We start from the raw sequence: 288358 nt of genomic DNA on the forward strand, positions 1-288358 counted from the left end.
AGGGCCTTACCTAGCTTCCTGCTTCCTTGCCGGAGTCCCCTCTCATCTCTGTCCCCTGGACTCCCGGCGCCAGGAGGAGGTGATTTAAAGGACAGGCTCCGGAACACGGACTGGCCTGTTTACTATCCGTGTCACCCGGTGTCTCTGTCGGTTTCCCCGTCTGCAAAATGGGGCTGAGGGATCCTGGAAAGATTAACTTTGATCAGACATGCAAAGCACTCAGCTACTGTCTAATCCCTAGAAAGTGTTAAAACAAAAAACACCTCACGCTGTGGTTATCATCTTATTTTGGACGCGGGGCGAGCACCGTCGGGAGATCTACGGGGGCCGGCTTCTGTTAGGTCCCGCGGGTGTGCCGGGCAGCGTCGCCCCCGCAGGGTGGCCAGCGTTGGCGGTGCCCCGAGGCCGTGCCGATCCACGTGCTCGTGGGGCGCTAAAGGCTTTATAACGTAGCCCCAGGCCTCTATCGCAGCTTCCTCAGGACGCAGTCCTTTCAGAATCACGTCCTGGGGAAAGCGTTTTCTGTCTCCTGACGACCCTGGTCACGGTTTTCTGCTCCTTGTAGCTTAGAGCCAAGTTTTGCCTCCAATTATTTGTATTTCTCCCCGACCCCACTTCATTTCAGCCCTTTCCCTCTTTCGATTAGTGCTTTGCATACTCCTAGATTTCTGTTTGTTTCTTTTTGTGTTTTTTTAAAAAAAATTTTTAAATTGTATTTTATTGATTATGCAATTGCAGTTGTCCTGATTTCCCCGCCCCCCCCACCCCCTCCACCTTCCCCCACCATTGTTCATGTCCGTGGGGGTCATGTGTGTAAGTTCTCTGGCTGCTCCATTTCCTGTACTGTACTTTACAGCCCCCAAGCCTATTCTGTAACTACCTATTTGTACTTAATCTCCTCGCCTCTTCACCCATTCTCCCCCTCCCCCTCCCATCTGGCAACTTTCCGGTAACTTTTCTCTTGCTTTTGAGAGCCTCTCTTTATCTTTAATCTTTGGCCTTTAAGTAACGATGTGTCTTGGAGTGGGCCTCTTTGCATCCATCATAATTGGGACTCTGTGCTTCCTGGACTTGCATGTCTATTTCCTTCACCAAATTAGGGAAGTTTTCTTTCACTGTTTTTTCAGATAGATATCCAATTTCTTGTTTTCTCCTCTCCTTTTGGCACCCCTATGAGGCGAATGTTGGACCTCTTAAAGTTATCCCAGAGGCTGTTTATACTATCCTTATTTTGGGGGCATTTTTTTTTCTTCTTGTTGTTCTGCGTGGTTGTTTTTTGCTTCCTTATGTTCCAAGTCATTGATTTAATTCTTGGCTCTATCCATTCTACTTTTGTTTTCCTGTAAATTGTTCTATATTTCAATTAGTGCATCTTTCATTTCTGACTGGGTCCTTTTTATGCTGCTGAGGTCCTAAGTTCCTTGAACATCCTTATAAACAGTGTTTTGAACTCTGCATCTGATTACTTATCTCCATTTCATTGAGCTCTTTTTCTGGAATTCTGATCTGTTCTTTCATTTGGGCCATGTTTCTTTTTCTTCCTCTCCTTGTCTTGGCAGCTTCCCTGTGTTTGTTTCTATGTATCAGGGAGAGCTGTGTTGACTCCCTGTCTTGGTAGCGTGCCCTAGGGTAGCAGGTACCCTGTAGGGGCAGTGGCACAGCCTCCTCTATCATCCCAGCTGCATACTCTAGGTGCATCCTTTGTGTGGGCTGAGTACATCCTCCTCTTGTAGTTGAGCCTTGGCTGCTGTTGGCAATCCCTGGGGAGGGATTTACCGAAGCCAGTCAGCTGGAAGGACTATCTGTGACCACTGACCACCAATCTCTGCCCCCTTTGGAGGATCAGCTGTGCAGGGACAGGGTGGCGGTGCTCCAACGTGGTCTGTAGCTCTCTACTGGGTGTGTTGGCCTTGGGGTTTCCCAGGTGGCGCAGGCCAAGGTCAGGCCCCACCTATGTTTTGCCTGGGGCCACCCTGCCTGAGCTGTAAAGCCGTCAGAGATGGCTGCTGCTTGTGCTGGGCTTGGAGAGTCCCAGCTGAAGCCAAGCTATGACTCTAATCTGGCCATAGCTAGGGCTCACTGAAGCCAGCTGTTGCTTGTTTGATAGGATTTAGGAGCCAAGTACAGCCATTTTTATGGAAAAACCACTTGGGTGGGCCTGTAAGTTGGGTGGGGTGGAGCCTTCGTGGATCTCCAGGGTGGGTCACGCAGTGTTAGCCATGCTGATGGAGTCTCAGATAAGGCAACGGCCCACCGGCTGTGTGGGCGGAGGTGGGGGGTGGGAATTCAGCATGGAGACAATGCCCTCTGCTTGCCACGACGCCAGATACTTCAGTCTCTTCCTGTGTACCACTGGTACACTTCAAGCTGTGCCCTGGTGCTGGAGCTCAGAGGGAGCAAGTCTAAGAAGGTGAGTCCATACGTGGGTTCCCAAAGTTACTGCTTTGGGCTCCAGCAGCCTGTTCCACTGACTCAATCCCCGCTTTTGTTTGCAGCCAGAAGTTGTGAGGACTTATCTTCTAGCACTGGAATCCAGCGCTGGGGGGCCTGATGTGGGTCTGGGACTCCTCACTCCCGAGATACCCCTCCTGAATATTTGTCCATGTGGGTGTGGGGCTGGCCCGTTTCGCATCCACGCCTCTCTGTCAGTCTACATGTGGGTTCTTCAATTTTGTAGTTGTCAGACTTCCATTCAACTTGATTTCTGATGTTCCTGAGTGATGGTTGTTTTTTATTTTAGTTGTAATTTTGATGTGGTTGTGCAAAGAGGCGAGCCATGTCTGCCTATGTTGTCATCTTGACCAGACGCCATCTTTTTGTGGTTTTAAAATTTTGTTTTTAATAGCTTTATTTTGTAACTGATATTTTTGTAAGTCTTTGGAGAATTACGCAGGGAACACACACCCAGGAGGACAAGCTGAGTATTAAACCAAAATTACTGTATTGGATAAACATTTATTGCCATTTATGTGGTGCATCTTAAGTAATTCTCTTTAAACTGTCTAAAACCATTTTTTTTCTATACTGCACAGTATGCCAATTTATAAATCTTCAGACATTAAGGATTCACAGAAGTGTTTTAGCATAATTTGCTAATACCTGCCATTTCTTGACTGTGTGCCCGGATGGACATTTTCTCTCCTCTCACAGCATGTCGGCAAGTTGGGTAATCTTGTCTCCATTTTAAACAAGGGAAAACCGAAGCCCAGAGAAGGTAAATGACTCCCTCAGATTCATCCAGCTGGTGCATGATGGGTCTGAGATTTGAGCCCTGGAACTTCTAATTTTTCCATCCTTGATCTTTTGGGTACATTGTACCACATTCCGTACAATTAAGAACTTGTGTGCTTGGTAAGGACTGTTGTACACATCTCCCCTGCTGAGGCCATTTTCTCCTCATTAGATGGTGTACTGTTTTTCAAATACGTCTACAACTCTTGCATTCTCCTTCCTATCAAAGGCGGAGTTTACCTAGTTCCCCTTTAGTTGACTCTGGCCTGAACTTAGTGACTCACTTCCACCAAATAGAATATGGCGGAAGCAGCAGACCATAGATGGCATTAGAACGTCTTTATGGTTTTCTCTCTCGAGTGACTTGCCCTGGGGGAAGCCAGCTGCCATGCCATAAAGACCCTCCAGCAGCCCCATAAAAAGACAGTGGTAGTGAAGAGCTGAGGCCGGGTGCCAGTAACGGGTGAGGAACTGTCCACAGCCAGGTGAGGGAGCCACCTGAAGCCTATGGGGCATCTGCACCAAAATTAGCATCAACATGGCAACTTCCCGGGGTTGGGAGACCACCAGCTTGTCTGAGGAGGGGCGGACCAGCCCAAGTCAGAAACCGAGCAGGTCAGAACTCCCATGCTATTCCTGGGTGGGTAAGCCATCACACTCTAGCCTGGACAACGCACTAAGATAGTGGGATCCTGCCTCTAAAGTACGTGTGAAGAAAAATAGACAAACCACAAGCAAGCCAGCAAGGTGACTTGGGAGGGATAAGCGGTGCCGGGAGGGGGCAGACCAGGGTGAGGAGGCACAGGTGGCTGCTCCTGGGGACACACCGGAGCAGAGAAGTGGAGCTGAGAAGCTTGGTGGGACATCCTAGGCAGAGGGACAAGTCCTGTGGCAGCGATGAGTGGGGCCTATTTGAGGAAGAGTCAAATGACACTTTAGGATTTCCGAGTAAGGATTCACAGAACCAATGCACCGTGGGTTGCAGCATTTCAGGAAGAGTTTGTCTTTGCAGACCAATTTGTGGTCGTTTTGGTGAGAAGATAAAAACCCCGTGAGCTCCAATGTCTGCCTTTTGGCCTCAGCTTCCGGAAAGCTCAGATCCCGATTCCGTACCTTCCGAGGGTGGGCAATCTGTTCACATCTCAGGGATCTTGGAGTAGCTGCCCACTCTGCTTCTTCATAGAGATAAGCTCTCATTTGTCCTGGACTTTCTCAGAGCATGCAACGTTGCCACCCATATGCTACCTCCAGTTGACTTGGAAGAGGGTAGAAGAATTAGGTTTTTAATTGTCATTCAACAGTCTCTCTGCTGCAAATAAGGAAGTAGTAACAGAGTGGCAGATTCATCGCCTTGTTGATTTATCACACACACTTGATTAGCTGTGCCTCGCGTTCCAGACGCTGGGTGGGGTGTTTGTGGAAAGAGGAAGAGGATGGTTCCTGCCCTCAGTGTGTTCCCTCACTTTCTAGGATACAGTACAAACTAAAACAGCTATGAATTACAAAACATCTGATGAAAGCTGGTATAGAATGGGAGCCCAAAGAGGGTGGCAGCTCCTCCTGGGAAGACTTTGTTGGGGGGGTGGGTTGCTGGGCAGGGTTCTCGCCCATCCTCATGGTGGGAGGAAGGCCGCTTCAGCCCTTTCGCCTGCCCTCCCCCCAGGGAAGGTTGTGATCAGCCACTCAGCTGGTGGGGGTGGGGGTGAGGACATCTCTCAGGGTCAATCCAGCCTCAGACTCTGGGGTTTGAGCTACAAGGCTTTCTTGACAGAGAGAAAAAAATAGATTGAAATGTCTCAGCTCCACATGTCCTATTTTTAATTGATTCGCACACAGCCTCTTCAATCAGGGTATTAATATTTAATTGTCCTGTCAGGTCAGATCCTTCCCGGTCAGACAGATAAAAATGGCTTGAGACAGAGATGGAAATGAGGGGGTTGGACGGTGTGAATGGAGGAACGGACGGGAGGCGGCCGGGGCCTGAGGGCCGAGGAGCAGCAGGCCCGGCCTGGCGGGCGGGCGGGCGGGCACAGCGCCTGCTCCCGCGTCTGCCTCGGTCCCTGCGCTGCCCACGTCCATGCGAACAGCAGCGCTTCTCCTGAAGCCATGGAGGGAACCACAGGAGAGTCTGGACAGCACCGGGGCCTGTGGAGAAAATGAGGGGGTTCCCACCGCAGGGAGAAGCCAGGCGGCTGGTCTCAGGGATCCAGAAAATGACACATTGATGGCCTTTGGGTTTTCCAAGTTTGTGAGGGGCCGATTGGTGTCTGATGCCTGAATTACAGGAGTGTTTCTGTGAGAAACAGTGTTTGTCTTGGCTGCCCAGTGTACCAGCAGCGAAGAAAAATGCCCGGAGAACGGTGTCAGGTGAAGGCACTCCCCAAGGCGGCGAGGAAGTGTCTCCACGCGCCTCATTCCAAGGGGATATTAATAGGCCAGAGGTGAAGGGACGGGAGATTGGCATTTCATTCATTTTCAGCCACTTGCTTGGTTTCTACCTCCGTTTTTAAAAAAGGTGTCTGCACCAATAGGAAAAGGGTTGACATAACTGGTTTAGGTTATTTTTATTTTGTTTTATTTATTGCTTAACTCTCACCTGAGGATATACTTATTGATTTGAGAGAGGAAGGGTAATAGGAGAGAGAGTGGGGGAGAGAAAGAGACCGAGGCTAGAGAGCGACATCCATCAGTTGCCTCCCCTATGGGCTCGGACGACGGATCAAACCCTCGACCTAGGTGCGCGCCTTGACCAGGAATCAAGCCCTCAGCCTTTCGGTGTACGGGACGACGCTCCAACCAACTGAGCCACCCGGTCAGGCGACTGATTTAGGTGTTAGAACAGCACAGGCTCCCGAGAGAAGAGCCAGGCAGGTGGATCATCAGCATCTGGACTCCCTGAGTCACGCTCTACTTTGAGGCTCAAGTGCTTCTGAAAACACAGCTGCTGGCGAGAATGAGGCAGGTCATGGGAGAGAGTGAAAGGCCAAGAAAGCAAGAGTGAGAGGGCCGCGGCTGGGACCCTGCTGTCACCGTGGGGCCTGTGGTGCTCTAGAGCTCAGTGCCTCTTGGCTGTTGCCCTGCAGGATTGCAGGCACAGTGCTGCTGGATCCTCTGTTTCTTCAGTGGAAGCTGAAAAGCTGACATGCTGGCAACTGCATTCATTGGTGTAAGGCTAGGCGGCTCTAACGGAGAGAGCTAACAATACGACGTGTTAAGGACCCGGATGCTGATTTCATTTGCTGGCCATGGTCAAAGCCAGGCCACAGCATGCACAGTGGTGTTAAGGCCCAGACTCAGAAGTGGCCAACCTCAGTTCTACTTGTGTGTGTCCTCTGGTTGGCGGGGAGGTGCCTTTAGCTGGGCAGCCATTGCTCATTTGTAACACTGATGGTCTCTGCTAAAGTATCTAACTTAAGTATTTGAAATACATTACATAGACCTAGCCTAGGCACCCGTGCGGTGGGACTTGGCCCCAAGACTGCCGGAATTTATCATTTAGTTGGAGATTTAAGTTCCATGCGTGGGGACACAATTCAGACAAGGGGAGGGAGGAGGGAGGCAAGTGGGACAAGGTGTTTGAGTTGGTAGAAGAGTGGAACACCCAGAGCAAGTGCTCTTACAGGGGACACCTTGGAGGACAGAGGGACATAGACCTTGAACGCAGTCAGGGAGTTTGAATTCAAGTGCCACCTGCAGAAAACCTTTCCTGACAAAGCCCTCCCAGGACAGCTTCACGCTCCTGTTACCTCTCCCCTCTTGGCGCAGTGGCGGTCTCGCGCGCTGTTTTCCCAGCTTCTTTGTGTCTTCCCATCTAGACTGCGATTATGTTTTGCTCACCATTGCATCCCCAGAGTGTTGTGGAGTGATTGGCTTAGGGTGGGTTCTTGGCAAGTATTTGATGAATGACTGAAAACAATCCTATGGAGAGGAGAAAATGAATGCACATTTCTGAGTCAGTACAAGGTGATCACAGTGCTTTTTTGGGAAGATTAACCTGGTCATTGTGTTCGGGAGGCCAGAGAAAGCAGAAGACAGACTGGGTTGCTTGTGAGTCTCCTGCAAGTGCGGGAGATGATCTTTATGAGGGGGTGGGCTTAGCCTGGCCGATGGGTGGGGAGTGGAGGAAGAGGGACTCTGCTTCTGTGTGTTGCGGTCCAAGCCCAGGCCAGTGCTCACAGCTGCGGGTGGTGTTAGTCACCGAGGGGAGGCCTGAGAGCAGGAGACAGCAGTGAACAACGAGCGCTTGAGGTTTCCATGCCCTACTACACAGAATCAAAATAAAACTCTGAAAGAGGCTGCTAGGATGGAGGAGCATTGATGATGGGCTTTCAGGCATAGAAAAGGAATATTCTAGAAAAGCATGTCAGCCTCATTGCTTTGCCGGGAATAGAGTAAGAGCCCCATATTTTTGAGTGAAAGAATAAATTATGAAATGGCTGGATGGATGGTTACGGTTTGCACTGGACTTTCTGGAATAACGATTGGAAGGACCATGAGGTCTTCTTCTCAAGTCAGGAAGTTTTTGGTTATGTCAGGCCTTGTGCTCAAGCCCATTGAAGAAGGCTGGGATCCCTGAGGGGGAGGGTTCGTTCCGCTGACGTGAGGGGTGCTGCCGGGAGAGGGCAGGTTATCCCTTTCCCGAGCCAGTGGCCTAGGGAACAGCACGCAGGTGGCAGTCCCCCGGGCCCCGGGTTAGGGCAGGAGGGTGGGGCTTCCGCGCCAGGGGGGCCCAGGCACACGTGAGATGACGCAGGCTCCGCACTCAGACAAAGGCGTGGCTGGGATCGAGGATCTCGCAGGGATTCAGACGTGCAGATTATTAGGCTTGGGTCGAGGAACGGGCTTCTCTGCGAACAGCAGCTGCCTAGAAATCTCAGTGCCAGCTCATGATGTTTGTGTGAGGCAAGATGGAAAGGCTTGGCGTGGCTGGCGGTCAGGGTCACCGGGCTACCACACAGGCCTCGGGAGCTCAGGAAGAAGCGGGGCTGGGCTTGGTTTAAGGTCTTGCAGAAGGAGGCTCTGAATGTGGCTGGAGGTGAGGAGGAGAGAGAGGACCATGCTGAAGGAGAGCGAGGCTAGAAGTCACGAGACTGGGATTTTAAGGTCAAGTTTCATTAAGGAGCAGTGGACCACAAGTAGGTCATTTCCCTTCTTGGTGTCCTCTTCTCTGCCTCTGTCCCACTCTGGCCCAGGACTGTTGGGGCTGGGGGTGGGGCAGATGCATGTATTTTGAAGAGGCACGGAGTCCCTGCCGCTTTGAGGGGCTCATGTATCAGTGACTGTGGTTTCTCTGTTCTTCATGGGCACATCATGGATACTCACTCAACCAGCATAAAACAGCAACAGTTCCAGGCTCGGAGACCTCAATCTGGAATGTTCTTGACCAAGGATCAACTTGAAATAATAAAAGGTTTGGGCCCCCAAATTAAAAGTACTTCATCCCCAAATATTTCATTCTCCCAAAGATAACGCTCCAAGTAATCAAGATTCTGAGTGAGACTGAAAAATGCACTTGGGGAAAAAGATTAGATTCCTTTGCTGAACAATAGATGAAGTATTTTCAGAATGACTGAGAACAACAAAGATAAAATATCCGAACCTACCTGATGAATTGACCAACCAAAGAAACAGACATTTCCATTATCCAAGATGTTAACAGGACTTTAAATATAAATATCTTGGAAATACTAGAGTGTCATACTTGGAAGGGACCTTTAAAGATGAATTTAGCCCACTGTTCACTCACTTTACAGGTGAACAGAGAAGAGATTACAGTAAGACGTGAAAACTGCATATATGTAAAGTTTTACCTTCTGTGCTGAATGAGGATCTGTATACGACGTGTCCGCACAAGGCACCCGGCTGCCTGGGACAGCTGCGAGGCTGATGTGGATGTGGGGTGTCGTGTGGGGTGATTTTATCCAGCATCTTTCCCTTCTCCCGGCTGCCGGTTATGGTGCTGCCTGTCGTGGAAGCACACTGCAGGCCGGACACAGTCAGGGGACTGGCTTGGTGTGGGTATGTGATCCAAGCAGAACCCGTCAAAGGCGTTCCTGGGATTGCTCTGTGGTTGGTTCCAAAGCTGCCAGGCTGTGTAAGCATGATCCCTGACTGCAAAGAGGAAGCTATTTGAAGTAGGATAGAAGGAGGCCACTTGGGAAGGAAGAATGACCAAGATTAGATGGATCATTGATAGACGGATACATATATGCATATATCCGCCCTACCTCGCCCCTTCCCTCTATCCCTCGGTCCCTCCCTCCCATGACTGTGTGGGCCTATAGCTGGATTCTTACTCTGTTCCATTAATCTCTCTCTATATCGGTGTGCTGTAGACTATGTAGCTTTTCAGTACATAAGTCTTTAACTCAGGTAATGTTAGTCTTCTAACTTTGTTATTTTTCAAAATTGTTTTTGCTATTCTCAATCCTTTGTTTTTATTTCTATATAAATTTTAGAACCAGCTTGTCCACAACAGCCTATCAGGATTTTGTTCATTTTTGACAAATGAGATGAACGTCATTCCTGATTGCGGTTAATCTTTGAAGCAGGCTTTGGTATTTCAGTCAACGGATCCATTTTTAATTAGGTTGAGTGTGTAGAAGCCTGCGATTCTCTGTTTCTCTTCTGACCCCAGCATGCAGTGACATGCAGCATCGCCTGGTGACACAAACACCCTGGAGTGCACCTGGGGCATCAGGGGCCGTCGCTGTGTCCTGAGAGGAAAGCCAGCCTCCTCCTTCAGGTGACCGCCGTCTGTGTCTGCCATGGTGAGGTACAACCTCACAACTCAGACTCTGATGAAGCTGTTTCCGACATTCCCAGGCAGCCTCCCTCCCCGCTGTGTCCAGAGCGAAGGTCATCTGGTTGAGGAAAAGTGGTCTCATCACAGCCCAAGAACACCACCGGCCCCAGGAGTGGAGCGTCTGGGAAGGGGTGGCGGAGAGGCCCGGAAAAAGCCAGGGCGGAGGCAGCAGCTTCTGGAAGCATCGCGGCCAGTGGGGGTCCTCCCGGGGGACTCTCACAGCAGGGCCCGTCGTCCCCACACAGCCAGCCCGCGGCGCTGCCCTCAGAGAGCCGGCCCTTCAGCAGCAGGGCTGTTGCCTGCTCGTCACACTGTGAATTGTTCACACGTTCTAAATAGACCATTCATTTTTCCTTTTAGCACAGAAGGGTTTCTCAGCTCCAAATACCACGGGGGGCCTGAAGGCTTCAAGTCGAAACCTTTGCCAAACCACAGCCCTCGGGTGAGACGCAGGGCTGGCCAAGGGTTTGGAGGGAAAACAACCACCCAGCAGCTGGAAACCGCTGAGTACACGGCAGGCTGGGTTGCTTGCTCGCCGAGGCCGGGAAACAGCATTGTTAGCAGACTTAATCTGATGAGACTACCTTCTTCCCTCCCAGTGCCTGCCTCCACTTCCCCTCTGCCCCAGGAAATAACCCAGCCCTGGGGCTGGGGCCCAGAGCCGTGGGGCACAGGCATCTGGAGACCCCGATCTCTTTCCTGCCCCGACTGCCACCCCCCCACCCACAGTCCCCAGTGCACAAAACCAAAAAGGAGCCTTTTGTCATGCTACCGACACACTGCACCCAGACCCTGCTAGGTCCACTAAGCAACTCTGGGGACATGAGTGTGGCTCCCGGGACCCTGGCAGCCACCTCACAATCAAAAGAGATCTGGGAGGTCATAGTGGACCCGAGCGGTCACTTTCTGGGAAAGGGCTGCTTAACTAAGTGCTTCAAGATCTGAGACACAGACACCAAAGAAGTGTTTGCAAATAAGACGGGGCCTCAGTAGCTGCTGCTCAGGCTGCAGCACCAGAAGGGGAAGATGCCCACGGAGACTAGGTCTTTCTAGTCTCAGGGGAAGAGGGCGGAATTTTGGAGACCTCTTTTGAATGACCAGTGTAAACCCCCCACTGTCTCCAGTCATCCAGCTGGTGAGCAAAAAAATCCTAGAAAAGGAATGGAAGGTTGGAGAGGCAGTGAGGGAGAAAGAAGGGAGGCAGAAAGGGGCGCCAGGAGCCCCGAGTGCCGGTGCCGGGAAGGGAGGACCGCCGGCTTGCACTCACATGCCTCCCAGACGCTGCCTGCGGGCCGGGGGGCGCTAAGCGGCATGCAGTCCGGGAGGCACACATTTAGGGCAGCCGTTTCATTTGAAGGAAGGGAAGGCTAGGGCACACTGGAAGGAAGCTAGAGCCGGTGGCTCCAGGCTAGCCCAGACAAAGAATGGGACCGGGCCGAGGGGACCACGGCACTCCAGCTCCAGGAGCCCATGGGAGTGTCACTATGACTCAGCGGTCACATGCCAGGCCTCTGGGACAGGTAACCTGATCCTGGCTCTACCACTTGCTGCTGCGTGATCTTGGGCAAGTTACTCGGTTTCTCTGAGGCTCTGTTTCCCCGAGGCTCTGTTTCCCCAACTACCAAGTGCGGGATTGGCACTCCCTTTAGAGGGGTTACTGGGAGAATGTCCTGAGGGAACATTTAGTCACTGCCTAACAGGTGGCAGCGACTGTTGTGAGGACCGATCAGCTGGGGACCAGACGGTGGCTTTGATGTCCCACCTCCCCAGTGTTTGGCAGACTCAGCAGGGACTTGAGGGCGGGCACTGAGTGCCGACCACAACTGGGTCTCCGCGGGGGAGGGAACTTCAGTTTGCCCCTGGGTCTCCCTCCGTATCCTGATGACCCAGTTTCCTTACATTTGAGAGGATCCTCAAGCTTTTTCCTTCCAGTTGCACGTGTGTCATTGGGGGCCGGTGGCTGGGCGGCGGCGGCGCGGGGGGGCGGGGCGTGCGCGAAGGGAGATGCTTGAGGTCACTGCAGTGGCCAGTGGCAGGAGCTGAGGGGACCTGGAGCACCAGAATCCCAGAGACACAAACACCAGATTATCTCAAGGATGAAAGGGGATGTAATGTCACTTGATTTAAATCTTCCTTTTTTTTCATTTTTTGGGGGGCAAATGCCTGGGGGTAGAGGGTGCGACCTGAGAACAGACAGAGCCATGTCTGTGACTTGAATTCCCACTGGCAGCAGGAAGGCGCTTTGGATTGGAAGGGGGCTTCTCCCTCGCATGCCCCTCCCCTCACGTGCCATCGACCTGATCTTTAAATCCCAAACCCCATTGGTATTCCAGTCCGATCATGGGAGACTCGTATCCCTGCGGGTCCCAGCCTGGGTCTGTAGCTGACGAGAAATGTCCAGGACCCTGGGGGAGCCAGCCAGCGCCCCTCCCAGCACCTTCCGCCCACAGCGGGGCCCTGGGGAGCAGGCGGGCGCCGGTCCGCCTTCACAGCTGCGCTTTGCGGCATCGTCTCTGCGTCGGTGGTGATCGAGGCTCTCAGGCCCCGGGGGTACAGCGAACCATGAGACCCCCGTCAGGTCAAGGACCGAGTGCCCAGCATACGAACGACCGGGCCTCCGGGGACAATTGGAGCAAGTGCTTGGAATTCCAGCCAGGAGCCCGGCTGCCCCTGGTGGGGAGGCGCGTGCGTCGGGGGAAACAGCCCAGCTGGCAAGTCCCAAACTTACCAGGAACTCAACCTCTGCAGCCCCAGTTATAAATTAGAGCAGCCTCCTCCCCCGAAGGTGCGGGGTGTAATGGCTGCTTTTCTGTTTATTGAGCAGAGGGACTCTGCAGAGAAGGGGAACAACCCCTGCCCTCAGTGCCTTGAAACCAGGGACCCCTCCTTCACTCAAAGGATTTCTTAGGGGGGTGGGATCCGCCTTGGCTGAAGTTCATCAGTTTTGGGGGGAAGGGCCTCGCTCCCCGGACCTGTGTTCTAGCCTGAACGCGGCCCCCACCGCGAGGGGTGTCCTGAGGGAGGGGGCGCAGGGCTGAGGAACAGGGCCAGGCGGGAGCAGGCTCGGGGTAACGATGAGGAAGGGCAGAGCGGCTGGCGGAGGTAGCAGGTACCCTGCCAGGGTATGTTCACGAAACTCCTTCTTCAGCGTGTCTTGGGGAAAACTGTGCCTGGATGCCAGACGGACGGACCCTTGAGGCCTTTGCCTCGCGAGCCTGGGCGCTCCGTCTTCTAGGGGTCCACTCATTCTCTTGTCCCACATCACGAGGGGCGCCCCTTCATGTGTCACTGGGAGTCCCCATAAGTCTCCCGCCTCTCCCTGCTCCTTCGCCCTTTCTTTCCCTGCTCATTCTGGCTGTGGAGCGTGAGGGCAGAGCCGGGGTGTCCTTTCCTGGGCTCTCCAGGCGGGCGTACAACCCCGCGCCCCGCTCTTGCACAGCTCCCAGGGCCGGGGGCTGCTCTGCTCAGCCCTGCTGCCGGTGTCCATCTCGGTGGTAGGCAGGGTAGCAAGGGGCTCTGGGACCCTCCCTGTCACCTGGGGAGAGACTTAAAAAATGCCCAGCTCCCACTCCGGAGATCCAGGCCCAGCGGACCGAGGTCTGGACTCCGTGGGCTGAGAGGCTCCCGGGTGAGGCTGAGGTGCAGCACCGCGGGGACGCCCCACCTGCCCACCCCCAAGGACACGGCGAAAGCTTCTCACACCCCCCAGCGAGGCGGGTTTGCCCAAGGGACACCGGCTTCTCTTTTACCTTGTGTGTGTACCCGGGGGTGGGGAGGGTGTTCTTAAACCCTACCCACGCCTGACCATTTTCCCACTGTTCACATCATCCATTTGAGCCTAAAACTCTCAGGGAACCATGTTCAGGCCGGGGAGCCCCTGGCAGGCGCTTCTCCGATGTTTGGAATGGACGGGGTTAAGTCTTAGTTATTCACTAGATGATCCAGGTTCACGCTACCCCTGCCCAACATGTTCCTTAGCATCTTCTGGGCTGCTCAACACAGTTCCTGCGACTTGTAGGAGCAGGTCATGGTGAAGTCCTAGGGACTGTGTGCAAGGTTCCCAGGCGGGGCCGGGCAGCTCTGGATTCTTACTAATAAGGCACAGCAGGGTCAGGAGGGGTAGGTAACTTGTCCAAGGGCTCGTGGCTAGGGCACCGTGTGCCGGGGAGCATGTGTGTGTGTGTGTGTGTATGTGTGTGTGTGCGCACACGCACGTGGGGACTGTGTGCGGGGGAGCGTGTGTGTGTGTATGTGTGTGTATGTGTGTGTGTGCACGCACACACGCACACGGGGACTGTGTGTGGGGGAGCGTGTGTGGGGATGCACAGAGATATCAAAGACTCACACACCTTTTATTTATTTATTTTTTTAAATCATTGTTTACTCTTGCAACTTCATCAAATCTGTGGATTTGTGACTTCGCACAAGCTGCTGGGACAGAACGGGCTGCCTGCGAAAGTTGGAGGTGATGAAAAAAAGGTCGGGGACTTTCTAAGTGGGTGCCTGATATAGTGCACATTCCGTCTCAACAGCGGCACTTGAAAGAATGGGAAGGAGAAGCCCTTATGTACATAGAACAAGGAAGAGAGGAGACCAGAGGGACAAAGACACAAGCTCTTTCCCAGAAATTTATCGCGGCCCCTGCCCTCCCCCGCCACGTCCCCCGCACCCCCCACCCCGCCCTGAGATCCAGGGATCCAGGGAGGAAGAAAGGCATAAAAGAGAACCAAGCCAGGTCAACTGTTAAAAATTATTTAATAGAAAGTCCAATGTCAAAATGTAACAATAAACAAAAATACACGTGTATAAATATGTATATATAATTAGACCTGTACACTTTCTCAGACCCTTTTCAAAACGGAACAGAATCATCATTACAGCTTGGTGGTCAAATCAAAAATAATATTCAAGCGACGTGAACCCACTGGTGCTCTGGGGAAAGTGCCGCAGGTGCACTTCGTGGGTTCAGGGAATTCCGATCACGAGGGAGCGGGGGATATTGCCAAATGCCTTTTTCCGAGACCCAGAGAGGGAAGAGGAGCAGCCCCGCGGCTCTGTACCTTGTCCCTGATCTCTCCTTAGCACCTGTAGCCACTACTGTCTAGGGACAGCTGTCTTGTCGGGCGGGGTTTTTCATGTAACTTTCTGCCATTTGAGAGTTTGCTTGCCCTGTCTCCCGGACGAGGGGCTCCTGGGGATTCTGCCCACGACCTCCCTGTTCCGCGGGCCGAGCGCTGGCACAGTGGTTTGGGGTGGATGCCATCAGGGTGTGTTTAAAACAGTGGTGTCCAGAGTGGATGTGCACGTAGAAGGGGGTCACCAAGGTCTCCCCTCAGGGGTTCAGAGAAAATACCAGAACTTCTGACTATAATATTTTGTGTCTTATTCTTTTAAAATTTCTACGTTGTGCACTTTTTATCATGTGCCTAATATATCAATACAGAAGTGAAGGCTTCCAATAAATCAATAAACATAGTTTTGCTGATAGGCATGAGATGGAAACAGATGGGCGCCCCCTAGCTTTACAGAAGCCAAGTGCATGTGGAGCGCCGGGGAGACTGCCCTGCAATGCACCACGTCCACCTGAGGAAGCCTCTGCAGGAGCTCAGAGGAGCCGTCCCCAAGACACCACTCAGACATGATGGAGAGCTGACGCCTCCTCATCCTGCCGCTAGAACGGCACAGCACGGAAGGCCTTGTGCCTCCAGAAAATCCAAGTGCCCTCAGGAAGAGCCAAGGTGCAGCCACTGACGGCGGCGTGGCCCTTTTGCTGTCTCCCTGGAGATGGAGTGGGAACTAAACCAGGGCAGACAGTGAGGAGAGGGCGCCTTAAGGCAAACCTGGCTGGTCAGATTCTGTGACCATCCCCCACCTCCCCCCACCCCCCACCTCCAAGGGGACCTTCCAGGGCCTTAATTTTAAAGTAGGGATGTGTGCGAGGCCAAGTGTTCTATCAGTTTCTAGTATCCCGATCCAAGGGTCAAATTCTAATCAAAATGCCTAGGCTTATGGGATCTTCGAGGGCGAACCACAAGACACAGAATTAGAAATTCCTCAGCGAGGAGCCAAAAGAATGTCTGGGAAAGGAGTGGGTGTTGGAGCTCAAATCTTCCCAAGGGTCCAGAGGGCTGGTGTGTCTGAGTGGGCCAGGCTGCACCCAGTGGGGCAGGCGTGGGGCTCTCACTAAGGGTCGGCCCTTAGGAGCCTTCAGGGCCCGGGGGGACCCCCGAGCCACTCAGCCAGGAAAACTGCCTTCAGCCCCAAATTTCTCTAGCTTCTCAGGGAAATTATGTCACTTGTTTGAGCCTTTTCTGGAGTTTCTAGAAACCATGAGGCACCACAGCTAGTCTTTTGGTTTATGTAATTCTTTCCTTCTCTTTGTTAAGTTTCTAATTATTTGTCTGGGGAGGGGTGTGAGTGAACAGGTTCTTTGGAAAACCTAAAAGGCACTGCGAGTTCTTTCCACAGAGACTCTGCTGGTCCCCGGGCCTTCCCTGCCTCATACCCCAAGAACGCAGAGCGCCGAGCTCCGGTGACCTCCCTGTCCCCACGAGGTCCATGGCAGCTGTCTAGGCTTGGGGGTATTTTCCATGTGCATACAATCCATCTGTGCTTGAATTTTTTTAATCTCTTTTTTTGGTGGGACTCAGGTGCATGTTCTAGACACAGCAGAGGCCTGGCCACCAGGTGTGACCGAACCCAGGGAGAGGCTGTCCGACTGTCCAAGGGCAGCTGCCTTTGGGTGCAATGAACGAAGGCGCCACACCTAAGTCGGGGAGCCCTCTGCTGCGTCCTGTGTATTCGTGTTAGGATGCGCCCTCATCCCTGCGTCCAGCCCAGCTTGCTGCCAAGAGGTATTTTTAGCCTCGGTGGCTCTACAGACAGGCTAGGATGACCCAGAGCTGTCCCTTGTGTCCCTAACCCAGCCCCAGCCCAGATTAAAGCCCTTGAGTTCAAACAGCTTTTGGAGAGAGGACAAGGAGCCAGGCTGGTGGCTTCAGGGGACAGCTCATCGGGGCAAGAAGTGGGCGCTTCCGTGACAAGCAGGGGAACCTGGTCCTGCTGCTGCCCACAGTGCCCTCTCTGGGTGACCTCGGCAGTGACCTGCTTCGGAGGGCAGGCTATCGCCCGCGGTCTCCTTGATGCCCCCCGAGGGACCAGCAGAGTCCACGGACCCTCTGGGGTGGGCAGCTGACGGCCCTGGCCTCGTCCGCCCTGTCCCTCCTCAACTGCCAGGGGCTCCAGTTGCTTGACTGCACCCAGGCCCCAAGGCCACATGGTCCCTCCTTTGCGTGAGTCCCATCCTATCCCTTCAGCCGGGAAGGCCATTTGTGGCACTTTCTGTGAGTCCTCTGACAAACTCGGGTGTCGATGTCCCCTCTGGGAGGCAGGCCCCTGATCCCCAAAGCTGGGCGGCCGCCTTGTGAGATGCTGTCACAGCGCCTGGCGCTCTCCCTCGAGTGGCACTTCCCACACTGTCCCTGGGACGAACACGGCAGGCTCCTGGAGGGCGGGGCTGTGTTTGGTCGACTGCGATGCTGGCGGGGAGCTTGGTTCCTGGAGTAAACAAGGTGCCCTAGAAACGCTTTGTTGAATGAATGAATCGTCGCCACAGGGGAAGGCAACGCTAAACGTGCTACATCTGGGACAGCCTTGACCAAGGGGCCCTAACTCCACACACAGGTGCTGGAGCGTCCCAGTGGAGCTGTTGCAATGCCACAGTCAAGGCCACACTGGGTAAGCAGGACAGTGTGGGAAACGCTGTGACGGTACGTGGCTGCAGCTGGCATGCAGCCTGGGGGACCTGTCCTCTGTGTGCCTGGGGTGGGGCAAGGCCGCCCGCCACAGCGCCCAGGCTGGGGGCCCCCGTGAGGCAGACATGCTGGTGGCAGGGCACGCTGGGACGGGGGCGGGGGCACAAGGCAAGATGACCAGCAGACCTCCGCTCTCCTATGCGAGTCTGACTCAAACTTCTGCAAGAATGACCGCTAGCTTTTCCTATTTTGGTATTACTATAGGTAACTAATACTTTCCTACACATTATCTCAGAGATTAGAAAAAGGCAAAAATACAGCTCTTCCCTGAACTGTTTCAGTGATAAAGTAGTTATATTTTCTTTCTCCGTGTGTGTGTGTGCGCGCGCGCGCGCGTGTGTGTGTGTATTAAGGAAATAGATCCAAATTTAGAGTCCTAATAAGACAGCTGCCTGGTTCTGCTCCAGAAAATTAGATACAATTTTTTAAAATGAATTTGCATCTTGCTTTGAACAGAAAAGCTGGCTTGAAATCTACTGCGAAACTTCCCTTGCTCGCTGGCCTGTCGTAAAAGAACAGCCCCCAAAGGCCTGGACTGAAATGCCAGGAAACCAGGGACTGTTCTCCTGCTTCTGGGCCTGGGCCAAGTGGCCCCCCAAGGCTCCACAGCTATTTTTAACCCCAGGGACCCCAAGGCTGTTCTGGCTGAGTTTATGGTGTTTTTTTTTACTGCCTCTAAGTCTTACTCAATCACGTTCAAAGCCTTGGGCTAAAAATAACCCCTGGAAAGGGAAGAAGGGAGTGTTCAGGGTTAGAGAGGAAAGACAGTGTTAGAATGAGGCTTTTGGTTTACGGGTGAATCTTGCTGAATTAAAGCAATTTCTCTGGCTTCCAAGAGACAGGAGCCATTTCCCACATTATGTTGAATGAACCTGACAGCTACCAGGTCAAAGGCAGAACCTTGGGGACAGTTTTCATAGGAAAACTGGGCATAGGAACCCCCTCTACACAAGGAAATTCTTTTGATTCCTTCGAGCTAAATAAGTGAGGGTGGGGGCGGGTCCTCTCTAGGCAGCACCTTTCACAGTTGCTATGGAGACGTGAGTCATCTTCTGTAGAGGATGTGCTTTTAGGAGCAAGGAGAGAAAGTTGGGGAAATTCTTGGGCTCCCTTTCCTTGGGACAAGTTATTTAAATGACATCCAAGTTGCTACAGCACTATCCCAAACATTGAAGGTCTTTAATGAGATTCACATCTAGTTTCGGCGCTTAAATTAGCCCAGAAGATACAGACCCCCTGTTCAAAGATCAAAATGAGATCTCACACCCCAGCCCACAAGAACAGATTTCAAGTCAGTAGTCAGACACTCCCTCCATCTTTGAAGATCAGATTCTCCCAAATTTCTCTGCAAGGTAAAGGCTTTTCACCTTAAAAAAGGCGCAGCCTGTCATAAAACAAGCCTTGGGACCAGGAAAAGAAATCACAGACTCAGATGCCTGTCCTGGCTGCCTTTGGTGTCTAACCACAGAAGTCCCAGGTTCGTTTTCCGGATGTGACAAAAGTTCCCAGGGGAGAGCCACGTGCCTAAATTCACAGAGCCTTCTCCTTTGGGGCGCCGATGTCATATTAGCCAGCGGCCTCTCCTGGTTTGTGTGTAGCTCATCAGATAGGGAAAGGCCACGTAAAACCCTCTGCACGGGGAAGCCAAGTAGCTGAGGAGCCTGAGGGAGATTCTGGAAGGTAGGTGCCCCCAAGGGTTGTTTTCACAGTGTTGCAAAGGGCAGAGTAATATTAGAGAAGTCGGGAAAATACTAGAATGACATCTTTCCTTCTTTCAACATGGGCATTTATGTCAGACAGATGTATTCTGCACGTAAGATACACTCCTTAGGACATGAGGGAAGAGGTTCGCTGCCCAGGGTGATTAGAGGGTTACACGAGAGGGTTATGACATGGCCTAGCACAGCATCTGGCACCGAGTGAGTACAAGTGATTAAGTATTAGCTCCTTTTCTTCTCTCAAGATTAGGTGAGATCCCAGATACAGTATAAGAGTCTCCTGAAAAACACAGCATGGCTGGGGAGTCCAAAGGTTTGTCACTGAAAGGAATATATCCACCCGCCACCCTCATTTTCTTCCACAGCTTTTTGGCCTTTTGGCAGAGGCATACAAAAAGGTGACTAAAGTCAAGGACATTTCCCCGCCTTGGGGAAACACATCCAGTCATTGGCACAAGGCAGTTCACAGACCCGTTCACGAAATTTCGAAGGTTTATTGCAGGGACGGGGGGGAGCTGGTCGTCTCACTCAGCTTAACACAGGCGTGTGGGGGCCACAGTTTACCTGGGACGTTGAGAAGCCAGGGTTCCTGCTTCAAGCCACCTTTTCATTATGCCCTCAAATACATAGTCTCTCCCCCTACCACCATGCCTTATTTTCTCGTGGGGTTTGAGTAACGTAACAAAAAGTTTAATTTCTGATAGGCACAAAGAAATAAAGCTCTGAGAATGCCTTCTGGGGGGAAAAGCATGGAAGGCAGATTTTATATAAAATTATAGAGTGCAATCTAATAACTTAAAAATTTATTTTAAATTTTTACTGAGGGAGTTGGGAGGAGGAAGGAGAGAGCCTTAGTAACCAATTGTTTTGTCTTTTGTAAGGAACATTTTAGAGTTACAGAATCCAAGACTGAGAGTCAGTATTTTCCTGGAGTAAGAATTTAACAGTTTTTCTCCCTATAAAGCTGACATTTTAAACCTCGTTTCCAAACCGCCACCCCCACCCCCAAGATGGGTAGAGATGGAACTCTGTTCTAAATTCTGGCCCAGAATTTAGACAAATCCTGGTGTCTAAGCAGGTCTTGCAATCAATAGGCCGACCCGCATCATGGGCTCCTGAGGTAAAATTCAGACGAGGTATAATCTCTGTTTCTAGCAGGCTCAGGGGAGAGTGTGATCCTAGGGCCAAAAAGCCGTCTCCACGGAGCTGGAAAGACCAAGTTATAATTCCAAGTGGAGTGGCATCCCATAGGGCAGAGACGTGGGGCCGTCACCCCTGGGCTGGCTCCCGGGGGCTGCAGGGTGCAGGGGTGGCCACACCTGGCAGCGGGGGAGGGGCGCCGGGGCCCAGGAGTGACTAACTGACCATGGCTACTCCTCAGTCAGGCCCTCTCTCACCCAGGTCATCGAAGCCCATGGCCACTGCCGAGGGGCAGAGGCGCATTTCCCAGCAGGCCCGTGGAGGCTGCTGCTGATTCTGAAGGGGCCTGGCTTTCTCATCTCTGGACCTAATGTCCCTAAACAGACCGTCACACCGCTCTGTGCCCCAGCCTGGGACTAGGAGGCATCACTGAGGTAAAAGTCTGCGTCAGGCTTCTCTGCCAGCAACAGACACGTCTCCGGCTACGACAGCAGTACTCCGTGATCTTGAATCTCCGCCAACTCAAAGAACGCCACGCACACTCGCGGAACTTTGACAACTCCGCAGCAGGGAGCACAGAAGGCCTGTGTCATCCAGCTGTAAATCTCACGGACGGTCCGACCCACCCACGGCCGCCAGGCAGCTGGACTGGGGATTACAGGCGGCGCACAGCCATGCTATCAACTCGGCTAAATGCTCCTCAGTCCATTTCTCATCCTTTTTCTACCTCCATCCACTGGGGCCATTTCTCTCCCTCCCTCCCTCCCTCCCTCCCTCCATCTCCCTGAGCATCAGAGATCACAGCCAGTAGAAGCTTCTGGATTATTCTTTTCATTGTATCTGAGCCAATCTGCTTACCGTTCAGATACGCAGGGGAAAAAAAGTCAAAACAGTTTTGCTTTAGACCCTTTCAGAAGGCATAACAAATAATGTACAAACACAAATCACTTGATAATTTTATGATTAAAAACCAACAAATGGAAAACAGACAGTTTTGAGTGTTGCTCTCACATCATCAAGCATTTCATGCCAACCTGCTCAACCGCCCAAGTCCTCAGATCTGTTTCTAGATGTACCAAATACGTCTGCAGATAAATCACTTTTGGACTTCAAAGAGGTTTCCAGTGTTGGAACTGGAACCGGGACTCCAGGTGAAAAGTCACTGTTTCACGGGAACCAGTTTCTGGTTTTACGAGACACTCAAAAGTCCGGTTCCCAAGAAACACGTGGTGTTGTGTACACGTGTGTCATGTCCAAACATTAAACATGACTGTAAGGAAAATGATATGAGCACATTTCATCTTCGGGCAGAAGGCGGTGATTTTCTGGGAAGACACTACTTGAGACGGTGGAGGGGTCACGTGGAAGACAGCATTTGCTTCATGAGAACAAGAAATCCCAGGGACAAGGGCATCCGCATAGCAGTGAACAAAGTCCTCAGTGGACACGTCTGAGGTGGGGCTCCGCAGTTCGTTTACAGTTGAGGAAAACTATTTTAGTTACTTGGCCAAAACCAAACAACGGGAGGGAGCTTCAAACCCTAGGCGACTCGACTCTCCCTGCATTTTTCTGCTTGAAGCAGGATAAAAAGCCTTAAATTTTGGCTGCTTCTCTATTTATGTAACAACCACAGCTGCTCCCCAAAATAGCTGCTGCTGGCTGGAAGAATGAAGGGCTTTTGTTGCTAACATTTGAGTCCATTTTCTATAGCTCTTGACTGAGTTTCCGTCCTTCCCCTTTTGCGCCCTGGGTCTAACAGGAGGTGAGGAGTCTCACCATTAGCTCATCAATGGTGACGTCAGTTACATGGCTAGATTTTAAAGTCCGGGCTCATCTTCTCAGCAAGAACCAATTTAGCTTCTTATTCTATTCTGTGGCAGGTGATCTCTTGACTACCCGGCATATACCAACCACGCCACGCCAGAGGGTGGCTGTGCGGCCGATGGCGAGGCCGGGCACACTCACGACCCCCCCGAGAGAGAACCAGGTGGGGCTTCTCCTGCGTTTTTGGGGGACGAGCCCACAGCTGGACGGCTGGCGCAGCACTGGACAGGGCGCCCTCCCCAGGAAGTAACAAAGACAACCCTCGTCGAAGCTATCAAACGCGTTAAAAAAATACAAAAGTTATTTTCTCCTTTTGATGGCTGTTGACTTGTGACAACATTTGTTAAAAATATTACTTCTGTCTTTGGGAAGAGATCATTCTCTTCATAAAATATGGAAAAATAAACTCTACCAAACCCACAGTTACCAGTCCCCAGGCCTGCCCTGGGGCTTCAGGTCTCGCATCTCCAAACATCGTCACCAGAGTGCGCGCGCGCCCCGTTCTCAGCTGGGCGAACGTTCCTCACTGTGCGAGGCAGGGCTGCAAGGGAGAGGACACGGAAGTGACAGGGCTCCTCGGCCACTGAAGGGAGAGAATGAGGAAACAGGATGGTTGGTTCGCTAACAAAAATGAAGCTAACGGGGTGGTTTCGGGTCCTCCTAAGAAGCCGTGGGATGTCCCCTCATGTCCTGGGACCACTTGCTGCCCAGCTAATGCTCGGTAGAATATTAATGGGAGGGTAGAGAGCCATTATCGCTGTCATTGCAAAGGAGGGCTCATCTTCCACACCCAGGATCAAAGGAAAGCACTGAACTGGATGAATGGGAGAAGACAAGGATACATAAAAACAGTAAAATGTTTATTTTCTTAGAAAAAAAAAGTGGGGAAGAGGGATTCAAAATGATTGTGATCACACTTCCGTCTGCATCTGAGCAAAGCCAATGTCGCAAGCTTAATCCTTGAGTAGATACCTAGTAAGTGAAACAACCTGCTGCTCGCTCCTGGGTCATTCCCAGGAGTCAGGTCACCACAAGCTTTAAATCGGTAAGAGTCTCTCTACTTCTTCTTAGTAGAGAAGACAAGGCTTGCCATAGCAACCATCCCATCCCCCAAGCGCAACCTCGCCTGTGAGAAGCAAGGCTCTGGACCTCTCGGGAGAGGCAGGGAGGAGGGAGGGAGGGAAGGAGATGCTGAGAAGCGGACCGGTCTAGAATAGAAGTTTGATATCTGAGTTCACCACTACCTCATCTTATAGAAAATAGGTTGGAGGGCCTCTGGAAAACCAACAGTATCTTTCGGGTAAAGTCGCAGAATTTTGCTGCATACCTGGACACAAGAGGAGTGAGAAGTTGCAACAAGTTTTACCTAGCAGCAACAAAGAGAGTTCGATAACAGTTTTTTTTTGTTTGTTTGTTTTTAGCAATATTCCTCTGCAAGTTCCTCTGCAAGTAAATTAAACACTGTAATTTAATGGGGCATACGATATGGAACGATCTTCTCTTGCTATAGTGCTGTTCCTTGGAGAGGACCGACCTTTGCAAAGATTTCAACTGGGGTGTCACCTATTTACACAGTAGTAGCTCCTGGTTTGAGTGTTAGGTTGGTGCTATGTGATATCCTCTTCTTCCGAACAGTAATCTCGACCCTGGAAGGGAAGAGAGAAGAATGACACGTGAATGAGACATTCAAGGCCAAGCCTGAGACAGTGACATGTGTCAATTTTCTCTCAGCATACGTCTCCTTGCACCAAAACACAGGCTTCATCAGCAACTACTGGGCAAGAGGTAGATATGTCATAAATATGTGTTTTATAAACTGTGTATATTGATTTATAAATTGCATATACCTCAAAACATGTAAGTTTTACCAAGCCCCACATAAACCCTTTATAGTGGTAAGAACTCATACTAGGCACATATAAGATGCAGCCCTTCACCAAGAGATTACTAAATGGACGATCCATTCCGGAGACCAGTTTCTCATGAACAAGAGGCACTGAAATGAACAACGAGTAAGTCACTTTCGGCTGTGGCCAGGGCTGCTCACATGGACAGCTACACTCCATGCCCGGAATTTACAATTTTACAGAGGGGAATGTCTTCCTTTTAATCCACTCTAAATTAAAACAGGATCTTTAAAAAAATAAACAAGGACTCACTGAATACAACCTATTTTAGGACTACATTGGCTAAGTGTGGGATGCAGAAGAAAGGCAAAAGTGCTGATTCATTCGCTAACAAAACAGGTTGCTAACAGGCCTCAGGCCTCCATACGACGGTTACTTCTGAACGTACCCATCCTCTCTCCAGGAGGTTGCTCACTCTAGGAAGGCTCCGCGAGGGCTGGGATTTAAGCTCCACGCCTCACCTGGCTGGGCTGCCTCGCCCAAAGCCCACGGCTTCCTGGTCGGTAATCCACACAGACAGCACAGGAGCAAAGCGCCTGCCTGCCTCACAGTGTCACAGACGAGGGCTCTGTGTCGCCCCAGCAGAGTCCATAAAGCAAGTTCATGGGTTAACGCTGTTGTTTGCATCCTTTGACTTTTTTCTTTTAGAATGCATGCTACCTGTTTCAATTTCTTTGGGGGAGGGGAAATATTCCTTTAAAAAGAGAATTTTCTAAATAACTGGAACTTATTCGTAAAAGTATCTAAAACTTAAAGGACATTCCTTTGCATAAAACTATGTATTACATGTATTACATGTTTCTTCGTCACAGTATCTGTATATTGGAAATATTACACATCCTCATGAGAGTTAAGTGTCGTCATACTGAATTACGGGATCGCCTGGCTGAGGGCGACCCTGGCTCTGGGATCTGGATTAAGTCACCTCTCTGTGTCTCAGTTTCCCCGCCTGTAAAACGAAGATAACAGCAGGACTGACCTCCCATGGTTGCTGAAGGTGAAATGAGTTAATAGTAGTAAAGTGGCTAAATAGTGCCTGGCACATAATTTATACATGTTGTGCATAGGTGTGCACGCAGGGGCACACGTGTTTGATAAATTGAAAAACGCTCCCACACAATGAAGTCGTCAGGAGCGGCCTGTTCCCAGGCTGAATGGCCCGGACTGCTTGCTCTCTGGGAGTGTGGCTCACCCGTGAGCAAGTTCTCGTTTCCCTGCGGCGTCAGATTGCTGAGCGCCCCTCCTGCCTCCCCTGCACACACGCAGTGTCTGACCCCGGTGTCGTCTCCAGGCTTGCTTTACTTGCTGCATGAAAACACCTTCGGGGCACAGAAACTGGGCAGCTGATCTTCCCGAGAAGAGAAGTGTGCACTCAGCAGTCACCCCACATCGGAGCCTCCCTGGTGACCGCCCCCCCCCCCCCGCCCCGAAAGCAAGTGGCAACCCGTCCCTAGCCTGGGCCCAGAACACTCAGAAAAGACTCTCTGGGCGACATGTTGCAGAGCTGGGAGACACCCTGATGCGGACCTGACAGCCAGGAGTTTATTCTCCACACCCGACCCGTCAGCCCAATGCTGTGCGCCTCCCGGGCTGGGGGTGGGGGGGCTCTCCAGAGCCCCTGATGTGGGGGCCCAGCAGTGGGCCTGCGTGTGGTCACGGGGCATTCAGCTGGACGGATGGGTGGGCTCGTGCGGTTTTCATTGAGAAGGGACAGAGGACCTTTCCAGTGTGCATGTGGACACACCCACACTGTTGTGTGACATCAGGCAAACCACTGGGCTTTGGCTACCTGGGGGTAATTGTGGCCTCTGCCTCGCAGGGTTGCGATCGGGATTAAAGGGGAAAACTACAGCGTCTGGCAGGCAGTTAATAAATATGTGCTGCTGCCGTTATGACTGAGACCATTAAACATCGTGTTTGTCCAGTCCCCTGGCAAGACGGATAGGAACCTCCTTCCCTGCGGCTGGAGGGTGAGGGCTGCGGTCATCAACTGTGATCTGACGGATGTCAGGGAGTCCCTCCTCCCGCCTCAGTCTTGCGCCCAGGACAGGCCAGAACTTCCTGTTCCCGATGGCAAACACCTAAGTCCTTTCCCTTCTTACATCTCAGCGGGGCCTCAAATGGAAGTGAAGGCCCAGCTGGCCAGTGTGGGGTTCAGAGGACACCTTATCCAGAAGGAAGGCTTAGGCCCCGTGAGAGACAGGCGTGCGCACGTCTCCAATTCTGCAAATGAGTTACAAGGTTATGAAGCAGAAGATGCATTTCAGACCCTCCTAGTTTACTGTTCCTATAAGGAAGCATTCCTTTTTGAGGAACAAATCTATAGAAGCCTCTGTGTAAACTCAAGAGGGCAGCTCTCACTTCCCAAGCAGCTGCTCCTCTGAAATGGCTACAATTGCTAGAGAAGAAGGAACACTGCGATCGGTGCCTTGCATACATTATTTCAGCTGTGCCTTGCATACGTTATTTCAGCCGTATTCACACCAGGCCTGCAGGCAAGGAGGGGCGCCCTGGGACTTGCGGGCAAACTCTGACAAGCCCAGGATAATCCTTGACTTTTTTGTTACCACTATAGTGAGGTTGAGAACTAAATTCAAATTCAAATTCAAATCAGTTTCATTTCTGTTATTATCACCTGTCAGCAGCTCTGAGAACCAAGAATGTTATAAACAGAAAACTTGGAAATGGAAATCCTCGAGAGTGCGAGCCCCCAGATGGCTGGTGTCGTTTTAAGGAAGGGGAACCCGAGAGCTGGGACTGGCGGGACCGCGTGGCGGGACCGCGTGGCAGCCCCGTCTGCGGCGCGCCACCTGCACGCCAGCCCTACTGGGCAGGACAGGGGGCTGGTTTCTATAACACAACTTCACATCTCATTTAAATTTTCAAAGAGCTGTGCTCAAAAGAGGACCTTAAAACCTCCAGCTGTCAGAAGGCAGGAAGAGGGAGTAGCGGGGCTTGGGAAATACAGTAATTCTCTGCGCCGAAGCGCGCCCTTTTCCCTAACTGCGCCGGACTGCAAAACGGAGGTCTTTGTAAAGACGCCTTGCGCAGTTGGAACCCGGGACTGTTGGACACAATTCTGCTCTTGTGCAAAGGCCACACTGGAAGGTACAGAGAGCAAAACCCCTACTAGGGCCCCACCAGCTGGAAGACCGGAAACGCCCGATGATACTGACAAGGAAGGGTTGTTGGGAGACCACATGGGCACTGTGGTGCGGACAGAGGACACAGCAGCCTTTGCTCACTGGCGTGTCCCTGCCTATGCCCTTCCTAGGTACAGGAACACCCTCCCTCCCCCCCCCCTTCAGCTGTCTGCATTACTTTCTTGGAAACTTAAAGGAGTTTGTGTCAACTCAGAACATACACTTCCAAGGTTCTAGGATAAAATCTTGTTTTTTGAAATATCGAGGCTAAGATTTAGAGATTTTTGAGGAGCAGCAAAGGAAAAGACATTATCCTAACTTTAAATTCTGCAGGTTTAAAGAGGAATGCTCAAAAAGTGTCTTCAAACACTAAATTTTCCCTGCCAAGTCCCTGCAGTACTTTTTTCAAGTTTAAGTATACAAATAGCCTATGGTGGGCCATCCAGTTTCAGGTGTGATTGTATTGTATTAGCCTTCAGTCCCTTTTTGTAGATGAGTGTGCACTGGGCCTAATCCATACACCTCAAGCATGTACCCATGAACTGTGAACAGCATACTTTCCCAGTGGGGTAGGTTAGAGCTGGATGAAAAATACAGAGGGAGCGCTGAGCCTCAGTTTCCCCATCTTTAAAATGGGGATGGTAAGACCTAACTTGCAGTGTTTGGGTGGGAATTAGAAGTGAAATACCTAAGGTGTTTAGCAAAGCTTGGCACCTGGTAGGAACTTAATAAATTATAGGTCTTAGGATGATATTGAAGAATGAGATCTTAGATCTAACAATACATAGTTCGTAAACTGCTTGGGTAAGAAATTAGGCCCAGAGCTGGATTGATCAGCTACATTCAGAGCCTTGGTCTATTTGTGTGTCTTGGGACCTGGGTGCTTGTCCTTCCTGCTTTCTGGCTGCCTCCCCTTGTCCCTAGGCCTCATGCATCCATTGCTTCACATTTTCTAAACCTTGGCTGCAATGTCACCTCACTGTCTTCCCTGAACACCCCGTACCCAATAGCGCTTCTTACTCTGCTCCATTGTTCTCTGTATTAGTTACCATTACCTGACATTATCGATAACATCAATTCATTTCTTAACTGGCTGCCTTCCTCCATGAATAGAAGTAACGAGTGGGCACAAACTGTTTAGTGTGGGGAACATGTTAGATGCTCGATGAATATTTGTTGCATAAATGAAAGGATGACAGATATCGAGAGAGTGTAGAATTCTGGAGTTGGAAGGGGACCTAGTGGTTTTCCTCTCCGACCTTGCACCTAACGTAGGATGAGCCTCTGTTTACCACATTCCAGACAGGGAAACTTCTCTTTTCCTCTGGAGTGCCTCAGATTCCTTTTCAAGTTGCCTCTGAAACTGCTCCACAGCAGAGCCCAAACCCCGCTTCTTGCCCACAGAGCAGCTTAGTCTGGGCCTTTGGAACCAGAGGATGGTCTCCCCAGGCTGACAGCTTCCCTCCGTCCGCTACCTGGGAATAGCGTGCTTTCCATCTCGGTTTCCGTCCTTTGCATGCGTGTCAGTTTTTCCATGGTTTTTTTTTTTTCTTTAAATGGACCCACCCAAAATATTACTAACACTGAATAAAATATCACAGAAATACAGCCGAAGATAGGTAAAAATTAAGTACCCGACAAAAGGAATCCAAAAGAACCAATGTGCTAAATCGTAGCAATAACCAAACAGAATAAAAATCTAAACTCAGGTCGAAGCTCTAGAGAGGAAGACAATGCTTAGCCTCATAGGGAAAACACAAAGGTGAGTTCATGTGATCATGTAAAAATGAAACTTTGCATGTCAAAAAATAATGCAACAGAATAAAAAGTCTCACCTCACAATGGGAAGACTAGCTGCAGCGTGCAGTGTGTAAATGGTAGAAGGTACATGAGATGCCCACATGTATCACAAAACGAACAGTGAGAGGGTCTCCCTCAGAGGCCAGGGCACAACGTGGAAACTCACACAGAACAAAATAGAACCAGCGAACCCACAGACAGATAAACGGTCTGCTTCAGGAATCAGAAATACAAATTAAAATAAGGCGATATTACTTAAAAATAGCCACACCCAATTTTGAGAGTGCACAATGAAATGTGAGGCTCATACACCGCTGGCCTCGCTGCGAACTGGTACAGCTGCTTTGAAAAGTAAAGGGTAATATGTATAGTGAGTCCTAAAAATGTTCACACCCTTTATTAGAGACACCAGTATCAAAGATAAACTCCCAAATACACATTAAAAAAAAAAATACGTGCGTCGTTTTGCCGGGCCTGGAGGTGGGAACGGCCAGCTGACTACAAGCAGGAGGGAGGGCGGGCCCTCACTGAGGCGACGGGGGTGTTCCCAACCTGGACTGTGGCGACTGACGGCTGGGCAATTTGGTAAATTTACTAAAATTCATTTAACTGTACATGTCAAATGAGTAAATTATATGGTTTGTAAATTATGCCTCCATAAAGTTATTAAAAGCATATGTACACATATTTTCATTGCAGCACTTTTCTTAGGCATGAAAAACTCCATCGAATATCTCCTCCAGCCAAAAACAAAAAAATTACTAAACTATGGGTCCTGTGCTCTCTGCTACCAAACAAACAGCGCCAACAGGACCAGCAACCCGCAGGTCCCAAACAGGGAGGTCCTTCTTGTGTAATACTGTTTTTATGAATATTGTTCTCTTCTCGCATACCCCTCCCAGCCTCTTCATCTTTACCATCTCGTTCCAACATCGTATCTTCAACGGACATTTCCCCCAGTTATTCGAGGGTGAACTGGCCTCTTCCTCTCCCAGTGCTCCTTCCATCCCACTGCCATGCTTTACAGCATGTTTAGCCAAGAAGTCTTGTTGATACCTAATGGAATCCTTGTGCGGCCCCTGACGCAACGGTTATGAATGTGTGCGCGTGTGTGAGTGTGTAGGGACGGAGGCTGTTGAATGATGTGATACAGGAGGTGTCCTGGGACTTTCATAAGCGAAGCCAATTGTTAACATTTTTCAAATCCCACCGGAAAAAAAGCAGCCCTTTGAACAATGCAGCTGATAAAAGAATCATAAGCAAATACGAGTTTTTGTAATGAAGGCTCTTTATAAGAGTTTGTTTAAATGAGGCTTATTTCTGTCTCGAAGTGTGAGTTGTTATACTCATCACAGAGCAGGCTCTTGTTTGTTGACTCACTGACTGACTGGCTGACTGAAGAATTCTTTCTCCTCTCAGTTGCCTCTCAGGATGATGCTGGGGACACCTGTTAGCTTCTGGCATCACTTTGATTCTCCTGCCTGCTGTCGGCTTCCTTTCCATGACTCATCTGCCCCCTCTCTCTTTCTAACGGTGGGCTTCCGGACTCTGTTTCTTGACTCAGTTATGCCTCCTGCATAATCTTCCACCGTGCGCTGTGTGGCTGGCCGGCTTTCCAAGCACCAAAGAGGATCTTGAGTAATGAAACACAGTTGCCGCATCTGGATTTTGGCCCACGTTCCATCTCTGCCCACCCAAACCCCGCCGCCCAACCTTTTCCTGCATGTATCACCACCCTCAGATCCAAGTTTCTATGAGAATCTGGACTTTCAAGCTCTGTCCCTGGACCAGGAATAACAGGGCAGGAGAGCCGCATTCCACCACTGGAGCATCTGGGAACACGGAGCTGGAATCCAGAACAAACATGAGGAGGAGGTGGCGGGAAAGGGTGGAGAAGGGGAATGAAGGACACCCCGGGGGCTGCCGGCCAACCCTCCCCCTGTGGGGCTGCGGCCAGAAACCGGGCTCCGACCCCCTTCCTCGGGGCTGGACGCGTCAGAGCCTCTCCCATCACAGAGCGTTTTCAGCAGCATTTCCATTTCCAGTCCAACGACAACTGACAACAAGTGCCGAGGAAAAGCAAAGTAATTAGCTGTGCTGCTAAAGTCTCCTCCCCTGACTTACTTCCTCAGAAAAATCAATCGAGGCATTAACGGCCCGTCTCTGTTTCTAATAGGCTTTATGCTAATTAGATGCAGGTCTTGTGTGTAATGAGCAGCAGGAGGGTGACAGCGCCCCGCTGTTCCTTTGGCCAGAACAGGGCGGCTCACCGGGGTCACGACAGCAGTGACAACAATTCCAGGACACGGGCTTTTCACTTCCAGGAAAGAATAAGTGTTAACTAAAGAGCTTCAAACCTCCCCCCAACACCGCCGCCCCAACGTGTTTATTAAACCCAAGTCCTCATTCTACGGATAAAAAGGAGGATATTCTCTCAAGCTTTATCTGACACTGGCACTCAGCACGACTTCTGAGAGGCTCTTTGCCCATGAGGAGGGGGCAGGAGTGAAGAAAAAGGGAAGCGGGGATGGAGAAGGGGTGGGGTGTCCATGTCTCTAGGCCACATGGGACTGATGTCCTAGGGCAGGGGTTGGGGACATTCCCCGTCAAGGGCCAAACGGTAGACACTTCAGGCTTTGCATTCCACGTGGTCCCTGTTGCCACTCAACTCTGGCAATGTAAGCCTGCAGGCAGCCACAGATAGAAGCAAAAAAAAAAAAAAAAAAAAAAAAAAAAAAAAAATTGCATGGCGCGTTCCAATAAAACTTTACTTATGCACGCTGACTTTGGAAGTTCCCCTTATTTTTCACATGCCAGGAAATATTCTGCTTTTTGTTTGCCCCCACCAGTTAAACATGTAAAAGCACCTCCTGTCTGGCGCACTGGCTTTGGCCGGGGGCTGCTGCCGCGGCGAGGACCACCAGCAGGGCTCAGCGGCCCAGCCCGGGGAGGGCTCGCGCCCTTCCTCCAATGGCAGACACCGTTTCCAACTTGGGAGACTTCTTGCTCAAGATGGGACCAGAGCGTGCTTCCAAAATGTCCTTTCATAAAATTGTTCTGATTTTCCAGATAACAAAACCATCCACCAAAATCAAAATTAAATTAAAAAATTTTCCTACAACCCCCTCTTCCTAAGGAATGGGCTGTTCAAGTTTCATTTAAATCTCTGTCCATATATATGTGATTTTAATATCATTTTAATCTATAATAGACACAATTTTTTATTTTGCTTTTTTTTTTTCACTGAATGATTATCTTATAAAACTTTACCCTGCTGTTACTGATTCCTTACAATGGTACTAGATATACCATAATTTTTTAGTGGAATTACTTGAGGAAGATTTCCAGGCCATTTAATGGGCTTAATTCAAAGGGATGTCTAAATTAGTCTATTTCCAGGTGTAAGCGTTCAGGTTTAAATACCAGCCCCTGTCCCCACACCAGGACAACCCACTTGATAGACTAGAGCCTCATGGGTTCACGTCCTTTAGGACAAGGGCGTTAGCAACTCACGGATTTCAGCGCACGTCCTCCTTGACAAAGATGTGCCTTCTAGACAAACTCTACAGAACTCTTTATTCTGAAAGAATTGCTATATCCTTGAATTTAGATGGAACACGGCTAGAGGTTTGGGGAGACTAAGCACATACCTCCTTGCCTTAGAGTTTTTAAGTGAGCACAGTCAGGAGTCAGACGGGAATCTGTTTTCTTGCTGGAGCAGAGAACCCAGCAGGCCCTCCCGAGGCCAGGGCCCTGCGGATGGGGACAGACCCACCCAGCCACAGGTGGAGAGTGGAGGGTGTCGGGCTGGCCCCGCTCACGGCTCCCCGGGGCAGGGAGGAGAGAGTGTGAGAGGGCGGCTCCATTCCTTCCTTCCCGCACAGAGGAAGGACATTGCTGGGCCACAGCGCTCGCCCCCCTTTTTCTTTCTCTTTGCTTTCAGAACAGGGAGGGTGCGCATTAGGCCAGGGAGAGAACTGCAACCATCAATGGGAAGTCTCTGCCCGTGGAAGGCAGAGGACATGAGTAGCCAGACACAGGGGAGACAAGACCCAGAGGGCAGTGGCGGGGGGTGTCCTGGGCCCGTGGTTGAGCAGAACATGTCCGTTTGGTGTCCCTCCGCTTCCAGGACATGACTCAGGTGGCCAGGCCGCATCCCAGAAGAGGAAGAGGAGCAAGGTCCATGGGACTTCATTGGGAACCTGAGGAACATAATACACCTGGGAACGGGCAGCTCGGGAGGAAGACAACTGAGGGAGGGACTGAGGCCCCAGGACAGGCCCGGGCACGCAGGACTGCATTGTGGGGACTATTTGGTCTAATGAAGCTCTGATTAAAACATGGGTGGTCACGCATTTGGCCGAGTGCCCAATAAGAACAGCGGTTACTAGAGGTCCACGGCCTCTGTAGCCATGACCACGGAAACCTTTCAAAAATAGGAGCGATTTCAAAGGAAGTCTCAAGAGGGCCGTTGCAAGCGGTTTTGAGCGTGGTTCTGCGCCCGCACGTTAATGCCTCCTGAAGGTTTTCTTCCGCCCACCTGCACGCTGGGACGCAGTGGAAGGTGTGAGCAAGGCCACTGACCACTGCGTAATCGGCTTTTTCCACTTGACATTTCCTGTTTTCAATGACTTAATTTTGAAAAATGTACAGGCAACAGAGAAGTATAAAGACGGCAACAAACACTATCTGTGCATCACTCAGACATAAGAACCAGAAGTATTTTGTAAGATTTCTTTCTGGCTGCCACCCTCCCCACTAAGAAAGGAAACTACTGTCTCATTTCCCTTTCCACATCCCAAGGCACAGCACCAGTCATGGGCTTGCTGTGTGTCCTTCTAGCTCATTTTTAATATTCATGTCATGTTCATACTACATCAAATAAACTATGCTTTATGTGTATATGAATGTCTAAAGTGTGTAAGAGAGGCCATTTATAAATATATAAAAACATACCATACTATAGTGTGCATGCGCGCGCGCGTGTGTGTGTGTGTGTGTGCCTGGTAAACAGCTGGTGCTTAATAAATATTTGTTGAATGTCCACCTGTAAACAGTATACAGTATTTTTTGTGTTTTTAAATTTGTATGATACCATACAATTTTTATTATTCTGCATAATCCTTTGTTCATTTAATAATTATGACTTGCTATCTATAAGTGTATATGCCCGATTCATTTCTTTAACTTCTGCATAGTACTGTGGTGTAGAACTATACAGGCTTTTATTTATTCATCTGTCTATCATTAGACACTTACACTGTTTCTGTTTTGTTTTTTGCTGTTATTATTTGTTTTGTTTTGCTATTGAACACAGAATGCTTCAGTGAACTTTACTGTATACAAGAGAATTTCAATGATATAGATCCATAAGTTTAATTGATGTTTTTTATTGGTTTGTATTAGTACGACTTCTTTATATATTCTGGCTACAGATGATGTTTGAAGGGCTGCAAATATATTCCAAACCAGTTTAGTAGAAACTCTGCACTTGGGAATTTCGAGGTTCATTAATAAGCTGGACACTGACCCACAATACTCATCTGGCTTCTTGGGTCTGTTTTCAATTTGTTTAAAACCCAGAAGGGAAGCAGGGTTTGCCCAAACCTCCGAACCACCAATGACCAAATTTGAGTGTTGGTTCTCCTCTTTTGAATCTATTTAGTGAAACGGGGTTAAAATAGGGGCAGCCTTGAAGTGTCTGCTCCAAGAGAGCTTTCTGCAGGGAAGGAGCCGAATGTGTCTCCACTCAACAGCCTTTCAAAGAGAGGTGATATAAATGGGCAGGTCTCATTCTCTGCCACAGAGGGCCTGTTTAGTGGGAGTTGAAAACATCGGGGGTAAATTGGATAAGATATTCTCTACAGTTCCTCCTAACTCAAAATCTTATGCTTCTAGATTAGATAAGAAGCTCTCCAAAGGCAAGGACCCAATTTCTTAATTCCTTATTATCCCAGTTCCTCATTTCTGGGTCCAAACCCCCCCCCCCCCACCACCATATTTCAGTTAAGTTTGTTAATACATGAATTAAAGAAATCAGTCTAGCCATTTTAATGATTTTGGTGGGAGGAGTGATTCCCTTTTCTAACTTCTTACAATTTTTGTTGTTGTTTTAGGCATTTTAAAGCTGGTATTAATGAATATTTCTAAAGCAGTTTTTAAAAAACCCACAAGAATTAAAAAAGAATGAACTCTTCAAAGAAGAAAAAAATACAGGACTCAGCTGGACCCAGGCTGATGGAACCGAGTCACAGGCTCATTCTGTAAAATCCCAGCTGCACGGTAGTAGTACAGGTTATCTACTGGCTCTGTCGATGTTTCCACAAATCTAATTCCTTAACATCTTTATACCACACAGGGGGGAGATGGGTCAATGCGCTGGAAAGTTTCCTAATCTAATAATCTACCTGCAAGGAGACATCTGTACCACAGGAACGCATTTACTCCAGCAAGACTCATGCTGTTCAGTTCTGCATTTTTAGTTTCAGTCTTAGCCTCCCCCTACCCCCCAAAAATTCCCCCCAGATCTTTACAAATGGCCCAGATGAAATGGATACAGGCAACGCCAACCAAAATAAAACTGCCAGTCAGAGAGCATTACAACACTCACACGCTCTGCTAGAAACTCTACAGTGATTTGCCCTTACTTTCCCAGACAAGTTAGTATTAGCATCCACATTTTTTTTTGGTGAGTGAACAGAGGACCAGAAAGGCTAACCATTTAGCCCGGGGTCACACAGCTGCTGCTGGAGCTGGGCCTCAGATCTGGCCCCGGTGTGGAGCACAGGCGCTCTCTGCTCTGCGTGGCTTCTCTCCATGACTCCCTCGACCCGGGTTCTGGGCCCTGTACCTGCTCTGTACCTGCTCTGCTGCTCCTTGTCGGAGCGCCTCGCATCCTATGGAGAGCCCTTTACTGCAGGAGTCTGCCTGGCCATGTGTCCTTCCTTTGTGACCTTTCACTCCTGCTAAGCCCTGTGGTTTATCTGCTCCAGTCATTCACTGAACAGGTGCATTGAGCAGCAGTTCTGTCCCAGGCCCTGTGCTAGGTTCTGGGGAAACAAAGACAAGCGAGAGTCCTTTCTTATCCTTACAGAACTGCCTGCTTCATGCTCCTGGTCCTTTTAGAGGTTCTCACATAATAAAGTGGCCGTTACAGAGGGCGGCGCCCTCTTGACCCCCGATTGCCCTCTGCAAAGGCCACCACGACGCCCATGGTTGCCAAACGCAACAGCCACAGGGAGGGAGGGAGAAGGGAAGCCCAAGAAGAGGACGGGAAGGAGAAGCTGAACATGAACAACTCAAAGAGAGGACTCATGTCCATGTCACTGTGTCTCTCTGCTCTGGGTGGTAGCTTGGTGCCTTCCCTCGCGCCAAGTACTTGCACTCACGGCAAAAGGACGCTGTTGAGTGAGCCCTGCATTGGTCAGTCAGTGGAGTTCAGACCATTGTTGGCCACATCGCTCGTAAAAGACAGCATGATTCTTATTCGCATTCAAGCACTCCATTTTTCCAGAGCCTGAACTCTTCTCGTCTATTATTCCCTGAAAAGCCAGACTGACAGAACCTCAAGAGGTGTCTAAAAGTCAAGTCCTCCAGACAAAAGAAAGTGCGCAGAGGCTGTGCGTCGCACTTCTTTTAGGCCGTTGCCTGCTTCATTTTCCTGGCTTCCTCGCCTGTGACTATGAGCTACATGGGAATGCTGAGCTCCTCAAGCCTAGAGCGTGCCCACGTCGCCAGGGCTCCTACACCAGGCTCCCCAACACGACTGCGAAGAAGCTGCGGTGGAGAGCTGGACAGTAGGGAGAAAAACAAAACACATCCTTACCCTTGTCATGACACCTTGGAGTCTGACAGATGAGAGAAGTAAAGGGCAAAGAAGGGCGATGACAGGAAAGGGTTGGTTATTAGCAGAAGCGATAACCATGGAGCAGGGAATTATTTAATGGGATGATATTGGCAGCCCCGTCCACGTCCAAAGTGCACGTCAGTAAGGGCCTCTCTCCATCCGTGTCGGGTCCTCGGTTGTTACTGAAAGTAACGGGGTGGGTGCAGGGACATGCTAGACTTTCTGCACACATGGGACAGGCCATGTGACATTCTTTAGGGTTTAAAATACAACAGCACATGTTTTCTCACCACGACCATGCACGGCTGAGGCCTTTAAACACATCCCCAGAAGATAAAACCTATCATCAGCCTCATCTGCCAAACGTTATTTTTTATTCTATAGCAATCTTGAGGTTAAACAGCCTACTACAGAAATAGTTTATATACAGAATCAAACATCACAGTTCACAATTACACGCAAGTCACTCTCTTCAGATCTAATGAGAACCCTTCTGGTCTCTGGCACCCTGATTCAAAACGTGATTCAGATTCATCCTTTGTGATATTAAAAGAGAGAACCCTGGATAAATTCATAAATGCAGACCTACTGTGACCTTACTCATCAGCTCCGCTAGTTCTGGGGCCAAGGGAATCAGGACACTTCAGAACCCAAACATTTTCTAAGTGTAAATAGTTTTTCAACAGATGCGGAGGTCTCCAGATAAACAATCTTTTAAAACCAGCTGATTTTCAATCCACACACTGCTCTTTTTCAGACATTTCCTTAAAATGTCACACTGAATAAATTCCAGGCAACAGCGGTGAAGTCTCGAAATCCTACAGGACTATGAGCCACCCTCGGGGGCGACAGACTGTGAGTTAGTTTTGAGACTAAAGGGAAGTAAGAAAGAAAGGGGAAGGAGTTTGCATGTTGTTATCTGCCCTCTGTTTCCTCATCCGCTTTACAGTCAGAGAGAGGTATGGATGAGGCCACTGGGGCTGAAGGACCAGTTGGGCCCTAGATCCCACAGAAGCGGAAGCGCAATAACGAAATGCATCTCGCATTCTAAAGAAAGCAGTACGTTCTTTGCCTGGGGCCCGCGGACAGGCTCCAGGGAATTATAAAATCCTGACATTTAGCTTAAGAATTTTGTGTATATCATGTGCATTTTTAGAGAAAGAGAGTCTTTATGGACTCTCTTTACAAGGAACCTCTTTACAAGGTTCCAAAAAGATGCCCAGTGGCCCAACAAAGCTTCAGAAGTCTTGCATGAGAAAAACTAACCAGATGCAAGTGGCACTGTCCTGAGATGTTCTTCATTTAACACTCAGGGTTGTTTTTGAGACTCCGTGGTCATCAGCTGTTCTTTTTTTGTTTTTGTTTTTTTTAAAGATTTTATTTATTTATTTTTATATGGAGGGGAAGGGAGGGAAGGAGAGAGAGAAAGAGACACATCAACGTGTGGTTGCCTCTGGCATGCCGCTTACTGGGCACCCAGCCCGCAACCCAGGCATGTGCCCTGACTAGGAATCGAACCGGTGACTCTGGTTTGCAGTCCGGTGCTCAGCCCACTGAGCCACACCAGCGAGGGTGGTCATCAGCTTTTCTTACATCCCCATTAAGCAAGACATTAACTCCCTGTTTTTTTGCCTGGAGAAGATACTGATATTCAGGTACTTAAAAATGTATTGACTTTTTCTACTTCTTACAAGTAAACTCAACTGTAGAGTAGAAAGTATATATTAAAATCGGGTGTTACAACTTCCTGTAAATTTGAAATTATTTTCAAATAAAAATTTCAATAAAGAAAAAATATCAGGTATGATCTGGACTTGCTACTGTATTCAGAAACTCTCCCAGGGGCCAAGTTTTCATAATATCTTCTTTCTCCTCTAAATACAGAGTTTAAAAATCACTAATCCACTCTGCGGTAAGCTGTCACTTTCTTTAAGCTGCAACACTAGTCAAATGTCACTACCTTATAGGAAGCTCAGGAGCCTGTGAATTGTCCAGCACAACAATGATAGATCCCAACGGGATGACGGTTAGATAGACGAATAAAAAACAATGAGGTCAACATAAATGAGACCCTCATTGTTTCACAGGATTTTTACTCACCCAAAGAAAAAGCAAAAGTATATCAGAGGCCATAAAGCTCTTTTGAACGCTCCCCAGTCTCCCAACAAAATCTCCCCCTTGGTCATGTCCAGAGGCGGCTCAGGGACCTGGCTTCCAGCCGCCGGCACAGTGAAATGCTACCCAGGGTCCAACGAGCTGTCCCAGCTGCAGCTTCGTGGACCCCAGGCTCACACTGGACCCAACACGCAGTACAGAACGATGTGACTCACAGTGACAATGATGGGCTGGGGGTAGAGGAAGGCAAAGGACTCCTCCATCCGTAAAAGCATTACATTTTTAAAGAAATTCACTTTTAAAATTGAGCTCCTCTGACCAGGGACTGCTTCCTGCTTATTTCATATCCCATATTTCCTATTTGTTTTTCTATCCTGAGCAACTATGTCTGGTCTTCAGTAAGTGCTAAGTAATTGTTTAATACATTTTTTGTCACCTGCTTTTCTGTGCCACAATTAACTTCTCAGAAAGCCACAGATCCACCTGGGACGCAAAGGCTAACTGCAGCTCGGCACTGTAACAATCTGTGATTTAGAACGCCATGGTCCAAAATAAGTTTCCCTGTACATATCAGACCATTGAATGGGCCAGGTTTCTTTATACCAATGGTACTCTTATACCTATCTTCAAAAAATTATTATTTTGTTTTTTATATCCATCTTGAGAGAGACAGTAGAAATTTCCTTTGGTATCAAGAGGAGAATTGAAAAGTAAGTTCAAATCCGGTCCTATGGACATTCAATAAATGCAAAAGGTGAATCAAGGAAGGGCAGGTTTAAATCTTCAGTCAATTTTGTATCTCATTAATTAAGAAGAAAAAAGGAATTCCTGGACATTTCTGAGAGAGATTCAATCTCAAAACTCAAAACTCACTCAAGGCCTCTCAGAATGACCGCCAGTTTTGAGCATGACACTCTAAGTGTAATTATTTTTAAAAATGAACCCTCTAAAACCTAAAGAATGATTTGAGTTGCATCTATGGTTGTCCTCATTGCAGCTGGGACCAAAGGAATATTTAGCAATGGTTAAAAAGTTAGGGAAACGATTTTATAAGAATCCAATTCCCAATTTCGGTTATATAAATGGTGGTAAAGATGACATTGAGCCAAACGTCTATATTAAGAAGGAATATTTTAATTCTTAGAGGCCTACTGGTTAAGTTATATATAGGACAAGAGTCACAATATTCAGAAGGATGAGGTTTAGATAAGAGAGAAACAGGAAAGCTTGGTTCTGAGAAGACAGAAAAGTCCCCTAGAAATCTTAACTGGTGGCAAAACCGCAGCTCTTCCTTGAATGGAAATGTATTCAATAGTGGGAACACTTGATTACGTGGAACCCACAGATGCTTCTTTGTCCAGGAGACTTGACATCTAATAAACGACCAAGCTATACACTTTGCTTTTGTTGTGCTAAACACATCACACTCTACACCCAGATGCAAAAGGCAAAGAAGATCGAATTTCAGGTGGGAACAATGAATTTCAGTTTTGAGTAAAAAGAGGTAGGATTTCAATTTTGGAAATACTCCGGAAAGGAGTTAGGTCATCTTAAATGCCATATCGGATTTGTAGATGTTGTTTAAAAGATGGATTACAATTCAGGTTTTAATTTTTATAGACTAGCTCTGACTACTAAGGAGATCTTTTTGTTGCCAGAAAACTAGCAGAGGAAAAAAAATCCAAACAAACTGAGAAAGAAAAGATATTCACCAAAACAATGGAAACACATTTCTTTTTATGCTCCTCTTTATGAAAACAAAATGTAATGGGCATGTTGAACAGCTTTTGAACCAATATGTGAATCTTGGTAATTAGTCCTGGATGAAATTTTCCATCTGAAAAGTCATGCATAAGCCAAAATTAAACTAAAACTAAAAATAAAATATTATACTCCTAAATGAGTATTTATGCATAGTCAGGGAGCAATATACACTAAACTACCATTTAAATTCATTCTCCGTCTCAATTTTCACACTGGTGATATTTGCTGGTCTTTTAGTGGTGCATTAGAAGATTGTACAATTATTCTCAGAGTGGGTCTGCCGCTGAAATACTGATGAATGTAAGATCCCCATTACCTGTCACTGAGTGATAGACGGCAAAACTTAGGAATTTATGAGGAAATGCTCAGATACCACAAAAAGTAAGAGAGAAATAAAAGTAAAACGGAAACATTGTCAAAGGTAAAATTGGCCTGTGATGCCTTAGCTATTGTATTGATAATGTTCTGAATTTAGGATTTTACTCTTCTTCAGAATAAAGCTTTCAAATGCTAATACTCGATTTAATAGTTAAAATTCACCCCTCTGCATTGATGAATTTAAAGCATGTAATTTTATAAGCATGGAAGCCTGCAATTTTTGTTACCATAGTCCATACTTTGTTCAGTTGATTAGCATTTGGCACCTTGAGATCAAAAATATGGGTTTAATTTCCACATGGATCAACTTTGCCTCTTACCGTCGATGTAAAATCCATGCATTCCTAGAGAAGCAACTTAGAGGCTGTGCTTTGGAGCCACAAAGAAGTGGGAGGAGGCGGAGGAGGAAGAGGATGATGATAACAATAATTGTTAGCTATGCAAACCTGGTTAAGTTCCTCAAGCATTCTGAGCCTCAGTTTCCTTGCCTGTAAAATGCTGATAATATATGCCTCACAGCCCTTACCCTGAGCGGGGTATTGATTGCAATATGTATGCAATGTTTGTAAAGAGTCCAAAGCGGTGTCAGGCACTAGGTGAGAGTGTGCAGGGACCTTCCTGCTGGCAGTCTGGGGTCAGAGCAGCACAGAAGTGCAGACAAGGGTGCTTACGAGTCCTGGCTTTACGTACTTTAATTAATGATCAACGGTAGCCCAGGATCCTGGGAAGCTCCCTTATACATTAAACGTTCTCATAGCCGCTTTTTTTTTTTGGCGTAGTGAGGGGGACTTTTGTTTTAACTCTCCACCCAGCCCCTCACAAAAATAACTTTGTAACACAGAAACCAGAATATTGTTACCCTACCTCATGAGGCAATTAGCCTTGAAATAGGTGCGCAATTTATTTTTACTTCTTACCTTTTCGATTTTTTCATCCAGCATTCTGAAGAATTCCTGTTGGCTCTCAGAGATGTGCATGCTGAAAAACAAAGAGGGGTTAAGTGCGTGTTTCAATTTTTTCTTAAACCTACTTCCCTCAAGAAAAATGCTGAGTCCCTAAACTTGGGGGCAGACGTTTATTTATAGCAGACTTTTCCATGGAAATATTCTGAAGTTATAGTAAGAATAAATGTTATTACAGCAATCCTACAAATGCATTTCATAGTAGTCTATCAGTGCCTATGGTTTAAGAAATACAATTTCCTTTCAATGTACATGTTATTTAGAAGGATGTTACTGGGAGGTGTGTGCCACATTTTTTCTTCAGATACCCATTCGTGATTTAAAAAAGCATAGGCAAGCAAGCAAATGACGTATTTCCACCGTGTGTGCAACTGTGGAAAAAAAAATCCTAGTTATTATATGGAAATAGGTGTTTTACAAAGGCTGTGAGCATCAGCATGATATCCAGCTGACTGCATAGCTGTGGGCTGGCAGCAAACGTGCTGAGAACTTGACACTGGCCCCGAACACGTGCGTGGGCGACGGCGAATGTACCCCCGGGACGGAAATTCCAGGGAATAAAGAGGAAGTCTGGAGGCCGGCCTGGGTAGCATGAGCCCTGTGTCTTTGCTTGTTCTACTCCATTTAACAGCGTACTTAGCGAGGGGCACGTGGTCACATAGGTAAGGAGAGCAGAGAAGGTCGTTGATGGGAAGGGCATGGGGAGGAACGGACCTGGAAGCAGCGTGGTTTTAATGGCTATGGTGTCTACCTAGCAAAGCTGTGGGTCCCAAGGAGGTTCAGGATGCTGGGGTGAGGGACGCATCGCACAGTTTCTTTCACCTGCTGTTACTGTCTATTGGTTGCCGTGGCTGTGGGGGAGGCTGCGGAGAGTGGCTCTGGAAGAGCTTCTTCCCTCCAAGCTGAGGTGTGGCGAGCAGCCTGCCTGAGAGAGCCCTGGGCACTGGGCCCCCCACTTCAGGGCTCACAAGCAGCCACACAAGGGACCCCGCACCCTTCAGGCCTCCCATGACAGATCATGGGGCTCCAAGGAGGCTTTCCCCTGTGTGTACAAACAAGATTTAAAATCTGGGAGCACAACGACATCAGCTCTGATGTCAAAGGAAAACAAGAAGACTATCTGGGTCTCGATCAGCTTTCATGGGTATAAAGCACGTGTACAACGCACATGTACATATGCCATGTAACTTTTGCCTCCTTTATGTGATTACTGAAATAAGGTTAATGCCCTGTTTCAGAGACAGACTATCTTAACGCAGGTTAGGAAGGTGGGACAGAATCTGGGGTGATGAGAATTTAAACAGTCTCCTCTCTCTCTGGCTGCACAGCAAAGCCATTATGCATAGCTGAGTTTTCCCAGATTCCTCATGGTTTTGCCTTCAGTGGCAAACATGTTTTCTTTGAGCCACTTTGGATGCAAGGCTTCTAAACTGCACACACTACTTAACTTCCACTTAATGACCAGCGGCCACTTCCAGGGTCTTAAAATGGCCCTAAACTCCAGGCTTGTGTTCTTCACCTGCGTTTGAGCTTTTCTCTCATTTCTTCCTGTCAGAGGAGGGATCAGCCTGCTCCTGGTTTTCTTCCGGGTTGCTGCCTCTGCTCCGTGCTGGGAGCCAGCTCGGCCGCATTGTTAGAGTTGTGTCTACAGCTGTGTCAATAGGCTCTGCGGGGGCACCGGGCGATTTCTTGTGGGCCAGGAACATGAATGTTCAGCCACCGGCTGTGGCTGCTCAGACAGTTTTTGGGAATCCCTCCTGTTTGGGAAATGCCAAGCTCTCTGTAGATAAGGCTGCTGGACAGCACTGGGTCCCAGACAGGAAAGGCAGGACAACGCAGATCTCTTACCATGCAGACAACCACATATATGTTAGCTTCCCTTGGAAATTTCAAGAGACCTCATAATAACAGCATTTTTTAGGATTTGTTGTTCATTGTGGAAACTTCTGTGCTAAGCTTTTCAGCATATATTGCCCTGCATATAACAGGAAGGCAATAAATATAACATTAATTGATCTCATGATCTCCATTTAAATGTTCATGACTCATGACCTCACAGGGCAGCGCAGTCTCTCAGCAGCGGGGAGGCACAGACTTCTGACTCCTCATCTATAAAACCCGGGGCTGGTCTGAGGTCCCTTCCGGCACTAACGTTCTATGACTGCGACGAACTTCCATTAAGCCCTTCCCTGAACTATCACAACGTGAAAACAGGGATGTGTGGTTAGTACTCAACATATGCACTTAGCCGGAAAAAGGTGAAATCTTAAGTAAAAGGGACTCTGCAAATGGGTCTGCCATCCTGTGGTCAAGAATGCTCAGGCACAGGTGTCCACGCCAGCAGCGTGGGACCAAAGGTGAAGGTTACGACCCCAAGATGGTAGAGCAAAAACGAAAGCCAAAAGCTCGGTGTTTTCAGTTTTGTGTGGTTTAATACCTACGTTGGAGCCCTTTACAAACAAGACAAAGCAGGTATCCCGTGATTAAAACAAACTGGACAAGAGCTACCCAACCCAGAATTATAGACAAGACAGTGTATTCCCATCCCCGCCTGGATCCTGAGCTAAATATTGACTTTAACTCTGCGGTGGAGGCTCACGTCAGGGAATGAAGGAGCATTTTCATTTTCACATGTGCCCTTTGAGAAACAATGCTAATAAGATGGAGGCAACCGGCCTTTCTTCGATGGGGTGCACCTCTACCATCACACCCCAACACCGAACTGCTGAGAGCGCGCCAGCAACCCCGCCTGCTTCTGCCTCATTTCAAAACCTACCAAGGAGAGTCGCGCGCCAGACGGGTTCACTGCCTTGCCACCTTGAAGTACAACATGTGGGCTCTGTTAGACGGCAGGCTGAATGCAAGAAGGGTGACTTACTTATTATCAAATCCTGACGCACACACAAGCTCTTTCGGATAAACTCTGCTGTCCCTGGAAGTGAGGCAGACCCTGGCAGGTGGCACAGATGGCCACGCGAGGTCTCTGTCACCTGGGCGTCATCTTAGGGATGAGGTACCTGAAATCAGGAGGCTCCCTCGGCTGCTTCTCGTAGGTTTGTTTCAGAGAGAAGCCCTGAAACTTCTCCAACAGGGCAGAGACAGAATTTTTACTCTGAAGAAATAAATTAGCCCACATCCACTGGCTGCTGCTTAGATAAATGTCCTCTTCTCTTGTGGAAACCTCATCAACACAGCAGTGTTAATGCTAGTTTTTATGCTGGATAGCATAAACTGCACCGCGAGAAGCTGTCCTTCGATTCCTAGGTAACGCCTCCGTTCCTACGTGCTTCCTGGTGCACCGTTAGATCAGTGTGCGTGCAGAGCCGGGGGCGAAAAAGCACGTTGGCTTTCTCTCTCTCCTCAAGATATTAGAAAGGAAAGACTGAATTCTTCAGGATTTAGTTTATAAAGTATAAAGTATACTTGATGCTACATTAGGTAAAGTAGTCTGAAAGTCCTTTATAAAAAAGCCTGTAGGTTGGTGCCTGATTTAACGAACAAAGCTTAACAATTTCAGTAATTCTGAGTCTCTCTAGTAACTACAGCTGGACCCGGCAAACCCCGGCGCGCCCCTGGGGGGGACGTCCTGCGGCCCCTGGCTGACGATGGCAACGCTGTTGTGAGTTAGCCCTGCGCCAGCAAAGGCTCTTCCTCCTGTGACTTCTCCGCTTCATGAGACTAAGGATGACAACATGAGGGACTGACCCTTCTGCCAAGCAAGCAAGTGAACCGGAGGTGGGCCAAAGGAGCTTTGGAGCTGAAAGACACGTGGCTGTTATGGTCAGCGACTTAAAAAAAGTTTCCCAATAATAAAAACTGCAGCCAGCAAAGTATGAGAGGGCAAGGCCCTAACTCCCTAATACGTCACCTGCAGAAATGAAATTCAGTGACTCAGTGGGTTCCCGGCAAACCTTGGCACAGTTCTTCACGATCGTCATTATTATTTTTCAGTTGGGCCTCAGGGAAGCGGGCTTAATCCTAATCCCCACATCGTGACACACCCTTGCCTGTGGTTCCTGCGTGGGGCACGCTCACTTTCAGCTCATTATTTTCTTTCTAAAAATAATAGGATAAGCACCCAAGAAATCAAAACAAAAAACAAAAGCTAGGACCTCGACGACAACCTAGAGCTGATTTACCTCCCACCCTGATTTATTTCTGTTGTTTTAACTGTACAAAGAGTGCATCGCACTCAGTGGAATCTTCCAGGGCTTACTCATTTCTTCTGGTATTCCGTTTGCGAGGCCCCTCCAGCACTGCACACTGTCCCAGGACATTCACTTTAGCGAATTTAAATATCAACTTTAAATGGACTAATGTAATGTTAACTTGAATATTCCATGGTGTAGTTTATTTTCCCCAATTTAAGGGCATTTGGGTAGTTTCTAATCATTAAGGCGTTCTGACCAAATCCTCGTGATAAGCAACGGGCGTACTTATTTCATTTCCTCCCCCGCCCTATAAGGCGCTTCCATTTTTCTCTGAGAAAACTGAAACTCAGAGACATTAGGTCACTTGCCTGAGATCACAAAGTCCCTAAGAATGTGGTCTGCGTTTTGGAGCAAAGGAAGATGTAAGAATTATCTTCGTCATTAACGAATCTGCCATTGTCTGATACGAGATTGTCCTTCCACTCATGGGGGAAAAGACTCATTATTTTATTTTATACAATTGCATAATAAATAAGAGTTTCCTTGATCCCGTGAATCAGCAAGTAGGAAAAGTAAAGCTCTTCTCTGGTCCCTCAGAAGGATTTCTTAGTTGAATCCCAGGAACCCAATGTACAATGAATCATAGTTCACAACACACGTATGCGGATGCACACGTGCACACGTGAGCATGCTGCTGTGTGAGGATTTTCTTCATAATTTTAATGTAGAAACATGAGCCAATTTCATCCATTTCCCTGAGAGTGTCAGCTCCTGCCAGTTTGCAAAGGGTGCTGTTTCAGCGTGTCCAAGTTAAATTAGCATTCACTCTAAAGGCAAAAGAAATTCTCCTTAATCTAGTCTCTGCTTAGAACGCAAGAGATAAGGGAAGCCTTTAAAAATAGCACGTATCCAATAGCTGGGATGAAGAGATAACTAGGTTCTGTCATCAGATATCTGTTGTTCCCAAAGGCAGATAAAGTTAGTGTAGATAAAAGTGATTACCAGGGAAAGGAACCGGAGGGCTTGTGATTATAGTGTCCCGTTGGCCTGAGGGTGCCCAAATGGTTGCACCACTATACTGACGTAGAGATGATAAGTGGATTTTAAAATGTCTCGTTTTCTTTGCAAGTGAAAAATTAAATCCCTGAGCTCATTCAGGAGCCCCCGAAGAGCTGTAATCGCCATACCACAGTAGCCCTGGCCGAAGCGGTTCCACAGGCGCTAAGCCAGGGCAAAGTGATTACACACGAGGCTATTTTTGTCTCAGTTTTCTGGGAGGAATCAGAGAGAACACAACTTCTACTTATGATTTTGACTTGGGCGGGGTACTATTACACGTATGGAATGGTCCCGTTCATTTTGGAGTGGGCTGCGTGTGGCGATTGTGTGATCAGGGGCCCCAGGCGACTTGCTGATATCTAGGGGGAACACCACCAAAGAGGCTGGTACCCTCTGGGATGCCAGAGCGCCTTTGAAGAAAGGGGTGGTGGCAGCGACGTCACTCCAAGTCTATTTTGTTGCCACACCAAGGCAGATTTAGTCCTAGAACAATTTAGAAAACTACTCGTTATTCTCTTTAACTTTTCAAGTGTGAAATACACAACACTGAGTAGAGAAAACGTAAAATGTTATTTGTCCGTTTTTAAATAATAATAAAGGGACATCCTGGTAATCACCAGCTTAAGAAACAGAACCCATGGTCCCGCTGTTTCCCACGCAGTCAGAAAGAACCACCATTCTTAACTTAATGGCTTGGTGTTTCTTTGCTTGTCTTTATTGTTTCGCCACCTATACATACATAACATAGTACTTAGTTCTGTCTGTTTCTGGACTTTACATGAATGAAACTATAGGCAGGCAGGTACTACTACTTCCTTTACTGCTGTAACCTTACATTAGTGTGATTTGTTCATCTTGATATGTGTAGCTAGAGGTCATTCGTTTCCACTGATATGGAGTATTCCTGTCATAAGAATATGCCATATTTTTGTTAGCCGTTATACAGAGTCCAGCAGAAATAAGGCCTGCGTGAGTGTGGTTGGTACGGTAATAATGTGAGTGTAATAATTTATAGTTTTAATGTGAACATTTCACCTAAAATGTCATATGGTGTGCTTGAAAGTTATGTTACAGAATTACATGCTTATGATTTTGTAATGAAAAAGGGGTGTTATTTGTGCCAGACCTGTGTTTTATGGACATTCAGGTTTCACCTTAAAGAGCTTCGAGAGTTCACAGACACAATGCTGCTGCGGATGTGTCTGCGGGCTCATGGGTACAAGACTTTGTGTACCTGACAGGGAAGCTGCTGCGGGAAGGTGTGTGCAGGTACAATTTTACTAATAGTGCGAACTGTTTTCCAAAGTAATTGCATCAGTTTAGATTCCCACCGCAGGCATCGAGAGTGCCCGTGTTGCACCTTGTGGTCAATGCTTTGTATTGTCAGACTCCTAAATTTTTGGTGGGAAGTGTCCTTTTTTTCATACACATCAGCCATTCATGTTTCCTCTTCAGTGAAATGGCTGTTCATCTTTAGCCTGTTTTTCTATGAGTTCTCTGTCTTTTACTCATTGACTTATAAAAATACTTTATGTAGTCTGCAAATCCAACTCTTCTCAGCTATATATATGTTGCAAACTATTTCATCATTTTGTGACCTTTTACTCTCCTTCAGTATAGTTTGATAAACAATTCTTAACTTTAATGTGGCCAATACAATTTATCATTTTCCTTAAGATCTGCATCCTTTGTGACCTACTTAAATTTTTTTTCTTCCCCCACAATCAGAAAGATATTCCCATTTATTTTCTTCTAACTGATCATTTAAATGTCTGCTCTGTCACATTTTGTGGGACTGTTTTGGGACTCTAGTCTGCTCTGTTAGACCAAACCACACTGGTCATAATTACTAAAGCTGTATAATTAGTCTTGATTATCTGGTGAGCAAATTGGAATTCACTGTGAAAATATTTTTAGCTTCAAAAACAATATAAAAATAGGAACTAGAACTTACTTTGCTCTGGGTTGATGAACTAATCCTGGAATCTCTTTATTGGTTTTAAGTCTTGCATTTGAACTGGCACTTTTTTCCTGAAACACAGAAACATACACACATAAAAGACTAGATGAGGATCAGCAATTCAACAATAGCATGAATTCCCATCACAGAAATGCTCATGAGTTTGGGACCCTCCAACAGCTGGTTACTTCACAAGGACAAAAGTCCTCGCAAAGATGTTTCACAGCCCAGGTAGAACTACCGACAGGGAACGTTGTCATGAAGAGAGAAATTCGCTTTACAACAGCTACGACTCTGTTTAGAAAATGATGTGTAGTTACTATTTGGTTTTTAGGTCGAGTTACTATAAACAGTAACAATCAAAGAACAGAAGATTCTAGTGTCAGAAAGAGCAGAAGAGGACAATCGCAGGCCTTGCTGGCTTGCCCAGGTTAACTGCTTCAGTGTGTTTTATTTGTAAAAATCCACTGTCGTTACTGACACATCAATTTTGTACCAGGCTCCAGAAGTGACAGAGACAAGGGCATGACTAAAAGTAAAGACTCCCTGCCACCCACCACAAACACTCGGATTGCATTCAACTGAATTAATAATAGTCAGTACGAGCCTGTGTTTGAGGCACTTTTTGCTATTAGCCTAATCTGATTTCTTATTCCCAGTAAACCAGCCAGATGGAAAAGAAACATTCTTAAATCCTAAAACACCAATATATCAGTAACGTTAATACTATTACTCTGTATTTTTAGACAGTACTTTTTATTTTGATTAATTTAATTAATTTAATTATTTATTTGAGAGAGAGAGGGGAAGGAGAAGGACAGGGAGAGAACATCGATGTGAGAGAGAAACACTGATCGGTTGCCTCTTGAATGTGCCCCGATCAGGGACCAAACCCACAACCCAGGCATATGCCTTGACCTGGAATTGAACTGGCGACCTTTTCGCTTCGCGGGATGACACCCAGTCAACGGAGCCACACTAGCCAGGGCTACAGCTATTATTTAGGAAAAAAAAAAAAAATTCAAGGTGCTTTATTCTTTGCTCACAAAACATACCCCTAACATGAAAGAAAAGACTGTGCTAAACCAGTTTGAGAGAGGACTGCACACTCAAGGACCCAGGGGCGTGTCGATGACCCAAGCCCCAGGTGAAGGGGAGGAATCAAGTCCTGTGGGCCAACCTGCCCTTCTCACCACATGCAGAGCGATGGGCCCAGAGTGAGCTCTTCTGAGGTCGTAGTTCTCCTAGGACCACAAAAGCCACTTATGCCAATGAAATTCCAATGACTTACACATTCTGGTGGTGGTCTGCTATTGACCATCAGCTTATCCGTAGAACATCAGTATTCCAAAACACAGGGTAAGTTTGTGGTTTTCTGGGAAAAGAATCATTATGGTTCTTCTGCAGTCTATCTTACCTTTCTTTCCTCACACTGAAGAACGTTTTCATGAACATTTAAAAAGTATAAAATATATATTGTTTCCTCTGCTGATGTAGTCAGGGGACAGCAGATGAACTCCCTAGTTTCTTACAAAGCTGGTGGGAGGCCAATCGGAAAATGCTGATGCTCTAACCCCAGGCGGGCAGGTCCACACCCTCTCTTTGCCATGGGCGCTGCAGTCCCTGGCTTAGGGGCCCGGCACGGTGAATCCGTAATCTACCAAATCATAAATTTTAGGAAATTTATAGAGCTGTGCAATTAGCACCTCATTCCAGTTTTAGAAAAATTCTACCATCCCAAACCATTTCCTCAAATCCATTTGCAGTTATTCCCTGCTCTCGGCTGTAGCCCCAGGAAACCACAATCTGCTCTCTGTCTCTACATACAAATGTGCCTTTTCAAGATTCATATAAATGGAATACTACATAGCCTGGCATTTTTCACTTAGTATAACATTTTTGCGCTTTACCCGTATTACATTTACTTTAATTGCTAAATAACATTCCGATATATGGATATACCACATTTTTTTAATCCATCCCTCGGACTGTCACTAGTTTCTGGCTATTATGATTCACGCTGCTATGACATTTGCATACAAGTCTTTGTGAGGACATGTATTTTCATTTCTCTTGAGTAGATTCCTAGGAGTGGAACTGCAAAGTTATATGGTAAGTTGATAGTCAAATATTTAAGATGTCACCCAACTATTTTCCAAAGTGGCTGCACCATTTTATATTCCCACCAGTCGTGCAAACGGTTCCAGCTTCCCCACGTGCCTGCTGATGCTTGATTACTGCCATTCAAGAGGGTGTCTCCTTGTGGGCTTACTTTATTTTTAAAATGTCACCGACTTGGATTTGTCCTTATGTTTCCTTGTGTCCCTCAGAACACCTAGCATCTTGCGACATGGAGCGTTCATACGCCCACCGGCTAGCTGCATTTGCATCAATAAGTTAATTGGTTCTGTATTTGCTTATAGACATCACTTAATTTCTGCTCTGGGTGCTTATGGGGGAAGGGGAGGTTTAAAGAGATGTCTTTAAAAAAACAAACAAGCAAACAAACAAAACCAAGAAGGGCTGAAGGAAGGAGGAAGCCCTCCTGGAGCAGACACAGCAGAGGGGCCGTGCGCGGCCGCGTCTGGGCGCACAGGGTACAGAAACAGAGAATCGAACTGGGAGGCGATGGGCGAGGCGACTGAGGTATTGTCTCTCTTGGCAAGAAAAAAACTATCTTAAAGGTATTTGACACTTACAAACAAAGTACCTAAAATAAACTAGGACCGAGTAGGACTATATTGAAGCCCTTGCAAGGCCCTCAGCAGGCAGTTTGCAAAGCAGGTTTTTTTTTTCCTTAGAGGAGATGAAATTTGAGCATTTTCTTAATTATTTATATATTTATATAAGTATTAATGATACGTATTATTGTACCTCTTTTTAAAATTTTATCTTTCAATTACAGTTTGCATTCCACATTATCTTGTATGAGTTTCAGGTGTTCGGGTCAGCATAGCGGCCACAGGGAACAGTGTTTTTCAAGATCCATTCATACCAGTATCGGAATCATCCGGATGTGTGTTAAAATACAGATCCCCAGGCCGAGTGTGAGTCTCTGGGATCGAGGCCCAGGAATCTGCCCTTCAAACGAGAGGCCCATGTGACCTTTACTCAAAAGAAGTTTGAGAACTTCTATTTCAGAGGAAAGACACCTTCACGCTTAGCATCCCCCCTGTTGGTTTTCCACACAATGGTTCTCAAACTGAGCCCTGGGGTTCTGCAGAGCTGCCTTGGGGGCAACACAGAGAGAGGCCCAGCAGAGCAGAAGCCCCCTGAGCGCTTTCATACCGAGTGGCTCCATCAGTTGAAAAAAGGCCTCCATTTCTCCCAAGTGCTTGCAAACTAATGTCAGGCAGTGACAGGCTTCTTTAAACAGCGAATCAAACAACTTTCTTCTTTGCTTGGAATAAGTTTCTTTCGTTATGAGCAGAACACGCTTGTCAGTGTCGAGAGTAAACTTGTCTTTCCCTTCGTAGTTTCTCTGACGCTGGAGACAGTGAAACCATCTGTATTTATGCTGCTGCTCCCCAATCCCTGGGTGGCATCTCCCAAAGGGGAAGCCAGGATAGCAAGTGCAACTGACAGCTTCTTTAAAAAATTCCCTCTAACTTCACCTCCCTGTCACTCCTTTGTCTGCGGTGCTGCTCTGAGGGCACAGGCAGCGGCAAGCCTGGGAAGTTCCCTGCGTTGGTTCTGGGTTGGAAGTGTGGGAGAAACCTCATTTTCTTTTTCTGGGCCCAGCAGTATAAAGGAATCCCAGGGGCCAGATGGAGGCAGGAAGCTGGAGGCCTAGGCAAAAGAGGTGGGGGTGGGCATAATAGCTCCGGAGGCTGCTCAGGAGGGACCTGCACAGAGAACAGGCACAACAGCACTGAAGGGGAACGCTCAACGCATCCCGCCGTGCCCTGCACACAGGCTGTGGTTTTGCGCACATTTGGACCCCTGCATTTCAGGAAGTACGTGAGAACTAGAGAAGGTCATTTATTAACTGGAATTGAGAGGCTTAGGGGGCGCATGCCTATTTAAAAAATAGGAACATATTCAGCTATAAAATAAATGAGTCATCATTTCCGCTTTGAGGAGTAACCCACAGAATGAGGAAACAATCTCATTTGATGTTTTTCGTGTGATTTCCCAAATGGTATTAATGCGAGATAGGACACTACCGCCTTCCAATGTAAAAGAATTTTATCTTCTGTCTTTTGAATGATGACAGTGAGCTGGGCTATCCTCGCTCTGTGAGGATCCGGGGTCATTAGCAAATGGCAAGGCCCAAGCTCCCAGATGCAACTGTTGACTTGGGCCGACCAGTATCACTATAATTACATGAAGGCAACACTTCCCTTATAATTACCTGCCCAAGGAGATGACAGACTGCCTCTCTGCTTCCTGCTGTGTGACCCTGAGCAGCTTTCACAACCTCTGTGCCTCGGCTCCCGCGTTGGGGAAATGGGAAAAAAAGCACTACTTTCCCAGCTTGCCTGTTGCACGGGATCCGTAACAAATGACAGCTCAGTAGTAAGGGAGCTGCCCTGGGGACAGAGGAGAACTGAGAGTTGCCAAGAACGATCCTGGGGGCCCACTCCTTGCTAGGCACCTTGCTGGACTAGGAGAGAAAGAATAAGAAAAAAGAAGACAAAGAAGGCAAACAAAACAAAACCAAACAAAACCCCCAAGAGATTTTGAGAGAAACAACAAGGAAAAAAAAAAAAAAGAAAGAAGATAGACAACAAGGACAAAAAGACAAAAAAACTGCAAATGTCAGAGAAAAACTCAAATGCTAAATTATAAGATGAGAATTTGTAAGACTGGAGGTCAACCGGATGCACAGGGGAGATGGAGGAGGAAAAGGTAGAGCGGACACCGACGGGCCGAGTTTTGGCCTGGCTGGCGATTTTTCCTCCCTGGCTATAATGTATAAGGGACGGGCTGACGCTCCATCTGAAGGCATCTTTCCGGGCCAGCAATGCAAAGGTGACATGGCCATTAAGGCAGAAACGGTGCCGGGCGGAAGTGCGCTTTCCTCCAGGGGACAAAAGGAGCTTCGGGGCAGAGAGGCGGTGCGGATGCGGAGAGCGTCTGCACGTCTGTGCACGTCTGCGCGTCTGCACATCTGCGCGTCTGCACATCTGCACATCTGCACTTCTGCACGGGCCGAAGGCCAGAGCTGCTTGGCTGCCCTCGCAGGTGTGACTGGGACGGAGCTCAGGCCCGGCTGTGTCTGGGGGACCAGGGGAGGGCCTCTCCCTCTCCCTGCTTCTGCTCTTAGCGTGTCACCTTGGCTTCATCTTTTCACGACCCTATGGCAACCCCAGATCCAGTTCTTCCAACTCTGGGACCCAGCAGGCAAGAGGGTCTTCCTTGCTGGCCCCAGGTCCACAGGTCCCTGCCCTTCATCAGGTGTGACCACTCTGGTGGGGGAGTGGTCTCACAGGAGCAGGGAGTTGCAGCAGAAAAGAAGCAAGAGTGGCCAAAGCACAACTTTTGAACTCTTAGCATGAAGTTTTTTTTTCTATTATTATATATTATATATTTTAAAAATAAATAAACTCTGTTGCATGTATTAGGATTTTTTAAAAGTGTGCTTTTTAAAAATCTTTTTATGTTTTCACATACAGGAGTTTTGGGTTTCTGGCTGATGGGAAAGAACCGATTCCTTTTTCATCTACTGTTTCTTCCATCCCTTCTGTGGGTAGTCCTGGCTCGGTCCACATTTAGCCCCCTGCCCACACACTCTCTTCTATACCCTCTGAAACCTCTCCCATCAGTCGAGAGAACAGGGACAGGGATGTTTTAATAGCGCCCCCAGGCTTTCTAGCTGACAGCAGCGTCAATTCTTCTGTGGTCTGATTATTTCACAACATGGATGGACGCCGTCGGTCACTAGATTTCTATAGAGTCCTGACGGGCAATAATCCAATCAGGCGTCTTCCATTATTGATGTACTATTAGCCCGAAGCTAGGAAAAGACTGGTTGGTTGTAGCTAACATTGGGGTTGAAAAGCTCTTTAAAGTATAAATAGGGTACTTAGGCAATAAAGCGTAAACACCATTTTTTAAAAAAAATTCTCCTTTTGGAGAAACAGCGCTGCTAGAAATACCTTCATTCTAAACTTTGCAAACAGAATTGATCCTGAAATGCTTAAAGGGGTGTGTGTAACCATAAATGTCTCTATTTGCTAATCTTCTCAGTCTTTCAGGAGCTTTCTAGAAAAGCTACTGTGCTTTTCCACGTTTATTTCTCCCCACACCCCCTCAGATTTGTTGCACATTCCCGTAACACACGGAGGCGAGCACTTACTGGTGATGTGGGGCCAGGATGGGGCTGGGCCCCCTTGGGCAGCCTCAGCCCCAAGCTGAGGAGAAAAGGTAAGAACAAATGATCTGTCATTTCTAATCTCGCTGAGGTTGTTATACTAGGAAGCTTTCAGATCAGGGGTTTATGAGTGCTACGGTCAGTCTTAGTTTATGAAGTGTGCCATGAGGTAAGAGTGCTTTCTGAATGTCTGCTCTTATGTTCTCTATTCTTCACTCTCTAGACCCTACAAGGCAAGTGAGTCTTAGCAGACAGTTTGCTTGTTCTCTCATTCTTTGCCTCTCCACTTAAGTGAAAATCTTTTCCTGAGTAAAAAGCCAAAAAAAAAAAAAAAAAAAAAAGCAGCAGCAGAACTGGCAATGAGAGAAAAATATGTTGAAGTACTTGTTTAAGAGCTTTAATGAACCATAGAGGCCTGATCCCCATTCTTCAGGGATAAGAGCCATGGAGATGTATCTTGCCAAGCTTGAAAAAATAATCTTTTAGGGATGTGACGGAAAACTGTCAGGTGACTACTTATAATATGCAGTTTATCAATTCAGCTACACACCTTTAATACCACAGAGTGCGTGAACATCATATTAATTTAGAAACAGCACCCTTTCCACACTCACGGTTCATGGAACAATTTAAACTTTGCAGGTGCACCCGGCATCTGTATTTTCGCAGAGTCTTGCATCCTTCGAGTCTGCTACTCCTTGCATCACCACTTCTGATTTGCTTGAAATAAAATACAGTTTGATCTGTTGTATGTTTGCTGTCTTGGAAATTTGATTCCAAGCTATAAATACCCATTTAGTGGTGGAGATCTCTCCGCTGTGCACCATTTACTGTATTATTATTGTTTCAAAGTAGCTTTTCAAAGGCTGCATATATATGATGACTCATAGAAATAATAACTACATTGGAAATTTTCTCTCATTTAGCAACAAAACCGATTTTGTCAGAAGACTTCTATAAGCATTTAAAGTCACTGTTTTAGGCTAACATGTTTCCCCCAAACTTTGTCTTCAAAATAACAAGAGTCCTACATCATGTGACGCAGATACAAGGTTGCATCCACTCTTCTGAAGAACAATGAAAACAAAACAAAACAAAACATAACACCCTGCTCACATTCTGGAGTATACCATAACGTAGTGGAAATTCTTACCACGCAAAGATGACTTAAAGGGTATGTTTTAACAAAATCCAAGGTTTCCTGCTAAAACTTAATAGAACCAGTAGAGACTTTATCCCGTTTGAAAAATGGGATGCTGAAGTAAAATCTCACAAAACATGCATGCTACCTCTGTTGTGAAAGTCATTTGGTAGAAAACATGCTAAGCACACACACACACACACACACAAAACAAACCCAACAAAACAACCAAATGAAACAAAAACAACGCGTATTCATGCTGGCACATTTGCGTACATGCACTGTTCTCTCCCCTCTCCTCCATCCCCTTCTCACAGTTATTGCTATAGAAGATAAACTCCTGGAGCACAGATATAATTGTATTTCATTTGTCTTACATCAGACCATATGTATATATTTCACTGAAGCTCCTGTGAAAATCTGACAGTAGAGAAACAGAGCTTTGGATCCCTTGTCACTTATGGTCTCTTGTAATTTCAAAACCAATGGCAACAATGAAAATAAGAGCTGCCTCTGCCAGTACCCTTCCAGGTGGCAGACCCCCCGCCCCTCCCCCAGGGCTGCTGGGCACTGTGTCAGGTCAGAGCGAATGCCAAGCACAGCCCCTCCACGGGATAAGAGCCCAGCAGAGTCAGCACTTACTGCTATTGTTGTTGTTATTATTAACTGTTAATCCTGCCCTCCCCACAGTGACTGCGTGAGGTGAGGGCTCACAGAAGAGAACGTTCAGGACACTGTTCAGGACCCTGAGGCTCTGAGACATTTTGCAAGTTGCCAAAGGTCAGAGAGTTATTGGCCAAAAGGATTAGGAACTCTGCCTTTGTACCCGTTTCAGTCACTATTTTGCATTCTTAAAAAAGCCAAATCTGTATAAATTAAAGAGGGTGGGAATAAGGGTAGTCCAGGCAATTTTAAACTACTCTTTCATACCTCAATACCTAACGTTGTGACAAAGGCCTCGGGGTGGGGGACCCACAATGTTAAAGACACAGGCAGCCCCTGGGAATCCTCTCACCTGAAAAGCAGCGCCTGCACCTCCCGAACCAAAGCAGGTCAAGGCCAGGCGAGCACTGGGAAGGGATAAAGAACATGGAGCAAACAACAGGGAATCGAGGGACCGGGTACCCTTGGTAAGAGCAGTCACCAGTGAGAGCCTCTCCAAAGGCATTTAAATTTAAACATTTTTTGGACATATTATATTAGTTTCAGGTGTACGACCCAGTGATTCAATATTTATGTATATTGTGAAATAATCACCATTAAAAGTCTCGTCAATATCTGTTACCCTACATAGCTATAAAATGTTTTTCTTGTGATGAGAACTTACAAGATCTACTCTTTTAGCAGCTTTCAAATATGCAATAAAAAATTATTAACTACAGGCGCCATGCTGTGCATTACATCCCCATGACTTATTTATTTTATAACTGGAAGTTTGTACCTTTTGAGCCCCGTCACCCATTTCTCCTACCCTCACTCCCCTTCTCTGGCAGTCGCTCAAATTTAAAATTTTAAACAAAGGTTATTGCTGCTGGCCAGACAATACATAGATCCCGCAGTACGCAGAAGCTGCCTCTTATCATGGAAAGCTGTTAACTGTTCAGGAATTTTGAAAGCCAGCTGCTGGTAGCTTGAAATTGGCCTCTGTAAGAGTATTTACACTATGGAAATTGGCCAACAGTTTAAATCAGCTCCCCCGGCACCCACCAAGAGCTGATTTACCAGCACTGCATATAATTATATATAAATGATTGTTTTAAACTTGTTTGCCATCTTTACCTGAGTCCTTGTTCTGTGCTTGAGACAGGTTTCGTGACCATGGCAGGGTGGCCCTACATATTGAAGAGGGAGCTTTCCCCTCAAATAAATACCCTTTACATACGGTCACGAGGAAACTACAATGCACTGGAGTGTTTTGGATGGGTTGGGTTGGAAGGTCATCATGCTGCTTTTTGAAAACTTGGGTTAAAGGGAACTCCATTCTTGGCTCCGTAGGCTTAGGCCTGAGGACACAGCTCGGTGCCATGTCCTCTCCACAGTGGCGTCTTCCTGCACTGAAGACAGGGAGACCCTTTTCCACCCCCACCTCATTGTCTGTCACCCGCCCCGTCCCAATCTCCAAGAAAGAACTACCTGGCCAGGCCCACCTTCTATCATCGCTGTCTTGTAGCAAAGCTCTGTTTCCCCTCTAAATCAGGCCATTGTCCATTTGGGAATTTTCTTTGAAGGAAACATTGCAGTCTGAAAATGAATTAGTGTCTCCGCGTTTCACCTTCCAAAGAAGAGAAAAGTTCAGCCTCCAACAACATGTGACGTGAATAATAGAATTTAGCTAAACCGTGTCCAACAGAACTTTGAACCCTGCTCTAGAAAATTCTCACGCTTCCCTCCCATGTTGGCTAAGGATGGAAGTGAAAGAGAAGTGGCGACAAGAACTACTGCTTCCCTGTCCAAGTTAATGAACCGCTCTACTGCTTCTCCATCATCCAAACACCTCAAAATCCGCCAGAGAGGAGGAACCAAAGTTGCAGAAGTGAATCAAGGGAGCGTGGCAGACTTCATCAGCCTTGCGAAGAAAGGCAAAGGAAACACCACGCTGACACCCTCATCCTCCTGGGAGAACCTTTCTCCCTGCCGTTCCTGGCACAGGCTTGTCATGGCGTCTCGGCTCATCTGTTGACACGCCTGTCTCTTCTTCCTACAGGCTGTTTTAAATGCTTCAGCCTAATAGAACATAAGCCCCTTAAGGACATGGATGGTGTCTAATCTCATTCTGCTTGCTGTTGGTGACAGGGTTAGGTGCTCAGTAAGGGTTTGAGGGAGGAATGAATGGACATTTGTCATCCTTGGCTTGGGTGCTGCACTGTGTGACGACATTAACCTCCCTCAGAAGGTGAGGATGGGCCCCCATCAAACGGGGGGAAGGATTTTAGGAATGAACTGGGGAGCTGGGGCACAAGGACAGGGACACCAGAGGGAAGAAGGGATAGGGCCTTCACTGATGAATGTCAACTGTCACTCTTGTAACTCCGATCATGTCATACAGGGCCTTCTACATAATACACAGCAACCTCGCACGGTCAAATTCACAGTGGCAGAAAGCAGAACCGCGGCTGCCAGGAGAGGGGGAGGGGACAACGGGGAGTTAGAGTTTAATGGGGACAGAGCTTCAGTTTTGCAAGAAGCATAAAGGTCTGGAGACGGATGGTGGTGATGGTTGCCCAGCAATGAGAATGTGCTAATACCACAGAACCGCCTGCTCTTAAAAATGTTAAAATGGTAAATTTTGTTATGTATATTTTATCCAGTTTTTAAAAAATGCACAGCAAAGGTTGGACGAGCTCTCACCTCCAGTCTCCCCGAAGCTCCTTTGAAAATATTTTGTTGTTTGCTTCATCTAATCTACTATTTTATGGTCTCTCCTGATTTTATATACTCCAAAATCAACAGAAAACAGATTTATGTACAAAGATCAGTTAAAATATTTACTTGTAAGTTGATATAGTCTGCAAACTCAAGGGACAACTGGCATGTCACACAACCCACCGGGCCACAGTGACCTGCAGTTTGCATGCACTGGGGAAAACTACACATCCCATCGAGGCTGACAAATGCAAGAATTTTTACATGTAATTTCACCCACTCAGAAGCTTTTAAATGTGCTTGGACTTTGAGAACTCAGAGCAAATTCACTTTGTGAAAGAAAGTAGGGGTCATGGTTTGTTTATGGCTCCAAAGTCAATCCACTTTGTAAGGGAAAGATACTACAGTGAGACTACAAACCAGAAGTGACCAAGGAAAGCAGGATGCGTGCAATGATCTTATCGGCGAAGTACTGGTGTTCAGAAAAGAGGTGCATGGTGGGGTCTAGGGGATCGGGTCTCTGGAGGTGGCCAGGTCGCCAGACTCTGCCACTTCGAGTCTGTAATCTTGCCTCAGTTTCTTTCTCTGCAAAACAAGGCTAACGGAATGTCTCTCATAAAGCACTAGTATCCTGTTAAATGAGATTAAATAATGCAGCATCTGGGAGAGGGTGGATATTCATAAATTCTTAGATGTTATTATCACTTATCTTCATGATGTATTATTGCTATTTATTACTAACAGTAAGTCTCTTATGAGTAGTACATACATATACACTTCTGAAAAGCAACCAGGTCAACCTCAGAGACCTGTCCTGAAACGTTTTTTTTGTCCTGATGTTGTGAGTAATTGGGAGCAAGGAAGTCACCTTTAAAGGTGGTATAGAGTCTAGCTCCTGCATTTTATATTGCTGGTAACTACAGTCTATAGAGACTAAAGGACTTGAAGAAGATCCTCCTGTTAGAGGCAGAACTGAGCACCTGTTCCTTAATCCAGGCCTCCCTTCTCTCTCCTGTGGAACTTCCAGAAGTGGTAGGGTTCTCAAAGCAGCTGAATGTTCAAAGCTCACCTTCTAACTCTGAGCTGTGTGCCAGAAGGGGGTGAAACACGTAAAAGGTGACTTGCTCTGGCCTGTGATGGCTGAATGCGTAATGCCATCCGCTAACAGTTACTGGGTGCTAGATCTGGGCTAGGCACGCCTCAGGAGCAGTCCAGGGGTGTTCTTGGAACGTGCTAGGAAGGAAGCAATGGACGAATCCTAAAACATAAACAAACACACCTAGGAGGCCTTACAGATGATCAGCTAATACGCCTCGCTGTCCGCACCTCTGGGATCTGCCCTCAGGAGACCCCGGTCTGGGCTCCCTGGCTGTCCGTCCTAGCTAAGCATGGGACACTAGGCAGCTGACCAGACACTCTGGGCACACAGGCCGGGCGTGTGGACTGTGGGCCTCAGGGATGGGACAGGGCTGTTTAGTTATACGCACTCCAAGGGCAGCGTGCTTGGGTCTATTTACTTGGGCAGGTAGGAACCCCAGAGAGGTGCGTCTCATCACGTTGTGGGGAGTCCAGGCCTTCTTGCCAGCATCCTGCGAGCCAGACGCAGAAGGCAGCCAAGGATGTTGGCCTTCCAAATGCAGACTTTCACCGAAAAGCCCTGATTTCAGTGTGGCATCCTTGCCTCCGCTGTTTACACTGACCGACAGCGAAACCCCTCGTTTGAGCCCCCTTTTACCCGCGTTTCCAGAGCTCTCTGGAGCTGGCAATTTCTGAGCCTTCTGCTCATTTTACAGTGTAATTGGCTTTCTTGCGTTTGCTAGGTCAGGCCCCACTCTTATCTGTTTCCATCTTGCAGAATGTTATGTTGTATTCTGTTCTCTGTCTTAGAGGAGGAGGAGTATTATTCTGCAGAGTCCTGCACCTGTTGTTTTCCTGGCATTTCAGGAGGAAATAAAGAGTAACATCTATGTTCTGCCTATTCTACCTCACCTAATCCAGGCACTCTGTGTCCATTGTTAAATTCTATAACTGTGAGAAGTAGTTGTTATTATTATACCCATTTTGAGCTGAGGAAACCGAGTCTCAGCGACTTGCCCAAGGTTTCCCAGAGGGTTTGAACTCATGCCTTTCTGATGTCAAAGCCCAGGCGGCACATCGGGACCACACACAAACATCCAGGGTGAGGTAACGGTAACGGCACCTGCTGATGGTCGCTGAGCATTCGCCATGTGGTTTGTGGGTATTACCTGCAACACCCCCGTGAGACAGGCTCTGTTACTATTACTCCACGTTACAGAGAAGGAAATTAAGCCACAGACTGGATAAGGGACCTTCCCAAGGTCACAGAGCCTGGGGAATCTGGCTCCAGAGGCTGTGCCCTTCACACTCCGCAAGGACAGTTCAGTGTCCCATGTCTACTGTGTGGATTTCCACTATCTACTTTAGGACCCCCCCCTCCACCGCTGCATTCCCCCCACAGCTCTACTCTTTTCTCTCTCCTACATAACTTCCTCCAAAAGAAAACAAAAATCTTACACCAACCAGAAGAACAGAAGATAGCCAGAGTTAGAGTAAAATCATTTTGAAAATATTTGCACAAGAAATTATTCTACCATATTACATTATCCTTGGTTTATAGTTACCTCTAGACATTCAAGTCAGGAATCAGGTGAAGAACATGCTGATATAACTATTCATACAAAACACAAAAAACATACTTTTTTTAGAGAGGAAATGACAACTAGAATTGATGTCCCAGTCTGATAGCCTGAAAGTATGTATGCTAGGGGGCGCTATTGAACAACATGAGGGGGTTTTGTTCATTTAGTGTTCTTTGGACTATCATACGGTCATTCTTTGGGGTAGGGTGAGCTTGCAACTTTAAATTAAAACCTGTTTAACCTTAGCCTGGTAACTGTTAGTCAACACGGCGGTGCAGAAGAAATTTTATAATTTATATTTATTACATGTGCAGTCAGTTCTTCCTCATGTAGAGCTATTAATCACCCATTATTTTCTTTCCCACTTGCACTTCCGAGAACTCAATTAAAAGATAATGAAATGGAGGTGTTAAACCCAAAGAAGGTGTCGCTGTCTCTAGAGCATTATTGATGGTGTGAAGGCTGTGTCTTGGGGCTGTTAATAGAATCTGTGAGCTAAAGGAAGCACAAAACCAAATTAGTGGAACCAAAACATTAGCAACCAGGAAATCTTAGTTCTGACTCCGTTGCTCCACAATTAAGCTAAATTACCTAAGTACATGCTAATAAATCATGATGCAGTAAGTACATAGGATTGGGAAGGTTAGCAAGTACAACAGCAGTGCCTATGCTGAACTCGGCCACGCAGGCTCAGTCCAAAATAGAAAACGTGATGTGGTTACCACATAAAAGACCGGATGGCATGCAGACCCTGCTCCAAAGGCCGTTCAACCAGGGAATAATATGGATCCATCTATAAATGTATATCAATATATATTCTTCTCTGAACTTTTGATAGTGCTCTAAAAATTACTTGTTCTTCTAACTGATGGTTTCCAGATGGAAGGGGCAGTTGGGGATAAAGAAATACAAATTGACAGTTACATAATAGTCACGGGATGTAAAGTACAGCAGGGAATATAGTCAATAATACTGTAATGACAGTGTATGGTGTCAGGCGGGTACTTATCTGGAGGATCACTTCGTGAGGAATATAAATATCTAACGACTATGCCATGCACCTGAAACGAATACAATATTGAAAGTCAACTGTAACTGAAAAATCAAAAAATCCCCAAAATTATTTGTTTTGGAATTGTGCCTACTACACAAAATAGTTTTAGTAGTAGCTAAAAAGTTTTTTGAATGAAGATTATCTATGAAATCCGGCACTCCATACGTTTGCAGAACTTGAATATGTGCTTCTTAAAAGGAGCGACTGCATAGGCTGAAAGGCACTGTGTGGAGAATGACAATTTACGAAGACACCACTGTGTCACCTTGATTACTCCCTCACTGCTCACACATCGCTTCTCCCTATGGACCGAAGGACTTCAGGCAGAAGGCACTGTGCTATAGGCGCAGCTCTGATATTTTAGGTAACTGCAACGGCAATTGAGGCAAAAGGAACTCAGTGACCACTTGTTGATGGACAAATTGTATGGATAGAAATGTGAGCTAATAAATTAGCCCATGCAGCTTATCCAGGCTCATGGGTATATTCTTATATAATCTAGGAAGAGCTATTGCTCTTGCTAACTGTGGCTTCCAAGTGGAGGTGAACAACCTAACACCATTTTGCTGAAAGAACCATTTACCTTCTTGAAAATTACTAAGTCAAACATGATTTTTTTCCCTCCCAGTTCTCAAGTCCAAGATCATTACTGCTTAGGATGAGAAGACCTGACGGCTTTTGGAGTGCTGAGGTGAAGTGGTTTTCCCTGCTACACGCAAAACCATGTGAATTACTCCGTGTACTTGGTCTTAAAAACCACTTGGTTCGTGCTTGGAAGTAGCTTTCAGCGGCATACACAGCACAGAGGTCTGTCTTCAGCTGGCAACTTGGAAACTACTATTCTGGGATGCAGGCTAAAAAAAGAAAATCCTAAAAGCCTTTTGGTGGGCGTAAATGAGGTGGTTTTTGTAAAAAAAAAAAAAAAACTAGGGGGAAAAATACCAAACTGTTATTTATATTTAAAGACATCCTAAAAATATATCCATTCATTCAGTAGGCAACGCCGCCGACTTTTAGAACCAAAAGTGACTTTTCAGGGACCAGCTTCAAGGATGTAGGAGAGAGGGAGCTTTGAGTGTGATGTTGGGGCTAAGGCAAGTGAACTGATTATGCCCTATAGTTCACACCGATTGATCCTAACATGCCAAATTTGGGCTTCATCTTGTCACAGAATGTATGCTGTCACCCAGGTGACGGACGTGTGCTTAGTTATCGCAGGTGTGAGGCCCGTAGCCCTGCCCAGGGGAGGACGGAGGGTCTCGCGGGACTTTACTCCACTCCCCACCCCTGTAGGCTGGACCCTGGGGAGCACACTCCTGCGTCTTTGAGGAGGCACAGGTTGAGGGATGGAAGCAGCTCCAAAATACGTGAAAATGCCCCTCGTCCCGGGCACTGGGAGACTCACCGGGGACAGGCAACCCCCTGCCGTGCCAATGTATTCTAAACACGGTAAATGACCTTGTCAGGAAGGCTCGCCGCTAAACCTGGATTATTCCGCAAAGGCTGGAAATGATATCTACTTAGCAAAAAAATTTCTCATTGAGAACACAAACAGATTACACATAAGAGCGCTTAGGCAGTGCTTAAGAGAATTAAGAAGATAGTTTTCAAAGGGCTTTGAAGCACATCAGAGAACTCCGTTTACATCTAGACAGCTGATGAACTAATTAAAAAGAATTCCTATCTGTCCGTTATAACAGGCCCCAATTTGAGAGCTGCCATTAGTCATTGTCTCATTAATCTATAATCAAAGAATCATTCAAGATAAAGGGAAGAATTCATTTCACCAGAGCGTCTTTGCCAGAGATTGGCTTGTTCATGAGGTGCTGAGCCGGGGTCATGCTTGTTACACCGGAGGGTTCTGGAGAGCCTGCCTCTGGGGATTCATGGCTTGCCTGTCCGGGGTTGATGGCAGGGAGGAGCCGGGTTACCCCACACAGGTGATCCTTTATCCAAAGAAAAGATACCTTAACAGTGACTCTCAGCTAATTACAGATTTTCTAGGAAAAGAAGACATTACGATACTTGGAAAAAACCTGAATTTTCTTAAAAATATTCTGATTTGCTTTTACTTTATTTTTATTTTTTTATTCTCATCTGAGGACATTTTTTTCACTGCTTTTTGAAAGAGAGGAAGGGAGAGAGAGAAGCATGGATGTGGACAGAGGATCAAACCCCCGCCCCAGGTGCGTGTCCTGACTGGACAAGCGCATGCTGGGGAAGTCCCTCTGAAACGTCCAACTTCATGTCTGAACAGCTGTGCCCCGATCCCAGTGGCCTCCCCTGGACCCAAGGCTCCATCAGCTACATTTGCTGGTAGCACTACAAAGCCATTGGGGGTGGTTTTTATTAAGTTAAAATGAAATGACTTTTTTAAAAAACCAAACTGATATGCAATCAAAGAGCACCAAAATCAATCTAAATGCTTCCTAAGTGGAAACTAGAACTTGAAGGGAAAGATGTTTTACATTGAGCCTCTCAGGCTAACTCAACACTGTAAGAAGAATAGTGGATCAATTCACGTCCCCCACATTGATATTCCTGAGAGTCAGGAGACGCAGGCGAACGGTGGAGAATTCCAATCGGATTGGCAAACGGGAGTCGCCGGCAGCTCTCAGGCCTGCAGATAAATCAGCGAACATTCTTAAGTGGATGTAATGTTTACCAATGAGGAGAAACTCTTTACTGGTCAAAGCAAGATAAAAACTGAGAGGAAAAACCCCCACAACTAGCAGTTCGGGAACAGAGTGGGAGGGGAAATGACACAAAGGTTAGTAAGCCTTGTGATGCCTGGGGCTACTTTTATCACAGGATGACTCAGTTGGACAAAAAAATAGAAGTGACTGTCTGAGCCCAGACAAGCTTCCATTCATCTCTCCCTTTCTGAAATTATAGCCATCGTCCTCAGCATTCACATCACCTTTTGTGGCATATGGTTCGGTTCCCCCCTCGGCCGGGTCCCCTGGGGCCCCGTCACTGTGGAGGTGTCACCTTTGTAAGCCTGGTCCTGTCTTCCCTTCCTTCACTCGTTCTCAACACACAGAATCATTCCAAAATAAACCTAACAGCTTTTTTTCTGGTTAAAGATTCCACGAGGATGCCAACCTGAAACAAGAATCAGCCGTGGTTCACAGTTGGTAGTGATGGTAGGAGATTCCCTCCTTCCTGTTTTGAGACTAAATAAGTAGGGGTCGTCTTATTCTTTCTTGGGGTGGCCTGGCCGCTGGCAGACCTATGAGAGGCAGCGGCCTTCTCCGAACAAAGCCCCCTTTCACCAGCGGAGGCCGTGTCTCTCTGCTCGGGACACAAGATCAGGGTTTGTGTGTTAGGTTGCTGTGCAAGGCCGTGGGTGTCGATAGGCTCTGCAGGTTCTTTTTCTCAGGCTCAGGGACTCGAAGCCGCCCGCGGCTGTGGCCAGCTCTCACCGGCCTCGGCTATTTGTCCGAAGGAGCCAGAAAAAGCCCCCAAGAATCCAGACTGTGGTGACCACTGGGAACGCCTCTCGGTGTGCGTGTGTCTGTGGTATGTTTGTGTGCATGTGTGTCTGTGTGCATGTCTGTGTGTGCGTCTGTGGGTTGTGTGTCTGGGGGGTGAGGGAGAGGTGCGAGCGATTATAATGAGGACACCATTTCTTACATATCTTTCTAGAATACGGTCCAAAACAAAGCCAAGAGGAAGCAGCAAAGCTTTATCTCCCCCCAGCAGCTGTCCCCGCCTGGGGCTGAAGTGAGTTCACGCCAGGGGCCCATTGTGTCCAGAGGACCTGGGGACTAGTGGGCTGCTCCCACAGTGACAGTGTGTACCCAGCACCACGTTGCCTCCAGGGAAATTGTTTTTCCTGCCAGAGGCTTGTCCACAAAGTCAGAAGAAAGCCCAGTGTCCGAGGGGAGCTGTGTGGGGTGTTTCCTCACGGAGCTTCTAATTCAGGCCAGCCCCCCACCCCACCCACGATGCATTCCCTCTGATCACACCCCCCGGCTGGGAGTGAAATAAATGGAGGTTTTACCAAAAACCTGAGAAGAACTTGGGAGCATAAGGTAGCTCTGGTCCAGAATTCTGGGATGGGAGGGTAACAAGTGTGTGTGTGTGTGTGTGTGCGCGCGCGCGCGCGCGCACGCAGGTCTGTGCATGTGCGTGCATGTGGGTGAGTGTGCACTGAGGTGTGTGTGAGCGTGTGCACATTCCACATCAGCAGAGAAGACCGGCAGGGCGGTGCCGCAGAATGGTGGACTCGGTGAGAATTCACCCGTAAGGGGAGACGCAGCGCCTGCTTGCAGACACTGGTGTCCTGAGCGTGGGTCCTGAGGGCCTGCATCAGTGTGCTGATGGCTTCTTGGGTCTGGGGATCCAGTAGAAGATCCTACAGGAAGCCAGGTAGGGTGGGTGAGGGATGGGGGAAGAGCAGTGCCCCCTGGTAGTGTTGGGGCTCTGTTCAAAGTCACCTATCAGATGTCTCCTTGAAATCGCAGGAATAGCTCAGGAACCTCAAAAAGGAGAGGAGGAGCCTGTTCCCGTACAGCAGATAGAGGCAGAGAGATTCACTCATTCACTCATTTGTTCATTCATTTGTTCCACATAAAGGGAACTGAGGACTCGCTCAGGGCCAGGCATTCTTCTAGGGGCAGAGCGGCGGGGCAGTGCTGGGGGGCAGGGGCAGATAAGAGCTTGTGCCCTAATAGAACTTTCCTTTTAGTGAAGTCTAAGGGCAAAAAAAAAATGAGCAAACGTATAAGTAATATCAAGTCAGGTAGGGAGAGTCAGTAAGAAGAACACACAGCAGGATAATAGAGTGGGGGTTGGTAGAGAAGACTACTAATTACCCAGGAAGGTCAAGTTCTCTGGAATTAAAGTAGTGTGTACACTGTTGCTAGGCACACACAGACACACAGTACACTTTTGAACTTTATAGTAAAAAGTAAAAAGTTTCAACTTTTGTTTCCATTTTCAAGAATCTTCCAACCACCAAGTTAAAGAATCCAATTTAACTTATATAAGGAATTTTTAAGGAGCTGTTCATAATTTTTATTGTATTTAGATTTTATTTTATAAATTATACAGCAAAGGAAGGGGGCCATAAACTACAGTTTACAAATCTTTGCTATATACAGACTTCCTGATACTGATGCTCATTTTATTCACTGAATGGATGAATGAACGAATGAAGGGGACACTATAGCCCAGTTAACAGATAGGTTCAAAGCCATCACTTTTAAACTTGACTTTGAAGGCTTTATTTGTGTAAAATTGGAGTAAAAACCATAACCATGTGATTGTGAAGATAAAATAGTGCATTTGAAGTGTGGAGTAGAGAGCTGGGCAAACAGTAAGCAGATATTGATATTTTTTGATTTAGGAATAAATAGTACAATGTGATTTATGTGAATTCTAAACTAGGTTTTTTCTTTTTTTTTTTTTAAATTAAAGACAGCCCGTGAAATAACTTCTGAGCCTAGGATTATTAATGGAAATCTAGCAGTTATTCTCAAGGAAAAACGGAATTAATTTGTTTTCCTTGGACTTACTCATCAGAGTTAAAAACTGTTTTTTCCCAAACCAAAACAATAGAACGCACCTTTTCACATCCTGGTGTCTGTGAAACGCTGCACCAGACTCCTAGTCAAGGTGATACAGTCAGCAGCCTCGGGGCCCCCACGCAGGTACAAAGGTTTGGGGTTTGAGTGTACAAAGCGCAATTACTGAGCGCCTGTGATCGGTACCGCCCACGGACCGAGACCTCTAGAGATACATTCTCTAATTTATTTCTTTTTAACCAATATGCCAGGAATACATGGAAATGACTTGTCTCCTGAGCAGTTATGTCCTTTCTGTAGGTCAAGTGATAAAAAGGTCTATTTTTACTTTGATGCCAATACCATATTATGCTGTTGCCGTTGTTTTTTCTGTTAACATAAGTAACACCACCATAGTGTAAAATAAATCACTTGTTATCCTCCTCAGTGCCATTTCCAATTTTGAATATTTCCTTTATTAGTTTTGTATCTGCGTTGCTCCCCTTTCTTTCTCTCTGCTGTTTATCTACACACTTGGAATTTTGTAATTAAACATTCTTTGAATAAATGATTGTAACGGCTTATACTATTTCAGGGTAATGTTGGGGGTTTAGGTTATTTCCAGATTTTCACTGTAACAAACAATGCTGAAATAACTATTTTTATATATATCTTTGACTTCATACTTTTAGAGTAAGAATGATTTGATCAATTTGAACATGAGCACCTTCATGGTTTGAAATATTTCCATTCAGAAAGGCTACAATTTACACTCTTGGCAGAGGGATAGGAATATCTGACCCACTCTACCTTTGCAAAAATACAGCATGAATTTAAAAACACACATATACAAAAAGGCACAAAGTGTTGTCAATTTCCTAGACAAAAAAAAAAATTATCTTAGTATTTCCTTACACCTTTTTTTTTTTTGCTACTAATAAGGTTAATCTTCTCCTCTCTGCAAATTATTTTCTTTTCTTTTTTTTGTAAATTGTCTATTTCAGAACCTTGGCCCATTTAAATAACTAGATTGTTAGGAATATCCTTATTATCTGACAAAAACATGTTGCACTTTTTTATGTTAAAGATATTAAATCTTTTTTTCTATAATATTTGTTGCAAATATTTTTTTACAGGGTGGTGTTTGTCAAGTGTTTACTGTACTTTTTGATCTAAAGAGTTTCAGATTTGCATGCACTGGGCATGAGTCACTTCTGCCCGGCCTAGGGCCCTTTTCTGTCCAATACACGTCCTCTTCTTAGAGAATCTGCTCCTGCCCAGAGCAGGCAATGGGCCTTCTCTGCTGCCCACCAAGGCTGATGGGCCCAGGGTAGGCGGCCGACCAGAGGAAGCAAACACAGCTTGTGTAACTGAGCTCAGAGCAAGTGCTCTATTCCTGGTCCTTCCAGAACCTAGAGTCACTCTCTCTGTCGGCCTAGGGGAGGCCAATCCAATTACGGCCTCTGACCTTGGATTAATCCCGGACCCCTCTCCACTACCCTCTCCACGTATGTGTGCGATTTTGACTTGGTTTAGTTCCTCACACTGATAATTATCTCCTCTGAAACATGATGAAATAAAGTAACTCTTTCCCTTGCTGTTCCCTCTATTGCTTTTATATTTCAAAATCCTTCCCCATCCCAGTATTGGTTAAATATTCACCTATTTTTACTCCTAGATTAAAAAAAAATAAAATAAAACATGTAATTCTCTAGTTCTCTGGAGTTTATTTTGGTATGTGGTTTGCCGAATAATTCTTTTCTTCCTCCATTGCTGTCTTCACAAACATGGGTGTACGTGTGAATTTCTGGCTATTTATTCTGTTCCATTGATTTCTATGCCTGTAATACACTTTTAATTATTGTAGCTTTATTATATACTTTAATAGTCAAGATAGCAAGTTTCTTTTCACTGCGCTTTAAACATTTTTCATAGCCACTCTGTCCAAAACTATTTTGTTATCAGAAGATATGTTCTCTTTTATTTATTTATTTATTTATTTTTCAGGAGAATGGGTAGGGGTGGGGGAAATGGGGTGTTGGTCAAAGAGTGCAAACTTTGGGTTATAAGATGAGTAAGTTCTGGGCTTTTAATGCACACCACGGCTACACTGTATCACGGTTACAGTGATAGTGCTGTACTGCATACTTGAAATTTACTAGGAGAGATCTCAAGTGTTCTCACTATAAATAAAGTAACTATATGAGGCGATGGATGTGTTAATTAACTTGCTTTGGTAATTATTTCACCATGTATACATATATTAAATCACATTGTACACCCTAAATATATGCCATTTTGTTAATTATACCTCAATAAAGTTGGAAAGACTCTATTAAAAATAGATATTTTTTTCATCATATCACTAACTTGACTATCTCGGGCTCTTGACAGCCAGTTACGTTTTAGTTTTAATGAAGTCCAGTATGTCCATATTTACAAAACTAGAAGAGACTTAACTACTAAAGCCAGATCACCCTGCCACCACACTGAGATCCTTGGCCTTGGCAGATTAAATTATGAAGGTGGCTAAGAGAAATTTAGCAAATATGAAATGGAGGTCAGAGGGGAGGAGGAGGAGGGAGAATGGGGGGAAAAGAAACAGGGAATAAGAAACATAAACAGGAGGTACAAAATAGACAGGGGGAGGTTAAGAATAGTATAGGAAATGGAGACGCCAAAGAACTTATATGTACGACCCGTGGACCTGAACTGAGGGGGGTGGAGGGCGATGCTGGTGGGAGGGGAATAAAGGGGAGAAAAAGAATAGGACAACTGTAATAGTATGATCAATAAAGTATATATATATACAAATAAAAAAATAAAATTCAGCAAATTAAAAAAAGGCAGCATTTTATTTTGCCTTTAAATAATTGGATGAAAAAAAGTGAGTAGTCCACAAAATTAAAACAAATTAATCTACCTTCCTTCCAAAAGGTCTTTAAAATGGATATTAACAAACCTTACAGTCTGATCTGGGACAATAAACTTTCCTTTATATTTAATTAATGTTTAGATTTTTTTAACGCTATTTGTTTTTAACAACACAACAATGCAGTAGTTACTAGCACCTTAAAGAAAAACATCCACTAACATCTCCAATCAACTACTCCAGTTTGATTTTCAACCTTAGTTAGGGAGGCACTTCTGTGTACGGTGAGGTATTCTCAGGGACATATATTTACCTAAAGTTATACTATATGAATACATAAAAGTAAGTAGGAAATTTAGTCACGTGGGGACTTTATTGATAAATTTTTCATTAGAAAGGAAAAATGATGCAGGGGGGAAAAAACACCTGCCAGGGATGTCCCAGAACCACCTGGTTCCAGGACCTTCTCTGCTGCTCCACACCTGAATTTTCACACATCACAAAAGCAATCAAACAAAAAGAAAAAGCCCACAGAGATATCCCACAGGCAGAGAATAGGTGGGGAATGCAGTGTTATTAGTGGAACCTTGGGAGAATAAAATATTTAAAGTGCAACCACTAAAATCATAAAAATGTTAACGTATGATATCATTCCTTCCTTTATGTATTTAATACACAGATTTAAATACACATCCTGCTGCCCTAGGTCAACATTTCAGATTGTTATGCACGTCAAAGAGCCCTTCCTGAGGTTCCTCAGTGAGGTCCCCCGACACCATCTTCCTAAAGAGCATGTTCATTTTGAATGTTCTCATGAATGATGGGGCATGTTCAATTCATCTCTTCAAGTTTTTAAATTAATAAGGTAGTAGATAAAATTTTAAATATCTGAAATGCTGCCCAAATAAAATAGGAAAACACACAGGGCTTTGTTTTCTCGGCCCCTTACGTGGGAGAAGACAGTCCTGCGCCTGCGTGTGCGTGTGCGTGTGCCTGCGTCCCTGCATGTGTGCGCATGGGCGCTGACCGTGAGAAAGAGAGCAGAGCTTCCTCATGTTTTCCTAGGTTTCCCCTCTGTGGTTCTCAGACACCATGTTCCAAACAGCAGCCCAAGGACTTGCCTGGAGCAAGCATCCCATTTGCAGTATTCTTTAAAAAAGATTACTTATTTATTTTTAGACAGTGGGGAAGGAGGGGAGAGAAACATCAATGTGAGAGAGAAACATTAATCGGCTGCTTCTCACAAGCACCCCGACTAGGAACCGAACCCGCAACCCAGGTATGTGCTGGGGCCAAAATTGAACTGGCGACCTTTCACTTTATGGGCTGATACCCAACCGAGCTACATTGGTCAGGGCTCATTTCAGTTTTTTAAGAAAGAAAAAAATAAGTTTGTAGGTATCATTAATTGGAGAGGAAGTAGGTTCATAAACACAAATAAAGACTGATTATATTATAGGCCAAAAAAAGGAGGCAGAATAATTCAGACCCTGCATAAATAAAAGAATGACAGTCCAGTTGACATTTCTTAGCTTGGCATTCAAGGCTACCCTGTCTAGCCCTATTGGCTTGTCCAAGGAGACCCCACCCTGCCCAGCCGGGACCCTTCCGGCTGCTCTGGCTTCATCTCAACCTCCCCTTCCTCTCAGTTACCTTCTCTAGTTCCAGTTCTTGGACTATCCCAGACTCTCTCCTACTTCGGGAACTCAGAGAAGCAGTTTTCCTCTGTCTGGAAGCCTCTTCATGGCCTTCCTCCCACCCCTTCTCCATCGTCACATTAGCACCTACTCATCCTTCAGGTCTTGTCCCAGCCTTCCCCGGCCCCCAGAGAAGCCAGGCTCCCTGGGCCTGGGGCTTGGTTGGGCAGACTGTGCCCTTAAAAAGGGCTCCCAGTCAAGGTCGGGGGAGGCGAACGCTGTTCTACTGGCCAAGTCACACGCCGCGGTACTAGGCTGTATCTGGCTGGAAAAAGAGATTCCTTTGTGGGAACCAGAAAAAGGCTCCGTCAGCTCGCCAAACTGTGTTCCCACAGGTTTGCACATACCTGGAGGGGCTGCCTTTTAATCTCTAAAAGGGGTGGCTTTTTCTAATTTGCACAAAGGCATTGTATTATTGGCCTGGCAAGTTTTCCTGCTTTCCGAATGCAACTGGTGTTTTCATTCATAGCATTTATTGGAGTCTGTAGACATTGATTCTTTTGCTGAATTGTGTTAAATATCAGCCTCTTACACTAGATAGTAAAATCTATTAGGGCAGCGACAATGGGTTTTTGCTTATGTTTCTACTTCCAGTTATTAGCACAGTGTTTGGCATAAAGTAGGAGCTAAGTGCATATGTGTGGAATGAATTCATAGAAAAGGGAGCCATGGAGATGCTGTAATGGAAGAAATAACCATACTTGGGGCATAATGGAGGTATCTAGCAGATTTATTTACACTCAGTAAAAAAAATGAGGATTTGACAGAGAGTAAGATGCGGAAGTTGGCAGACCCAAAGATACACTTCGTAACTTCATAAATCAGAGCACCATGGAATCATTTCACCCCAGGGCTGGAAAGCAACATGCTGCTTCTAGAAGCAAGCAGAGTCAGGCCGGCAGTGCCTCAAGAAGCTGCATGGGAATCAGGGAAGTTTTAGGCAGGCCAGTAAGCTGGGAGGAATCCTGAGGAAGACAAAAATCTAATGATTCATGAGATTCCAGGTGAACCGGGCATCTTGGAACTTGCAAAACTTGTTGAAACTGCAATTCTTGCCCAGTTGGCTGAAGGTACTGAGGCAGGAAGCCTCCACCTGCCACTCAGCCAGTGCACAGCACAACAGGAAGACAGGCTGCAAACGAAGTGCTGAGACCAGGGTAGGAAGAGTTAGAGCCCAGCAACTCCTGCAGTCCCTGGGGACCTGAGAAAGAACTACCGACCTGCACTGTGCCGCCCCGTGAGGGCCCAGCCACTGGGGGTGGGGGAGGGGAGGTCAATAGGAGTGCTAGCGTAGGCTTTGGCGCCCCAGTTCTAACTCTTAAAGAAGCAGAGCATAGGGAGTACTCACAGTCAGTAATACGGTATCATAATAACTATGCATGGGGCCAGGTGGGTACTGGAAATGTAGGGGGACCAGTCTCTAAAGTACACGATTGTCTAATCATTACGCTGCACACCTGAAACTGATATAGAAACATACTGAATGTAAACTGTCATCGAAAAATAAAAAAAATGTACTTATTAGGAAAATCAAGGAAGGGAAAAAGATGAAAAGCGATCACTGATAACGGTTTTTTCTTCTAGAGAAGGAATGTATGCTATGCCAGATTACAACTATATTTTTAAAAAATTATATAAATATAGAATACAGCACTGTATACCATGATTCTTTACTTAATAATATGTTTGCAATATATTTTTGTATCCACAATATAGGTCTTACTCTTATTTTGACAGCTGCAACATGTTCCACAGCATGCGGTATCGTTACGTATTTAGCACAGAGATTACCATTCCGGCTGGTTTTTGTTAGTTTTAAAGTAGTGCCTGTGGTTGGCAGTGTCTAAGAAGGCCCCAAGTATCTTTCTCTTCTGGTTTTCACACCCTGTGCAGTCCCCTCTCATATTGTATTAGGGTCGGTCTATGTGACCCAGAGTCTAGGGCAGAAACAATGGTATGTCACTTTCAAGATTAGTTTATAAACGATTGGGGTGTCCCTCTTGGGTGTTCTCTCATGTGTACTCTGTCTCTCTTGGTTCTTTCATTCTAGGGGAGGCAACAAGCCACGTTTATGAAGATCCTCAGGCAGCCAGTGGGGGCCTACGTGGTGAGGAGCTGAGGCCTCCTGACAACCACGACAGTGAGCTTGGAAATGGGCCCTCCAGCCCCGGGGGAGCCGCGAGCTGGCGGCAGCCCTCGCCGGCAGCGTGACAGGAAACTCGTGAGAGACCTTGAGCCGGAACCACCCACCTGAACTGCGCCCAATTCCTGAACTCAGAAACTGCGTGAGATAATGAGTGTTTATTGGTTTAAGCTGCTAAGTTTGGCGGTAATTTGTTATGCAGTAATAGATGACTACCTAGATCAAAGGAATACACATTAAAAATGTTGACAGATATTGGCAAGTTGTCTCCCAAAGAGTGGCAGCAACGTATAATCGCACCAACAAAGCATGAGAGCGTTGGCTCCTCCAAACCCCGCTGGTACCAGACATCATCAAACCTAAGCAATTCTGCTAAACTAATGAGTGAAAAATGGCATCTGGCTGCTTTGATTTGTGTTTCTTTAATTTCAAATGTTCTTTTGGACACATGCCATGCACATCAGAAATGCAAGGGAAAAGATGCACTGTAAAGTCCCAAATGATTTATTATAAAATGAGACACTGTGGGCCATCATGCCTCAACTTGTAAGCCACTATCTTATCATTTAAAAATTCTGTGAAAGGATAAATTTTATAAAAGTAATAACCACTGAAATTGAGTTTGTAAGTAGAGGTAATCATCTCACTTTGATTTTCTCAAAAATGCACAGAACTTTAAGTGATTTTATTTATTTATTCATTCATTCATTTAATCATTTTTTAGAGAGATGGGAAGAGAGGGACAAAGAGAGGGAAGAAACATCAATCGGTTGCCTCTCTCACACCCCCAACCAGGGATCTGGCCCCAAAAACCCAGGCATGTGTTCTGACCAGGGATTGAACAACAACCTTCAGTTTGTGGGACTATGCCCAACCCACTGAACTTTAAGTGATTTTAATAAGAGGTATGGCCTTGAACCTCAAATTATGAACCCTAAATCAGAAGTGATCTAAATCCAAATATTAATTCCCTTTAATGTTCCTGAACCAGAAGTTTAAAGACAAAAAGCATGAGTGATTGGGATCAAATGGGAACTGTCTATATTTTCCCAAACTACTTACATGAAACATCATCTCAAATCAAATATGAGCTCAAATGAGTGTTTATTTGGCTTCAGTTCCTGGTGAGTATAAATGGTTCTGGAAAATATCTTTTGTAAAAAGCTATAAAGAAGATTGGAACTCAGTGATATTTGAGAGACGCCAAAATAACACTCCCCACTAGAGAAAAGCGCCTGCAGTCGCTGCTGGCCCCCGCTGCCAGCACCCTCGAGCTCCGCAGTAATGAAGATAAATGGCTCTTCAGTTATTTTTAAAAATGAACATTATTCTTGATGACATTTCACTAAATTATTAAATACACATTTCTACCACCAGAAGTCATAAAAAAATATTTTTTGAGATAAACAAATCTACTCCTTGTAACAATTCAGTGGACATAAGCCCCCAGAGAAATTCTAGAAAGTCTTCCTAAACATCCAGGTATCTAGAGCCAAACACCAAGACCAACTGGTTGCAGATGATATCAAATGATCATGTTAATCACATAAATCACACTTTGCATGGTTATTAAACTAACTAGCTGGTTTCTTACTTAGTACATAACAATATAGTTTAATTATCATTGTTGCTTCATCAGGTTACGCTGATCTGAGGAAGAAAAATCGAAGGGTGTAGGTAAAAAGATGGCCTCTTCTCAGGAGACTTGCTGGGACCCCCTATACCCTCCCCCCAGTTTTCTGGCAGAGAAACCCAGGCTTGGTATTGGGGTACTAAAGCTTTCTTGATGCTCTGCCCTGCTCCAGAAACACCTCTGCTGGACCACCCCTCCCCCACCTGGCCCTCGCCAGGGCTGGCCCACCTGTTCCTGTCCTCTGTGTGGGCTTTGGTGGGGGGCTCTCGCCATACCCCTCCTTCCACCCTCCCCTCCCATCAGCACACACAGATGTCCTTCCTAGAGTGAGGGAGGTCTCTCTCTCTCTCCCCGACTGGGGTGCATCTGGGCCACCAACCAATGTGGCCTTGCTCTTTCAGTGACCTTCAGCGTTTTTATTTGGATGCTCTGCTTTTGTTCTCCAAGGTTTGGGTGGGAAGACACATTGGTGATATGACAGTGTCATCCCCTAATGGATACGTCCCTGTTCACGAAGACAGTTTCAGACAAGGCTGTAGATCTGAAACTTCCTTTCCTCTCTCAGGATGCTGGGGCCATGGGCAGCAGGCTTGTGAGCTCTAACAAGAGCTCTGGGCCATGACAGTATGAACTTGAGTTGCTTTCTCCCCAAGGGTCTACTGGATCCTCAGGCAAGCACGAGGACCATGACTCCTGTCTTGCCATTGCTACATGCTCCACGTGACTTGTATTCTGTAGAGATTCTCTAATGACCTCTCTAAGTATGTACGAGCACAGTCTGCGATGTTATCACAAACCCTGCTAATTCTCCACCTAGAGGGAATCGAGGATTCTCACACGTGGAGAGGCTCAAAATTCTGACTTGCTTGTCAGGTAGTCATCTATAGCCTTCCCACAATAAAAAATAATAACATGTTTTGCTAAAATATGCATTTCTTCTCTCTGAATCATATTGATCCGATAATTTACCATCCCTGAGTGAATACTGCTGTGAACGGTGATTGGCTCATTCCAGCCACCGGAGCCAGGCTGCCTGGCTTTAAATCCAGCTCAAGTTTTACTGGTTGAGTGTCCCCAGGCAAGTCATCTAAGCGCTCACAACTTCCTTATTTGTAAGGTAGGGATCTCAACAACATCTCCATAGGTTGTTATTGATAAGTATTCAATGAGGTAAAGCCTGTAAAATGCTTAGATCGCTGCCTGGCACACAGTGACCGCTATTAGTGTTATTAGATGAGCTGTCCTGTCCTATATGTCCGTGTTTCCACACCTGGTGAGATCTTCAGGTGAGATCTGAAGAAGGGCTGGGGTTTTTGCCCGATTAATTACCCAGCTGTAAGCGGCTGAGCTGCTGAGCCTCCCAACGTGTTGTGACAATAACATGCTGACAGGCTAGAGATGACTGCACCGCACACATGGGGGAGGAGGAATTTGCCCAAAAGCAAAAAGAAAAGCACAGTTCAGGCAATTAATCACCCCCATCCCTCCTTTCCCAGAACGTTCGACTTCAGCACATTCAGGAACTTCTGCACTGAGGAAACTGTACAAGGATAGCTGGCCAAGCTGACGTGCCACACCTGCCAGGAGCCACCTGGAATGCTGTCACCTTCCCACTCAAGTCCGGGCGGTTCTGGCTGCGCAACTCTGCACACCAGCCTGTGTCTGCTGCTGGCTTCCAGACCGTTCAGTGAAGATGGACTCCACGGCACACCTTTCACAGAAAGCCAGCCAAGATCCTACGTTTCCCGCCTGGACTGCAGGCCCACTCTGCTTATCATGCGAAAGAAGTGAGCCGGGCCATTGCTTTTCAAGTTCTAACCCGAGAGAGAACCTTATGAACAACTTAGGCTGTTTGGACCCTCGACCCCAGACCCAGCATCCGGGGACGATGATACAATCTCTCAGTGTATATGGAAGGGTCTGATATTTTCTCCCTGTCAGCTCTTCTAGGGTCTGAAGACAGGATTTATATCCTCATTCTGTCACCTGAAGATATCCAGATGGGCCACCTATTAAAAGTCCTGGCCTAGGACCTGAGGAAGTGGTGTCATGATTCTGTCTACTCGGGTGGAGAAGAGCAGGCCAGGCGCACGGCAGACGCCTAGGCCAAGGCTGTTCCTGATGGCGACAGAGCGAGCAAATTCACTTGGGATGATGCTCCAACAGAATCTTTCTGTGTGCGTGACAAGTACATGATGTGACAGCCATCTCCCGCCTCTCTCACAGCCAAGTGTGACCACCTGACTACATTCTGGCCAAGGGTGTATGAGTGGAAGTTGTATGTAACTTTTAAATCTTGCCTTTGAAGGAAAGGGTGTGTCTTTGCCTTGGCTTTTTCCCTCTTTTCATTGGGTGGTATGTGGACATGATGGCAGGCGCTGCGGCAGCATTTTCAACCACAGGAGGAAAGCAGTGTGTTGAGCATGGCAGAGCAACAAGATAGAAGGAATCTGGAACTCTGATACTATCAAGGTTCCATAACAGCCCCAGAGTGTTTATGCTAGTATTACATATAAGAGAAACACATTTTTAATAAAGTGTTAACTATTCTCATATAAGCTGGTTCAAATCTCGTTTCCAGATGAAGAAACTGAGGCCAGAGAGACTACAAGATGTGGCCACAGTCAGAGAGCTATCCCCTCTGTAGGCTGTACATTAAAAAGATGGAAAGCCACTCATCTTTTTTTGTTAATGGCTACAAGAATGAACTTTCTTACAATTTCTTTTTTATTGATTTCATGTCATAATCAGAAGGGGGAACAACAGAACTTAATGTGGAGAGCTTTTAATGTGGAGAAGAAACATTTCAAGTTTCTTTGGATAATCAGCTTGGTCTATTCATAGAAATGACTTCATTCAATGTAGAGTGCCAGGGTTCAAAGCTAACGGAAAATTCTGAAGGCTCTGATTGAGGAAATAGCCAAACCATTGGAAGATATTCTCCAAAGACATTTCCCAAAGTCCACAGGAAGACAATCAGTAGGTTGTTCTGTATCTGGACTTCTTTCTGAGAGGGAACTGCAAGACTTCAGACGTGATTGGAATCTGGTTCTGATGGCAGAAGCACCAGCGTTAAGTGCAAATACAAGAAACCACGGGCTTAATGGACAAAAATGAAGTCTGCCCATTGAACCACATTTGCTTTCAGTTAACTTTTTCACAGGAAAAAAAAGGAAAAACAGGTTCACAATCCGCCATTTCCTTGGCACCCTCCTTTGCGGTCTCAGAATGACATTCGTCAGGAATCATGCAGTTTGAAGCGGCCCGTGCATCCCATGCCGCAAGGAATTGCGAAATGGTTGGGAATGGTTTCAGGGAGCAAAAGCCTCTGACCTTGTTGTTTCATACTTGGGAAAGGGTTTATGGAAAACAAGGCTTTTTTCTGTCCTTTGACACATACCTTGGAAGCATTTCTTTTAGGTTTTCCTTAGTGTCTTCATGTGGGGAGGGCCGAAACGAGTCCAACATTACCGAACCAGGGACAACTCAATCCTCAGCTGAATGCAGCACCATGTGGTCAGTTTCATCGACCCCTGTTTCCAAGTTCCCACACAGCTGCCCTGAGTCATTCTTACTGCACTCGCAGAAATGACAGCTAGTGTGAATAGGACTCACTCTCCTACCAAAAAATCAGTTGCTCTCTTCACTTCTCTTCTAGCTCGAATAATCTTCAGTGTGGAACTCAGAATTGCTAGACGGGAATACATTCATGGCAGTTATTTTTAAAATTTGGTGTCACCTACCTTCTTGAAAAAATATCACAGGCTCCCTGTTGCCTAGGGAAGGCCCGAGCTTTAACATCTTGAGACCTTCACGTCCCAGCCTGCCTGCCTCTCAAGGCCTGTCCCCTTCCACTGTTTCTCTTTGCCACAACCACCTTGGATTCTTCTCCACTCCAGGGACTTTTGTCCCTCATCCTTCCGGACTACCTGCCTGGAGTGATCCCTTCTACCCACTTCTCCTCTTACTACCCACTGAGTGTTGTGGCTCGCCCCGTCTCCTATTCCCATGAGGAAATGATCATTCCCTAGACCATCCTGCCTCTACAATATCACCAGCTGAACTGTATTTTAGTTATTTCTATATCCACGCCCCTACTTGTGAACACCTCAAAGAGAGGAATCCTATCCTCATTTTATTCCAAGTTGTTCACTATATGCTTGCTGAGCCCTGATTGGTATGACTCAGTTGTTTGGAGCATCATCCTGTAAACCAGAAGGTTGTGGATTTTATTCGAAGTGAGGACACACACCTAGGTTTTGGGTCCCATCCCTAGTCAGGGCTTGCACAAGAGACAACCAATCAATGTTTCTCTTCCTTGCTCTCTCCCTCCCTTCCCCTCTCTCTAAAATCAATAAGCATGTCTTTGAGTGAGGATAAGAAATATATATCAGCTAGTGTGAATATATATGTATATATAAATATACATATATTTATATTTTCTTGCTGAATCACTGTGGGAATAACAGAAAAAGGATCTTAAATGATACAGTCTAAATCATTAAAATTAAAAACCCAGCTAGATGTGTAAAAGAAATAATTTATAATAGTGTCTTTGTGTTTCATCTTTCACATTGAGATGGAAAGAAGCAAAAACTGATGGTGCAGAAAAGTTGGCCGACAAGCAATTCACTAGGAATCTGAAGACTAGCAACGTGAGTCTCAGGCCTGAGCTTCGCAGGCCTGCCTCCATAACTCTGGGCCATTTGCATTTATAAAATTAAACTCTAAGTCCCATTGCGTGCTGAGGTGAGTCTCAGGTGATCGTTGGCAAGGACTGCCGCTTTGAGACTTTCTTCTCCTTTTTTTAAAGTAGTTTAGAATGGACATGAAAATATCTGCCGTACTTCCTCCAGGATGAGGTTCCAATGAGCTGTGGACATGAAAGCACTCTATAGGCTATTGAATGACATTTGATGAGAGGCATTATCATCCTAGAAGGACAAGAAAAGGAAACAAGTACCAACCACAAACCAGTCCTCTTCAGAGTGGTTATGGTGGGCCAGGCAACGCAGCAGGTGTTAGGGTTCAAAGAAAACCCAGAAACTCAGATTTCCCTGGCAAGTGCCTCCCCCCGACAGAGCCCACCCACTCCCAGGGAGGCTCTGCTACCAACTCCAGTCCCCACGGGCCTGAGTATCATGAACTCATGGCCAGACCGGATACAGCCATGAAATAGGTGCACCTGCGAGGTCAAGGCATTTCACAAAACGGAGAAGAAAAGGGTCCGCCAGGCACCGCCACCAACCCCCAGCCCAGCCCAGCCCAGCCAGAGCTGGTCACTTCTTACTGAAAATAACGACTGCAATATAATTTAATTTTCCTCTTTTTCTTACATGAAAGAACCAATAGCTGCAAATATCGTGTTAGAACATTTATATTTGAAGTTGTTCATGAGGCATTCAACCTAAGTCTTGGATCTACGGCAAGTATTAAAAATCAAAGACTAAGCTTCCTTTAGCATTGCGTTGAAGATTCCATTTATCCGTTTACTCATTCGTTTCTCTTACAAATATTTATTTAGCACTATGACATGCTAGCGACAAGCGAGGTAGAGGGGAGACAGCCATTAACAACTAGAGGAGTCCTAAAGCAAACCGTTGTACAAGTAACTTTAATTACAACTGTGACAGGGGCGCCAAGGAGAAATGCAGGGTCCAAGCCAAAGTGAAATCCGTGGGGGGAAGGGGGAGGTGAAGAGGTGGGAGGATGCTCCCCTGAGTGAGGCAGGGGCTTTTGGGCTGAGACAAAGGTCGGCGGAGCCGGCCCAGGAAGGAGGGGAGAGGAGGCCGCCCTGGGAGCAGTTGCAGGGGTGCAGGCCGCAGATGGGAAGGAGCTTGGCCAGAGCACGAGCCAGGAAGCGGGGCGAGGGGAGCCCAGAGAGGCCATGCAGGGTCCGCCAGCTCAGGTCAGAACCCCCTCCGTAACAGGAAGCCATGGCAGGACGGACTTTAAACAGGGGAGCAACAAGATCAGATATGCAGGAAAAAATAAAAAAGAAACCAGGACCTGAATACACACAAGAGTGGCAACACGCACAGAGAACTGGGCAAGGGTGAGGGCGGGGACCTCTTCCTTTTATAGATGAAGACGCTGACCCTCAGAAATGAAGTCACTTGATCAAGAGCACACAGAAAGATACCTGCAGAGCCCCTTTTCCCAACTCCCGGTCCAGTGTTGTCGTTTTTATTTTATTTTTCTCCAATAGCACCCTCCACCCTGTAACTGTGAATGTGGAGTCATAGCTTTCCCACTCTTTGACTCATACTCATAGAACTGACTTTGAACTTGATACTGACAACAGCAGCAATCGTTTCTCAGGAAGAGGCCACGTGCCTGGCAACTTGTTAGGTGCTTTCCGCATCTAATCTTCACAGCAATCTTGTAAAGTAGGTATTATTTTTACTGTGTCACAGTTTGAAAACACCGAGGCTCAGAAATATTTTTAAATGGCCCGAGGTCACACAGGTAGTTAAGGGTGATCAGGACTCACAGATGTTCCCCCCCCCCACCTCCAGGCCTTGCCACCAGGCCACACGGACTCCAGGTTTATCACGATTAAATGCTGAATTCTGAGCTTCCGGAAAAAATCAGAATGGGGAAGCGAAGTTTTATCTCCCTAAACTAAAGGGAAAAAAACCTACATAAAGTTTTCTGAAAACCCACTAACTAAAAAAGTACATAAATAAATCAAATACATACATCCAGAAGGAATAATAAGAATTGAGAAAATCTGGAAGAAATTTCTTAGTTTTAATCTACCACACAAATGGCACAACGTTTTTAAAATGCTCCAACAACCTGTTTCGATCTTTTTTTAACGAATGGCTTATTAAAGAAAATAAAAATCAAAACTGTAAAAAATAACATGGCCTTAGTACCATTTTTATTCTTAATGAAATTAGCAAGAGTTTTAAGAATAATTCAGAATAAATACTGTCTGTAACCGCATGGCTGGGACAAGAAGAAAATGTCACTTCAACGTGGTCTGATCTACAATCTCAACCGAAGACACGGCACGGCTGGTTACTGAAAGGGTGGGACAGTAGAGAAAAAAGGGGTCACCTCTGACACACCTGTTCCCAGCCCCTCGAACAGGTGGAAAGGAAATGAAGCCAGCTTCCATATAGTGAACACGCCTGGAGAGGCAGCATTAAAAAAATAAAATAAAGCAGAAAAAACACTCTGACCCTAGTGAGAAAGTTACGTTGCTCATAATAAAAAGAAAAACTAGGAAGATCTTAGAGGCAATAATAACCCCCCTGAAATAAACCTTGCATACCATGCAAGAAATCTGCAGGAAACAGCTGGTATTCATGCTCAGGGAGATAAAAAGAAACAGCCCCTTTAAGACACAAGAACAGAACAGGATGAACTCAGTGCGTCACAGAAGAAATAAGATCACTGCATACAGTAAATATGAAAACCATCTCTGCAGAAAATGGGATCAGTGCATCAGAGGCAGGTGCAAGAGACAGAGATGGAGGGCTGAGGAACTGTCAAAAGTTGAAAAGAAGGTGAGAGAAGGTGGTAGACACAAAAAACAGAGCGCGGAGACATAACCTGCAAGCAAGGGGCTTTCTAATGGGAGAAGATCCAACAAAAGATAATTTTCCAGAACTTAACACCAGAGCCAAATGCAAACCACCTATAGACTGGAGACTGGCAGTGTTACTATTTGTGAGCAGAAACACACACTAAAGGAGACCTGTTTAAGATACATGGTCTAAGTCCACAAAACCAGAACCCTTTCACGCAGGTGCCAATGGCACAGCTTTCGTTTTTCCCGCTGTGAAAACCGACTCTGACAGAGGGAGCAGCAGAATGAGTGTAAGGACTGCGGGCGGGGGTCGGGGGGTGGGGGGTGCGTGCGTGCGTGCGTGCGTGCGTGGGTGTGGGTGTGTGTAACCTACAGAATATTTAAGTGGCTTCTGTAGCATCCCAATATTATTTCTACACAAATCAGAGATTATTGCCTCAAATATTAGATAATGAAAAAAAGTGGAAATCACTTAATCAGGGATATTGGCATTGAAAGGGCTTGGATGGCCATGGGGTCGATTTCCCATTCAGCCATAAGCAGGCAAGATCGCCGATTCAGGGAAGGACATTTCCTGATAAAAAGAAGAGCTGTAAGCAAAAAATCGTTAAGTATTGATTGAGAAATCTAATCACTGATGAAATTATTGAAATGAAAGAGACAAAAGAGAAATATAACTTTAAAAGAAAGGAAAAAATTTAAGACCTTTAAAATAAATTAATAAAGTCGGAAAGGGGGAGAGTAAAGAGAAGTCAAAAGGCACAGAATTACTCAATATTTTAAAAGAGTACAATTACATTGTATAAAGAGCAGTTATTATCATCATCATCATCACCACCATCAAAGCTATCACAGATACAGCACTTATTATATAGCATTCTAAGTGTTTTATTTTATTTTTATAATTTTATTAATTTTAGAGAGAGAAGAAGGGAGGGACAAGGGAAAGAAACATCATTGTGCAGTTGCCTCTCGCGTGCCCCCTTCTGGGGACCTGGCCTGCAACCCACATGTGCCCTGACTGGGAATCAAACCAGCAACCCTTTGGTTCGCAAGCCAGCACTCAATCCACTGAGCCACACCAGCCAGGGCCTAAGTGTTTTCATTTTTAAAATAAATCCATGTGGTGGGTGCTATTACTGTCTCCATTTCACAGATGAGGAAACTGAGGCCCAGAGTGATTAAAAAAACTTGCACGAGGCCCAGTGCTAAGTAGGCGGATTCTAACCCAGGCCTTAATGGCTTCACTCTCCCGCTTTGCTATGACTAGTTATGACCAGAAGAATACAGCATATATGGGACAAATAAAATGATCACTGTTTTAAAGTAATCTCTATTACGTTTTAAGCAATTACAATAATTAGAGCAACTACTATATGCAGAGCACCTGTAATTGCCAGGCATTGCCTTAAGTGTTGTACAGACATCAGTTCATTAAATGCTGAAAGCCCTGTGAGACACTGCAAAAGTAAAGAGTTTACTTTCTCAGTAAAGGTAAAGGTGTTGTAAAGATCATAAAGGTATTAAAATTCTTTCCCAAGGTCACCTAGCTCGTACGTTGCAAAGCCATGACTCGAACCAGGGACCCTGAAGTCCAAGTTCCTTCTCCACCATGCTACATCCCCTACCTGGACAGGATGTTTCGTTCACATTCTGAACGCATTAAAAGGTACAAGGATATCAGGCTGACTTTCTTTTTTAAAAGGCACAGTGACTGCCTGTATCAGGGTCAACAACGATTTCCTAACAGCTCAGTTCAACAGAGCCTCCCCCAATTCCCCACGCGGAGCACCTGGCCGAGGCCACCGCTCCTCCCTTCGTCGAACGCCCTCTCTCCCCAGCTGTCCTCTCACCTCCTCCCTTCTGGCTGCCCCGCCTTTTCATTCCCCTCTACGGGGCTGCTCTGTCTTCGCCCATCTCCCTTCCCATCAGTGCTCCTGGCTTTGGGCAAGTGCTCCTCTTGTCGTCCTCTGATGATGGTGACAGGACATTAAACATCTCCCGATTGTTGTCCAGGTGCACACGCACACACACGTGTGTGTATCTGTTTCTGCCTGCTAGATACCCTCACACATACATGTATGTGTAGCATCTATGCTTCTTTTGGAAAAGCTCAACAGCCGCTCCATTCAAGCAGTCTGCTTGCTCTTCCCTGCCCTGTGTTTCCAAGTTCTTACCATGTGGGGACGCCTTTTATAGTCCTTGTCACACGAAGCTGGAATTGTTTACTTGCTGATATATCTCACCCACCAGACTATAAAATCCCTTATCTTTCACTTCTGTGTCTGAAACAAGCAGTAGAAGTCTGGTACAGAGACTCGAGAAATGTTTATTCATTGAAAACTAAAACCAAGAGTAGAAAGAAAGCACAAAAAAGGGTATTGCATTAGGTGACGATCTTTTTTTTTTTTTTTTTAAAGAATGGATTATTAATGAAAATAAAAATCAAAACTGCAAAAAATAAAATGGCCTTGTCATTTGGATTCTTAATGAAATGCGCAAGAGTTTTGAGGATGCTTAAAACACAGTGCTGGAGAGGCAGCCTCCTTATCGCGGCGGTGAACTTGGCAGGCCCCGGCCGCTGCTGGTGGGAGGCGCTGGGCAAAGCACGTCAAAAACAATAAAACTATTCATACCCATCAGCCCCATGAACCCGCTCCTGGAACCTTATCTGAGGAAATAAATCAACAGAAGAAAATGGCTGTTTTTGAGGATATGCTTACAGGAGCATTATGTACTATATAATAATGAAAAATAGGAAACAGACCAATACCCCACAGCAGGATAAAAGCTAAGGAAAATCAATTTAGAGTACTTTTACACATCCATTAAAGTTTAACATGATGACTATAAAGGATAATGGAAAATGATATAATGCTAAGAAAAAAGTGGAATGCAAAATCACATGCTGGCTGGGACTGTCGCTCTGTAACACTATTCCTTGCACCTGAGCAAGGGCAGAAAGCATGTGACAAAAGAATTCACAAAAACGAAAAATGTGTTGTGATGATTGGATGCTGTGTATACTTCTAAACCAAAGTTTAAGATGCAGCTGTCATGATATGGAAGGAAAGATAAGCTGAATACCACTTCCACACTCTACTAGCTATTCTGCCTCAGACAAGAAGTTTACGTTCTCTGAACTTAGCTTATTCACCTATAATATGAGGATACTATATTTCCATTCCTTAGCAGATTAAATTAAGCCAATTTATGTGATAAACACTTAGATAGCACTTACTATGTATCTGGCACTGTTTGTTCTGTGCACTTTACAAATTTTGCCTTGTTTAGTATCAAAGCAACACTTTAAGATGATGCGAAAGAGGTTCAGTAATCTCCAGTGACAACAGCGAGATTAGTAACTTGCAGTGGCTTCGCGACGTCCGTGGGATCAAGTCTAGCAATACCAGCAACTGCTAACTAACCTTTACTGACTGCTAATGTGCGAGCATGTGCTAAGTGCTTCCCTTGCATTATCATAGGTAGCCCTTACAACAATCCATTAGGTAGATACTGCAATTGTGTCCTCAGGATATGCTGGCTCCAAGAGGTTAACATGCAAGTGAGTGAGAGAGCCAACATCTGCACGTGGGTCTGTCTGATTTCAGAGCCAGGTGCTGTGTCAGAACATGATGGTGCATCCGATCTTGTTAGGATGGTCTACACAGTCCTTCAAAAATTGAAACTTGCCCGCACGGTCCTCACTCCAGATCTGGGAGAGCTCTGAGTTGACAACGTGACCTTTCAAGCCCTGGGCCTCTGCTCCTGCTGTTCTGCATCTGATCTTCCTCAAAACTCCTATTTGCTCTTCAAGACTCCATGTCCCAGAAGCTCGAGAAACATCATTCATTGTTCCATTTTCTTTTTCTGCTGCTCTTTGAAATAGTAACTTGTGCTTCCAAGTCACCCCGTACCATATTGTTTTTATGCTTCTTACCAGCCTGTTTCTTCCAAAGTATGATTTTCACAAAGGCAAAGACCCAGTTTTACAGAGTTTGGTGTACCTTTGTATTCCTGGCTCTAAGCACAGCACTCAGCACATGATAAGGACCCAACAAGTACTTGCTGAATGAACAAACACTTCCAATGTGGAGGATGTTCCCAAGGATCACTGGTCAACATCGGAGTATCATTTGTTACACGCAAAAGATGGCACATCAGGAGTCCATATTTCTCTATACCATTTTTCACAGAGCTTTGATGTTGCTGGTAGGTTAGCTAAATGAGAACATGAAGGTACTCCTCCACCAAGAAGACTTCCTTGATGTACCAAGTTTGGGTTAAGTCATTAGTACCATGGGTTTTCTCATCAGGCCTGTTTGTATACTCCATGGAAACTGCCTGCTCACTGGCTTGCCTCCCCGCTTCTAGAGAGGACTGTCAGTATTCCTCATAATTCCCAAAACCAAGGACAATAATTGGCATGTAACTGGTGATTATGGTATATTTTTTGAGTGATCGATTAAGTGAATTAATAAATGAGTGGGGTTGAGACATTTTTTTCCTTAGGTCACCGATAACACAATTAAACGCTCCTACACCAGTGCCAACCTTAAAAAACCTTTCAAGTTCATGACACTTCTCAAATTTTGTGTAAAAATTAAATGGACAACTTAAACAGAGGTTAAACTACTTGTCCATCTATGTTTACTCTCTTCAGTGATTGGGAAGTCCCTGGGAGCTCTCACCCCATAGAGGATTTATTTTTCCTCTCAAAACAGAATAGAACCTTTTGAGAAAGTAAAAATGTTTCCCACTTAAGCATTTTTAAGAAACATACAAAATAAAAGAACTCATTTGATGGACATGTTCTCTCCCTTTATCCTGACATCAGTTCAGTGCCGAGCAACTATTATTAGAAAGCTCTCAGTTGAAGAAGACACTTTTAAGAAGATAAGATGTGCGATACTGTGTGGCCAAAGCTAATTTTAATTATACAGCTGCTAGGGTTACTGAGATATGCCAAACATTTAGCTAATTAGCAAGCCCTTGAGACAAGAGGCTTCCTTAGAGATAGACACAATTTTTCCCCATTAGTGAGTAATGGATTTCCCCTCGTTCTGAAAATTCACTTTATTTTCTTTTTTAAATTCCAATAACATGAGCTAATTTAAACTTGAATATCAGATGTTATGATGAAAATGGAGATCTTTCACTTTAAAAGCAATGATTCAACATCAACCGCCATCTTGGGTAAACTTTTTTAGGAAAGTAAAAAAAATCATTAATATTGATTATGTTACTATATTTATAAGTTCAAAGACCTGCAATTGAAATTAATTGGAAGGCTCCATTACAAAAATTCTATGGATGATGCTCAATAAAATAGTTAAACCTCAGTTAACAGGCACTGAAGTGCCTGATACCTTCTAGTAAATAGTAGGTTTTCAAGCATATGTTACAGATAGAAATCAGAAAACAGAGATCAGAGGATACGGCTATCATTCCTTAAGTACTTACTCTGTGCTGTAGTATACTAGGTGTGCTACCAAAATTACCACATTTATTCTTCAAAACAACACAGAAAGGTAGAAATCATTATTCCTATTTTGCAGACGAGAGACCAAGGCTCGTGGAGTTTGAGAAGGGTCATCCAGCTAGAAAGCAGCCTGCCTAGGTGTGATGCCAAAGACTGCTCTTCCCAGGCTCGTGACCAATGCCAGCCCAGATCTGAGAAGACTTTATGAACAACATAATTGGTTTTGTTTCTCAGGAACGTTAGCCTTTTGGGTAACTGGTACCCACAAAGGTGTTTTCCTCAAGTATGAGGTAATGTGTTTCTCTGTCAGCTTTTTTTAAAAAATAGAAATGTGAACCAAGGACGTAATCCAGGTTTCAGAAGTCAACTGGATTACCCACAATGCCTTCCACATCAAGAGGTCCCTCCCCACCCTGAGATGCGAACAGGTCCAGGGCGGTAGCTGACGCTCGTTCCCAAAGATGGCTGCACAGCTTCTCTCTGCTCGTGCCCCTCTGCAGTGCAACCCTGCCACCCCCCATGAGGAGGCAGGGCCTAGGCTGAATCTGGGCAGGCTCTGAGACTGCTCTGACAGATAGGATTGGAGAAAGTGCTGCTGCCACTGGGAAGCCAGCTGTCAGGTGAGAGGCGTGACTACACCCAGACCACCGTGCGGTGGGAAGCCCAAGCCACGTGGGAAGGTCGCGTGCAGGCGCTTGTCGGTAGCCCCAGTTGAGGTCACAAGCCAACATCCATTCCCACCCCTGTGAAGAAGCCATCTGGAACGCCCAGCCCAGCGGCGCCTTAGCACGACTCTAACCGCAGCCAACACCCAAGGGCAAGTGCGCGAGCAACCCTACACGGGGCCGTCCAGCCAAACTCGGTACCTCCGCAGAGACACGAGATAATAGCTTGTTATTTTAAGGCACTACATTTTGTAGTGGTTTGTTAGGCAATAATAAAGCATCAGAACAGTGGTGGTGTTTTCTTCTAGGATGACGCAACTAATTCTTTTAAGCAACTGGGAGTAGATTTTGGGAGAAATACAGGGTCTGGCACAAATAAAACCCCCTTTTTATTACAGAATCTTTTATAACAAAAACGTAAGGCATGTAATTCTGTAATATAACAATATCACACTCAAGCATACCATATGACATTTTAGGTGAAATGTTCAAATTAAAACATATTACTACCCTACCAACTGAACTCAAGAAGGCCTTTCTTCTGCTGGACCCTGTATATATACACCCACACTGACGGCTGAGCAACTTCTCTAATAGAGGGTTGCTCCTTTAAAGAACTGAGGGATGATAAGAAATGTACCTATATAAACATTCTTGCATTTTGGGCTATTTCTCAATGAGCAGGCTATACAAATGTGTTCTGTTTCAAAGCCGATGCTTTTATTTTTATCCGGCAAACAGAGTGAGTGCTCAGCAAAATGATTAGGTAGATAAATTTGCAGTTAGTTTACCAGAAGGCTGTCAAACAATTCTCTTTTTAAAACAATAACCGAACACAATTTAGTTCCAGAACAGTTTCAAAATGTCAATAACCTCATTTATGTTTGTATTTCCTGCCAAATTCCAGCTGAGCTGATGAGAGAGAATTCAGCACTAATGATCCCAAGTGAAAGAATAAAATGCTGGGAATGGAAGGATGATGCTTGAACAATACTTAGAGGTTAAGGATAAAATGAAATAAGGTGTGCCCTGGCTGGGTGGCTCAGTTGGGTGGAGTGTCGTCCCATACATAAGGAGGTCTTGGGTTTGATCCCTGGTTGGGGTGCATGCGGGAGGCAACCGATCAATGGATGTTTCTCTCTCACATCGATGTTTGTATCTCTCTCCCTCCCTTCCTCTCTTTCTAAGATCAATGAAGTATATCCTCAGGTGAGGATTGGAAAGGGAAAATGATAATAACGTAAAAAATAAAATAATTCTGTGGACAAAAAAATTTGAAGTCCTTTTCTTGGATATCAGAAGGTTAGCACAGATATACTCAAATATATCTCAACCTTTGGATTTATTGTTCAGTTTTGGGTGTTTTTAACAATGACCTTAAGGCCAGGTAAGATACTGAATCATAAGAGAAAAACCTACTAATTTTCAAAATTCTGCACTTACTAACAAAGAGGGGGCAAATATATCTCAGAAAACTTGCAAGAACCAGGTAAGAATAAAGGGATCGTGGTGCTTCATCAGCATAGTCTCCATTCTCTGGGCAATTTGGTTAACTCAACTTTCCTGTCATTAACTCTAAAAATAAAATTTAAAAATTAGTGCCATTTTGCTAAATAACAGGAACAGATTCATAACAGTACTGACGTTGTATCTTTTTGAATAACTAAAAAGCCAAAGCAATTGTCCACATGTGAATGTATTTACGTTCCGAGTTTATAAAATCCTGAAAAGTGATACACAGCTTCATTCATCGCTTACCACGCCCCTGAAAACAGAATGAAGTTTCCACTGGTTCTCAGCTGAGACGGAGCTTGGCTGAACGGCCTCATGAAGATGCCCATTGCAAGGAACAAAAAGGAACTAACATTTGAAATAGAATAAATGCTGCTGTTCCATGCTGTCATTAATCCTTATGTTTTAAATGCCTTTGGCGTGATTTCCTTTTCCTGAGTTTTAAAAGGAATAAATGTTCACTAAGGAGGAAAACATTTTAAATGCAGAATTTTTTTTTTTAAAAAGGAGAACGTCCCATAACGCTGCTCCCCAGAGATAACCCCCCCACACTCTTTTGGGAGTTTAGTCTTCAGATGCAATGCATGGTCTGGTCACAAAATTCCTGTGGATCTCACAACACTGATATTGCTTCCGCTTATACAATCAGAACCCTAAGCCAATATTTCCTAATGCTAATATGATTTCTTGGTTTACAATAAAATAACACGCTCAAAAGCCAAATGATAGAAAAGAAAAATGTTGTGAAACAAAAAGATAAAATTCAGACAGATAAAACTAGAAGCTTGTGATCCAATCAAATTGAAATATATAGGAAGTGTATATTGTGTAAATTTTATGAGACAAATTAAGATGCTACACATGGAAGTTAATTTTCTATGGAAGCCAATGATATGAAAATAATTACAATCAAAATTTATGTAAAAATAAGACAGAGAAGGTTTTAATACTAATGTTACATTGAAAATAAAAGCTATTTCTTCCCATTTCTCCCTGCAGTATGTTTATCTTCGTCTTAAAACAAAGCAAAACATCACTATTTGCAAAAATGGAGAAGCAAAACAGTCTTTATTTAAGTAGTAAAAGAAAACTCACCATTGCTTCAACTCCAAAAATATTGTTACAGTTAGTAGGTAATCTGAATGTATTCCCCAAGCTGATGGATACTTTAAGCAGTAACTTTTAAGAGTACTTTTGCCAAATAACAATACCCATAGTGTTAGTTCAATGACTGCATCATTTACAAGATTCTAAGCTGCCCTGAGGTTAAAGCAGGAACCTTGTAAGCTCTGACATTCTTGGTCCCCAATACTGAGGGATGCTCTTCTTCAGGAGTCTGACATCCGTTGAATGACCCAAATCTTCCAGCAGCCAGTGAAGTGACATTGTCCAACTGAATTGATACATTTAATTCAACACTGTTGAAAAGAACTACTGAGTATTTCCAATGTTTAAACATTACTGCGATCTCACTTCTGTATCCTAATTGATTGGCTCTACCAACGAACGGGTGGGTGACTGATATTAGGAGAATTTGCAGTGTGGGGTAACTTCAGCTAATGTAATGATTCACTGAATGTCACCGTTCCTTCCATCTTGTGCAATGTTCTCGTGGGGCAACATCTTGGGTCAGATTCAAAGGCAATATCAGAAAGGAAAGGTCAACTTATCTGAATAAGGTCCAGGGAGGCCATTACTTAGGAATTCCTTATAAAGATATTTATGTGTAAGAACAGAACTGACCAATTCTTTTTTTTTTTTTTTTTGCTTTCTTTTCTAAATTCCAGTAACAGGAAAACCTCAGATCCCAGCAAAATGGAAACAAAAGAAATACAATTTATTCACTTATTCATTCAATATTTATTAGTACCTGGCTTACGTTGGGTCCCAAATAAAACAGACAAGGATATCATCCTGGTGGACCTTACATTTTAAGTTACAAATGCATTTTAAAAGGTGAAAACTCATTGGTAATCAGAGAAATGCAAATCAGAACAAAAACATACAGGTACCAAGAACTAAAAATTGCGAAATTCCCCATATGGTGAAGAAGAGGAATGGAATCTCATACTTTGGTGGTAGAAAGGCAAGTCAGCCTAAGGCTTCTTTTTTTGGAGAGAGGGTAAGTGAGTATATGTTCGTCTCAATAATCCCATGTATTGGCATTTATCCTAAGGGAATGATGGGAGATAAAAAGTGTTACGGAAAATTTTTCACTAAAATATTAAATGATAGTAGAGTCAAATGGTATATTCATATTATATACATATGGTACAGGTCCATTTTTTGTACTTAAATACATTTTATAATTATAAATAGTTTTTCATTGTCTATAAATAGACAAGTTCCCTGATATCCTACACCTACCCTTCAAGTTTCCTCTATTAGCCTTTTACTTGAGGATGCTATGTTTGTCCCAGTTAATGAACCAACATTGTTCTGATATTCCTGTTTCCTTGGATTTTTCCTAGTGTCCTTCTTCTGTTCTGGGTCCCCCAGGACATTCAGTGGCCATGCCTCTTGAGGCTCCTCTTGGCTGTGATGGTTTCTCAGCGCTTCCTCGTTGTTGATGACCGCGATAGTGTTCAGGCGTACTTGCACAGTATCTTGTACCTTGCCCCTCAATTGGGATCTGTCTGGTTGTTTTCTCATGATTAGACTGAGCTTCTGGGTTTTGAGGACGAAGACCACAGAGATAAAATGCCATTCTCATCACTTCACCTCAAGGGGGTATGTTATCAATATAACTTATCATTGTTGATATTAATTTTCATCACCGTGCTGGGGTAGTGTTTGTCATGTTTCTCCATTGTAATGTTATTGTTTTTCCTCACATCCATAATGTGCTTTCCTAAGGAAGCCACTGTGCACACTTTAAGAGGTGGGAAGTTAGGCTCTGCCTCCCTGAGGGCAAATGCATAAATGCTGTGAAATTCTGCAGTAGAGATTTATCAACTCTTCTCCATTTATTTATTCTACCATTTATTTATATCAGTACGGACTCATGGATATTTATGTTATACTTTGTATAAAGTAAACGCACTGTGTACTATACTAGATTGATAGTACAATCCAAAGCTATAATATTAATTTTCTTGATCAAATTGTTTCAGCTTTGGCCGCTGGGAGCTCTTTCAGTTGGCTCCTGTGTCCCTTTGACATATCTCATCGTTGTCTGTGTGTGTGTGAGCACTTCCTAATTTTCTAGCACTGCATATGCTCCAAGATCATCTTATAAATTCCTCAGCCTTATAGTCAGTCATTTATGCAAGCAGTTCTGGTTCATTTTTTATTTTTAGAAACAAGATCTGGGCACTCAGTATGCTTGTTGCTACTTGGTGACATTGCTGCTGGGTTCCCTCAGCTAACAGAACAAGAAAATATGTGTTTGTGTGTATATATACACATAACTACACATACATATATAAATACATGTATCTATGCATGTAATGCATGTAGCTATATGAATAGATGCATGCCCAATACATACGTATGTATGTTTACATGTGATTATATATATCTATCAGTGTTTCTACATATACCCATCTGTTTCTCTAGGAGGCTGAACATCATTCACACTTGATGTCTCCAACTCTGATCCATGGCCACAAGGTGTTTCTAGGCACCTCCCCTTGTGTGTCTATAATCTCTCACTCCAACAGTGAGAATCTGGCTTCACCACCCAGCATCCACTATTTAATTCTATTCTTTTCAAAACGGTTAACTCTTAGCTCCATAGTAAAAAAAGAAAAAAAGAAAAAAAAGATTATAGTGCACATGTATGGTTGCTTTTACTCTTAGTCTTATGGTCTCCATTCATTTCCACAGTTGCTGTGGTCAGCAGATCCCCCCCCCCCGCCCGACCCCCCACTGAGGTTATTTCATATATTTGTAATCTGTTGGGTTTTTTGTCAGTCTCCATTCTATCCTGGGATCCCCTGACCTACTAAATGTTATTTTCAATTTGTCAGCATTCTATGAGTTTTGACAAATGCATAGAGTCATAATCTACCATTAGAGTATCATACAGAATAGTTTCACTACCCTAAGAAGAATCCTGTGTTTCACCTATTCAGCCTTCCTTTTTCTACAAATCCCTGAAAATCATTATCTATTTACCATTTCTGTGGTTTTGCTTTCTTCAGTGTCATATAAGTAGAATCATACCATGTTACCTCCTTCCAGACTAAAGTCTTTCACTTGGCAGTATGCATTTAAGATTCAACCATGTTTTTCATGGTTTGGAAGCTCTTTTTTTTTTTTAATCACTGAATAATATCCTATTGTATGGCTGGACCACAGTTTGTTCATTCACCCACGGAAGGACATCTTGGTTCCCTCCAGTTTCTTGGTGACTATAAATAAAGCTACTATCAACATTCATGTGAAGGTTTTATGTGATCTTAGTTTTTCAAATGGCTTGGGAAAATATCCCAGGAGCATGACTGCTAGACATAGGATGAGACTCCGCTTAGCTCTGTAAGAACATCAGGTCCATGTTTTTTTCCAGAAAAAAAAAATACATTCCTATGTATATTAGGAATAAAAACAAACAATTGTTATGGGATTTATGACTAATTTTATTTTTTTACTCACTTCTCTATTTCTGGGGGATACTTTAAGGTAATTCAAGCAAGGAGCACATTTATAATCAGGGAAAAGTTAATTTAATGTAAAAGTACAGGTAAAGAGAGAATAACAAGAATAAACCAAAGCCAACAGCTACGGCTTGTCTGTCTTGTCTCACTGGCCCACGAGCTCCTGGCCAGCAGACTCGCTGACAGGAACTCACACCTTGTGAGTATTAAGACATCGCACGGACTGTGTCACTAGAATGAGATTTTGTGTTCTGGCCCTACACCTGGTGTCCCCGACGCTCCTTTCAGGCGCTGCGCGCCTCAGACTCGGGGGAAGTGAAGGAACCCTAGTCAGTATCTGGGAGACTCAGGTTCACGTCAGCAACCCTTCCAACGGTGAGCCTTCTGCTTCGTTTCTGAGACCTCCCTAGACCTCACCTTCTAGGTCCAATCTCCAGTTTCCTGTCTTGTTTCTGGTCTAAGTGCCCTCAACTGTGTAAACCCATAAAATATTTTTTTAAAAAAGGGGTTCCTCTGACTAAGCAAGCTCTCAGATGATCTAGTTGTGAGCAGAAGTCAGCCAGCGAATGGAAATCTGTACCATGCCATCACCCGCTGAGAGGACAAAACAATGGAGCCGGCTCATTAAGTTTTGGAAAATCTCATTGTCATTACCAATTGCTTTAATTTTCAAAGGAGGAGGAAATTTGGCATCTATCCTCATATGCAGCACCCAGTAAATAAATTAAATTAGACTGATTATGAATGAAGCAGGCACTGACAATGGCATCTTCATATATCCATTATGACGTTGACAAGCTGAACAATGCACCCTCCTGCCTCTAAAGAAGATGTATGAATTTTGTATGCCTGGTTATTTATTTTTCCCTTTTCTGAATGACAGGTATAGAATCTGCTGTCAGTATTACCAAGAATCTTTTCAAAACAAATAGGGCTGGTGAATCTTTATCTCTGCTAATACCGGGTATTATTTGCTCACAAATAAAGTCCACGAGAAGAGACATCTGACAGCTTGGACTCTTGGAAACATTAAGGTTTCTTTAGATACTCGCACCTCCAGGACATACATTATTAATTTCGGGTGAAGCTACCTCACTGAGTTTGCCAACTGATGAGTGAAACGTAGATGCTTTAGTTTTATTTTTAGCGTCACGGAAGAGGTAAGAGAGAAATACGAACAACCCCGCAGAAAAGTCACACCGCTGTGTTAGTGTTCTAGGTAGTCTGGTAATGACAGTGTAGTCTTGGAGGGTCCTCTGGGTTGTCACTCATTTCCCCTCACTCTGCTGTTGTCACTGAGCCCCTTCAGTAAAAAATGCAAATGTTTCAGATAAATAAATCGAATCTCTAAAGTGACCAAGTGGAGCAAATCCAATCAAGCTTTCAAGAAGGTCTTCTTTCCACTTTCTATTTAAATATCATGGTTTACTCTTGGTGAAGAGGCCCAAAGTCTAAATCCAAGATATTGTTCATGTTTGCTGTACTTCCTACAGTTAAACAGGGAAAGTTTCAGAGGGCAAATGAGAAGCTGAAGGGCAGGAGTAACTATGGACAACTTCTAGACAGCACCTTGCATCCAAGGAAAGCATGTTGAAAAGCCATCGCATTTTGCAACAATGCTGGGAAAAGGGAAGTCACTATCAACACCCTCGATCTTTAAATTAGACGAGCAGAGGTCTGTTCTCATTATTCTGTACTTACGAACACTGCAAACTGGTTAAAGAATGTGGCTATCTATAAACCGGAAATTAATGTGCTCACTTAAAAAAAAAAAACCACACACACACACACACAGCTAAAACACACCAACTAACCAGACAGACACAATGCGCTCCCTCAGCCTCATCAGTCTACTCATCATTCACGCCACAATCCCCATGCTTGGTCCACAGAATTCTTTTTGCCTGAAATTCCTTTCCAGACCTCGCCTGCCAATGAAAACTTTCTTTCGTTCGAGGCCCTGCTGCAATGCCAGTCTCATGAGTCTCTCTGAGACTCTCCCCAGTTCTCCCTGTGCAGGCCCGCCATTCCGTCCTTGTTCTCCCACAAGCCTGCATCAGGGCCACTGTCAGAGGGTTACGGTGGACGCCTCTGCCTCCCCTTGAGTTTCTGAGAGTTACAGCTGTGCTCTGTCAACCCTTCCATCCTTCAGTGCCCAGACAATGCCTCGCTGGCAGTGCGAACTGAGTACACAGAAATGGGGATTTACTCAAGAGGGATGTTGTGCCAGGACCCCAAGGGTGTGTTCATCCACATACGGTCGGTTCAGTGGACTAGTACGGAAAAGAGAGGAAAAGCCATTTCAAATACGATGTCAGTCATGTTCTGCTATGCCTAGCTTTTTGGATAATTACATAGTTGCTCCAAAAACCATCTTCAGTTCATTGATTTCTGTATCTGTTCAGTGTACACTTTATTTTTTTTCCTATGTTTTTATTTAGAGAGGAAGGGAGAGCGAGGGAGAAACACAGATGTGGAGAGAGAAACACTGATTGGTTGCCTCCCATACGTGCCCCCAACTGGGGATCGAACCTGCAACCTAGGTATGTGCCCTGACCACAAATTGAACATGCAGCCTTTTGGTGTACGGGATGATGCTCCAATCAACTGAGCTACCCGGCCAGAGGTGTTGAATATACACCTTAATATTGCTCTTTCTTTCTTGGAGAATGAAGCTGCTATGTCTTTGTTCAAGGGGACTAGGTGTTAACTCTGACTTAAAACCAGAAAAATGCGGTACCTTAACTTTGTCTCCACCATGAAATAGCAACTAATCTCAGAAACAAACCCAGGTGCCCTTTAGTGACAACAATAATCACTATAATTTGTGTTGGGCTTTATGTTTACAAAGCACTTTTGTGGGCATGTTTTCATCCTCATAACATTCCATCCCTGAATCAGGAACTTTGCTTCTGTTCCATGCTTGAAATGTAGAAGGCTGATTCAACAATCCCTCATCCTCAGAGAATTAAACCCTACTCCTGTTCTACTCTCAGCCAATTAGCACAGTGCCAGAAGAATCCGTAAGACCTTGGATGTGCCTGGCTCAAGTAACATGAAAATGCTGGCTGGACAGAGGCCGTCTCCAAGATCGATGAAGAAGTAGCATCCTCCCTCCCAAGCCTTTGGAGCTGCAACAAACAGAATAAAAGAGAACGATAACACCCAAACCTCTGCTCGCCTGAGCTGTTCTTCCCTTAAGAAACTAAAAGGCTCAGGTAGATCGCATCTGGGATACTGATGCCATTCCTCTAACCTTCTGGAAGGACCCAAGGCTGATGTCAACATCATGCGCATGAGAGGCCAGGGAATGGGGATGAGATCATTGAGTTGCAAGTAGGGGACTTGGGGGAATAAGTCTTGTGCTCTAGGAAGAGACCTCGCTTGTCTGAATTCGACACTCTCAGGACCACTCGTTACCTTCAATTTGGTTTGGGAACCCTCGGTCCTCTAGGTTTCCCCAGCCAGAAATTATCTCCCTCAAGCCCAGACCTCCCTCGCCAGCCCATTCCAGCCCCAGCCTGAGCTCGAGTCCAACAGGCACCTGGAAGGAAGGCGGAGAGGGAAGGGGTGCTTCACAAAGCTGGATCCTGTCATATCAGGGGTTTTATTTTGTTTGTTTGTTTGTTTGTTACCTTATTCTCAGTAGCATTAGAAATGTTTAAATGACTTGGGAAATTGGGACAATTAAAAGTCATGGTCTTTTGTCTTATTTGGTTTCCAAAAATAATTACATGACCTTCTATTTGAGGAGGAACACTCAAAGATAAACAGTCATTGCTAAGATCACAAGGAGCAACCTTTATATGGAAAGTCAGTTTGCTAATATGTTAGCTGCTCTAGAGAGTCACTAAGAGGGTAAATATGGCTGTATTTGTTTAAAAAAGGGGTTTGAATAGACTTAGAGGGGTCCTAATCATGAGGATATCTTTATGGGAATGTATATATCTTGGTGTAATACACTTATAATGCTCATTTACCTGTATTTTAGTTCTCAAGGTGCACTCCGATAACGAGAGGGACACGGTGACTGTGCCAGAAACTGTGCTCAGTTTGCAGGCACATCTTATTTAATTCTCACAACTGCCTGCGGAAGTGGGTTCGATTATTATCCCTGTTTTGCAGAGGCGGAAACGGAGCCTTGCCATGCTTACCTGCCCGATTAACTCAGGTACCCGCTGTTAGTAGTTTTGGACACATCCGCTTAGGTTTTTGTATGAATCTGTACATAGACTTGTTCTGTTTTATTAAAAAACCTTCAATGGCATCCTACTATACATACTCAGTCTCCAACTTGCATTTTTCCATGACAGTTCATAAAGCTCTAAGTCATTCCATGTAACTGCTCTCTGCTATACTACAGCTATTCCATTCTGCTACTGACAAGCAGAAGGTTACTTACAATTTTTCACTCCTAGAAACAGTACTGCAGAGAGGAGTCTTGTGCAGGCTTCCTCGTGCACACAGACAGCTGCTAGGTGAATACCAAGATGTGCAAGTGCTGAGTCACGGGTGTGTGTGTTTAACTTTTAACAGATTCTGCTAATTCGTCCTCCAAGATGCTTCTTACCAGCATGTGAATACATATTTTCCTACAACTGTGTCCAAGTGTGATATTCTCAAACTTGAAATTTTTTTGCCAGTCTAAGGGATCGTGTTTTAATTTGCATTTTCCTGACTACAATAAAATATGTATTGGGCAATGCCATCCAGACTGGTAATTAAACAGTAAAGTCAGTGAATGCAGGGCAACATAAAAATGTTTATTATTATTTTACTTTAAAAACACTGATGTGCATTTCTCCTCCCTGCTTTTGACATAGGAACAATGTTCCCTTAAGGGAGGGGCCGCTGACTGGAGCTCCGTAGACTCCCTGCACTAACCACAGCCTTACAATGCACATCTAAGATTCCCTGCTTTCGTTTCTTAGGTGACTCTAAAGACCCCGTGAAATAATCTGAGTGCAAAATGTACTTGAACAGCAAGCTCTCAGTCCTGTGCCTTCGTCAAGGCTTCCTAAAGCATTTAATTTAACTTTCACTGAAACAGCTCTCTTTCCACACTTGTGTTTCACTGGTGTACATATTACTTAACTAAATCACATAATTGCAATGACATTCAACCAGTATAAACAGGTTCGGGAACCATCACACTGGCTCTTGGAAAACATGCAATTAACTGATGCAGCAAAGGCACAGAGGTGTTCTAGAGAGTAGCCCACCCGCCACCCAGGTGAGCATGCCTTCGGCTGCAGTCGGCACCTTTTGGAGAGAAATCTGTCAATCTTCTAATGCAAAAAGTTGGGTAGGAGAGCGTCCAGTGGACTAAGGATATGGAGCATCTTTTCATATGCTTGTTGCCCAATATCCTCTATATTCTCTACTGTGAACTATCTGTTCATTTCATTTACCTACTTTTCTAATGGAGTATCTTTTTCTTAATTATTTACAAATGTTCTTTATAAATCCCAGATATTAATCCTTTGCCATTTAGTAAGTCATAAATATTTTCTCCCAGGCTGTTACCTATCTAATAACTACGTGTGTGTGTGTGTGTGTGTGTGTGTGTGTGTGTGATTTATTGTTCTGTAGAAGTACTCCATTTCCATCTAATGAAATAAACCACTTTTCTCCCTCCATAGCTTCGGCTTTCCACATCCTGTTTAGGCAAGCTTCCCTTTGCTAAGATTCTAAACACACCCTATGTTGTTTTCCTAACACTTCAGTCATCTTTGTTATTCTCAGGTTCCAAACGAAGAGCTTGAAGTTCAGCAGCTTTATATACTTGACCAAAATTATAAACCTGGAAACAATGAAACCAGGACCCATATCGCTGTATATCTATATATCATCTCCCACTCATACCGCCTTCTGTGAAAAAGAATTAAAGTCCTTTACAGAGAAGTAAAGTGGAATATAGGCTGTCCAGCAATCATGAGAGCTGGGATAAATGCACAGCTCTGTATTGAGAGTATATAAATGACTGACATCTAAATGATTCATCATCAGCCTCAGAAAACCAGCATGGATTTCCTCCATCCACACACACCGCAGTCAGAGGGTCTAAGTGACGGGGGATCTAAAAATTCCAGTTATAAAATAAGTCATGGGGATAAGGAATATAGCCAAAAACATTGTAATCACTATGTACGGTGATAGAGGGATACTAGGCTTATTGTGGAGGTCACTTTGTAAGGTATAGAAATGTAGAATCACCATGTTACTAGTATAATACTGAATGTCAACGAAACTACTACTGAGCAAACTACCAGATGCAAACTACTAGATGGACCGAGAGGTCCAACTACTCTCATTCATTCAGTCCTCCCTCAGTTCAAGCAAACAGATACTGAACACTAACACAGCCCAGGCAATGCTCCTGAGCTCCACACCCTCATTTCTGCCCTTTACTAGGCTTCTCTGCGCAGACCTTCTTTAAGTTCCTAAAGCTTTGTTTGCTCAAAACCAATCGCTACATCCACAATGTTCCTTGAATTGTGATCACTTAGGTCACATGCCTTCTAATTGCTACCAGAGTGAGCTGCCTAGGGTGGGGTTTGTGTCTGATATGCCTCTGTGTCCTCCATGGCACAGAGCCTAGGACCCCAGCAGTCCAGGTGGTCTGCTAGTGCCTCTGTAACGCTGTCGTGTGATCGATGGCTTACCTCTCTTTTGTGGAGTACACTGTGATCTTTTTAAGGGCAAGCAAGAGTGAATAATGAATAACGAAGGAATGACGGAAGGAGGAAACACCATGTATTTTCAACAGACACAGTCTTCCCAGTGATTTTACCACCGCACTGAGGTTACTATTTATTCTGACTACCACCAGTCGCCTGGCCAGGGGGTCATCATCTCGGTAATACCATTATATCCTGATTCTCCTGGTTTTTGTTCATATCTATAATGAGCTGTCAAACATCATTGCTTCTATTACAACCCAGCCCAAATCTTTACTACAGATCCTAGCAGAAGTAACGCCTGCTTGAGTGTAGCTGGTAGGGTAACAAGATGGGTGTAACAATTTATAGTTTTAATGCGAACATTTCACTTAAAATGTCAGATGGTGTGCTTGAGTGTGACATTGTTATGTTACGGAATTGTGTGCTTATGATTTTGTAATAAGAAAGGGGAGTTCTTTGTGCCAGGCCCGGGACTGGGCTCATTGTTTCTTGCAGAAACTATTATGGATTATCCCCCACTTGTGCACCCCACATCAATCCATACACACCACCTACAGCCATATAATCTCTCCCAGTCATAATCTCATCATGCCAAGCTCTTGCTGAAAACCTTCAACGGCTCCCTTAAAACCACAGAACTGATTTCCGACCTCTCAGCTGGACACTGAGGCTCTCCATATATCACCTCATCTGCGTTTTGATTCTACTTTCCCACTGCTAGCTTACTGACACTTTCTCTTCTTCCTTCCTATTCCCCGATCATACAGGAGCATGTGCTTTTTATTAAATCCATTTTCCACTTTTCAGCCCTACCACGTCGGCCCGGGGCACTCATTCTCATTCTGCCCTTCCGGGCCCATCGGAAATGCCAGCGCTTTCATGAAGTGGGGTCTGATGCCTCGGCAGACAGAGCTCTCCCCCCCTGATATCAGCAGCACTTTGTGTTGCCTTCTGGGTTGGAATCCCTCTCCCCGTTCTAGTTCTGCTCATTTGGTGCTTATCTTGTCCACTGCAACACAACTGCTAGGGGGCGAACGCCCCTGGTTTCCTATTTTTCTGCAGCCTAGTACAGAGCCTTGTACATAGAGGCAATCAATAAAATATCTGTTGAACTGCTCTCTCAGCTCTTCTGTAAGCTCCTTGAGGACAGTGCCTTTGAGTACTCATACGAAACAGGTCATCAAGCTGTTGAAATTAAGGGGCTCGGCAAACGTAACCAAGGCAGGATGCCATGACAGTGGGCTCTGGAGGGTTCAAATCCCCACTCTGCCACGTGCTCATTGTGGGATCAAGTTACTGCTCTAAACCTCCCCCCACATCAGCTGGGGGAAGACACAGCCTCACGGTGGCGCTGTTGGGAGGATTCCAGGAGCTGTGCACAGTAAGACTGTGAGTGCAATGCCGCGTGCATGATAAGCACTTAATGAGTTAGGCATTATCATATCAAACAAAAGGAAAGCTTAAAGGATGTGAGGGTCAGTCTTCCTTTTTCCTTTAGTTAACTGGTGGGAGATTTCTAAATGAGTACTTTAGGTTACCGCCCCTGTTAGGTACATTTTGAAAAATCTCGCTCTGGAACTGTGAAACTATTTAAATACGTGTCCTTTAAACATAAAAAATTCTTGATTCTCAGATTCTGTTAATGGATTTAAAATCAAGAATTTACATCTATTTCATCCACCTTCCAATGTAAGCTTCAAATTTAGGAGGCCATACATTTTCTCCAGCAACACGTGTGGTCGATGCCTGACCGTGCATCCCAAAGAACGGAGCAGGTGCCGAAGGACTCCCAGACGGGGGAAAATCATTGCTTTTGGAAAGTAGCCTCGGGTCTCAGAGTCCGTGATACCCATTTACTCCCCATCCTCCATGGAGGTCTTCACACGCTTGAAGACTCCTGCTGGAGGTCCAGACCCTGGTTGGCGGGCAGGGTAAAGGGTGTGGGGTTGTCACAGATGATCCACAGTAAAGACAGACCAGAAACCTCTCTCTTTGAATCTCCGGTCTGCAGAGAAAAGCCCGAGGACAGATTCTGCCCGCAGCGTTGGGAAAGGATACCCTAGCGCCAAGGACGTGATAGAGTATGAAACTAAGAGAAGAGGAAAAGGGTTGAATTGGCCTAAATGTGATTGGGAGCACGTTGTATACAAACTTGCAAGCTGTAAAACAGAGGTCACTTCTTCCCTTAGGTTTCAGAGTACAAGCACAAGAAGCAAAGATGGCCACTCGTCGTTAGATCCAAGAAAGGGCCACTGCCAGACCGGTCACTGGTGTCCGATGGACATATTGTTAAAGATGAGGTCCATAAAGCAAGCCACAATTATATCAAGCAAGGAGAAACTCTGATTTTCAGTAAAATAAAGGAGAAAAATGACTACCGATGCTTCAACTACTCAGGTCTTCTGTTTATTCAGTGTAAAAAAAGGTCACGTAAAAAAGTCTCATAAGATTAACTTCCACTATTTAGTCAGAGCTACCTTTTTTTCTGGACTTAAGCGTTAATGTTAACATATACCCCAGGTCATAATGAATCTCTGTGACTTCAGCGATACCTTAAAATTCAAATCCCATTTTTGAAGTAAAATTTTATTATAAAGTATTTTCACTCCTTGAAAGCGATCTACAATGCTCAGCTGTTGATATTTCAGTGTTCTGAGTTGTATATCAGATGTTCAGGAAAAAAATAGGGAAAAAAGAATTAGCCCACTATGTTCATTAGCGTATCATGGAAAATGACAACCTTAAATCTCATGAGCGCTGTTAATATTCTGCCAGCTCCCTCTGCTATAGCAGAAATCATAAAAACAAAGCATGTAACAGAAAAAGGGGTTTAAGTCAAGTGAAAATATTTTATGACATTGCGAGCTTCTTAAAAATACATTCATTCAAGCAAGAAAAAAACAGCAACTAATCCCAAAATAAAATATAAAAGCCATTTTGCTCCATCACAACCGAATAAATGCATATTCTTAACAATTTATAACCCCCTGTAAGAAATCAGCCAATATGACAATTCACTAAATGTTTTTACAGAGATGGACTATTAAGTTGAAACATGTATATTGATTCATATTAAAGAAAAAGGTTCTTACTCTGGTTTCAGGTCATTACAATTCTCACATTAAGTCAAAACCCACAGTACGTTTAACATCACAAATGTGAAATACTATTTTGATAGAGACCTACCTTAAAAGTACATTATTTTCCTTTGAAAGGCAACTTCCCCCACACACTACATGTTCAGAATACTGAAACTTCGCCATTCACCCTGACCTGGAAAAGTGTTAGAGGAGGTGGAGAAAAGGAACGGAACAGAACGGTCCTCTCCCCATAAATCTCAACCCCGCTTCATGCTTTTTTTCCTTTAAATTTAACCATGTTAAAACACTAATAATTTTGCTATTGTTTCCCCTGGAGCATTCTCTATCAAGATTAAAGAAAGGCTTATTCAGGAACAAACAGGATACAGGAGTAAACGGTGTGGCTTCCAGGCAAGCTATAAATAGCGACAGCATTTTCAAGAAATCTTGTGCCCAGTATGTAAGTTGCCATTTAAATGTGCAGTGTGGATTTTATGACAATGGTGTCACAAAAATGCATTTTTTATGTGAGAAATTCCATTCTTACCAAGTTTTCTTGGTTCCTGGCTGCTATTTTCTGCTCTTCTTCTGCCCCATTTTTCATGTATTTGACCTCTTCCACCGGTTTGATCCTATACTCATCTGCATACCAAAAAAGAAGAAAAGAAATTTTATAATTTTTTTCACAAGGGTAGGAAAGTGTCAATGAGAAAATTCCAATAGCGTAAATTTGTTGGAGCCTTGCCCCTGCGCCCTTTCTATGGGGTTCAGTGAAAAAGTCCGGACCAAGCTTAACCAGCCTCTTCTTATGAGGCGCTCTCCTCCGTCTACTGGGGAAAACTCAGCACCAAGCTGGTAGCTAATGACAGTGTCCTTGCCTGGTCCTTTCACAGAGAGTAAACAGTGGCAGAGGAAACAGGATATTCCATGTCCAAAATGATTTGGAATCTGCACACCCTGGGCCATATCGCATCATGGCCGTAAGGAAGATGTTTCTTCTTATGAGCCAGTATTTTCCTTATGAGAATATGAGTTTGAATACCAGAGGCAGCAATTTTCAGCAGTTCATTTGTACATTAATTTCTCTCTGGCAGAAAAAAAATGAAGTACTGTTTAAGACTAAAGAGTTTAATTGATCGACAAATAGACATAAAGAAGGGGAAATAAATGTTTCCTATTTGTAATCGCCATATTAAGTGGGGCAGTCTGCAATTATTTTATATGCTCTACACACACACACATTTCCATTTAATCTGTCTGTAGAGTCACATATATGAAGAGCCATGATATCCAATGGATGTGATGGTCGGGGGCTGGGGGGATATCATTCAAGGCTGGCGAGCGTGGTGGGCCCTGGTGAGACCCAGACTTCACGACAGCCAGGGAGGGTGTACAACAAATCCCAATATTGATAAACATCATGGGACCAACTCAGGAGAAGTTGCAGCTAAAGCTCCCTTCCGGGGTAGAGGTTTGGTGATGACGATGATGATATTTTCATCAGATTCCTGTCAACAGGATATGACTTGGGCACACTAAGTCAAAAATAAGTATGACTTAGTCCTCTTTAGTCTGATTTGTCGGGGGAAAAAAATCACAGAAAGTATGGAATTAGAAAATTTGAGGGACCAACAAATGGGTGACTGCCTAGCAAATGGCAGGAAATACTGTCTATGATAGGTTACCTGAAAGATGTCCATCACTAAGAGAGACTGTCTATCAGTTTGGGCAGTTGCAATATATTCTCTTATTGCCTATGATTAATTTGATGTAATGACTATATACTTATATAATTTCTTGCCTTGTTATGTATACCATTTTCTTCAGTGTCAGGCTTCTTCATACTATCCCTTAACACACTGCGCCCAACGACATTTGTTATAGTAACATTTCTCCAAGTAATTATGCTGTTCAAATGTTTCTCCAAATTATCATCCTATGAAAGTCATACATTTGCATATATCTGAATAAAGACTCCATGTTCACAGCTAAGCCAATTGTTTTTTTCCACCTGACAACTCAAGGTAGTTATTGCTTCTGCTTCTTTCCAAAGAAATTAGAAAGACTGGTGTGAGGTTTCAGTAATGAGCCCGTTAGGAATACCAAGTCCTAGATGCACTGACAAGTGAATCAATGAATTCTGATCCACAACTACAATACACAAGAAATTCACATTCCAATTTGGTATTCAGAAGAGAAAAAAATGAAAGTAACTTACAAAACCGGCACGTTTAATTAAGGATTATTTACTCAGAATTTGGAAAAGCAGTTGTTAATAAAAAAAAGAAGACTTACAAATTTTGCCTCCAATTTAATTACACAGATAAATATGAAGAAAAAATAATACTTAAAGATGGACCCCCTTAACTTCAGTTTGGGACATTAATATTTATAAACCACAGTTTGCTGGGATAATTACTAACATTTAACTGATCTAAATTGTGACCTTGTCACTTATGGTGAGTCTATAGTTATTTAAATATAACTTGTACACACACACAAACATAATATATCTTTTCACACCATTCCAGTGGCTCATATGATTTTGTCTATAGGACCCAAACACTCACATGCGAGACTGCGAAAAGCACAACATTTTAGGACCTAAGCAACCTTCTGAGAGAACCTTCCATATGACCCCTTGGCTGGCTGCACAGCAAAAGGTATCATCTTCCAGAGAGGAGCCGCCCTCGCCTTCCCCCTCCTCTCCCCTCCTCCGAGCCACAGCCCAGGGCTGCGCAGCCTAGCAATACTCAGTCTTCAGTCTTCTCATCCCTGCAGGGAACACAGCTGAATGGAAAGAAGCAGACACCCTATTAATATTTTTCTAATATTTTTCTTCAATGAAATGGAAAAGCTGCTGGCTGCCTGACTTTCAAAGCAGCATTATCCCAACTACAGACTTTCTTTTAACATGGAGACAGAACCATCCGCAATTGAGAAAGAGGAGAGGTCTGAGCGTGTCATTAACAATCACGGCTGGCTAGCCAACGCTGTGTTAGAGGAGCACGCTATGATTGGATACAAAGAAAGGAAAAACAAACAGCCACGTCTACAAAGCCGGACCTATCATTATTACTTACACAGCACACTGCACAAAAGTCATCCTGGTAGAAAACAAAAAGGCCAGCAAGACCCTTGGATAAGCCACCATTTGTACAAAGCAAATACGTAAAAAGGTTCTGTCAAATTTCTCAAAGGAATGAAGAGGCCCATCTGGAAATAGACAACTCATCACAAATGTGTCACTTATTTCCATGGCGACACAGCCGTCAGGACCAGCGCTTGCCAACGGGCCCCTGAGCAGATGAATGAGCATTTCGGGGTATCACAGTAAAACCACTGCTACAGAGATCCAGTTTCCCTTCTGTGTAAGGCACAGGGGGGGTCAACGCGGGGCTGCAGGGCCCGTTAAGCAGATCCCACGCTGGAGGCAATTAGCACGGCCACTGTCCCCAGCCCGAAGGTCCTGGCAGCAGAATGTTGTGCCGATGTGATTAAGAGGACGGGGAAGCAGGACCCTCTTCCTCCGGCTCTCTCACACCTGTTCACAATTTTTCCTTTCTTCCTGTTGGTCTTGTCAGGTGGCTTAATCAAATGCACGTCAGAAACTGTTGGCTGGTAATCCCATTCCTACCGCTCCTGTCCTCTCTCCGTAAACAGTTGCAAGCTGTGCAAACCACAATAGATCTGGGTAAAAGTAATGCCTTGGGGTTATTTCCAGCATTTCATTCCTCAGATTACATCAGAAGGGGCCTGATTGTTTTTTGTGGCGGCTCCATCATGCTGAAAACAATTTGTTTCTCACCAAATCTCTGTACCTCACTTTTGACGTAAAGTATATCCTATATGTGTGCACATATGGATATTATATTAACATTTTTAGATCTAGAAGGGGTCCATTGGCATGACTGGCTTTAGGTGAGCACGGAATCATCCCCATTTTCTGGACCCTGTCCATTCTTCCATTATGACCAGCTTCCTGGCCCTATCCTCGGTCTCCTAGGCTCTGCAGATAGATCTGCTACTAGGTCACTTTTATAATCAGCAGAAGTGACTTTAAAAGCAGTCACTCAGATGGAGATAAGTTCTGGGTGAATCTGGAACACCAGGATTATAAAAAAAAAAAAGTTAACTATTTTCCTAAGTGTACATATTAGATGGGGAAGAAGGAAGAAAGCAGAAGAACCCTATAGCCGCCGCTCTCCAAGGTAAGAAGGAATTTGCACCTCTTTCCGTGCCTTCTCCCCCAGTGATACGTCCATAATAACACAGCCCATTTTCTCCAGGACTGTTCCTATTTCAAACTGTGCTAACGTCCTCATATTAAAGTGGTTCAACACCTGAGTGTCTTCACAGAATGCCCTGGTTGCCTCTTTAGCCAGAATCTGCATGAAGACTCCCTGGTAGACTAATTAGTATTCTACGCCCAGGAACAAATGAGGGCTTGGGAAAGGAGGTACAAGAATAAACAGACAAATTAAAACAACAAACTATTCTACTTTATAGAATAAACTTATTCCTCTTGGGCTTCTCCTGTTGAACATTCTGCCTCCCAAGCTAACTAAGTTTGCATCCCAAAATCCTGGTACAACTTCAAATTCTGGCCTAGGATCTTTATTTCCTTACTTGGTAAAATTTGTCACCAGAGGAGCACTCATAGTGGCTAAAAATTTAGCCTCTGGCGCTAGATTACCTTGCATTATGGGCTTGGGCAAGTTACTTATCCTTTCTGTGTCTTGGTTTTTTCATCTGTAAAATGGGAATATTTACAGTACTTGTCCTCACCCCCAGTCACATGAATTGTAACAGGAAAGCGGTGCCTAGTCCATGGTAAATGCTCAATAAATGTTAGCTGCTGCTTCAGGAAACTCTGCTGGTTCCGCAGGAAATACTCTTCTTTTTTGTAAATTTGTAACTGTTTTAGTGACCACTATTCTTAGTACATAAAATCCATTAAGGTATAAAAATCCAAAATTGATAATGTAAATATCAACAATTAACCAAAAATTATGACTTCACTGTGTTCACAAATGAGGAGGAAGTGAGAAGGGGTTACTGTCTATGATAAGCCTTTAGTATCTTTTGACTATATGTCTATATTACTTTAGTGAAAATAGAAAATAAGTTTAAAATCATAATAAATAATATTTATGTTTGGGAAAAAGTGATCATTATTTGGGTGAGACCACGGGTCTCACTTAATGCCTCTCTCTCTCTCTCTCTCTCTCTATTTCCATATACCTTCACATTATTATCGTCATTGGCTCACAGCCTGACCCTTGAGGGCCCAGAGTGAACAGGTGAAGCTCCAGTTCAGAACAGGCAGAATGACTGTTTCCGAGCAGAAAGGCTGGGGGCTGCTCCATAGAAAGCAACTGTGGAAGGAAAGCCTCTTACTGGAAGCACACATGCAGGACTCTGGCACGAGAATGCAGACGGGCAGACGAGGCGAATGCATTAAGAAAAAGTGGACTTGACTTTGGAGCACGCCATCCACCTTATCAGCTGTTCATGCCTCTTTTCATTTATTCATTCAACAAACATTCACTCAACCTCTGCTGGGTACTAAGCCCTGGTCTTTCTCAGGGCTCACCCTCAGGGCCCATCAGATGCAGTCCCTTACGTTTGCTTTCTGCGTGCCTGCTTTTTCACTCAAAGTGTCTGGCACACAGAAGGTGTTAATAAAGCCTTTTTAAAGAGAGAGAGAGGGAGTGTGTGAGCATGTGCGCGCAAGCACTGACCTTAGTTCACAGATAAATAAATAGTCCCCCTCCTGAGTGCTTCAGTCCTTTTTGTCTCAGTGACTTTTTTTTTTAACCTGCTGCGTTCTCCAAAAAAGAAAAAAAAAATACCAATACCATTCTTTGCATTTTTGCATACAATAGGTATGAAACTGCCCAGTTCAAGTCCACCTTTGGTCTGCAGACATCCTCAAAATAAAATTCTTGGCAGAATTACCTTTAGGCTTTGAACTAAAATTTATATTATTCTCCTATCTGGAATTTCCTTCCCATCTCTTAGGGGACTCAAAGACTATTCTAGTGCAAGTCTCATTTTCTTTATGAAATCTTTTTCTTTCTAAAGATAAGAGATTATCTTTAGGCTACAAGTATCTTCTGCCTCCAAATTTCCAAAGTTCTCACTTTTCACTTCTAAAACGTGCCAAAAACTCCAAGTTATCTCCTTCACATATAAGTTGATTTAGACTAATTGTAAACTGTGCCAAGCTTAAGATAGAACTGAATCTTCTCAGGAATTTTTATATTTTTGGACCCTGCTATGGAACATTCTTGGGCCATTCTTGAGTTCAAAGATGGCTGAGCCACAGAAAGTAGGCCCACACATTAGCTGAAGACTTGAATTAAGTGGCATTACCAAGTTTTCATAACTAGTTAGAGCTCCTTTAACCATCTGCTTGACGCTAGTGAAGGCTTTGCATAAACTGCAAGTTTCTAAATAAATATAAAACTAATTACAATAATATTTATATGACTGGGAATACCACAGATAATGCATGACACAAATATAAAATAGTATCTGTAGCTTGGTTCAAAATTTAGCCTCTTAATCCCAGAAAAACACTTGGACTTTGCAAGTCCTGCTGTTTTGTCTGTCAAGAAGTACCATCTTTGTATTCAGTGCGGGGAGAGGTTACACAGCTGTGATGGCGCTTCACACCACAGATTCAGAAACCTTCACTGATGAGAGACGCTGGCATGGCACCGAGGGCCAATCCCTTCGTGTCCCGCCGATGACTCTCAGCCATTTGGAATTGGGCAGAGACCCCAACCACCTTAGTCCGAGGCTCTCTGCCTCTCTCTGAAGGAAGGCGCAGCAGAGGCGGAATGTACAACCTGAGATGGACTAGATGTTTGAGGAAGGCGAGGAAGAACATACGAATAAAACATGGAAGGGGCCAGAGAGGGAAGACACAGAGGATCTGGAGAGGGTGAAGTCTTTATCCTGAAGTCAGCTGGCGATGCGGTGGCAGGGATGGAGCTGGAGATGTGGCATCTGCCCGCCGCTGTTTCCTGCCTCCTCTGACAAGTATTCCTTCAGCTGGGGATCTGGGGAGGGGGAGGCCAGGGGGGCGTTGAGATGCGGGTATGTGGTGTATCCCAGGGGCAAAGGAAATGCCATCGAATCTGATCCTGCCTCCTTCTCCCTCCGAGGGGCAGCGGTGAGTCACAGTGGACGGGGTGCTGGCTCTAGAGGGACCTTCTCTTCTGGACCTGGCTTCTCAGCCCTGCAGCTGCGTGCCCTGGAGGCAGGGGGCCGAGCTCTCCGCGTGAACCCATGGGTTGACTGCGCACAGGGCGCTCTGGCCTCTTAGCTTTCTTGGGCCTTGTCCACCTATCTGAAGAGGACAAGATGAGCGGTGACGGCGGCTGCAACAACGGGCGAGAGGGTGATAAAGCGTCTCTCACTAGGCATGTTTAATAATTAAGACTGGACCCCCGCAGGCCCCATTCTTGCATCATTTAATCATTTCCGAGGCCAGACAATGCGTTCCCTTCCTTCATTTGGGGTTCATTATTCAGTGACCGTGGGATGATTACCGAGTCATTACGGGCCCCCAGCATTCATCTCTGACAAGCTCTGACGGAAGACATACTGCCAGCTCCCAGTCCAGCCTGGGTTCCTGCGGGAAAGCACATGCGAACCCCATGGCTTTCTGTGGGGAGGGGGTTTAATTTCTCTGTCACTCACTCACAGTAATAATTCCCAGCCAAGAAACAGCATGCGTGGCTGGGGACAGGGATGGAGACGGGGATGAGCCGCGCCCAGGGAGGACGGGCCACGCACGGCTGTTCGGACGGCAGTGTATCAAGTTTCTCAGGAGCCCTGCTCAGACTGTCCTGGACCACAGGTTCTCTCCCCGTCACAGAGCCATCCGCTGGGACGCCTGGGAAGCTGGAGACCAGCTCAGTCCTCTCTGCTATTCTTAGTGGGGTTCCCATTATCCTTAATAACCATTCAAGATAAAAGCACACTCATTAATAACCTTAATATCCTTAATAATCTTTCAAGACAAAGGCCCCCCGGGTTGCGTATCCTCTCCCCTGCTTTGACTTAGTTCTCCTGCGGGCCGCTATCAAAGCTCCTTTCTACCGCGGCCGAGGTGAGTCTCTGATTGGCTGGCCGAGGGGAATGGGCGGTGCAAACCCAGGCTGGCCCGGGGCCAGGGGAGAGATTTCTTTGGGAGATGATACTTTATAGTATGAATGAGTTCAAAAAGGATTTGGACAAATTTGCAAATCACAAAGATATGAATAAAAGGTAGAAAGACATCCAACTTTCACGGGTAACATCAGAGAAGGTATTAGACCCTCCCTGGTCAGGTCTCTGGAGACTTTGGTCCGTGGAAGATACTGTCCCTGCGCTCCTTAAGTTAGGTAATGACATCCAAGTAAGTGCTGTGAACCTTTCATTCCCATTGCGGTTTGACCACCGCCTCCTCTAATAAAAGAAAACTAGGTTTTCTCCAATATACAGTTAATTACTACAAGGCCTTTACACAAACTTGTTATGTTGAAAGATGAAGTCATTTTAAGGCCTCTGCTATTACTACTGTAACTTTGATATGACTTCGATAACCTTGTATGGTCTTAGCATTAAGACCAAGCAATAAATCAAGGATCTCTTCTTTCACTGAAATGAGGAGGAGGAAGAGGTAGAAGATGAAGAGGAGGAAGAAAAGGAGGAAAGAGAGGTTATCACTTATAGAGCCCTTTAATGTTCCAGATCCAGTTCTGAAAGCTTGCCATATAACAACCTGTTTAATACAACAACTCTGTGAAGTATAACTATTAACGTTTCCATTCTACAGGTAAGGAGACCGAGGCACAGAGCATTCACTTGTGCAGCTGTACCGCCGAACGGGTGGGCCTGCGGCCAGGCCTGGAACCCAGGCAGTGAGACTGAGACCAGGCCCTTGTTCGAGCTTCCCACACATGTGTAAGAAAGTGAATTTCTGATAAAATTATCTTTGTGTACCGATTTCTATTACAGAACTATTACAACAACATGTTATTACAACAGGTACCCTCTCTTGAATGAATGTCACCCTATGATAAACTTTTTCAGGTAGGGCATTAAAAAAGGTATTATAAAATAGAATCGAAGATAAACATACACAGTGATAGTCTTTTCAGAGTCAACTGGAAGGCAGTAACAGCAACTGTGAAAAGAGACTAATAGAGTGTCTCACATGCACCTCTTTGCACATAAAATCGATAACATTCCACCACCATCAAGAGGGCCTGAAATGTGGGTTGTTTTTCTAGGACTGGCAATAAATTTCTGCTGATTCATTTGCAGTCAGTTCTTCACTGCCATCCAAGATCAATAGTTGTGAATTTGTAGGATGGTCAGTAGGATTAGGAAAATATATGACTGTTCCAGAAACTCTTCCCCGCTTCATGTGGCTGCCATAGAGTCATCACAAACAGTGGACAATTTGGCCAATGGCGGGCGGGGGGGATGGGTGCGTGCGTGTGTGTGTGTGTGTGTGTGTGTGTGTGTGTGTGTGTAGTCCATTTTAATGTAATGTCCATCTGATTTAATTCCTTCAGTTGGGTTCTGACTTAAGTGGATTTGTGTGAAGAAAAAGATTCTCAGATAGTGACCAGGACGGAGAAAAGCATTAGTACTTGAACATCATAGCAACCCCTCCTCTCACCCCCAAGCACCTCACCCTCAGCCAGATGGGCTTAACTCTTTGGAAAGAGCAGAGCTGCTGAGAGGAGAACAGGTAGGCCCAAAGCAGAAAACCTGAAGGGCGCAGGGGTGGAGGAGAAAGTTCTGCAGAAGATTCGAGAAAGGGGTAGGTTCCTGATGTAGTCAAAAGGAAGGCAGACGAAAGGTCAGCAGGCTGGCAGAGAGCTAGGGATTCGTGGGAGTCGATTCCAGTCCCCTTCAGAATGGTTTATGAATGGGGTGCCTCTTTGGGGTTCTTTGGTGTTATTCAGTAAAAATGCCAAGTGCTTTTCAATGAGCTTTCATGTTTCTTATTAACATGTCTCTGGATTGAAGCTGGCTTCCGGGGCCTGACTTGGTCTGGGTTATACCACTCACCAGGGTAGGGAAAAACCGGATAGAGTCATTTTCAAGTTCAAGGAATTCCCAAGTTGATAAGCAATGCCACTGAATTTTGAAAAGGGAAAAACACGGCTGAAATATAATTTGTGATAAGATGGTATATTTTCCATAGCTTATGGAAAATATTCATGACTCGACTTTCCCTGCAGATCTCATGACAGAGATGTTCATGTTCATGAAGGAAGGTGCTGGAAGGCTTGGAGAGGGCTCAGTCCCGGAGGTAAGGGGGCGCGGGTTCTCGCTCTTTCTCTCCTTTCTCTCTCTCTTTCTCTCTTTCTCGGACAAGCCAGCGCCTCCTCTCACAAGAGCTTCATTCACATAAAACAAAAGATCATTTCCAATTGTTGTGAATCGCCAAGTGATTTTCCCCTTAGAGTCTAAAGTGTGTTCTCATGGCAACAAATAATGGCTCTTCAGGAATAATGTCCTGGGAAGAGTTTAACAGTGAGTGACACAGTAAATAAAAACGCACTACCTTCCACCTTGGCCAGTGTGGCTCAGTTGGTTGGAGTGTTGTCCCATGGACAAAAAGGGGGTGGGTTAGATTCCCGGTCAGGGCACATACCCTGGGTGCGGGTTCGATTCCCTGGTTGGGGCTCATAAGAGAAGGCAACCAACTGATGTTTCTCTCATGTCGATGTTTTCTCTCTTTCTCCCCCGCCTTCTCTCTCTAAAAAGCAATGAAAAAATGTCCTCAGGTGAGGAAAAAAACCCCAAAACACTATCTTCCATAACCTGGTCAGTTTGAACAAGCCTATTTTAGTGACACATCCACTCAATTTGTTTATAAACAATGGTAGCAATTTTGAATATTTATCTATTGTGGAGTGGGAACAGAGTCACTCACAAGGGCATCCGAGCAGTTCAGTTAAATTCCTATCATTTAAACTGTACGGTGTAGCAGTTTCAAGGTAGGCTCTGCAGTGGGAGCCTGAGGACACAGAGCTGATGGAGAGGGGGTGCTGAGGGACCCCAGTCATCATCCACACGTAAGCTACTTAAATGTAGATTACGGTCTCCAATATCCTTAAAGAAAACGTTCCATTTTGCTTCCCCAAGAGAGATGCACAGTAGCAGAAAAAAACTGTTGTATCACCTCACACCAGTTAGAATGTCTGTTATCAATTAGGTAAGGGCTAAGAAGTGTTGGCAAGGGTGTGGGGAAAAGGGAACCCTACTGCAGTGTTGGTGGGAGTGTAAATTGGTGCAGCCACTGTGGAAAACAGAGTGGAAGTTCCTAAAGAAATTAAAGACAGAGCCACCATATGACTCTGCAATCTTTTTTCTGGGTATTTATCCAAAGGAAATAAAATCGCTATCTCAAAGAAATACTTCCACCGCCCATGTTCATTGCAACATCATTCACAATAGCCAAGATATGGAGACAACCCAAATGTAGAAATACATAAAGAAAATATGATATATATGCATAGATATTGGAATATTATTCAGTTGTGAGAAAGAAGGAAATCCTGCCATTCATAGCAAACATGGATGTATCTTAAAGGCATTGCGCTAAATGAAATAAGTCTAACAGAAAGACACATACTGTATGGTTTCAGTTATCTGTGGAATCTAAAGAAGTTGAATTCATAGAAACAGAGTACAATGGTGATCACCATGGGCCAAGGGATGGGGGAAATGGGGAGATGTTGGTCCAAGAGTACAAACTCCCAGTTATAAGCTGCCTAAGTTCTGGAGATCTAATATACAATGTAGTGGCTATAGTTATTATACACTTGAAAGTTGCTAAGAGAGTAGATCTTAAAGTTCTCACCACAAAGAAAGGTAACTGTGAGGGGACAGATGTATTAACAAGCTTTACTAGGGTAATCATTTTGCAATATGTAAGTATATTAAGTTATCATATTGTACACCTTACATTTATGCCATGTTATATGTCAATTACATATAAAGCTGGAAAAAGTAGTAAAAAATACTGTAATTTCTAAGTCTTTGGATGATTTAAACATATAGCAAAGCATGAAAGGCCCACACAATTCTATGCAAATAGACCCAAGGAGAGTTTGGGAAAACAGCTCCCATAGATGTACAGAGCAGCCCCAGTGCCTTAGCACGTCCCGTGTGAGAGCCACCTTCCTGCAAGTGGGGTCTGCTGTTCTGAGATGCTGCGTGCACTTGCAGGCTGAGTTAGGTAAAACCACAGAGTGCAAAGATTTTCAAGTAGAATGCGTGACCTGGGCTATGCATGAAGCAGCAATGCAGGGTGCTGGAGGGAAGGGAAGAACCAGGCGAAGGGAAGGGGAAAGGCATAGGGGGAAGGGAGGCGAGACCAGAAATGGACCTCTTCAGACACCCCTGGCCTTCAAACGGCTTGCAAAAAAAATGAAAACCACGAGTCATGTCTAAAGATCCCTTCACACTCAGGTTGCATGAAGTGGAACGTGCTGGTTTCTGCTAGATCAGGAAGCCCTAGAGCCCTGAGCGAGTCTGTCCACCTGGGCCGGGCCCTGCCCCTGGGTACAGCCAGCACGGAGCCCACTGAGAACCAAGTCTATGTTCTTTGCGTCCCAGACAGCAGCCGAAGAATTTGCCGCAAGAAGGTAAAAGAAAAAAAAAAAAGTCAAAAGCCATTAGTGCAGAATTTTGACCGTATTCATCCTTTTTGTAGGTATGACTGCATTTTAGTAATATAAATGTAAGCTTCAATTTGGTCCATTTTCTTCCTTACCTTTTTTATTTTTTATTTTTTTAAACACTGTATTGTTTATGCTATCACAGATGTCCCATTTTTTCCCCTTCGCCTTATTCATCTTTACTGCTCTATCCTGAGAAAGTCTGCACATTCGCAACACTCGCTGCACAAGTCACCCACATGGATGAGGCGGAGAACGTGGTCATTGCTTCAGAACTTGAAAAGCTCGTAGCCTCTGAGCTACCCAAGAGGAGCTTCTACCGGTACACAATGCCACCCCCCAACTCCTGCTCCCTAATGGAGAAACGCACGGATATTGAAGCTTGTATTTAATGGTTCCCCAAATAGATCCCCAGCCTGACCATGTCTCACTGTCTCCACTGACACCTCCCTCGTCCAGACCACCGTTTTCTATTCCATGCCTGCATCTTACAGTCTATTCCCCAACAGCAGTCAGAGTGAGCCTTGCAACTGAAAACTGAAGTCAGACATCACTCTTCCACTCCTCAAACCCTCTCCAGGCTTCCCGTACAGATTCCAGAGTGTGCACCTGAGCTACGGCGCACTGTCCCCTGCAGCCCAGGATGCCCTCTGCGTTTACCCCCCTCCCCTACTCTGCTGGCACAAGGACCTCAAGCTTTATCCTGGAACCTCCCAGCCGCCCCCCTCAGGAACTGGCCCTGTTTTCTTTGTTGTTTTCTCTGCGTGAGACTCTGCTCCTGGGTATCATCAAGACTTACTTCCTCTTCTTCTGCTCAGAAATCCACTACTTGGACTGGTCTTCTCAGACCTATGAGAGTGACCCCGTCGCTCTCCCCGCTTTTGTATTTCTCTCCTGGCTCATTCCCCCCTGACAGTGGAATATCCACCTCTCTGTTTATTGCCTGTGTCACTTCCTCAGATGTAGGCAAAATGAGGGAAGTTATTGTATTACCACGTGTCACATCCCCTAATAAAGTCCAATTTAACAGTTGCTCCATAAATATTTCTCGAATGAATGATTGCGATTTTCAGAGTTCCACCTGAGCTCAAAGCATATTGTTTTTCAATTTTAACATTCGGCAATGTAATAACTGCGTGAGGGGTAATAAGGCAAGAAACAAAGGAGAAATGCCATGGTCCAAACTTAAAATCTAAATGCTTTTAAAAATAAAGAAGCACTTCTTGAGTGAGAGAAGGCAACGGGAAGCAAAAGATTAACGACAAAAATGTGTGTTAAACAGCGGACGCAATAAATGCCAAAATGCTGGGTGCAACATTAAAAATAAAATCCCATTTCATATATAGTTTCACAATTTCTTCCTTGGTCATGGATCAAAATCGACAGTGACAGTTACACAGGGAATCACAGTGCCTGCGGCTTGGAGGGCACTTAAATGCAATCTCGCTCATCCCGAATGTGCTTTACCAAATGGAAATGACATGGGATCTAAACGGAGGTTTGTCCCAGTCTGGATTGGTTCACAATTTGAAAATATTCATTAGTTTCAGAGATTGCTGCCTTAGGGCCATGTGTTCTCACTTCACCCTTCGTCCTGCACCTTCAGTCCTTCATCGCTGTGCACATAGCCTCTGGAAATATATTCAAAATAAAGACGTAAATATCTGTTTACGTTATTGCGAGCATGGACCTGCCCAGCCTTCAGGGCAGTGGACTGGGCACATGTCCCCCACGGCCTTCCTCCCTACCCGCTAACCCTCGTGCCAGTAGTGGCCCTTTGACCTAAGAAACTTTACTTATGCAACCTTTTAAAAAGCCACCAAGGGCCATTTTTATTCAGCGCTTAAAAGTGTGTTGGTAATTACGTATGCCAACAGAATATTATTTATAAATACATTTAATATTGCAACCATAAGACTACTATCTCTGCTGTCCTTTCGAATTTGGCTTTCTGTAATTTTGACTTCCTCTTGTCTTTTTATAGTCTGGCTGGACCAACACAGTATTGCTACATTTGTTAAGAAAGAAAATCCCGCTCTGAAATCCCACCAGGTTACAGTACAGCATTTCTTGACCAAGTCAGTAACCCGGGAATTTACAAGTTCCCTTTTTGTTTAGACTTTGTTTAAGATTATCTTCTATTGTACATTTCATTATCCCTTTCAAATAACCGAACCAATGTACCCTACCCCTTCTTCAAGCAAAACTTTAAAACAGAAAGTCAGCATCCTGACTGTCACACTGACAAGAAGCTGCAGAACACCAATGAAAGCACTGCTGGATGAAAGAGGAACAAACCCCCAGCCAGCTAAGACAGAAACTTCCAAGTTTCTCACCTTCTAGCTTGTGGTAATGCTTTGAAGCTACAGAGGATATTGGTAATGCTTCTTTTTAATGTTTTAGAAAGAAAAAAAAATCACATCATGAAGCAATCAACACTTTAGCCAACTTTGGACCAGAAAGCTGTCATTAATCATTGAACACTACCACCACCATCATTTTTCTAAAAAAAAAAAAAAATCAAAACAATATCATATATAATCTTTTCAGTGGCCACGTGGCTTCAGAGAAATGGAGAACACAGAGCTGTGTGAGCTATCCTCACTGTGGGGGTCAGAGTAGAACCTCTGATGCTCCGCGTTCCCAGAGCGATCACCAACGCTCAGTCTACTCACTTCCAAGATGTAGAAACCGAAGCTCACAGAGCTCACTTGTAGCGGTTCCTCTGTGGCTGACTGCAGAAGTCCCCGCGGTCTCTAGCCACCAAGTCAACAGCTTCCTTGAAAGCTGGGCTCACTAGGCTACAGCCATTTTTTTTACCTGTTTTATTAAAACCTTATGTGGTACATAGCCCACTGTGTCATCTAAGGGAAATTACATCTGCAAAGAATTATAGTTGAAAATTTGAGAAGAACTGAGATTGAGACTCAAGTCACAAAGGATGAGGACGGCTCGATTTAACATTAGTAATGGGACAATCCTACGTTGCCCTGCTGATTTCTCCTCTTCGTGCTTTGAAATGACGAGCAAGACAAGCCATTTGAAATGGCTAAAAATAAATTTAAAATTGGGAACTATCTCAGGGTTATTGCCTACCTTTTGTTTGTTCTCAAATTTTAAGCAACATATGAGGTGTAGGGCTGAAAATGGGCAAATAAACCTGTTTATTTAATGAGTGTGTCACAAGTTAGCAAAGTTAGCTCTTTCTTCAGAGTCCTGAAGTTCACTGCTGCCAGCGATTTATGCTGGTGAAGTCGGCACTAAGAGGCGGGGGACTTAAGGACTTTGTTCTCAGTGACCATTCCTAATGGTTACTTCTGAGAACAAGGAAAAGTACTTCACCTACTAATATTTCCAGTGGCAATACAGAAAATAAAGAACATTCTTTTAACATGCTAGTATATTGACCACATTGCTCTTCATATTTTATAACCTATGCAGGACTGCCTTTGAGTTAAGAAAGGACCTGAAGAGAAGGTAGCAAGGCATAGCAGTTCAATGTACAGATTTCAGGACCAAACCAACAGGTTCCGAATGTATTGTGTGGATTAAATAAGTTAATAAATAGCAAAACACCTGAAAAGATGCCTGACACATAAAAGGAACTAAATAAATAAACTCCTTTTAGAAAGTTTTCTAGGTTATTCTCTCTTTTAAGAGGGATGTTCATCCTAGTGTGTTTCCAAAATTTTTTTATTTAATTAAAAAAAAATTCCTTTAGAAAAAGAGATGTCAGAACATGTGAAAAAATACCACAGAAGCTCAAAGACTCACCGGTAATCAGCACCATCAGTAGTGACTAATCACCGATAACCACCCCTCAGGGGGCTCAGTGAACACCGAGCTTTGTTGTCAGTCCATGTGCATGTATGCTGAGTGTATATTGTCATTGGATCAATGGCGTCATTCTACATGTACAAGTTTCATAACCAGATTTTTCCATTTAATACCAAAGCACTTTAATACAATGAAGTGAATGGAAATACCCGAACAAGAAAATAACGATTCAACTACTGTTAACCTGGTTGTCTTTCTATCCCAAAAGTCTAGAGAATTTGGGATTCATTACTCGATACACTTGGCTTTTTTTTTGGCCTAAGGACCTGTAGAGCCAGACAGAGTCAGACATGCAGATGAACTCCCAGCCTCTAAGACACAGGCTTGTCTTTTCCTTTGGTGCAGAAATAAGTCCCCCGGATCCTAGTCAACAGGCGCTGGCTCAGGAGCAGGGTGCAAAGCAGGGGGTGTTTTCCTACCAATCTAGTGACTGTTTGTCAACAACAACCAAGCGAAACTCATCGTGAAACATGGCCCATAACCTGTGTTTGCTCTTTCTTCCGAGCCCCGCAGTTCGCTGTCACAGATGATTCATGGTAGTGCAGTTGGCACCGAGAGGCACGGGCCAGGGGACTGTCGTCGGTGCACAGGGTTCCGGCCAGGCCAACAGCAGGGCTCAATAAATTAGAACTTGCTGAATGGATGACCTGGCTGAGAGAGGAAGAGGTAGGTGATCTGATGCTTTGCTCTCCCACTAGACTGAAAGCTCCCAGACCAGGGGAACTGTATCTTGTACATTTGAGAAATTCCTTATTAGGTCCAACACTGTGCCTCTTCTTTCTAAAGCGCCGATCCGTTCCCTGAAGTTCTGAAATCAGACACAGACTCTAAGTGACCATAATACCTGGATAAATTCAGGCAAGTTATTCACTTCTCACAACCTCCACTCCCTCACCTATAAATGGGCATAACAGAACCTGGTAAATAATAGCTGTGGTTACTATTAATGTCAGTTCATTACTACCAAACAACTTATATATCGGGCATTAGGATATGTTAGGCAACAGTGATGTGTGATTAAATTCTAAGTATTATCTTAGAGGAGTTAACAATCATAAAATAATAATGATTTGCTGCAGAGTAACTAGATTTTCCTCTAAGAGGGAGGTGTCTATTTTTCACTCAGGTTTGACTCCTCTGGCCTGAAGCAGGCCTCCACGGTGTTTCCCATTGCTGTGGTCCTTGCGGCCATTGCGTGCGGACACTCAATGCAGCACTTTGTTTCACATGTTCAAGTGTCTCTTTCTCGCCAAAATTATTTCCTGTGGGTAAATGGTGTTTTCATCTAAAGTTCAGTAAACTCTTTGTGGGCAGGTCACCTGATCCTGTTTCTTTTGTCTCCGCCACCCACAAGCACACGGGCCCGTTTATGAGGAATTGTGTATGATCAACTGAAACTGTTCTCACCTTGTAACTGGCTCATCAGCAAGCCACTGACTAGAGCCCTGGCTGTGTGGCTCAGTTGGTTAGAGCATAGTCCTGACACACCCAGGCTGCAGGTTCGATCTCCGGTCAGGGCACATACACAAAGCAACCAATGAGTGCATGAATAAATGGAACAACAAATCGATGTTTTCTTTTTTCCTCTCTCAACTCCCCCCTCCCCCGCCAAAACCAAAACAATCACTGACAGAATTATAACCTCAGGAGTACTTAATTGGATGAAGCAATTTTCCTCACGGTTGAGAATGCTGTTATCAGAAACACAATTAAACTGTGACACCAATTTATGATCACAAGCTACTTAGCTGGAAATACTGAACAGCAGAAGAACACTCAGGAGGGCAAGGTGGCAGGCCGACTCCTGCTCTGTCCCAGGGGGACGGATATGCCATTGTCACCTCCCACTGAGTTCCAATCCTCCTTCTAAAAACTGGGGCAAAGCCTCAGGGTTTCCCTGCAGCAGCAAGCACCTACACGCCTCTCCAGGTAGTAACTATGGTGCAGAATTCCTTATGTCATCACACACGAAGGAGTTACATGGGACATATGACGCCTAGAGAGTCTGCTTTGGGGACACTGCCAGTGTGCAGTAATAACTAACAGAGTCATATTCTGATTCCCAGGTGGGACAACCCACATGTCATACCCTGACTTGTCCGGTTCTAGGATCCTTTAGTGATAACACAGCCTCGCCGTGTATTTGAGGCCGAGCTCCGACTTTAGTGTCTCAGGGCCTGCCGGACCTTCCCTGAGGCAAGGCTGACCCTGCAGCGGAAGAAACCAGCAACAGATCTGCCAGACTTCCTGTTCAGTGTTTTCTAAATGCTCAACCAATTTCCAGTGGCCTAATGTAATTACAACTCCTGTCCTGCCTGTGTGAGCTTTGCAGGGTTTTGAAAAAAAAAAAAAATAGCGTAAAATTTCTAGGTATTTAAGACTTTTGTCCTAATGTAAGAGTGTCTGAAGTTATTTTCCCACTGGCTTGGTAAGAGCTTCCCCGTGTCCCCTAGATGTACCTCTGAGTCTTCCCATTGTCTCTTGGCCTGAAACGCCTCCTGCTCCGCCTTAATTCCTTTGTCTGTCAGGAATCTTTGAAGACTCAGCTGAGACCTTAATTGTCCTGGGATAAGAGACCCTTCTGCATTGTCATCATATAATACTGACATTTTTTGTTGAGATGCCCATCTCTGGAATCATCAGTTCCTAAAAGGCAGGGACCTGGTTTAATCCATCTTGATAGCCTGGTACGTGGCATCTGCGCGGTGGTCGGTTTGCACTTAGTAGACTGCACTGACTTGCTAGGTTTTAGGTGAAACTGACAAGCGCCAGGGATCATACACAGCCTGTTCACCTGACAAACAAGTCGATCTGTCAAGTCCCTGCTGCCCAGGGCTGTTTCCAGGGACAGACAGGGCGTTCTCCTCTGGGACAGATTTCACATTGCCCCACAGGCCCACCTGAAGGTCCGGAAGATGGGAACATAGAATTATCCTTATCAAAATGAACAGTGGTATCGAGTGATACATATTCACTGTGAAAAATTTAAACCATACAGAAAAATACAAAGAACAATTAATAATCGCCTGAAACTCCACAATAGAGAGCTTGTCATTGCTAACATTTTGGTGAACAAGCCTTCCAAACACTTCTTTTATGCACTTGCACAGAATTGTACACATATTCTAAACAAATCAAATTTACAAACAAGATATGCTTTCTAAAAGCTTTTACGCTTTTCAGTTAATAACATGTTGTAGACCTTCTTTTCACCTCAATAAATATAGAGTACCTCCATCTTTTATAGCTGTATTTGATATACGGGGTAGGCAAAAGTAGGTTAATAATAATAAATATAATAATTAATAATACAAAAACAAACTGTTTTGTGTAGTCACACTGTAAACCTACTTTTGCCCACCCCTGCATGTTTCATCAGTGAGGAAGGCCCTTGAGCCTACAGGTTTGCTTGTCCAATTATCTCCTTATGATAAACCCCTGGAAGTGGTACTGGTGAAGCAAAGGGCATATTCTCATTTAAATTGTATATGTGTAATATATATATAGATATATCTATATCTATGTATATCTATAGATATATCTATATAGATATATATCTATATCTATATATATCTATAGATATAGATATATATCTATTTGGGGACCCAGAAAAATTGTTCTGGTTTGACATTCCCAGTGATATATGAGACAGGTGCCTTGTTCCTGCCACTTTTGAACAGTGAAAAATGTTTTGTTTTGCGTTTTTTGTTGTTCTTGTGATTTATTTGCTTACTAAGAAGTTGAATATCTTTCTGTATGTTTATTGCCCTTTTGAATTTCTTTCTTTTTCAACTGCCTGATCGCAAACTTACTCCATTTTTCAACGGGAATGTTAGTTCTTTCCTTACAGATTTTAAGAGTCTTTTTCTGTTAGTCATGTTAACCTTATTTGTATTGTAAATATTATTTTTGGTTTGGCATTTGTCTTTTAAGTTAGTTTATATTGGTTGGTTTGTTGCTATGCAGAGGCTTTACGTTTTTATGTAATCAAATTTATCAACCTTTCTTCAACAGCACTGGACTTTATGGCATTATGAGGGAGATACTTTGCGACCTAAGACTTTAAAAACACTCCTGTATTTTTTATAGTACTTTTACGATTTCATATATTATGTTTCAATCTTTAGATTCATCTGAAAAACTCTGGTATAAAGAAATGAGTTAGGGAATTGAAATAGCACCTAATTTGTACATCTTTTTATTTCAGTTGGTTACGGACACATTTATCCAATCACAGCCACTGAGGGCATCGGCTGCGCCTGCTGCCTCTTGGCTGCTGCATGGTGCTTCCCTTACTCCTCTCGGCATCCCCCCCCCCGTCCAGGATAAACCCAGAGCAGGAAAATGCTGAATCAAACCACACACGCATACACAGAGGGCGGGGGGTCGGGGGGAGGGGGAGAGAGAGATTATATTTGATAAATAAAAATATATTTGTTAACTTCTATGGTGGGATATTTCTTTTAACCACACTTTCACAGAAATAAGGCATAATATACATACCACTCTTAAATCATATGCTTTAGTCTTTTGATTTAAAGACATATTCACACATCTTACAAAGAACCGAAGCTGGTCTAGATCAAAAGAGAGAAAGAACATATTTAGCAAATAAAAAGGTGAGTATTGTGTGGATAACTTAGAGAATTACACACTTGCAGTAAATTGATTATGCTTCCCCTCTCCCACCGGGGTCACCAAGGCGGCTGGTATGACGATGACAGTAATAAATGACAGTCACCCTGCATATCATGTGGCAAGTCCTATTCTAAGGGCTCGACATGTGTAAGTCTCACACCTGTCCTCTGAAGGCAGGTAAACACTAGTATTGCCCAAGCTATACAAATGGGGAAACTGAGGCAAGGAGAGTCTCGGTAATTTGCCAAGACTGCATGCTAGTGAGTAGCTGAGTGGGGATTTGAAACCAATTTGCCAGATTTCAGACCCGTGCATTTGCCATGACAGTGAATTTCAGGCCCACTGGAAATAGCCCTGATTACTACAGTAGAGTCTCCAGACATCCTCATTACAGCCATGGATGAGCTGGAGCGGCCAATTAGCAATTACTTCCCAAAGACTCCTGAGCAAAGGTTGTTTTGCATTTAATGGCACAGAGAGATACTTATTCCAGAAGGGGAGATCTCCCTCAGTCAAGAGTTAGCATCTTCTGGCAGGGAATGAAGTCAGTAACATTTTAATAGCTTTGCATGGTGTCAGAAGGGTCCTAGACTTCTTGGGGTGATCACTTTGTAAATCATATATTATACATATCTAATCACTACGTTGTACACCTGAAACTAATATTGAATGCCAACTGTAACTGAAAAATTAAAAAAAAATCGGCTCTATTTTTTAAAGAGTCTGCATCGTCAATGCTAGTCACGGCCCCACTCCTTTATTATGTGAGTTGGCATGGTCATTAACTTGTTTCCTTTTGTGGCAGGTGGGGAAAACAATAACAACCCCATGGCAAAAGGCCTTATCCACTGTAAAATACGAGTCAAACAGCAGTGCTTCCGATGTAACAATTCAGGGGCGAAACGCAGCCACACGGAAGGCTCTGGGGACAGAAGGTAGGTCTCTGCAGTGACCTAAAATGAGGTCTGAGCACCAGACAGACGCTGCTGGGGAGGCGCTGCCAGGCAGGTGCATACAGCAAAACAGGTCCTTTCTGCCACAGCAGCCAGGATTCCAGGAAGAAGCCACTGTTTTGAATTTCTGAGTTCCGTGATGTCACTTGGGAGAAAATAGCTCTGAGAAGTGCCATGGGTAAAGAAGCCCTCCCCGCCCCCTCTCGTTGCTGAGTCACTCTTCGAGAGCTTCACCACGCACAGAACAAGGCTTGCCCACAGCCCCGGTCCTCCGTGCCTCTCACCGCCTGTTGCCAGAAGGCCAGGGGGCACCCGGCAGCACCTTCCCAGCCTTCCCATTCTCATCTTCTGCCTGCGGGGTCTTCAGGGCCAAGTGCACTCTCATCTTCTGCCTGAGGAAGGGCTCCAGGCAGCTACAGAGAAGAACAGGCCCCCGGAGAGGCAAGAGCAACTGAAGGAAACCCTCAAGACATAAAACGGAAGGGACACCATCAAGGGCCCAGCCACATGGCCCCACCAGCGGTCTCTGAGAACTTGGAGGCTTCCTCATTGTGCAATCAGGCTGCCTCGAAGCATTAAGTGACAAAGGTCATCTTTTCCACTCTTCTCTATTCTACCATTAAAAGAACAGGTTTACAATGCTCGTTGGCAAGGGAGAAAAAAATAGCACGTGGATTTTTCCTTTTTTAAATATAGGAAACATAGAGCATTTCCTGATTTTCTGTCGTAGAAGATTTTTCCAAATAGAATTTTCATTCTGACGCTAGCTCAGCCAGATTGAATATGCACCAAGGGGCTTTTTAGCAGGGTGCATTCTGCAGTGGGCAAGGGGGTGAGTGAAGAGGCCAGACCAGTCTACTCAGATGTGCAACGAATGCTGGAGTGCTAATTATGCAGCAGGCATTGTTCTATGTGCTTTTCATTGTCAACACATCTGATTCCCCGCACAACTCCAGGTGGTGGGCGCGCTATTATCTCCATATTATACAATAGAAGAGGAAACTCAGAAACTAATGAGGGTAAGCTACTTGCCAAAGACAACAGAAGAGGTGAGGGAGCCGGAACAAACCCTGGCTAGTGGAAGAGAACCTACAATCACTCCTTTGCTTGCACGCAATACAGGGTTGTCTCCTCTCTCCTCCTGAAACAATGAGCACCTATCAGAATGGCCCAGAAACTATCTAAAAGGAAACAATGAAACTACGGTATTCAGAGCAGCTTCTCTGAGTCAGACACTGGGCTGAGACACTGTCCCTTTGGAAGTGCGCAACGAACTCTGGACAAGGTGGGCTGACTTGTATAATTTCATGAGGCTCAGGTTGCCATTAAGACCTTTTCTGAGGCTCAGTTCAAGACATCACAGACCCTTTAAAGACCAAATCCAGGACGAAGCTCCTCACTCATCCTAACTTTACATTTTTGTTTTCCAGCTTATTCATGATTATGACCCGGTTCTAGCGCAAACCCATCAAAGACATCTCCTGCCTTTAAGGTTCTTTATGGACTCCATGAAAACAAAATGAAGGAAAAAGACTGGCTCTCTGACCTTTGGGAAATAATGACTTCAAAAGTCAATTAAAAACTTCCTAGACTAGCAAAAACATCACATTAGAGGCAGCTAACCACTATGACCAACTAGCATGGAGGCATGAGCAGGTTAGCTTGCTCCTCTTCATCTGCCAAGCTGCCTCCAAACCTCTGCCCCTCTGATGGCTCTGTGTCCCCCAAACCCTGCTCCCCAGCCACGCAATCCGCCCACCCCTTCCGAGTCAGAGCTGAACACGAGCGCTGCCGTCTCCGCCTCGCGCCTTTTCCCTTCGATTCAAGGGTAAGGAAACTGCAAAACTGAAACGTGAAAGGAAATCCTAACCACCACCACCTATCAGTGCCTTAAACCAGCTCCACCCGGGAAAAAGAGAATGCGAATTATGTATTCACTTGAAATATTTCTAGTAGCCACATTAAGTGAGTAAAAAAGAAACTTGTGAAGTTAATTTTTAAAATATGTTACATTTAACTCAATATATCCAAAATATTATCGTTTCAACACGTAATGCCAAAATTATTAACAAGCTATTTTATATTCTTTTCTTCATACTAAGTCCTCAAAATTCCATGTATCTATCACACGTACAGCATATGTCATTCAGGACTAGCCACATTTCGCATGCTCAGTAGTCACATGTGGCCAGTGGCTACTGTATGGAATGGCACAGAGTTAAACATTATTCTCTCTGTTACTGTCTCACAAACACAAACAGATGAATTAACCTTCATTTTACACACTCAGAAATTGCTATGGGAAGACACTGTGAATTAGTACTTTGCCTCCAGCTGCTTTGAACCTGGAATCTGATAGATTTGAGTCTGATAAATTTTCTCATTTAATCTTCACCATAACCTGTGAAGTTGGTCTCTATCATATTTTAGATGGGTAACAGTTTGGCGTACCATTACACACACATGCACACAGACACACACCTGCTACATGTCCTCAGTTTACATAGCCAAGATCAGAACCGAAGTCACCCAGCCATACGGAGCCCAAGTTAAAGATATCAGCCAAGTTCTTTTATACTCAGTTTTATACCACCAACCCAGAAGAATTTTCTGTAATAATCTCAGCACCTCCACATAAGGGAGAACTTACAAACATTAGACTCTCTTGGTCCTTAAGCCAAACTCAGCCTCAATCAAGGCCACTCAGTCATATGGGGCAACTGGCAAGGTCAGGGCCAACCTGGTTCCTGAACAATCTCTCTGCCGCCAGCTCCTGGCATTTCGGGACCCTCTGTCCTCTCTGGACGATACAGTCCCTGCCTCCAGGGGACTAACCAGCTCATGACAGGCATGACTCATATAAACAAGCAATGAAAGATTGGGCATATAAACAAATAAAAACATGTATATACATGAGTTGGGAACGGATAACTTTCTGGAGGTGTTAGAAAAGCTTTGTGCAAGTTTAGGAGAAGTTTGGAAGAAGAGCAGGAGTTAGAGAGCTGAAGGCAGGAGAGAGGGCCCGTGCGGAGCAGAGGTGTCAGCCGGCGTGCAGAGGGCCTGAGGACGGGAAGCGTGCGACGAGGCCACAGGGCAAGGAGTCCGGTCTGGCTGGAGAACAGGCAACAGGATGGACGGAGTATGAAACACGGCGGCAGAGGTGGGTGCAGCCATTTTCAGAAGTCCTGAATGTCCACTAAGGATTGAGGATTTTACTGGCCAAGAACTATGTGCGATAGAATGTTCTGGAGCAGGAGGATAACATGACAGGGAAGGATTTTAGAAAAATCCAACACAATCTGGCATAGCAAGAAATGGACATTTAAAAACAAACAAATACAAGCAAAGAAGCAAACAAACAACAGAGGAGGCTCACAGAGATCCGTTGAGAGAACACTGTACCACTAGGGGTGATGGGCTACACCAACCTAAACTCTGGGGGTGGCCGGAAAAGTGACGCTGGACAAAGTTCAGAATCACGGGATCTGGGAACTGGGAGAGACAAAGTCCTCAGCTTTAAAGCCTTTTCAAGACGAAAGCCTCCATTCCTGGAAAGATGGCGGTGGCCTTCATGCAAATGGGAAAGGCAACATAACTGAAGAGTTTTCCCTCTCCTGGGGAGGAGCTGCCGAAGGGATAATGAGCTCAGGTGCGGACTATCCATTTCCCTAAAAAGACCTGAGTCTGTTCTATGCACCTACTTCCATAGACTAAGAGAATGACTGCTGAAAGAAATCCAATAAACACTTGGCTTTGCTTAGAACTTGCTTAACTAGGTCATGATAACTTGAACCTGCTGGTCACTTATTTTATGCAAGCTCATTTGGCAATCTGCTCGGCTGTCCTCTGACTGACCTCAGCAGATCTGCTGACCTCTCTTCACATCTGCTGTGACCAATGAGGGAAGGAAGTGCCAATCTGGAGATGAGTTTTCATGCCCGGGTTTCACTTTTGAAAGAGCCACAGGATGTAAGGCACAACTCTAGATCCGAACCTTTTTAGGCTTCGGTATTTAAAGTGCAAGTCCATAGGTAAACGTCAGTGATAAATTTCCTCATTGATGACCTCCTGATTTCTATGACATCTAGACATCGAGATGCTCATTTGTCACTTATTCCTTGATGGTGGCGTATTCTACATAAACTCTGTCACACACATTTGGAGTGAGGTCCTACATAAACCAAAACATCACGCAGACCAAACTGCTTCATCAAATCAGAAGTGACCATGTGTAAGAATACGTTGCTTATCACACTCCCAGCAGGTCCTCAGAAGCTACAAAATGAAATTAACACCTTTAGAAAAAGGATCGAATGTGTGCGTACACACACTTCAGAGCTGACCCCAAATATGCCACGCTTCACAGACTTTGTCAACGCTTCAACAACATGTGGTAATAACATCTTCAAACACTGAAAAACATGGAGCTTCTGAAGTGAATGTGGCCACTTTATTCGGTTAAAAAGAGATGAGCGATTTAGAAAGCCAGCTGTAGCCGTCCAGGTTAGGCTGTCATTCAGTCCTGGCGTTCTCGTTGCCACTCTCAATGGCTGTGATGACCAGACTCCAAAGATGCCCCCCAAATCTGCCCCCCCCCCCCCGTAGGCACACACTCAGGAGATGGAGAGCCTTTGTGTTTCCTTGACCCTGGGTGGGTCTTGTGGCTCGTGGCTTTCTTGGACTTTCAAGCCCAGGTATTAAGAGATCTTGCAGCTTCCACTTTATCTATTGGAAGCTGCACTCATGAGAAGTTGGGCTCCCCAGCTGGAAAGAGAGGCCTAGTAGACAGAGGGGTCTGAGCCCTGTTGGTCAGTTGAGCCCCGTTGGGCCCAATTCAGTCCAGCTGAACTCCCAGCCGAATGCAGCTGCACTGAGCCCAGATGGACCCCAGCTGCCCCTAGAGTCCTGCGAAGTAATAAATCGGTGCTGCGTCAAGCCACTGAGTGTGGGGGGTCTTTTGTTATACACGGTAATAGACCACTGAAACAATGGGTAACAAAAGATATCAAATGGTGAAAAGTGGGCCAGAGCTTCCATTCATCTGTGACCATCTGTGGTCATACTGGGGATTGTGCACTCCTGCTTGCAAACTAATTTCAGTGGACAGACACAGATAGGACCAGCTCTTGTCCTAGTCAAACACGAGCATTCAGCACTATCTAGGATACTGGCACTGACGTGCACACGGGTCTCTGACAATTCTCCCCCCAGATCCTTATAGACCTAGAAAAACCATCTCCCTTGACTAGAGTATGAAGCGCTCCCCTCCTTGTATTCCTGCACATGTTTATTGGAGAGAATAACAAGGTGACAAATGCAGGAGTGACGAGAACTTCGATACGAGTACTGAGATGAAGAGTGAGCGAGCAGAGGCCTCAGGCGCGCTCTCCGGCACAGACGGCATGCAGCCGCACCGACCGGGCAGGCTCGGGGTGGGCCCAGTTGTCATCCCCCGTTCTCGACAGCTCTCTACATCCACGCCCTTGCCGTGAACGTACTACGGTTAGATGTACTTCCCTGCCTCTCACCTTTGGACCTGTTCATGTGACTTGGCTTGAATGTTGGTACCAGTGACAGCGTGCCAGTGTTAAGCCCAAGCTTAAGCGGCATCTTGTATCTTGCTTGCACTTCTACCTTTTGCGAAAGGAAGGCATGTCCCGTTGGCTCACCGGTCCCAGGAGGAAGATGAGAGACACTAGGGCAGAGCCACTCCGGCTGACCCACCAACTCATGACCAAAAGACGTGCTCACTGTTGAATGCCACTGGCATCCTGAGGCAACAGTTGCCTAACACAAGGCTCCTTTATTAAATGCTAACATTTGAAAAACACAGATGGTACTTGAGGACAATAGAAAGTCTTCTTGGCTATAAAAGTTGTAACTAAATTAGCAAATGGATGTGTAGGTTCCAATGAGCTGTTTTTCCAGAAACTGTGGCTTCGGTGATCTAGATTCTAGTTTTATTAAGATGCTAGGTTTCTCTTCTCCGTAGCTCTAAATCCCAAATAGTCACTACCAGAAGCAAATTCGTTCCAGGAGACAAGTACTTCTTAAAGCAAAAATACAACTCTCCTCCTCATGTACACTGGTTCATGTTACCATTAGCCCTTCCACAGCATTCCCAAGTCCCGCCCCCCACCAGGGGACCGAGCCAACCATTGCAATGGGTCAAAAACTAGAGACTCTAAATGCAGTAGAATTATCTGAAGTGACTGACTAGAGCAACTGAAGCTGTTTACATGTAAACATTATTTCAGTAAGGTTTTTCATTGAACAAGAGATGAAGAGGTGCTTTCAGGAATACAAGTGCCATGTAAATGTCAAGTAGTGGGTATTACTGTTAAAGTAATTCAACGGAAACTGCTTCAACTGCCTTGTACTAACTGGATTTTTGTGCTAACACAGAGACACACTTCATCAGGGCAGGAACTAATCTTCCAAGGAACACACTTAAGATGAGATGAACTCAAACGCCCAGAAGTGGCCAGGCAGGAGCTGGCAACAGCCAGGGAGGAAGCTGGGCTTGATGTGCCATCAGGGCGGAGCTCAGCCGTTACCTGGAGGCCGAAGGGGAAGCCGCTACCCACCCCGCGGGCTGCTGCCTCTGGAACGAATGCCCAGCGGTGACAGAGCTTCGGAAGGAACCTGGGGTTTTATGTGAAACACCCTGATTCTTAAAGGCTGTCTTGCTTTGCATTTTAATATTCTCTGGGAGTCAAAGAAATATAAGGGCAGGCCATATGCAGCCATGGGTTGGCAGTTTGCAACTTTCACTCTAGACATTCTAAAGTCACCTGGAAACGTCATAGAAAGGCTAAAAGATTATTATTAAGTTCACTGTATTTCATTTTTGGATCTGAAATTTTATCGTTCACATAAAGAGTAACTCTCTACTAACGCTGCTGAAACACCTCACTCTCATTTATAAATCCTCACTCTCTATTTTTGGGCCTCTCTGTTTTCAAGCCTATAATTCGCTACCAGGACACCCTTTGGATGCTGTCCCACACACGTATTTAAGTCCTTCTAGTCATTGAAAACTTGATTTAAATGCTGGCTCCCCATAAAACCTCCGTGATCCTCCTCGAAATCCTCCATGAAGTCCCCTATCAATTATAACAAAAGTTGTCCAATGGATGAGATCTCCATCAATTTCTAGCCCAGCTCATAAGCCCTTTCCCAGCAACCCCCAAACGCTGTAACACAACGACACTACAAGGCTTTGCCCCCACGGAAGTGAAAGTCTGGGTCCACAGGTCAAGAATGAAGTTCAAGGGCACTCACCGCCAAACACATCTCCGTTCTGGTAGTTTTTCCCCTTCTGGGCTTCCTCTTCATTTTGAACAGTGGCAACATGCTTGGCGGAGGCACAGCCCATAGTCTCATTCGCTCAGCTTCAGCCGGGCTGAACTGCAAATCATCTCTACAGACACAGGGACATTTTTCTCTTCTTTAAACACGAAGAAAATCAACCTTCCTGCTGAGTCGGTCAAGATGCGCGCACCTGAAAGAACAGAAAGCTAGATCAGAATGCGTGACACAAAACCACGTCTGGGTGTGTTGCTGTGCTGTGTGACCACAATGCACTGGAATTCCGGCACGGCGTCCCTGTGCTGGCGGTGCAAGTGGGCCCTGCAGAACACAACGCCACTTGGGCCATCCTGCCTCCTCCGCGCCCAGCAAGCAAGATCAGAAGGCATAGCCCCTACAGCACACGCGGCTGAGCTTTTTGAGATACAAAAATATATATGTTTATTTATTCCAATAAATATCAGAGCGCTAGTGCTTGCCACCATATATGTAAAGTGCATATATGTTTGCTAATGTTCTGGGATATCAAAAACCTTCAGACCTGGCCAGGTAGCTCAGTTGGTTAGAGTGTGGTCCTGATACGCTAAGATTGCGGGTTCATTCCCAGGTCAGGACACATGCAAGAATCAACCAATGAATGCATAAATAACTAGAACAACAAACTGATGTCTCTCTGTCTGTCTCTCTCTTTCTCAAATCAATCAATAAAAAAATACTTTATAAAAAAAACCTTCAGAGGAAGGAAAGCACGCTCATGCGATGAGCATCACTCAGGAAGCTGCAGATAGTTCTCCATGTTCCCCATCCCGACCCGCAGGCCTGATCTCAGTTCCTCACACTTTGCCAGGAGGGGGACACTCCTCTAACCAGGTGGCTGCCGTGGGTCGTGAGAGCTGCTGCTGCTGCTGCTGGCCAGCCCTTACCAGCACAGCGTCCCCCTTTCTTCACATCACCAGCTCCACCAGGTAAGACCACACGTGTGGGCTCCCAGAACGAATTCCTTCCTTTTTAAAAGGGAAGTGGGAAAACCACCTCACAGCACAAAGGTGAGCAACCAGAAGAGAGGGGAGACCTCACTTGCCGGACTGTGGCCCCGTCTTCAGAATAAAGGAAGTGAAAATAGGAAGGAGAGGGGGAAACTCTAACAAAATTCCCACAGGACGGGGGCAATCCAGTGACAATTTACAGGCGTCCTTCCCTGGAATTCTCTTTTCTCTCCGTCAGCGTGCTTTGTGTACCAGCCTCATATGCTATCCAAGAAGTAAATGTAAGAATGTAAGATGTGAATGATCCTTGGCTACCTACCTCTGAAAAGCATGGTGTGGTGTTTGAAAGTTGTGCTTGTATCAAAAACTCTCATTTGAATTTGAAAACTTGAAATCACATGAAAGTCAAATACATTGCAGCAGGCTAACAAACATAAAACATGTAAGGATTTTTAAAGGACTTCTCTATTATTCAGGCATGGAGGTGTGGGACATGTTAACAGCAAAGTAGACATGATTTACATTCAATTCAAGTGATGATGACGCAGGAAGTTTCCATTTACTTACATTAAAAAAAACCAAAACACTGTTGCTCAATGTGAGTACTCTCCAAATCATAAATAGGTGTGGATTTTGTTTTTTGAAACACAACTGCTATATATTTTACAGTGGTAATGTAAAGAGTGATGTTTTTAAATTTTACAACTTCATCAAAATTATATATTACTATTTCGCCCATTTTCAAAGTGATAGGAACTCATTTGAGAGGCATAAGATCTCCAATTCATAAAGCTGACCATGGATCCAATTCATAAAGCAACATTGTTTAGTATGTCATTTGTATTATGCACATAAACAATTGTCCTGTCATTCATTCAAGTAATCAACAGATGTTTACTGAAAACTACTAAGTGAAAGACATGTGTTTGATAGGTACTGGGTATACAGCAGTAAACCAGACAAGACAGGGTTTTCTTTCCCATCCCCATAGAACGTGAACATTCAGAGAGAGGAGATCATTAGACCAGCTGCATGGCAATGTGGTACGTCTATTGCAGGTTAAACAAAGGATGGCAGGAGTTCACCCCACGGCACCCGATTCAGCCTTGTGAGAAGGAATGTAAAGGAGGTCAGGTTCGAGACCTGACCACAGCTTAAAAAAAAAAAATCACTAAAACACCCCTAAATGGCATATTTTATGCCTGGTGAATGTCAAGCTTTCATTTCTACTGAAAATTCTCTTACTTGACCTGAATCCAACCCAGACCTCAAACTGAACAGATCTTCAGAAATGTACCCCTAATGGCTGCTACAGGAATCTATGCAAAAACATTTCTCCTGGCTTGTCCTAGCCTTCGCCAAAATCCTACCATGACTTTCAGCTTCCATTTTCCCCTCAGCGTTGCTCAGCCTTTCCCTCCCAACCCCCACACGTTCAATGCATTTACCTTCTTGAAACCACACCACTGGGGGGGGGGTAAGTCTGAGGGCGCAAACCAGCATGCGGATAGCACAACACCGAACAGATCTGAGAGTCTCGTTTTCACATATTGTTATTAACAATATGCTATTTCTGAAGGTACAGATCACAGCATGAGAATTAGACTGAAACATCTCTTTGATGTTTGATGGAAGCTTCTAACTGATGACAAGCCCCACGGAGGATAATTTCTTAAAAAATGAAATAATCTGTATGACAGGATTGTCAGCCCTTCTAGATCCACGGGGCCTCAATAACTGCCCGTGGACAACAGTACGGTGATTTCGACGAGAACAGGGGTGGGTAGAGGTACAAAAGGGTATAAGGGGGATAGATAGTAATGGAAAAATATAACAAAAATAAACTATTAAAAATAATAAAAATAAGTAATTGCCTATGACTTTGTGTAAAACTCTCCCCAAACGGTAATAGAGCTACATCACCTGTTCCATAGAATAAGTTGGAATCCCTAGCCACAGTGCTATAAGCTAATTTAATTTAGCACCATCTTTATAGGCTATTTTTCCTACTTTTGATAAAATACATTAGCAAATTTGTAAATCCAATTCAAAAATTTTAAAAAGGATTAAAACTGTGTAACCATGCATGTTTATCTTTCCTGTCCTTACACTATGTCTCAAGCCTCTTTAGCTAATATTTTAGGTAGCATTACAGGATGAGAAAGTTCTTTTCTGTGCACAAATAAGTCTGTTACTTTTCTATGAATACATATTATATACACAAGAGCTATCTAACGTTTTATAAGGAAAGATTATGATAGTTTTTTTCAATGTTAACCCTTTCTTTTTATTCATTGTGAAAAGATTCCCATCACTGAGTTTTATGTGTTAACACATTTATCACCTCACACACATTTACCTTTTTCTTTTTTCTTTTTTTTTAGTGAGAACCCAGGTTCTACTCTGTTAGCAAATTTCAATTACACAATACAGTGTTATCATACACTCACCATATTCCTTTTATACATTAGATCCTCAGACCTTATTAATCTTATACTAAAAGTTTGTACCATTTTACCAGCCTCTCCCGTTTCCCCCACCGCTCAGCCTCTGGCAACCACTGTTCTCCTCTTTGTTCCTAGGAATTTAACTTATGTGATACCAGACAACCATGTAGTATTTGTCTTTTTTTGGTTTTCTTATTTTACTTAGCATTATGTCCTCAAGCTTTATCTGTGTTGTTGTACATGGTAGTATTTCCTTCTTTTTTAAGGATGTGTATAAACTCTCAGTTTCTTGATCCATTCATCTGTTGATGGACACTTAGGATGTTTCCACACCTTGGTTATTGGGAAGGACCCTACAATGACTCTGGGAGTATCAGACCTCTCTTCCAGGTAGTGCTATGTGTACCTTTGGATTCATACCCAGAGGGGGAATTGCTCATGGCTTTTTTTTCTTTACCTTAATGTTTTGAACCAGAAGCACAGTTTCATCAAAAAACCTATTTTTCTAAAACTGGGAAGAAAAAAATAAGGAAAATCTGTTTCAGAAAAATGAAAGAGATATCTGACCTTTTTAAAAAATAAGTCCGTGGGAAAATATTTTGTATTTATGTAATATGATGGATAATTTCTCTTTCTACCAATTAGTCATGGACTTTTTCATTTTGGAGAGGAAGAGCCAACAATACTATAAACAGTTTCCTTGTCAAGAAAGATACTTCTAGAAATGAATTGAAGGTGGCAAATGCCATAAAGAAATCCTTAGCCAAAAAGAATATGAATATACCACATGCGACTTGGAGGATTGAAGAGAAATCAAATGCTGATCGCAAGGTGCACACTGAGAGCTATGAAGTCAGCAGTTAAGAAAAAGACATGGCCACATTATTAATAGATCAGGAGCAAAGCACCCCCTTTCTTCCTTTGATTAAAAAGGGAAATCAAAGGGGAAGAGCTGAGGGAGGGAAGGAGGGAGGGGGCAAGGGAAAGTGGTGGGGGGTAGGCAGAGACAAATGTATTTGAAAAAAATAAATTAAAAAAAAACCCACTGTGGGGGGGAAAGGGAAATCAAGATAAGGCGACATCTCAAAACTACTCTATTTATTGAAGAAAGAGCCAACATCTAAGCTCCATATAGAAAAAATATATGCATAAATAACTAATCAGTCTGTTTGTCCATCTGCTCTGCTTCACTATGAGTGTTAATACAGCAGCCCGGGGGTGGGGGAGGGGGGCGGGGAGAGGCAGTTTAAAAGTGATTTCTAGCTGTGAAGCTTTGGGTCCTTGGGCTACTGTTAACACCATTGCACATCCCATTGTGCACGTTAAAAATAATGCATAAAGAGATGTCACATGTGACATGAGAACAATCTTAGAAAGCCAAGCCTCCCTGTTACAAGCAGTTGCTGCCACCTGAGAAGATATTCATTCCTCGCCTCACACTCTTTTGGTGGCACGATAGTTGACAATACGCTATTATCTCCAAAGAAACAGGAAATGTGGCTTCTGCTTTCTTTATGGGAAAACTCTCACTTCCACAAATAACAATTGTACAGACGTGTCTCTCAGGGGACAATAAGAAGACACCCTATGCAAGATGATACATTTTTGCTGGATATTCTGCAGTGAGGAGTGGGGACGAGGAGGCAAGGTGACAAGTGGCAAGAGTGCTGGAGTGGGAGTGGTCTCAGGTCACATGTCTGTCTCAGTACCAAGCCTGGACTTCCTCTCTCTGATCCTGTCTCTCTGATTCTGTGATCTACCTAAACAGAAGCATAGTGATGCTAAGGATGAGATTACCACTCACAAAGAGGCCCTTTGTTACCGGAGCCCAATTTACTTAGAAACTTTGTTTCAACCCTCACCCAAATAGGACATACTTACAAAAAAATTTTTTTTCTAAAAAATTTCAAGAAACCCTATGAGATCTAAAGATTATCATCAATGATATTTTGGCTCATGGGTGTTGATTTTAATGGTGTAGAAAGTTTAAAAATGAACAAAGCTTAGCTTCACCCCTTTCCTCTTTTCTATCCAGCTTTTAATGAATAAAAATTAAGTGCATTTTAAAGATATTTCTTGTAGGAAGCTGGTTAGAAGAAGCTTTTGAAGTAACTGTTCTTCAGCTGAGGATTTAAGAGTTTAGTGCCTTACCCTGCTCCTGAAACCTCATTGGTTCACGTGTGGCTGACGCTATTCCTGGAAAGACAAGGCAATAAAACACCAGGTCCTGGTTAAGTCAACCTCCCGCCCCCAGGGTGAAGCTATGCAGAATTATGCTGTTTCTAGATTTGCTCCTCAGTGATCAAGGCCAATGGCAGACGACATTCTTGGACTTTGAGTTTTCTGTCTTCTTTCTACCTCCAAGACTCAGAATCCCCAGAGCATTTGCAGGAGGCTGTCCACCCGTGTCGGTGGGGAGCCTTCGGAACCATGCAGGTTCGCCATGAGGCTTGGGACAAAACCATGTAATTTCTTTGTCAGTAACCTACGCAAAACAGCAGTTTCCTCTTTTTTTAAAAATTGTTTTGAAAATCCAGGTAGATGATGAAATGTTTTGAAACGCACACATAAAGGCAGGGTGATAGCCTTCTGCGCATGCTTCGCTATGCCAGGTGCAGGGCATTGCCTTTCAAAGCCGTGGCCTTTCCTGAACAGTGGGCGGAATCAGTTTGCCCAGAGGGCTCCTATAGGCAGCCCAGAGAAAATGAGTGAAACAAATGGAAAGGAAAAGATAAAAATCAAGAAATGACAAGAAACCACCCTGGCTGGTGCTGCTCAGTGGATTGAGTGCCAGCCTGTGAACCAAAAGGTCATCGGGTTCGATTCCTAGTCAGTACACATGGCCGGGTTGAGGGCCAGGTCCCCGGTTAGGGGTGTGTGAAAGGCAACCCACTGATGTTTCTCTCACTCTTTCTTCCACCCCCAAAATAAATAAGATCTTTAAGAGAAAGAAATGACAAGAAACAAAGTAGAATAAGTATGAATTACTATAGAAGCACAATTTGATTTTAATCTAAACAAGTGAGTCATGATCCTCCCTGAACAGCCAGTGAAAAACATCCTGGGGGATCTGTGTGTTGAAATATACTGTGAAGAACAGGCATGATTCCTGCCCTTGGGCTAGCGCTCAGATAGGGCTAACAGATCATAAACAATGAAATAAAATAAAGCCCCAATGACTATTGCACATGGTAGGAAAAGAGAAGGATCAGAGATGTTCTTGAAAGTCATAGGCTATTTCAAGTTAATTAAATTAGTGCTTGTCTCAGCTTGTTTTATGCAATAAGAGGTGCTGGAACATCCAGCATACTTACTGTGCTACTCTTAGACCCTGGGTGAGCATTTACTGACGAGGACAGTGAAACAGATGTCGTGTCAGTTTTGAGCTGTTGATCCTCTTTAACACCATAAAGTACAACAGAATGGCAGCTGGATTAACCCCTTAGAAATCTGAATGTCACATTCATGGTGCCGAGGACAGGTCAAACGCCACTGACCTCGTCTGATGCGCATGTTGGAAAAGCACATACGGTGCTTTCATCACTCATCTAAGAACCTCAGCCCTGGCTGGTGTGGCTCAGTGGGTTGGGCGTTGTCCCTCAAACTGAAAGGTCGCTGGTTTGATTCCCAGTCAGGGCACATGCCTGGGTTGCAGGCCACGTCCCCGGTTGGGGGCATGTGAGAGGCAACCAATCAATCGATGTTTCTCTCTCTTTCTCCCTCTCTTCCCCTCTCTCTAAAAATAAATAAATAAAATCTTTTAAAAAAACTACAGTGTTCCACATTTTATATTCAATTCCATCTCTAAACTTAATACCAGCCTGGCTCATGTCTCAGCCTTAAGTTGGTTACTGGGTGGATAACAGGAAATATAACCAACAGACATAAAAGGTAATGAATCATCTAAACAAATCATTAGAAGCAAACATGAGAATCATTCTCAAACAAAAAAGCCTGCTTATATTTTATTTGAAGACTTTGGTACTAATATTTATATATGAATATATTCCATGGCCTCAGAATTATATACTTTTAACAAAATAATGTAGTAACACTTGAGAAGATCTGAATCCTAGAAACTGAAAAACAGTGTTTCTCTCAAAATTTAAACACGCATCCCTCTTCCCTCCCAAAATAACTCTTCCTTCTTTTCCCCCCTTCCTACTAAAATGAATGAAATCACCCGCGAGAGGCAGGTGCAAACTCGGGTCTGAGAAGGCTCGCTCTCTGTCCTCTGCCTCGGGCTACACTATCCCAGGTCTGACTGGATGTCAACGACCATCCAGTGATTGAGTGAACCCACCATGCCCACTAGGCAGAGAGCTGCTGACTCAAATAAGTATCTCTAAAGGAAAGTCTTGGTATCTGAAATTCTGTCTTCTAGAACCTTCAAGTGCCATCCAAAACAGCTCAAGATCTAGAACACTTAGAGAAAGCAAACAGGTAAAATCTTTTTGTTGGTGAAGGACTTAGTGTGCATGTCTCTCTCTTCCACACACATGCACACGCGTGCACACACACACACACACACACCATGAAAGTTCTACAGATGCAAAGATTACACCTGACATTTTGTGGTTTTGTAGGGGAAGGTTGAGTGGCTTTGGGTAGGTTGTGAAGTTCACAGGGCCTTGGGTCCTCGTTTATAAGATGGGATAAGGCCGCATGAACTTTGAGAAGAGTAGATGAGATGGTACGTGTAAAGTGCTTAGGAGAGGACCTGGCACTTAGTAAACAACTGATACGTGATGGTTATTGTCATCATCATCACCATCATCATTATGACTTAGTTCTTAGGAACTGTGCCAAAATTAGCAGGCAGGCAGGATATTCTGTAGCTGGAGAAGCTCAGGGGCCGTGCGCAGCTGCTGCAGAGAGAGCCCTGAGCAGTGCCTGGGGGCAGGGAGGGCAGGGTCCCGGGGCTCTGAAGACAAAGGCTGCTGTGTGTGCGCAAGGTGAAGGTCAGGGAGCTCTCCCCGGCTTTGTCACAAATGACTGTGCAGTGCGTGTGCAGCTCACATCTTCCTGCTATTACCTGTTCATTAGTCTGTATTCACCACCAGGGAGAGTTCCAAGGTCATGACCAGGCCCTAATCATTCTTCTCTATATTCCCTGCGGCACAGGTCAGGCACACAGTAGGCCTACAATAGGTGCTGAGTGAGTGAATTCTCTCAGATAACTCTCCGCACAAAGAAATGTCGTGGGCTTTGAAGGAACGGTGCCTGCCCAGCCCCATGTCCTCGGTCACCCGCATGGACAGTGACTTGTTTACCTCACCAGTAACCACAGTTAAAGATGTTCATCTGAGCTGTCACAGACCATTTAAAATCAAGTACAGTATATACTCTCTAAAAAGCCAGAAAGAGAATAATGTAAAATTATGCTAGTCTAAAGCAATTTTGAAAGCTTTTGACACACTGTTGGTCCTAATCCGCCTCAGAGAATTATGCTAATTATTTATTTCAACAATCTTTTTTTCTGGGGGGCTAAGGGGGAGCTTATTTAGCTCTCAACATTCCAAAATGTTGGGATTGGAGATTCCAAAATGCTAAGTCAGCCAGACCTTGATGTGTATTTCCTGACTTTCAATTAAAATCTAGAGATGTTTAGCAATGCTTCTAAAACTCACCTATCTGAAAAATCAAGGTGGTTTCTTCTTTTTATTGCTGAAGTTTAAATCTTTGATTAGTTCTTCAAGACAAAGAACTATTTCAGAATAATGGCCTTAGAAGACCAAACAAATTGAAATTATAAGTATCATTTTCAGATAGCACAAATCAATATCCCTTTAGCCTACTGAGTTTAAAAAACCAAAACCAAAAAAAGGCACCTCAGTTCTCACGCTGCTCTCAAGAAATACACAAGACTTTCGGGAACTTCACCGATTTTGCAGAGCTAGGCCAAAAACACATTTTGGGCAATCATCTACTTAAAGCTGAGTAAGGGCCTCTCCTTTCTAACATACCAGGAAGTGCTCCCTCGCCCGCCCCCCGCCTTCCCCCCTCCCTGCCCCTGCGAGTTCACTCCCTCCTCTGCCTGTGCTCTCACCTGCCATCCTCTCTGTGATGTTAGCGGGGGTCTGAGATCACACACACATAAAAGGGAGGACGAGAAGCTCCACTGTGGCCCTGGTGCCCTGCTTCAGCCACTGAAAAGCTATTAAAGAACATTACAGGGGTACAGGTTATGAACTAGTATGACCTCATAAATGCTACCAACAATCTGCAGTCTATTCTGAAATGATTATTTTAAATCAGCCCAATGTTCCCCAGTTGAAGTAGCATAATTAGTGAACATGGTGTTCTTTCCAACTTGTCCAGAAAAATGTACTTAGAGAATGAGACGAGAGTGGCAATCTTGGGGGGACCGGACGGCGTGGGGGGTGGGCAACGGGACCAGGCCCACTAACCAGAGAGGGCATCTCCGCATTCAGACTGGTGTGGACTCCCCAGGGGACCTGCATCCAGTCCCGGTCTGACACATGGCAGCTGCAAGTCTCCGTCTGAATGGAGAACTAGATGCATGACCTGATGAAAAACCCTTTTCTCGGACAAAAGTGCAGCATGTAACATTTAGGATTTGACCGCCCTCTCTTCTGCCCAGCTGCCATCTCTGGGGGACCTCCAGTGGGTGGCCAGGCTGAGGCTGCTTGGTCCTAACTATGACAAAGGCACATCTGGCAAGCTGCTTAGTGCTCCTGTATCTGGGGGGATGCCAGCCCCCCGTCGCCTCTGTTACATCACTGCCATTACCACCCTAGGAAGCGTGCTGCAAACGTTTTCTAATATCGAGAGCTCCCTGAAAATTTTAAAGAATTTTCAGGATCCCAATTCAAATTTGTATTTGTAGACTACTTTCTGGACCCAGCCTCTAAACTTCTCACTTGTTCCTCAGCCTCTTGTAGGCTATATTTCTTTTTTGGACATCAGGATGGTCCTACTGGCGGTTTTAAAAACATCAGAACATGATTAAAAATTTTTGTAAAAATTTAAACTTCTCCTAAGTTAGTAATTATCCCATTCATATTCTACAACAAAGACAAACTGGGATCCTTAATGCACTGATTCTGTTGGCTCCTTCCTGGGGCCCCAAACCCTCCAGGACTCACCAATGCCCCCCACCCCGGGGGAGAGTCCCAGATATGTGGACTTTCAAGCTAGATGTGTCCTCAGGGGCCACTGAGGCCAAGGTTCTTAATGTTACAGATGAGAACACTGAAGGCCAAGGAGTTGAGGTGACTCACTCACGGTCCACCAGGTCCCAGACCCACTGACCCGCTCCTGCCACTTCTTCCTGCTGCTTCAAGGTGGCTGGTATCCTCTCCATCACGTCCGGTGGTCCTACAGACCACGCTCGCCCCTCAGCATTCTGCTCCCACGCCCACCTCTCTACTGCTTAAGCCTTTCCTCTTCTAGAACGAAGCCCGCACACAATTCTGTCCCTTCCTTGCCTTTTCTCTCTGTCCTAATTACTTATAGAGTCAATCATTTGATATTTCTCAGAGGGTATTATAGAGCCAATTATTGGGGGTTTCTTTGAGGGAAGAAATCCTCTCTTGCGTCTGTTGCCCCTGCTATCTTGGGTGCATTCCCAGGCAGAGAGCAGGAACTCAACAGCCCTCTTCAAAACGGTGAGCAGTGGGCTGGCAGGTCTTCCCACCTCTGCACATGCTACGGGCCCTGCCTAGAAGGCTCTCCTTCCTCACCTTGGCCTGGCTAATTTCTACTTCGTCTGAGCTGTCCTTCCCCAAAGGTCCCAGTGGACCTGATAATTCCCCTCCACAGCCCTCATATAGTACAGGATTCTTAGTTCCTAACTGCCTGTCTATCGCTTCGACAAGTCTAGAACATAAACACCTTGAGAGACACAGACTATACGCTTCCTGCTCCCTATTGGATCCTTGGCTTCTAACAGTGCCTAGCGCAAAATAATGTGCTCGATAAATAAAGGAAAAAAATGAATGTCTCCTGAAAGAAAGTTTAAACTTCTTCTGATAGAAATCGACGCTTTCCAACTGCATGTCCAGTCTCATCCAGCTGTTGGCAGGTGCATCGCTTTAGCCAGTCCCGTCTCCAGCTACTAACCGCTGAACAAATTTCATATTCTAACCTTAACTGCCTTAGGTCAGTTTCACCTTAAACGGGAAGGCCTCTCCATGAATCTCTGCCTCTAATTCAAATCCCCCCCATTCTTCATGGTTCAGAACAAGCCTCATCGCCTCTGAGAAAGCCTGTCCAGATCACACAGATCTTCCCTTCTCTAAATTCGCCCGCATGTGTCTTTATGGCCCATTCATCACCTGTGCTTGTTGCTACGTGTCTGCAGTTCCCTTTCTGTGTCAGCCTAACCTGGCCTATGAAAATCTCTCTCTTTCTGAAGTCGGCATTCACCTCTCATTTAGGAAATAATTATGTACCCAGTCTTGGGATACATCCTGGGTCGCTGTTTTGTATCATTAAGTTTTGTGCATTTTTGTCTTGGTGCCCTAATTCATTCATCAGTTTTTCAAGGCGAGTCATGCTTTTGATGTCTTTGATCCTGTGCAATTCTTTGCACAACGTAAGAGGTTAATAAATATTTCTTACTTGACGTGTTGGCTAGAAAGCAAAAGTGTGAAGGCTGAGAGGACTATGCAAGTTATGAAAAAGTCCCTTTTCCCAAAAGTGCAGTTGAAAATTTTGAATTATTAGAGGTTGTTTAAGAGATCTGTTGATAGTATAATTACACCATAATTTAATAAAATTACTTTGAGTAAAGGTTATTTTTAAATAGAAACTTTTGTCCATACGATAGAAAACTCTGAATAGAAGATAAAATTTAGAAGGAAGAAAAAAGAGCAAGAGAGAAAAACACATACCCAAGACTGACACTCGCCACTCCATACCCAGTTGTGGGGTGGGGGGAGGTATAGCCATAATTGCATCAGGTAACTTTTATTACAAGGTCAAGTTCACGACTGAGTTACCATCATGGTTCCAAAAAGCCCTGCCTATTAAATCTCTCTGCCCATGAACCAAACAATTCTCCCAGTGTTGCAGAGGGAGGAGGAGAGGAAATCAATCTCATGTTCCTAGTTTGCCAGCAACGTTTCCTTACAATTATTTTTTTGATGTACTGTGTCTATTTCATTTCTTTATTTCATATCTCACTGTGCTCCTCCCCAAAATATGTCCAGCAGCTGCTTTCAACCATAAATACAATCTTGGAACATAAATGCACGTTCAGGATTCAAAAATTCAGGGTTCAGTAACCTAGCAACAGAACGCCAAGACCTCCAAATCTGTACCCTCTGCTGTTGCATACCCACATACCCCCAAGACGTAAGTCTGCAAACCTACGGCTCAAATCAGGTTTGGCTGATCACAGATCAATACTGGCCAAAGGGAAGGGAAGGTCACAAAACACAGGAGGCTTTCTGCTGGGCTCCAACAGCCTGAGTGTCAAGGAATATAAAGACGAAGTACACACCATACACATTACCAGAGCCCATAGAGTGGCCAATTAGGATTCAACGCTGGGAAAATCCAAATTAGCCAGCATCTATCACCTGCTAACAGCCAACACCTCACATATGCTTTATGTCAAAAGCTGAACACAGAGTGTAGCAGAAACCAACAAACATACCCATTACCGGAAGCCTTCTGCCTGGTGAAGATGACAAGCAGGAAAGAAAGGGACACTTGAATGTTTTATTTGAATGAATTAATGGAAGTTGAGTTCTCATCTCCAAGGCATAGTACACAAAATAAAATAAAGACTCGTTGCAAAATAAGACTCATCCCCTCCTCCCTGCTGTGGAGCTTGTCCTCATTTTGTCCACCTTGCTTTAATGGGCCTGGGTTTCTGGGGGGGATTCATAGTGAAAGGTCCTTCATTTCTTAAAAAATACATTTTTTTTATTGGTTTCCCTCCCCTACACCATCGTGAAGGTCATGATACAGGAAAACAGCATAACGATGTGGGTTTTCTTAATCAACCCTTCCAGCAGTGGCAAAAATAAATGAAACGTGGGAGGCTGTTTATTTGTATGTCAAGGAGAAAGTGAAATTCTCCATAGGGTGACACAATCATTTGTTTTCCCCAATGAGGCAAACAAATCAAATAGGAATAAAACAGGAGCCCACCCTCCATCATTCATGGTGTAATGGGTTCTTGCTAGATTAACCAGTCTCTTTCCTTGTTAGACTCTCCCAAAAAACAGATGTACGGTGACATCAGCAAAACAGCCAGAGATCATCAATCTACAAGACAGGAAGTGCAGGAGCCAGACTTGCATCGTTTTTAAACATTGGCCGACTCCTGGCTGGTGGCTGTGGCTCTGTTTTGCAGGATATGGGCTCACCAACGAGACATGCCTTTGGAGCAGCAACGATCAGGAGGATTTATGGGGAGCAGCACCCTAAGGCATGAGGACCCAAACCTGCCAAAGTTCTCCAGGTCTGGTGACTCGAGGTGAAACAAAAAAACAGAACAAAACAAAACAAAAATCCTAGGCCCACTGAATCCAATGAAAAGCACCCAATGGTGCTCTTCGCCCCTCCAACAAACCACCCACGTATTAGAAGCTAGATACCAATAACATTCTGTGAAGAAGCCCAAAGGCAGAGTGTGTAAGGCAATCCGAGGGCCCTGGCACTAGCATAGGCCATTACATGGGCAGGGCTACCACGCTGCTTATAAGAACCAAGTGAGTTGAGGCCGTGGTTGGCTGACAGCTCTGAGGTCCGAGCAGGAGGCCTGGCCACACAAGGAATGATATGGGAGCTCCCGGGTCCCGGGAGCGGCACGGGGGCTGACGATGAGAAGGCCACCTCTAACCAGTGACGCTCAGATGATGGTGGACGCATGAGCATCAGCATTTTCTGTAAAGAAAATGGACACAAGGCGGACAAGGAAAGTGGAGGCAAGTTGGAGACAAGGAGGGATGCCTGCTCTCAGGGCCAAGCAGGGATGGAGAGCTGGGGAGCTCGGGGCGCCACTGGCCTCACGTCCACGCCCTTCCCCATTCGCAGGGTCTTTCGCTCACACTGCCCGGGCTCTGTCATCTGCCAGGGGCTTCACTGGATGGAACAGATGACACTGGAGGCCAGTAAAGTTCATGAGATCGAGGATGCCCCTGGAGAGATGATAATGGGGAAATGCCACCTTCAGAAATAGGGGTAGTTGCCCCATTTTGATTGTCTTTGCTTAAGAGTCATAGGGTTTTGGAGAACAAAAATAAAATCTAGAGTTATTAGAGCATATTTGATGGTATTTATAACATCTCCGACCTCGGTACCTCTTGCAGGCACATCCACAGCTCAATTTCTGTTGAGTGTCCACTGAAGCTGCCTTTCGTTAGGGATGCAGACATCTTTAAGAGAGTCCCATGTCTCCTGACGGTGGTGTAGTTGCTAGAATGAACAGTGAACACTGGGGCTTGGGGACGCACTCAGTGCCTTCCTCCTGCCTCTTGCTAGTTCCTCCACCCGTAATTTATTTCTGGCACTGCTTCTACTATGACTTGGAATTAAATCTGTGGCGAAGATGTCTAGAGAAAAGCAGTGATGGTTTCTGATTGAAATGTTCTGATTCTGTCTCCGGCGGGGGCCCTCTGGGCTCTCTCTGTTTGTGGGAGGGGCTGTGTGTGGAGTCCCAGGGTGGAAAAGTCCTGAAGAACAACAGGAGAGCAGGGGAGAAACGGGGTGTCGGGAAAAGGCACGCTGAGCGGCTGGGGGTGGGGGGGGGGGGTGGGGAGAGGAACCTGGAAGCAGCCAGAGAAAAAAATGAAAGAAATAGAAATCAAACAGAAGGGAATGTGAGCAAACACGTTCATGACTGCTTTCTCTGGCAGGTCAGCTCAACCTCTAGACTGCTCAGAGTGTACAGTTTCAGGAAGGCTTTTGTCATGCTTACTGCCACCCCCCCCCCCCCCGCCCGGGCTCCACACTGCATCCCCACTGCCTGCGTCTGTGTCTGTCTCCCCTACACACCCGGAGTGACCAACACAGGCACTCTCTTATTCACTTAAAAAGACATCTGTCCCCAACACCCATCAAAGTGACCAATGCATAGGAGGTGTTCAACACGTGTTTGCCAAATATCATGAATCCTGAAAACGAAGAAGGTGTCATTCAACAGACACCGGCCAGAAGGATCCCAGGGCAGCTTTGGGGTCTTTAACTGATAGCACAACAAACAGTAATAAATCCTTTCATAAGAAAGGAAAGCCAGTCAGTCACTAGTAATAAACAGGGAAAGCTGTGTGCAGGTCTTTTCAATATTCCACAAGGCCAAATTAGGCACTTTCATACCCGGCATCTGTCCCTATGGGTGCGGATTTAACAGTTTGTACTCTTTGACCTCCAAGCGCTAAGGCAAACCTTCAAAGAGCCTGATTTACCCTTCGCCTTCTCCAAGAACAACTTGTATGTTGGAAAAATACAGCTCGTTCTGTTAGAGTGATGAACTTCTTGGATGTCAGTCTTTACTAAATAAATTACTCCGCAGACCACTTGCTCATTTTCTTTTCTAGTGAAGAGGGTAGAAGCCAACGTGAACACTGAGGGCCCTAGAAATATCTCTATAATATTAACATTTGCAAGAAAGGAATCAAGTTTCAGGAACAAAAGTACCTCATAATAATTAGCACAAGGTGATATCCATAGAAGGTAGCAAAATAATCTTTATGTAAATATAATTACTACTAAGATATTCTGTTGGTTTTTTTTTTTTTAAACCACATACTTGGCTTTATTCAAGGACTAGGATTGCCTCTAAAACAGGGAAACTTGAGAAAAGTACAAATACTACTCCAAGTCCTACTTTAAATTTGCCACAAACTCATTTACGCAAGTTACTTACTTTCTCACTCTTGTTGAAGTTCTAGTGTTCTATCATCATTTTTGTTTCCTGAAGCAACTTTTAATTCTCCTGAGTATTCCAAGTTAGCCTAGGTTTGATTCTTTTCATGGCATATATTTAGAAATGAGTGAAAATTAACTTTGTGATGAGAAAATTTCCAATCTCTTACGGTAACTTGTAACAAGCCAGAGTGTTGTAAAATCCAAAGTTGGTGTAAATAAATGAAGATGTTCAACGGACATACTTTTGGAGCACTACTTCAAATTACGGCAAAGTCAAAACTATACCTATTTACTATTCAGTATCTGGCTGCCAAGCATAATATATAGTTTTCTGGGTGGTTGTTTTTTTTCCTTCTTCTTCAAATAGTCTACATCTAGCAGTATATACATGAACTCCTTTAGAGAAGATTTCTTTTACTTGTTTCCCCAAGGGAAACAATGTATTTCGCCCAATACAGATGAATGAATGTCTAGGAGATTGTGACATTTTTCGCCTATCAATCTTTCGTTAAATTCCCCAGGAGAAGCAAATATTAGCAGAAGATGGACAAAAGGGGAAACAGCATTAGAACAACTTGTACTGTACACCACAAAATAGTAACACTTCCTCCACTGGGATTGCTTGTCCCGCCCTCAGATACCTGGGCCCCCGGCAAAGCTTCATGTGGGCAGGATCCAGGGTCCCCGCAGCCACGCATGCCCCACACGAGGCACAGAACACTCACCGCCACCTGCAGAGGCAGCACCGGGCAGTCAAACAGACTGCGGAAGACTCAGGCTCTGCTAGTTACCAGCTGTAAGGCCCAGGGAAAGTTAATGAATCTCTTTTAACCTCGGTTTCCTCTTCTACAAAATGGTCATGATACCATCTACATCGTAGGGAAGTTGTGAGCATTGGAAGCAAAGCCTACAAAGCAACTGCTATGATCCAAGCACTGAGTAGACACTTAATAGGATTTAGCTCTCTTATAAGGAAGTGAATACGTATTAGGAAGTATATATGCTGTTGAATGATAAAAACGGCTATTATTGCCTCCATGAGCTTTATACTAAGCTTCACTCCCATACAAAAGCAGCAGGACACACAAAGTTGAGGCAACTGCCATTTTCCTTTATCTGTGCGATAGCCCATAACAGATCAGATCGAGAACGTGGGAGGCAAGCACACTGAGAGCTGGCAAGATGCCCATCAGAGAGGCACAAAAGGACCGGGAGCCGATGCGAGAGTCCAGAAGAGTCTGGGCGATGCAGCGACAGCGCCTCTGGCTGACTGAGCCTCCAAACCAATGTCCCCATGAACGATCACAAAGAGGTCAGATCGCCTACGGTGGATCAATTGTGCTTCCAAAGATAAGATTGATATAAATCTATGTAAAGAACATTTCTGTGCAGCTCGTTAGTCTCTACTCCTCCAGCTGGAACCCATGCCTGCTCCCTTGGGTTCTCACACATCTGGCTTGCTTCTCCAGTGCACAGCGGCTGGTGGTCTAACGGGTGCTAGTCTATGCGTCGGTAGAGTGTTAAGTTACTTGAAAGACGGTAAGCAGTTTTATTGATTTGCTCAGTGTTTGTTGACTATACCAATTTTCCTTTCAAGATGGCAGATGCAGTTCTAGTCATTTCTATGTTCCCAACAAGCTCTTTCCTATGAGTAAAATTAAGTTCAGAATATTCTTCAAATATCCTCAGTTGACTACTTCTGCAGCAACTTCATCTTGTGGAGTGTTAATTTCCAACTCAATGGTATCATACTTATAAGGCAAGAAAAATGTCAAGCCAAATGATCACCACTGCCTTCTCCAGGAAGCTTCCCCAGATAACCTCTGCCTGGTTTGGTCTTCTCTCTCTCCCCGTGTGCTCACACCATTCATTCATTTTGTTCAGTCAACATGTACCCTGCTGTGGGACAGCACTAGACTAGGCACACCAGGACATACACAAATATATAGATGAAAATGTTTGTTTCTGGTGGAGTGATTGTTAGGGGGTAAAAGATGAGGAGGTAAGAAACTGCACAGAGGCACCATAATACCAAGGAGCAGAGAGGAAGTCACAAAGCACGCCTGCGTGGATCCAAGAAAGACTACACAGGAGGCGGGGTTTGAGTTGACACTTGGAGAATTTTAACACCAAAAAAAAAAACATCAAATCTGGGACTCACGCTATCATAATTGTTTCTAAAGAGGACGAATGCAAATATCTTTACTGTGGCAGAATAGAAACATATCATTGAAGATCATCAAGTCTCTATCTCAGAAGTAAACGCTTTGTATTGCTGTTAATTTGCTTCATTAAACAGGAAGTTAAATTTAAGCAGGAAGCAATGAAAAGGGATCAGGTGTCAACCTGACAACTCACAGCACGGAAGAACCAGGCTGAAGAATACACAGAGAATTACGGAGTTTCTTGATATGTTTTCAGGGAATATTAAAAAACTAGAAAGTATCTAACACGCATTGTCCCTTAATCTCTGAAGTTTCACACGTGAAAACTAACAGCTATTTCTTGAAGAACAAGTCAAACACACCAGTTATAAACAAATAACCTAATGAAAAACCAGTTTTGATCAAGTTTTCTTCAGAAATTAAAAACCAACACAGGTGGCAGAGTCAAGCAAAGTTAAGGCTTTGGAACAAGAGAGGATATTAACATCAGGACGTTCAGCAAACTAATAAAAAGACAAAACCCTGGAGCGCAGGCCAATGTTTACCCAGGGTTATTTCCTTCAGGAAAATGAAACACCAGTGTCCTAAGAAAGGCACAGCCAGTAAAAATGTGGGACTAAACCATATATTAGTCAATACTTCAAAATTTTATGGAAAGCAAAGGGATTGCAAAACCAAAGCAAACCTACGTCAGGAGCACTGCTCTCTGTTCCACCTGCACCCAAGGCAATGATGCATTTACCTGAGGCTTCATAGACGCCGCCAAGGTAGGAATGTAACAGTCAGTGCATACAGAGCTCTCCTCTCTGTTCCTAGCATCTCTGGAGAAGGGAACGGGACGCAGCTCTTCAGTATTAAGCTTGGCTGTAACACGACTCTCGCTTCCTCTCCCCAAAGTGATGTGGTTGTGGACTTCACCACTTACAGACATTTCACAGTGTGCTGCCCAGCCCTGAGATTTTTTTCTAGAAACAGGTTGTGCCTCCTCAGCAGCCAGCTTGTTTACCACTTAGGAGGGAAATAACCCTGACTGAATAGAGACCATTGGCCTCTAGAACACAGCAATTCTCCCAATAAAAGGCTATTTATGTTTTTTTCTGACCGAAAGTTTTCCGCTCATGAGGCTGGGGAAAGCTTTTATGGCACAAACAACGGCAGTGAGGCAAAGCTACCAAATTTTTTAAGGGCCTGAAAAATTGCTCATCAGTTGAGCAGTTTATAATAAAAATGATGTTGGGTCACCAGAGAGAGCTCAATGGGGCCAGACAGAGAGATGAAACAAGCAAGGTACAGTTCATGCTCCTACCCCGTATAACCTGAACAAACTCAGCAACCTGGTGTGACCCCATAAATAAAGGGATTCATAGAATTTGTCTTCTTTCGCTTCAGAAAGGCCAACCAAAGTTTGTTCTGAGCCATCAGCTACACAGATGTATCCTGAAAAGGGACACAAATCAGGGCCTTCTCACGCGACACGGCAGTTCCGCCCTCCTCTTGCCACTGGGCCATGCTGGGGTCAGGCTGACATTACATGAGGCAAATAGGACCTTATTTCACAAACAGCAAAACACAGAGCTTACTTTGGGGGCAACCCTTCATTCTGCTGTTTCTGACACACACAACATTATCCAAGGGGCTGCATCCAACAGCGACCCCACCGGGGAGGTGAGACGTGTGACGTCCCTTCGGACGGCCAGATACGAGAGCTGGTCTCACAGCCACACTTGCAAAGAAGGGGAATTTTGTTCTGACTCAGCCTTTGGGGACTCTAACCAAGTTTCTGTGTTTTTGTTGTTTTTTTTAAAGGGAATAAGCCCTGCCTAGGAGGCAGGGGGGGGAACCATCACTCCCATCAACCCAGCCATCTACCTCGTCAGCAAGAAATAAGCTCCGCCCCAGAAGCATTCCAGAAAACGCTCCCCAGGAACACACCTATGCTGCGCGCGGGCACGCACGACTAGCAGGCGTTTAAGAAGCATCCCGCACGCGCTACCCGGGGAAGTCTCATCAAAGTCGTTTGTTTCGGCTGTGACTTCTGATTTTAATGTCAAAGGCAAAGCAAATATCACTTGGGCATTGATTAGTGCTTTTATTCATCTCCAGTAACAAACCAACATTAATATTTACTTCTGAAAACATAATTATTTATAAAGGATGTAATCACTCAATGGAACATTTGTTCATGAATTTTATAAACATGGAAAACTTCAGCTTTCTGATGCTTATAATTCACTAATGGCCCTTCCTGTAAACTTGCTGCAGAAGAGGCCACCAGTGTGCAAGACACTCATTTTGGGGGGGGAATTCTGTCGCTAACTTTCTAGTTCATTTGTTTTGAGCATGCCCTGCAACCTGCCAAGTTTTAGGTGCGTGCGTGCGTGCGTGCGTGTGTGCGTGTGTGTGTGTGTGTAGTATTCTTTAGAGCCACAAAGCAGATACGATTGTTGATGGGAAGATTGAGATTAAAACCAATGTTTCAAGATTGAGTAAAACCATAAAATGTTTTTAAAAAGGCATGGCAATTCATTTTATGTGACTCACTTTTTTCAACCATAGCTTTAATAAGCAATTTTTGTACTGATGAATTCAGAAGTGAGCTGAAAATTTTTTCCCCTCCATCTTCATTTCTGATTTTTATTTTTAAAGAACAAAAGAACTCATGAGCGCAAAAAATGAGTTAGTTTTTCTCCCTGACCTTTATAAAGCCTTTCATCCAGATAAAATTTAATTGAGTTTAATATTGATAGGGACATAGTAGAGGACGGTAAAGTTAAAGCAAGAGGCAGGCAATTTGGCTGTATGTTTATTTTGAACACCTTGATCTAGCAGCGTGTATGTTTTCTTGTGTGTATGTGTGTGCATGCACTTTTGGGGCATGCCACAAGGCAGGTACCTTCCTGGGACTGTCACTTCTGCTAATGTCACCATACAACACACAAGTGTCTCGTTCTCTGTACTTACAGCATTGTTGACATCCGTTAAAATACACACATAATTGGGCGGATAACAGAGTCTACCATCAACACCCTTCCCTGACTTAGTGCTACAGGTGAGTTGGGTAGACACCTACCAAGTGGTGACTGGGGGATGGGGGAGTCCAGGAGAGAGCAGCCAATAGCACCCCACCTGGAGGGGGCGCTGGGCTTGAAGGGCTCCTTCCAGTGGGGGGGCATGCTCCCCATTTCATTGACTCCAGTAAATCTAGACAAGGGGCACTTCTCTGATGGAACCCCGAGTGACAAACCCTTTACGCAACCTCTCTGCAAGATGACCCACATACCATCCCCTCTGTGACAATAGCAGGCATCTACCTATGACCTCGCTGTGCTAAACAAGTGACTCATATTCCTGGAATGGACGACACTTCACACCCCAATGCTACCATAAAATACCTCCGTCTACCTTGTGGTCTGTGTGTTACCCATATCCCGCACACCAGGTAGGTAGACTTCCCTGTGGTTTCCAAAATCCAATGTAAGCCTTCCTCTCCTACTTCCAGGGCTAAGAGCTAGAGCGCCCTGCCTTCAGCACCATGACCTGGCTGGGTGAGGTTACTAAAAACTGAAGGTATGTTACACGGAGACACAGAATCACACAGTTAGATACAAACTCACAGCTGCTCATCTGTGGGCTAATGAACAGCTTAGAGATAGCGGTCTTAATTTTGATTGGTACCATGTGAAAATCACTGACAAAACCTTTCCTGACTAAAACTGTTCCCAGAAGACTTAAATATTAATTGTCTGGGGAAATGGGTCCACTATCAGTATTGGGTCGTGGGTAGTAAGAAACCTAGTTAAAACCCTATTTTCAGGGCTAAAAATACTACCACAGAAGTTTAAAAATAAAATTCAAATAAGTCGAGGAAGAGAGTAGTCCTTTTTCAAACCTTTTGCCCACTTTTTTTAAAGCGGGGGGGGGCGGGAGTGAGAGATGGGAGAGAACAAAGGAACCCAGCAAGGGCTGGAAACAAATCCGCAGGAAAAACTTCAGCTTGAAAAGGGCCTCTCACCTCCCCCGGCCCCACCCCAGGGGCTGCTCCGCATGCCTCTCCTCTCTTAAGGGAATGGGACCCACAAGAAAAAGAAGCCCCGCAGTCTCCCTGCTACTCTCTCCTCGCAAGAGCTCATGGTGGCACCCACGTGTTGGGAAAAATCTCTGGAGGACAAGTTCAGCGTGCATTCAGCAACCACTTATGAAACCCGTGTGCCCTCACCACTGGGCAGAAGCTAGACGGCCTCAAAGATGCTATGGAGGTACTAACAGGTGGGCCTGTAGCCCTGTAAACAATTATAAAGCAATTAAAGACAATGACTCTTAACGGCAGCACGTGCAAATGGCAGAGGGAAGGCCCTGGGAGAAGGGCCATGGAGACACGCGAAAGATAGAGCGGTATTTCCCACACTGTCGAGATGGGTAGGTTAGGGTGGTGGCAAGGGGTGGGGACTTCCAGGTGGAATAAATTTATAAGCAAAGGCGAGGAGATTTGACACATATGTCATGCTCTAAGCAGGTCCGAGGAGGAAGTGGCAGGAAATGGGACCGCTTAGATAGGCAAGGGCCTCGCTCAGACCTTGTGAGCTATTAATATCTTCAGGAGGGCAAATTGACCAGACTTTTATGTTAGTAACACCACTTCTGGGAACAGAAGGGATTGCGCTCCAGGCAAGGAAAGTGGTAAGAAGGCTTTCGGGGGGCAGTCCGGCAGCCAGGTGAGAGGTGGTGAGCCTCCACACTAAGACACTATACCAGAGAAGGAGGAGACACAAAAGATAGCATTTAGGAGGTAAAATGATGAGAATCTGGTGGCTTGTTAGATGCCAGAGTTCAGGTAAGGAAGAAAGTGAAGTCTAGGAAATTCAAAGGTATTTGGCATGACGAGTAATTGGGTCAATGGTAGAACCATCACCCCAACGTGTTATCTTTGAGGTATTAGTGGAGATACAGAGCAGACAGATGAACGGACAGGGCTGAAGCCCAGGACAGAGTTGTGAACCAGAGGTCTGGTATGAGACACCAAACATGCAGGTAGAAGAAAAAGCTATGAAGGTGATTGTTGAGCAAGCAGAGTGCGGTGAGGAGGCTCTTAACCTTCTTGAATCATGGACCCTTGAAGGTCCGATAAATGGCATGAATCTAATCACTAATGACGTGATGAGCGGGACCCCTAAAAATGCACAGTTGCATGTATACACAAAGTGTTAATTTCCGAGGAATCACATCCTTTGAAACTCCTCTATGAGTTCACAGGTTAAGAACTCGCAGTACAAAGCAAGAAGAGAAGAGGGCTTAGGGAGGAGAAAGCCATGAAGCAACACAGAAGAATAAGCTGTGTTAGGGCTGTTCCGGAAGCATCAGAGCCTCGACCGTGACTGGAGACCACTCTTTCTAGAAATGTATATGGAAGAACAGGCAGGAGACAGACAGGGCTGGGTTTCTGTATACAGTTTTGATTTGTTGTTGCTTTTAATTTTTTTGTATGTAAAATTTTAAACATGTTTAAAGGAGAGAGAACAGTATAATGTAGCCTCTTGGACCTATGTCTGAACTTCAAAGTTACCAACTCATTTCACTGCATTTTATTTATCAACAGTTATCAATTTATTTTATTTTGTTCATATCAACTCTTACCACGTATCTATCTGATAGACACTGATGTATCTATCTCTAAAAAGACCATATTTAAACAACAGAACCATGCCACTGTTATCACATCTTTAAAAAAAGTAACAAGAATCTTTAAAATGATCAAATATCCAGTTAGTATCCAACTTCTCCCAATTGCCTCATATTTTTTCATTTTCTTTTCAGTTTGTTCAAATCAGGAGTCAAATAAGGTCCACACATTATAACTGGCTGATGAGCCTCTTTGGTCTGTTTTAATCTGTAGGTTCCCCTGGCATGTTTGTCTTTTTTTACCCACTAGGTCATTTACTCTGTATAGGTTATTGTATTGTTTTGTTTTGTTTTTAAATCCTGACTTCACCCTGGAAGTATCATTTAATGTTCATTTTACTCCTCTACATCCTATAAATTGGTACTTGGATATAGAGATTTGATTAGATTCAGGTTCAGTGTTTTGGCAACCATACTTCTTGGGAGGTGCTGAGTTCCATCAGGAGACACATAGGTTTTTTTAAAAAAATAGGGCTGGCAAATCATGCTTATTCTGCTATGGGGAAGAAACGAGGTTGAGAAATAGGAAAAAGCACAGCATAAAATACAGCAGACGATGAGAAAAGAAACAGGAAAATAGACAAAGCAGCCACAAACTCTACTCTCCAAGCACCAGGTTCTAGGACCACTTCCAGAGCCCCAGGCTTCTCTTCATAGGTTCATGCAATACCTGGACCCACCACAGTGATCCTACAGGGCATCAGGAAGGCTAAATCAGTTTGCATTAACTTTGGTGGAAAGTGCGAAGTATTTCCTAAATTTTAAGAAGTCTAGCATCAACATTTTCAGAATTAGACGTTTCTGTGCTTAAAGAGTTAACCTCCCAAGAAAATTCACTAAAGAGGCGCCTCTGCTGCATCACCCATATGGGTAACTACTTTGTCTTGTAAACAAAAGAGTCCATATAATCACATCCCTTGACTTACAAGGGCAATATTTAGCCAATAATATAATATTGGTGTAAAGCAGTAATAAAGAGATCCAAGGCTACATATCCAGTTTTAATTAACTTTCACCATTATCCTCTCGTGAATTTTTTTTTCTAGGGACTAAAGCTTTCATTTTACAAAATGTACCTATAAGAAACACGGGACCCCATAAATTGATGGCCCCTAAGGAACAAATTCATTTTACCAACTTGCCTTCCCGGTAAACCTGTCTCATTGTCTGTGACTTTCCTTCTGCCCTTGCCTCAAAAAGACAAATTCTTTTCAACATCGATAGCGAGAATGCTCCGACTCACTGCGTGTTCTCCTGCACTGTAATTACTCTGCCGTCAGAAGCAAACGCCAGGTCTAAAAATAATGCACGCTTTAATTTAAAGCACAGGAGTATCAGGGGCTCAGATCAATTAATAGGTTTCTCATGATGAACTCTTACATTTGAAAAACTTTCATCTGAAAACAAGCCTGTTGGAATCATCAGGATGAAGGGACAAGTTAACAATCAAGGGGTGCTTCCCAGAGACCAGTCTAGAGGCCGAGGCCAGTCCTCCGCAAAATGCGAGGGCCGAGGGCAAGCTGTTAAATTTCCCGTAACGCTTTATTCACCCACCGCGGCCTGACTCCAGTGTTATCCCTGCTGGGAGGCCTTTCTGCGCCCTTTGAAGCACTAGTCCTCCATCTCGCTGTTGTCCCTTACTGGGTCACACAGTATATTACAATACACATCACGCTACACATGAACAAGCACTATATTCAGACCATGTGCTCTCTTGATCTCCCTGGACAGGGGACCACATCACGCATGTCCACTTGGCACAGACCCCACTTGGTGTTTCTTGTGTGTTTGTCACATGCTTGAATGAAGCACCTTCTTCATCTTCCTCACAGCAACCTTGTGAGGTGGACAGGAAGGATGAGATTATATGTCCTTCTTTTAGATTATCTAGCCTTCCCTTATTTTTACATGAGGAAATTGGGTTCAAAGGTATGTGATCTCCCCAAAGTCTCCTTGGAACCCAGTCCATTTTGAGGGGAGACGAGAGAGAGGACCAACAGGCCGAAGGAGATTCAAAGTCCTCCTTTGCAGAGACGGCGGAGTAGGCGCTGGGAGACCACTCTGGGCCGTCTTCCATGGGAGGCAGGGCCCTCCCCGGAAACACAGGATAAACGAGTTGGGACAAAAGGCATTGGAAGAGTACTGTCCTCATACCCACCCAAAGGCAAGAATTTTTTAACTGAAGGCATTTTCAACTGCCAGCTCATTCTACAAGGCTGCGGCTTGCTTCAAACCGCAGTGGACGAAGCTGCCCGCATGCAGCCTAACTCTGGCCTCCCCGCTCCCGCCCAGACAGCGCAGGAGGCTCTCGGCAGGCGGCGGAGCCGGAGGGGCTCCAGGCTTCGCTGGGATTTCAGCACCTGCTACCCGCTTTCAGGGACTGCAGGCCCGTGAGAGCCCACTCTGGCCCCGCCATCCCTTCTGCAGCTTCAGAGAAGGGAGCTAGTTACAGGGACATGATGGAGTCATGTCCCTCAGGCACACACGGGGCGTTGGGAAGAAGTGCTGTGGACCCCAGAGGAATGACCAATTGTGTCATTAGCAGGGACAGTAAGTTGGGGTGAAGAATTCTCCCAGTGCCTCTGCAATAACATCAAGTTGGCAAACTCTCTTTTACAGTTACTGTGTTTATAAAAAAAATTTTGCTTTGAGGGCTCCGGGAGACCACTACAGGGCATGTGTTCACAGTGACTGCTACTGGAGACTCACTCGCCTTCTGAGAGAGAAGGGAGGAAAGTTACCGTGGTATTTATAGACTTGCTAGCTAGTGGGATATAAAATCTGGCAGCCAGCGGTGAACAGCATTTGGGATTTTAAAACCAGATAGCTACTCACATCAGAGCAGCCACTGTGCTTCCAGTTCCAAAACACTGAAAAGCAGGTTAGGTAAGATCTCACATTGCACAAAATCATCTCACCCAGAGCTACTTAGGCAGGGCACCCAGGAACAGCCCACAGAAATAAAATAAACTTGCACCGAAGGAGGAAAAAGAATGCTAAAACTATGATTAAGGTTTTAGCACCTAAACCTCAGGGATGATCCTGCAAGCAGGGGAACTCCCTTCAGGAAAATACGCAGTAAGTCTTTATTTAGTTGCTTTGCTCATGGTTTACTTCACATTCAGAGCCCAGCCTATTGCTATTATTATTACGAACTTGAAACTGTAGTGCTTCATAGGCAGTAAGACAGAAAGGGAGAACGGAGCAGAGATACAACATATTAAAATGTCACACTTAGCCTTAAATTATGTAATGTGTTGATGATCTCAATATTAAATTCTGAATCACTGGCAGCCACTGCACAGAGCACCGACCGATCCACACGTTAATGGAAACTGATAGACTGCCTGTCGCATTCCTTTGATTTAGAACTGGTTTTTTTTTTGTTTTTTTTCATGTACACAAACATGTTTTGTTCAGCACAGACTGTATCCAGGAAGATGGTGATAAAGATCAACCCTAGAAGAATAAGAACTTTAATCTTAACAATCAAGTAAGTGGGGTAGGGTCTTGACAATATATCTAGGTCTAATCAAAATCATGACCCAGAGAACAAAAATAACTTTCTCCATCACTTAAATCTTGGGATTAGAGCCAAACCGGTAAATGTCACAGGGAAACTAATGTTCAATTGTAATAAAACTCTAACAATCCCAGCTCGCTCGGGCTGCCTTGTCCCTAGAGGTTGTCAGCCAAAGGGAGGGGGTCTCCACCATTTATGAGGGTCAATTAGTGGCAGACAACTTTACAGTTGTCACAGTCCTGTGTTACCTGTTATTCCCACTGCGCAGATAGGGAAATAGAAACTCAGAGAGGTAAATGGCTTGGCCAAGGTGGATGTTGGAAGCACCAGAGCTTATCCTAAGTTAAGTCCATCTGACCATAAGATCCTTCCCAACTCAGAGATCCTATGATTATAACAGTTATGAACAACTATTGTTTCACTGAATATTTATTATGTGTAAGGCTCTAAGCAATTTACATACAATTTCCCATTTAAGGAAATCACCACCATAACGAATCACTATTATTCCTATTTTATAGATGAATGTATTGAGGTTAAAGGGGTTGATTGGCTTGCAAAGTCACTCAAGAGTAGGGAAGAAGTCAGGATATGAATCAAGTTCTATTGGATCTGAAAATCCATGGTACACTCGACTGTAGGGCTGTTCCATCCACTGACCACAACGTAACTGAAGGGAGCCCAAGAGTGTGGCTGTGATAGTCATTGACAACCATCCATAATGTCACTAATGCAGACCAACGCCTATAAACATGAATACTTTCTGGATATGAACACTGCAAACTGGGCCTAAGTATTTCTTTTAGCATCGTCAAATTCTTTGACATGCTTCTAAGCCAAGTTGAAAAAAATGTAAGAGTATCTTGGGTTTATAGCAACTTTAAATATACTAATACATTTCCAATTAGCTCAGAATTGTATGTTTACTAGACAGTATAACCAGGCAGTATAAGCATAGTGGTTATGATTAGCAGCTCTTCCTACTCACCTATAACATGGGGGTGATCCCACCTATCTGAGGACTGTTGTGTGAGACTTAAATGAAGTCATGGATATGCACAGCTCTGGCAGACAACAACCTCATGACATTGCCACTGTCTCTTATTTTGAAATGGGGTCTCGTAAGTAGAGTAAGAATAGAAGAACTAAGAACTAGTGAATGAATTCAAACTGTGTTACAAGACACAAAAGCCCAAGTCTGGAATCAAGCCTCTGATCTGGGGGCACGTCTGATATCTGATTTCTAGACGAACCAGATATTTCTCTTTCTTTTCCTGTTTTTTTTTTAAAGAGAAACATAACAAAAAATAAATAAAATCTCTCTCAGTGTAGGAAAGGTTTAAGAAAAGAGCTGTGGGAATTAACTAATGGAGAAGGAGAAGTAAAAGATCCAGCATAGTTAAACAGGGAATGAGGAGAAACGCGGTAATTCACTAAAAATAACTCAATCACAAAACCAAGAGGAAGCTGCCTTGAGGTAAAAATGCACATGTATCCTGGGAATGGAAATTTCCACTAACCAAAAGAGGAAGCTTTCTTCTAGCAGCAGACTTAGAATCAGAAGGAAGTACTTCTCCCCTGATGCAAAGGTTGGAAGTGGAATTTCAGTTTACCTAGGACGTTGGGCCCAACAACGAAACATCAGATAGGACTCTTCAGTTCAAATTTCAGGGAGAGCTTGGTAAGATTCTCCCTCTCACCCCTGTATCTTTGATGTATGTCTAGCAGTGACATTCAAAAGGAAATGCAACCTTTCCAGGACTTGATTTCCTTGGAGAACATAGAATCTGGTTGGTCTCTCAGCCAGGTTCCTTTAATTGTAAAATGTAAATCAGGTCTCCTAAAAATATTTTTAACATGAATGCTTGATGCTTAACTTAATATTACATATTTTTTATTGATAGATGTTTTGTTTTGTTTAGTGAGAGAGACATTGATTTGTTGTTCCACTTATTTATGCATTCATTGTTTGATTTTTTTTTTATGTGCCCTGACCAGGGATTTGAACTTATAACCTTGGCATACAGGGATGATGCTCCCACCAACTGAACTACCCAGTCAAGGCCAATACCATGTACTTTTAAGGGACATACACTGCACAAACTTTACAAAATACTCCCCTCTCTCCTTCTCCCCTTGTCTGCATGCCTCTCCCAACCCCTATTTTTTTTTATTTTTATTTTCACATTATGATTTTCGAAGTGTCAGAGATGGAGATGTTCTTCCAAACTTACGGTATTGGAATATATTTGTTCAACCCCTTAGTAAACTTCATTCAAAGAAGCTTTTAGAATCATCAGATTTCTTCAAGGAAATATTTAGACAAGTTCCTCTAATACTAAAAAAAGAAAATGAGGGAATATTTTCTGGTGCTATCTCACAGCAAGTCTCAGTCATGCTGATTTCTACCAAAACACTCAATATCTATTATGGAGAAATCAGATACCCACTCCCACGGCCCTCTCACAGCAACCACTCCAACATCCAGCTCAGTGGCTCCTCGCTCTCTTGAGACTCACCCCCAATCAGAACAGGGGAAGTGAGAAGCAAGAAACAAGTCTAACATTAAGTCTCGTGGTTTGGTTTCTTTAGAGAAATGTATTTGTTACCAAGCTGAATTATTGCTTCACTTTAATTTTTGCTAAGGCAACAACCACAAAAAAAAAAAAAAAAAAACTTAAGAAATCGTCAGGATCACTTTTTATCCTACTTTTTCATACAGTCTTTATTTCGACCATCTATGTAATTCTAAAACACAAGGTCAAGCGCAGTAACGTATATGTTGAGTGATGGATCTCAAGTGCTTTACTAATCTAGGCATTGTTGGCCAATATCTATTTTAACTAAACCATAATCTCTTTCCAAAAAAAAAAATTCAACCTTTGACTTCTCCAGTGTTTTATAAATGTGTTTGTGTTAATAAAAGCTTTCTACATAGGAATTTTGATGGAGTAATTTAAATCAAGGGCTTTGGTGGCAAATAGCTCTGGGGTAGGGTCTGGATTTTGTCACATACCATATGACATTATTGTCCTCATTATACGATGAAGAAACTGTAGCCTCAAGAGATGAAATGACGGCTCAAGATGGAACAGCCAATGAGTGGGTGAACTGGAACTCAGACCTTAGTAATGAGTCTCCAGGCAGCCCAAGGATGTGTGTTCAGTTAACAACGAAGCTTAGAAAGAATTTTCTAGACTTGTTTCTCACTTGTTTGATATCCTTGCTGCATTTCAGGCAACCATATTTATGGGCTCTCTTTCGGTTTTAAAGAACTTTCCAAGGCTTGAAATATTCAAGAATGACCATACACAGGCCCTGCCCTCACGGGGCATGCAATCTAAGAAAGTCACACAGCATCTATCAGCAGTGCTTCCTAACCAGAAGGTCACCACTAGCTTTTACACGTGCCAAGACATTATCCCCTCTGCTCTATGCATGTCCCCCAAAGGTGCCCCAGCCAGTCACCTCTGGCCTTAAGCAAACTTGTCCACGAATGTCAATGTGCCTTGTCAAGATGAAGATTTTCTACTTCTAAAGACACAAGGTTGGGAAACACCACACTATGGTACTAGAGGGGCTGCGTGACAAGATGGGACAGTCTGCTCTTGCAGCACCAAGTCATCCAAGAAGGAGTACCCGAGACCTCCCTGCGTGACTGAGACAGACTCCAAGGTCCCTTCTGGCTCTCACCTTCCTGAAGGGGAAATGTAGTTGGCAAATAAAACTTTTTTTCTCAGGACAGCACCCACCAAGGACCGCCAGGGCGACACAGAGTTTAGACTTGAGCTAAGTTCTACGTTACAGTCATCACGAATGAGGAGGAGCCTGACTTTTGAGAGCACCTTAGTATGTGGTCTCTTTAGCCTTCCTCTTCTATCCCCTTGGAAAAAGTGTGAACATGGGTCATGGCTGCATAATAACTTATTTAACATATGAGTTCCTCTGGACCCACGCTGCGAGCACACAGCCCGACACCCCCAGCCCACCCTTGCCCCAGAGCTGGGGCTCCCTTTTCCCTCGGGGCATGACAGCTGGGAGAAAAGGGGTCTCAGGTAAGACAGGAACCGAATATACAGAGTTCAGTAAGACAGGAGGAAAAACAGGAACCAAGCAAAGGTCTGGGTGAAACAATTTCTTTGTTTATTGTTGTTCAATTGTGTTACTGGGAGAAGAGCCTTGCTTTTGAGTTTCAGGTCCATTTTCTGAGTTCATTTTGCAGGGGTCCTGATCCAAAGATCAAACCACTTTTTGTGCTTCCAGGATGATTTTGTTTCCTGAAATGAATAGTTGTTGAAATGTAGGGGAGGGCAAGGCAGGGGGGGACACGGGGAAGAGGGCGTGGAGACATGGAGAGATCCCTTCCATGATGAGACTGAAGCTTTTTAATATTTTAATCTTCTGAACAAAAATTCCAAGAGGATTTCCTCACCCCATCCCCATACCCCACTCCCACAGGAATTCTCTTTTGTCTGGTCTCGTCTTCTCCACAAGGGACAGAGAAGACTCCCAATCATCAAAGATTCTCCATAGTTGGCTTCTTCTTACCCTTCAGGACTCAACTCAAAGGTCCTGTCCTCAGAGGGACCTACTAAAGTACTGTCCCCCCACCCCAACCAACCCAGTCATTCAATTTCACTGCCTCAGTGTATTGACTTTACAAAACTTACAAGTATCTGAAATTATTGTGTACAATTATTTCCTTACTTGGTTTTAGCTGCTGCCGCCTCTCAGAACAGATGTCCGTTACACCTCATCTGCCTGTTTTCAGGTGTATTCCTGGCACACAGATCACTGCCTCCCTGCTAAGCGCTCGGTGAATGAATAAGGGAGAGCTGCCAGGGTAAGAGCTGGGAGAAGTCAGAGGAACAGCAAAGGGAAGAAGGAGGGCATGCGATCCAACAACTAGTCCGTTCAGAGGAGCGTGGAGCAGGGCAGCGTGAACCAGATTGATTTTTTGACCTTTGGAGAAGCATGTTGTTAGGCCATGGACTCCAAGCGGTTGGGCAGAACTGGGTTTCAAGGCCACTCTGCTTCAGACCTACACGAGTGATGGCTTCCCTTTATGCGGAACGCTTCTTTTAATGGGCACTCAACTTTTCCCGTGGTACGTCTGCACCCGCCCTGTGCGTGCACTTTCCCACTCTCCATGCTGAACACTTCCAGCTCTTCAACTCTTCACTCCTTACTCTCAGCTGCTGTCACAACAAAAATCAAGAGAACAGGTGCCACGAAATGAGAAAAATCCCATTTTCCCAACAATAATGCCACCAACTTAGTTGCGTCGATGTCCCATACGCCATCTTCTAACCCGTCACAATGCAAAAAGCGTTCCTTCTGCTAACGCCAACCTCCTCAGCCCTTCCCATAGACCAAGGACTTCTCTTCTGCCATTACCTCTTTCCGTGCACCATCAGCACCTCCCTTTCTATGGGCTCCTTCTCCCACAGAACATTCTCCTCTCCTCTCCTCTCCACCATGCTGCTTTCCTCAGACACTTAAAAACTCTTTGCGTAGGTAATGGGAACCACTGGAAGCATCTATATGGACAAGGAGTGCGTTAGGATCTGCACTTCACCGAGATAAGCATACAGTGACAGCCCATAGGTTCTGCATGTTTTAAACCGGTCCTTTCTCAGTCCACCGCTGGGAAAGAAAGCCTTTGCATACCTCCCCTCCTCCCTGCCCAACTCACAGAGAGCTCCGGGCCCCTCTCCTGGCAGCCTGAGCAGAGGGAGAAGGGATCTTCTATGGCTATGGTTTTGGACCAGAGCAGGGATGACTCCAGGGCATGGATGCCCAACACACACACACACACACACACACACACACACACACACCCACCCACCCACCCACCCACCCCGTGGCACTGGAGGCCACCAGGAGATGGCCACCTGCTGCTACCTCAGCTGCGACAGGGAAGCCCAGAGTGAGGGTGGATTCAGGGCCCTGAAAATGTTCAGCCACCTGTGTCTGGGGACTGCTCAGGAAACAGTGCTACAAATGATCCTCGCACCACAACCTCAAGAGAACAAAAGCGCAGGCCCCTTGGGTCTGGCTGGGAGACCATTGATCCTGACCTTTAGTTCCCAAAGCTCCATGACTGAATTAAAGTTAAATAAAAAAGACTGAGGCTTGCCTTGCTATCAATACACTGATGAAAAATGGCAAATTCATGACTCCATATCCCCTTTTTCTTCAACGGAAATGAGAAAAGCAAAGGAGAGGTATTCCTAGTCATCTTAAGGATTTTGCAAAACCTCTCATGTTCTCCGTTTAGTTCTTCAGCAAATATCTTAACTCACAGAAAGCCGGTAAATTTTGCAAGGACAAGGGGCTGTATTTTCTCTTCTTCCTCACACAGGCACCAGATCTCAAAAGAAGGAGTGATGAATGGGTATGGTTACAAATATTCCAAGGCTAATGAGAACCAAGGATGAACCGTAGGGAAGCCTGGTATTTGGGGGGATGGCTCTGAGCGCGTGCCCGAGTTACCAGGTCCTGACCCCAAATCAATTCCAGGCTATTTTATCAGAGAAGAAGTACAAAGCCAAGAAAGCACTCATAACTTTAATTCTAATTTCCCCAAATACTTTTTAATCAAAAATGTCTATTTTTCAAAATGTTAAGTAACTGACTGCTAATTAACATATAAATGTTATGGATGGACATTTGAAGGATTTTAACAGAATGGTTGTTTGTCACTTCGTTAGTAGTGGGGGAAAGAGAAACATCAATCAAAACCCTATAAACGGTAAAGTGTGTTATGCTTAAAATAGCAACTCCTTGTATGTGGGAAGGAGCTTAGAGTGGAGAAGGCAGTGTTGACTGACTAGAAAATTTCTTACTATCTGATATTACTTTTGGGCAATACTACTTGTACCACTACATTTGCAAGATCACAAGTTATAGATGGATGCTACTTTTAGTTGCAAGATTTAGGCACAACAAAAATATGACCAGTTAAATTTGACTCTCAGATAATAGATAATATTTAGTATAAGTATGTCCCAAAGTATATCACATGGTATATACTTTATATTTTAAAAATGATTTGTACTTTTTATTATACTGTATTTTACCTGGCAAATTGCCACCCGCTGGTTCACTAAAGCTGCTAAAACATTTCAACTGACTATCAGAAGAGCAGATCCCTCTAAGTGCCTTGAGTTGCCCTCAGACCAAAATCCAGTAATTCTTTTATGCCAGATGGTGCCAAATGTGACTAAGCAGACACCTCACCACAACATCCACAGTGTCCATGGAGACACATTCAAAAACTGTCTGCCTCCTTTCCTAAATTAATTTAGAATCATACAGTCGACAAAAGTTTCGAATTGGAGATTTGCATAAATTCTTTTTTTAAAAAAAGAAAAAATATTATGTCATCCCCAAGCGCGGAGAGCTCCCCTACAACCTGTTACCGGCATGGCATCAGGAGAGGGGCGTGGGCACCACATTTAACCACAGGAGAGCCGAGGAGATGCCACAGGCTTGCTAGTCTGAGCATTTTTTATTTTTCCAATGATAGCAGCTTGTTAAGGACCCTTCTGACAAGTCGTGGTATAAACAGAGGAAAAGTGGACTGTGAGCTCCCTGAGGATGGAATGAGTACTGAATTGATCTCTGTAACCCAAGTGTTGGGCGCTTGATGGGCACTCAGCGAATGTTGGATGGATGGATGGATGGATGGATGGATAAACGAATGAATGAATGAACAAACGAATGGCTGTGTGTATAGTCTTGAGCCATGAGGCCACGTGTGCGTGGACAGGGGAGGGCGAGTGAGATGGGGAAAGGAGGTCGGGAGAGGAAGCCTGAGGTCAGGCTGATGAGAGAAGGCGGGATGACCGCAGCCAGTCAGTTTCCTCTTCCTGACCTGATCCTTTCGTCTGCCTCGCCCCCATAATGATGCAAGAGTGTCTCCACTCCCCGCATTTGGGTCCTCAGAGAAGCCACCGGATCTCAGCCCAGAGTCAGCTCAGACCCAGTCGTTGCCTCTCAAGGACCATTTTACACACCGGCGGCGGCAAAGGCACAGGGCGTGGCCCATAGGCTCTCGCGGACTTACAGACGCAGCTGCAACCCTAGGAGAACACAGTGAGCTCCAGACTCCAAAGGGAAATCAGAACTACCCATGGTAAGTAGTGAATGGTTGCTTAAGTGTCTAAAAAATATTAGCTTAGGTCAACAATCAAATGCAACTCGATGCTCACATCATTACATATAAATCACGCTTAATGTGGGATGTGGGTACATATTAATTCTGATACACTATGAAGTATGACCGGCTTTTTCCACAGTTCTGTTCTCCCATCTGAAGATGCTCTTGTGTAAATTACTTGGTAAACCACCTCTCACAACATTTAGAAAAGATTAATTTCTTCTGGTCCCTCTTCTTCTCCTATTCTCCTCCTCCTCCCCAGAGCTGCTCATTGCACGAGTGCCCTGATTTTCAGTACTTCTCCAGGCAGCAATTTCGTTTACCTGTGAAGTTTTACACACCGTGCTGCACCATATGGGACAGCTAAAGAATTCAGTGGAGGTCCAATGGGAAAGCTTCCAATGGTTGAAGGATGAAAAGAGGCACAACTGTTAAAAATGGCTTTGAACGCGTGCTCACCGTGTGTAAATGACTGTGCTCAGGGAGGTGAGGACCCCTCAGCACACCCCCTGAGGTGGTGATCATCTTCATTTTACAGATAAGGAAACTGAGACTCAGAGAGATTCAGTATCAAGCCAGAGGTCGCACAGCTGAGCAAGGATTTAAATTGGGATGACTTGGGCTTCCAGCAAAGATGGCGGCATAGGCAGGCGTGGCTCACCTCTTTGCACAACCACATCAAAATTACAACTAAAATATAAAACAACCATCACTTAGGAACGTCAGAAATTGAGTTGCATGTAAGTCTGACAACTACAGAATTGAAGAAACCACATCCATCTAGACTGGTAGAGGGGAGTGGATGCAGAATGGGCCGGCCCCACACCCACAAGGACAAAAATTCAGGAGGGATATCTTGGGAGCAAGGAGTCCCAGACCTACACCAGGCCCCCCAGCGCTGGATTCCAGTGCCAGGAAGATAAGTCCCCACAGCTTAAGGCTGCAAAAGTCAGTGGGGATTGAGTCAGTGGAGGAGGCTGCTCGAGCCTAAGCCGTTCCTCTTAACCCACACATGGACTCACCTTCTCAGACTCACTCCCTCTGAGCTCCAGCACCAGGGTGGCAGCTTGAAAGGTACCAGTGGTACACAGGGAGGGACTGAAGTGTCTGGCATCAGGGCGAGCAGAGGCCATTATCCCTATGCTGAGTCCTCACCCCACATAGCCAGTAGTAGGCTGGTGCCGTATCTGAGACTCCATCAACCTGGCTAACACTGTGTGACCCACCTTGGAGATCCCCAGAGGCTCTACCCCACCCAACTTACAGGCCCACCCAAGCTGCATTTCCATAAGAATGGCTGGTCTTAAAGCCTATCAAACAAGCAACAGCTGGCTTCAGTGAGCCCTAGCCACAGCCAGATTAGAGTCACAGCTTGGCTTCAGCTGGGACTCTCCAAGCCCAGCACAAGCAGCAGCCATCTCTGACCGCTTTACAGCTCAGGCAGGGTGGCCCTGGGTGAAAACACAGGTGCGGGCTGACCTTGGCCTTCACCACCTGGGAAACCCCAGGGCCAACGCACCCAGTGGACAGCCACAGACCATGTCAGAGCATTGCCACCCTGTCCCTGCACAGCTGATCCTCCACAGGGAGCAGAGGTTGGTGGTCAGTGATCACAGCCGGTCCTTCCAGCTGACTGGCCTCAGTAAATCCCTCCCATTGATCTGCCAACTGCAACCAAGGCTCAACTACAAGAGGAGGGTGTACTTAGCCCACATGAAGGGTGCACCTTGAGTACCCATCTTAGGTGATAGGGGAGGCGGTGCCCCTGCACCCTACAGGGCACCTGCTACATTAGGAGACGCTACCAAGACACAGAGTCAAAGCAGCTCTACCCAATACATAGAAACAAACACTAGGAGGCTGCCAAAATGAGGAGACAAAGACACATGGCTCAAATAAAAGAACGGAACAAAACTCCAGAAGAAGAGCTAAACGAAAGGGAGACAAGCAGTCTCTCAGATGCAGAGTTCAAAACACTGTTTATAAGGATGCTCAAGGAACTTAGTGAGGATCTCAGCAGCATAAAAAAGACCCAGTCAGAAATGAAGGATGCACTAATTTAAATACAGAACAATTTACAGGGAAACAACAGTAGAATGGATGAAGCCAAGAATCAAATCAATGACTTGAAACATAAGGAAGCAAAAAACAACCACGCAGAACAACAAGAAAAAAAAATCCCCCCAAAATGAGGATCGTATAAACAGCCTCTGGGACAACTTTAAGAGGTCCAACGTTCGCCTCATAGGGATGCCAGAAGGAGAGGAGAAAGAACAAGAAATTGGATATCTATCTGAAAAAGCAGTGAAAGAAAACTTCCCAATTTGGTGAAGGAAATAAACGTGCAAGTCCAGGAAGCACAGAGTCCCAACTATGATGGATGCAAAGAGGCCCACTCCAAGACACATCGTTACTTAAAGGCCAAACGTTAAAGATAAAGAGAGGCTCTTAAAAGCAAGAGCAAAGAAGTTAGTTACTGTAAGGTTGCCAGATGGGAAGGGAGTGGGGAAAAATGGGTGAAGAGGCGAGGGAATTAAGAAGTACCAATAGGTAGTTCCAGAATAGCCACGGAGATATAAAGCACAGTACAGGGAAGGGAGTAGCCAAAAAACTTATACACATGACCCATGGGCATGAACTAGGGTGGGGGAATTGCCTGAAGGAGTCGGGGGTGGAGGGGGACAGAGAGGGGAAAATCAGGACAACTGCAATAGCATAATCAATAAAATTAATAAATAAATAGCATATAAATAAAATATAATAACTAGTAAATAAATAAATACATAAATAAATAGGGTGGATTTGATCGTATTTTAGCAAAGGCAAAGATGGTTCCAGCTCTGAAGTCAAATGGACAAAAAGGTCACTGCCCAAGAGCTGTTCGCGGCTGAAAAGCGTTAGGATGATCGTGCCTCCAAGGGTTCAGTCGGGGGTGGAGGGAGGGGGCAGGGAGGAAGAGAAGAAAGACAACCAAGCAGATGTTTCCCAGCAAGGAGGATGGGGAAGATGGAAAAGGTAAGAGGCTCACTTCTCAAACTGATGGCCAAGATAAGCAGCCTCTGATTCGGAGCTGGAGAGTAGTTCTGTTAGGAGCTGGAGCTTCCTGATCCCTGGAGCTGGGGGCGCACAGTGAGTTCATTCATTTCAACCACCTCAAATAGCAAATGGAGACCTGAAGCCAGGAATTAAATAGCACCCCCTGATCACACAGAGCAAGAATATTCCAGGCTTGCATTCTCCACTCCAGGGCTCCTCTCCCCCCAACTACTTCCTGGAGCCTGCAAGTGAGAAATGAAGAAGCAAAATAAGGAAAAAAAAAAAAAAAAAAAAAGCAACCCAGGACACCCGTGGAGATCCTGACCTTGAAGCCTCCCTGAGAAATCTTTGGGGACCCACAAGTGTGAGAGAAGAAGCTTCTGCAAACGAAACGAGACAGATCGGAGGTTGTTGGGTTTTGTTTGTTTGTCTGTTTGTTTTTTGTTTTTGGTCAAATGGAGTAGATCCAGGAAACCCAACCGGCAGACAAATATCTTTCCCAGCTAAAAAAAAGGCTTTAGCTAATTTTTGTAAGTACCAGGCACTAATAAGAATTCACTAAGAAACCGTGTCATGGTAACTTTATATCCTGTTTTTGACAGAGTTCTTGGTGAGCTGGAAAAGTCTGGTTCCCTGAGTGTGGGCAAGACTTAGGCGGGGTATGTGGCAGCCTGCTCCCTGGAGATGAAATGGCACAGTGAGAGCTGGATTTGGCATCAAGGTGACCTTCCTGAGACGCCTTTGCCAGCCCCACCGCAGGTCCGGAAAAACCCCATCCTCTCCCCTCCCAGAGGACAGCATGCTCACTCTGCTAGGGAAGGCGACACCTTCCTGTGGTTCGTTCACCTGGCTGAACCGCCAAGTCGCCTGTGAGCTGACAGGTCCCGAGCCCCTGAACACTGGAGGATCTGGATAAGTGTCGGCGGAATGAATGAATTTATGCTTCTGTTCACATGGCCTTTATCTCCTGAGCACCTCCAACGTGGCAGGTGCAGTGCTAAGCACCTACAAAGTCTCTCTCACTTCACAAGACACAGCCCCTGCCCTCGGGGAACTCATGAGCGCCTTGGGAGAGGGACAGGCAGGGATCAAGTAATCACACAAAGAATGATCAGAGTTACATAGGGCAAGTACGAGATGCTAGGAGAGGGGACATGAGGGAAGACTTCTTGGAGGAAATGACACTTAAGCCAAGAATCAAGATATGAGTTAGTCCATTGAAAGATCGGAGGAAGAACATTTCGAAAAGAAGGAAGGGCCTGTGGAAAATCCCTGAGGGAGGAAGGTGGGAGGGAGGCGTGCGGCATGGAGTCAGAGACCTAGAAGGCCTGTGGGGCGGGAATAAGGCTACGTGCGCCCCAAAAGGTGAGAGGGCCAAGTGTTGGCGGGGGGAGGGCCCACTGAGGCTCCTTCCGGGAGAGCCGCGGGGCAGGCTGCAGAAGGGCTCTCAGCGGGGAGCCACTGGCCACGCGGGCTTTGGTCTAAAGGCCGCTCCAGCTGTGTGTGCAGAATCCACTGGAGAGGGGAAACGGGAAGAAGGCCAGGGATCCAGGCAAGTTCTGGGCGAACAAACGATAAGGGCACCGTTGTGATGAGTCACCCTGACAAGAACAAGAACCCACGAGTTCATTCAAGCTTGGGGAACAATTTGGAGATCTTCATGGCACACGACCCACTCCTCCTCGGCTCTGCCCTTGGTCTCTGTCTCTTCCAACATCTGTCATGTGGAGGGGGAGGGGAAGGCGGCGCATTCCTGGGCGCAGGGAAAACCTGAGCGAAGGCAACCGCAGGCAGGAGCAGGTCAGCTGGAGCCCACGGGCAAGACAGGCCCCCGACCCACATTTTGAACATCAGGTTGGCACTAATTTGCCACTTGCAATGCCCTTCTACGTACATTGTTTCATTTAATCTCACCTTCATGCTGAGGTCAGTAAAACTGATCCTGACTGACAGCTAAGAACACTGATGCTCCACCCACCCAGGTGCCTGGGCTCTGGGCTCTGGGCTCTGGGCTCGGGCCAACAGCCACACCCTAGTGGTCAGGCCTTGTTCATGAGCCGTGTTCCACTGTTAACCAACGAGACCAGGCAAAACTAAGCATGTGACATTTAAAAGGAAGAAAAATAAAGACTATTCAGGTTTCAATAAAAAAATATCCACAAGCACAGGATGACTACAAACTCAACACATGCTCACACACACTGCATTTCAGCAAATGCAAGCTTCATTAAAATCCATACATAATTAAGAAATTATGGTAAATAATGGCCCTCTGTGACCTTGAGGTCAGACAGCCCTCAGCTTAACTTTCAAAAACTTCCCTCCTAAGTGAAGCTTTTCCCTTAGACCCTGGAGTACTAAACCGACCCTACAAGGATTGTTGGGAAACTGATGAGAAAATGGAGGTAATGGGGTTGGCATGAAAGCTGGCACATTCTGTTAATTCTCTTGTTCCCCTTGCTTTTATTAACTCTCATTACAGCTCTTGGCTACAGTCAGAACATATCTGAGGTATCACACTCAGCTTCTGGTTCTACATTTGATGATAGTAAAACGTCTGGGGAGGGTTATCGCAAGAGAAGGTTCACGAACACACAAGTCTTGCAAGTCTCAACACCGAAAGGCCTGAGTTCTTGTCCTAGTTTTGTCACTAACTAGCTCTATGATCTTAGGCAAGTCACAACTTATTTGTGACTCATACGTTACGTGTAAAGTGATGAGGGTTGAGACATGAATTCTAAATGACTTCTAAAGTCCCAATCGGCTCCAAAAGTTCTTAAGTTTTATGAATCCTGCCTTAAGAGAACCTTTTAAGAAAAATAGATTTTCCAAGAAAGAGTTGATTAGGAGATCCCATGGTACAGTTTTTGAAATGATAAAAGCAATCACGTAAAAGAAGAAAACATTTGGTTCATTTTACAAGAAACAGAAAAGTAGGGCCAGTGGCAGAGCGGCTCAGAAAGAAGCGGCTCTTGGCTCAGGCTAAGGAAAAGAGAATTTTCCAACAATAAAAATGATTCAATAATGGAATTGTGATCATTCGAAATTGTGAGATCTTCGAGAGCAGGACAATCTTGTTTTCAACTTTATACTTTTAGCACCTAGTTGAGTAAGGGGCACATGGAAAACTCTTAGGAAATGATGGACAGATGGACGGGCGGGTGAATGGGTGGCTAGGTTGGGCGGATGAGGGAATAGGTAGGTGAATAGTTGGGTGAATGGGCAGGTAGATGAATGAATGGATAGGTGGCAGGAGAGGAAGGAAGGAGGAAATGAAAGAGGAAGAAAGAAAATAGCGAGTTGCCTCAGGAGCTATGAACTTCCCATTCCTGGGTTGGTTTGTTCGGGCATCAGCTGTAAAGGGGGTTGCACAATGGATTTGTATCCCTTGTAGGAGGTTGCACTAAAGGTCTATGTGATATTTATTTCTTCACTGCTCTTCCCACTAACATCCTACATAGTTCTGTCACATTAACCCTCCTAAAGGACAGTTCTGTTGATGTCACCCTCCTACTCAAAAATTTCAATGGTCCCCCCTTGCCTATTTAATTAAGTCCACAACCCTGACAATAGGGGCTCCATCCCGGCTCTGCCTTAAGGACTTTTATTCATTCTTCACGACCGAACTTGGACATATCCTCCATCAAAAATGATCACTCTTCACGCTGCCACGCCCCCCACCCACAGTTTATATGAACTCTGTCTACTGTTGCCCATCACTGTGCACCATTATAATGCATTTGGTGACAGGTCTCCCCTTCTATGAGACTGCAAAGTCCCTGAATGAGGGAGGAATCTTTATCTCTGTACATTCAACAAGTAGCTGAGTACCTGACTGTCAGCAGTTAGTCAATAATAATAACAGAAATTATGCATTTTTTAAATTTGTCTTGAATTTGTTGAGGTGATACTGGTTAATAAAATGATACAGGTTTCAAGGGTACAGTTCTATAACACATCATCTGTATATTGGATTGTGTGGTGACCACCCCAAGTCAAGTCTCCCTCTGTCACCTTTTATCCCACCTTTGCCCTCGTCTACTTCCCCCACCCCCCTTTCCCTCTGGTCATCACCACACGGTTGTCTGTGTCTATGAGGGTGTTTTTTCCCTTCATCCGCTCCGTTTTTCACCCAGCCCCTCAACCCCACTTCCCTTCTGACAGCTGTCAGTCTGTTCTCTGTATCTATGAATCTGTTTCTGTTTTGCTTGTTAGTTTATTTTCTTCATTAGATTCCACATTTGAGTGAGATCATATAGTATCTGTCTTTCTCTGACTGGCTTACGTCACTTAGCATAATGCTCTCCAGGTCCATCCGCGCTGGCGCAAAAGGTAACGGTTCCTTCTTTTTTATGGCCAAATAGTATTTCATTGTGTAAATGTAGCATTTTTAGCCACTCATCTACTAATGGACTCTTGAGCTCCTTCCAAATCTTGGCTATTATAATAACACGACAATGAACATGGGGGTGCATATGTTCTTTGGAATCAGTGTTTTGGGTTTCTTCAGATAAATTCCCAGAAGTGAAAGTGCTGGGTCATAGAGCAGTTGCATTTTTAATTTTCTGAGGAATCTTCATACTGGTTTCCACAGTGGCTGCACCAGTCTGCATGCTCACCAACAGTGCACTAGGGTTCCCCTTTCTCCACATCCTCACCATCACTTGCTGTGTGTTGATTTATTAATGACAGCCATTCTGACAGGTGTGAGGTGATATCTCATTGTGCTTTTAATTTGCATTTGTCTGATGACTAGGGATGTTCAGCATCTTTTCATATGTCTGTTGGCCATCTGCATGTCCTCTTTGGAGAAGGGTTTATTCAGATCCTCTGCCCATTTTTTAATTGGATTGTTTGCTTTTTTGGTGTTGAATTGTTTAAGGTCTTTATCAATTCTGGATATTAGCCCCTTATCAGATGTATCAGTGACAAATATGTTCTCCTATTAAGCGAGCTGTCATTTCATTTTGTTGATGGTCTCCTTTGCTGTGATAGGACTTTTTAGTTTACTTTAGTCCCATTTGTTTATTTTTTCTTTTGTTTCCTTTGCCTGAGGAGATAATATACCATGAAAAAAATATTGCTACGATAAATGTCCAAGATTTAACTGCCTATGGTTTTCTTCTAGGACTTTTATGGTTTCGAATCTTATATTTAAGTCTCGAATCCATTTTGAGTTTATTCTTTATACAGTGTAAGAAGGTGGTCTAATTTCACTTTTTTGCTTGTATCTGTCTAATTTTCCCAACACCAACTATTAAATAGGCTTTCAGTTATTATTTTACAATAATAATATGAATGATTTATTATTATAAACCAGACAGTCTGTTAAATTCCTGATATGCATTATCTACTTGGATCTTTATTTAATATTGTCCCCATTACATAAACAAGGAAGTCGAGGCTTGAGGAACGATAAATAATTTGCCCAAGACACACAGCCAATGGGCGGTAGGGGTTGGCCTCAATCCTGGTATTGCGAGCTTCCAAGGCCTGGGTGGGAACCACCCCACGGTGCTCCTCTCTTTGCAGCAAAATAGCAGCCAAAACATGCTGTTCTTTCACCCACTGGACAGGCATTTACTGAGCCATTGGGGTCAGGCTCTGTATGTAGAGTTCCCGCCCTCAGGAAGCTTACAGTTTAATGTGTGAAAGAGACAAGCCCACCATTACAGCACAGTGCAATAATGCTGTTCAGAGAGGTACATACAAGAAGAAAAACACTTCAACTAAATTGAAATATTAACCATAGCAATGGCTTCCATGGATCAAGCCCCTATTGCACGCTGAAGAGTGTGCTGAGAAATCTTATCACAAGGCTTTACAAATAAATTGCAGCCTAGCAAGGTTACAGTGTAGTTAGTGGTTGAGACAAAAGTTTCTGGAGTCAAAGTGCCATTGTTCTACACTCAATACTGCTACTTTCTAGCTGTGTGCCCTTGGGCAAGTTCCTTACCTCTTTTGTACCTTCGTTCCCCCATCTCTGTAAAATGGAAATAGCCCTTCCCACCTCAAAGGGATGTTGTAGTGATTAAAAGACTAAGCCTCTGAAAGACATTAAAAATGTTGCCTAGTGTATGGTGTTGCATAAATCTCACTTCTTATTAAGGTACTTGAACAGGAGCATAGCAAGTAAGTGTCTGGCTCCAGCACGCATATCCATAGCATACAGAGCCTTCCTCAGGGATGCACCTAAAACAACGCCATAGCTGAGCTGAGCTTTGAAAGGCAAACGAAGGGACAGGAGCAGTGGAGGGGTACGACCCCAACCCCTAATGGAACAGCCAACATTCCGTACTGCCTTATTGCTGCACCACTGTTCCTTCTTTTCTCCTCCTGACTGGGGCTTCTCCAGCAGCCTTGACCCACTGAAATCCTATCCACCAGCTAACAAAGCCATCCCACGAGACTTCTTCCATGAATGTGCCCCTGACCTTGTTCCCATGTACTTGGTTTACACCCCTCTGGCTAGGGTCAGTCTTGTACATGCAGTGGTATTCACACACTTTCATCCACACACGTATGCCTGCACATGCGTGCGTACGAACAGACAGCCACTGGGCTTCTGGTGAGCGTCACACTGATGGAGCAGCTTCTTTATAAAGCCCACAGACAATGAGCATCTGCTCAAGTTCAGAGGTAATTGTTAGACTAATTAGTGTACCGAAGCTGAACTCAGAAACCATCCCCAAACTGCAGACAGACAGCTCCACTGGAAACAATATTTCCTACCCATCCTCACTCATCATCTTAAATTTCTCACTGATGGGGGAAGGACATTGGGATTTATTATCTCAAATTGTAACTCCATCTAAGTAGTTAAAAAACAGAGAAGGAGCACTTGAGACTAAAGAAACCTCTACTCCCCCCGCCCCATCCATATTTATCTGAGACTGTCACACTTGCTCTCTTGGCTTCCTTGTAAATTAGAAGAAAGAGAAAAGGAATTTTATATTAAAAATGATCAGAAACACAATAAAAATTGCCTAATGCCAGCTGATGTCAAAGTGTTTTATTTTAAGACTGAAGTAATTTTCTTTTTCTCACAGCCAATTTTTTGATCCAACACCTCAAGAATGCAATTCAAACCAAAGGGTAATAGCAAGTCAGGGGGGAAAGGACAAAAAAAAACATGGTGGAAGTGTGAAGTTAATGGCTGAAATGGACAATATGAATGAATCCCATCTCTTTTCAGTCCAGTCATAGAAGGTGTAGGTAGATTTGTAGCCACAATGTAGTCCAAGTGACAGAAACAAAGTAGGAAGATGAAGATGATCCAAAAATTAGATAATCAATAACTTTCCATAAAATTAACTTGGCATCTGAGTACTGATCAATCTTTATTACAGGTCTCATTTAAAAGAACAAATCATGGCCTTAAAAATACTTAGAAAATTAGAATTAAAGGTTATTTTTTGGCTTCTTGGGTTGTTTTTTTAAGGCATTAAGTTATTTTTAATGACCAACAGGTTAAGCAACAGAAAGGATAAACATACACTTGATGCCAAATAAGACATTTTGGGGCTTCTCCAAAGCCGAAAGAAAGGGGGACTGAGTAATTGACCAGAGTTAAAAATGCAAAGGCAAGTCCATCAAACTAAGTTACTTTTCCCCCTCACTGTCTAAAATTAAACACCTTAGAAATGCCATCTTTCTTTAGGTAAAAATGATATATTATCACAAACCTGCCTTTTTTATACCACTGCAGTATTTTGGATCCATAACTGAAAGCTGACTTCACAGCTAACCAGACCTAGAGAATCTGTCTAATAAAATGTCACAACTAACCTCACTAAATCTCATTTCTTATTTGAAGTATCATATCCATAAACCCAAAGCTATATGGACAAATGCCCCAAAAGTAATTTTAGGATACCAAAAAAAAAAATGCCTTAGCTTTCATCCCACAAAGGCACATTATTAGTAAGACAAATGGAATCAGTATTTTTTCCCTTCTCGCGTGGCCTAAATCTTGGCTCTCAGAGAGTAACAAGATATTTTCAAGATTTCCCTGAAGATCTCCTGAACTTTTGAATCTCTGACGTCCCCCTGGTACAGGACCAGACCCAGAATTCAAATCGTGACTCCAAATTCTATTCTGACATGAGGGGTTAAAGGTGGCCTCGAAGATGCGCTCTTCTCCTCCATTGCTCTGGAAGCAGCAAGCAGAGCGATCCTATTAAAATCAAGCCCGACCCATACCATACGGTTTCACTTGTACGCGGAATCTAAACAACAAAATAAAGAAGGTTGGAAGAGACTCATAGGCACAGAGAGAGAACTGGTGGTTGCCTGAGGGCAGGGGGTTGGGGCACAGGGGGAAGAAGGTGATGGGACCAAGAAGCACAAGTTGGTAGTTACCGAATGGTCACGGGGAAGCAAGTAAGTCATAGGAAATACAGTCAATAATATTGTGTTAACGGCATATGTACGGGGCCAGCTGCGTTCTGGAAATACCGAGGGGAACACCACGTAAAGTACATGATTGTCTAACCGCTAAGCTGTACACCTGAAACCAATACAAAATAAAACTGAAAGAAAAAAAGACCTAAATCAGGTCGTGTCATGCCCCTGCTCAAAACTCGTCCTTCGCCTTCCCGCTCGGGGTGAAAAATCGAAGCCGCGCAACGACCCCAGGCCCCTGTGTCCTCTGGTCCCTGCGCTCTCACCTCCTGGTCTTCCCTCTGTCACCCCCTCCAGCCACCCGGGCCTCTGCGCTGGCTCTTCCCTGCCTGGAATGTTCTTTGTCCGAACTGCTGCCTAGCTAACTCTGTTACCTTCCAATCGTTTAATAAACGTTTCCCTTCCAAGCAGATTTCTTTAACACGACATGTCCTTTAAGTTCTCTTTCTTTTTCTTTTTTGCAGGATACTTACCACTTTCCAACAAACAACATGAGAGACCCATTTATTGTGTGCCCTGCTTCTCGTCCGTGTCCCTGGCTAGAGTGTGCGCTCCTTGAGGGCAGGGACGGGCCTGCATCCTTCACAGACATATCTCGTGTGCCTCATATGCAGCGAGTGTTTAACAAATATTTCCAGAACAAATGCAGGAGATCTTTTATTCCTCTCACTTCTTATGATTCCATGAAGTATCCAGGACTTCCTGCTTGGGAAACTGAGAACTAGCTATTTCCCCACCCAGGAAACTAAGTAACTAAACCAACCCAGGAAACTGACTCACTGAAGTCCAAAAACATTTGATCGTCACCATTTATTGAGAATTTATTATGTGCCAGATACCATGTTATACATACGCTTTTTCATGTAACCTTCACCAAAAACAAGTTAGAAAGACGTTGCATTCCCCCCTTAATGTCTTGAGGAGCCTAAGGAAGCTTAGGCTCAGAAAGACGAAGCGTACACCCAAGATCACATCCCTGTGATCGCCGGCGCTGGCCTTTCCGCAGACGGATCCAGGGTCGCCGGACGCCCCTGCCTCCATTGTAAAACTGGTCCACACAGGCTCACGGCTACAGAGAACAAACTGATGGTCGCCAGATGGGAGCGGGGCTGAGGGGCTGGGTGAGAAAGGTGAAGGGGTTCAGAAACACAGGTTGTAAAAACAGTTACAAAAGTAGTCCTGGGATGTCAAGTGCAGCCTAGGGAATACAGTCAATAATACTGTAATAACTACGGGGTGAGATGGGCATAGGCGGATCAGGGTGTTCCCGTCATAAGTGATATAAATGTCTAATCGCTGTGTTGTACACCTGAAACTGATACGATACTGTATGTCAACTATAATTGAAAACTTTTTAAACTTAACTAAATAAAATGGATTCACCTTCCCAGTAGCACCTGACAACAGAAATGCCATGGACAAATTATAGAAAGGCCCCAAGGTGCTGTTAATCATAGAGAAAAGCTGGAAGAAAAAAAATAAATGCAATAAAATGTTGAGAAAGATGCTGTACTTTTCACATCGAGATGCTGTGAAGAGATGCTGACCACAAAACATATGGTCATTCTAATAAAATAATCTGACACTGTTATAATCACATCGATAATAACAGAACATAAAAGAGAGATGGCGTGGCTCCCTGAATTCGGCACGATCGCCCCAAACGCTTGCTGTGACCCCCCCTCACTGAGCCTCAGCAAACTGGCACGATGCCACCACGCAGCCTTCTGTATTGCCTGCTGATTTTAAGACTAAATGAGAAAAATCTATGTGCAAGATTAATGAACTTACAGAATAAAGTCTATAAATACAATTATCTCCTGACCACAATTTCTGAGGTTGGTTGGAGTGGTCTGAGAGCCATTTCACAAGCCCTGCAGAGCATAACCTGAGCCAGTTCAGACCCCTGAGCCCAGCCATTCCCAGGGCCTGGCAGAAAAAGGAAGAGCCTGCCAGAGGCTCTTCTCTCTGACTCACCTCCGTGGTGGATCAGTGTCTTAGTTGCCACCACGCCACAAAGGAGACAGGGTTTCCAGAAGTTTCCAGAAGGGTCAGCCTCTCCTCAGGCAGAAGGGGAAACAGGCCAAACCAGTCACTTTTATGGCTGAGACGAGGCAGTATGGTTAGTCAAGGCTGGGGGTGCCGTCTCTAACTCAAAGGCCACTGTCACCACCTTAAGCAACCCCTGAGCCACAGACACCGGGGAGGGGGAAAGGCCACCCAAGGGTTCTGCTGATCCCATGCACACAGCAGGACAAGGCTTTTTCCCCGTCAGACCTGGCCTCGTTCCAAAGCCGTCCGTTAGAGCTTCTACCCAAATCGGCCTGTTTCTCAACCAGACACTGACTGAGGAAGCGTCTGCTCCCACTTTTCCAAGATGGCAGATGGCAACCTCAGGGACTAGGGGCAGAGAGAAAAGGACAGTCTAGCATGTTGACGTTGGAAATTGCCTCATTCAGATGAAATATCTGAACCTTCCAAGTGTCACATGGGTAACTGAAGTTTTTCTTTTACTTGATAATTTTAAATTGTGAGCTCAAATATCTAAAATTGGATCACGCATGAAAGCCAAGAATTCTTGTGATAACTGTTAAAAACTCCAAATTTAAAATCCCTGCTTCAACTGTTTTAATCAAGATAACTCTCCTGAAGTCTTCATTTTTGATGTGTATTATTTGTAGAAAATTTTATTTAATTAGTGATGTCAAATAAACCAGTCATCCCTAGGGGGAAATTTTTTTTTTTTTAAAGAAAAGACTTCAAAGTATTCCATAACCACTCAGAGCTATCTTGACACATAGATGTCTTTGGGGGAGGGGTGTACTTAGGATCTAACTGTACTTGGAAAAATAGCATTGTCGCTATGGAAGCAGCTCTAAATTTTGACTGTTTTTCCTTATGCTTGCAAAGGCCATATTCTTTACAGGCAGCTCTCCTTTTCACTGCAAAGGGCTTTAACAGTAATTCACCTGGTCCGCAGCACGCCCTGCCCTGCCTAGGCGGGCACCCTCCTCTCCCTGTTCAAGCTCCACTCTTAGCTGAACGGTAGCCACGAAGGTAGAGAAGAGATCACCGGAAATACCTGCTTTCGCCAAGTAAAGAAAATGGTGGCATTCATTCATTCAGTCCTTCCTTCCTTGAAGGAATCACAGACAAAGCCCATTCAGGTCCTTGTCGCTGGATAAACCGGCCTGATTCCAATCTCTTTCCAGACACTTCCCAGGCAACGTGTCTATCAAAATCGTGGAAGTGCAAGCAAGTCGCGTTTTAAAACGCTGCAGAAATTTTACACCACTCGCTGGCTCCCGCGACACCGTGAAGAGGGTGCTGAAAGGCGTCTGAAACCCCTCTTTCTGCACTGCCTGCAGAGTCTGCCCATTTCAGTAGCTCAGGACAGTCCACTGTCATTCTGTGTGAGTGGACGTGCTCCTGGGAAGCACCCAAAAGGCTGTCAGAGTCAAGCTCATCAAGCTTGCCAAATAAGGAAGGTGATCGCGTTGAGTAATACCGGGTTTCATAAACATCAGGTGAGATCATTAGAGTAATGAGACTGGTTTTCTTACGAGGTTCACAACTAGACTCCAAGAGCAAATTAAGAGTGATGGATATTCTTATTTTTCATGTGTTGTCAAGCAATGCCAAGATCTTTGGAATTAGTGCAAAATCACCAAAGCTACTTTGAAGACAACATTTCCCATTTGGATACACACATGTGTATACATAATAAATTAAATTAATGATTTCTGCCAACTGTCTCCTAAGCTAACATTCTGATTAATTTTCACAAAACTTTATTCTTTTCTCATTATCATTCTCCTAAATTAAAATTGTTCACTGTGATGGATAAAAATGTTGAATTATATGATGCCTTCAAAGAAAAAAAATGGTTGAATGAATGAAAGAAAAGTCTTATTTAGCAACTTTGAATTGAAGTGGCTTTATACTATAGACCATAAATCCAAAGGATATTTATTGAGCACATAACTAGCACAGAGAAAGAGAGAGCGAGATGTTCAGTGTGTCAGGAACAAGCATCCAAGTCTCCTTTTAATAAATCATCTATTTACGGAAATGACTTTGCAGCTATGAAGATGTAATTTGTCCCTGGCAACCTTTTTAGCCTGTGACTGTTATTTCTGTGTTATCCAAGTTGCCTTTGTAAATGGGAGGGAGTATGTTCTCTATTATATTCCTCAGGGGAAGACCCCTCACTCTATGGAAGGATCTTCCTACTCTATGTTATGATACCTAGAAAAAGTTTTCCCTGAGGTGATCAGGGATTAGCACTCTCGGAGCTGTTGAGGTGCCACCTCTCTGTATTAAAACCCCTACCCCAGACACGGCAGCTCCCACAGCAGGGCCAGCTCGACGAAGTGCCTGCTGAGTCATGTTTAGCCTCTCTCCCAGAAGCAGCCCAGGAATGGTTGTCCTTGGGTCTGAGATCAAATTAATTCCATATGCATTTATTGAGCAAGTAGTAACTTCTGGGTCCAGTGTGAGGCTGGGGGGAAGTAGGGAGAGGGACAATTAGACTCTGCAGTTCTTAAGTCTCATATTCTATTGCAAAAATGTACAAGAAGGTGTATAAAAACTCCTTCTTGAAATTTACCTTCCTGGACCCGGAAGGCCCACTAGTCTTCCAGGTGCCTGGAAGTGGGGCACTGCTGTAAGAAACACCTAAAAATGTAGACGGTGCTTGCTAATTTTACTCCTCTTTGCTCTAGCATGCCCCTGATATTTTCTTTTCTCCTCTATGTCATTTTGAAAGGCTTTTAAAAAACTACCGAGTTGATTTCATGACTCATTAATCGGTCACCTCCCATGGTTTGGGAAATGCTGACCAGGTGTTTTTGACAGTGTGGCCCAGAGCAGGCACAAAAAAAAAAAAAAAAAAAAAAAAAGGCAAATCATTCCAGACCTACTGCAACAGGTTATCTGTTGGTAAAGCCCAGAAACAGTCATTTCAATACGTTTCCTGATATGCACTGAAATCTGAACACGTGTCTAGACCGGTGTTCGGCCACAAGACATAACAGCAAATAGGTCCAAAGACGTCATATCATCTTTCAAGGTCTCACCACTATTTAGTAGCAAAGCTAGCAGCGGGGATCCCTGCCCTCTCTATTCCTGGATAGTGTTCTTTAAAACACATAAAGATGCTACTCATGCCAATCTCAGACCCAGCAGCCCACAACTTCACCCCGCGGTCAAGCTCGCTGCTACACCCCCAAAGCCCAGAACAGTGCCATGTCTGGGTGGGGGTTAAGAAGGACCATAGAAATGCATGTCTCATCATTTTGAAAATTCAAGTTCCAAGAGGCCGGAGCCTTAAAATCACACACATGGCCAATCCAACAACCAGCACATGGTTCAATAAATATTAATCTTCCTCAAATGCACCTGTGACCAAACAGAGCAAATTATCTTACACGTTGAAAAATGAAGTAAAGGAGGCAAAGGCACTTTGCTTTCGCTCTGCACAGATAAGACCAGAACATTACATAAATGATCCACAGGTGGTCAAAAGAATCAATAAACTAGTAATGGGAAACAAGTGACAAATGGTTATCTCCGATTTTAGCAAAGGCACAAATATCAACAAAAAGCAAGTCAATCCAGGACATTTAATAAATCTATAGGTAAGAGTATAAGTATAAACCATGGAACTGGAACACCTCCTGCCGAACCCATGGTTTGGTCAGGCTTTCTGACGTTGCCTTTGTGACACCCGTTGCCCATGAGACGGACTCCCTGCAGTGAGGTCGGGTGCACGCCAGCGTCATGCCTAGCGCCGCAGACACAGCCGCTCCCACAGCAGGGCCAGCTCGACGACGCGCCTGCTGAGTCATGTTTAGCCTCTCTCCCAGAAGCAGCCCAGGAATGGTTGTCCCCGGGTCTGAGATCAAATTAATTCCATATGCATTTATTGAGCAACTAGTAACTTCTGGGTCCAGTGTGAGGCTGGGGGGAAGTGGGGAGAGGGACAATTAGACTCTGCAGTTCCTAAGTCTCATATTCTACTGCAAAAAAAAAAAAAAAAAAAAAAAAACCCCAACAACCTCTCGGAGTGTGTACAAAAATATACCATGATTATTAATAATCACTCAAGCAGGTACACCATGGCCCATGGATTTACCTGGGAGGAGGGAGGAAGGAACTGAGACATGTCCACAAAGGAGCTTCTTTTCAGGGAAGTGGGCAAATGTGATGCACTACAACCTTCCCTTGCCCCTCCTGTCTGAGTCTGAGAGGCCTCCTTCCTCCCTGTCCTTGGGACTTCCCTGGCAAAGGGCAGGTGGTGGAAGAGAGGCTGGAAGAGAGGCTCGAAGAGGTCCCCACCGCACGCACGCACGCACGCACCAAGTCTCACACACGCGGCCCTGTTTTTAAGGGCAGAGACGCTTCTCGACAGGGCTCTGGGAGGAAGGGCAAAGATGGTACACCCTCCCACTTCACTTCCTATGTCCCTCTCCAAGCGTCCCTGTGGCGGGACAGCCAGCCAGGTCCACAGGCTCCATGCCTCAGAAACAGACGCCTCTGGTCCTCAGGTCTGACCATGACTACTTCAGAGGCTTGCTGCCAAGCTCTGCCTCTGGGCGAAACAAGAAAGAAATGTTCTACGGGTTTCAACCCAGACAAAAGCAGCAACTCGGACACCATTAAGATGTTCATACAGAACGTCTCTCCTGATCCAAAGCAGCGTACTCACTCCATTGCTTTTGTCATCATTAATAACCATGAGATTTAGTTCAAATAAATTCAGCAATTGACTACAAATACACTGTATAATTTTTATCCGGATGGGAGGATGAGCTTCCTCTCTGGAGCCTGGTGACAAATATCAGCGTTTTAATAATCTCGCCCACATACATTTGGTCATGCATCTACATACATACCCATCCCAACATGCATGAAGCTGTAGTCACACCTTTGCTTGAAGAATTTAGGAAACTACTCTTGGTAGACGCTGGAGGGATCACCGGATCCCTCCAGTAACTCAAGTCCGCCAAAGAGATAACAGGAAGAAAAGCAGAGATTAGATTTCTCTGGTTTGCTCGCGGCATTTTAGGATGACTGCAGGCTGAGAGTTAATCCTCATAGGTCCTGTAAATCGCAGTATCTTCCGTTGCTCTCTAACTGCACTCGTCAACAGAGTTATTTCCAGAAAGGCTCACGAAGAAATCTGGGTTTTCCCAAGCCCAGCTCAACTGTCCTCCCGCAGGGTCCCCTCCCAAGGGGCCGTTTCTCCCTGGGTGAGAGCAACACTGGTACCCGTGCAAAACAAGGATGTGTGTATGTATCTTATAACTGAATCCTGCCCCTGAGAATGTTTCTCCCTCTCGTCGGACTACAGCGAATCTTGGGGCTAAGTCTGCAGACCACCTTTGACAGAACGAGGCAAAGCCTTACAGAACGCACCTCTGGAGCTTAACGCTCTTCTGGTTTCAGCTGTTTTGAGCACTGTGCCGCTTTTGTTCTGGTTTCTTTGTCTTTATTAATGTGTCTCTTTAAGAAAAGGCAAGTAAGTACCTAACCTTCATTTGTCCCATATAAGACTTCTCTGAAGTGTTGACTACCAATAAGGATGCTCCGGCCCGAGTGTGGCGACATGTTCACGTTACCCAGAGTCTGTAACTCATATCTTCAAGAAAAGCCACTGCTGGCCCATTGACAATCACGGAGTGACATCCTCTGGCCTTCACAGTGGGTGTGGTAATGCTGTCTTCCTTGAGGGGTCCCTAAACTTGGCTTCGTAGTTTCGTAAGAAAATCCTTGTTTTATCTGACAGGAATACTGAGACGTGGGGACGAGGGAAGTAAAATAACTGAAGTCAGAGAAATATAAAAAGCATCCAATGCTACCATCTTCGCCCTGGAATGCATCTCGTTAAGAAGACATCTGTACTTCCACAGGAGAGGAAGGCGGAGTAGATGGTATAGCCTCTTCACTCAGGTCTCTTTTAAGTTTTATTCAATGAGGAACAGCCATAAAAACCTGTTTCTAAACATGCAGTTATCTTAGCATAATTTCAGATGTCCCAACTATATGATTAGCACCAGGAGAGCATGAAATAAGTTTTGAATCAGACAGAACCTGGTCCCCTCTCGTAACAAACTCAGGATGAGGCATTTAGAGAGAAATCCACGTAACCAGTAACTGCTAGTTATGCTGACTTTAAGAAAAAGACAGCATTGAACCCTTCACACCATAATTTGAAAGGATCGTGGAAATCTGCCCAGGAGCCACACTTTACTGCAATAATAATATTGGTAAATACTTTTAATTATTTTGAAATCATGAATAAGGGAGTAATGTCTCCTAGCCCATTTGTGGAAGAGGCCCCTAGAGCCAAGAGAAGTCAGCACGTTTTCCAAGCCTGGTTAAAGCCAAACCCTGAAAACCAGATGGGACATCATTGATTTCTGCATTTGATCAAAAGCATTCCCATACGGCACATATATTCATGTTTAAGCCTCCATATATATTGAAACAAAAAAAAAAAAGCCACTGGCAATAAAACACAGAGAGAAACAAACAAACAAACAAAAAAACCCACTGGCAATAAAACACAGAGAATCAATAGGGTGTTTTCTCCAAACTGGAACTATTTCATTTATATTATCTCTGTAGGATTTTAGAATTGCCCGAGAGATACAAGTAGAGTTGACGCAGAGATTTAGGGGGAAGATATTTTTGGCAAGTTAACCTTTCATTACATCAGACAGAATTAATTCCAAGTACATATTAGAAAAAAAATGTGAAAACTGATAAGTTCTCACTCAATGCTGCCATTTACCATTAGCCACCTTCAGCCACATAGAATGAGTTGTAATTCACTTCAGCTTACAGGAATATCCCCATCTGGGAAGGACTTGGCTTTCATTTTTGTTTCAACTTTGCATGCCAAATCCAGGTCAAATTTAAGACAGTTCTTATGCTATTATGAATTGGGGCAAAATCATTCAACACATTCCAAAGTCATGCTGGAAGTATAAAATCCATGATATCCTCCCAAAAACCATCCTTGATTTGAGCATAACCCTTCCCCCCAAGACAGATTCTAACTTCCTGAAGTATCTTCGCCTGGCCAGAGACAGGTATGGTTATCAGCACATTGCTTTCAAAGCTGTATTTCCTAGACAGACAAACTATTCATAGATCTCGCGTCTAATACGGTTCTTTTTTTTTCTTCTGCTGAACAGAACAATAAACTCTTAAGCAAAAAGAATCTTGCAGTATATTTATTAGACAGCATCTTAAAATTTAAGAACAGACATTTCATTTCTAGCTGATTGAAAAAAATAACTTCCCTATACTTTCTTCTCCATTGCCTATCACTTTTACTTCTCATAAGCTTGCCGGTTTTTCATACTTTATCCCTAGTCTGCTACATGTCTCTCCCTGCCATTATACAAATTTATATAAATGTTTTCATTCTCTTCTGTTGGTAGCTACTCTGCAGTACTGCAAGAAAAAGGGCATAAATGAGAACAAAGCGAACCGAGGGTATGGCTTAGACCAGTGGGATATTACTCAGGACCCTCAGAGAAGGAAACTGAAACAAGGAAGACCCAGAGCCTGTGGCGTCACCGCGGCATTAATTCCCTTCTGCAGGTACGTGTCTGGGCCTGCAGTGACCCAGGCGAGGTGCAGACAGACGGTCAGCTAGAAAGACAGCGCGGGCCACAGGGACCCCAGTGCTCGCTCGGCAAGGAGCCTGAATTGGTGCCTGAGGGGGCTATGTTAGTGGGGAAAGATCACTTTCTTCTTATTCTGTTTTAATTCACCACAATACATGCTGACTCCCTTAATCCCAGGCCGATTCCCGAGAGGGGGTTGTGTTGAAAATCCACTTGCCGGTCATTTCCTGCTGTCTCCCCATCCCCCACCTCAAGCGAACAGTCCACACCCGCATCCATTCCGTTACTACCTCATTTCTTGTGCTTCCACTTCCCCAATATAGCGGGAGGTGATTTCCTTCTACAAAGGCTGAAGACCAGAGCCAATTCCAACTCGCTGAAAAGTGCAGATGGAGGAGACTTTTGGTCCCTCAGCTGGAACTCACCTGAACCAAGAAGCAGCTATGGCAAGTCATTCAGCCAACTGCTGACCTGATGTCCTCCCAACGATGCAAAGCACGCCAAAGGAAACTTTCTTTGAAAATTGAGTAAGAATGAAAACAAAAAAGTGCTGACTAGAGAATGGAAATGTTGGGACCTACCCATATTTTACCTTCTCGGCTGAAATAACTCTGGGTAGTCCAGTGGAGAGAGGAGGCTGACATCCAAACCCATTGGGTCACTGTGAGAATAGCCAAGTGTTTACGGCACAGACTTTGTTCTACAATTTTCTGACGGAGCATTGTCAGAATTAAATAAAAGAACCCTGCTTTGCCATTTTGGTATGCGTGAGACTTCATCAGATTGGGATGCAAGAGAAAAGGTGGTGAAACCCGACCAGGCTTACAACAGCTTTTTCGAAGGTCAGACTATCCCCAAAGGATGGTAAAACCTTTGGGGGACATGCCTTCCTATTCAATCTATTTAGCGGCTCAGTGGCTAGGCCTACTTCGAATTGCTTATCAGGGATTCCTCATTTCTCACAAATACCTAACACAGATAAAAAAAAAAAAATTCCTCTTTAATGATAAACATTTTAACTTAATGTTAACTCCATTTAGCAAACCCCAAACCCTTGGCAAATGACCCAAATAATAACCCTTTGTTGGTCTGGGTTCAAAACAATAAATGATAAATGAAAAAAAAAAATCAAGACAATAAAAAGTCCAGTACAGCAATGTTTTCTCACTGTTGAGACACAGAAGTCTCTTTGGGGACAGGGGTCGCCAACAAGCACCGCCGCTCCATGCCCAGGGCTGCTGCTCCAGAATAAATTCACTCGCCTTCTCGGTTCATTCTAATTCATGAAAAGTAATGTTTCAGTTCAGGCTTTATGTTTCACCTACAAACACACTACCACCAACAAAAATAAACCTTCTCCCCAATGCAGTGTTACAATACTAACACACAGTATCCAGTTTTAATAGAGCAATTTTAATGTTATTACCAAGTGCACTGAGTCATGTACCTACTCAGCAAGGAAATGCTGAATTGCTACAGTTTCTAGTCAGGACACTTTTCTCATTCTTATCTGCGCAATCTCAGTATTATTGTCATTAAGTTATTATTTCTCAAACTGCTCTTTCTCGTGTTGATTGTTTTCAGGTAACAAAGCTCGTCAGGTTAGTAAAAAGTGAAAATGGGAATCCCGACTCCCAGCGGCATGCCTCATGGTTTCGAACCCTGGAGGTGGGAGGTTCTGACTCCTTTCCTCAGCGGTCACCTGGTTAGCACACATGCATTGGAACCCATGCACCCAGGTCGTGCAAAAACCAGACCCTGGGTCCTTGTCACAACTTCATCAGGACCTGATCCTGACTATCAGTGCAACGGTGATATTAGGTTGGCAAAAAAGTCCATTCAGTTTTTTCTGTAAAATAAAAGGCATATTTTTCATTTTCACCAACAACTTTATCGATTTGGCTATTTGGAGTTATGTCAGCTCTCTCCTGCTATTGGCTTATAGTGGGTAGAGGTCAGGGATGCTGCTAAACATCTTCCAATGCATAAGAGAGCCCCACCGCAAAGAATTATTTGGTCAAAATTTCAACAGTACCAAGAAACTTTGCAAACAACTTTGACATATTCAATCAGTCACAGCATCTTCTTCATATACTGCACAAGCCTTTATTTTTATTTATTTTTTAGTTGCATTTTTACCTTTCTTGAAATAATAAAGCATAATACACCAAAAATTGTGCATATTTTCTTCCATCTTCAATATTAAGATGGCTGCACAAAAATTCACCAACTTTGGTAAAGTCTTTTTTTAATACACGCTGATAGGACAGCTGTCACAACACAATCTAACAAAATTGTTTCAAATGAAGTTAAAGACAACTAAGCACTACTACAGCCATGGTACAGAAAAAACTAAACAGACTTTTTGTCTAACCCAATTCATAACTTTTGATTTCAGACGTCTTTACACTTAATTAAATAAAACACAAATAGTCATGTCAAATATAATATTCATTCAGCATCCTGGTAGTCAGGAATGATTTGCTAGAGACCGGGGTACATTTCCGTAAATACCCCAGGACCACCTTCTCCACCCCCTAAAGGCATAATACTTCAAAGGTGAGCAGGTAAGAGATTTATTAGAGCTATCAGAATAACCCAGGACGATGTATTTTATTTACCTCAAAGGGAAAATGGTGGTGGATTTCTGAACTACTGTGCAAGCATTGGTTTAACAGACGCATACAGCACACTAAGTGGATATGACCCACGGGGAAAGTTTAATTTAGCTTAGAAAGAAAATCTTACCTGAGAGATTTTCTGAGTTTATCATATTAGATGTATCCAATGCAGATGTATATTCATTTAATTACGGGAAATGCCAGTGAGGTGCCTATTGAAGTTTCGCCCATTCATTTTAGACACATAAAATGTTATAATCATGGTTACTTCCACATCAAAGATGCAGGTCCAAAGAGAAAGGGGGTCCAGGACAGTGTGCAAAGGAGGACAAAACCCACTTAATTTCACAGGTCCAAATTTAGGCCTGAGTTTCTACAAGCTCCCTTTACTCTGTCACGCACATGCAGCTGGCCCATTCAAGCACAATGTAACAGACAGAGTGCAGCTCAAGTCCTTCCTGAATAGTCCTTTAAATGAGCAATCAGGAAAAGCCAGTCTGAATGTGTTCCTGTAAATTACAAGATTACCTTCGGGCTGCGTCGAGAATGTGTTCTCACTGGGGCTGGATTTCTCCTTGTTTCCGGTCCTCTGCGGCACTTAAATTAGACGCCGCAAGTTCTAATGTAAATGTTCTTTTCCAAAGAGCAACTTCTGATCATCCACGAGTGTTACTTTTTCTTCTCCTCCAAGAACATTACTCCCTCACTCTCACCCCAATCTCACCTTTGTAACTTACATCTGAGATCCCAAGAAGAGCCCCCAAAATCATTATTACAGAGAGTCAACGCGAATCTCGCGTGCATTCATTTCTGGATATACTCATTTTACTTCCTGGCTAATGACAGGAGTTTCATTTGAATTGGTTCCTTTTTAACTTGGTTAGTCTTAGGTACCTTGATTTTTTCCAATTTTTTTTTTAAGTGAAAAATCAGAACACTTTCAAGTGATTTCGTCTGCACACCAAGCATGGTAAAAAGCCCACTTCAGACCATATGAAGGGAACCTAAAGCAAACGTGGTAGAGACTCAAGCATAACGAAAAAAGAAGGCAGATGTACAGATGGCTCCAGGGTTGTTATAAAAACTACCCTCCTGGGGCTTGGAAAGACACCCATCCATTCTCAGACCGTGAGATGAGCTGGTGATTCGCCATCATCACCTTGACCCTGACTTCATGTTTTCATGAGAAAAAACTTCTGCCACACACACGCCCTTGAAAGAAGTGTAGCAACCCTCAGGGAAAGGGGCTGAGGACCTCGGGGAGCTCTGCTCGGCTCCCAGGGTGAAGGCGCACGAGTCTAAACAGGAATGTGCTCTCAGAGATCCCAAGCAGCTCCGCCGTAATTTCCGTGTAACTCTGGGAAGTCCCAGTTCCTGTAAGCTGGGTTCCCTAGCAACCAAGTGCACGTCTGAATTCTCCTTCCCACCCTGTCCCCCACAGCCGGCTGTGTGCTGTGAGCAGCAGGGCAGGGGGAATGGGGGAACTCTGGGGACAGACACGAGGCCACCGTAAAGCGTAATAATAATAATCAGCGCGGGGCCTGATACAAACAGACCAGTAACGACCCAGATCGAAGATAAAGTAAGTTTCATTTGCGGACGTGACAATGTGGGATAGAAAAGGTAATCCTTAAGGAACCAAGAGAAAAACAGAAAGTTTACAACTTTTTGACAAGTGGGAGAAATCAGTATGTAGAATCTTAACGCCAGGAGGGAAAATGGGGGGCAAAGGTTTTGCGCAGGCCTGGTCAAGACAGGTTTTGGGGTGCAGGCTAATCTTGGGGGTGAAAAATCAGGGAAGGCTTCAAATCAGAAGACAAACAGAAACCCTGGCAGTTCTCCCACTGCCCAATCAAATCCTGTATGGCCACCAAGTCTGTGACAGGCTGTGTCACATAGAGCCGAGAGTAACTGCTTAGTGCCATTAAAGAGAAGCAAACACTGAATTCTTTTTTTTTTTTTTAGATGTTATTTATTTATTTTTAGAGAGAGGGAAAGGGAGGGACAGAGGGAGAGAAACATCAGTGTGTGGTTGCCTCTTGCGTACCCCCTACCAGGGACCTGGCCTGCAACCCAGGCATGTGCCCTGACTGGGAATCGACCCGGCGACCCTTTGGTTCATAGGACGGTATGGAGCCACACCCGCCAGGGTGCAACCACTGAATTCTTAAAACTGATGTTGAAAATTCACATAGATGTTATAAAGAGCTGCCGCAATAAATCTAAAAATTTTCTTCTGTAAAATTTTAAGTGCAGAAATACTAACTTTTCTGGGACGGGCCTCCACGGAGCAAAGGGATATATTAGCCCTTGAAGCTCCTAAAAGATACACTGGACAAGAAGTTGGGAACATGGCATTTGGGGCCAGAAAAACCTTCATGGAAATCGTATCATGTAGCTCCAGAGCTGACCTTTGGACATCACATACTTCTCTCTGAGCATCAGTTTATTCGTCAGTTACATGGAAACCATATCTAATTCTTTGCAGGACTCTTACCTAAATTAAATGAATTAACGTACATTGCATCCAGCATATAGCATATGCTTGACAAATGTTTGCTATTTATCATGTTGTCCCTTCAAAAATCTCTCAGAATTAAGTTTAAAATGAGTCATGATAATATTCTGTATAATGGTATAAAAAATTATATAAGTGGCACAGTATCCATGACCCTACTTCTAGTTGTACCTGGTGCTATGCGTGCTTGTGTGTGTACACCACAAAATAACATATAATAACATTTTTTTTGGCTGCCTGACCAGACCCTGAGAGCGAATCAGTCTTCACGCATTCATACGATCAACTCAAAAGTTGCTGTGACTAAATGAGAAATGAAGAGCCAAGCATTTCACATCTAACAGAAATTTTTCTCAAGTATAAATTTAATTATTTCAGTTTTGTGAGCCTATTCCTGAATCTCGATTTTTGCTGTTGTTGTTTGCCTCTCTTTTGTCATAAAATAATCACACATGTATAACGTAATGTAGAAAAGCGAACAAGTGTCTATGTACAAACTTACAGAACATCACAAGCACCTTTGAAGTCCCACTTCCTAGTCACGCTCTACTCTTCATCCCTGGGAGTAACCACGAGCCTCCTGCATTTTATGTTAATAGGTTCCCTTGATGTTCTTTATGGGCTTCCCATATGAATCAATCCTAACCAATGTGTTGCTTTAGTTGAACATTTCTTGAATTTCACATACATGGAATCACACTGTATTATTCTTCTCTTGCTTTTCCGCTCACTGTTATGCTTGTGAGAGTCATCCCTGTTGAAACACACAGTTAACTGTAGGGTATTCTCACTACTGTTTATTATAAATGACCCACAGTTTCTTTACTGAATATACTGTTGATAGACGTGTAGGTTGTTTCTGGCATTTTGGTGTCATGAATAGCACTGCTGTGAGCATTCTTGCACATGTGTAAGAGTTTCTCCAAGGCAGAGCTTCCCAGGCTTTGTCACAGCCTAACTTACATATCAAATAATAATATTAGAATGACCAACTATATTATTGGACAAATCTGTTCCCACTGCAGGCCTGCAATCTGCTCTGCTACCTTGCTTTGCTATCCTGCAGGCTAGGGAATTAGGGGACCCTTTTATAAGGTATTGCAAACTTCTTTCCTGGATCACTATGCCAGTTTTTACTGTCCCCAGCATCGCATGCATATTCCCTCTGCTCCATACCTTTGCCCAAAGCTTGATGTTACAGATATTACCAATCTGGTAGGTATTAACGGGTATTTCATGATGATTTTAATGTTGTGTATTATACTTCCTCTATGATTAAAGCAGTAGAGTCTTGGAACATGAAAGGACAGACCAATAGATCAGAATAGAAAATTCAGAAAAACAGCCAATTACTTACTTACGGAAATTATGTATATGAGAGGGGCGCATCTCAAATCAGTGGGGAAAAGATGGACTTTCTAATCAGTGGTTTGTGATATCCAGATAGCCATAAGGACAAAAGAGAAAATTGGATCCATTCTCCATACCATGCACGGAAATAAACTCCAAATGGGTCACAGATTTAAATGTTAATAATAGCTAAGGAAATAAATTTGCAGTTTTAAAATACAGATCAAGTATTTACAGATAAAATTTTATTGACTGAAATAAATTGAATGAAATTTTATTAATATAGAGGAACATTTAGTGACCAAATTGAGATGTGCAAGAATATGGACATAAATATTCACACAGCTGTTCACTTGCAGCACTGTTCATTCAGCCATCCATTTAGTTAAGGAAAAATAATGATTCAGTTCAGCCTTTACTTTTGATTTGCAAACAAACCCCACAAACAAAAACAAATCATTCCCACTACGAAGTAACGGCAAGATGGGAAACAGCCATATATCCGAATGCGCAAATTTTGGCATATTTACACAATAAAAGTATCTGCAGTAGTAAAATACAATAAAAAATTCTTTTTAAAATGGCTCCAGAGTGATCTCTGAAATATACTGTTAAGTGCAAAAAGTGAGGTACAGAACTATAATATGCTACATTCTTTTTTAGGGAAGAAATAAAGATATGTTTGCTTACATGAAATAGAAACAATATGCATACATACATATGTATGCATAAAACATACCTGTAAACATACATACATATATACATACCCACATCTCAGCAGCAAGACATACACACCTATATATTTTCCTAATTCTGTCCCCTTGAACAGACCTAGTAACGATGACGAGCCCAGAGGCGATGGGAACCCCTGACACCCAGACTATGGTCTCTAAATACCATTTACCACTAAAAAGACCTGGGCCAGGAAAAGCACTAGGTGGGCTCTGAAACTGCTATACCAGAAAGTAAAGACATCATTGAAGACCACAACAGTCACATCCAAAGGATTCAGGAGCCAATTTAAGGGACAGTCTCTCATGGACCACAGAAATGTGAACTTCAAAAGAAGTAAGTGCAAAGGATCGATACACATAAATTGTGTTAAAATCCATGAGTCCATAATGATCCTTAAAACGAACAAACAAAGAAGCCAGCCCTGATCTTCTTCGGAAGATGCTAGAAAATCAACTCACTGTTCTGAACATTATTTAATATAGAGGGAATAACACTGAGCATTAATAGTCTCATATAAACTGTACCCCGGGGTAACCAAATAATTGACATAGTTGATTTCTTCTTGATAGAAACACTCCAGCTAACAAATGCATAAGCGATGAGAGAATATCATTTCACAATCCTCATGGGGAAAAAAATAACTAAACAATGACCATCAGTGGGTTCTGAAGGGCCTGGGGAAGCTTTATAACAGAAAGTTCTGGCCATCAACACCCAAATCCGCTGATTAGTCTATTTCCACTTCGATTTAACAAACGAATTAGAAATTCTGAGAAAACCTCTTCAATCCCATTTTACTTCTTCATGTGAAGGATGGGCCGATTCCAATCCGCTCTCTTTTCTCCCGACTCCAGGCTTGCCTGGTCCTCCGGCCTGTATGAGAGCCTGCACTTCTTAGTCTCCTTCCCTGTTCTCTTCCATCCGCAGTCCTTAAAGGCTGGTGTTCCTGGAGCTCACCATTCCGTTTTCTTCTTCCACATCCTTTCCCCGGGCAATCCCAGGCCAAACCAGGTAGCTTCGCCTACCACATGCACAAAAACTCTTTCATTCTTTGTTCATGCATTTGACAAATATGCGTTGGGCTGAAATTGCATGGTGGGTGTTATGGAAATTCAAGAGGATCAAGGCAGATACGCAGCCCCCAACCTACCAGTTTTGGATTTTATAATGCTGTGCAAGTGATACTCATTCCATAAAAGCCAGATGTCGCCTATCTGTTCCAATCTTTTCCGGGGCTAGCGATGTGCGCAGGGAGATGCTCTCCCGTGGCACCTCATCGCCAGGAGGGTAGACAGCTGAAACTCTACAGTGGGTTGTGTTACCTGTGTTTTTTGAATATTGTGTTTTGTATTTCCACATCCCCTCCTGTCTACAAAATTCCCATCTATGTCTCCTGCTTCTGATTAGAATAAGAGGAGGGCAATTACAGATGGTTCTAGAATTACAATGAGCTTAGGTTCTGATAACGTAAGTGTTCTGAGCACGTTCAAGCAAGTAAGCAGAGGCTAAGCCCTAATGTTCGTAGGTATAATAAACACATTTTTGATTTACAGTGTTTTACCTTATAATGGGTTTATTGGGATGTAACTCATCTGTGGGGGGATGGGGTATCAGAATTTGAAGAATCCCCAGATAAAGGCGGTGAGTACCTGCAGGAAAGGTGCACGGTGCAGCAAGAAGACAGAGGGGTCGAACCTCATCTTGGAGATTGGGATTGATTCCCTAAGACAGTGATGACTGAACTGAGATCAAATCAGTAATTCTGTCCCAAACCTCTCTCCTGAATTCTAGACCAGAATTTCAGTATATCTCCATCTAAAAGACTATATAAGCACCTCACATGCAACGTACTCCAAACCACAGTAATTATCTTTCCTCCCGATGCCTGGATTACCCATCTCAGTGAAAGACAGTGCAATCCATCCAGAAATTCTGCAATTGCCCTTTACGCGGTTCCCTTCACCATTCTCCCTTCCCAGTGTGTCACCCAGGCCTACTAATTTTGCTTCCATTTTCAGGTATCAGTTTCCATCAACGTCTCCCCAAGACAGTACCAGAGTTCACTTGCTCAGACTCCAGTCTCTGTCCCATGCCAGGCGCTTACCCACACTCGCAAAGGAACCATCTATCATACAAACTATGCCTCTCCCTGTTTATAGTCTTTCAGGGCCTCTCACTGCTTAGATTCTGGGCAGTAAGTCCAAACGCTTTGCCAGGAAGCTGTGCATAGTTCGTCAGTCTCCCGTCCCATCGCGGTCCAGTGCACGTGGAAACTCCAGGCACAATGACCCATTTCCAGCTGTCTCCACACATCATTGTGTGTCTTCTGCCCCAAACACCCTATTCCTTCTTCCATCTGCCCCCAAACGCCAGCCTGTGGGCTGATCTACGAACCCACAGTAAAGTGAGAACAATAATGTTAGCAAACCAATGTGAGCCCCCAGATATTTTTGGAAATGAAAACAATACCCTAAGGACAACCTGCATAGCTTTTGAGTGTCATCCTAATACCCTCTTCTCTGAGAAGCCTTCCATGACTTATCTTGGTTGGGGAACCCTACAGCTTATTGTCCAAACTGGAAGACTTTTGAGGGCAAAGAGGGGGGGCCATTAATAACGAGGCTGAACAATGGGCACAGACCAGGACCGTCCCAGGGACCCCGGCTGCGGAATGGGCCCACCTCTGGGCAGAGCTGGCTGCATTCTTCCCTCAGCTCCCAAAGCACCTTTGTCTGTTCACTACAGACCATGTGCTTGAACGTCAATTCCTGCTCTGGTCTGAGAATTCCACAGAGACAAGGCTGGGCCTTTTTTATCTGTAGCACCAGCATCTCTCAGCACCTTGTACAGAGATGACACAACGTGTCATCAACAAAAGCAAACATTTGTTTAATAAATTGTCTGAGTAAGAAAGATTAGATGCCCTAATCTTGGCCAACAAAAGAATTAAAACATTCCCATTATCTTTTCTCATCCCAGATAACACTTCTTCACTTGGCTAAAAAGAGTTTTAATGGGAACAAAGTCTTCACGGAGAAAAACTCCAAGCCTCAGACCAGTGGCCAGCTGTCAATCAACCAACAGTTACTTACTCAGCATAATATACTCTTAGTGCCCAGTGGGTATAATACAATAGTTTATAATGTACAGGATGACAAAAAAAATGCATAAATGAAAATTAAAACTAATAACTAAATAAAATAAACACCAAGTAACTGTTACAGAACTTCATGGAAGGCAAGGGAGAAACCAGTCTTACTGTCAGAAGAGCAGCTCCGTGGAGGTGATGGGATTTGAACTAAGACTTGAGACATGGCTTTGACCACAAGAGAAGCAGGGAGAAGATGCCAAGGGTGGTCAGAGTGGGTGCTGGGGAGGCCGCCAAGGGTAGTAAGAATTGTTCTGGGAGCTGTATCTAGACTGCCATGGATTATTTTCAGCAAATATGAAGCCACTCAAAAAGATTGCTGGATTCTCATCTCCTCCCTCAAAATAGTAATAGTATCTACCAGAGACATACATTGAGATAGGTTGCCTTTTCCTTCCGAACCTCTTTAACTTGTAAATGTGTTAAAACATTATCTTAGGAAAATTATCTTTGGCAGAACCTCCAGGTAGAACTGCTGAAGTTGCCCCTTGGCATGGATTAACTTTCTGTGTCTTTGAAAAGTTCTCGGCAAACCACAGCCTGGCAGCTTATGGCACCTCTTTACTCCACACCTGGCCTTCTAATCTTCTCATGAAAGAAATAGCGTTACTACAGGGGCGCCATTGAGCTGCAAGCAACCATGGGTAGACCTCCCTGTCAACTCTGGGGTTCAGGGAGACGCTTTTAGAAGTGGCTGTCATACACACTGCTCCTCTAGAGTTGTTGAGTGCGCCTTACCTATACCACTAGCACTGGTGACGATGGGTATGAAAAATGTCTCCACACTCATTCCCCCTGCCCTATCCTGCTCGGGCAGGGAAAACCTTAAGCGACCAAGGGAGGCTGACTATGTTCTGACATACGGCTTGACAATGAACTGAGATTACTACAAGATCCACCGCGCTCAAAGAACACATGCACCCATCAAAGAAAGGGAATTCCTACTTAAAAACCATTCTTTCTGCTCTGTTTGAAAGCTCCTTCTCCCAAAAGGCCTGGAGCAAACACTCAGGATATTGCATAACTAGTATTGGATCTACTTTTGAAGTACAGTTTTATAAAAAGAGACTAAACCAAGTTTGTATGTAATAAGTCAAAAGGATATGCAATCTTTGGTTTAATACTTTTTTCTCCTCCTGACCCTACTGATACGGCCAACATAGGCCACAAACTTATTAGGAAACCAACAATATTAGGTGTAACATTGCTTGACATAAATGTGTCCCATTAGCTTATAAAATTTTCATAGAGCACAGTAAAACCACAACAAATGAGAAAACATTTGGTTCAAGTTACAGTCATATTTATTTATTTAACCAACGAAGGAAAAAAAAATCAAGGTAATGAGGATGAAATTAAACCAACCATTCTGTCATTAGTGAGTAGATTTTAGTGGACAATAAAGCCTTTCGATGATGCCATTATGAAAATCTATAAAATGCTTTTCAAGATTTTTATCCAAATCTTTCAAAATAACAATACTCACTGAGTTACTCCTTTATTTATTATCCAACATAGGATGTAATAGCTAAGGGAAAAGAAGCAAAGTACTTCAGCTATCATTATATGCCTCAAGAACCTTAAAAAGTAAAAAAAATATATAGTGGAGTGAAACGTGAAAAAAAGAGGCAGAAAGATACCTAAACGTGAGGGTCCTCTCATTCCATTTTTTTCTGCAAGGTACAGAGCACGTGGGCTTCAACTCCCGAATGCTGCGTGAGCCTGTGAAACAGGCAGGGGCAGGTACGCTGGAAGATCTAAAGGCTTGATGGAGGGAAGTGGGAGTAATAAGTGGGGTGTGGGGCAAAGCAGGGCAGGGTAGAGGGACCCTGAGGGCAGCAGTCTACCCTTGACAGGGAGCGGGGAGGAGTCAGAGAGAAGGTGGGCGTGGAGATGCTCAAAAGCTCGAAAAGATCATTCGCTTAACGCCCAAGTCTTGCAGGCAAACATTAGGGGGAGAGATATGAAGCAGGAGGGCCCGCAGATGAAAAACTGTGGGGCAGGAAACCATGGAAAAGTTTCAGAAATGACAGAAATGTGAAAGGGACATTTGGCTTAACACAGTGAGAGGTAAAAGCAGGCCTAGGAGAGAACAGAGTGAGTGAGGGGCAGCGCCAGGGATGCCGGCGGCCCAAGTGAGCTCACTGCACGGGCCAGGTCTGGACTTCCCTTGTTTTAAGTTACTGTAGAGGGAGAGCAGTGAATACTGAATATTGTCTCCCTTGGGAAAATCTAATAAACCACGCGGTGGGGCTACCTGAGCTTCCCCAGGACCTGATCCAGGCACATTCCTGGAGAGACACCCTCCCGCCCGCCGCCATTGCCCACATGGGAAACCACACGTAGGACAGGCCTACGTGAAAGGACTTTGAAAACCTTTCATTGTGTTTCACTGAATCCCTTGGACACAAAACATAAAGACCAGAGGGACGATCATGAGTGGGGAAATATTTGTCAAATATGGATATGATAGCTCTTCCGAATCAGGATGCCCTGCCTAGAAATTCCACTAATTGCAAAGGTCCTTACCCTTGGTGTGTTTACTTTCCTGTCACGTTATTTTTCAACATTTAAAAATCCTCCTACCTGAGGCATATACCACGGAGCTCTTAGCAAACAATCTCACTGATTTATTAAAATGGAGGCCTGCATCTAATGCATTTCCAAGGAGCTTTTTTGATGCCTTCTAGATCTTAACTACTTAGGTTAATTCCATTCAATTCAATCACTCATTGAGTGACTTCCAAGTGCAAGGTAGTGTGCTGGCTGCAAGGGGGGGCTGCAGAGATGAATCTTCTCAGCGTCCATTTCAGGTTGGGAGAGCTGCATCTCCTTTTGTAAGTGTGGCGAGAAAGCAAACTTTTCTATTATCTGACCAGCCTACAATCCCCTAGGAAGTACATTCTCCAGGAACATGTTCATTTAAAAAAAAAAAAAAGAAAAGTCAAGGAACTTCTTAATACCTGGCGATTGCACACACTGCTGTGTGTTCTTTCCTGCGTTCATCCTAGCCAAGTTCACGTCCCGTCAGTCTTGTCGTAATTGCATAACCACAGCATGTCAAGTTGTTTCTTGTTGCAACTGTAACTTGTAAAATTAAACTTCAGAACTGAGATAGTCAGATAGTCGAGCTAAATAAATGCCTACTTTAAAAATATGTGTATATATCATTTACATGCCACTTCAGATAAGCTCTCGAATTATGATCTCTGAGAGTCACAACTGTCACCAGTTGTAAAAGACAGTTTCGATGTTGCAACCCTCCCTGCACGCAGGCTCCATCCCTGTCTTCTCAGTTTTCTAAGCAGTTCGTTACACTGATCTATTGCAATCTGCTTTTCCTGCTTTAACGAGAACCTAATTAATCCCAACATTTACTTTTCCCACGCTAAGGGACTTCTACAGTTCCAAAGAAGGACCATAACAGGGCCCCAAATGTCCTTGTTTGCGCCTCACATGGCTCCACCTTGTATTGATGAGTTCAAGAGAAGCTGGTGATGCTTGTCACTCTGAGGACCCCCTGTGAATGAGTCACTTACCCTCTCCTGCCCTCCATGGGAGGTGCCATACCTCCCTCTCCCAGCCTGGGGCATGCCATTCTCTGACAGAAAATACCCAGGGGCCACTGCGAGCCTGGAGCAGGCCGTTCAGTATGTAACACCCAAGGCTCGCCTGGTCAGAGCTCCAGCACAGCACTGAGGCACCGTCCACCTGGAAAAGGTCCTGCCCGCGACCCCTCCCGGGAGCCCCTTCTTCCCGGGTAGGGCTTTTGAGTCAGTCACAGCAAATAGCACCAATTAATGAACAAACTCTTGATTTATACCTTGGGATTCTTCAAGAAGCTCAAACTACTTCAAACAGTGGCCTATGAACTCCCAGAAAATTCTAAGTGAGAGGGAGTTGGGGATATGGGGCGGCGAGGGGGCGAAATATAAATTACTAGCCAAGGAAACAAAACGATCCATTCTCTCAACCACTGAAACAGAGTTGGTGCTGAAGTAGGAAGCTAGAACCTCAGGGTCCTTCTAGGATAAACTTTAAAAAACGGCTATAAGACCTCCCTACCAACCAACGCCATTTTTCTTGGAAATCTGTCCACAGGGAGATAAGTCTGAGAAGAGGCGCAGCCGCTCCTCCTCAGACACCCCCTCAGCCCAGGGCTCAGTTCGCTGTCTTTGTGGCTTTCCCCGCAGCCTTCCAGGGCCCTTCCGCGAGCCCAGTTTGCACAGCAGGAAACTTGAGGGGAGGTTAATTTCAATGTCGCCTTTGTGATTGGTGAAGCGCTAGTCCCAGCTGTGGTTTAATGCAGATGGAGAAACTCGGCTGTCCTGCCACCGCCACTACTTACGTAGCACAACAAAAACAGGTGATCAAAGTCTAAATGCATTTCCATTTCTGATCAGTTACTCGTCCAACAGCCAGCATAGAACATGTTCTATTGATCCTACCATCCAGCTCTGGCAGTATGAAAAAGGGGAGAAAACTCCCAAATGGAGCATCTTGGACTTAAAGACCCTCAGAAACCTCGCCCCCCCACCCCCCCCACCCCACCCCAAGAGAGCTAAGGTAGCGAGTCCCCCCTAACTGAAAGGTGAGTCCTCAGGTAGAAGGTGAGCCCCACTGCCAGCAGCTGGGAAGTGTTTATAACATCTGTCTGTATAATGAACTTGTCACTTCCCCAAACAGTCCATACTGTTTCCTTAAAAAATAAAAAAATAAAGGCTACATGACTTCCGTGGTGTTTCAGCCCCCCTCCCAAGGTCTGAGTCACAGCCTGCGCGGCTTTACTGAGGTTCTAGGTGACCAGGGTGGATCACTTTCCGAGTTCCCCCAAGAGCCGAACTTACGGCTGTCTTCCAACCACACACAGCACAATCGCTATCTATTTTAAAACAATTTTCCGAACCCACATGCGATGGAAGATGCCTCCTACATAGGTCTTCAACTTCCTACTGGAAACAAAACATTCCTGTCTCACACTGCGCTTGTCATCTGCCAGGACTAATGCTTGTTTATGTATGTGTGCGTGTGCATGTGTGTGTATATATATCTTCGACCATGCCACTCTTGGAGCAAAGAAAGCCACCCCAAATTTTACCGTCGTGCCTGAGCCAATTACAGGCTTCGGAGGAGGAATGAATAGGAGAGCCCTTAAGCCCAGGGACTTCTCTCACACAAACAGTAAGTGGAAAAAAAATAAAATCTCTCAGTAGAGGGAGGGGGCAGGGCGGATGATAGAGGAAGGGCATTAAGCTGCCGACCAAAGGCAGCCAACGCGGCCGCACTTAGCGAGCTGCCTGCGTAGAGGAGCGAAATCTTCCCCTTGTTCAATACCCAAGCGCTCTCTGCCAGCCTCCCGTGGGCACGAATAATAAACACATCGAGGTGGGCAAACGGATGCACCGACACCAGCCACCCTCCAAAAGGTCAAAACTTCAGAAGCCCCGGGGATCACAGCACCCTCAAACACATCCATCAGTCGCAGCGGGACAAGGGACTTGGAGACTCAGCAAAGGATTCCGAATTTTGTGGGGGTTTTTTTTTTTTCCCCCTTCCAAGCTCTGGCTTGCAAAGTACGGCAGCTACAAGCTAAGCTAGAGAGAGGGGCAGGAAGGCTGAGGGCGGCAGGGGTGCGGGTGGGGAGGGAGGGTAACACCAGCCACCCAGGCCTCAATCTGACGAAAGCCGTCCGCAGCCCGAGCCGCATCCCACCCCTCCGCCCAGCTAGCAGACGCCCCCTGCAGCGATCGCCCCCCCACCGCACCCCGGCTTCCGTCCCCGGCAACCCCACCAGCCCAGCACCAGCAGCAACCCCCGCCTCAGCCGCGCGCCGGCAGCGCCACGATCGTGGCTCCCATCCCTTCCGAGCGGCAGACACCCCCGAGGCCTCCCTCCCAGCCCACCCGGGCGTGCCGGGGGAGTCGAGCCGGGGCGCGCACCGCCGCCAGCTCCCCACGCCCCGGGGCTGGCGACGGCTCCCGCTTACCTTGGGCGCTCGCGGGGGGGGGCTGAAGGTGGCCAGCCTCCCGCCCCCCGCCCCTTTTCTCCGCGCCTGGTTTCTTCCTCCCGCCTCCTCCTCTTCCTCCTCGTAACCACCGTGTGTCCGGGGCTCCCCCTCCTCCCCGCGGCGGGGAGTAAAAGCCGAAAACCCCGAAGCCGGGCCCGCGTGCGTGCAGGCGGGAGGCGGCGGCGCGCGGCCAGCTCGCCAGTAACTGAGCGCGGCGCGCGGCTCCCAACTAAAGTGTGAAAGAAGCGGTGGCCGCGGCAGCCGCGGCAAGGAACGTCCCCCCCGGAGTGGGCAGGGAGCGAAAGAGGGAGGGGACAGGAGGGAGGGGAGCTCCTTGCCCAGTCACTCACTCGAGGGGCGGGGGCAGCCAGACACTCCCCCACAGCCGGGCCCTCCCCGCGCCGGGCTCCCGCGCGTCGTGCTGCCCTCCCCCGGGGAGGGGCCTGCGGAGTCGGGGAGGGAGCCGCGCACGGGAGGAAGGGACCCGGCGAGAGGGCGATCGGGGCTGCGAGGGGCTGCGGGGAGGGTAGGAGGCGGGAGGACCGGCGTGTGTGCGCGTGTGTTTGTGTTTGTGTGTGCGCGCGCCGCGGGGCCGGTGGTGGGGGAGAGCGCGGCGGGAAAGCTGCGTCCGGGGCCTGTCACCCAGGCGGTGGGATGGAAGCTGCGGGGCGGCTTGGAGGCAGGGAGGGCCCAGCTCCGCGGGAGACCCAGGCCGGACCGTGGGCCCAGCCCAGCGAGCTGCGACTGCTGAATGCAGACGGAGAGAAGGCCGGGCATCCTCGGCGCGCCGCGCAGCCCAGCGGCCCCAGCCCTGCCACCAAACCGCCTCCACCCTGCCCTGGAGCCGCGGCGCCTTGCAAGATGAATGAAGCTTGGGAGACTCGGCACTGGCGGCCGTGAGGGGAAGAGTCGGGCGCGCCCTGGGTCCGAGCCTTAGCGCCCTTCGCCCCCTCCCCGCCCTTCCCGGCCTCTGGGGACTAAAGGGCGGAGGCTGCGTCTGCTGGGCACGTCCGGGATGGTTGGAATCCAGAAAGGTTGCTGGCCACCACTTTATCTGTACCGTTTTTTGTGGATCCTCACAAGAGGTCAACCAATTTCCCACCCTCTGGGAAAACGTATTTTTCTTCTTTCACCGGTCAGATTGGGTGTTTTGTGTGTGCACTTAACTGATCTTTCAGCGTTGATAGCGGTTGGATGCCTTTGTGCAGCGCCCTCCCCCACTCCCCACCCTCCGCCCCCAACTTCGCGCCTTCATTGCCCTGGACACATGAGGAATGTCAGACCTCCAGGGTGAGGACACCCAAGAAAACAATAGGGGCAAAAAAGCCTCCAAGAAAGGGTCCCGAGGATTACACACAAACCCAATCATTTCTCACTTTGGGCTAAGATGAAGTTGGGAAATGGAAAAGGACACATCAGAGCTGTGGCAATGATGAGACACTTAACTGGAAAAACAAAATCATAATTTAATTTAATGGGATGAGTTCATAGCCACCCAAATGGCTAGGAAGTCTGCCTTTTTGAAAAAAAGAAACGATTTTCCAAGTGGGCTCCCTTTTTCAATTTAAAAGGCTAGTATCACTTTATTTTTGAACCTGATTTGTATTCCATTTTTGATTGTATTTTTCCATTACCATTTAACCCCCTTAAACTCCTCCCCCCAGCAAACATATCCATGAGTCTTTTTCCTTTTTTCTCAATCCTTCCACCTCCTGACCTCCCCCTTCCCTCTAGAGCTGTCCTCCTGCTCTCCATCTATGAGTCTGTCTCTACTTTGCTTGTTAGTTCAGTTTGTTCATTAGATTCCACATATGAGTAAAATCATGTGGTATTTATCTTTCTCTGACTGGCTTATTTCACTTAGCGTAATGTTATCCAGGTCCATCCATGCTGTAGCAAAGGGTAAAATTTTCTTCTTTGTTATGGCCAAGTAGTATTCCATCGTGCAAATGTCCTATAGCTGTTTTATCTCATTAAAAAAATTTTTTTTAATTTATTTTATTTTTAGAGAGGGGAAGGGAGGAAGAGAGGGAGAGAAACATCATTGTGTGGTTGCCTCCTGTGCGCCCCCTAGTGGGGACCTTTCCTGCAACCCAGGCATGTGCCCTAGGCTGGGAATTGAACCGCCGACTCTTTGGTGTGCAGGCCAGCACTCAATTCACTGAGCCACACCAGCCAGGGCTGTACTCATCTTTTGAAGGACACTTGGGTTGCTTCTATATCATGGTGACTGTAATTAATGCTGCAGTGAATATAAGGGTGCTTATGTTTTTTAAAATTAGTGTTTTGGGTTTCTTTGGATATATTCCCAGAAGTGGGATCACTGAGTCAAAAGGCAGATCCATTTTTAATTTTTTGAGGTGTCTCCACTCTGCTTTCCACAGTGGTTGCACCAGTCCACATTTCCACCAACAGTGCCAACTATCCATATTCTAGCTCATTTTTCTTTTTGGAACCAGGGCACTTTGTAGTCTAGCCCTGTGAAGAGGGGTAGTAAAGAAGGGAGGGCATGCTAATTAAGATTCCTTCCAGAGGCAGCCAGCCACTGTCTCTTACTCTAGAAGAAATGACTCGTGTCATTTCTTTTAGCCTTTCTTTCTCATCTGTAAAACGGGATTGATAGACTAGCTCCTACCTCATAGGCTTCTTAGAAAAGTAAAATGAGGTGGCAATGTGCGCAAAACACTGCGTAATATTTGACAAGAACTCAATAAATATGAGCTGTTATTTCAGAAATAGAGTTTAACCCCAAATTTAGTAGATGCTTTTCTCTTTGCATTCTTTCTTAAAGTTGAGGGAGGAAACCTACCTCCTGGATTCATCCCAAATGCAGTCAACCCTCCTCTGAGGCACTTAGGCCACGCCTAAAAACTTCTCCTAGGGAAAAATGAAGGAAATAAATATCCGCACATGATGCTATAAGAGGATCCTGAAGGATAGCAAACTTTTGTGTTTTGCCACCTCTTTCCTTCCCTAACCTACACAGACCACTCTGAATAAACTAAGCTCTATAAATGTTGCCTTGTGTTGTATTCCATCTTGTCAGGGCTGGGAGCAGTGACTAGCAATAGAGATTTCTTGGGGCCAAGGCATTGTAGGTCTTTTTTGACTTGATCTCCTGAAAACTAACAGAAGGCCATTGAGCAATCACTTCATATACACGTAAGTTAAAGAACATCCATACTATGTCCTTTTAAAGTAAGTTTTCACTTATTCAAAGTAATACAACTTCATTGTAGAATACTGTTGACCCTTGAACAATACAGGTTTGAACTGTGTGGGTCCACTTATACATGGGTTATTTTTCAATAAATACCTGTCCTATTTTTGATGGCCTGCGGTTGAGAGTCCACAGAAGCAAAGGGCCAGCTCTATGCATTGATGTACACTATTTTATAGGGGACTTAAGCCTCCACAGATTTTGGTATCCATGGGGGTCCTGGAACCAGCCCCCCACATATACCAAGGGATAAGTAAGTTTGGGAGGGAGTCAAAAGTTATACATGGATTTTCCACTCTGCAAGGTCAGCGCTCCTAACCCCTGTGTTGTTCAAGGTCAACTGTATCTAGAAATTTCTGCAACTCACCCAAGCATGAAGAAAATTAAAATCACCATAATCCTACCATCCAGAGAGAAGCACTTAATAAGTGCTTCAAGTATATCCATTTTCCCTTCATTTATTTCACTATTTTTCAATTACCAAACATTTATTAAATACCTAGTTAGGGACTGGACAACTTCCCAGGGCCAAGAACAGGTGTATGTTAGTGTTGTTTATTTCTCAGTAGAAACTACTCTTTAGAAGTAATACTTTAAATGGTAGTGAGACTTTCAGGACATTCTACAAAAAAAAAAAGCCCGTAAAAGGAATCCTGTAATTAAATGATAGTGCTGACCAGAAACAATCTAAGTTCTGTAGGTTTTGACGCATTTACCATTTGGGGAGCCCTCTTCAAGACAAATAAGACAAAAGTACAATACTCCTTGGAATGAGGGGTCATGAACTTAATTAAGCCCCTTTTCTTCTCAGTACATCCGCTTCGGTGCTAGAATGTCTGTAGAAATTAACTGTTTTGATAAACATTTAATATGAAAAACTCATTCCTGGGGTCGATAGGACACCTTTCCCTCTTCCTTCCCAAAGCAAGAAGAGTGGGGACTTCCACTAACACACACACACACACGCACGCATGCACGCACGCACGCGCACGCGCACATACACTTTTCTGCACACAGCCATAGTAGGGGCGGTGGGACTATGGGGACTTCCAGCAAGGGCTGCAGTATAGAGGGTGGGCAGTGCGGAGCTGACGGGAAGCAGGCAGACGGCATGGGGCACCGGGGTTCTGGAGGGACACCTTAGGTGTAGGCACACACCACAAACCATGCAGCAGGAGCTGCCTGCAAAACTCTTTGGTCAGCACAAGCTAAATCTACTAGACATTTTATCACAGAATAATCTCTCTAGCTATTCATCATTATTAAATGACTATAAACAGACTTTTGTCAAAAAGATGAAATGTGCTTCTCCATTTCACAAGTAATAAAACCATCTCTTCTTTGCCCTTCCACTCTACCAAAATCTCTGAATTTCGTAACTTCAAACACTATAAATATAATTTTTTAAAATGATACCTGTTCTTGGTCAGTAGAGTTTAATTTTATTCTTCAAAGGTATTACTACCATAATGAATTTTCTTTTATCCTTAACATTTTAACTTGTGAATACGTGGCTTTATAGGACCATTCATAACACATAGATTTGAATCTTTTGTTCTTATTTTTAAGTAGAGTATTATGGATTGAAGGTGGGTACCCCACCCCACAAATTCGTATGTTGAAGCCCTAACCCCACAGTGTGGATGGTATTAGAAAGCAAGGCCTTTGGGAGATGAAGTTGTGAGGGTGGGGCCACATGCTGAGATTAGTGCCCTTATAAGAAGAGAGGAGGGAGCTCTCTCCAAACTCCCAGTCCTGGCCCCTACCCTTACACCCTCTACAGGACACAGCCACCTCAAAGGCAGGGAAAGAGCTCTCACCAGGAACCTGACCTTGCTGGCACCCTGACCTTGGACTTCCAGCTGTGGTATTTTGTGATAGCAGCCCGAGCTGACTGCTATACCATTCTCTTTACCATTGTCTATAAAAAAGAAACAAAGGGAAAATGCAGGTTGATTGAAAAAAGAATAGAACAAGCTATACATATAAAAATAGTGAAAGCCACTGGTAACTTATATAAATCTACATGAATTCAGTTTATGTGATTTATTTTAAAGGTTTCAATCGGTTAATTTTTCTGAATAATCGGATTAAAAGTAGCTTTGGAACGATTATTCAAAAACAAGTAAATATCCTAATGTAAGTATTGCTCTGAAATGTGCTATCTGAGGAAGCCAGCATTGAGTTCCTGAATTTTTGATGTATCCGTAGCCTTCCCCTATTGCTGAAATTTTACAGTCTTAGACGGTTGGGAACCTGCCACATCTTTTATGTTAGCTCCATCAAGATTTGAAACTAGATGTACGTGCGTGAGTGCGTGCGTGAGTGCGTGCGTGCATGTGTGTGTGTGTGTGTGTGTGTTCAAATTTTCTTCCTTTGGTGGTACACGAGGTACACAGATAAAACACTCAATATATTAGCAGTGGTGGATTGAGGGTTGTTTACAATTTTCGTTATAATGGTTAATTTTAATGACACCACACAGCTCCTACTGAATGGTGAAAGGCAAAATCAGAGCAGACAGATTAGAATCTGTGCTAATAACTTGCTAATGGTGTTCACTGGTGTCCCGTGATGTGTGAATTATTCTGACTAACCTCCTTTTCTAGATCTAATCATTATGGCTCTGGTTTACTTCCATTTATTGCTTCCTTAAGATATGTCATTTTCTTTTATCTCACTTTCTAACACTGGGTAGATAGAAGATGGAAATATGGAGTTCAGTCCTTTGAAGCATGGAGTGTTAAGAACCCATAACCAAGGTGTGAGACGCAGCCACGTAAGAGAAAGATGAAAGAGAGAGAGGGGAACTCCAGGCACCCAGGTAGGGTGAGCTAAGCCCCCAGGCTGTCCCCTCCCTCTCCTTCTCCGGGTCCTGGCCTTGCCCAGTTACCAGAAGTTCGCTCCCTCACAGGAACCCCCTTTCAAAACGGGCCACACAGCTCCCCCGCCGGTGTGACTGGTGAAGTCATCTTGTGCTTACTGATGCCCTCTCAGAGTATTGTCCTGCTTTCAGCTCATATGTGCTGACAGTATTGTTATTCCACATATTGGTCTTGTTGCTCCAATTTATTGTAAGCTCAGTGAGAACTGGCGGTTTTGCTGTTCCTATGGGCTCGGGCCAGGCAGCGGGGTCTCCTGCAGCCTTAGAGGTAACGTAGTAATTAAGTTGCCATGAAGTTGTGATGTGGGCTTTACTTCATGATGGAAAGCAAATATTGGTAGCCAGAAATTTCAGCAACTATGATACAGACGGATGTGGTGAAAAACAATCTGTGTGTGTGTGTGTGTGTGTGTGTGAGAGAGAGAGCAGAAGGTAACAAAATCCCCATTATTTTCACCTCTATCTCAACTTTACCTCTTTCAACACAGCCTTTTCCGATTCCCTTTTTCAAAAAGTGAAAGAATATTGAAGAGATAAATGCAAGGAGTAAAGTTATAGTTTCCTTCCGTATTTAAGCAAGAACTCCTAAAATGACTAATGTCATTAGTTTTCATTACATAACAGTACACAGAAGCTGTACCAGCGGTTCTGATGTTATGGACTGATTTCACATACAATTATTGAGAAAAAATTGTTTAATCGTCCCCCAAGGATATATTCATTTTATTCATTAATTCTGGAGAGAGGAGGGGAGATAGAGATAGAGCAAGAGCAAGAGAGAGATCAACATGAGAGAAACATCAATCAGTTGTGAGAGGCTCATAGATTGGTTGCCTCCTGAACGCGCCCTGTCAGCGGACCAAACCTGCAACCTAGGTATGCGCCCCGAATCGGAATCAAACCCACAACTTTTCGGTATAGGGGATGATGCTCCAACCAACTGAGCCATACTGGTCAGGGTGAGAATTAAAATTTTTAAGAGCCGATAGAAAATATTGCTCCCATAGAGATACAAACAACCTGCTCGTTTCAGATCATATGCTAAAAAGGGGAAAGGAAGGAATGGGGAAATTCCAAAATCAACGTTACAAATAGCTTTGTGGTGTTAGCATAGAACCAGAAAGTTTTCTAAACTTTCACACGTTTTGACTGATTTAAGGCCCCCTAAAATGCTATGAAGGTATTTTTATTATAAATATCGACGCTTTCTAGATGCAAAATCTGAGGAACAGCAAGGTTAAGTCATCAGGCACAGCCAAAGCCTCGCTCAGCTAATGTGACAGGGCTGGGACTCGCTCTTAGGCCTGATACTGGACTCTCCCATACTGACCATAACCATGCGCATGGAAAAGAACCGTGTTGCCTTCGGGAATCTTCGGAGTGGAAGCTAGCCTCAGTGCACTTTCCACCTTCTCCGCTATGGTCTCTATGACCTGTGAGGGGCCAGAAAGGGGCAATGCTGTCAGACCATGATACCTGCTGGCTACTCAGAAGCCTCCTGTGGGTTCTCCCAGTCAGGAGGCTATTAACTGAGGTAGCAGATTGCAGAGCCAAGGCGGCCAGAAGGCTTGGAACGTGGTAGCATTTCCATGCTTCCTCATCTATTTGATTAAATCAGTTCTTGGTCCTAAATACTCCTGTGGATGAAGGACAGCCTTACCTTACTTACGCAAAAGGCCCAGCATCAGGCAGCCACTGGCCTAAACATTTATAATGCTTCCATCAATTTGAAATAGCAGTTTTATTTTTTCCCCCTTTTTCCTCCTTGCCTGATTCTGCAACCCCAGTCCAGGCCTTGGCCCCTCTCCGCCGGACCCTTAAACAGTCGCCTTGATTCCTGGCTCTCAGGTTACACGCTGGCTGCTTCCAGCTCTCGCATGAATGCAGAGTGAGGTCTGAACTTCTCTGTCATGTGCACAAAACCTTACAGAACTTGGCCCCTGCCTGCTTTTTCAAACTGTTCCTGTTCCAACGGTTAAGTGGGTGGATGGCTCAGCTACCTGGCTGACTGTTTGGTTTTCATCCACGTTCTACTGTTTTCCACCCCTTGACTTGCACACGTACTTTTTTCTGTGTGGATGACTCAAACCCCTACAAGTTTCAAAAGCTTGCCTCTCAGCTGACCCCGCTCTTTCTCTATGGCTCACTAGCTCCGTGGCCACGTGCAAGCCATTCTGACCTTTCTCACCCTCAGGTTCTTCGTTTGCAACCAAAGAACCATCCTATGTACATAGAGAATTGAAGGCCTGGCATTCTGCGCATTCACAGAGCAAATATGGGTGCTTTGCAAATGGCTGTTATTATATTATCACTTGTTCTTTGAGACCCGGCTTAAGTGTCACTTGTTCTGAGAAGCCTCCCAAATCCCATGTAACTCCTTTGAAAGCATACAAAATACAGTGCAAGCTAGTGAGCATTAGCAAGAGAATTAAACAAAAGAAACCATAAAAGCTGCTATATTGCTTTTTTTGTGGGGAAAAGGATGGTGTCATAAGCTCTTCAAAACTTGGGTTAGCTTGTTTCAGGAATATTAAAATCCTGTGGTTTCAGACTCTGGTTTCTTAGCATGTGTGTGTCTGTGTGTGTGTGTGTGCCTATAGATAGATCTTTCTTTAACATTTCCCTGTAGCAATATAGTTAGATGGGGCACTGTGCCTTTAAAAATGCTTCCCACCACCATTTTTATCTGACCCCATGCAACAGAAAATGTTTGTTGAAATGCGACATTGACAAAGTCCTCCACTCTCAGCTACAAAAGAGCTGTGACCTTTTGTCAGCAGGAAGTCACCTTGAGATGCACTGTTACAGCTTCACAGCTGCCACCCACACCGCAGAGCGTACTTGAACTTGGCCATTGAACATGGAGGTAGAATAACAACGGCAACAACAGCTTATGTTTATGGAGGCTTCCTGTGCCCAGTGCTAAGCTTTGACCTAAATCATTTCCATCTGATCCTCCAAGCACCTCCATGAGGAAAGGACCATTATTACACTTCTGATGCAGACACGGAGACACATGAAAACTCACAGCATTTAGGTCCTTATTCAAAGTCACAAACCTAGTAAGTGGCAATTTAGAATTCAACCTGGATATTTCTTTTCTTTTTTCTTTTTTTAATTTTTCCATATTTATTATCCTAGGCCCTTCCAAAAAGGATCTGAGGTCAGTATGGTCAGTAGGGTTAAATAGAACATAGAAATTACTTTCACAAGGAGAAATAATTCTAGTGGAAAGTGGAGGAGGGTAAAAAAACATCCAGGGCCGGCTCAGCTACAGCATGACACTGCAGAAGCTGACCCACCTACACGAGTCTGTGTTAATTGACCTTAGGCTGTTAACTATAAATTAAGGTAATGTTTTACTGGGGTACCCGTGCTCGGGGTCCTCAATCCCTGCTCCCATTTCCACACCTGTCCAATCAGTTACAACCTCATCCCTACCCATTTGTCCCTCTTCTCTGCTCTTACTACTGCTCACCCTGCTCATGTCCTTGTCTTGTCTTGCTGGATATGGAAGTCATTCCCCTCTCCTTTCCTCTGTCCCTTTTATTTCCTATGCTGCCACCAGCCTTCTGTGCTTTTACTTCCTAAGTCAGTCTTCCTTTCCATTTCTTCCTTTGCTTGTTTCAGCTCAGATACCACCCTCTCTGGCCTGGATATTGTGGCTGTTTAACCCGTCTCCCTAACCCCTTGGCCTTGCCCCACTTACACCCGTCTTCCACGTACCAGCTGAAAAATATCAATTTTCTGCTTAAAATTGTTTACTGCCCTTTTGTATATCAAAGGGCACTATTTAAAAAGTGAAAAGATATAACAGGGGAAAACCAGAGGAATGGTCATCAAGGAACATGTATAAAGGACGCATGGACAAAGCGAAAGAGGGGAAGGATTGCGGGTGGGAGGTGGGGGTGGTTGGGGTCGGGACAGTAGTGGCGGGGAAATGGAGACAATGGCACTTGAACAACAATTTTTAAAAAAGGAAAAAAAAACAAAATGATGAAGAAAGAAAGTGAAAAGGCAACTCATATGATAGGAGAAAATATTTGCAAGTCATATGTATGATAAGCAATTACAATCCAGAGTATATATAAAAAATGCCTACAAGCCTACAACAAAAAAAGCAAACAATTAAAAAGTAGGCAAAAGATCTGAATAGACATTTCTTCAAAGAGGTTCTACAAATAGCCCATAAACACACGAAAAGGTGTTCAACATCACTAATGGTTAGGGAAATGGAAATCAAAACCATAATGAATTACTGCTTTATACCCATTAAGATGGCTACTATTAAAAAAAACAGAAGGAAAGAAATGTTGGCAAGGATATGGAGAAACTTGAACACTTGTGCATTGCTGGTGGGATTATAAAGTGGTAAACTAATGTGATAAACAGTTTGATGGTTTCTCAGAAAGTTAAACATAAAATTACCATATGTGGTATATACTACAAAAATTAAAAGCAGGGACTCAGATAGATACTTGTGCACGAATGTTCATAGCAACATTAGTCACAATAGCCAAATGGTAGAAACAATGCAAATGTCCATCAGCAGATGACTACATATATAAAACACAGGGTGTGTGTGTGTGTGTGTGTGTGTGTGTGTGTGTGTGTAATACAGCCTTAAAAAATGAAATTCTGGTACATGCTACTACTAATGGATGAACCTTGAAAACATGATGCTAAATAAACTGATGCAACAGGACAAATACTGTATGATTCCAGTTCTATGAGGTAACTAGAATAGGCAAATTCATAGAGACAGAAAGTAGAATAGCGATTACAAGTAGAATGTAGGCCAGGAGGGTGGAGGAAATGGGGAATTAATGTTTAATGAGCAGAGGTTTTGTTTGGATGGCAAAAACTTTTGTAAATGAGTAGTGGCGGGGGTTGTACAACCTGGGAATCTACTTAACGCCAGCGAGTTAAAAATGGTTACAATGGTAAACTTCACGTTATGTATACTTTACCACAATAAAAAAAAATTATTCACTGTCAACAGGATCAAGTCCAGGCTCCTTCACATGGCCAAGGAAACCCTTCACGACCTAACCTCCAGGCCCATCTCACCCGTGTCTCCCTGTGATAAAGCCCTTGAACTGGGTTCCTTTCACCATGCGGTCCCATGCTCCCTCCTCCCTTCAGATCTCAGCTCAGAACACCTCATCCAGAATGCTCCCCTGCCCCTTGACGCTTCACGTTTAACGCAGAACCCTCCCTCCATCTTTGCTTTCCATCTCTCTTAGACAGATAGGCTTCTACACATCCCTCAAGATGAAATTTTGTTGTAGCCCCTCTGTGAAGCTCCCCCTTCCTTGTTTGGGCAGGGCGTCTTCTCCCAGCGTCATGTTCTGGAATCACTCAGTGCTCTTTTCCCTCTGTGTGACCATGACTGGTTCACCGATCTGCCTCTCTCACTTAGCTTGAGAGCATCTCAAGGGCGGTAACCACAGCCCCTCAACACTCAGGCAAGGTAATGGAGTAAAAGGTCCACTCAGAAGCCCTTGGTGGATAAATTAATGTCTCTGAAGGGCTGCATCTCAAGTCTACTGCTTTTAAATTTGGATGTGGCAAGAAAAGGCCTTTGTTCTCTTGGGAAATAGAGGAAGGATTTTCCGTACTTTTCCCATCAAAGCTAGAGAAGGGCTTATTCTCAACCTATAAGAAAGTAAGCTCTTAAAGACATCCAGGCTTGGCTTGATTTCAGTTTTGTTTGGTTGGTTCTCTTTTAGCTTTAAAGATGTACTCTGAAGACTGGAAGTTATATTCTTTCTAGGTTTAAGAAGAAGAAAACTACCAGGGAAAAAAATAAATAAACTTTTAATAACTTCCAGAAAATGTGGTTCTTTAAGGAGAGATATTTCACTCAAATTATATAACATACAGCTACCCAATGCCATTTCTGACTTGTATTTTTATCCTGACTGGTATTAGCTAATCTCTGCCTATTTAACATAAATCATTATACCATCACTCACTACTATTTTCAGTTGTCTCTACCATAATCAAATGTTTACCTGTAGCCAGATTCTTAAACATAAACATCCATGAAAATTTAATATGGAAATAGAATAATGAGTAGAAATTTTGAATACCTATCATACCAGGTATGGCCCTCTCTGCACTGTTAAACCATCTGCATTTGTTTGCTAGGGCTACTGTAACAAAATTCCACCAACAGACTGGCTTAAACAACATAAATTTATTGTCTCACAGTTCTGGAGTCTAGATGTCCAAGATCGAGATGTCGGCAGGATTGGTTCCTTCTGTGGGCTGTGAGAAAGAGTCTGTTCCATGCTTCTCCTCTAGGGACTGGTGGTTTTCTGCAATCTTTGGCATTTCTTAGCTTGTGTAAACTCTGCCCTGATCTCTGCCTTCATCTTCACATAGTATTCTCCCTGAATATGTGTGTCTATCTTCAAATTTTTCCTTTCTGTAAGGACCCCAGACATATTGGATTAGGGGTCCACCCAACTTCAGAATGACCTAATCTTAACTAATTAGATCTGCAATGATCATATTTAAAAAGTAGGTCACATTCTGAGGTACTTGGGGTTAGGTCTACAACATATGAATACAGGAGCACAATTCAACCCATAACAACAGCTCATTTAGGAATTTGTTGTTATCCCCATTTTATAGAGTATGAAATGACATTTAGTGAGGTTAAGTAATGAACTCAAAGTAGAACAATGAGTGAATTGCAAAGCTAGGGTTTGAAACATGGTCTGTCTGATTTCAAATCCCAGTTTCTTCTCATTACATAAGCAAAAATACCTTTATTTACAGTCTCTGTCTTATTTCTTCTAGGTTTAGTAAATGCCTGTCAACATATTGAGTCTGGGCCTTTTCATTATTATATAATGATTTAGTTCTACTTCAAAATATTTACTGAGTGCCTGCTATTACTATAAGTATTTCAGGCACTCGGTTCAAAGATGGCTTGAAACATGGACCAGGTTTCAAGGCACTTAGCATTTAATGGAAGAGACAGACATGTAAGCAAATCACTATTTCATAAAGAAACATGAAGTGTTCGGTAGAGATTCAAGCAACTCTGTTGTGGAGGGAATACTACTAGTCAGCGGAATCCAGCCAATAATTTTTGTATCCTCACATGTATAACAAGAGACTACAGGAAGGACATTTAACACACATGCTTTCCTCCTTCATGGGACTATTGGAGAAGTCCTGTCCACTAGGAATTAATTTCTGAAGCAGATTCAGCTTCTAGGAAACCTGGCTTCAGCCTTTCTCTTCATCGATGTCATTCAGCCTCTCTCAGTGAAGGGGGCCTGGTTCTTGAGACATTGAATCTAATCATAAAGTTAAGTCCCTTCTCAGAGACAAATGATGAAGTTCCCGTGAGAGAACAAGGGGACATTTCCTTCCTTGCCAGATTTGCCTTGAAGGTCACAGATCTGATCTTCATCGGAGGAATGTACACAGGAGGTTGAACAAAGCCATTAATTTTTTTCTTTTTTACCCCAGCTACCAAAGTCAGCCTGTTAAATGAACTATTTCCAACCAAGGCACTTCTTCTAAGCCATGCCAAATACAATTCCTTGCCTTTGAAGTCATTAAATAAACTAGTTACTATAGAACTTACATGAGCGCATAGCCCTCTCAAAATGCACTCACGCACATACGCACCTGTATGTCAGAAACTCTTAATGAGCAATGATGGAATTCTTTGGGCTTCAAAGAAAGATCTTTTTGCAGACAGGAAAATATCTGTTTTAAAAATATTCTCAAGATCAGATCACTTAAGTTCTGAAACTTCAGATAGAATAAGCATGAGAATCAGAGCAAGAGAGACAAAGAGAGGGGACACCTCATTTCTAAAAAGGAAGCTACAGTATTTACACTCTCTGGTTGTAACTAGAGGCAGCAGAAGAAGGCTACTTGGTACTACGGTTTCTATCTCAAAAAGGGAGCCTCAACTATCTTCAAGTCTCTAAATTCTCTTTGATGCGCTATTTGCAAATAATGAGAGCTTGTTTATGCACTCATCCAACTAACATTTACTGAATGTCAATATCGTGTCAGGCACTGAGAAGGTTTTGAGGCCCTCAGACTGATGGCTGTGGTAATGCCAATGTCAATGGTGACAAGAACACAGATTAAAACGCCGGCCTTCGCATAGTAAGGCCTTTCCTTTGCTGTATCTGTGCCTGGTGTGGATGGGACCACTGTTCTGTTTTAGGCTTCACTTAGGTCTTCATGAAGAAGAATGTAGAGGTAAAGTACTCAGGGAGAGATATAGCCTTGTGCTGGAGACAAGCTATGTCTGTATAGGAGAAAACTAAAAAGGAGTAAGTAAAAAAACTTTATCCCAACAGAAAAATCCCCTGTACTAATATGCAAGTTTTGGGAGTAAGCAGACATTAAGTATAATACAAGATTCTTTCACCTCTGTATTAGTTATGATGCTTTTGGCTGTAAAAACAAGACAATCCACCAAAAACGGCTTAGATGATGACATTTATTACTCACATGAAATCTGGAGAGCAGGAGGTTTCTGGTTTTTAAATTCAGTAGCTTCATGAGTTCATCAGGAACTCACCTTCTTCCCACCTTTCTGCCACCCTGTCCTCACCATGTTGGCTTTTAGCTCCAGACATATCCCCTCATGGTTGCAAGACGGCTAACGAAGCTCTAGTCGTCATATCCTCACCAAACTGTATCTGATAACCTAAGAACAATCACTCCCTTTACATGTCTTTTGAACACCAAAGAGAACTTTTCAGAAGCTCCTTTTGCAGCTTCCTCTCGGGTCTTATTGGTCAGAATTATGAGTCCCATGCAGAACCCTAAACCAATCACTGACAAAGGAAATGAAATTACCATGATGTATCTAAACCATCAAGATTTAACTCTTGGGGCTGGAGAGAAGGTTAACCTCCCTCCTTCCCCCTCCCCTGCAAAGAACGTGGTTATCTGATTCCTGAACAAAATGGGAATACCTACAGTACCGAAGACAGAGCAGTGCTTGGTGGTGAGAGGAAATGAATATAATGTAGGCAACCAGAGGGACCACCACAGCAGAGTTACAGGGCAGAAGCGCCTCCAGGCGAGGAGCAATTCCATGAAGGGAACCTTCTCCGATGACCCCTGGACTTGACCTTGCTTCACAGATGAGCTTCTCTTACGGGAATGAGTTTTGCTGATCTTTAGCATAGCCGCTAAGGACACACTGTGCTGTATATTCTGCTGGTTCATATTATACCACCTTGACCTAAAGCCAAATTATGCATAAGAGTTCTAAAATGGTTTATGGCTAAGGCAGCCTGGCTGATGTCATTTGTCAAATGTGGCACTCCGGAATTATAAAACCATACAAAGGCTTTTCCGCAGACTTTTTTTTTTTTTAATGTGTTTTTGAAGCAAGAGAGAAACACCCTCCAGCTTACCTCATTGGGAATACTGGAGCAACGGGTGCATCCCATTGTAGTGGGGGGGGGGGGTCAGAAAATAGTGACCAGGGACCAGGTTTAAACTCAGCAAAAAAGGATATATGGGTGGTGTTTCTTGAGTTGATCTTTCCTTGTAAAACTGAAATTATGAGCTTCTTTGAAACGTTGAAGTTTGCTTTCTATATGCAAATTACTCAAAGGTAGAAGAGACCATCCTGATATACTTTAAAAAATATTCCCAGTGTACCTACCTAACATAGTGTTTTATATGTGGTGCTGAAAAGTTAGCCTTTGATTAATTGATCATAGTGACATTTCTTCAAGAAATTATCGAAACAGGGAGACACCCATCTATTGGGTACCTTGGCAATATTATTAGCACTAAATCCTTGCAGACGCAAAAGCTATCCCATAGATTTACGCCAGAGGGAACCCAGTAGACGCTACACCTGTTCTCGGCACTCATGCCTTGGTCTTACCCCCGGAGTTTTTGGTACAGAGTGAAGCATGGGTATTAACAGGTTTTAAGGCTCTCCAGGATTCTAGTGTGCAGCCAAGCGTTGACCGCCTGCATCAAAATCACCTGGAGAGTTTATTAAACACCTTTGCTCTGCCCACATTCAGGTTTCTGGTCCAGTAGGTCTGGGGTGGGGTCCAGCAACTTACGTTAAATGAGTTTCCAGGAGATGCTGCCGCTGGTGGAGGGCGGGAGGGTGGACTCTAAGAGCTCCCTCGCTGGAACAGGGCTCCACAAACCTAGAAATCCCAACGTGTTATAGGTCCATAGAGCTGATTTGCTAAAGGCCTGTTTCTGTATAGCCTACAAGCTAAGGGTGGATTTAGATTTTAGAGGGGTTTTACAGGAACAAAAACAAAACAACAAAAACAAACGAACAAACAAAAGAATATGCAGTAGAGACTGAGTGGCCTACGAAGCCTTAAAATAGTCAAATATCTGGCCTTTTATAGAAAATGTTTTCTGACGCCTGCTCTAGAGAATAAAAACGTCTGACTGAAAAAAATAAGAACCCCAATGTGTAAGAGAAAAACTTTGATGGGAAAAATTGTTCTGGAAGGCCTGGGGGAAACTCCAAATGTAGCTAAAAGATTGTTAACCCTCTGCTATGTGCCAGGAGAATGGCAGAAGCCGGTTACCCTGACGAAGGTGCTGTTATTATTATTCCCATTTTATAGATCAGGAAACTGAGGCTCAAGAAGCATTAACTTACCTGCATAAAACCAGTAAGTGATAGAATTATGATTCAAAGATTACAACCAACCGCACCATGCCCTAAAAAAATCTTAGGATTCTGTATAGAAATGGCTAGAACTTCCAGAAAAGAGTCTAAAAATGAAATAAGCACTAAAAACATCTTTTTTCTTCCAGCAGTTCAGTTCAATTCATTAGTGACTGGTTGTATTTCCGGTACTGTGCTACAAAAATGCGTGAGATATTATGCCTGCCCTCAAGGCACTTACTGTGTAAGGACGGAAACAGACGCAGGATGAAAACCCTGCAGCACAACCTGGCAAGGGCTTAAAAGAACAGTGCGGTCAGGCAGGATTTCCCTGAGCCGAGGCCCTTTAAAGATGTCAGTTTCAGGGACAGAGAAGACATGAGAGCTTTCTAGCCAGGCAAACAGCATCAATACTCCAACACAGTAGTCTCAATTACTTGTGGCTTTTCTTTCTGAGGTTTCTGTTACCGGTGGCCAACCACAGTCCAAAAATATTAAATAGAAAATTCTAGAAATTAACAAGTCATAAGTTTCCAATTTCACACCGTTCTGAGTAGCGCAATGAAATTCCTTGCCATCCTGCGCCATCCTACCAGGATGTGAGTTATCCTTTTATCCAGCCTATCCACGAGGTACGCGCAGAGCAATAAGAGAGAGGGAGAGTGTGTCACATTCTCACAATTTCATTATCATAGGCTGTTATGATTGTTCTATTGTATCATTAGTTATTGTTAGTCTCTTCCTGTGCCTAATTCATAAATTAAACTTTATCATAGGTATGTATGTATAGGAACAAAACACAGCATCTGTAGGGTTCGGTACCATCTGCGGTTTCAAGCATCCACCTGGGGTTCTAGGCACGTAACCCTGTCGGGGAGGGGAACTGCTGCATAGGCAAGTCCCACACGGGAGGATTTTACCAGCTTGCAGAATTTCCCAGGATTCTGCAGGCTGTCGAGCTCACTGTCACCTTGGCCTCTGGCTGTGCAAATGAGACAACGAGGCAGCTAACGGAGAGAAGGCCGCTGGCTAGGAAAGCCAGTGACCACAGCAGTTTCTATATGACAGTAAATGTGGGTCCTATTTCAGTGAAACAAGAAGCTATTCTATTTCACGGTTTTATGCAGTCATTTCTAAGCAAAGTTATTAAAAGAAAGGCCTATTTAAGGCAACAATTAGTCTGTTGATGGACAGGAGGAGCAGTACGTGAATATGTGACAACGATACAACGGTTGGGTTTCATACAGCCCCTTGGGCCAGAATAATCTGAAACCACTGATTTTAGGTATATGCGATTCGCTGTGTCGAGATGAGGAAGCAGGAAGGCTTCACCTTCATTTCCTGACTTTACTTTCAAGAGACTAATATGTTCACTTCTCATTTGAACTTGTTTCTTAACAGTCAAGGTATGGACAAAAGTATTAGGCAAGAGACACTTTCCTGATCGACCGGCACTGTGTTCTGAGTTACAGAAATTAGTCAAATGGAGACTTAGCCTGAGGCATTCACAGCCTGGACTTGAGAGGAGGAAAGCGCACGAACAGATTATTTCAGAACAGTGCAGTCAGTGCTGAGGTCAAGGCGGGATAACACAACATAAGGAGCCGAAAGAGAAACCCCTAACCTTCCCAGGAATCGAGGAAGCTTCCCCGAGGGGACAGTGCTGAGCAGAAAGTTTGCTTCTGAAGTCTGGTGGGCAGCCCTTTGACTATTTCTTTGAGATAGTCTGTCTTTTTTTCTTACTACAAACTACACTTCTAACCCATGAGGCTTGACCTGGCCTTTAGTAATTTAGATATTGTCTTAGAGAAATTGTATTATCCGTCCCTGAAGTGCACCTGCCCTGGGGAGGCAAGTTGAGAGCATCTTAAGGGCATGAGCCCAGAGAATGTAATAGGAGCTAAAGCATCTAGAAAAAGCTGACTGTTTATATGGAAGCATTCTAGAAATTTCCATTTAGATCAAGCATTCTATTTTTATTTTGTATGCTGCTATTTAAAACTTGGGAAAATAATATATGGTCATTGTAAAACATTTTGTACAATAAATGAAAAATGCAAAGAAGAAAAAATCATTTTTATGAGTACAACATAGCGTTAATATTTCGGTGTATTTTCTTATAAACTTTTTTCTATGCATATACAGATATACAGATTTTACGTAACTGTAATTACACTTTATATAAATCACTATACACACAATGTTTTTGTCACTTAATATTATTTCATATGAATTTTCTCATGATTTCATGATTTCATCAAAAATCTTTCCATTTCATGGTATAATTAGTTTAACCATTCCCATTCTCTTTAGACATCTATTTTTCCCCAGATTTTGGATATTAGAAATAAAGTGATAAAAAGAATGTGATCCATCCAAACTTGCTCTGGTCTGCCTGGGAACCTTAAAGGTCTTTGGCACATATTCTCAGAATGCTTTCCAGAAAATCTATACCTTTGCCAGTATTAAGTATTATTACTTTTGAAATATGTACTAAGTCATAGATCAGAGTAACTCATTTTAATTTCCATTTATTACTATTAGTGCTGACCACTTAAAAATGTTTTGTTGTTTTTCACATACAGTTGTCTCCAATTTCTTTTTAATGCTTATTCTTATTTTTTCTTCTTAAAATTGTCAGTGTCCTTTGCCTGTCTTTCTATCGAGAACTTATTTTTCTTATTGATTCTATTAATGCTTTATACATGAAGGCTATTCAATCTTTACTTAGTAATGAAAATATGTTCTTACTTTATGTTTGCCTTTAGACATTTTATGTGCAGAAGAGTTTAACTTTCATATAATAAAAACTACATTTTTTTCCTTAATGTTTTATCTTAGATTCCTTTCTTAAATGAGGGGAAGATAAATATTCATCTAAATTTTCTTTTAGTTTTTTGATTATCATTCTATCGCTTTCTACATTTACCTCTGAAACTTCTGGAATTTAGTTTGGTTTATGACATGCTGTAAGGATCATGCAGTTATCATTGAGAGAAATTCCCCATCGAAGGCAACATTCCAAGACCAGGAAGTGACTTTCATTCCCTGTAAGTGAAATTCAGTAAGAATCCAACAGTGCGCGCATACACACACACACACACACACACACACACAAATCAGAATTAAGAGGGCTAACCTTGCATCATATTTATCTGAAAATGCAAATTCATTGTTATCCAAATGCAAATTGTGTACTAGACAAATCCTTTCAAAACCTGCAGCGCGTGGGAGAAAATAAGACAAGGGCCCTAGGTAATTCATTTATTCAATGCATGTTACAGAGCAGTGAGGTACACTGGGGACCGTGCTGGGCTGGGAAGTGTCTAGAATTACAACTGCGGCACTTGAGGAAAGGGCATCAGTAGGTGCTACAGTGTGGAGCAGGAACAGACTGTCAATTTAATATGGTTCATACTTTTGCAAGAGGTAATTCTTCTAAAGTGTAACTAAGTCAGCAACACCCCCTTATAGGACATAGCAATGGTAGGGACATATGCAATGACAGAAGTTTCTGGGAGGGAGGAAGGTATTTCATCAGGGCTTACCCAAGAATGATGCTACTTTTTCAGTATTACAGTATTAGAAAGTTATACTATGTTGTGGGTTGGCAGTAATATCCCAAATGTAGAAAATATTTTGCAAAACTATCAAATTCCCCTTGGGATTATCAACCCACACATCTCAGTAGTTTATGTTCTTTTTTATAACACATTTTCTTGACTCGCAATGGAAGTGACTTTATTGAATTATACTTACTGAGGGATAGCCTTATGAAGTTCATTGCTGTATGTGTCACAGAAATAAGTATGCTGTCTAACAAATCACTCACCCCTCATGTGAGATTCCACCAACAAACTTTTCCTCCCTCCCTTCCCCCTTCCCTGCCTTCCTGCCTCCTTTCTTTCTTTTTCTTTCTTTTTTGAACTTCTGAATCCAGTTAATTTATATTAAGTTCTAATGACATTCACTAATAGGGCCATGGACCTTGACCATCTTGACTTCCTATTCCTTTTTTAATTCCTTAGTTCTAATTTATTTTCACTTGTGTTATTTTATTCTCCAATTGAATTTTTTTCTTCTATGTTATTTGCTCTGATTCCATTCCTGCTAAAAAATATTTTAATAAATTATTACTTCCTGGGTACCTTGATATCAAGAAGAACAGCCATGGCAGGAAGAGTTTTATCCTTTGCTGGGCAATGGATATTCTCTGTGAGAGCAATGGTTGCCTGGAGCACTGTGTGAAGGAAAAAGAGTGCTGTGTTCGATTAGCAATGTCTGCTCTGAGCACAGTATAGAAATTATTGGCACTTCTATCAGGTATTTGACTTCTATGTCTTAAATAGAATGCATGAGTATTTTAGTAACAAGAAAGCATAAATAAGCTAATAAGTTACTTTCTGATTTATTTCTAAAACAATGATTTCTGAGTTTTATTAACCCAAATTTATTCTCCAAAGCATGAGTATATCTTTGTAAAATGAAAAAAAAAAAGAAAAGAAATCAAGTTTGTAAACTTAAAAATGGGATCTTTTTCATAAATCTTCCCAGCACTAGCTTCATGAGTAGTTAAAATGGGCATCTTCCTAGTCAGGGTGATTTAGGAAACCTGCTCTCGAAAGCTCTCTTCCACTGGCTTTTCAATGTATGAACATTTGCAATTAAAGATTCATTTCTTTAGACCCGAAAAGTTAGCTCTTAATTACTCTTTTAGTAAAAGACAAATAGTTCTTTAGAGGGATAATATTTAGCTCTTACCAGCTAATTAATTGCTAGTTAAGGAGGAGATAGGAAAGGGGGGATGGGGGCCAGGCGGATATGAACAGCCATTAGAAGGAGGAATGGCAGAGCTGGATTTTTTGCTTATTTCACAGTCTTGCTTCACTTAATCCAACAGCTCACTTGAGAAAAGCAATGAGTAAGTTTATAGATGTATCATTATTGGGCCTAAATAATGAGGCATGCAGTAATTCTCTAACAAGGAGGTGAAAGGAATATACAGGCAACCATTAAAGACACAATTAACAACTTATTATGTGCAGATGGAGAAGTCTTGCATTTTTTAGTAAATAATTTGCTATCCAACTTCTCTCAAATCCAACACACATGGTTCTGAGAGGAGTCTGTTTTTTTAATTGGCATATTAGGAGAAACGGGCATTACCATTCATTTATTCATTCATTCACTGCATTCTGTGAATAAATTGACAAATGTCCTTCTGTGCTTCCAGGGGTTTAGCACCATGCAATGCTACTCAGGATGTAAATGTAATGGGAGACACAGTTCTCGCCTCTGAGGGGGTTTCACCTGGGCTGGGAGAGGAATTAGGTGTACATGAGACAACTGGGGAAAAATACCAGGCTGGATAAAGTCAAGTGTTAGGGCGTTTGGGTCAGATTGCAAGCAATACAGAAATTCAGAAGCAAGGAAGATCACACAGCGAGAGAAATCCAAGGTCAGCCACTTTGAAAGAGATCGCGAGAAGCCGCTCCTCCTGTCTCTGGTGTCAGCAGTAAACTCTGTGGCCCTTATCGCCCTGGGAAAGGCTGAAATCAAGGCTGTGTCCTATTCCACACCCACCCTGGGAAGTCCAGCACATCCCAACTCTGAGAACAGCCTCATAACCACCCAGAGAAGGAAATTAACCTTGGGTGTTGGTGCATGCAGGCCACTCTTGAAAGTTCTAAAATAATCATTCAAAAGCAAAAAAAAAAAAAAAAAGGCAATGCGTGTTCTTGGTAAATTCCTTGTGCTGAATCATGAACTTCCCTGTCCTGGTCATCACTATTTTGGAGAAAGCATTGAGCAGGAGGATACGGGTATGGGTGTAGCAGGTATAAATCTCGAGCCACAAAGTCAGGTTCACTTGCCTTCACATTTAGGAAACTATCACTACAATCCCATAAACTAATGTGCAAAACATATTTGAATGTAAGGGCCAGTTGTTTGGTAGAATGTCCCTCAGTCTGAGTTTTACCAACTGTTTCCTCGTAATTAGTCATTAAATTTTACAACTCAGTTTCTGTGTCATGCCCTTATCAGGCCAGTCCCTTGGGTAGGGCAACTGAAGTGGCCATTTCAGGCCCACGTTTGAAGGGTTTATCATGAAGCACTGTTCCTTACCATATTTTCTAAGCATTACTGAACAAAAATTTCAAAATTTCTGTCCTTAACAGTATCCCAAAGAGCCTATAAACATGCTAAGAGCATGAACTCTTTCAAAGACACTGTTATAGTTGTAACCTCCTAGATCTTTTATCCTGTCAGGGATGGCCTTGGCTCTATTTCTACAAGGGGGTGAAAATAACCTAAGTCCATGTGGAAATGTCACTACTTTTCCTCTGTTCATGGCCAAGTTCCGGAGGCTTTCAAGGTGCTAAGTTGTCAGATGTTGAGAGGCAATCTTCCCCATGAACTCATCTCTTCATGCAGGTGTCTCCTGACATGTCGTCACCGTGGTGGGTCCTTGGGTGTTGGTTCATGCAGGCTACTTTGAAGCTGGGCCACCTGGGCCTTTCTGGACTGTCGTTTCTTTCTACTACCTTCCTACCGCTCTCACACATGGCCAGCAGGAAACTCGGCGAGTGAGCCTGAAACCCTGGACTGCCTAGGCCTCGCTGCCTCTCCACGGTCCAGGGGGGGCGGAGTCTTTCTCTGTATAAATCCCTGACATGTCCACGTAGTCATCCCTTCTCCTCCCCCGCCTCCCCAGCTCATCAGTCCAGATGACCCTTTTCTAACCTGGAGCCAAGGAAGTCTTGCATTTGCTCAAATCTTTTTACGTGGACCAGTGGTTCTCAAACTGTGGTTCCTGAGCCAGCAGCATCAACACCACCTGGGAACTTGTTAGAAGGCAAATTGTCTTCTCCCCTACCCGGCCCCACTGAATCTGAAACTCTCAGAGTAGGCCCTAGTGATCGTTGTTTTAACAAACAGATTCTGATGTAAGATAAAGTGAGAAGCACTGATCTATACCTTGAGTTCTTTTTCTTCCCCTTAGCGTATTGGTTCTCAAATTTTAATATTCACCAGAAGCATTTAGAGGGCTTGTGAACGTAGATTGTTGTGTTTCCCCCACCAGAAGAATTATTGACTTAGTAGATCTGGGGGGAGGCCTGAGAATTTGCATTGCTAACGTGTGTCCAGGCAACATGGATGCTGTTGGTCTGGGGACCACATTTCAGACAAGCATTTCCCCAGAGGTCTTAGCTCTATAATGTCAATTCTCTTTCTTCTATCTCTCCCAAGAAAACCCATCTGATTGTTATTGCTAATGTATTAAAATATATTTTCTAGAATCTGCCTATATGTAGTTATTTCCAGTCCAGAACCATCCATCACTAATTTGACATGAGCATTTACTGATGTCTTTGAGAGCCAAGGGTTAATGTGAGGCCAGTAGCTCTTAGGCTTTTTCATCCCAGGATCCTCCCAGTTCAAGGGCTCCCATAGCTAGTCCATCTGCAGGACATCCCACGAGATTCCGAAAGACAGAAAGCCCACTGTTCGTCTTGTAAGCTCTTGCTTGCAAATAGCAGGTGAGTTCCATTGGCTTCTTCTCAGAACTCAGAGATTTAGTAAAATTTGGTTCTTTGGGGGAATACAGAGGAGACAGAGACAAGGGATGGACAGGAAGGTCGGGGCCACAGGAGTGAGCAAGTGCCCTGAGAGTTGTTCACTCTTTCTTTGAGGCAGAGACTTTTTGGCATGGCTTGGGTCAGAAAGGAGAAGCAATTGAACCCATGAAATCCTACGGTTTGAAATCTTACAGTACACTGTCCCCAGACTTAAGGAGAATAGTGGCTGCCACCTCCCCTTCTTGCTTGTTATATTTAAGTCTACTTCTTTGCCTGAAGCAACAGCAGGGTCCCCACAGTCCTTGAGCCCATTTACTTTTGTTCTTTACCTGGCCTCCTAAAGAGACACACAATCTTTTTTTTTTTCCTTCTTAATTACCACAAAACAATTACTGTAAGTCTGCAGGGCACAGCCACACTCTCAGGGGGCAAGGAGCCACCCCACAGAGCTGCTTATCTGAAAATACCTACCAAAGAACATGCTGAATATTAGTTACCCTGATCGTTTGGATGGTTCAGCATCATTTATTAATACTTCCAAGCATAGCTATTATTAGGACAGTCCTGAGGGTTCCCAGAACATAAATAGGACTATTTCACTTAAGGCAAAATTGCAAAGGCTTTTCTGCTGAAACAACAGTCCTATCGTATTGACAGGTGTGAATTTCCTTCCTTATACTTGTGCTGCAATACAATGGGGCTACCTTGTGTTCTTCAAATACTTGTTATGGTTTTCTGCCTTCATCTTTTACTCTCCCCAAAACTAAGCACAGTACCATATTCTTTATCGGCATTCAGTAAGTATTAAAGGAGTGGAATTGAATGAAAATAAACAGTAGAAACTTTAAAGATTAGAATGAAGACTTTTCTACTTGACACTTCTGTGTGAAATAACAAGAACAAACCTAACCATATTAATAATTGCATTACATGTAGATGGCAGAGGACATTTCTACAAGAAATCCGCCTAAATGTGAAGATTCAAGTAGGTTAAAAGTAGAAAAGATAAAAACACTAAGGAAAGGTCTAAAGAATGCTCAAGTGACTGAATTATATGAGACAAAAGAGATTTTTACAACAAGGAAAGTAATAGGAGTAAATAATATCTTTCAACTTGTTGTAGGCTTTGGTTAATTTCTAGAGTTTGAAATGACTGTTTTTGACAATGTTGTCTAGTTTTATTGCTCTTTGCGGACAGCGTTAGCTGAGCTCCTCACTCAGCACTTCTGAAAGACCCACCCAATCCCTGGAGTGTCAGAGGAGTGGTTGCTGAATTTACTAAGTGTCACTTCCCCCTTGTTGCTCTAATAAATTACTTTGACGGACTTCCTAATGCACAACAAGCTTGCATTCCTTGAATGATTCCTAATTATTCATGTTCTATATTGCTTAGTTACACTGCTAGATTTCATTGTTTTAAGAGTATATAATAAAGAGTTGACCCAAAGTAAAAAAAACATTCACTACTGGGACATTAAGAAACGTATTTCTAAATAGTCAAGTAGATCAAGAAAATCTTAAAGCTAAAATTCTAAATTCCATGGAAAGCATGAAAATGAACACTTCATACATGAACATATGGGGTAGAGCCAAAGGTGTACTCTGAGCTAAAATATAATAATAATAATGGTCTAAAGCCTTTAGTGTTTTAGTAAGAAAAATGAAACATGAAGAAACTTATTCTCTATCTAGTAAATTAAAAAAGGAATAAGAAAACTTTTTTTTTTTTTTGCAATTTAGGAAGAGAGAATTTATAAAGATAAAAAAACAAACCTAACCAAATGAGAAACAAAATTTAGTAGAATGATAAATGAATCTAAATACTGGTATTTCAAAATAGCCAATAAAATGTATAACCTATTGCTAACTTGATTAAGGAAATAAGAGAGAAAGTGAGACTATTTTTAAAAAAAGAGATGAGAAAAGAGGCAAACTACAATATAGGAGAGTTTTAAAAATATTATAATAGGGAATTACATCTGACTCTGTGGGAACAACATTGCAAATCTGGTAAAAATGGATAATTTCTCAGTAAAATATAAATGACCAAAATTGAACCAAGAAAAAGGCATGAAAACCTTTGAATAGACCAATTACCAAAGAAGACATTGGAAAGGTCGAGATCTTTTACTAAAAATGTTACCTACTGGTTTCATAGCTGAAATCTGTCTACCCTTTAAAGAACCGCTAGTTCTATGTCATTAAAATGATTCTAGGCCATAGGAAAATATAGAAGCTCCCTATTCATTTTACAAAGACAACGAACTTTAATATGAAAACTTTTTAAAAGAGATACACGACCTCACTTATACACACATTTAGGAGTTGAATCAGTATATAGAGAGTTAACTATCTGGCTTCAATACTCAGCATGTATGTCACGTTGGCTAAGTTACATAATTTCTTGGTTTTAACTTATTTATAAAATGGCAATAATATTATCTCTTTCCTAGTGCTGTTATGAATATTAAATCAGATAATGCATCTAAAGAACGTGGCACAGAGGCTGGCTTCTAAGTCCTTAATAACGCTCTGGTGACTGGAGAGTGGCGAAGGGAGAGACACCAGTCAAAAGAGGTTGGCAGTCGGGGACGGCCTGTCTGATCTTCGATCCAAGGTAAATAGTTCTCAGTCTGTGGCCAGGGGGGCGCTTTTATACAGGGCGTGATGTGACCTTGCATTACTAATAGTGCTGGCATATCATTGAACTATTAGCACTCGATATCGCTTTGACAGACTGTGGGTAAACAGTCTGGGTTGTCGTAGACACCAAAACAAGGGAACAAACAAACAAACAAAGTGTTTAAAAACTTTGATTTTATGAGAGAACACTTAGAAATGACAGCAAAGGGAAAGATTATCTGAAAGGCATCACGATAGTCCTGATTGGTCTTGAATCTGTTCTGTCGTCAAGGGCTTCTCTGCCAGTTTGTGCATAGTCCTGTTCTGCACAGCGACTGTTCTTGAGTAGTAAGCAATTGGACCTTGGGGACAGCTGGCATTTTGTAGCTAGGCAGAGTTCCAGGCCCGTAAAATGAAGCATCAGTGCTTTATATTTACCATACTGCATTAACACAGATGCTGAGCTCAGACAGTGCCCAACACTTCAGCAAACATCTTCCTTCTGATGTACCCCATGGCTTATCTGTGTCCAGCAGATGGGTGATTCAGTGCTTCAAAGAGGGCTATCTTTCATAGGAGAACTATATAAGTATCTAGTTGTAGCACATAAACTCAAGGTTGTTTAACTTTTGGAGTAGGTGTGCTATGGATCATCTGAATCTTGCTTTGAACGCAGTGAAGATCCATCAGTAGCCCAGGTGCAGAAGCTGAGCAGAGGACCCTGGTGGCTCTGATTTCACATTTATCCTTATTTATAGACTTGATGTAACAAGCGATGATGGGTCTCCATGATTCTTTCAGTTGTTCATCCTTTATAAAGCCCATGAGTGAGACAATTAGAGCATCCCATCCAGAATATTACAGGGAAAGATTTCCATGGAGATTGAAATCCCAGAAGCAACAGAAATGGGAATACACTTCGAGTAGTTTTCCAGTCAACTGCGGCTGCATATAAAGTACCCTCAACCTTAGGATTTTTAAACAACCACTTTTGAAATTATATCACATGATTTTTGTGGGTCAGGAAGTGAGGCAGGGCTGAGCTCTTTGCAATCCCACTGTACCATACGATGTCACGTGAGGCCATTCACTCTTGTTCTCCTTGGGTTGTCCGGAGGGTCTAGGATAGTTTTACCCACATGGTTGGTGTCTTTGGGAGAGTGGCCGGAAGCTGGGCTGGACCCTCCTCCCGCCCTGTGCAGTCCCAGGGCCTGTCCACGTGGTTTTTCAAGCTGGGTAGTTTGACTCCTTGTAGGGCAGCCTAGGGCTTCAGCGTAGAGGCTGACAGTTTCTTAAAGGCTGTCCCTTTAAGAATTGGGGTAGTGCCAATTCTGCTTTGCTCTGGTGGACAAAGTGTTCACAGGGCATCCCAGATTCATAGGAAGGAGAGCTAGACTCCACCTCTTGGTGGACAAAATATCAAAGAACGTTAACCCATACCACCTGGGACAATTCTTGAGGTTGTTGTAGTAACCAAACAGCTCTAAAAGGCCATGTTTTCTAGTGGTGAGAACACAGACTTTAGAATAGGATTGCCTGGTTTCAAACCCAAGTCTTATGACTTTAGCTGCGTGACTTGGGGGGTTTTTTAAAAAACTGATTTCATTGAGATATAATTTAATGCAGTGAAAGTGACTCAGGTGTTCATTTCTGTGAGTTTTGACAAATTTATTCACTAGTATAACCATCAATACTATGAAGATAAAGAAGATTTCCATTGCTCTAAAATGGTCCCTTGCACTCTTTTCAGTTAATCTACAAACCTCCAGCCCAGGAAACTACTGATCTGCATTCTATCACTATGGATGACATTTGTTTCTTCTGGAACTTGATATGAATGGAATCATACACTATGCACTCTTTTAAGTGTTTTTGATTCATTCTATTTTTTTTGCATGTTGCATAATTTCTTTTCCATGTTCAGAAATATTCCATTATATGGATATGCCAAATATTGTATGTCCATTCATCTGTTGATGGACTTTTGGGTTGTTTCCAGTTTAGACTGTTGTGAAAAAGCTGCTAGAAATTTTTGTATACAAGTCTTTGTGTGGACATATGTTTTTATTTTTCTTTGGTAAATGCCCAGGAGTAGGAATACTGGGTGTCACAGTTAAGTGTGTGTTTGCTTTGAAAAAAATTGGGAAAATTTTTTTATAGTGATTTTTATCAAATTAGATCCCATACATATGAGAATACCAGTTGCTCAATAACCTTGCTAACACTTAATATTATCTTTTTAACTTTTGCTATTCTAATGCATATGTAGATACCTCATTATTATTTTAATTTGCTTATCCTTGATGACCAGTAATGCTGAGGATCTTCTTGTGTTTTCATTGGCACTTATGCCTTCTTCTGGAAAATACCTGTTCAAATGTTTTGGGCATTTTTTAATATTTCTATGCCTCAGTTGGGTCATCAGAAAAATGAGATAATTGTACATACCTCATAGCATTTTTATAAAGATTAAATAACTTAATATACCTATATATACAGCAAGAACAATTCTTGGCAGGTAGTCTATTAGTTTACGATTGCAGATATAACGAATTACCAGAAATTTAAAGGCATAAACAAAATAAATTTATTATCTTACTGTTCTGCAGTTCGACTGTTTGGCACAGGTCTCACTGGATTGAAATTGAATTGTTGACAAGGCCATGTTCTTTCCTGGAGACCAGGGGGTGTGGCAGAGGATCTGTTTCCTTTTCTTTTCTACCTTCTAAAGGCCATTCACATTTCTTGGCTCATGGGCCCTTTTCTTCTACCCTCAAAGCCAACAATATTGCTCCTCTCTGTGTCTGTCTTCTGTAGTCATGTTTCCCTTGGACTCTCTCCCTCTGTCTACCTCCCTCTTCCACTTTCAAGGAATCTTGTGGTTACATTGGTTCCATCCAAACGGCCCATGATTATCTCCTTAGCTGATTAGCTGATTAGCAAACTTAATCCTATATGCAAGCTTAATTCTTTTTCTCCATATGCACAGTTCCAGGTACTTTTTTGAGGATGATTATTTTGCCTACCATACATACATAGCAAATATTATCTAAGTGTTAGCCAGTCTTTGTGTCATTATTATTATTATTGGTCCTTAGACAGAGGTCAAAACTTGTATTCAAACCCTGACTTCCCCATTTGCCAGCTGGGAGGGCAGTGAGCAAATTGATTTCCTCTCTGAATTTCCACTTACTTAGGTGAGAAATTCCAGACAATCATACCAGCCATCTATACAGGATTTTTGTGAGGAAAACACGAGGCAGGATCAGTGAGGATGCTGTGTATCTCATAAAAGCAAACAAATCTGATTTCTGGTTAAAATGGTAAATTAAAAACCCTTATCTTATCTTCCTATGGGAGCCCCACTAGAGTGAAGTAAAAGAATGAAAATGTGAGCAGAAAATGCTAACAGATTGGTAGATAACGGTAGATAGGCTCTCACAAAGAGTGCTAGCAGAAGCAAGGACACTGAGAAGCACACGCATTTGCCTGCAGACCTCGGGGAGGGGAAGGCTGGGAAGCGCCAGAGGCGGTGCAAGGCAGACGTGAAGTCCCAGCTGCAGAGAGGACTAGGGGTAAATCTGTTAAACACCTTGGCCCTTCTCTGGCCTTGTGAGCAGCCAGGTGATGGCTGGAGACCAGCCATTTATGACCCAGCGGAATCGAACCAGCAAGGTGCCCAGTGGAGGGTAAGGGGAAAAATGAACGGTGGAACCCTAGAGCCGGTGACCAGCTATGTTCCCCAGTCCCTCCACACGCAGGGGTGCAAACCAGCTGGAATTTTAAGAATCTTTCTCTTTGGAAACCAAGTTTGCTCAAAGAAGAGACTTTAAGATACTGACCTATCAGTCTTCCTAATAAAGGTTCCAACTGGCCCTATTACTCTGCAGTGATACGAACTTCCAACCAGCTTTTAGTGCCTCGATCCTAAACTTGAAAAGACAGTCAAGGGTCATAGACATTTGAAGAAAGTCTTCAACATGAAAGACAGAGAAGAAAGGAAGTACACAGGAAGAAAGAACTTGAGTGAAACAGACAAGGCAGGAGGCAGAGTAAAACTGTGAATAATTATAATGCACATTTTCAGAGAAAGAAGAAAGATATCGATTAGGAAGATCAGTATACAGCAAAACACAAACCCAGAGAACAAGAAAGTGCTCTTGGATGTTAAAAAATATGCTTGCTGAAAAATAGAGCTCAACTTGCATCTACTGTAATGGGAAGTCTATAGAAAAATGTCAAAATTTAAAAATCAGTAGATTACAGTATGCTACAAGCATATTATCTGGAAATATACAGCAAGTATCCAAAGAATCAGTTACTTACAAATCAAGGTTTGAACTGGAAGCCCCCAGAATTCAGAACTGGGAGTCAGGGAAGGTACCGTTAATGCTCTTAGCAGGCTACAGGCAAAGCTCATAGCTGCGCATTTCAGGAATGGCGTTGCTTTGAAGTGTCAGGTTTTTATCTGAGAAAGTCAAGTGAATTATGCATTATATTTAATAATAGATGCGTGTTTGTTTTAATACAAAATAACATTTTAAATGTCTTACCAGCAGGAACAATAAAGTGATGCTCCTTATTCTTTGATCCTGTATCCTCCCTGCCCCCCATCTCCGACGATCTCTGTTTGAGAAACAACATTATACAAAAGAAAGCACACGACAAACTGTAATGGGCAATGAAAACTCATATTATTAGTTTCGAATGCCAACTACTGAAAACATCACATGGGTCTTAGCTTCATGTGGTGAATCTGAGAGAAAATGGCATCTTTTAAAGAGTTAGGACTCTACAAAAATATATGATTCCTGTCTTTTACTTTTTATTAATACAGGAAGACCTGCTTTTTAAACTGTGGTACAGCAGGCTTTTTCAGTTTGACTGAATGTCTGGGAGGTTTATGATCAAGGAGAAATACGTAAAGAGGAATAAAAGTCAGAAACTGGGGTCTCTAGTGCCCCCATAATCTTCATACACTTCTTAACCATCATTCCCTTAGATGGCCAACTGATATTTTTACCTCTTCGTTAAAAATTTGTGCAGCTTCAAAGAACACCACTTTCCCTATCCCAACCACACTCCCTTTAGGAATTCTTGTGCCATTATTTTTAAATCAGCAAGACCAGCCCTGGCTGGGTGGCTCAGTTGGTTGGCGCATCGCCCGGTACACTGGAAAGCTACAGTTTTGACTCCTGGTCAGGACACATGGGTAGGTTGTGGGTTCAATCCCCATCAGGATGCTTATGAGACGCAGCCAATCAACACTTCTCTCTCTCTCTCTCTCTCTCTCTTTCTCTCCCCCTTTCTCTCTCTCTAGAGTTGATGAATATGCCCTTGGGTGAGGATTGAAAAAAAAAGTAAAGGCACCATGAAGAGAGGATGTGGGTTCCCTAAGACATCCTGGGTAATGACAAAAAACTGGATGATTCGGAATGTTGGAAGCCCTCCTAGGGATTTGGGGAAGACCTGCGTGATGTTGCTCTCACTCAGTTCTCACAGGGCCTTCGATCTATTCATCCCATCAACCAGGAGCCAACTTCATTAGGGAGCCCAGAAATCATTCCGTAATTAACATTACTGGAGGGATAGCCCATCTCCTTCCAATTTGTTTTTATCTCATTTGTTTCTATTAGAGAGTGTCGTAAGTGCTTGGAACAGGGTCCCCTCTCAAGAAATCCTTAATGAAAATAATATTCCCCCTGCCCAACAACTGTATAAAGGCATGCTAATATTGCCCTCGATAAAATACTGCTTTAACACAGAAATGGAAATGGCAGAGATAAGTCACAACAATGGTTATCTTTGAGAAAGTTGCTGTTTGGCAAATAGATGAGCTAGATAATATTCTACAATGTGTAGCCAGGATTGAAATGGGTGAAAATTGGAAGTCTAATGAAGATTTGCTATTGTGGGAAAGGAGGAGCTTGGGTAGCGCACACAGAATTGCTAACGAGACAGTGTCCAAACAAGCATTCACGAGAGCTGATTGAGAATCTGCAGAATAAAACAAGCAGACGCAGGCCTTTGTGGGTTGATGTGATTAAGCAGCTATAGGGGAGTGGGGCCTGGTATAAGAGGCAAAGACTGCCTAAGAGGGTAAAAATGAATAGCTTCAAGCAGGAATTTAACGATATTCCTGCCAAATAACTCCTTATTATTTTTCAAAACAAGAAAAATGTTGCATGCTTTCATTCGTGCCGTGTGAGAAATTCCGATTCTTCTGCCTTCTACTCTTTTAAGAAATTATCAGTTTGCCTTTGCTTCTTTTTGGTAAAGTGAACAAATCTTAAAATGCTATAAACTCCATTCTAATTCAAACTCTGTTCTGTCCCCCCTCCCCCCCAAAAAAGATACTCACCCACTCTTTGTCCTCCAATATCCTGACCGGGACTCTGTTTTTACATCTTAGCCTCAAAATGACTTTGGCTCTTAATTTGGATTTTCTTCACCATGCACATGTTCTAAATAAACTTGGAGATGCCTGCATTTGGTTCGCTAGTGACCGTACAATTCTTACCAATTGGTGACCCCTTCAAGCTTCACCTCAAATTCCTATTATTCATGCATCAAATTGCTTCTAGGGGTATGACACTTCGGACGTGATTGGAAGGCCAAGTGAAAAATATTTAGCGATGTCACATGATGAGGCCGCTTGGACAAAAGGACTTTGTGCATGTGACTTCACACAATGGGAAATCGTGACCTTTTTCTCACCCTGGAGGTGGCCTTGTGCCAGGGTAAACTTTGAAGCTTCCTTTTGGTGTGAGTCTGGAAGTCCTTTCAGTTCTGCTATCTGGAGCTTTAATGCTAAAATACAAATTAACACTGGGAAGAACTTAATTACTTTTCATAGATTAAAACTTTATAAGCCCCTAAAGCTTATTCAAGAACACTACCCTCTTACAGGCTAGAAATCTCATTTGCTACTAACATTTTACTTGTTTATGTAGTATTTTTGTCACATGTGGGAATGCACATAAAAAAATAAGGGCATAACAGAGCAATAAGAATGGAAGGAAAACAAGAGAGTAGAATTAAATTCATTGTTCATTTCAGTGAATGTTGTTCTTCCAGAGAACATTCACTTATGCAAATTGTGTCCTTCCAGAAAACAACTTTTAAAAAAAAATGTATTTCTGAAGCTCCCACTGACGACTCTGAACAGACTTGGGCATTAAAGAGAACATAACGGACTGATCCAAGACAGATCCTGCTTTCAAGGAAATTAGTCCTGCAGAAAGAGGTGGTGGAGCAAAATAAACTGGAAACCTACAGTAGGATTTAATAGACATCAGACATTTTACATACTATCTCTTATCATCACGACAGTCTTACGAGAAGAAGTTACCCTTCCCAATTTATAAGTAAGGAAAATGTGGTTCAGGAAGGCGACCGGCCTGGCCTGAAGTCAGAAAGCTAGTAAATTGCCAAAACATAGCTCACATTCAGAGGTTTCTAACTTCCAAAATCCAGTGAAGACAAAAGAGGAGCATACAATTAAATGACAAAGACCAAGGGGAATATAGCAATAGATATGGAGATACCAAGACTATAAGAGAATAATATATGTGGCTATGAAATAATATATTTCATTGTCCCATAACACCTGGAGTAACAAGATGTTATAAAAAAAAATATTAGAAAAAGACCCAGCACAAATGGCAAGTGTTGTCAGAGAAGGCTCTGGGACAAGATTGTTCTTTAGGATAACCATCATTTCTATTTACTAAGTGCTAGTAAGTAACGAACAGAGCTGAAGTCAGACCATCATGCATCTGGTTTCAAAGTCCGTGTGCTTTTACAGCACCTCCACCTCCTGCACACGCGTGAACCAGCCTTTTCACTTTCTAAGGGACGCTTTTTCTTGTTTTATGTATTCTATTCCAGAGCATGGAGAGCTACCCAAATCATATTTAACCCTTTAAAACTATGGGGCACAGGCTGTGGGGACTGGTTCCCCAATCCAGGCCTCAGTCCCTTATCTACAAAACAGAGCGAACGCTACACCTGACTGGTAATTGTTGTAAAGATCACATGAGAAAATGCAGTGTCTGGAACATGGTATGAGCTTTTAAAGTGATTGCAACTGCCAGCATTATTTTCAATAATAAAACCTAACAAAGATAGGACAGAAAAACAAGAACTAAGATATTCAAAATTCTAAATAATTTACAGCCAATTGAACTAAAAGTATTTAAAAAGAATAATCTGCCACAGCCAAGAAGAATCTATCAATATGGTTTCATATTAGAAAATGTGTTGTCATCCTATCATATTGATAGATCAAATAAGAAAAAGTACATGATCTTTAAATTTTGAAAGGCATTGACAAAGTATTACAATCATTTCTAGCGGAAACAAATCTTTTTGTTACCTATGAATAGAAGAATAATTTATAAAACACATTAAAGAATATTTTATGCTGACAGTTTATATCATTATTTATTGCAAAAGTACCAATAGGAACAAAACAAGGATGTCTCCTGTTCTCCTTATTGTTTAATATTATTTTATAAGTTTAAGTCATAGCAGAAAATAGAAATAGTAAGTGTGATTACCATAAAAAAAGAAAACAAAAGATCTCATTATTTGCAGATGCTACCATCACATACCTAGAACAACCCCGGAGAATCAGCTAAAAAATAATTAGAAGCGGGTTCAGCAAGATGAATGAATACAAGTATCAATAGATTTCAAACATCCCAGCCACAATCAGAAAATATAATGAGGACAAAATCGCTTTCACAAGAGTAACAGAAATCTAAACACTAAGAAATATAAGCTTAATAAGAAATGTGTCAGGGGTTGTGAAAAATGCCACAGAATTATACCAAGAAACATGAAATAAGGCTTAAATAAATGGAAAGACATACAGTGTATCTGTGTGGATTGTTAAAAATATATCAAGTATGCCCACATTAATTTTTAGGTTTCGTGCAATCCAATACTCTCTCCATGGGATTTTTTTCTTTGAGGGTTTCGCTGGAAGAATAAATACGTGAGAATAATAAAAAAACGTTTTTGAAAGGAAAGCTAACGAAGAGGAGTGAACTTGTTCTATCTGATAGAAGATACATTGTAAAGCCATGGCTAGAAGCGGTGCTGGCACAAGCATGGATTAATAAAAAAGAACAGCCCTGAAAAAGAAAGCTCCCTGTTACACGCAGTGGCTTGAGACACGAAAGAGGTGACATCGCAAGCAATGAAAGAGATGGATGAGTCGGTAAATGGAACATGGATAATATCTAGTTTGAGCCTTACCTTATCCTGTATGTCACAGACAGTAATCAATTCCAATGGTGTTTAAATGATACAATGTATGCAAGCATGTAAAACAACACAAACATTAGGAGAAAGCAAGGAAAAGATCATTAGATTGGGTGACAACGTTTAAAACCCTGTATATCAAAACCCTCATCTCTCAGACTAAGAAGACAGTATCATGAAAAACATTAAAACGACAAACTTGAAAAAAATGTTTGCCACTGATGACAGGCAATGAGGGAACATTTCAAAGTTTCTGTAAATCTATATGAAAAACACTAGTACTCATAGAAAAATAGATATAAAACATGGAGAATTACAAATGGTCAATAAAACGGGGGGAAGTTTAACTTTCCTAATAGTTTTACAAATCTAAACATCACCTTTAATCTACTTAACTCAGGGCTACAGAGGGTCAGGAGGTGGATCCTGTCCGGTGACCCCAGGGGGGAAGGGTTCAGGATCACCTCAGGAGGTATTTGCACTGTGTTTCCGGAGCCTAAAAACCTCTGGTCATCTGATCCAGGGTTTCTTCTTCTAGAATTCTGTCATGAGAAACAAACAAAATATAGATACAGACAATGCTTTTCACACAGAGATGCTATTTTAGATTCTATTTATAATATTGAACACTGGAAAGAAATTAAGTAAAAATTGCATTGGGATGGTTAGACTATGGCACATGGATGATTCTACAAAATTTTGATTTTGAAGAACTCTTATGATATCGTAAATGTTCACAATACAATTTTTAAGTAAAAGTGTAGAATTCAGAACTACATCCTAGAGAACTTACCTCAAGAATTTATGGGATAGTATTTTAGTTGAAATCTTTATTTGCATTTTTAATGATTTCATGTTTTGTTTAATAGGAGGCATTGCTTCCATAATTTTTAAAAAACAGCATATATGGATCATTGTGTATTTAAGACACTATATGTGTAGTCAGTCAGTATGCGCTTCAAGGAATCAATCAAACTTTGAAAACTAGAACTGGATTTATTGGTGCTTTAGGGTGTATTTTTTGTTTTCTTTTAAAATATCCACCCTCGTCTCTCTTTCCAGACTTGTTCTGGTTTCTCCAACGCAGTCAAATATGCAGCCCTTATACTTATTACCTCCCCTCCTTTCTTTTTTGTTAAGAGAAAACATATTTTTAAGTCAGGTTTTATTTTTACAAATTTATGAAAAGATTTCAAGACTTGACTTTGTTAAAAATAAGAGGATGTTAGTGACAGAACCACACTTGGTTGCCTAGGTAGCAGAAAGGCTAACAACTCTATCAAAGATAAGATTTCTAAATAAACTTTTGCCTAAGCTGAAGTGGTTAAGGAGTTAAACGACCATGACGAAAGCTCAGGAGGGGAATCAGGTCACCACGCGGAATGAAGTGGAAGGGCGTGCTGAGCAGGTGCGCACCTGGGCAGGTCACGTGACACGCTTACACTGGGAGAATTCCCACTGGGGCATCTTGAAAACATATTTTGTTAATTTTTAATTCTTTGTAAACATCTATAACAAATATAAAAATCTAAAATGTTCAGGGAAATACAGAGGAAGAAATCATCACCCGTTAATCCTACCATCTATTTCAGTGGAGTGACTGCCGATTTCTATTCTTTCTCTCCTCATCCTCCCCTGCCACGTTATTTTTAAAGCTATTTACTCATAACTGTAAATAAAATTTTGTTTCTCAATTGCTTTTCAGAATGGACTCTCTGGAGAGTTTGCTGGTGTTGGCTCCCTAGTGTGAACTCTTCCCTAGTCTCTCTTTGGAGAGTCCCCTGGTATGATGGGCAGCTCGGTCTAAAGTGACATCGGACAGCTGACAAGCCATACCCATGCAGATGGGGGTCTTATTGCCTCTTTCTTAAATAGGAAGCAAAGATTTATTTAACAAATATTTATTAAATACCCACTAGATACTGGACATAAAAGAGTAAACAGAACAGATCAAAGTGCCTGCCCTCCTGGAGCTTACGTTCCTGGGGTGGGAGAGGGGGGAAAAGCAAGTGAATTGTTCAGTATGTTAGAGATTGCTATGTGCTATGGACAAAAAGAAAGCAAGAAAGGAAGAGAGATTGATCGCTGGGGCTAGGCTGCAACTTCAGGTCAGTGGTCAGGGAGGGCCTCACTCAGATGGTAACGTTTGTGCAAAGGTACTAGAAAACCAAATAGTCTCTATAAAAAAAGAGCCTGCTGGATGCCAAGATATGTTAGCAAATTGTCATATACACTGTTAGATGTACCCATGTGAAATTCTGGATGTGAGATCATAAGCTTCCAGCGATGAGAGAGGATTGGAGAGGTGAGGGAGAGGGGACGTGCAAATGGATGAGATACAGACTGGCATCAGATTTTTCAAAAAAATAGCAGTGAATACTAAAAGAAATGGATCACTGTCTGAAAAACATTTTTTAAAAATCCTCACCCAAGGATGTTTATTGATTTTAAAGAGAGAGAGAAGGAGGCAGAGAGAGAGGAGGAGGGAGAGAAAAACATAGATGTCAGAGAGAAACATCGATCAGTTGCATCCTGAACACTCTCTGACTGGGGATCAAATCTGCAACCTAGGTGTAAGCTCTGACTGGGGATTGAACCTACAACCTTTTGGTGCACAAGACGATCCTCCAACCAACTGAGCCACCTGGCCAGGGTGAATCAATGTCTTTGAAGTATGAGAAAAATATTTCTATCTAGAATATACTGCTCAACCACATGATCAACGCAATTATAAAATGTATTCAAATATACCCATACATTGAAAATCTACTTCCCATGCACCCTTCTTAGGAAGTTACTTGAAGATATGCTTCTCAACAAATTGAGGGTATGACCTGAGAAAGAGTACTAATGGAAAAATAAGTGTAGGTGGAGTCAATAGAGGAAATAAAAATAAGATTTGCATTAGGGTTCTCCAGAGAAACAGAACAGATAGGATATATCTGGAAATAGATTTAGTATGAGGTATTGGTTCATGCAATTATGGAGGCTAGAGTTCCATAGTTTGCTGCCTGCAAGGGGGAGAGTCCAGAAAACCAGGAGTGCAGCCTGAGAAGATGCTTCGTATCAAGCAATCAGGCAGAGGGAGGGTGAGTCCAAACTTCCTCCACCTTTTAGTTCTGTTCAGGTGCTCACAAGATTGGATAATACACCCCACCCCATGTGGGCCAGGGCCCTCTCCTTTACTCGTTGTGCCAATTCAAATGCTAATCCCTTCCAGAAACACCATCACAGAGCACCTCCAGAACCAATGTTGAAATCAGATGTCTGGAAATTCCATGAGCCAGTCCGGATGACACCTAAATTTAACTGTCATAGGTACATGTGGAAAAGGAGGGACAAGAGGAAGATTATAGGTCTACCTCACCAGGAAGCCAGTGGCTAATCTAAGCTGATGTTGCTCAAGCAAGAAATAATGGTCACCCTCTCCCCTCTCCCATGTTTATGATCCCATCGATGGAAACTGCAGAGCAATGCTTACCTTCTAGCTGACTGTCAACAGATAGGGGATAGATGACAAAAGAGGATGCAGGACAGGGGTGAAGCAGAAACTCCGGATTCCTATCAGGCCTAGAAGATGCTAAGTAGAACTGGGAGAGTTTCCTGAACTAGAAGGGAGGGTACTCACAGAAACACTTTAGAGAGAGTAGGGGCCCATGAAAGGAAAAAATGATCGAGGGCATCTTCACTGCTGGCCCACCTCGCCGCTGCAAATGTAGAGATGACAAAACACACTCATGCATCATTTTTGCTTGTAGTTTAAATTTATGCACTACTGCGAAAGCCCATTTATCCACATTTTATTCATTCATTCATGACTTTTTACATGCCTACTATCTATCAAGCACCACTAAACTGATGGAGCAGTAAAGATAAAGAACATTCTCTCCCAATAAAGACAAAGGAAATTATTTTAGGGATCCACAGGCAGAATCTGGTGAGGGGAGATAGGCACACAATGATTACATTTGATGAACTGTTCTAGGTGCTGTGACGGAAATATGTTCAGGGTCCAAAATGGACAGCAGGAAAGGAGAGGTCCCTTCTGTTTGTGGGAAGATAAGTTCAGGAACTGCCTGATAAATGGTGGGAGAGCGGGGCTGCCTTGAAAGAGAGTTCACCTTTATAGTTTTGAAAAATGCAATTATTCTCTTGTGAACCAAGCCTGAGGAAGTGATCTTAAAGAAAAAGAATTAAACAAAACAAATAAAAACTCTCCAACCAGCCAAACAACCAAACAAACAGAAACCTTTATGGTGAATCAGCTTTTGAAAATATCCTGTAGCATTTATCCCTAAATTAATCCCAAATAGTGAATAATTCTTGAGCTCATGCAATTTCATCAGTATATTAGAGATAAGGATGCCTATCCTAAGGATTATAGTTTAAATTAGAAATAAGATACATACGGTTCTCAGCATAGAACAGATAACTCTGTGAAAGCTCCTGGGATAAAGATGGGGAGGAAAATTTGTGTTTAGATCTTTGCAGTGGAGCAAAAGTCAAGAGCGAATCAGCATTCTATAGACAGGCCCCTCAGGGAATCGAGGAGTGGGTCTTGGAGACCAGTCCAGCTTCCTTGTTTTATTGTGGAGGAAACATACACATACGGAAGTGCAGTGATTCGCCAGAGAAGCCAGCACAGAGCCTCAGGACACCACATTTGGAACCCTTCCAAGAGACCGGTGTGTCTTGAGGCAAAAGGTGCTGGTGAAATTGAGAGCTCTTCCCTTGTTCTAAATTATTTAAATAATGTGTTAGCAAAGCTCTGCCCACAAACTACGCATTCAATGTACTTCAGGAGTCTTTTCTGCTGAAATCAGTTATTAGCGCCATCAGTCTTAACACCAATTGTTCTAGGAACTAAAGTCAGAATAATCAAAATGCCCACCTTGGGGTACAGACACTGTCTAGGTCGAAGTGATGCTTCCTCTGCTTCAGCCTTGTACCCCGGCTCTGGGCCATTTCCTACCGTGTTTCTGTAATCAACTACGCCCCACGACTGGTGAGGGCTCAGAGGACACATTACTGGTATAAAAGAACTTGTACAGCAGAAAACATTGTAAATCCTCTATCACTTTTTCTGTTCCCATATCTGACAAATAAGGAAGAAATGAACCCCAGTCAATATGGGCCGGGGTCTGTGACACACATGGCACAGCTGGGGTGGCTTCTTTACAGGACTGTGGTCAAAGCATTTGCTGCGTGCAAGTTTGTCGCATGTCCTTGTTGCCTTTTTCTCACCCTGTGGTCCCTTCAAGAAGAGTTCTGTCCCTCCTATCAGTGCCTCCTTTCTCCAAGTAAATGCTGAGAATATATTCCTTTACAGTCTTCGAACTTCAGTTTCTTCAGCTCTAAATTCAGGATATCAATGTCTCTGTTAGTGGTTTGTTGAGATAATTTATTAGTAGGGAAAAATGCAATAAATTCTATTTACCTCCCTGCCTCTCTTTCCTCTTCCTGCCTCCCTCCCTCGTTCCCTCTTGTTTTTCCCCTTTCTTCATTCCTCTCTCTTCCTTCCTTTCCTCCTACCTTCATGCTGCCCAAATGCATTGATCCTATTTTTAGCATTTACAATGACTGTGGGGTCCCACGAGCCACAGCGCCTACTCTTTTTTGCCTGCATCTTCCATTTTGTGAACTAAAAGAGGAGCATTGTTTAGAGGGTTGGACCAAGAGCCTCCCATCTCTAAACTTGTTCAGTTCTGCGGGGTTTTTTGTTGTTGGTTTTTTGTTGTTTTTTTTATGGCACCAAACCATCCAGTCTTCATGGTAGAAGGGTTTCCAGGGACAGTTAGGTTATAAAAATTTTAGCTTTGGGACTTGAGCTTTAAACAGCTTCTGTTCAAAATCTCTCATTCCCTTTTTTAAAGAGAGAACTGTAAAGCTCCCTAGGTTGGGAAGAACACACATTTCCAATGGTGATTTTTCATTCTGCGCTGAAAGCAAGAAACTAAGATTTAAATTTCTTCATTTTCTAAAGAGGAGGATGGATGTTTTCATGTGCTCTTTTTACCTACAGCAGGTTTGAGGTTAAAACAATCCTTCAAATAGATACGTGTCTTGAGAACTAGCCTGGAAGTTTGGTGTAAGAGGATTGTATTTGTAGGAAAATTTTGATTATTTCACATTCCTATTGTATTACACAATATTGTACTGTGGTATTCAGCGCTTCATTATTATTTTGCTCCAAAGATCTGGAGACCTAGAGATACAAAACAAAATGAACACAAAGGGAGAATTTCTTAGGAATAGTTTTGAAATAGAAAAATTATCTAGTTAGGTTAATGCTGTGTTTCTTTGCACCCATTTCAGGGAAAGAACATAGACTCAACTACATTATAACAGCGCATGAAGCATCGTGAGTGTGGAAAAAAAGAGGAACGAGGGAAAGACAGGAAGAGGGACAGACAGAAGAGACAGACGACTGACAAGGTAGTCTTTCCTAGTCTCACAAACATAAAGATCCAGAACCATCAAAATTCAGGCTTTGCATAGGGAAGATTTCTAAACTCACAGGAAATACTACTTACCTTCTCACACGGGGTGATTGCCCAACTTGACGTCAAGCTGAAAGCTTTGGTGTAGGGTTTAGCCATTGCTATTTAAATGATACACCCCATGCCGAAAAGTCAGTAAGCAAAACATGCTGGATCACAGAAAGGAGAAGCGGGGGGAGGTGCTGAGGACCACAGAGCTTTGTCACCTAACACGAAATGTTCCCCTCTGTTCCTCTACCTCCCGACTACTGGCATGAGCCACAGAAGTCCTTTTTGAAGGAAGATGGTCTCAGTTACCTTTTTGCCCAAGCATCTGCACAATCAAGATGATCTGTCCAGATGAATGTATAAGCACAATGTGGTGCGTACATACAATGGAATATTATTCAGCTTTAAAAAGGAAGAAAATTCTGACACAGGCTACAACACGGATGAACCTTGAAGACATCGTTGTGCTCAGTGAAATAAGCCAGTTACAAAAGGACAAGTACCGCATGATTCTGCTTATATAAGGTATCCAGAGTAGTCAAATTCATAGAGACAGAAAGTAGAATGGTGGTTACCAGGGACTGGGGGGAGGAGGAAATGGGGAATTTGCTGCTTAACGGGGACAGAGTTTCAGTTTGGGAAGGGGAGACTGTATAAAAATGTGAATGTATTTAATACCAATGAACTGTACACTCAAATATTGTAAAAATAGTAATTTTATGTTATGGATATTTTACCATAATAACAATAATAATAATAACAATAATAATAATAATAATAAATTACCCCTTCAGAAAGGGCAGCAAATAGAGAAAATTGCTGTCCAGAAAGTAAGCTTCCTCTAGATGAACTAACTCAGAGAACTGGACAGAAAGGAAGTCACTTTTACTGCAAAAAGTTCCTGCTGTCTCAGATATTATGCTAATGTTATCTTGCTCAGCAAAAACTCTGTAGGGCACATATCATCAGGAAATGGAGGCACAGAGCTACTAGTGCCTGTTCTTACAGGGTGAGGGTGGTCACAGAAAGAATTTGATTCCAGGTCTGCCTGTGACAAAGCCCATACCCTCTCCTAAACTGCACCTTCTTTATAGGGCTAGTTGTCACTGGGTTTGAAAAGCTGAAGATCATAACTCCATGTGTTTTAGGGGAACGTAAGATAAATGTAAACATTGCACAGCTGTGGGAAGAAAGAGTAGGAAGAAATGCTCCTGAACGAAACAGGAAAGATGGCCCTGGTCGGGTGGCTCAGTTGGTTGGGGCATCGTTCCGTACACCAAAAGGTAGCAGGTTCAGTCCCCACTCGGGGTGTGGACAGGAGGCAACCGATAGATGTTTCTCTCTCACATTGATGTGTGTGTGTGTGTGTGTGTGTGTGTGTGTGTGTCTCCCTCCCTTCTTCTCTCTCAAAAATCAATGACTAAAAAACAAAAAACAAAAACAAATGGGAGAGGTGACAGGATAAGAAAGTTCCTGTTAACTTCTAGAGATCATTCTGGGTCTCTTACCTCCTCTGACTTCTGAAAGCTCAATAGCACATATGCCTTCTTTCTTCCTAAACTCGTGAAATAGGAGGCCAAAATGAGCCTTTTCTGGATGTTCTAGTGAGAATGGAGGGTTTGGCATTACTTTAACTTTTTAGAGAAGAGGACCAATCCAAATAAAAGATAGCATAGCTCAAATTGAATTAAAAACTTAGAAGTAAAAGCATCATCTTATCCTTCACCTTAACAATAGCAACTGCCTTCCTGATTATCTCAATGAAATGAGGAAATTGTCCTGTGACGGAGCACGTTGCTGGCATCACGGAACAAGGCTTGTTTTCATTAGGTGCTTCTTAATGGTGCCACTTTGAACCCCTTGCTTAACCTCTGATACATAAGATGGGAATAATAATGCCTAATTTACAAGATTGTTGAAGGATTGAATTACATTAAAGGAGAGGCAATTTGTCACAGTGCTTGGCACGCTTTGATTAAATATGAAATGGTTGATCATTCAGCGTGAAAAAGATAATTTATTTTTCAAGTAACTGGTCTCCTGTGTATCAGAACAAGGGTGAGCAAGTCCAGTGTGGATCTCAAATAAAAATTACTGGTAAAGAAGGGAAATGTATAACAAAAAATTTAAACCTTCCCATGCTTTGAAGCAAAAGGGTAACTGGGGAATTTTAACACCAAATGGAGATCCAATAAATAAAATGAAATGACGCTCAGCCATTCCATTGCACTTTAGATAGGTAATTTTAAAAATCGGCCCATCTACAATCTTTAGGAAAACTAATGGGTATTAGCTAATCATATTTATAAGAGAAACGCTTTATTTTACTTACCAGCATTCCCCGTGCGTAGCCAGGGAAATAGTTCACTTGACTTGAGCCAAATAGCAGATTCAGAACACATCTGTTAAAAGTGAGATTAATAATTAAAATATAAAGCCACCACTTAATTTTAAGCTATATAATTATTGGCTTCAGTGGAGTGAAAATCCCCTGAGCAACTGGCCTTTAAAGTCTCTCATCAGTTGCTTTTCAGTAAATGAGGGTGGTTTAAAAAATTAGCTTTGCATTCCTGGTCATTGCCGGTCAGTGTTACTTGGCCAGAGTGAGCGAAGAATGGAAAAGCTGATGCGTTTCTTGTTGTGGCTGAACTGCTCTCTAACTGTATTCCTAATTTGTGCACGAGCATTTTGAGATAGGCAGAATTGCAGATTCCACCCACTGCTGCCAGGAAGCCTTCCACATCACTCATTACCATCCTGCCTCACGGAGCGGGAATCATGGTGGACTAGGAAATCACACCAAACCTTCGAGAGATAAGAAAATGGATATCTCGTTCCATAAATGCTTACAATCATGGAACTCCTTAGCTGTTTTTTGGCAATGCGTTTTGTTCAATCATCCTCCTAGAAAAAGATAATGCTACAGAGTATTGTTAAGTGGGAGGCAAAGCCAGGTTGCCAGCATTTTTAAGAAACAAGCTGTTCCCTGCTTATCAATATGAAGTTTAGACACATTGGATCTCTGTGTTAGAAAGCACATTAGCATTCCTAAAAGACAAAATACCAGAATTTATATCTTTCTCCTTTGTCAACAAACGTTTAACATTGGTACCAATTATATAGACCAATACAGAGGTGGCAAATATGCTTCTCTATGGATTGTTATACAATTGTGATTTATTTGTGTATTGATAACGGCACTTCAGATTAGCTGGAAATCTGGTAACATATCCCCAGCTATTTTTTATGAAAGTATCTTAGTCACTTTCAGTTTTGACATTCTTACTTCCTGAGAGTCATAGGGAAGGAAGAAAGAAAGCAAGAAATCACAACTGTGTGTTATTTTGTTTCCTGACATCTAATTTTAATATGTCAAAATGTTCCCGATAAAAATTGGGCCCCTCTCTTTCCCCTCACTCCCTGCCTGCTTCAGGGCCAGAGGCTGATGGAGACAGTTCAGGACCTGAGTTCGGTGTGACATCTTAATGTGATCATCCAAGTCATTGGGAATCTGTTGACTGCCAAAATCCAGTGAAGATCTGGCATGTGTTAAAAAGCCGCTAAATAAGGAAACAATTTCATCTGCTTCTTCGTATCCTCGTCTTTCGATTAACTGGTTACTCAACTAGTGGTTTGCTCATCTGTTCCCTTCCAAGACCCAAGAGCCACGCTGTGACCCGAACCCCCACCTCTGCGATCTGCCACTCCCTTCTATCTTACTTTACATTTAAACAGCCTGCAATGAATACCCTTTTCAATCCCTGAATTTGTGTTTTTTAACTATATACCAGATGATAAAACAATGTCACCAGCTTTTTTAACTTTAACTGCTCATTCCTTACTGTAGTTTGATATTGTTATTCAACTACTGTAAATAAATGCTAATTAACAAAATGTCAGTTGACTTTCAAAGCAGCTGCAGATGGCTTTTACTTTTCAAAACCCAGTTTCATCGTTATCAGCAACAGATGAAGAAACACCGTATCTGACAACACAGTGATCCATTATGGCTCCAACATATGCATTTTAAATTAGGCTCAATACAATGTCTACTGAATGATATATTTTCATTGATTTAGTGATGCCTAATGGGATTTTAATAAATGGGCTTTACTGGATGATTTTTAATACAGTTACAAGATATTTTATAAAGGAGTCAAAAAGAAAAAGAAGGATAGCAATGGGCATATGAACAGATTTATATAGAATTGTGAATTGTCTCATATTTTCCTCATTTTCATGTGTTTTGTAACAAATCTGCAGGTCTGAAAAAGCAAAGGACCAAGAAATTACTGGGGACAAATCAATGTTTGCAAGACAAGTAAGGAAATTCTATCTTAAACAGCAGGAAAAAACTCACTAAACTGGGGAAATTTAGAAATTAGCAGAGTTTAATCTGAATATTAAAAACAAAATGCAGCTTAAGGAAGTATGTCTTCCCAGACACTGGACTAACACACGCCTTAGGAAGTATGTGGCAGCCACATTCTTTCACATGAAGGTCTGGGCATATTCAGAAGTATGAACTAGGTAGGTTTAGCCCTAAAGTAATGAAGACATAAGACCAGCAAGTGTATTAAAACAAGATTCTCATATCTGAGAAGGGGCTGGGAGCCAAACTTTCTTGTACCTGACAAAAGAGGAATGATGGAAGCAGAGAGATAAAAATTTTATGTTTCTATTATAGGAAGTTTGTCCTATTTCTGGTTATAATGGAGTATCTCACAGCAGAACGAGACTCCTGTTTAAAAAAAAAACAGCTAGAAAATCCATACATATAAAACACAAAATACCTACATTTATAAAGCATCAAAAAGCAGCCAAAATATGCTGGACTGGAGGGGCCACATCTTCGAAGGAAAGAACCTCATTAGGGTGGCTCTAATATTCTGTGCCACATTCATGGAGTTTGCCAAATCGGGGCGTGGAAGGAAAGGCTGAGAATTATGCAGAAGGTAGACACTGAGGCAGAGAACCCAGCAGAACTCGGAGCGGCCTCACACAGCCAGGGGGATGAAAGCTGGAGCTTAGCACATCTAGGGAGACAGGGCCCAAGGAGAACAAGGTGTCCAAAAGAAGAGAAATGCAGAGGATACTCTGGTTTTCACCTAGAGGCACTTGTTACATTCTTGAGTGATGACGACAAGAGACTAAAAAGTCAGGCAGAGAGACAATAACAAGCAAAAAGGAGGATGGGGCAGTATAGGAGGGTGAAGAGACAAAAATTGGAGCTCAGAGTCTGCCAAGGAGAAGCTCCACTAAACACACTGCTCTCAGTTGATGTGCCAGAGGTGTACGAAGCCTTACGAGGATTACAAGTTGCCTGAGTCAGCCCAGGTTTTGGTTTACTACAACTGTCTGTCAGAGGGTAAAAGAAAGTTCCTCTAGAGAAAGATAAGATCATCCTGAAATCTATAATTTTCCCTAAACAATGTTATGCATTCAAAAAATATCTCTAGACGTATGATGAAAAAGAATTTAAAACAAAAATGAACAACGGAAACAGACTCGTAGTTAACCTAGATATTGGGATTGTGAGAAATAGATTTCTTTTAAAAAAAGCTGACTAATATATTCAAGAAAAACAAATGTCAAGAGGGAATATTTCACCAGAGCATTGAAGTCTTTAAAATCATGAAATGCAGCTTCTACAACAGAAGAAGGTAATAATTGAAATTAGGATCTCAACAGGGATTCTAGCTACATATTGGACATTAAAAAGAAATTGTTAACTAGATGATAGGTCAGTTTAAGTATTCAGATTGAAGTGCAGAGAGAAAAAGTTTGAAGAATGTAGAAAGTCATGGAGAAAAGATTCAACATACATTTAATGGGAGCCACAGAAGGGGTGGAGAGAGGTAATGGTGCAGAAGCAATATTTGAAAAGATAACAGCTGAGATTTTTTTCCCCAAAACTGATGAAAAACGTCAAAGAAGTGCTGCAAATTACAAAAGAAATCACAATTAGGTTCACAACTGTAAAATTTCTGCAAACCCAAATCTTAAAAGCATCCAGAAAAAAAATAGACAAATTGCCCTAAAAGGACCATCAGTCAGACTGGTAGCTATTTTCTGAAAAGAGAAATAAAAGCCAGAAGGCAACACAATGCCAAAAGAAAAAACAAAAAGCAGAAATGCCAACTTGAAACTGTTTATCCAGTGAAATATCCTTCAAATGTAAAAGTGAAGTAAACATTTTTTCTAGACAAAACAGAGGATTCATCCCCAGGAGACCTGCATTAAGAAGAATGCTAAAGGGAATTCTTCTGACAGGAGGAATGTTATTCCAGAAATCCGAGAAGAAATGAAGAGAAATGGAAAGAGTAGAGGATAAATCTAACATATATCAAAAGCCCTATGGGGATTAAAATGTAGAGAGAATTAAAATTCATGAAAACCATTACAAAAATTAGGGTGGAGATGTCAAATGGACTATATTACAGGAAGCGTCTCCCCCCTTCACCACCCCCTAAAAAACAACCTGTGAACTGGTTAAATCCTCGGGGTCCTCATGAAGGCATCTGGGCAGAGCTCAGTCACAGTGAAATTAGTTACAAAAGGGGTGAGGGGACCTTGGGAGCTACTGAGGCCATCAGGGTAAGGGCAGCGTCCAGGGCTGTTGGAGGAACAGGGCTGGTTACAAAACCTTCCCTCTGAACAGTGGAACTACCAGTGGAACCAACATTATCTTATGTATAGACTTTAAAATAATTTTAGATAAAGTTTCATGGTTTTTTTCCTGGTCCTCAACTGTGTTCATGCTTGGTTATTAAACACAAGGGCCCTTTGATCAGTAGCAGGTTGTTCTTTTTTTCATTCCATTATCTAGAACAAACTGAAACAAAGGGTAAGAACTTGAATTCCATCATGGCAGATCAAGTGAATTTGGTCATAAGAACAGAATTGCTAGATAAGACAGAGGCATCAATGTCCCGGTGGCCTGACAGGGAGTGTGTCATCAGGAGGCAGAGCGTGGCTCCAAAACTGGATGGAAAATTATCAGTTTAACGTGGGAAAGAGAAGAAGACAAGTTTTCCTTTCTCCCTTAGCAAGGGCAACCCATATTCCCACAAAGTTGGCCATGTTTTGAAAAGTTTGCGGGACTTTCAGTCCAAAGAAATAAACTTGTCATTTTTGAGGCACTTGCCAATTAAGGAGTATTGGGTACTTCTCCAGAAATGGAAAATATCTCTCTTTTGGCATATCTAATCTGCTATTAAAAACTTCTATTGAGTTTTTAATTTTTGTTGGTTTCATTTTCCCTTTTTAGAAATTCTATTGGTTCTATAAAGAAAAAATTGTGCTGTCATATTTAAGTGGTTTGTTTGCTCTTTTTTTCCTTTAAGAATAATAAACACTCTTGCTCTATAACCTGTATCTGATAATTCCAATAGCTAATGTACTTGCAAATTGGTTTTAGATGATGCCATGGTGCATTGTTTAATTGCTACCTAATTTTCTTGACTATATGCTAGGTCTTTGTGTTCAGGAAATCATTTGTAGGAGCAGTTTGTGGCCCAGGATTAATTACATGCACCTTCCTCCAGAGAGGATTAATGTTCATTTATGAAAGATGTCTGGCAGGTTAAACAGCTGTTCAATCATCAGGTATTATTATTGTTAGAAAGTATAAGAAAGAAGCCCAGTTTTTGTGTGGTTACCATCTCACGTGGAGATGTGTCATCCTCTCAGAATGGCCTTGGTTTGTAAGTGTCCACTCACTATTTAGCCAAAGAAGAAAAATTTATTAGGACATTAGTACAAAGCAGAGGATAGCAAGCTATGACCTATGAGCAAAATCTGGCCTGTGGCCTGGTTTTAACAATAAAGTTTTATTGGAGCACAGACACACTTGTTTGCTCACACATTTTGTGTTACAAGGACAGAGTTGAATAGCTGAGACAGAGCCCACATGGCCCACAAAACATACAGTATTTACTCTCCGGTTTTCTGCAGAAAGAGTTTGCCACGCCCTGCTGTGGAGTGTTATTCCTCAGAAGGATTGCCTGAGCAACTGAGATGCTGGAGCAAGTCAATGCTACCCAAGTATTTTCATGCGATTTTATCTTTAGTTAAAAAAATAACTATTTTGAGACCTTCGAGAGAGACAGATACTTGTTGTTCCATTTATTTATGCATTCATTGGTTGCTTCTTGTTGTGCCCTGATCAGGGATTGAACCCACAACAACCTTGGTATATTAGAATGATGCACTAACCAACTGAGCTATCTGGCCAGGGCTTCCATGAGATTTTAAATATTTAAAGCATGTACTCAGGATGATAGACTCCTTAGTCCTGCTGAGAAACATAAGCAGGAATCTCACTAAAGAGCAAAATAAGATCTTCAGGTAGTAGCATGCTCATTAAATTATTCTGAAACGGCTCAGAAAAGCTTTTGTTTTCCTTGCACAGGTCTTAGTTCACTTAGTTTCTGCTTTTGTAAAGAATGCATTTTCCTCTTCACTTATAAAGACAGGGTCTTGGTTTTTCATTAACCTGTAATTCTTGGGGCTATGTGAAGTCCCGAAGGCTTAGAGGAAATGTAAAGTTATGAGCAGCCAAAGGTGAAGTCATTCGGGAGGGACTGGGTTTTAGCAGACACACACCTTGGTCCCTCTACAGTGGACCAGCAGGGAGTGGCAGGTACAGTGAGCCCGCAGGGGCAGAGGCCAAAGAGCAGGATACTTCCCGAGACAATCCCTGCTTCTTGGGAATAATCATAGGGACCTCAGCACAAAAATCAAAGGAAAAGAAACTGGAAGAGGAGATGAGTGCCTTTCTGTGCTCCCTCAGCACCAGCTCTAGTGAACAGATCCCCGATTCTGTGCACGATGGCAGTTAAGCTAGTGCCCTGGTTCCCTATTGCACGTGGGCTTCCTACACATAGACTTAGACGGTGGCGATGTCCTTTAGACTGTTGTTGCTGAGACTGCCTCAGTGCCTCAAGGCAGCATTTTGGTTTAATGGCAGTGCCACTGAGTCAAGAGGATGACCGGGATGAAATGCCTCCTTCCCAGATGACTCAGGAGTCCTCGTTAACAACACACTAGTCCCGTGGCGCAAGTGTTGTGTTGTTGTATTAAAAACAAGGGACACAATCACATCCCCTGCCCCAGAGCCCTGCTGGCCAGATGCCTTCCATGAGGTGGGTAATAGGCATTGGATCCAGCAGGGAGGAATGAAGAATTAATGAAATCATTACTTTATAGAGAATCAGCTGCCTTACATGCATGCCACTTTGTTTATTAATCCCTCCGAAGCTCCCTGGGGATTCTGAGCTGGCTCTTTGCCTGCCAACGAGTCTGTAACTCTGTGACAATTAACTGTAATGACTTCGGGACAGACCCTTCTAAATCACCGCCGGGTCCCGGGCTGCCAAAAGCCATCTGCACCTGGGTGGCTTGCTAACAGCACCCCCATTTTATTCTGTTTTTCATGTGGAATCCACTGTCCTCTGTCTTTGCTGGAGAGCCCAGGCGGTTCTAAGTCCCTGTCTGTGATGTGGCGCCGTAGGAAAGGAGAAGCCGCAGCCACAGAAGTGAGGGAGGTGCGGGAGACAGGCAAAGGGGCTCTCTTCTCTAAGACCAGGGCACAGAAAGGCCCTCTGTTCGCAACCACCTGGGCTCACCAGGCCCGTTATGCGAGAAGGCGAGAGTTGACCAGGCAGCCAGAGGACCCGGGAGTGTCAGAAAAGGGAGTTCCTATGGGGCCAGTTCCTGGTACCCGGTGGGAACTGTGTGAGGCCGCCGGTAATTTTCCGGGCACTCAGCATGCTCCGCGGTGTCACTCGCCCAAGCACTGTGCCCACGTGGCTGTGGAGCCAGATGGGCTCTATTCTAGGCAAAGGCAGAAACGGGGAGACAGAGCTGGATTTGCTTAGCTCCTTAGCCTTCCTGCTGGCCTTCTGTCTTCCAACACTGGATTTACCTTTCAGTGGTCCCCAAAGGAAGGGCGCATCCCAGCTGGGTCCCCTGGAAGCTGCAGATTTGCTGATTTGCACCCTTCTTGTGCATATTTTTGTGTGGGCTGGGAAAACAGATGGCCCCGTCCAAGTTGCTGAAAACCCAGCTGGTTATTGCGGCACCAGAATGACCTGAGTTTGGGGATCTGAGCTTTCCCTGGCAGAGCCTTAAGCAAGTCGGGACATATGTCTGTCTTTGAACTTGGGCACAGATGGATGAGGTCAGAATCCCTGCATCCCACCCTGTCCTGTGAGCCATGGGAAGTACCGGGACAGTGACATTAAATACATCCCATTACACCCAGAACCCTGGTGCCCCGACATCCCATTTCAAAAGTAGACAGGTTATTAAATATTAATTGTAATAAAACAAACCAACAACAGTCCTCCTTTCTTTCCCACTTTGTAATCCAAACCTGTGCTGCCTCCCATCCTAGGTGATGATAAAATATTCTTTCATAAAAGATCTTCAGAAGTAATCTTATTTCAATGTTTACTGAGTACCTATTTTATTCCAGGAATGACGCTAGATGCTGGCAATAGGAAACTGAATAATACATTGCTGCTATGATCAGAGAACTCATAGTCTAGCTGGAAGAGACGTGTATGAAAACAGGTATCTGTAAAAAAAATAGATGTAAGTGCTGTCATAGAGGTAGGCACAGAGCAGCATAGAGACCTAACGAGGGATGGGTTTTCTTTTTTCCCTTGGGAATAGTAGGACCCAGCCCAGACTTGGGGACAACTGACGGAAAATCAGACTTTGCCTGGGGCAGAGGTGGGAAGGACAGTCACTTTGCGAAATACGGAGGCTTGTCGAGGACAAGCCTGGCTGTCAACCACTGACCAGTGCCCCCAGTTCTCTCCCCCTAACCTCCAGTTTTCCAGGGGTCTACCTCTGCTCGTACGATTCTGGGGAAGTTCACCCCATCTGCAGCTCAAGGTGTAGGTTCCAGCAAGGCCACACTCATCATGCCAGTCACATTCCTGCAAAGGTTGGGTTTAGAAACATGTGCGTCAAAAAATTCTGGCCCTGGCGCCATTTGATCGGAGTGTTATCCTGCACAGCAAAATGTTGCAGGATCAATTCCCGATCACGACACACACTCAGGTTGTGGGTTCAATACCCAGTCAGGATGTGTACGGGAGGCACATCGAAAAAATAATAAAAAAGATCCTCGGGTGAGGATTAAAAAAAATTCTGGCAAAGGGAACCTGATGTCTCTGTGGGGTGTCTGGGAAAGCTCCCTCCCCCTAAGAAAACAACACCTGGAGAGGAGGTGCCCCTTTCTCTCCGCAGATGTTGTCCTGTCTCCTCTAAGCAAAGGGGACGGTTATCAGCAGGCTGGAGACACAGTTGGATGTGGGGTTCACGGGCAGCCGGGGCAGGAGGCAGCAGTGGGAGGTGGAGGAACGCCTGCTGGAGGGGCTCTGACGCGTCAGGGGTTCTGCTTCCCCAGACAGCGGATGGGGTTGGACCTGCCGCCATGCCCTGCACCATGACAACAGAGCGTCTTGAGTCAAGGGGACCTCGTGCTGGAGACAGAAAACGGGACAGTCAGGGGAGGTGGTGCGGCTCTCAGAATGGAGGTGGCTCCTTTTTAGCAAAGAACCTGCCCAAATGACGCCCTCTGTGGAAACCCTGAGGCTGCGCGCTCACCTTTCAGCCACTTTCATTGTCATCGCTCACCAGTGAAACAACGTGTAACGTGCTTAGCACAAGTATCACAAACTTGGCAAGTGCTTTGTACGTGTTAGCTCCCAGCATTATCACACAGAGCAAAGGATCCTTTCTGGATGTCAAGGATAACAGAATAATCTACAAAATGATCCAGGGGATCTGTCTCCTCTTCTCTGCCAGTTGGGAGGTTGATGGTGTGTCTCATTGTGTTGTTATTTCATTTACGACACTTACCTGCTTGTGAGTTCTCCCCCGTCCTGTCGGGGCAGCGACGCGGCAGGGCTCGGGCTGCAGGCGGCATGTGGCCTCCCTGGTCCAAATCTTCAAACTGAGGTTGCTGATCCCACAAGTGTGAGCCTCTTGGCTGCGCGTCTGGGCCTCTCTGCTTTCAGTTCGACAGGAAACTGGGGCCAGGCAAACGTCCAAGGTTTCAGATGGGCCTTCTGTTCAGATAAGCTTCCAAGGATGTTTCTGCCTGGGAACAGTGGCAGCTCCAGTTCTTTTCTGGATTTTCACTTGTGCCTTTGTGACATACCAACAGATTTAGAACTGACGTTATAATTGGAGTGAAAATGCCCACATGTGATTTGAATTAAACAGACGTCCGCAGATCAGAGACACAAAGCTAACTAATCTCAGGGTGTGAAGCTGAAAGACTCCGAGGGGCACCAAGCAATCTACTCTGTGAGCGATAAGTCTTTGGCCATGTGCTTATTTTTAACCGAGTTCGGTTTCATGTTGGGATACAAAGCAGTTTCCTTAGAGTCTTAGAGAAGTGGCAAGGCAGTGGGAAAATGGGCTTTACAGTCATTCTGCCCTGAGCTCAGATCTGTGCTCTGTTCCTTGTTAGGTGTGGCTCAGTTGTTTAACTTCTCTGATCCTCAGCATCTAGTACCTTTCTCATAGGATTATTGTGAGGATCAAATTAGGTAAGTGCCAAATAACCAGAGCACAGCACGTGCTCAGTAAATGGTGGCTATTACTTCTAACTACCCAAGGAGAGGAGATTGCCACTGTACAAATTTATTTTCCCCAATTCAGAAAAAAATTAGTATAAATAATGAAAGCTAGAATCGATTGAGAACTTAACTATACACTTGGCTCTCGTTTAAGCATTTACATTGAAATCCTCACAACGCTCTTCATCATTCTTATTTTACAGATGAGGAAACTCAGGGACTGAGAGAGAGAGAGAGTAACTCCTTTAAGATGGTTATTCAAAATATGCCTAAGCTCGTAGTCTTTTTGATGGGCCAGTTTGCTCAGGAGGACAAATTCTTTCAGACACTGTCATTATACTGATTCTCTCTGGATCTTTGATATTGGTTACTCAGTGTCCCCTAGAAGCGATATATTAGGGAGAGGTTCTTTCAAACATCACTGAAACTCATCCTAGTGTTTTCCAGCTCTCATTGGAAGAACTGAACGTAGCCTTGGGGAAAGAAGTTCTTATTTTACCAATGCGGTCAATTGAGCCTTATCAATAACACAGGAAAACAAACTAACGTTAAAAAACAGAGATAACTCTGAACAAAGCAGCCAAGGGAGAACCTCTGTCAGGAATCAGGATCTGCCCCTTTCGGCAACGGGGCAGGTATGAGGCTCTCTTCACTCGGGCTGAGATTCATTGAAATGCAGGCGGTTGAAGTATCTTTGAGGATTTGCTCAGCAAGCAATCTTTGAGCACCTACTATGTGCACAACAGTGAAGTGTTCAGTAACTGTAGAGAATGAGCATGTATGTACCTCAGGTCAGAGGTGAACTGGAGGGACTCTGAGATGAAGCATTTCCAGCCAAGAACCTGAAACTCAAGACTGCTCACTTCCCAGAAGAACTGTACGCCCAGACTCTGTAGGCGGGCACTTTCCAGAACATGCCCGTGAACATACTTTTCCCCATTCTTTCACTGCTCCTTGCTTTATGAGAGTCCCTCAATTTTGTTTTCAATGTATTAATTATCTGAGAAGTGGCTTGCAAAATATAACCCAGGCACTCTGATGGGTAAGACCATTCCTTACTATTTAAAGTGCTCATGCTTAACACCAAACAATAACGATACATTTTCTCCACATGGAATTGCTCATTTTATGCTATGCTTTCGAAGCCCAAGGCATTTGCTCCTTTTGGCATTCCTGCTCCCCTCCACCCAGGTCCTCCTTCTCCCTGTTAGAATTCTGTGTTCTCTACCAAAGCCCTGATTCCATGAATACTCCCCCAAACCATCTCCAAAATAAATTTAAAAAATGTGTAGCACTAGGGTAACATCACTTTCCCCACCCATTTAACTGAGGTGTTGAAAGGCTTTTGAAGGACAGTAGTTGCACGGCAGCCTCCTTTCCCCCTCAGATCTCTCTGGGGGGGTGGGAACCACAAAGAACCACCTGTCTCGCACCCTCCTGCCGGGGTTGCCCGCGGCCTCGGTAATCACGCGAGACTCCATGAAATGCTACAGAAGAGCTGTGTTGCAATTATCACTAATCACGTTGTTCTAGTTGATATCTGGGCACGGCCGCCTTTGTTCATGGCTCAGATGAGCACATTTTAATGATCCAAAGAAAATGAACACGAGTTGCCCCTTCCCGTAAATATTAATTCGGAGTAAATAAATGCAAATGCAATTGTCAGTGAAAATGAATTGCTTTTGATGTCAGTCTGCCTGATTTATATTTTCTTCAGTGGGCACTCTTGCCAAAGGTTGAAAGAGCCATCCCATCATTGCAGCTCCAGAAGGTGCACGTGCACCCGGTTAGGGCTCCAGACACCCAACCTCTCAAATAAAAGTACACCCTGTGCTAGCCAGGAAACACCAGGGATCCGCATTCTCAAAAACAGGCCACTTGCTCCTATGACAACGCTGGAAACATGCAAATATTACACATTTAGCAAAATCCCACACATTAGAGAGCACGCTCCTGGCTGTCCGAGATGTTCGGCAGTTTTCAGTTTTATTTGACATATCTCTTTCAAGTCTGCCATTTCAAGCAAAAAGAAATTGGTTGCCCTAGGCCAAACTTTTTCTTCTCCCACATCCTAAAGGAATTAGGCCACGGAATCCTGCAAAAGTTTGCAATCAGAACCAGAACTTTGGTCCAAAACTTTCAATGGCTTCTTTTTTTTTCTTACACAGAAAGTCCAAACCCTTGGTACCTATACAACCTGGTACCAATGAACCTCTCTACCCTTCCATATTTTCTGCCATACCATCCCTTTTCCCAACACTTTATGCTACAACTAAACAGACTATTTATAACGGACTGTTCTCTAAAAACATCCTGTACTTTCCAATCCCATGCAATTTGCTGCTCTTAGCGCTATTACTCTACCCCACCCTTCCTGTCGTCTCTCAGTACTCTACAAGTTTCCATCTTCTCCCTTTAAAAATCCTGTATCTTGTATCAAGGCCCCGATTCAATGGGTCTTTCCATAAACCATAGATAAAAATACATTAAAATTTTTTTCAACTAGTATAACATTATCCAGTCTACGTGGTATTGTTATTATCTGCTTATACTTCATTTACTTTGAGTTCCACCAGCTCTACACCCTCCCAAGGCCGGCACATGGTACCTACTCGGTAAATGTTCTGTGCGCTAAATGAAATAATGGTTACGGTTACTATTAGTATAATTACTATTATTATTACCATCATCAAAATAATGGGTCTAATGTCTTAAATATATATAAAAAGTAATCATATGCCTGATCCTTCTATGTGGACCGACTTTAATCCTCTTAAATAAATTCAGAGCTTGTTTCTTGGTGTTTTACACCATTTCAGTTTGGACTCTCATAACATTCTTATCAGTCTCAGTGAATAACGTATGTTTTCCTTCTTAAGAGATGATATGAATCAACACCTTTGCCAGATCCACTGTGATAAGCAAAATGAAGGGTAGAAAAGAAATATTATAATTTTCTCAGAAACTTACAATCAAGTTTGGGAAAAGATAAGACCGCATATGGACTACTCAGGGAACAGTAAACAGTAAAGGTACCAGCTATTAATGTAAAAGGAAACCAGGAAAAGAAGAGATGAGTGTGGGCTGGAGTGGAGGGGTTGGGATGAGCCCTGAGGTTAGGTAGGGTATCAGGCATACGCAGGAGGTGAGGGCATTGGCGGTGGAAGGAAGAACTGAACAGAGCCACCCAGCAGGCGTGTTGGAGTGAGAGGGAGAGGTGTCAGCATGTTGACGGGATGGGCAGGGAAATAGCCCAGTGAACTGCGGTGGACGATCTGTCTTGGGTGGGTGGAGCAAGAGGAAATGTAGTGAATAGATTCAGGATAAAATGACTAAAAGAAGCATTTTAGGGAAAAAGAAACACTGGTAGGGAACCATGATAGGTTCTTGAGCAAGCTCAAGGCAAAAGCAAACCTTTCTCTTTATGAAGATTAGTGTGGAAGCTGAGGGTAAAATTGGTTAGAGGCGAGAGACACTACCAACAGGGGGCGCAGGTGAGGAAACCGGTACTGCCTTGTAAGAGGGCGGGGAGGAGGTCAAGGTCTAGGATGGTAGGGAACGTTTGGAGAGTTGAGAACTGATGAGGAAGCGCCATTCCAGTTTGGGAACTTTTGTAGCAAAGAACAGTGACATGTTTTTTTTCTTTAGGGAATAGGGGAAAAATGTTTTTTTCTCAGAACATACTTTCAGTTGATAGCCAGCCAATTACATATCAAGTGCATATACCGATCAAAAACTTATCAGGTGTTACGAATCTGCTATGTGCTGTGAATTCAGACATGAATAAGCACACCTTCTTTCCTCGAGGAGTTCAAATGCAGTGGTAGGTGTGGTCATGGGGAGGAACAGTGGGTATGACCAGGACACCAGGGCTCTAAAGAAGGCTTTCCATGGAGGTGCCTTAAAGAACATTCTGGAAGTGATGAGGTGAAGAGGACCATTGCAAATGAAGCTTTTCAGGTTGAAACAGAAGTTCGAATAAAGATGAGCAGGACGCAGGAGTTCTAAGTGGGTACTGATGATCGGCATAACAGGATTTGCATTGTGCATGCCACCCCCGCCCCATCCATCCATCATCCAGCACCTACAGAGTTCCAAAGGAGTGTTAAACAACAAGAATAAAAACAGAGGTGTAAGTGGAATCAAAGAATCCAGCTCTGAGAGTGGCCCTAAATAGTGAAAAAGATTGCTATTTATCTCTTCTACTGTTGAGCTTGAACTATGTAATGGTGCATATACAGACACGGTGAAAACAACCTGCAGTTATAGCACAGATGCGAGCCTTTATTTGTCTGATAGATGAGGTAGGGCAGGAAAACTGCGGATGGAAAATAAAATTCTATAAATACGCATTACACCCAGTGGCCCCTATGGACATGAAATATTAATTTAGTGCTACCACCATTCTAAGTTCTGAATAAATTACTCTAATACCATCCTAAGCACCTAGTGGGCTGCAATTTTCAGGGGCAAGATCAAGGATTGTCCCTCAGGTATCAAAAACATACCGAGCTCCTACTAAGTGCCATGCACTGCGATAAAATCAGGGAGGTTAGGAGAAACAGCAATAGAGGTAAGTGGACGTTCAAACTGATCTATAGGCAATTTTTTTTTCAGATTCATTGAGGTCAGATGTTCTTCAGGTAAATCAGATAATCAAAGGTGATCAAAGTCTGTTGAAGGCTTAGCATAGGTAGGAACAAGCATAGGAGCTCCACAAGAATAGGGTTTTTAAAGGAGACTTGTATATGCCAGGGACATGGGGTTGTAAACTGGGCGTTTCTATTCCTTTGTGATTCCTCTGATGCTTTGTGTGTTTTAAGTTCACACACCACTTTGTGATCCTGGGCTCTCACACTCCGTGCAACACAACCTGGTGCCTTTGAACCAGGTGGGCTGGTTGGTGGGCTGAGTCACTCACGCGCCAAGCAGTGAGGAATGGGAGCCAGGGGCTCTAGAGCTCTGTTTTCCAAACTTTATCACAGATTGTTCCACACTTCCCCTACTCTAGCTCCCAAGCTGCGCCTCCTCCTAGGTGGATGTGGAGGATGAAGAGGTTGTGGGTAGAACTCTGAGGCTGGTACCTTCAGGGGCCAGTCACATTTTGGGACTTCTTGGGGACATGTCCCCAGCACCTGGCAGGCAGCCCCTGACTCAGGATGCATCGCGAAAGCAAGGGTGAGGCTTTTCTGTGGCTGCTCTCTCTCCTATTTTTACGTGGCGTTCGTGCCCTGCAGTGACTTGTAGTCAGTGCATGTGGGTGCAAATTAACGGCATCTCTTTGGGAACAGAATTGTTACCACTCCCATCTCCCCTGCCCCAAGCAGAGGAAACAAGAGGTTCTCAGGACCACATGGATGGGGCAAGGGGACTGCAGGTGGGAAAGGCAGCTTGTCATCTCTGAAGACATGAGAACTGAAACATCATTTCAAACACAAACTTTAGCTCCACTTATTTTTTCCGAATTCTGCCGTCTGTTTGGGAAAAGCCCTCTACTGCATCAGTTTTGCTTTAGCAAAATATCTTCATCTACAGCCTTCACCTTTATTCTTTTATTCTGTCTCCCCTAAGGAAGACAGATGTGTAACAGATAGGCATGTAATTAAAACGAATGATAAAGTTCCCGTCTAGCTTCCTCTCCTTCTGGATTATAAAAATGCTCTGAGACCTGGGAGGCCCCAAGAGCTCAGCCAGGCCACTGTCCTGGTTTTACAGAAGGGGGCACGGAGCTCCTAAGACTTGAAGTGACTCATCTGAAGTCACACAGCTGGTTGATGCCAGATCGGTGTCCTTTAACCTCCTCTTGCAGGTATTATTTTCCAGACTTTCAATCATCTTGACAGCTTTCCTCTGAAGCCTGTCCAAAGCCCTTCTCCTCTGAAGCTCCTGGAATGGGACACATGGCCCCAGAGGGGGCTGATTTTATCTGAGCATAGAGACGATGGCGCTAGTCCGCCTCCATCCCAGGCGCGCATTCCGACCCTGGGCTCACTCCAGGGGCTTATTTGCAACGATGACCCTCAGGCCTAGCCTGACATGCCTGAACACATTCGCCCAGCTCATGTGTCTCGGGCATGGCTTAGTTCCCCAAGGGTGATGATGCCCTTACTGAGTCATACCCTGAAAATGATAACACCTCAGATGTTCAAACCATCTTTCTTTCTGGAAACAGAAAGCACCCTTCTAAGACTGCCATCCTCCTCGATGCTTCTGTAGGGTGGGGAGGCTCCCAACTGCCAGCTTGGTGGACAGAGAGATTGAAGACCGGAGTTTAACTGATGTGGCCTGAATCACCTAAGAAGGTGGATGAAAACTATTCTGGAAGGAAGAGAGATGGCTTTTTCCAGAGCAAGCGCGGAGCCAGTTCATCCATACCGAAGGCACCCCCTCCTCCACTCTGCCCACAACGGCCAGCAAATGCCACCCCCTTGGACCTTTGCTGTGGTTCCACCATGTTCAGTGTCCCTGAGCTTTCAACTCCGTGGCAGATACGACACAAAGCAAATCAAAGGTGCTTCATCTTTGCCTTTGCAGGAGTTCGTCACTGAGCAATTTTTAAGCCATCAGGAGACCTGTTTGTTTTCCAGATCTCACCAGGCTGCATTCCCATAAATAGGGCTTTCAGACCCTTCCTCCCAGGTGGGGTCAGGGTTAACGGCCACTTCCACTGTGCTCCCTGAGCACATTATTTTCTGTCACTGCACGAATCCCATTGCCTGTGCTCGCTTTGCTGTCTGACCAGCTGCCTCCCCCGTTCCCTACCCTGGCTGCAGGCCAGGAGCTCCGCAGCCTGCCGGGCTTGCATGCAGGGATGGCCTAGTCATGTCTGCGGCGTGGATGTGTGCCCCAAGAAAGGCCCACTGCCACCTCTGGGGGCCACGACTCTGAACGTGTCCCAGGAAACAGAAAAGCACTTCCTGTGTGTAGCTTATGGGTTTTGCTGAGGAGTTTGGATTCTGCTTCACCCTCAAGCCCATGAATCAGGGGTCAGCTCTTTCAGGGAGCAGCCATCTCCAACCTTTACGGCTGTTACCTGTCCCCAGTGTGTCTCCCGTCCAAGGGCCAAGGGATTGGATAAGAAGCCATTGGGAGCACAGAGTGGAGCAGGGAGGAAGCTGACCCCAGGGCTGGGTGACGTCGGCCCCCCGCACGCAGCCCTGGAGAACAGGCACAGTGGGTCAGTGTTCATTGGCGATTTGACAGTGACGTCCTCATTAGCTCCCTAGAAACTCCAAGGACGGCTCCCGCCTGCTGTCGTTATTCTTGCCTCGTAAAGTCTGACACCAGACTGCTAAGGGCACAGCATTCTAAACACTGAGCTCCCCTGGGCTGGTGCCCAGAGCAAGATTTTGGGAACACAAATATTTTCTTAATTCCTGGTGTGAAGCTACTGCCGGGAAGCTGCTGAGGGGAAATCTCAGCGTGGGGCTTATGACTTCCCAACCTCTGTCCGCTGTTTGTTTTTCAGATCTCACCAAGCTAAGTCCATAAATAGGGCTTTCGGGCCCTTCCTCTCAGGTGGGGTTGGGGTTAACTGCCGGGGTTAACAGCAGGGATGCAAGTAAAGCCAGTGGCCAGCCCACTGGAGCCCCTCCTCAAAGGGACCCGTGGCTATTCTTGTTGATCAAGGCCATGACCCAGTGCTCAGAACAGCCGCAAATTCACATGTGAGGAGATAATGTCACTATAATAACCCTATGACTAGCTATCTTCACCGAGCACTAGTCATGGGGCAAGCTCATCGCATGGGTTACCTTATTTAATACAACCCTGAGAAGGAGATCCTTCTGTGTCTGGGTTGCTGATGAGCGGGGTACATGGGTTTCTCAGTGTTGCATAGTTCAGCACATCACAGAATCGGACGTCCTAAGGCAGCAGCATGGACCAGGTGCCCATAGGGCATCCTGTTTCCGTTTCACAAAGCTGCCTCTCTGATGGCTGGGGACCTTGGGAGGGTCAGGCCAAAGGAGTGGCCAGGGAGGCAGATGGAAAAGGAGCAGAGAGTCGAGAGGTCACGTGGAGAAAACTGACGGCAATGTGACTGCTTATCCAACAGAGGCACCGCCTCCAACACAGTGACACAATACTGATTAAGCTTCTTCAACAAAAAAATTAAGGGGTGGAGGGAGGCCCGTGGAGGGACAGCGCAGGCCTGGCAGGACCTCCGGGAATCTGAGACGCGTGCGCACACATGCACACGCCGTGAAACAGGGTTCACTGACATCAAAGGCATAGACAACAGCCTTCTGTCCCCTTCTGGTTTCCGGATTTTGGTCTGCAATGTGTCCCACCCTGAAGAATTCAGCAGGCTGAAATGATAAAACTGAAGTCAGTGGCAAGATTCCAGGGGAAGCTTCAGAAGAGAAAGTCTTTGCTTTTTTTCCTGGAAAGTACCTCAAGAGAAAAAATAAAATCTTGCTTTTCCAGCCATTTGAACCAAACTCAGAGCAAGTGAACTACTAGACAGTAGAAAACATTAGATGTGAGAAAGGATTAGGCCAACTGCAAAGGGCCACATACCATAACTTACCCCCTCCACCTTACAAATGACCCCTTCTTCTTTACTCCCACTTCAGCTTATAGATTCTTTTAAAATGAATCCTATAATACTTTATTACACATATTTAATATCCGTCTCTCTCCTCCTAGACCATGAGCTACCTAAGCGGTGGGCTTGTACCTTGACTCTTTCACATGGTGATTACAAACATAGGCACTGAGTAGTCACTTGCTAAATTAATCCATGAGGGTTTGTTTTTTTGGTGTTTTTTTTTTGTTTGTTTGTTTTTGTTTTTTGCCTTCCAAATACCAAGCGTAATAGAATATCCTGCTGTTTCTTATACCCGAAATCTGTATTTCGGTCATCACGCACTTGAACTAAAGCGAACCTAGACGCTCTTCTTTCAAGGCAGTTATAAAATGAGTCCAGGCTTGGAAGGCAGATGGTGCCTGGCTTGGGTTTAAGACTCTGCCGCTCACTCAAAGGTTACTTGTTTTTTCTACCCCAGCTTCTCATTTGTAAAAGTGGAAGTTTAGGAAACACAGAAAACCGCTGCAAGGTGGAGGATTATTTTCAACAAAGCCACCGTAGTGATTCTTTAAAAGTATGTGTTAGGCCGTGTCAAGCCTCTGCTCCAATCACTCCAAGGATACATCATTTCGTTCAGAGTGAAAGCCAATCTCCTCCCATTGGCCGGCAGGGCCCTGCTGACCCGCCCCCGGCCGCGGCTCTCCCCCGCCCAGCCCGGCTGGCCTCCCTACCCAAACACTCTGCCCTCCCGATGCAGGGCCTCTCCATTGGCTGTCGCTTCTGCACGGACCCCTCTTCTCGGACATACCCGTGTGGCCAACCTTTCCTGCTGCTTCAAGTGTCACCTCCCACTGCCACGATCGCCACCTGATTTAAAATTGCGACCTGAACCACCGCTCTTATTCCAAATGCTCTGATCTATTATTTTTTTCGAAGCACGTATCTCCTTTAACATATTCTCTGTTGTTCCCTATGTATATGTGTATTGCCCGAAAGTCTCCAGGGCTACTCTCAGCAGCGAATCTTTCCCAAGCGCCAGGATTTTTGTGTGTTTTGTACGTCGACGTATCGCAAGTGCCCAGCACAGCGTCTGGCTCACAGTGTGGGCATGCAATAAATGATTTTTGAATGCATAAAGATTGAGTGAAGATATAAGTGCCTGGCACACATAAAGTTTCAATAATTGTAGCCATCATTGTCCCCACCACCAAGGTCATTGTCACCATCGACATCATCATCATCATCGGGACAGAGATGGCCCTCTTTAGAGCCTGGAGGAGAGTAAAAGAGTTAAGGTTCACAATGCGTGTAGCACAGGGTTGATATATATTACATGCTTGGTAAACAATATTTCCTTAGTCCTTCTCTTTTGTGGCTTTTTACACTGCTCCTTTTCTATGGAGGACCCTCAGGATATAGTTATAAAGCAAAATTAATTACTCAGTGCACATATAAGTGTCATGTAGGGCCATTTACAGAGCACTCTAGAACTGCTGATTAATTATTACTGCAAGTACTAGCTGAGTATCAAAATTAAATTTATGTGACTCTGTATTCTTTTGATCACGATTCTCTGTGTTAAGCAAACTTTCTGCTACTTTTTCTACAACTTACAGAGGAGAGGAGGAGAAGGAAGAGAAATAAAAGTATACATTTTAGCTTTCATAATACCTGGTTCACATATCTACCAGGGTGAAGTATACTTGTAGGAAAAAAAATTACATTACCAGTTTAGAGTTAAACATTCTCTAGAAAATTATATAAGCATAAAATTGATACTGAAGAATCCAAAGATAGATATTTCCATGTTAGTGGCTGGAAATAGACTATAGATGTTTCTGAGCCAGCAGAAATATTAACTTTTTGTCTCACCTTTTCTTTCCTCACTCCAATATCCATGTAAAGGGAATTGTTTCAAACGTTAAGTGTGTGCTGGTGCACAAATTCTGCCTATTGATAGTTCCCATAAAACACAGTAATGACTTGCGTTCTCTACCTCTTGGAAATGCACAGAATGCAAAGATTTTGGATAGGACCAACCATCAGGACAGTTCCCTCTGGCTGTCCAACCCAGTGTAGCCCTCGGGCTGGAAATGGCCCCACATCGCCCTCCTTTCTTTAAAACTCCAAGCGTTCGCGTACGGCTCTCTCATCCTTACTTACTCTTCCAAATAGCGACGTTTTACCGTTTGTTTTTACGAATCACGCAGCCCCGGAATGCTGCGCGGAGCAGCTCCAGCAGCTGTTGATGGAATTGTCTTTACTGTCAGCTGGGTGTCATGCTATTCTGTTTTTCTGTAAAATGCTTTTCCAAGAAGGTGCGCTTACCACGTCACATTAGAAAGTCAGATGGCTCTTTTATAAATTCTGTACTTCCTCGGTTGGACATGATGCCCAGATGCTGACTCTTTTACCATGGCAATCGATATTTCTTCTGCGTAAAATGTGAACTGTCTTAACCTCCTCCTTGCCAACCGCTCCCACAGCTTAGGGGATAACCAGGGCCGGCGTAGCCATGGTAACAGCCAAGTGTGTTTTGTCTGGCACCCAAGTTGAAGTACAATCAAAGTTCGAATTGTAAACAAATGCACTGCATTAGTCCTGAGGGTCAGGAGTAGGGCTGCAGTTAGGACCCTAAAGCCGGCAGTGGGACTTACAAAAAACAGCGAGGAACTGTCGCGCACCTACGCAATGGCGTGCCACTCGGCCGTAAAAAAGTGGGAAGTCTTACTTTTTGCCACAGCACGGATGGACCTGGAGAACATTATGCTAAGTGAAATAAACCAGTCAGAGAAAGACAAATACCATATGTTTCTTCATGGAATCTAATGAACAAATGAGCTAACAACCAAAATAGAAACAGACTCCTAGATGCAGAGCAGGATGGCAGCTGTCAGAGGGACCGGGGGCTGGGAAGCTGGGTAAAAAAAGGTAAACAATTAGGGAAAAATCCCAAAGAACTCATGGACACAGACAACAATCAGTATGGGAGTGGGCAGAGGCAGAAGAGGGGGAAATTGGATAAAGGGTGAGTGAAGGAGACTGGACTTTGGGTGGTAAACACACAATACAGTATACAGGTGATGTTTATAGAAGTGTACACTTGAAACCTATATAATTTTATTACCCAATGCCACCCCAATGAAGCCAATAAAAAATTTTTAAAAAAACTTCCTTACATCAGTGTGTACCAGCCTCTGATGATCCCTCACCAGGAAGTCTTTTAGCATAAGGTGTCTGTTTAAAATGTCAATATATTACCTTGGAGGGCTAACATATTAATCCATTACAAGCCATTAATAAAGTTAGTATATCGGTCAGTCATTGCATGGGCATGGCCTCAGGGAATGGTAGGTACGTAGAGTGAATTTGTGAATTGTTCCACTTCTTATATTACGGTTTATAGTGCATACAAAAATTGCAGCAGCAATAAATAAATCCAAAACAAAAAAAATTAGATAAAGAAAAACAATGGAAAAATAAACAAGCAAACAAGGAACCAAGGAAAAAGTGTGTTGAACCTGCAGGCGTAATTATCTCAAAAGCCAGAGAATGCAAAAGTTAGTGAGTGAATGGGCCAGGCTTTCTCAGAGGCTCAGGGCAGGGTTGAGGTGAAGGCCAAACCCACTGCGCAGTGTTTAAGACTGAGACCAGACATGAGTTTTTAGGTTATTTTTGAAAAAGAAACTTACTGGACACCTTACAAAATGAATTAAAGACTTCAATGTAAGACCTGAAACTAAAAATCCTAGAAGAAATCATTAAGGGAAAAACTTCAAGACCTTGTCCTTGGCCATGGTTTCTTGGCTGTGACACCAAGAACGCAGAAAACAAAAGCAAAAACAGACAAGTCTTTTTCAAACTTCATCAAAACTAAAAAGTTTCTACACAGCAAAGGAAACAATTAACAGGGTGAAATGCAGCCTTTGGAATGGGAAAAATATTTGCAAACCATATACCTGACAAGGGGTTTATATCTAAAGTATATAAGGAACTCCTTCCATTCAAAAGCATGCAACAAATAACTTGATTTAAAAATTAGCAAAGGATTTGAATGGACATTTTTTCCAAAGAAGACATATAAATGGCCAACAGGTACATGAAAAGATGTTCCAATATCACTAACCATCAGGGGAAGATACAAATCAAAACCACAATGAGATATCACTCTGCACTTTTCAGGATGGTTATTATCCAAAAAAAGAAAAAAAAAAAAAAAGAATACTGGGGATTGAAGAAGACTGGTAAAAAAGGAAATCATTGTACCTTGTCAGTGGGGACATGAAATGTTGAGATCACTGCAAAAGACATTATGGACATCCCTAAAAAAATTAGAATGGAAGCACCATATAATTCAACAATCCCATTTCTGAGTATTTATCTAAAAGAACTGAAGTCAGGATCTGGAAGAGAAATATTTGCACTTCCATATTCATTGCATAATTATTCACAATAGCCAAGATTTGGAAACAACCTAAGTGGAATGAATTTTTAAAATGTGGTATATATACACAATGAGATATTATTTAGCCTTTAAAAAAAAGGAAATTCTGCCATATACGACAATGTGAATAAAACTTGGAGAATATGGTAAGCGAAATGAGCCAATCCAATCACAGAAGGACGAATACTATATGATTTCACTTATATGAGATATTCAAAATGGTCAAACACAGAAACACAGTGAAATGGTGGTTTCCAGAAGCTTGGGGGAGGGGAGAGAGGGCAGTTGCTAGTCAATGGGTATAAAGTTTCAGCTATGCAAATAAATAAACTCTGCTATTCAATGCTGGGCCTATAGTTCACTGTACTGTATACTTGAAAATGTGTTAAGAGGATAGATTTGTTTTAAAAAATACCTTATTTATTTTCTCATCACACTTGCATGATCTTTATAGAAAATTTGGAAAATATTTTAAGCACAACAAAAATAACTAAATAAAATCATGCCCAGTTCTACCAATAATTCTAATCACCAGAAAAAGTCATACATACCACTTGAAAATTAAATACTTCTAGAGAACATCACTTTCATATTATCATTGATAAATACACAAACACCCACACAACCCTTACTGGAGCAGGGCACTGATTTAATGGCTTTACATGTAATTACTTTGTTTAATTCTCAAAACACCCCAGTAAAGTAGGAACTAGTACTAACTCTGTGTTGCACCTGAGGAAACTCAGCCACTGAGTTTAGGTCACAACTCTACCCAGCTATTAAATGGTGGTGGGGTCAGGAATCAAAACTAGATTGTTTGAACCTAATGCACCCACATCAAATAATTTAATTTTAGAATAAATGATACATTCACATATCCTATAAATTTAAAAAATGTGAAAAGGTATACAGTAAAAGGTCTCACTCCTAGCTCCCTCCCCAACTGCCTCATGGCCCACTGTCAAAGGTAGTAGTGGGGGTACCCTTCCAGAGTTTCTTGTACAATAGAACCAAATTCTTTATTTTATTTGTTTATTTTTGTTTTGTCTTTAAAAAAATTAGACTTCAGTTTTAGAGAAGCTTTAGATTCACAGCAAAACTGAGTGGTAAGTAACTGACATATATTTGTAGAATGAATGAACTTCAGCTCATTAGGCAATTGTCTCCTTGTCCTTCAGATCAATTCCATCTTTCTTTCCAATGCTTTAAGTTTTTCAAGTTTTGCTTGCCTTAAGTCAGATTTGAGAAAAAGCAAACACCTCGGCTGCCTGTGGAGTAGGGGACTTGACACTGTCAAGTAGAAGCTAAATGTTGTCAACTAGAGTCCAGAGGGGGTTCGCTTGTGTGTTTTCCAAAGACCCTTAAATTGGCCATCAGCTGAAACGGTACCTGCACACTAGCCAGCCTTAGTTTGCAAACATCCTTGCATACCAGTTCCTGGACCATGTCACAGCTCAATTCTAAAGACTGGGCTCAGCACTTTATATTCTGGTAACTTCTAAAGGGATGAGTTAAGGCAGTGAATATGTGTGTTACGGCATTATAAGCTGGTGGTAGAAAAGATTAGGAGGAAAAACAAATGGAATTTTGCCTCTGAATAATTAAACTGTTCCAAGAGGAGGAAGTGGGGTCCCACATTCAATTCCTGGACAAACCCTAACCTTCTGATAAACTACTAACTGCAAAGTTGTAACTGTCATGAGAAGCAATCCCTGATGAGCTATGTGTGGTGCTCAAAGGAATTGCAAGAAGAAAAAGGATGACATTTGTTATCAAATTCATGTTTCTGAATATTGGGGGGAAAAAGATCACAAAAGATACTGCCAAATTCTTATGCATGTTGTTTGAATAAACTTATTTATTCTGATTCTGGATCAATGACATTTCCTTTTTCCCCAAACCTTTTCTTCCATAGAAAGAAAACTGACTCGTGAGCTACTGCAAAGAAGGTCAATGATTTGGCTTAATTGCTTCTCCAGGGGCAGGGGGAGAAGAAGATCTAATAAATAGAGATGGTTTCCTATAAGAGAGCAAGTATACACACGTTAACACATCGCCTCCCTTCCCACAGAGGCCCTAAAGAGGGAAAAGAAAAGACTTGTTATCTGCTGCCTCCTAATCAGCATCTATATTTCAAAGAGTAACAAGTGGCTTATTATGAGAATTCCACAGCATCAGGAAACTTCACGTGAAACAAGATGTGATATTGATAAACAGAGTGCTTCCTTCTAGAAAGATCCTTTCAATATATAGGCAGCTTCCTTGGATGAGCATATCCACTCCTTCCTTATCACAAGCCTATAGAATACATAAGACATGGCATTGGTGAGTTTTTATTACCTATTTGCATGTGTAGCTTAACATATCGGTGTCCTCTCTATGTCAGGCACAGCAGAGACTGTATGTGGATGTGACCGAGAGCCCAGACCCTGGGGGCAGGCAGATGTGTGTCTTCTCCTAACCTTAGGAACTTGGGCCTCTGACGTAGCCTTCAGTGTTCTCATCTGTGAAATTAGATCATTTGCATGGATTACGGAAACAATGGACATAAAGCATTTACCATCTTACCTGGTGCATAGTTACCATACCAGAAATGGCCGTTATTACTGTCAGTATTATCAGGCACTGAAAAGAAGATATGATCCCTGCCTCCAATGATCCTAAAATCCAGGGCAAGACATTACTTGGGCAATTACTAGGATAACAAAAAGTGCAAGGCAGTGCAGGGCGCCTGCTGCATGTTACCTGAATGAGCTCGTTGTATATTTAGCCAGAAAATCTGAAAATTTTATGCAATAACTGATAGAACAGGACCCGGCTTTTATTGCTATTGCAATATTATTTCATCTATTAGAATTAGGAAAAGTTTTGTCTTCTCTGGAAACTTGGGGTTGGGGTACTCCTAGCCCCACTTCTTGATTTTTTTTTTGATGTGTCGATGACATCTTTTTTTCTATTTAATTTCAGTTTACTGCAATGTGCCTCAAGTCTATTAAATCATTATAATGACTAAAATGCCACCTGGTAGATGTATTGGGCATGATGGGAATAAGTAAAATATGTTCAGAGAGATGTGAGAAGATAGTAAATTCACAAAACAAGGATGGAACACTTTGTCAGTTCTAGTCTCTGGGAAGCAAAAGCCAAGACAGAGTAAGAAGTATTGGTGGCAGGGGGGCGGTAATGTTTCTGAAAGATAAAGAACTGGGGGAACAGAAGTACGCAGAGAGGGCCTTCAGCTTGTGACACACGTCTAACAGCTTTGAAGGGTGAGGGGGAAGGAAAAAGGAAGAACTAAGCACTTCAGACTGCAGTGAAGTCTGAGAAAGTCCCAGCCAGCCCACTGGGTATGCCCGCCTGCAGAGTGACCGGGCTCTAGAGCCCCCGCCCCAGCCTGGGAGCCTCCCCGTGGGTGAGGGCCCAGGCTGAGTGTGGCAGTGGATTCCAAAAGTCCTCAGTTATCTGCACGCCTTCTAGCACATTCTGCCCAAAGGGAGATCTGGGGGTGCACCTCCATGGTGGCCACAGATGGTGTCCTCAACAGGGCCATCAGAGAAGAACAAAGAGCTCTTGGATACTAGAAGAGCGATTACTGAAATTAGACATTCAATGGAAGAATTGAAAATTAAAGTTGAGAAAATCTCTCAGAACATAGAATAAGTCAAAGAGAGAGAGAGAGAGAGAGATGAGATTTTAAAATGAGACATTAGAAGAGTGATCCAAGAAAGCCATTATCCTATTAATAGAAGTTTCAGGGTGGGGGAGGGGGAAGGAGATAAGAAAAAAAATTGTATTATAAAAAGAAGAGAAATTCCTGGAACTGAAAACCAGGTACGGTGTTCAGCACAATGAATTTTAAAAAGACCTATACCTGAGTGCAACCTCATAAAATCACCCAACACTAAGAAGAGATCTGCAAAGCATTCAGAGAGATGCCACAGTTCACCTGCAAAAGACAGAGTGTCGGACTGTTATCAGACTTCTAAAGAATATGCTGGATGCTAAGAAACAGGAGGTGGAGTGCTTTAAAGACATTAAAGAAAATTATTCTCATCCTAAAATTCTCTACTTGGCCAATCATGAGAGAAGATTAAAGCATAGAAGCATTTTTAAAAATGTAGTTTGCAAGCAGCTTGTCTCAGTCACTGGAAAAGGTACTCCAGCATGACTGGAATAAAAAAGAAAAAGGGAGACATTGGAGTCGAGAAACAGTTAACTCAACCAATGAAAACAATGACGGGAATTTTCAGGGTGATATTTACAGTGGATCTAGAAAACCTCAATCCAGGCTGGAGCAAGCAGCCAGAGGGGACCAGGAGAGAAGTCACAAAGGACTAAACATGCACTTGAAATGGGTAATAATCGAGGGTATCATAAAATGTGGAAATGCCCCCGCTTCTATCAAATAAGAGGTGCAAAAAGGACTCTGGGAAAAAACACTCTGTGAGAAATGTGTGATGCTCCTTCAGGTCCGGCCCTCCAGAGGGATGGCCATGGTGCAGGCGGCTGAGGTGAACGTAGACGACATTGAACATAAACTGAGCACCAATGAGCTAAAGAGAGGCCTGGAAGCTGAGAAGAAAGTAGCAGAGGAGGAAGCCAAGCAGAAGGAGCTCAGTGAGAAACAACTAAGCTGGGCCACAGCAACTGCCACCAACCTCACCACTGACAATGGTGTGGGAGCTGAGGGGGGAGCCTGGACCAATCCACGGCTCTCCGTGGCCCCGCAGTCCACCAACCCAAGCCCCTTTAGACGTCTTGCTCCCTCTTCTCATTCAAGAATACAGCCACCTGCAGCTCGGGACCACCTGAGTGACATCCCCTTAAATGCCGCAGGTAGGATCCATGCCAAAGGAGCTTTGGAGGAAAAGCTCATCTTCTATGACTTTCCAGTCAAGTTGCAAGTCATAGCCCATTCCAGGAATTATAAATCAGAAGGAGAATTTATTCATATCAATAGCAGACTGCATCAGGAGACATCATTGGAGGTCAGGGGAATCCTGGGAAAACCAAGAGGGGTGAGCTCAGCTTCATTCGCTGTGAGGTCGCACTGTTGTCTCCTTGCTGCACACGTTACCTCAGCTGCTCTCTGGCCTCAAAGACCAAGACACGCTATTGTCTCAAAAAAACTGGCCTTGTTCCTGAATGGTTTTGTGAGGCAGAAATTTATCATCTACTCTAAGACCATCACACATATAAGAAGATTCTTGGATGAGTCAGGATTCCTAGCGATTGGCACTCCCACGATGAGGTTCATCCCAGGGGGAGCTGTGGCCGAGCCTTGTATCCCCCACCACAATGAGCTGGACATGAATTTGTGTATGAGAATTGTCCCAGAACTCTACGAGAAGAGACCGGTGGTTGATGGCGTTGACTGGGTTCGTGACGCTGGGTGCCAGCTCTGTAATGGGGAAACACATTTGACTCACAATCCTGAGGCCACCACCTGTGAGTTCTATGTGGCCCCTGCAGACTGTCACATTCTCATGAAAAGCACAGGGATGATGAATTGCTTCACAGGCAGTTAGCAATGTCACCTACTGTCCAGATGGCCCTACAAAAGTTTGAGAAAGCCCTGGGAGAGAAGCTGCCAGAAACTAACTTCATGGAAAAGCTGTTGAATATCCTCCACCTTGGGCCACAGCCAGGCTCCAGATAAGCGTGCTGGGGAGTTCCTGGAAGTGACATGCATCAGTCTTACATTCTTCAGCGATCACACGCAGATAATGAGCCCTTTGGCCAAATACCTCCACTCTAAAGGGGTTCCGACTTAAAGCTGTTTGTCATGAAGAAAGAAATATGCAATGCCCACCCCAACATGAATCATCCCAAGTGGCAGCAGTGGCGGTGGCAGCTATTTGAAGAAAAGACCAAGGCCAAGGCTGCTGACAATGATAAGGCCACATTCATAGCCAAAAACTTCTGCAATGCCCTGGACTACCGCTGCCCCCACAGTTGGCTGGGGAGCAAACACCCACCAAGTCACCATGCTTCTCACGGACTCCAACAAACATCAAGGAAGCACTTCTGTTCCCTGCCTTGCAACCCGAAGATGGAAGGAAAATGTAGCAACTGCTGATACGTTGGCGAGCACACAGGTGGTACTTTGTCTGCAAGATAATCATCGCAAGTCACGCAACTGAGGTATCCTTGCCCTTCTGCCAACAACAAGCAACGCAAGGGAATCCTTCTATGTTACTGTCCATTTGACTATCACAGTTCAGTCACAAAGCGAGAGAAAAGGAATTAAGAATTCCATTTGTATTCCTTGTAACCAAATAAACTGTTTGTCTCCAACAAAAAAGAGAAAGGAACGGGGTGCAGTAAGAAGCAAACCCAGTGATGTTGATGTAGGCAAATGACGCATTGGAAAAAAGGAAACGATTTGGCTTTGAGGCTGGGAACAGTCTCTTTACAGTGACTCAAGAACCCTGCTATGAAACCTAAGACAACGAAAAACAATCCTACTATACAACTGGGCCAAGCAGTAAACTATATTTACGTTGTGACTTGAAGGTAGGCATTATTGGTTGTTTTTTTTTTCAAATTTCAGAGTCAATCCACAAAGCAGGAATATTGTTGAAATTTCAGGACAAATTGTAATTGTTAATAAATATTTGACAATGTAAAATAATACATAGATGACAGACGGAATGTGGGGTGTGGGGGGAGAGGTACAGGAAGGGTAAGGCCATTTGCCAAGTTGGAATGATGTACTAGAAAGTTGGTGGAAACAGGTAATTTAATTACATTATTTAAAGTCACAAAAGTCACCAATAAAAGAATTAAAATGAATACAGATACTAAATATTGTGAAGAGGAAGGGAAGGAAGAGGTTAATGTGAAATAAATTTTCATTTCTCATGAGTTAATTGATAAAACTTGATATTATAATTAGGATATAGAGTTACAATTGTAGTAACTGTACTTGTGGAAATACCTAACCAAAGAATTAAATACAGAAACAATGAAAAGAGGTGAAAATGAAATCAAAAGCTGGCCAGGGGCAATATCAGTTTTCATAAGTTCTGTATTACTTGATTTTTACCGAGAAGAATTATTGTTCTGGTAAAAATTAAAAACAAAAATACCTTTAAATTTTGTACTGTTTAAGGCAACAGGGGTTGCCACTTTCGCTACAATTTTATAGCATATACATCCTAGGAGAGTAGATTTTAAACTCTTTTATGTTCTTTGTCCCTTCAATGGGGCAGAAGATTGTGTGACCCATTTATTCAATTCTTCCCTCACTGCTCCTCTTCCCTCTCCCGCCCCAAACTTTCTCCAGAGTGCGCGCGCGCACACACACACACACACACACACACACTGCCAGAATGAATAAGGAAATTGGCAGGTTTCTTAAGGAGACGCTAATGTAGTAGTCACCATTTTTAATTGCCTGACATAATTAAGTTATTATTTCATGTCCAAAATAAAACTGTGCGAACGCTGGCATATTGTGAGCGTTACGTTTGCAGTGATATAACAGTTAGAAGGGTGTCCTACAGCCACTGGTGTGGACATCATCCAGGGCTCAGGAAAAAAAAATGTATATTTTTAATCTCACTTTTAGAGCAATAGTCAACTTGGTAAGGGAATCAGTTTCAAACATATAGAAAAACAGAAAGAATTAGACAGGGAACACCCATAAATAACATAACTTCCTAGATTCTACCAGTAATATTTTAGGTAACTTGCTTTATGGAACACTTATTTATCTGTCTGTCCATTCATGTATTCATTCAAGCCCCTGTTTGGTAGCATTGTATCTTAATGGTCTAATAAAGATATTTTTACTGTAAATCCAAATCTTTTTGTATCAATGTTAACAAGGAACTGGCTGACAGATCTCAACAGCAGATAGGGGTTAGACCAGTTTCTCTTGGTTAATGCTGCGGTAGAAGAAGCTTTTAAATAAAGCATTTGTTTCTCACAGAATGTAACCATCTGTTCTTTCTGACGGGTTCTTTGACTCCTGTCATTTTTAACTATGTCTCTAAAATAGATTTTTCAGAGAACTGCTTTTGGAACAATGAGGAAGAGTTCTCAGGAAAAATTCACTGACTGAAGTGACCTAAAATCAGAGGAGTATATGGATGAAGCAACTTCTTAACAACAACAACAACGCAACAACAATAGGTTTTGAAAAATGTCCAACGTCTGTTTCACAACCACCACAAAGTTTTCCACAATATATCACCCAATCCTGGAGGAGTCTAAAAGTCTAAAATCCTAAGAGGGAGACTTCCAATCTTGAGAATCAGATAAACATCTCAACTCCTGAGGGCTATTTGAAAACCAAGATAATTTACATGCCCCAAGATGCATTCCATCCTTATTGACTAGATTTCACTCTGACATTTGTTTCTGGGTTGAGTTCCTGTCAAGCATCTGGGGTTTTGCTGATTTGTTTACTTATTGAAAGGAGATGTGGAGCCAGTGCTGGTCAAAATTTTAGGTGCAAAGGTAATGAAGCAGGAAACCTAACATAGCCATTTTTGAAGTGTAAACACAAGTAGTTTACATTCAACCCTAAAATATGGAGCATATACTCTTGCTGCCATTTATCTGTTCATTTGTGCATTATATCCTGATGGGCAGCTAGAGATGGAAGAGCGTGTTTTGGGAGTACTAGGGAAGGTGGAATTAGCAAGTGGCTGGGAGAAACTTGTTTTTAAAAAAGGAGACTAAGGACTAATCCTGCCAGGAGGGGCGAAAAGGTCTACTCTGTATCCCCAAGGGTATTAGAACATAAACAGAATCCCAGGACATGTCAAAGAAGAGAAAGTAAAGATGAAAAGTAGGTAACAGTGTAGGAGAGAAGTGGGAAAAACACCTAAGTAGGTTAGTATAGACAGAATGGAGAAGAGGCATCTCTGAGTTCAGCTGGCAAATTCTCAAGTAACCAGGTATTACTTACTCAGGGCTGTCCTGGGAGATAGGTTACGATAAAAATGAGATGAATGCTAGGGGCTGGTGAAATACCTCCAGAGAAGCTGATCTGACCCAGAGCTCCAAAGATGGACTCTCATTTGCTTAAGCCAATCAGCATAACCTATCACCTTAGCCACAGTTACTGGCTCAGAGATGGCCTTGTGGTCTTGGGGCTCCCAGATGGTGTGCTCTATGGCTGTGAACTGTGGAACCACCACAGCCATGTTGACACCACGAGGGAAGACAGCCTTCCTCATGGCAGGCAGAAAAATCATGTCCTTGGGGACAACATGAACCACTGGATCAACCTCTTCCAAAATGGAAATGACCCCTGTGCTTCATAGATGTGACCTGATCATTAAATAGCGACAAAGTGATAAGAGTGTCGGGTAGTCCAGAAGGCACCTCTAGCCTGGCTAATGGTGCACATTGTACCCCCTTATTAGAAAAGAATTCGTTACCGCATCCTCTGGCACATAGACAATGCCCAACTGACACACAGGATGGGGAAAACAAATTTCACTCAAACCAACACATAATATTGCTAAAAACCAGGGTTAGAAGCAAAGGAAGCTGACACGCTTGTGTCAGCAGGGAGGTGGCGCTGGTGGCGCTGGTGGCAGAGTTGCGGCCGTGAGAGGTCAGGAGGAGTTGAAGTAAAAAATTATGTGGAGCATATCTCCCCTACTCACCCTCCGTGACAGAGATGAAATACCTGAGCAGGTAGGAACAGCGGTCAGCAAACAGATTCCCTCACATTTTCTCAGCTCCTCTTTCAAGTTCTTTCTGTTTCTGACAGCCAGCAGCTCACAATGGGGGGCAGGAGGGCGGAGATGATACCCTTCTCTTCTGATATTT

The 288358-nt window shown here is 44.0% G+C and overlaps 1 protein-coding gene and 1 pseudogene across 2 annotated transcripts; one reads left to right on the forward strand and one right to left on the reverse strand.

Moving 5' to 3' along the window:
- Window positions 1-21498: 21498 nt before the first annotated feature.
- On the reverse strand, window positions 21499-210566 carry CUNH1orf21 (chromosome unknown C1orf21 homolog). Of its 2 annotated transcripts, none has more exons than XM_054587667.1 (6): window positions 210252-210566; window positions 136980-137199; window positions 108114-108208; window positions 49612-49688; window positions 42403-42463; window positions 21499-24178 (listed from the first exon to the last, which is right to left on the reverse strand). In XM_054587667.1, exons 2-6 carry the CDS (start codon window positions 137071-137073, stop codon window positions 24140-24142), a joined length of 366 nt encoding a protein of 121 aa, XP_054443642.1. In that variant the 5' UTR covers window positions 137074-137199; window positions 210252-210566; the 3' UTR covers window positions 21499-24139. The 2 variants fall into 2 exon arrangements, with proteins under 2 accessions (XP_054443642.1, XP_054443643.1); XM_054587668.1 differs by lacking the exon at window positions 210252-210566 and adding an exon at window positions 151467-151483.
- Window positions 210567-283053: 72487 nt separating this feature from the next.
- On the forward strand, window positions 283054-284709 carry LOC129081856 (lysine--tRNA ligase-like; annotated as a pseudogene).
- Window positions 284710-288358: the final 3649 nt, after the last annotated feature.

The sequence above is a fragment of the Pteronotus mesoamericanus genome, unplaced genomic scaffold (assembly GCF_021234165.1).
Source record: "Pteronotus mesoamericanus isolate MK-2021 breed Mesoamerican mustached bat unplaced genomic scaffold, CSHL_Meso_final scaffold_1186, whole genome shotgun sequence".
NCBI classification, from domain to species: domain Eukaryota; kingdom Metazoa; phylum Chordata; class Mammalia; order Chiroptera; family Mormoopidae; genus Pteronotus; species Pteronotus mesoamericanus.

What these genes read in the sequence shown, in the direction of transcription:
- CUNH1orf21 (XM_054587667.1), bottom strand. Translation starts at nt 137,073, where the DNA reads ATGGGCTGTGCCTCCGCCAAGCATGTTGCCACTGTTCAAAATGAAGAG. An exon ending in GAACGGAGATGTGTTTGGCG is followed by an intron (nt 108,209 to 136,979) that starts GTGAGTGCCCTT and finishes TTTGGTATGCAG; the next exon opens with ATGAGTATAGGATCAAACCG. An exon ending in CCAGGAACCAAGAAAACTTG is followed by an intron (nt 49,689 to 108,113) that starts GTAAGAATGGAA and finishes TCTGTGTTTCAG; the next exon opens with GAAAAAAGTGCCAGTTCAAA.